Source organism: Capra hircus, chromosome 19 (genome assembly GCF_001704415.2).
Source record: "Capra hircus breed San Clemente chromosome 19, ASM170441v1, whole genome shotgun sequence".
Classification (NCBI taxonomy): Eukaryota; Metazoa; Chordata; class Mammalia; order Artiodactyla; family Bovidae; genus Capra; species Capra hircus.
The window spans coordinates 25544385-25832742 of NC_030826.1; positions in this window are offsets into that span (position 1 = coordinate 25544385).

The following is a 288358-nucleotide window of genomic DNA, read 5'->3' on the forward strand; positions in this document are numbered from 1 at the left end:
TGAATAGGCGGAGCACAGAGGATTTTTAGGGAGGTGAAAATACTCTCTGAATGACACTATAATGGCGGGTACGTGGCCTTATACATTTGTTGTGACTGTAGAAATTGAGACAATACTAAAATGTATGCAAAATTTAAAGGGCTAAGAACTTTCAAGACTATTAGATATCAAGATATTTTTAAATAAAGGGACAGGTATGGCACAAAAATAAGTAAATAGAGATCACACAAAATGGCCCACCTACATGTATGGATGAGTATGTATACACACACTATTGATTATGACAAAGGTAGAACTGCCCAACAGTGGAGGGAAGACAGTCATCTCATTAAACACTGAGAGCTCAACTATGGACATCTGTATGGGAAAATGAATGTTGACACCTACCCCACAACATACATAAAAATTAATTCCAGATGAAGCATAGGTTCAAATAGAAAAGCTAAACCAATAAAGCTACTAGGACACAATAAAGGAAATCATCTTCAAAACCTTGGAGTAGGCAAGGTTTCTCAAACAGGACATCAAAGCAATACCCTTAAGTGAAAAGTTTGACAGGTTTTGTTGTTCAGTCGCTCAGTCATGTCCAGTTCTTTGCGACCCTATGGACTGCAGCACTCCTGGCTTCCCCGTCCTTCACTATCTCCCAGAGTTTGCTCAGACTCATGTCCATTGAGTCGGTGATGCCATCCAACCATCTCACCCTCTGTCGTCCCCTTCTCCTCCTGTCTTCAATCTTTCCCAGCATCAGGGACTTTTCCAGTAAGTCAGCTCTTTGCATCAGGTGGCCAAAAATATTAAGTCAGCTTCAGCATCAGTTCTTCCAAAGAATATTCAAGGTTTATTTCCTTTAAGATTGACTGGTTTGAATCTTGCAGTGCAAGAGATTCTTAAGAGTCTTCTCCAGCACCGCAGTTCAAAGCAACAGTTCTTCGGTGCTCAGCCTTTTTTATGGTCCAACTCTCACATTCATACATGACTACTGGAAAAGCCATAGCTTTGACTATACGAACCTTGTAATGACAGGTTGGACTACATTAAACTTCATTCATCAAGAGACCCATTAAGAGAGTAAAAAGACAAGCCAATGTAGGAAAATATATTTTCAACACATATAACCAACAAAGGACTAATAGAGAAAGTATTTAGAACACCTACAAATAAATAAAAGAAAAAGATAATAGAAAACCAGGCTAATTATTTGAAGAAGTGCTTTACAAAAGAGGATATTTAAATAACAAATAAACTGAAATTGTGTTAAAAAATCTTTGGTTATCAGGGAAATGCATTTTAAAACCACTCTCAAGACGCAGTCTAAAATAAGACTTTAAGTACTGACAAAAATGTGGAATAACTACAGTCCTCTTATACTGCTTGTGGGAATATAATTTTGCACAACCATTTTAGAAAAGAGTGGCAACATCTATCAAAGGTGAAAAGATACATACCCTATAACCAGCAATCCGGTCTTAGACATCGGACCAACAGAATATACATCTATGTCTGTAATGTATAAGAGTGGAGACTTTCCTGGTGGTCCTGTGGGGGTTCCAATGAAAAGGGTTTGATCCCTGGTCAAGGAGCTAAGATCTCACATGCCTCATAACCAAAAGAAACACAAAACATAAAGCAGAAACAATATTATTACAAATTCAATAAAGACTTTAAAAATGGCCCACATACAAAAAAAAAAAAAAAAAAAAAAAGTCTTTTAAAAAAAGACCTGTAAAAGAGTATCCATAGCAATGTTACCTGTGATAGGCAAAAATTGGAAACACGTCCAATACCCATTAAGGCAGGATGAGCAGTAAATTCATAGCATGAGATATTAAACAACAACGAAAATAACCAAGCAACTGAGAGTCACAATAGCATGGATGAATCTCACAGTGTTGAACAAAAGCCCAGACACAGAAAAACGCATACCCTATAGTCCCATTTATGTTAAATCCTAAATTAGGCAAAATTAACCCAAGGTCTTGGAAGTTAGGATAATGACTTCCATGGGGGAAGATTGATAAGAGGGGGACACAAATGAGATTCTAGGATGCTGATAACATTTTATCTCTTGACCTGTGCTTAGTTGCTCAGTTGTGTGTGATTCTTTGTGACCCTATGGACTGTAGCCTGCCAGGCTCCTCTGTCCATGGGATTCTCCAGGCAAAAATACTGGAGTGGGTTGCCATGCCCTCCTGGAGGAGATCTTCCCAATTCAAGGATTGAACCCAGGTCTTCTGCACTGCAGGCGGATTCTTTACCATCTGAGCCACCAGAGAAGACCATCTCTCGATCTGGACAGAGCTTATATGGATGTGGCCACTATGAGAAATTTTAACTGTCGATCTCAAATCTGCATACTTTTCAGGACTTACGTTGTATTCCAATAAGATGGTATATATATGTTTTATAAGAGTATTTTTTAATAAATAAATATATTAAAATAATATGCTTAATTTTTGTCTGGAGGCAAGGTAAACAGGCAAGGAGTAGAAAGATGACGGTCTTAGATTCACCATGGGGTTGAGGCAAAACACACCTGTCAGTCAGGCCAGAAGTCCTCCTGGTGGACTTGGAAGGGAAAGATGGTGGGAAAAGACTATAGTTTCTCCTAAGTTTTCTTTTAAAATCAAGGTGAGGAAATTGTCAGCCAGGCTCTTACCCAATGGGTACTCACCACAGATCCTTCATAACTTATTCTTTGCTGAGAATAAACGTGTGCGTCCCAGTGAATTGATGATGATTTTCTTGCCTTGGGAGTTGAGGAGATTGTTTCTCCTTTTCTGCTTCATCACACTGTGGTCCAAACACAGCCTCTGTTGGAGAGGAGGAAAATCAATAGAGGACTTGAGTTTATTGAGTATGATCTTACGACTTTCTATCAAGAAATAATTTCTAGAAGTGGAATCCGGAAAGTGAAACAAATCACTGAGTGCGTATAGATTTGGGGATGCTTTCTTCCCCACCTCCACCTTTGTCCCATCTGCCTAGGAGTTTAAACGCTGGGTCTTTCTCCACATTATACCAAAACATATGCATGCATGCACATGTGTGCGTGCACACAGACACACACAGACACACACACACACACACACTCATACAGGGAGGCTTCCTGCCTCGAAGCCCATACTCTTCCCATTATTTCCTGTATTCACTTTGTTATTTTTTTTTTTCCCCCTTGGCTGCATTGCGCTGCCTGGGGGATTTTAGTTCCCAGACCGGAGATCCATCCTGTGTCCCTGGCAGTGGAAGCTCAAGGTCTAACCACTGGACCACCAGGAAATTCCCATCCAGCATCCTCTTTGTACATCCTTTTGCTAAGTGCCATGTTGTTGGCCTCAATTTAGAAGATAATCTCTCGGGCCCCTCCCCTTACTCAGCCCTAGATGCTGGTTCTCTGAGTTCTCCTGCCTCTTTGGAAGCAAACAGGTGGTCACAGGACCAAAAAAAGGGCATGATGAAAGTCTGTTGATCCTTTTAAGGATTCCGTAATTTGAACTTTGGGGCACAAGGAATCAGCGTGGGCCCCATTGGGGCCTCGTGGTTTTAGGTCCGTCCTCTATGCACTGTCAGGAGTTTCTCTATGCATGGAAGGTGATGCAGAACAGGTCAGTCTGAACTTTGAAAGGTCTGCTCCTCCCCTTCTCCACCAATACCTGCCTGGGCTGCCAAAGTCATCTTCCTGCTCCTGAAGCCACTCTTCTGCTTCATTCACTTGCTCCCTCATTCACTCCTCATCTATAACTCATGAATCACACACTATAGGGACAAGTCCTAGAGCTCGAAAAGAACCTCCTCCCCCCGACCCCACCAAACTGACTATTGACCATTGAGATTTGTAATTTCTTTGGCAATGTCAATGGCCAAAGAATGCACAGCCCCCTTGAGGAGTAACCCCAAATCTGAGTGTCATCTGGCTCAGGAAGGGGTGCCCGACCCCTGAGGTCACTGAAGTATCCAGCACCCATGATTGTCTAGCTCAAGCACCCACCTTTGCTAGATGTCTCTTACAATCCTCCACTCTACCCCAGGAGACAGAGGAGCCAGAATTTGGAATGTACCCTCCCTGAACCAGCCCTCGGGCTGAAGGAGCACCCCCTTGGGATCTGAGGTACCCATGGAAGCTCCAGGGATGAGCTTGGATGGCAGCCTCCAGCATTCGTGTGACTTTCATGACAGTTACGTTAATGCTGCTCTTGACCCCACTTCATCACATTACCTGACTTCCTTTCAGCACAAAGGTTGCTCAGCGAAGGGTATAATTTCCTGACTCTAATGCATGACAAGGTTTCACTTAAAGGATGAAATAAAATTACCTTGGGAGGCTGACACTGGGAAGTCACAGATACGACTTGGTCTGCAGGGACCTTCAGGTCTGGTCAGATCAGAGAGAGATCAGATGAGTCCCTAGCACAGCCTCCCTGTGACTTTCAGCGAGGGCCAGGGTGGAAGCTCCGTGAGGCCAGAGTCAGGATGCACTTTCTGATCACAGCATGTGATGATCCGTAATTGAACTGGCCCTTCCATGACTGCAATCTATGGCCTTGGAGACATCCACGCCATACTTTAACCACTGAGATTTCTGGCCACCATTTCCTCCAACAAGCATCCTTCCTGAAGTTGGAAGTTTCACCTGTCATTCATTTGGCTTCAGTGAAACTTCTCACAGCCCACTGAATCACATGGAATCATGTGGAGCTGGGGGCTGAGAGCAGGGCTGGAGCTTCCCCAAGGTTATCGAGGGAGTCACTGACCTAGAACAGAGTTCCTGAATGAAGGAGACAAGACAACGCCAGTGGTGAAAGGACGATCCCGCCTTCTACATGATCACCATCTGATTGCCATCCTGATGGGTGAAAGAAGCAGGACAGAGGTGAAAGGAGTGAGTGAGACCCTTGAGAGATGCTCCTTTCCTGGGAAGTGGTTCCAAGCTGGACACCAGCCTCTGGAAAGGCACAAGTCCAGAGTGGAACATTCATTTCCTCTACTTGCAAATCTCCCTTTGGAAACTAGCAATGATCTGTGAGACACTTCTGCCTCTGAGACTCAGGAAGAACTCAATAAGCATGCAGTTATAAAATCAGATCTGTAGAAAATTCAGGCTGGCAGAAAAAGCCTCCTCCAATCCAGCCAGTTCACTGGAGCTTCAGGCTTCAGCCCTCCGAGAACTAACTGGCTGTACTTGAACTACTCCGTCTATAACTCACACCCCGACAGGTCTCTTTGGAGGACTGAAGCTTGGACTATGGCAGTCTTCAAAGATGCAACACAAGTTATTTTTAATATGCACGGAGAGAATCCATTTGGGAGGAGGAGGTTTGGTGCTAAGCACAGCAGCTGGACTTGCAGGTTGCAATGAGACCTAATTTTAGAGTTGTTTTGACACTTTTCTAGGGTTTAGTCATTGGTGCCTGGGATCAGAGAAGCCCAGAAATAGGGAGTGCATGTCTGGGGGCTTCCCTGGTGGCCTAGCGGTTAAGAATCTGCCTTACAATGGAGGTGGATGCAGGTTTAATCCCTGATCTGGGAACCAGGAACCCACATGGTACCAGGAAACTGAGCTGGTGAGCTACAACTAAAGGGAGTCTGCATGCCACAAGGACGAGCCCCCATGTGGCCACTAAGACCCAACACAGCCAAAAATAAATAAAACAAAATAATGTGTGTCTGTCCAGTTACTTTGGAAGCACAAAAAACCTCCTGGATAGAAAGGGCCAAGAGTCACTTTAGAAAATTTTATTTCCTTTTTAAAAAATATTTTTTTATGTGGACCATTTTTAAGGTCTTCATTGAGTTTGTGACAGTATTGCTTCTGTTCTATGTTTTTCTGGGGGGGTTTTTGGCCATGAAGCATGTGGGACCCCAGCTCCCCAACCAAGGATCAAATGTGCACCCCCTGCATTGGAAGGTGAAGTTTTAACCACTGGACTTCCAGAGAAGTCCCAGAAAACAGTTTCTTTAATATCTAAACATACATTTACCTTTGTTATTGTTCAGTAGCTCAGTCACGTCTGACTCTGCGACCCCATGGACTGCAGCACTCCAGGCTCCCCTGTCCCCTCCCCTTATGGATCTTATATTTCACTTCTAGATATTTATCCGAGACAAATGAAAACCAATGTCCACAAAAATCCTTGCATAAGAATGTTCAAGCTTTTTTCAAGATAGTAAAACCTGGAAACAACTCCATTATCAAGAGAATGGATAAATTGTGGTGGAGTTGTGCAACGGAATACTACTCAGCAATAAGTTTTAAAAATCTGTTGAGATATGCCGTGACATGGAAAAGTCTCAAAAAATAATAACATGCTAAACGAAAGAAGCCAAATACGAAGAATACATACAGTATGATTCCATTTTTATGATATTCTGGGATAGACAAACACCTACGTGTGCGTGCTAAGTCACTTCAGTCATGTCCAACTCTTTGCGACCCCAGGTACTGTAGTCTGCCAGGCTCCTCTGTCCATGGGAGTCACCAGGCAAGAATACTGGAGTGGGTTGCCATGCCCTCCAGAGGATCTTCCCGACCCAGAAATCGAGCGCGTCTCTCACATCTCCTGCATTGGCAGGTGGGTTCTTCACCACTAGCGCACCTGGGAAGCCCCAGGCAAACTCTCCTATGATGATCAAAATCAGATCAGGGTGTTACCATGTGGTCTAGCAGTTAGGACTCGGTGCTTTTACTGCCAAGACCCGAGTTCAATCCCCGGTCAGGGAAATGAGATCCTATAAGCTGCACAGTGTGGCCAAAAAAACAACAAAAAAAATCAGACCAGACATTGCTCTCTAGTGGAGGGATTGACTGGGAGTGGACACAAGGGAAGTTTCCATAGTGATAAAAATGTCCTATCCTGGGTCCATCACATCTCTTCTCCTCCATGCCTCATGTTGAAGTCAAACAGATTGATTTCCTGTCTCCATGCATTCAGTCTTGTGTTTTGGGCTCATGCCATTCCCTCTTCCTGGAAATCCTGTCCTCAGCCATTGTGTGCAGGTACAGATACTTTCTATCCTCCAGGACCTAGTTAAAATCTCCCTTTCTCAGGATTTCTTTGGTGGTCCAGTGGTTAAGAATCTACTTCCCAATGCATTGGGCATGAGTTCAATCCTCGGTCAAGGAAGTAAGATCCCATATGCAGTTTTCATTCCAATCCCAAAGAAAGGCAATGTCAAAGAATGTTCAAACTACTGCACAATTTCACTCAGCTCACATGCTAGCAAAGTAATGCTGAAAATTCTCCAAGCTAGGCTTCAACAGTACTTGAACAGAGAACTTCCAGATGTACAAGCTGGATTTAGAAAAGGCAGAGGAACCAGAGATCAAATTGCCAATACCCTTTGGATCATAGAAAAAGCAAGACAATTCTAGAAAAACTTCTGCTTCATTGACTACACTAAATCCTTTGACTGCGTGGATCACAACAAACTGTGGAAAATTCTTAAAGACATGGGAATACCAGACCACCTGACCTGCCTCCTGAGAAATCTGTATGCAGGGCAAGAAGCCACAGTTAGAACTGGATATGTAACAACAGACTGGTTCCGAATTGGGAAAGGAGCATGTCAAGGCTGTATATTGTCACCCTGCTTATTTAACTTATATGCAGAGTTCATCATGCTAAATGGCAGGCTGGATGAATCACAGCCTGGAATCAAGATTGCTGGGAGAAACATCAATAACCTCAGATATGCAGATGACACCATCCTTATGGCAGAAAGCGAAGAGGAACTAAAAGTGAAAGAGAGTGAAAAAGCTGGCTTAAAACTCGACATTCAAAAAACGAAGATCATGGCATCTGGTCCCATCACTTCATGGGGAATAGACGAGGAAACAATGGAAACAGTGACACATTTTATTTTCTTGGGCTCCAAAATCACTGCAGATGGTGGTTGCAGCCTTGAAATTAAGACACTTGCTCCTTGGAAGAAAAGCTATGACCAAACTAGACAGCATATTGAAAAGCAGAGACATTACTTTACTGACAAAGGTCCGTCTAGTCAAAGTTATGGTTTTTCCAGTAGTCATGTATGGATGTGATATTTGGGCCATAAAGAAAGCTGAGCACCAAAGAACTGATGCTTTTGAACTGCGGAGTTGAAGAAGACTCTTGAGAGTCCCTTGGACAGCAAGGAAATCAAACCAGTCAATCCTAATGGAAATCAGTTCTGAATATTCACTGGAAAGATTGATGCTGAAGCTGAAGCTCCAACACTTTGGCCACCTGATGCAAAGAACTGACTCACTGGAAAAGACCCTGATGCTGGGAAAGACTGAGGGCAGGAGGAGAAGCAGATGATAGAGGATGAGATGGTTGGATGGCATCACGGACCACATGGCATCTTGGATGACAAAGAGTTAGATAGGAATGAGTGACTAGATTGAATTCATGCCAAGGGACAACTAAGTCCATGAGGTGCAACTCCTGAGCCCACATATCACAACTAAAGAACTTCTTGCACATCTCAACTACAGAAAGCCCATGCCCCACAATGAAGACCCTTTTTTTTTTTTTTAAAGATCCTCCTCCTCTAGGAAGTATTCCCTACTTCCCTCCTACTAGTGGCAATTACACTGTCCTTCCAGCATTGACCCTGTAGTTTGGAGGCTTTTTTCCCTATTTTTCTTCTGGTTTTGAACACTCTTTCTAGTTTTGTTAACAGCTGTTGTATCCATGCTTTAATTCCCTTGCTCTGTTAAGATCTTGCCAGCAGCCAGAGTTGTGTGGATTCCAGCCACCTCATCCCCTAATAAAGGATCCTCCGTAGATGTCCGATAAATACACAGGAAATGAGTGAAACTCGAGTCTTCCTCTTTGTCAGCCACTGCATGGTATTGTGCTCTGACCCCGTTTATTTTTCATCTGTGTAGGATGCAAGCCACACTGATCTTTGCAGGAGCATCCTCTGTGCCCCCAGAGAGGGCTGGGCTGCCAACTTCTCATGAAGTAATTAAATGACAAATTACCTGCAGGCTCTCAGCTGGAAAACCTATAGGAGCACGGCCTTTCCATATTCATAGGATTTAATCAAATCTGAACGCTTGGAAGAACTTCATAGCCTTTGTTCCAAAGGCCTGTATTTGCAGATGGGGAAACTGATGCTCAGAGCAGGACAGTAGCTCCTTCAAGGATCCACGAGGCTTTTGTGGAATCAGATGCTTATCATCCTTTCCTCAAGTTTCCATAGTGAGAGGAAGCTTCCATTCCACTGGCCAGGATGGGGCAGGATTGGAGGAATATTTCTCATCACTCCAGTATCCTGGCTTGGAAAACTTCATGAACTGAGGAGCCTGTCAGGCTACAGTTCATAAGGTTGCAAAGAACTGGACATGACTCAGCATGCATGCATGCACGCACACACACACACACACACACACACACACACACACACCACTCTTTCTCCAGAAAGAGGAAAGCCTTATCATATTGGAGAGATGAGATTAAAGACCACAGGCCAAGCATTGCCCAGTCTTTCTCATAGACTGTTTTTGCCTCCAGCTGCTTTCTCCATGTAGTAGGCTCCAGGGCAGGCCCTCTTCCCCCGCTCCCACCCCACTAAACAGTCAGTCACCCAGGGGAGGCTCAGATTCTCTAGGTATTCCTGCGCTCACTAGGTGAGTAAATGAAATTCAGGAGAAAAGAAAAACTCATGTGTCATATGTTGGGCTTGGACCAAGATGAGTTTATTATCCTCCTCTGTTGATTATACAGTTGATATTATATATTGATCCTTATATGGCTTCTTGGGTCTGTTTTCAGAGTTGTAGTTAATTGTCACCCTCAGTATCAATCTGGGGGCAAGTGGCAATGCCAAGGTATAGCCACCCACTCAATTCCCCTAGAAGTGAGGTAGGACCTGGGGAAGAGGAGGTGTCAGGACTGGTGGCCCAGTTTCTTATCTGGATGACCAGATGGGTGAGGAAGTTGATCTTTGGGGGTAAAAAACAGATGCTAAGGGGAGGAGAAGATTCAGGGAGATGAAAATGTGTTCAGTATTTGGCCACCGAGATCTCAGGGGCTCCAAATCTGAGTGACAGATAGAGAATGAGGAAATCAGCAAGACAGGGATAATGAAAATGTGGTCCATAGGCCAGCAGTCTCAGCATCACCTAGCAACCAGTTAGATACGCAAATTTCCCAGCCCCACCCCAGACCTACTGAATCGGAAACTCTGGCCTTGAGGCCCAAGCAGTGTTTTAATAAACTCTCCAGGTAATTTTGACCCCCGTTAGAGTTTAAGAATCTCTGGCATCAGAGATCATCTTCTTACATGTCTTTAATTAGATTTATTTCTAGGTATTTTCCTGGCATTTGGTAGGTTTTGATGCTATGATAAATGTTATTTTTGAATTTATTGTTCCGGTTGCTTGTTGCTGGTATATGGAGATACTGGAGCTTCTCTGGTGGCTCAGACAGTAAAGAATTGCTCCTGCAATGCAGGAGATCCAGGTTTGATCCCTGGTTTGGGAAGATTCCCCTGGAGAAGGGAATGGCAACTCACTCCAATATTCTTGCCTGGAGAATTCCATGGACAGAGGAGCCTGGTAAGCTACAGTCCATGGTTTCGCAAACAGGCGGACATAGCTGAGCAACTAACACACACACACACACACACACACACACACACACGTAGAAATACAGTTGATTTCAATTTGTCTTGAATCCAGCAACCTTGCAAAATTCACTTATGAATTCTAATCATTGATCTACAGATTCATCCCTTTGGATTTCCTATGTGACTGGTGAATGATATGAGAGAGTGACAGAGAAGAGGTCATAGATTTGGAAATCAGTGTAACATCTGTAAATCCAATAGAAGCCTTTTTTTTTTTTTTTTTTTTTTTTTGAGAAAAGGAGTCCAAACTTAGATTGCAGGGCACTGTTGTGCCCTCCAGGAGTATGCATGCTTGTGAACACACAGGCACAGAGAATGTTCCAGATATCATGTAGGTGAAGTATGGGCTGGATTTCAGAGGTTCTGGCTTCCAGAACCTCTCCCTCTGTCTCACTATGATTGCCAGACTTCCCCTTAGCGAAGTCAGAGGTTGGCACAGGTTGGCTAAATGAAATACATTTTCCAGGTAGGGAAAAGTAGATTTCTCAGGGATGGACAGGATTGTGTGCCAGCTAGATTGACCAACCATCTGGTTTGCCCTAGAACCAAAGGTTTTCCCTGGATGAGGGACTTTCATTGCTAAAGCAAGGACACTCCCAAGCAAATTGAGATGGTTGGTCACCCTAACTTCTAACTTGGCTTCCACGAAGCTGAGAAACCTGGTGGACCAAAGATACCCAAAGAGTCCATCATGAGAGTAATGCCTGACCCCAGACAGGTGAGGAGTAAAGATCTATTTTGAGAACCATGAGTGTTCTGGGCTTTCCCGGTGGCTCAGCAGTAAAGAATCCACCTACAATTCAGGAGCCACGAGAGACATGGGTTTTATTCCTGAGCCAGGAAGATCCCCTGGAGGATGGCATGGCAATCCAGTCTAGTATTCACATCTGGACAAATCCCATGGACAGAGCAGCCTGGGAGGCTATATAGTCCATAGGGTCGAAAAGAGTTGGACACCAGACTGAAGTGACTTAGCACGCACTCATGAATATTCCCCAGCTTTCACATTGAGGCCATATTCCTTGATCTCTCCACCCTATAAGGCTGAAACTCTACCAGCCAAGTTGCCTGCTTCTTGATTGGTCTATCCTGATATTGGGCAGACTGGGGGTGCTTTGTTACCAGAGTTCTCTTGGAATCTCTGAGCAGTCAGTACCTTGGGGTTTTTGACCATGATCTTCAGCATCCAGGTACCATACCCTAAGATGCCTGCTCCCTGTCATGTTCCCCCCTTGACACTTGAGACAAATACATTCTCATGTGTAATTTCCATTTCATAGCCCAAATTCCACCACTTTCCATGCAAGAAAGCACATCTTTCTTGCAAGCGAGTAATACTATGACAAGGATAGCCTAGAATTCTCTCCAATATTTTTTAAAGAAGAAATCATTTGCAAATGTCAGGCATTTATTATTGGTTACAAACTACCAGCAACATAACACATGTGGATGCTAGTGTATTGAGATACTTCCTTGAAGACTATCAGGTCTGAAACAAATCGTTTGGGGTGAAAGAACACCTGTGTGGGGACTGGTGGCAGCAGAGATGCTAGAAGACACCAAAGGTACTGGCCATGACAAGGAGTTCTGACTCACCAACCCAGATGGAGATTTCGTGTCTATAGTCTCCAGACTGTAGGGTCCATGGCCAACAGCACTAGAGAGTCATGGACATCACTCACCAGCTATCTGCCCCCTGTCATTTCTCCTCCCACTCTCCTGTCTCTTTGCAGGCAGCTAAGTCTCTGAGAGTCATATCTTCACATCCCTGTCCCAGATAGGGAAGATGTTGAAGATCCAGGTGTCCTTGGTATCTGGACCTGCAAGGTCCCTGCCATACCTCTTCACTCACGGGTAAATGGCTTTAGGAGCAGACTTGCATGAGGCTGAGAGAAGGGAAAGGAATCTGGGCATTGAATCATAAAACCCAAGCTTGGGTCCTAGCTTAATCCCTCTGAACCTTAGCCTCCTCATTCATCTCACATCTCTCAAAATTTGCATGCCGAAATCACTATTCTGCAACCAACCATGTAACAATCGATATAGGCAAGAATCCTTAAAGGATGCCAAAACCATTGGGTGAAATGATATTGGGGAATGGGATATTCATGCAGTGTCTGGGTATCATTCCACAGTTACTTGTTAATTACAAAAAGAAAATGTACTTCTGCAGTGGCAAAGGCTGTTATGTGCGTGCTCAGTCATGTCCAACTGTTTGCAACCCCATGGACTGTAGCCTGCCAGGTTCCTCTGTCCATGGAATTTTTCAGGCAAGTATACTGGAGTGGGTTGCTGTTTCCTCCTCCAGGGGATCTTCCTGACCCGGGGATAGAATCTGCATCTCTTGCATCTCATGCATTGGCAGGCAGATTCTTTACCACTGCGCCAGCTGGGAAGCCCAAGGATTGGAGTTGACAAATCATTAAATCCTAATAATACCCATGTCACACTAGCATCGTCTCTGTAATAGTTCTCCCCCCACCAAAACCAAACAGAGGCAAGTTCCTTCTTGCGTATTCCTACTGATGGGCTGCTCACTACTTTCCAAGATAGCCTCTTTCCCTTGTGGTCAGTACTATCTGAGAAGCAGAAATCTTCCTGAAGCTTCCACTATCCAGTGTCGGCATTGTCTTTGGCAGTTTCAGCATATAACTGAATCCTTTCTCCCCAGGAGAACTCATCAGAAATGGGTAGACAGAGACTGTGGCCCTGCTGCCCGCACACAGCTCTGCTCCTGGCAAGCCTTCAGCTTCTGCTGTCTCACCTGGGTTAGCTTTCTGGTCCCCTCCTCCCCCTGGTGGCCCTCACAATGTGTCATCATCCACATTGTCTATATTCCTGATTCACTACCCTCCATGCCTCTAATGGCCCCCTCCACTACCATGTTCTGTGATGTCCAGCTTGGACCATCTATTCTGCACCACTCCAAACAGTACCACTTGCAGAAGTCATCAATCCCACTGGGGATCGTGTATGTGCATCTGCTGAAGGACAGGTTTTCCTCTTCACGCAAGGCTGGAACTAGCATCAAATACCTCCTGTGGTCCAGGGTGTCCCATTTAATCTTCCCCATCAATCCCATGAGATCAGTAGGAACACTCCCAACTTACAAATGAGGTGACAGGCTCAGAGAGCTTCAATAGAGACTTGCCAACTAATAAATGATGATGACAGATTTGTGGTCTCAGATCTGTGGGATTTCTAAGTTCAGGCTTTATCTTCCATATCACATAGGTGCAGCATGGCTTACCCCCAAGGATGGGCTTGACAGAGCAAGACAGGTGATACCCATCAACACCTGAGGCGCAGGTGTCAGCCTCAGAACACGTACAGGGGACTCCTCATCTCCCCACACCTGCCCAGATGTGGACATGCGGTGTCACGGCTGATGGCTACTGTGTTTTGTTTCTGGGCTCAGCCTTCTGCGTGTTCCCAAGTGAGCGTCAGATTCAGAGCTGTATTGTAGCGCAGGGAGCACCAGTGACCTCTCAGCCCTTTATGCTATTCCTCTCTGCTGCTGCTGCTAAGTCACTTCAGTCGTGTCTGACTCTGTGCAACCCCAGAGACGGCAGCCCATCAGGCTCCGCAGTCCCTGGGATTCTCCAGGTAAGAACACTGGAGTGGGTTGCCATTTCCTTCTCCAATGCATGAAAGTGAAAGTGAAGTCGCTCAGTCGTGTCCGACCCTCAGTGACTCCATGGACTGCAGCCTTCCAGGCTCCTCCGTCCATGGGATTTTCCAGGCAAGAGGACTGGAGTGGGGTGCCATTGCCTTCTCTGATGATATTCCTCTTTATTAGTTCTTTATTGTGACAAAACCACTTACACCAGAACTCGGTAGCTTAAAACAACAGATATTTGTCCCTTCACAGTTTCTGTGAGTCAGGAATCTGGCGGCTGCTTAGCTATCTCTGACTCAGTATCTCACAGGCTGTAGCAACTGTATCAGCTGGTGCTGAAGTCGTCTGGAGCTCCCCTGAGGCTGGAGGATTCACTTCCAAATTACTCTTGTGACTGTAGGAAGGAAGCTTTGGTTCTTCTTCACGCGAACTCCCGTATCAAGACACTGACAACTCGGCAACTGGTTCCTCCCAGCACGAGTAACACAGGAGAGACAGGGGGCTCAGGATGGAAGCCATCGTTGTCTTTATGAATCCTTTTATAGTCTGAATTTAGAAGTGACAGACCATCATTACCTCCAACATAGTCTCTTGGCCATACAGTCTAATCCTTGTACTACATAGGAAGGGGCGTGAACACAATGGCAGGAACACCAAGAGGCAGGGACCGTGGGCGCCAACCTGGAGTTGGCTATCACATCCCCGAACAACATGTTTTTCCCTATATCATGTGTGACTTCTGCAATCTGCTCGGGCACATTTGAGAAGCCACAGGAGTTCCAAAGGTGTGCATGTGCACATGCCTGCTTACACACACACACACACACACACACATACACACACTCCTTAAAGAGACAATGATAGTGCCTTCCTCAGCCATTCTTGAATGATGCTTTTGAGAAACATTTGCTGGTTAGCTGCCTGGATGGAGGCACCTCAGGCTTCCCTGGTGGCTCAGATGGTAGAGAATCTGCCTGCAATGCAGGAGACCCAGGTCTGACCCCTAAGTTGGGAAGATCCCCTAAAGAATTGAATGGCTACCCACTCCAGAGGAGGCATCTCAGAGATGGGTGCTGGGGTCAAGAGGGATTCATGCTTCCATAGACAAGAGGACAAGGAATAAAGGCCAGGAGGAGATGTTGTTATGACTGTGTCTAACGGGGAGGGGAAGGAAGTAGAGTCAGGAGGGGAAGAGGGGTGTATATTAATAGTTAACAAGTGGATCATCTCCGAATGGAGATATCCATGCAGCTCCAGAACTGAAGCACTTGAAACAGCTTTCAGGGTCAGAGATGACAATAGCGATCCATGAATGTGGGAGTTTGAAGGCGATTGAGGTGGAGTTGGGGGGGGTGGGTAGGAACTGTAGTTGTGAGAGAATCAGTCAAGGAAATTAGTCATTTTAATTTTCTCTGTATTCATGGCTATTCCCGTATCCTCACTCTATCTTTGGAGATTTCTCCTACTCTTGTTTCTAATTTAACGTAGTCTCATTTTTTTCTCTATTTTTTTAAAAAATTTTCTTAATTAGGTTAGCTAGTGGTTTATTTCCTTTATTGCATTTTTCTCCATGAAGTTCCAGCTCTTATATTTATTAGTGCTACTGTTTTTAATTCATTAATTTCCATCTTTATCTTTGGCAGTTCCTTCTATTGCTTTTCTTAAGCTTGTTTTGTTCTTGCTCTTCCCAACTTTTGGAACTGAGCCCCTAATTTATTTTCCTTTCTTAAACGAAAACGTATTTAAAATCGTGACTTGTCTTCTGCCTTTAAATTCAACCTTATCTGATACTGAGACTTAGATTCCTGTTTTCCTTTGCTGCATTTGCCAGGTAGGGGGCTAAAGCCTCCTTTGTTTGTTCATCTCTTTGGGCTTTGGTTTTAGACGCGTTTGTCTACAGCATATAATTTGCCTTTGTTTTTACAAGACATCTGAGAGCTTTTTCTTTAACAGGAGAGTATATCTCATTTGCAATTACAAATAAGACATGCTTGTTGGTTCTCAGGCTGTATAACAAACATTTTAAAAATAAACAGAAAGAAACATTAAAAATAAAAAAGAATATGAAAAAGATGACAGGGCTGTTTTCTTATACTTTTTCTCAAAGGTTTTCCTACTGGTAAATTGGAAAGGTTTAGTTCTTGTGTGTGTGTTTCTCTTAATGATGCTGGTGTCTCACTTTGTGAGCCGTAATTTTGTCAGTCATCTCCGATGCACCACTTGGGTCCTCCTGGACTCACCTGTCTCTTGTTCTGCATGTCACCACGTCTGCCAGCTTCAAGCAGGCACAGCCTGATGGAGCCAAGGGACGTCAGGAGATCACACACGTGCCACACGCAAGTGCAGAGGTATTTACACCTCACCGTGAGAGTGAAAGTGTCAGTCGTTCAGTCCTGTCCCACTGTTTGCGACCCCATTGACTGGAAGCCAACAGGCTCCTCAGTGCATGAAATTCTCCAGACAAGAACACTGGAGAGGGTAGCCATTCCCTTCTCCAGGGGATCTTCCTGACCCAGGGATCTAACCCAGGTCTCCTGCATGGCAGGCAGACTGAGCCATCAGGGAAGCCCTGTTTATACCTCATGGAATAAGCCATTAACCAGTAGGAAATGAGAGCTTGTAGATAAACTCTTCCCACTTTCTCTCCCTGGACAGACCATCCTAAAACACAGTTCATGAGTTTACTCAAGCTGCCATAACAAATATCTCAGACTAGGGGACTTAAACAACAGGAATGTCTCTTTCCCCAGTTCCGGAGGCTCGAAGTCCAAGTTCAAGGTTCCTTCAGAGGCCTCTCTCCTTGGCTTGCATAGAACTGTGTCTTGCTGTGCCCTCACCTGGTCATTCCTCTGTCTGTGTCCTAAGGCTCTCTTCCCGTAAGAATGCCATTCATACTGGATCATGGAATATTGTGCTCAGTCATGTCCGACACTTTGGAACACCATGGACTATAGCCTGTTAGGCTCCATTGTCCATGGAATTATCCAGGTAAGAATACTAGAGTGGGTTGCCATTTCCTTCTCCAGGGCTTATTCCTGACCTAGAGATCCAACCCAAGTCTCCCTCATTGCAGGCAGATTCTTTACCACTGCACCTCCTTGGAAGCCCCTATAATGGATCAGGGACCACCCATATAACTTCATTTTAAATTAATTACCTCTACAGAATTGCAAGAGACATGTGTACCCCAATGTTCATCACAGCACTGGTTATAATAGCCAGGACACGGAAGCAACCAAGATGTCCATCAGCAGACGAATGGATAAGAAAGCTGTGGTACATATACACAATGGAATATTACTCAGCCATTAAAAAGAATACATTTGAATCAGTTCTAATGAGGTGGATGAAACTGGAGCCAATTATACAGAGTGAAGTAAACCAGAAAGAAAAACACCAATACAGTATATTCATGCATCTATATGGAATTTAGAAAGATGGTAATGATAACCCTGTATGCGAGACAGCAAAAGAGACACAGATGTATTAGAACAGTCTTTTGGACTCTGTGGGAGAGGGCGAGGGTGGGATGGTTTGGGAGAATGGCATTGAAACATGTATATTATCATATATGAAACAGATCACCAGTCCAGTTTTGATGCATGATACAGGGTGCTCAGGGCTGGTGCACTGGGATGACCCAGAGGGATGGGATGGGGAGGAAGGTGGGAGGGGGGGTTCAGGATGGGGAACACATGTACACCCATGGCAGATTCATGTCAATGTATGGCAAAACCAATACAATATTGTAAAGTAATTAGCTTACAAAAATAAATAAATAAATAAATAGAAGGAAGAAAAATAAATTAATTACCTGTAAAGGTCCTATCTCCAAATACAGTCATATTCTGAGGTACCAGGGGTCAGGAAGTCAACATATGAATTCAGAGGGGTTGGAAGACAGTACAGTGCATAACATACAGTTTTCTATGACTTCCCTGAGCCTTGTCCCAGGAGACAAAAGAATCATTTGCACCCAGTAGCAGCCAGCTGGATTTTAACGCTATGCACTTGGAACTTCCTTGGTGGTCCATTAGTGAAGAATCCACCTTTCAAAGCAGAGGACTCAGTTTTGATCCCTAGACAAGGAACTAAGATCCCACATGCCTAGGGGCAACTGAGCCCATGCTCCACAATTAGAGAGCCTTTGCACCATAGCAATAGATCCCATGAGCCACAACTAAGACCCAGACACAGCAAAAATAAATAATAAATAAATTTTTAAATGGGGTCTCATTTTATAAGATCTTACAGGCTTTCCTTCTTCCTGTGTCATCCCTTTCGTCCTTCATCTCTACTTCCTGTGACTGACGTCCCTGATACATTATATTCTCCAAGACTTTGCCAGAGGTTGTGCTTCCTGGGAGGCTGGACCAAGACAGTATTTAAACCTGAAGTTATCATCTTGACTCTGTATATGAGTGATGGGAACTTAAATATGGTTCATGTCCCCACTTTCTCCCATCTAATCTCATTTCCCAGTTTTGATGACCATATTGTTGTTGAATACTTTCCATAGTCATCTTTACACCTTTCAAAACATATTTATATACCCATCAGTTCCTTCTCTAAGCCACATCATTTAGCCCCAGCTTCTTTGAAAAACAAGGAAATCTGCTTCTTTCCCTCTCACTTTGCTCTCCAATATGTGTCAAAACTATTACATTATTACTGCATTAGCTTATAACACATTGCACATTGTTCACCTTAATTCTCTTTCTTATTATCAGCTCCACATTTTAATAGAAACACTGTAATCGAGCAGGAACTCATGGGGCCTTCCTAAGACAGACCCTCCCCCCTTATCCTGTGCTTTAGTTCCTCTCTGAAGTACCTAGCTAATAGTATTTGATGCACATTTCCTGAGTTGTTTTGCAGATGTGAAAATCCTCACCAAATGAGAAAACTACTTGATGACTATTCTCCTGGAGCCTAAGGATTGATAATGTTCACACCTGTGAACACCCTGCTACCTCACCGTCAGCCAGTCAGAGAACTGTGCATGAGCTGATTATTTACCCTGCTACCCGCATCCCTCACCTGGCTTTTAAAAGTGCTTTGTCAAAACCTTGAGCTAGCTGGGACTTTTCAGGGCAAGAAATACCTCTTCTCCTGGCATGGCCCTGCACTGAAACTTTCTCTGCTCCAAACTCCAATGTTTCAGTTTGTCTGGCCTCACTGCGCACTGGGCACACATACTTGAGCTAACAACATTGCTCAGTGTTTGTCCTTTTATCATGATTTGCTGGTAATAAAATGTCATCTATTTTACTCTCTTCCAAGCACCAAAGTGCCAAGTACCAAAAGGTACTCTCTTCCAAGAAGACCTTATGGTAATTATTACATGTTTAATGATAATCATGTCTCACTCTTTTCCGGAGTGACAGCTTAGCAGGGAATAAAATTCTTCATAGGTGACACTGGGGAAACTTTATCAGCATCAGTTGCTAAATATCAGTGGCTCTCTCTATAAGAGGGCTACACATCCTTGCCCCCTGCCAGGTGACAGGCAGTGCCTCACAGTAGGTGAGAAGTTTCCCCCACCACCACTCCTGCCCCATTTCCCTTATTTCTTTTCCTAAGGGCTTTGTAGTTTCATTGCCCATTGCCTTCAAGCCCTGAATATGCTGTGCAAAATCCAAGAGCAGTCTGATTTTCTTCTTTATTGGGTGTTTTGTATTTTTGGCTTGAATATCCATTGTAATTTTTTTATCTTTGAAGTCCAGAAACGTCACTATGATGCATCTTCATTTTAGGTATTAGGTTGGCCAAAACGCAAAATGTTTGTTTGGGTTTTTCCATAAAGTCTTCCAGAAAACCCTGAGTGAACTTTTTGGCCAACTCAGTCTTTTAATCTTTATTTGTTTTGGGGCAGAGTACATCCTTTCAATTTGCCTATTCAAGTTTTTATTTTAAGCAAGTTTTTTTCCATAGATATGGATGATATTTCCGTTACTGATGTCACTGAAGCAGGAAAAAAGAACAAATTGAAATGAAAAATAAATTTAGTGATGATAAAAGATATATATCCTCAAATCCTTTTATATATATCTGCAAAGGTCTCTATTCAGTTTTTTCTGCGCTCTTTGGTCTTCTATAGTTAATGCTTGTCTCTAATCCTTTTAAATACTTTTCTTTCATTTAATTGCATTTGATTTTCTCCAAAAAACTTTATGTTTTTGGCAATTTTCCCCCCTCTTATTGCTGATTCTAATTTGACTTGTGTCTTGTTATAATGAATATAACTATAATGATAGCAACAATTATGTAACACTCACTGCGTACCCACTCCAATATTCTTACCTGAAGAATTCTATGGACAGAGGAGAACAACTGAGTAACTTTCACTGTTTACCAGGAACTATTCTAAATGTTTCTACAAATGTTTATATGTTTATATATATTTATGTATTGTATTTATCCTGGCATCTACTTTATGACATGGTGCTATTATTATCCTTATCTGAGGTACAGAGGTTCCAGCTGAGCTATTTCAAATCCTAAAAGATGATGCTGTGAAAGTGTTGCACTCAATATGCCAGCAAATTTGGAAAACTCAGCAGTGGCCACAGGACTGAAAAGGTCAGTTTTCATTCCAATCCCAAAGAAAGGCAATGTTCAAACTACCACAGAATTGCACTCATCTCACACGCTAGCAAAGTAATGCTCAAAATTCGCCAAGCCAGGCTTCAACAGTACTTGAACTGTGAACTTCCAGATGTTCAAGCTGGATTTAGAAAAGGCAGAGAAGCCAGAGATCAAATTGCCAACATCCACTGAATCATTGAGAAAGCAAAAGAGTTCCAGAAAAGCATCTACTTCTGCTTTATTGACTACACCAAAGCCTTTGACTGTGTGGATCACAATAAACTGTGGAAAAGACATAGGAATACCAGACCACCTGACCTGCCTCCTGAGAAATCTGTATGCAGGTCAGGAAGCAACAGATAGAACTGGACATGGAACAACAGACTGGTTCCAAATAGGAAAAGGAGTACGTCAAGGTTGTATATATACCCTGCATATTTAACTTATATTCAGAGTACATTATGAGAAATGCTGGGCTGGATGAAGCACAAGCTGGAATCAAGATTGCTGGGAGAAATACCAATAACCTCAGATATGCAGATGACACCACCTTTATAGCAGAAAGTGAAGGGGAACTAAAGAGCCTCTTGATGAAAGTGAAAGAGGAGAGTGAAAAAGTTGGCTTAAAACTCAATTTTCGGGAAACTAAGATCATGGCATCTGGTCCCATCACTTCATGGCAAATAGATGGAGAAGCAATGGAAACAGTGTGACTTTATTTTTGGGGGCTCCAAAATCACTGCAGATGTGATTGCAGCCATGAAATTAAAAGACGCTTACTCCTTGGAAGGAAAGTTATGACCAACCTAGATAGCATATTAAAAAGCAGAGACATTACTTTGCCAACAAATGTCCATCTAGTCAAGGCTATGGTTTTTCCAGTGGTCATGTATGGTTGTGAGAGTTGGACTATAAAGAAAGCTGAGTGCAGAAGAATTGATGCTTTTGAACTGTGGTATTGAAGAAGACTCTTGAGAGTCCCTTAGACTGCAAGGAGATCCAACCAGTCCATCCTAAAGGAAATCAGTCCTAAATATTTATTGCAAGGACTGATGTTGAAACTGAAACTCCAATACTTTGGCCACCTGATATGAAGAGCTGACTCATTTGAAAAGACCCTGATGGTGGGAAAGATTGAAGGCAGGAGGAGAAGGGGACAACAGAGGATGAGATTTTTGGATGGCATCACCGACTCAATGGAGATGAGTTTGAGGAAACTCCGGGAGTTGGTGATGGACAGGGAGGCCTGGCGTGCTACAGTCCATGGGGTCGCAAAAAGTCGAACTGAACTGAACTGAGGTACAGATAGAGCAAGTCACTTGATAAAGGTCACACAGCTAGTGAGTAGCAAAGACAGGACATGACCCCAGGCACATGCCTATATATTCTCTTCTACTTATTCTCTTTTCCCATTCCTCCCTACTGATTTGGTTTTTTTCCCCTATCATTTATGTTCTCAGGTGTTCAACTCACTTTTATCCTCTACCTCTTGCTGTCTTCTTTTCCTTGATTTTTTCGGATGGAGAACACCTGACTCATCATTTTTACCTCCTTCAAAGCATTATCTTCCTGGAGTTCTTCATCCATCTCTTGATTATTATCATCCTTGCTTCTTTTATTCCCAAAGTTCCTTTGCACAGAGGCTGGGGTTTTGTTTGTTTGGTTGGTTGGTTGCTTATTTATCATTCCTCCTGCAATGAAGGAGGTATAGTTTTTGTTCAGCTGACTCTGTGTGAAAGGATTATTGGAGTCTGGAAGTAAGCTGAGGGCTGTCAGAAAGATTGACTTGAGTCTGCAGTCCACTTTCTCATTCATTCTCTCCCCAGGGTACGTCTGTGCTCTAGATTACCAGGAAATCCCCTTGGCTCATAGCAAAGTTGCACACTCGCCTCTCACCCCTCCTGGTATGTCACACATTGGTTTTGGTGTATTTTGATTATCCTTTATTCCTCTGCTGCTGCTAAGGGCTGCTTGTCATGCACAGCCTCCCTGAAATTTGAAACTTGCTAATTGCCAGGGTGATGTTTCTCCCTCCCTATGGGGCTCTGCCTTGGAGATCAGTCCACAGTATAAACCAGGTCTTAGGAAATTCTTGCAGCCTCCACCTTCCCGGGTGGCTCAGATGGTAAAGAATCTGTCTGCAATGCAGGAGACCGGGGTTCAATCCCTGGGTCAGGGATTGATCCCCTGGAGAAGGAAATGGCTACCCACTCCAGTATTCTTGCCTGGAGAATCCCTTGGACAGAGTAGCCTGGCAGGCTCCAGTCCATGGGGTTGCAAAGAGTTGGCAGACACAACAGAGCAACTAACACTTTCACTTTCACGTGCCCTTCCTGGCCGTGGGTCATGAGTTTTGATCCTTAGAGCTCTACTTTGCCTGACTTTCTTGGAGGTTTGTAGAAGCAAGTCACACACTATCCCCCTTCCCCAATTTTCACTGCATTTGCAGTCTAGTTCCATGCGGTGTAGTTGAGAATTATGGGTGTTTCTGAGTTTCTTCAAAGATAAAGCTAACTTGTCTCTTTCAAGAAAGAGAGGGACAGAGACATCCTGAATCAAAATCCTCACCCACTTAAAGTCTTGGACTGGGAGGAGATGAGGATCTCCCATCTGAAAGATTAGGATGGTGGCAAACTTGCAGTGTGAAGCCATCCATTCCTGAGCAGGATCTACCCTGAGCACAACCCAGGAGACATTCAGGAGCTGCTTTCTCTGGCCACAAAGGCTTTTCAGCGTAATATATGCTGGCACATTAAACAGGGACACTGGTGAGGGGATTAGAGGAATTTAGATTCTCCATCTCTCTGGGTGAGGAGGGAATGGCACTCTTGACCCCTTATGGAACAGCAGCCAGTGCTGGGGTCCTGGCACTTCATTACCTAGGCTAGAAAAAGAAGGGAATGATGGCCTAGCATCTTCTCTTTCTTCCTCTTTTCCTACTTCTCCTCCTCCTCCTTCTTCTCCTTGATTATCCTGACTCCCATCCTGCATGGCTGCCAAAGACATGACCACGACACAGAGTCAGGCAGAAATCCCTTGAGTGCCAAGCCAGTGACGGAGGGAACTGACATAAGCCTGTATTTTCAGGAAGACAGTGTCATAAGAGGAACAGCATACAGAGGGGGGAAACAAATGTAAGTTTAGGTCCCAGCTTTGGGTCAGATGTGGGGAGGGCTTTATAGTTTGGAAAGTAGGGGGAAGATCTGAATTTGGGAGATGGAGTTAACTAGGTTTACCTCCCAGTTGTACCACTTACTCAGAAGGACCCTAGGCTGCGATTTCCCTTCTTTTTAAAAAAAAGTTTTTGAAGTATAGTTGATTTGCAAAGTAGGGTTAATTTCTGCTATACAGCGAAGTGATTCAGTTATACTTATATATTATCTTTCATGTTTTTCCATTATTGTTCATCACAGAATATTGAATGTAGTTCCCTGCGCTATACAGCAGGATCTTGTTGTTTATCCACCCTACATATAAAAGCTTGCATGAATTCCCCTTCCTCTCAACCTCTTAGTCAATTAAATGGAAAAAATAATACAGTTATATTAGAAAGTTGTTGTGAAAGTTAATGCAATACTTACGGTTTTGGAAGATAATGGATTTAAATTAATATCAATCCCTCCATCAATAAATATTTAGAAATGCTAGAAAAATACAAAATAATTACTTAAAATACAGAATTCAGAGAAAGGAAAACCCCCAGAAATAAGAGTGATAAATGTGTGAGCTCAAAGACACAGTCCCAGTGCCACATGCTTAGCAGAAGACATAGACAAGAAGAGTCCATAGCTGCATTCTCCTTAATAACCCCAAACTGGAAACAGTCCAGATGTCCACCATAAGTAAAATGGATTAATCATGATATATTCAAATAATGGACCAATGTAGACAACTATAGAAGGAAAGTATGGTTATATACTACACCCCAGAGGAAGTTTACAAGCAATTTTAAATGAAAGGAACACATACAATCTGAATCTCTTTATATAAAGTTCAGGGAGAGATAAAGACAACAATTCTGTGGTGCTGGATACATACATCTATGTGAATACAAACATCTATTGCAAATATTACTGTAAACAAGGGGTCAGAGTTCACATCACCAGAGAAAACATGATGAGTAAATGCAACATGAAACTCTGGGTGGGATCCTGGAACAGAAAAAGAGCATCAAAGAGAAAACTGGCCAAATCCAAACAGAATATAGAGTTTAGTTAATAATCATGTACCGATGTTAATTTCTTAGTCTTAACAAATATATCATGATTATAAAAATGTGCATATGAGAAGAAACTGGGCAAAGAATCTATGAGAATTCTCTGTACCATCTTTGAATCTTTTCTGTAAATTTAAAATTATGCCAAAATAAACCTTATTAGATGTATCAGTCACTCTCCTAGCTATTATCTGACTGACTTTTAGAAATATATGTCCATCCAAAACCCTGCACATGAATGCTTACAGAAGCTTTACTGTAATTACCTAAAAGTGAAAGCAGCCAAGATGTTCTTCAGTACATAGGTGATCCAATAAACAAACTTTGGTACTTTCATACAATAGAATACCATCCATCAATAAAAATGAATGAGTTATCAAGCCACCAAAAGACATGGATGAATCTTAAGTGCATATCACTGAGTTGAACAAGCCAGTCTGAAAATACATACTGTATGATTTCAATTATTTCGGTTATATGACATTCTGGAAAAGGCAAAACCAAAGACAGTAAAAGAATCTTTGGCTGCTAGAGATGTGGTGGAGGGGGTGGTATTTGAATAAGTGAAATACAGGAGATTTTTACATGAAATTATTCTATATGATATTTTAATAATGAAAATGTGATACTGTGTGACTGACCCTATGTGTCAAAACCCATGGAACTTTGCAGCGCAGAGAATGAAACTTAATGTCTACAAATTTTAAAACACACACACACATTTAGGAGGTCAGAGAACTCCCAGATGAAATGCAGAATGTGACAAGAGAATCTAATGTTACAAATGCAATGTTACAAAAGAAAAAATCTCACCAAAGAGAAAAGATGGAAAAGATGATGACCAAACTAACTAACTTTGGAAATAAGTGGAGTCTGGAAGACTAAAGGCAAAAGCATACATAAGGACTCTACTTCATAAAGTCATTGCCCATGGAAGTGTGGGTTATCAATTCTGAAACTAATATACCTGTATATTGAAATTGAAAAACTAAGTAAACAGATTGTGAAAGGTGGGAGCCAGGTTTCTCTCTGTTAGAGTGGGAAGTGAGATAAGCAAGGAGAGGAAGAGAGAATAATCCACGTGGTGATGGATTCGAGCCAGAGGCATCAGCATGAACTCACGTTTAATATAGAGACAGAAGCTTATAAATAAAAATATTGATAGAAATGTGTATATACATGAATTAACATACATAAAAATATTTTATCTTCTGTCGGCTGAGAGGACCTAGAAGCAACTACATCTCAATCATAACAAACACTCTCACGCCCCAGATCTTGGTTTCTGCGAACATTTCTCATGTAATAGAAACCAGGACTCCTTGGAGAAATGGCTGCTGATTCTAGGACTGGGTCTTCCCTGGTGGCTCAGACGGTAAAGAAGCTGCCTGCAATGCAGAAGACCAGGTTCAATCCTTGGGTCAGGAAGATCCCCTGAAGCAGGGAATGGCAACTCACTCCAGTATTCTTGCCCAGAAAATTCCATGGACAGAGGAGTGTGGTGGGCTACAGTCCATGGGGTTGCAAAGAGTTAGATAAGACTTAGCAACCAACATACACAGGACTGGGCAGGAAATATATGAGTCTGAAGTATTTTATAGTGCCAGAGAGTAAGAAGGTACTTAACACACACACACACACACACACACACACAGGTGTGTGCACATACATACAAAGATGGGGATATGTCAGAAGGACACAGAAATCATCTGAAAGAGCTCCCAATGGCCAAAGCTGGTGCAATTTGAGCCACAGAATAAATAAAGTAGTACTGGGTGAAAGCTCAAGCATAAGATAAATATTCACAAGTTCCTACTGATATAAATAAATGATTGAATAATTACAGAAATGATGGAGAAGAGTCAACTCTCTCAAGCAGAAGAATTTCAAATATTTTATGTAGAGACTCAGCCCTTAAGTTTTAAGTCCAGACTCTGCATAGGGATCCCCCCTCAAAAAAGTACAAAATTGAAAGCAAGGGGGAAAGAAAGAGTAACTTGACAGCAGAGAAAGCCCACACACACTGCCTGAAGCCAGGTGATCAAGATGAACAGACACAAGAGATGCGTCATGTTGATAGTACATATCTTGGTTTTGATGTGCTGAGAATGGCACTTTGCCTCTGTGATCTTCTTCCCCACAAAGCATAATTCCAGTCTAACTAAGAGAAAAACATCAGGCAAATCGGAATTGAGGTCTATTCTCCAAAAGACCTGGTCAATATTCTTCAAAACTGTTAAGGTCATAAAAACAAGGAAAGTCTGAGAAATCACCTCAGCTTAGAGGAGCCTAAGAAAATACAATCACTAAATGTAAAAGGTGATCCCTTAGGAGGGATGCTGAAAGAGAAGAAGAACATTTGGTAAAAAAAAAAAAAAAAAATTACAACCTGAATAATATATGGACTTGCTGCTGCTGCTGCTGCTGCTGCTGCTGCTGCTGCTGCTAAGTCGCATCAGTTGTGTCCGACTCTGTGCTACCCCATAGACGGCAGCCCACCAGGCTCCTCTGTCCATGGGATTTTCCAGGCAGGAGTACTGGAGTGGGTCGCCAGTGCCTTCTCCACATGGACTTGAGTGGATGATACTATAGCAATATTAGTTTGAGCACAGTAACAAATGTATCATTATAATGTAAGAGAACATACTCTGATATGGGGCATATTGGAACTCTCTGTTCTACCCTCACAACTGTTCCATAAACCTAAAACTATCCTAAAATAATAAAAAGTTTACTTTAAAAAAAAAATACTCTTCAAAAAAGTAATTGCCATAGTAACAGTAGGGGAAAAGCTTACTAGGAAAAAAAAGATATTAATGCTTCTGGGTTTATTGATCTTATAGAATGACAGATTGTCAGAATAAAATCGTGTTTAGGAAAACAAAAACAATGACACATATGCAGAACAAATAGAATTAAAGCTTGGTGTTTAGTAATGCATCCTTGGGTGGTAAAACTGCAAGGAAAACCCAGCAAGTCATCACCATAAAAATCAAGGTGCTGATTCATTTTGGTGGGAAGGGACCTGCAGGTAATTTCTGAGACCGCAACGCTGTATTTCTTGAACAGGGTGGTGGGTATGTGGGTGATAAATTTGTATTATATTTGTGATAAATTATAGAGCTATAATTTTCTGTTTTGTGAATTTTTCTATGTGTGCTATAGATCACAACAAAGGTTAGGGTGAAAAAAAATGCATGAAATCGAGAGAATGGGTAAGAATGTTCTGTAATTGGTGAAACATATACATCCGCAGAAGAATTTTGAAACTGATGAAAATTCTTTAAAAAAAAAAAAAATTCACACCTAGACACATGACTTGAAAGACAAGAGAAAAACAAATAGGGCAAAACATTAACAATCTATTAAATCTAGCAATTGGGATCTAGGGGACTATATTATTTTGTATGATTTATGAATGCATGGACTATTTTATAATTAGCTTATTTTTTAAAAAATTAAAAAGCACTAATAAGAAAATATAGATAAATAAATAAAATGCCTATTAAGAGAGGTCAGAATAGTGGTTACTTCAGAAAAGAAGTTTTGGAATTAACTGTCATTGACAGGAAAGCAGTACAAAGATCCCATTGGGGTCTGGAAATTTTTATAATTTGATCTAGTCACTGGTTATATGGTGGACACATACCTAAAAATCTATGTAGGTATGCATTTAGAATTAGCCCACATTGCATACTTTAATGCATATGTTAAATATTCATTAAACAAGGATTTGCCTGGTAGTCCAGTGGCTCAGACTCCACACTCCCAAAGCAGGGGGCTCAAGTTCAATCCCTAGTTGGGGAACTAGATCCCACATTCAACAACTAAGAGTTTGCATACTGTAACTAAAGACTCCGCATTCCGCAATGAAGATCGAAGATCCTGAGTGCTGCAATTAAGACCCAGCACAACCAAATAAACAAATATATTTTTAAAATATATTAATTAAGCAGTTTAAAAGAAGCTTACAAGAAAATGCCTGTGGCAGCACCTGGCACCTGTGTGCATGCTAAGTTGCTTCAATCGTATCCAACTCTTTGCAACACTATGGACTACAGCCTGCCAGGTTCCTCTGTCCATGGGATTCTCCAGGCAAGAATACTGGAGTGGGTTGCCATTCCCTTCTCCAGGGAATCTTCCCAACCCAGGGATCGAACCTGCGTCTCATGTCTCCTGCATTGGCAGGCAGGTTCTTTACAACTAGCGCCACCCAGTGTCTGGGACCTGCTGCTACTGCTAAGTCACTTCAGTCGTGTCCGACTGTGCGACCCCAGAGACGGCAGCCCACCAGGCTCCCCTGTCCCTGGGATTCTCCAGGCAAGAACGCTGGAGTGGGTTGCCATTTCCTTCTCCAATGCATGAAAGTGAAAAGTGAAAGTGAAGTCGCCCAGTCGTGTCCGACCCTCAGCGACCCCATGGACTGCAGCCTTCCAGGCTCCTCGGTCCATGGGATTTTCCAGGCAAGAGTACTGGAATGGGGTGTCACTGCCTTCTCCGGAGAAGGCTGGGACTAGTAGGTATTACAAGAATATATGCGTGCTCTGATGCTGAAACAAGCACCAACACTTTGGCCACCTGATGCGAAGAGCTGGCTCATTAGAAAAGACCCTGATGCTGGGAAAGATTGAAAGCAGGATCATGAGGGGATGACAGAGGACAAGATGGTTGGATGACATCACTGACTTACTGGACATGAGTTCGAGTAAGCTCCAGGAGATGGTGAAGGACAGGGAAGCCTGGCGTGCTGCAGTCCGTGGAGTCGCCAAGAGTTGACCCAGTATACAGATTGGTATGTTAAGCCCAATATATATGGGTTTGATCATGGAAGACAAGTGACCACGGAAGACAGTGATCACACGCTGAGTACGTAGATAAACCAGGCCTCAGCCCCAGGTGTGCATCTTGGTGTGACGGTTGGGCCTGGGCATCCCCGCCTTCTCCTTGGTTACAAGCCTGAGGCTGAAGCTGGCTTTGGTGGAACCAGAGGCTTAGATTGTGGATGTTCACATATGGCTCCCCCATTCCTCTGGCCAGCCTGTTTACAAGACCCACTACAAACCCGTCTGCTGTTAAAGCAGTTGCCACTATGAGAACGCCTGCTGCCAGTTCAAGCTCCAGGTGCCTAACAGGTCACAGAACCACCTCCCCACCTCGGGCACCATCCACCCTGCAGGCCTTTGGGTGGCACAGGGCCTATCACTCAGTCTCATGATAATGCAAAAGTTCAAGTGCGTGTGGAATGGGAGAGAGCAGGGCCACTGTAGAATCAGTGCCTGCTGGTACATTCTACTGCCTACCTCTCCCTACCCCAGAGAACACCTTGCTCTCCGGGATGACTTCTGAATTGTTGCGTATAGTCACTAAGTCATGTCTGACTCTTTGCAACCCCACGAACTATAGCCCACCAGGCTGTCCATGGGATTCTCCAGGCAAGAATACTGGAGTGGGTTGCTATTCCCTTCTCCAGGTGATCTTCCCAACCCAGAGATCAAATCCATGTCTCCTGCATCTCCTACAATGCAGGTGGATTCTTCACCCACGAAGCCACCCAGGAAGCACATAACTTCTAAACGTGTGTGTGTTAGAAGCTCAACTGTGCCTAGCTGTTTGCGATGCCATGGATTGTAGCCCACCAGGCTCCTCTGTCGATAGAATTTTTCAGGCAAGAATCCTGGAGTGGGTTGCCATTTCCTCCTCCAGGGGATCTTCCTGACCCAGGGATCGAACCCATGTCTTCTACACTGGCAGGCAGATTCTTTACCACTGAGCCACCTGGGAAACCCCTAACTTCTGAATAGCACATCCCAATTCACAAGACCACCGCAGTGCCCATTGATTGACACAGTGGATTCTTGTTATCACACTGGGAGTGCCGGTATGAGACCAGGGAATTAGGACCCCCAAGGGTTTACCGGCAGAGGTGGGATTCCAGCCAGGTCTCCTGCCTTTCCATGCTGCCCACTGTATATATTGCTCTCTGCACACATGGGAGGAGCAATGAGAGAAAACAACAAACTCATACACGAAGTGAGTGCTCAAAATTTCAAGTGCTCTGAGAGAGTGAAGCCTCTGTCTTCATGCTTTAAAAACAAAAACAGAGGACTTCCAGGAAACCATGGCGCTACCCCTCCGAAGTGACTCCTGTCATCGCTGTCCCCCAACTCCAAAAAGCGGGGCCTCAAGATCTTTTCTGCTTTTGGAGGAAGCTCAGAGCAATAAAGGGAAGGGGCAGAGTCCGACATTTTAAAGCTGGAAGTTATAAACTTTTTATTAAGGCGGATTCCGCTTTTATCATTAGCATGTAATGAATTATTCTCAGCTATCAATGCCTTGGTAATTGTCTCTCCGAAGAATCTCATTAAACATTGCAGGAGACTTTTGATCATTATTAACAAAAGTGATAACTTGGAATAATCTTGCATTTCTCAGTTGAGGCTGCAAACCTGAAGCGTTAGGATAGATAATTAATGACAGGTGAAAATCTTCAGAGAGAGCCACCAGTGGTGTTTTGTCTTTGTTCTTCCCAGCGGGTCCTCCTAGGTTAGGGGGAAAGTTTGCTCACTAGCGTCAGACCGTCTCCCTGACCAGTAGCTTGAATTCCTTCTCCACCACTTCCTGGCCGTAGATCAACATTTCTTCTCTGAGCATCCATTTCCTTCTATGGGTTCCTTTAGCTGCTAGTGAGAGAGATTGAACTTCAAGGCTAAAGCACAGAAAATGTTCACAGGATGCCAGATTCTATTGTTATTAGTCAAGAAATATGTACTCAGATATTTTTCTTCAGAACTCAAAATCATCAAAATTTATTTGAAAGCTCCAACCGTAGCCAATGTGAAATCACAGCCTCCCATTTGAATCAGGATTCTTCTGTGTTGTTATAGGAATAACACACGTTATGCTCTCATTATAAGCCAAGTACTAAGCTAAGACCTTTAATATGAAGTATCTCATTTGATACTTCACATTATGACAGTTCTAGGAAGTAGAAACCATTTTCCCCACTTGACAGAAGAGATGAGGTCCAAAGTCACTCAGGTAATAAAGAGTGGAGCTGGGATTCAAACCCATGCCATCCACTTCAGGCACCGCTGTGCTCCACCACATCACATTTGTTTTAATCTTTTCGGATGCGAAGTGACCTTTTTGAAAGCAGAGAACTCATGATCTCAGAATCCTCTCCATTCTATCCCAAGTTTCTCTCATATGAGCCAAAGATGATTCCAAGACTTCCCAGTGGATTTTCTAATATGCAGGCAATGCCCAGTCCTCACCAGCCTGCTTCTAAATCTTAGTCATAAGGCAGATCATGCTTTCTGAAAATAGTTTGTCCAGTATCTCACATTTCACATGCCCTTGTTATGATCTGATTTTGATGCTCTTCCATTCTGTGGTGGGTTCCATGTTCCCTCCCCTTAAATGCGGAAGGGTTTGTTGCTACGTGACTTCCAAGGGTAGGCCATAATGGCTTCCACATGATTCCCCAGGAGACGTTTGCTCTTGGAACTCATCATCATGCTGTAAGGAAGCACAGGCATTCTGTGACAAGATCCTTGAGGAGAAACTTACATGGAAAGGAATTGAGACCCCCAGGCTTCAGATGTAGCTAAGATCCAGGCAACAGTCTGAGCCCACCTGCCACCTACATGAGAGAGTAGCCGTATTGAAGATTAATTTTCTGACCCTCCATTGAGCCAACCCAGCTGATGCCACATGGAGCACAGGCAAGCCTTCCTCACCAAACTCTGCCTAAATTATGGATTCACGAGCTAAACTGTGCTTTAGGCTACTATGTATTGAGTGGTTTGTTCTGCAGCCATGGACAAACTAGAAGAAGCTCTATTTTGCTTTCCAGACCCATATTTTCAACTGCTTTCTGTACATGAATGTCCCCAGGTCACTTCAGACTTAACGTATTTAGGGAGTTCTACTTCCATTTTGAACATAGAAGTGAACGTAGAAATCCCCCCAGATGTGTCACTTCCATCCTCATTATGCAAACAACCCAGATAAACTACAAAATCATGACTTCTGTGGAGCCATCGGAGAACTGAGCTCCTAAGGCAGCCAAGTGATCTGAATGCCAAAGCATAGCAAGCTCCTTCGAGGAGTGACCACATGGAATGTTTCACCTTCAGAATGCAGGTGGAAAGGAGGTAACTACCCCAAAGTAGGTAAGAAGAAACCAGCTAAAATTGTCATGAACTTTTAAAGGTTTGGTGTAGGCTTACAAAAGACCCTCACGCTAGGAAAGATTGAGGGCAGGAGGAGAAGGGGGTGACAGAGGATGAGATAGTTGGATGGCATCACCGACTCAATGGACATGAGTTTGCACAAACTCCAGGAGATGGTGACAGGGAAGCCTGGCGTGCTCACAACTTGGTGACTGAACAACAGCAATAGCACAAGGGAAGTTTGCATTTCCTTGCAAACTTTTCCCTAGGGGTCTGGGCAGTGTGCTCATGAGAAAGACTAGAAGCAGGGCAGGAAATGTGGGGAGGTTGGAATAGGAGGGATAGGCATATAGCTGATGCTCGACTGCAGCTGGGTCACAGACAAAACCCACCCCTTTCACTCCCCCAGACCCTTCTCTCTCAAAGCAAATGTTTTGAGATCCTGGGAAGAGTAAAAGAAGTCCTCCTGCTCCCAAGGCTTAAGCAAAGACAGTGTTCTTTGGGGGAAAGAGGTAGAAGCAAAAGTCTTCTTGTCTTTGGGGAAAGGGGAGGAAACACTCCCAGACCCAGGGTCTTGCTCTGATACAAAGCATAGGTCTGCTAGTGCTGGGGGAGCAAAGGGTCCTGTGTCAGCCTTAGACACAGAACAGTATTTGGCTGCCACAGAGGGAAGAGCAAGACTGTTAATAATGTCCCATCCCTGAGGTCCACGTGCAGAGTAGTGTTAGTTGCTCAGTCATGTCCAACTCTATGTGACCCTGTGGACTGTAGACCACTAGGCTCCCCTGTCCATGGGATTCCCAGGCAAAAATACTGAAGTGGGTAGCCATTCCCTCTCCAGGGACTCTTTCCCACCCAGGGATCGAATCCAGGTTTCCTGCATTGTGGGCCAATTATTGACCATCTTAGCCACCAAGGAAGCCCCCAAACAGTCTAACATCTATGTAATTACAGTCCAGGAAGAGGGGGGGAATGGGAGAAATTATCTGAAGGAATAATGGCTAAGGATTTTCCAAAAGTAATGAAATATAGCAAACCATATTACTTCCCTGGTGGCTCAGATGGTAAAGAATCCACCTGCAATGTGCGAGACCTACGTCCAATCCCTGGGTGGGGAAGATCCCCTGGAAGGGAGCATGACAACCCTCTCTGGTATTCTTGCCTGGAGAATCCCCATGGACAGAGGAGCCTGGCAGGCTACAGTCCATGGGGTTGCAAAGAGTCAGACATGACTGAATGGCTAAGCACAGCACAGCAAGGCATAGATGCAAGAAAACTGAAGAACAAGCAGAATAACCACACACACACGTGCGCACGTATTCGGATACACACTCAGGCACAGACACCTAGACATTTCATAATCAAATTGCTGAAATTCTAAACATTGGAAAGAAAAAGAACATCTTGAAGATAGAGAAAAAGGGAAACATTATGTACAGAAAAACAAATACAAGAATTCGGCAGAAGAGGGAAATGATGCAAGCAGAAGAAAATGGAGTGACATCTTTAAAGTACCACTGGAAAAAACTGTCAACCTAGAATTTCAGGTCAAGCCAGAATGTCTTCAAGAAATGAAGGTGAAATCAAAAATTTTCAGAAAAATGAAAGCTGAAAGAATATACGGGAGCAGACTTATACCACAAGAAGCTTTAAAGGGAGTCCTTCAAAAGGACTAAAATACCAGATGGAAATTTGGATTTATACAAAGAAATGAAGTACAACAAAAAGTGTAAAAATGTGGATAAATGTCTTTTATGATATTTTTAAACTGATTTTTACATTGCTTTAAAATATAATTGACTGTTGAAGCAAAAGCAGTCATAATGTATCTGGGGTTTATCGCATATGTAGAAGTAAGATATATGTCAACTATAGCATCAAGGCAAAAACGGGAGTGAGGAAATGGAAGTAAGTATAGAGACTGTGGCAAAGCTAAAGACATATATTATAAACCCCAAAGCCATCGTTAAAAAGCAAAAGGGAAATGAAACAAATAAACCGAGAGTGGAGATAAAAATGAATTATGAAAAATACCCGACTGATCCAAAAGAAAGCAGAAAAAAGGGAATAAGGAAAACAAACAAAAAAAGATGCAACAAATAGCAAACAACCAGCAAGATTCAGTCAGAGCCTTTTTCCTTCAGCTTTATTTCCTCCTGAGCCTGATGTAATATTTAAACGACAGTGCAGAGTTCTTAGTGAGCCTCAGCCTGTTTAATCAGCATCCAGCATTCTTTGGGTTGTTTCTGAAGATGCTGAGGCCACTGGTGGAGATGGCTCCTCCTCCTCCATCATTAGCTCACAGCCACAGAAAATTACATGCTCTACATTCTTTACAGAAGGTGATTGAATTTTATCAAGGGTGGATCAGAGTAAAGTCTGTTATATGAAGACAGGATTGTTCAGAGCTGCTCAGCAAATGAAATGCCGCCTGGGAAACAAAGACCCCCGTGTCCTCCTCCTCTCTCATGTCTGGCTCCTGCTCCTCATCCCAGAGCTCCAGCATGTTTGTTTTCAGGCTGAAATAGATTTTTAAATGTAAGGTGTTCTTAGGATAAAATCAGGTGTTTTGAAAAAGCAAAAGAAGAAAAGAGAAAAACAAGCAAAACCATATATTTAAATATGTATATTAAACACAACTAGATCAGTATTTGAATTAAATATAAATAGTCTAAGAAACTCAATTTAAAAAAAGAAATGTCAGTAGACTATAGGAGAGTAGATAGAGATTATGATTCCAAAATCTTTGTATTGTTTTGGAGAAGGGTAAAGATACTAATTAACTTCAAACTTTGGTGAAGTAAATGTACTAAAAATTTAAGACAATCACTGAAGTAGTAGATGGTGCCATTTCCCCCAATGTAAAGGATAAAACAGAATCTAGAAAGTAAAATGGGATAAAGCAAAAAAATAAATAAATAAAGGTCAGGTTTGATGAACAAAGGCCAGATCCAGTTCTGTGCTACCTACAAATACACACACACTAAATATAAAATCATAAATAGAATAAAAAGAAAAGAATGGAAACACATCATGTGAAAATGAATCAAAAGAAAGTTGGAGTGACTATATTAAGACAAGTAGACTTCAGAACAAGGAATATACCAAGAATAAAAAGAGACACTTCATATTCAAAGGGCTTCCCTGGTGGCTCAGTGGTAAAGAATCTGCCTACAATGCAGGAGACGCAGGGGCCTGGGGTTCAACCCCTAGTTCAGGAAGATGTCCTGGAGGCGGGCATGGCAATCTGCTCCACTGTTTTTACCCAGAAAATCCCATGGACAGAGCCTGATGGGCTACAGTCGATGGGGTCTCAAAGAGTCAGACATGGCTAAAGTGACTGAACTCCCACACATATTTTTCTTAAAAAATACTTCTTAATGTGTAGGCCCTTAACAACAGAACTTCAAAATAAATAAAGCAAAAATTGATAGAACTGTAAGGAGGAAGAGACAAATTCAGAATTACAGCTGGAAACCTCACCACTCTCTCAGTAATCAATAGAACTTGTAGACAGAAAATCAAAAGCGATATAAACAGCCTGAAATCAGAATTGGAGAACATGAACCTAAACCCTCTTCCAAAAAAGAGGAAGGAAGATTCTAACTCATTATATGAGACCAACATTATCCTAATACTTTAAGTCAGTTAAAGAAATTACAAGAAAAGGAAACTACAGACCAGTGTCCCACAGACCCGTGTTTTGGATGCAAAAGTCTTTAACAAAATATTACCAATTGAATCCAAAAATCTGTTCAAAAGGATAACATGACATGATCTAATGAGAATTACCCTGGAAATTCAAGATCAATTCAAAACCAGCAAGGGTTAAGATCTCACATAGGGCTGCACTGTTTTCCTACCACTTCCTGAATGCCATGTCAATGGAACCACTCCCCATGTTTATAACATTTAGAGGAGGTGGGACCATATATATGAAGTTAGCAGTAAATGGTGTCTTGTTGTTTTGTTGTTGTTTGGTCACTAAGTCGTGTCCGACACTTTTGTGACTCATGGACTGTAGCCCGCCACTCTCCTCTGTCCATCGGATTTCCTAGGCAAGAATACTGGAGTGGATTGCCATTTCCTTCTCCAGGGGATCTTTCTGACCCAGGGATCAAACCTGGGTCTCCCGCATAGCAGGAAGATTATTTACCATCTGAGCCATCAGGGAAGCCCCAGTTCAATTTGTAATAGGCCTCAGACACAGAGAGTTGTGAATCCAACAAGCTGAAAGAGCCTGTCCATAAGGCAGCTGAGTGAGAGTGATGTTCAGAAATCCAAACAAGTGTCAGCCCCACCAATCACAACCAACCCCATGGATCATGGGTTGTGGGTTCTGGTGAATGAGATGGGCAAGACCAAAGCAGCAAACTTCCAGACCTTTATGTGTATCCCAGAGTACAGGGTGAAATGTCAAGTTCAGACCTTTAGGAACAAACAAGGCGGGGCGGGGGGGGGGGGGGTCTAAGTATGACTGAGACCAGCGGCAGGGCCATTTCTGGCCCGAGTCCCTTCCTCAGGGCTGCTGAAAGCTCTGGCAATCTGGCTCCCTCTAATCTTGTATGTGACAGGTAAGGGGTCCCTGCTAAGAGGAGAGAAGAGCTGGAGGGGAGCTGCAGGGGGCAGGGATCCAGGACAAGGCAGACAGTTCCCCTCAAGAGATAAACTCTCAGGAGAAAGTCATCCCTTCTTGATGTCCCCTTTTGAACCTAAGTTCTGTCTATAAAACCAAGACAGGGTCCCTCCACACTAAACCACAAACCCTTCATCGTCCTGGCTTCTCTGCAATGACTCACTGCTCTGAGCACGCTTCTCCCCACATCAGGGATGGGAGACACGGAGAAGACCATGGTCCGGCGCCCTCTAAAGTCATTGACGACTACAACGGAAGTCACTGACGGTCGACAGTAAGTTAGGGACTGAAATTATTCAAGCTCTTAAAATGGGATAATAAGGTAACTTTCCTCCTCCTGCTATGAGCTCATTTAATTGTAAAGATCTTAATAAATTCAGCCTGATTAACTCCAACCTTGTGGGGGAAGGTTATTCAGTGTTGTGGAATTAATTTTAAACAGAAGCAAAAAAAAAATAGAGCAAGGAAAAGAAAATCTCCAGTGAGCAATGAGGAGGGAGGATATTTACGTGCAGGAAGGCAGCTCCGAGGAGGACCACTGCGGGGGCCCAGTCTGCTTTTGAAATCTCACAGCACAGGCTTTGATTAATAATTCACTTTCTCAAACTTGGCGGAGCCTCAGGCAAGCTCCCTGGGCCCAGGACCAGCTTGACTGTGCACCCCCAGTGCTGAAGATGAAGGGTGAATCCTGGGGCTCACCTGCCCTTAAGTGCTTTCTGTGTCCCTGTTCTCGCTCTGCCTGGGACCCAGGAGCCCATGGTTTATGGTTTCCCATCTCAACTCCTCTACTCACCAGCTGCCTAACTGTGGCTAAGCTGATCCCTTTGGGCATCAGTTGTGTAAGGAAGGTACAAGGTAAGATCAAAACGCACATGAAGTGATTCTCCCAGTCCCAGGAGTGTGTCAGCCACCAGAGCCACTGTCGCTGGGTGGCCTTGGGGTTGGTGTGGGCTTTCTGAGGCTCTCTTAGCCCTGCTCTCTCCGTGGACTCTGCTGAGCTGCATCCCTGACTCTTCCCATCTCTGGTCTCTCTGGTCAGCCCCTTGAGCTGCCCACCCCACCCTGACCTTGACCCACAGCTTGACTGATTTAGAAGAGGAGTCCATTGGTCAAGTTGGACTTCCTGTGGCCCACATGCTCTGCATGTAACAAAATTTATGCTGAAACCTCTGACCAGCCTTAGAATTTCTGTGGTAGGGAAGTGGGTGGGGGGTCTTAGAGAGGCCTACTGACCTGTGTTTGAGGGCCCAGGAAGCCTGATGAAATACCACACCTAAGGACTTCCCTGGTGGTCCAGTGGCTTAGACTCCTAACTCCTAAAGCAGGAGGCCCAGGCTCCAACCCTGGTCAGGGAATTAGATCCCACATTCCACAGCTAAGAGTTCCCATGCACAACTAAAGAACCTGCATGCAGCAACTAAGACCCAGCACAGCCAAAGAAATAAATATTAAAAAGAGAGAGAGATTAGATTTTGTGCTTTCTTTGCTATGGGAAGACACAACAAGAAGGTGCTCATTTGCAGGAAAGAGCACCGAATCTGCCAGCACTTTGATCTTGGACTTCCCAGCCTTCAGAAGTATAAGAAACAAATTTCTGTTGTCAGCCAGTCCATGAGAATTTGTCAGACATAGCCCCAGCCAACCAAGACTGCCCCCCCAAGTTCTCCACTCTCTGCTTATCCGGGTTAAAAGAGTTGCTTAATGGATGTGAGTGGCCCAGATGGGCATCTGTTGACTGGTGGGTGTCCTGCAGGTACACCTTGAAAAATTAAGCTGACTCTTAGATGGGGGCAGTGATAGAATTTGCCATCAGCTACCAAGTTTTACTGTACCCCAAGCCTGAAACTCCTGTGGGGCCTACCTTTGGCAAGAAGCACATACTTGGGTTTCCCCGGCAGCTCAGTGGTAAAGAATCTACCTGCAAGGTAGCAGCTACAGGAGATGCAGTTTCAATCCCTAGGTCAGGAAGATCCCCTGGAGGAGGACATGACAACCCACCCCAGGATTCTTGCCTGGAGAATCCCATGTACATAGGAACCTGGCCAGGTTCGGTCCATAGGGTGGTAAAGAGTTGGACATGACTGAAATGTCTTAGCACACACACACGCGTATACTTGGCCTTGGTGCTCCTACCTTACTTAGCCCATGGCTCAGAGGGAGTGTTGTGGAGGCCACCCAATGCACACCTGGTTTCAGATCCAGGCCCACTGGCTCCCTGAGAATAGCACTTAGCCGACTTCCATAAACAAGGACATTCATCTTAGTCAGCCTTAATGAACCGCATTTGTCAGACAGGAACCAGAGAGCAGCTGTGTTGGAGGGAGACGAATCACTTAATCCAAGGCTCCTGATGTGGGAGCCCCTGGCACAGTAGCGATCATGGCATTTAACTATGGAAGGGGCCTGGAGGAGCCCCGTCGGGGGAGGGCTGGCTGCCCTTGACTGTTCCTGTCGAGACAAAGCATGTGAGCTGGCAAGTCAGTGTGTGCGCTGGCTGGTGCTTCTCTCCCTGATGAGCATCTGTTTCTGGGGCTGAGTACCCTGCAGATGTCTGGGCAGGAAGAGAGACGTAGGGGGTGGGCAGCCTCTGTTGGCAGCAGAATACAGGCCCAGGAAAAAGGACTCTGTTCAGAGTCACTCCTTTGGGTTCCACCAATTTGTTTCCTTTGAGATATTTTTAGGAAAGATTCTTGTGTACCAGAGACAGGAACCCATCTCAAGTGAGTTTAGGCAAAAAACGTATGTATGGACTTCTGTGGGCTGTGAGGTTGAACATCTGTGCTGCAAGCGAGGTTGGCAGCAGCTGGGTTTCACGAACAAGTACCTCTGGGAACTAAAACACACTTCGAACACCTAGGTTTCTCTCCGTGCTTCTTCTGCCTGCTGGCTCTGTCCCCTCTCCCTATAGTCTTCCTCCATCAGTGGGACATTCGGAGATGATGGCTCTCAAGTTTTACCTCTCAGGGTTTCCACCACTGGGAAGGGGTTGATGTAAGCCTTTTCTGACCCTAAACTTAAAAATAAAAAATAAAAAACCCGGGAAAGAGCTCTGATTGGTCGTTGTAAGTCAATCAACACAGTCATCTAGCAGCAGTCCCAATTTTTTGGCCCCAGAGACTGGTTTCATGGAAGACAATTTTCCTGCAGAACTGGGGAGCAGGGGGTGGTTTCGGGATGATTCAAGTGTGTTACATTTATTGTGTACTTTATTTCTATTGTTATTCCATCAACTCCACCTCAGATCATCGGGCATTAGATCCTAAGGTTGGGGACCTCTAATCTATGGCATAAGTCCTGGAGTCACCTACAGCAGCTCCCAGGGGAATCCCATGGCTGGAATCAGAAAGGAACCGTTCTCAGGGTAAAGTCAGAGGCCTCAGCAGACCGGATAGCACATGTCTCCCTCATGATCTCACTTTGCCCCAATCCCATATCCAGGTCAGCTTCTCTCTGTACCAGGAGAAGGTCCAGAGACCACTACTTACCTTGAAGACACTCAGGGAATAGGAGTGGGGAGGATGGATGGGCTTTTCAGAGGCTGGTTTCTACCAATCCAATCTTCAGGGCTCTGTGTGACACCAGGAAAAATGCCGGGCAATTTTTCTTTGTTGGTTTTGAAGTCAAGTATCCCTGAGGCCAGGATCCTTGTGGATTTTGCATATTTACTAAGCTGCTCCTCCTCTGTACTAGCCCCAAGTTCTCAGATACACCTGGAATAAGGACTGTACTTGTGAATGACGACAGCACACTGCAGGTGGCAAAAACATGGCCCAATCACTCCCTGAAATTTTCAGTCTTGACCAAGACCTCAGTACAAAGTTTATATTTAAAGTGAAACAATACATTTCACATCATGATCCAGGACATATAAATACACACACGCACACACACACACACACATATAAAACTGAAACAAGTTTTGAAAACCTCTATTTGCCTCTGTTATACAGGGTGCAACTTGATGTTTTGTATTCTCTTCGTTCCTTTTCTATTCTATTTTTACAACGCCACTAAAATTTTTTCATGACCCACAGATGAGACTGAGCCTGCGTGGTTTTATTTCTCCTTTTTTTAATTGGAGGATAATTGCTTTACAACGTTGTATTGGTTTCTGCCGTACGTCAACATGAATCAGCTACAAGTATACATATACTCTCTCCCTCATGAGCCTCCCTCCCACCCCAGATCCCACCCCCCTAGGTCGCCCCCGAGCTGAGCTTCCTGTGTTATGCTACGGCTCCCCGTCAGCTATCTGTTTTGCACATTGTAATGTGTGTCGATGCTACTCTCTCAGTTTGTTCTGCTCTCTCCTGCCCCCATTGTGTTCACAAGTCCATTCTCTACATGTGTGTCTCTATTCCCACCCTGCAGATAAATAGATAGACCGAATCACCATGCTGGCAAGAAACAGGCATAACCTCACTGAGTCTTCACACAATACAGATCTCATTAGACAGCCATTTTTAGAGCAAAAATTTCACAGATAATGTATATTCTGGATGCCAGACCCTGATCTGGGCTATTTTTTTTTAATAGATCTTTATGGACAGTTTTTTAAAATTTTACCCAATCTTTAAAGGTTACTTTCAATTCCCACTTATTACAAAAGACGGCCTGCATTCCTCGTGTTGTACATTACATCACTGAGCCTAGTTTGTTCCTCCCACTCCCCACCCCTAGGCAAGGAGCCAGACCTGGGAGAGAAGCTGCCTTCAGTGACACCAAACTAACTCATGTGGAGATGAAGAACCTCCCAGCTGAGCCCTGACTTGATTCCTGACCGCACAATGGTGAGATGTCATAAATCAGTGGTTGTCTTGAGTCAGTAAGTGTTGGCTACGTTGCTACACACAATAGACAGTGAGTTTCAAGAGCTCCAAGCCACCAGCAGCATCCAGGTTCCTGGAATGCCTTTTCTCTTCTCCCTGCAACTGAAGGGAGGAAGGCTGCACTCCACCAAATGGACTCTGCTGAGAATGTGCCAGACCAGCACATCTCGTCTCTCCTCTTCTGCTGCCGGGGCCACTGTGACTTGGGGCGGAATCCCAACTTTATAAGCCAGGAGGATGCAATCAGTCATACCTTTGGGGGCTTCTGGACCCCCATCTCCAGCATGCTAATCTGCCCAGGGGGCCACTGGACACCCATAGATGCCCTTCATGGAATGGAGGGGGAATCAGAGAGAAGGAAGTTACCAAATGAGGTGAATGTGTCGGGTATGGAAATAGACATAAAGAGCAGAAAAAATTTCCTTGTGTTTCGACAGTAGTCTCAGGGCACCACCACTGACTGACAGTGGAGGGAGAAACACTGCCTTGAAATCAAAAAGTGTTTCTTCAGAGGAGGAGGCTTTATTGTTACACTCAGGCCCAACACCACACAGTGAAGGAAAAAAGAAACCCCCCACCTCCCCCACCCCAAGAGGCTGTCCCATAAGGGCTGGAGGCCAGGGCCAGAGAGGTGAAAGGTAGAGGGTAGTGGAGGGAGGGGTAGGAACTGTTTATTACTATTTACTCGAATTAATAAGATGTTGAGCAACAGCCTCTACATAAAAGCCACAGTTAAAATTAGCAGGTAGTTCATCCTGGTCTAACAATACGGAATAATTAATATCCACACTCATGCGCTTTTTTCTTTCATAAACAGTAATTAAAGAGAAATATTATATCGCTGCACCTGTTTTTCTCTTTCGGCTTACCACAGTGAGTAAACCCCATCTTTAATTGATGAGAGGAGATGCACATTGGAAAAACCATAGAAAGAGCATGAAAACCCCTCCAGCCTTCCCTGGAGACGTGTAAGAAATCTCAAATTATTAAACCATATGGAGTGCGTAAAGCAAGAGGGCCGTTCCCACTGTGGGGCCAAGACCTAATTTCCCTCTGACTTTCAGCTCCTCTGGCGAGTTCCAAGCCGTCGAGGGAATCAGGCTTGTCTGCCCCGAGGAAGGAGACATCTGTGAGCTGGTATTCCTGAGGGGAAGGAGAGAACTGATTTCTGTGGCCTGTTTCCACTGCTTTCCGACTGGGTCTGAATTCTCTGCCAAGTTCTGAGGCTCTGGGCCCCCCTGTGGACTTCAGCCACCTCCAGCCAGCTCACCCCTCCTGGAGTCAAGGGCTTCAACCAACCTGACAGGTGAGGTCAGGGCAGGAAAAGTTAATGTTTGAGGGCACTTTACAGTTTGCTCTTTGCAGCTCTTAACACTCAGTATGCAAAGTTATTCCGTTCTCCTGCTGAATCCCAGCAGGCCTCCGGCCGCAGCTGCTGCCTGGAAATTCTGTTCCTGCCTTGGAGCTCTGATTCCACCCAGCACCCTGGGCACCTTGGTGAGGATGCTCCACCCACCCCACAGTGTGGATTTTGCAGATGCTCATTTACTAAACCTGCCCAGTGTCTAGATCAGCCCTTGAACTCCTGGAAAAGGGCCCAGATGTCAAAATAATGTGAGCATCCTCCAACTTGTCACTCAGGCTGGAACAAAGCTGTAACTGGAGACAAAGAGACCTGAGAGAGGACTTGGAGTAGACACTTCATAGACACAGACACGAGCCCCCTTTATTAAGCTCCCAGTGATGCACCTTGGGCTCCATGGGTCCCCTGGTTCTGCAGCAACACGTCAGTGCAGTTACTCATCTACAATCATCCCTCCCATGGGTTTCCTTGGTGTCTCAATGGTAAAGGATCTGCCTGCCAATGCAGGAGATGAGGGTTCGATTCCTGGGTCGTGAAGATCCCCTGGAGGAGGACATGGCAACCCACTCCTGTATTCTTGCCTGGAGAATCCCATGGACAGAGGAGCCTGGTGGGCTATACAGTTCATGGGGCTGTAAAGAGCCAGACATGACTAAGCATAGACATACACAAAAGATGGTAGAAGGAGGCGCTGCAGTCAGCACAGCATTGCCCCTTGAGGCTGCCTCCCAAGCGGCGGAATCCTGCAAGTACAAGGACGGAAGGCTGCCTCACGTCTGCTGTTCTCCTGCTGATGCCCACTGATGGCACCGGCCATCCAGCCTGGCTGGGGCTACTGCTCCAAGCATCATGGGTCCCTTAGACTCATGATGGGTCTGGAACACATCTTGTCACATTTCAAGGAAGCAGGGTGAGCTCAGAGAGCGGGCTGGGGTGGAGGGTTCCCGGGTCATACCTCGGTATGACTCGGTAAGTATCTTAGGCAAACGAAGGTAAAGCCATGAACGAGGTCCCAGCGATTACTGTGGGCCACACCCCAAGGAAACCAGAGCTGTCAGCAAGGTCAGAGGACTAAGGTGGCCTTGTGGGTAGACCCAGAAGTGAGGCAGAATGAGAGGGAAGAGAGTGACTGTGAAGAAGCTTGGGGCTGCTGGACCCTGTTAAGCCTTTGTTCTGAGAGGGAGTCCCTCTTCCCCGTGGATATTCTGCACGTGGCCTGTCTGCTCCCCAGCCCACTGGGGGAGACCACCTGGTGACCCACCTCTTGGCACCTGCGGCAGAGCTGATCCTCAGGCATTGACCTGACTCTTGACTCTAACTGATTTTGACTGGTTCACCCACCTCTGACCACAGAAGTGATACACTTTGAATTTTTGTCATTATAAGCAGTCATGCAGGGCTAATGGGAGCAATTTGGCAAAATGCATTAATAACCTCAAAAATATTCAAAACTTCTAGCCTGATAATCATCCTTCTGGGAGTCTAGCCTAAGGGAATCATTAGAGATGTGGACAAGGATTTTGCTCAAAGAAGTTCATGACAGTGTAATTTCGAAGAGAAAGCAACAAACAACAAATTGCTTAAATGTTCCGTGAAAGGAATATGGTTGTGTGTAGAAAATTCCCTATATTGTGAAATATAATCCAGTCACTGAAAGTGATTACAAGGATGTTTTTGAGCGGTGAGATGCCCATGACATATAATTGCATTAAAGAAAAAAAAAAATCTGAGTTCTTGAGTTTGGATGTTTGCTACTTATTTGTTCATATATATTTTCTACATTTTCTAAAATTTCCACAATAATCACACAATACTTTTGGAATCAGAAGAAAAGAAAGAACTGCTGCTGCCTTCTTCGGGCCTTCAAAGACTTGGTTTCCTGAAACCCATGTCTCTCATTAACCCCACTGAGGTTCACAAAGCCGGCGCCACGTGTTCCCTGTCAGACCTTGCCTGGCACAGCCCAGCGGGAAAGTTGTGTGTTTGGCTCTAATTCCAAATCCCAATAAAAACATCACAGCTGTTTTTCTTCTGAATTCTCGTCACTGCAGAAGAGAAAGCTTACCCCACGTTTTTGATTCTCTGCTGCACTGCCAATGTCTCTTTTCATGCAAATACTAAATATACTTTAATGGATCCAGATTATTACTGATGTAACCCAAGATCTGGATAATATAGGCATCATCAGCTGAGTTCTCAAACTCTGAGTTCGGTACTCACAAGTCTCTACAAAGCATGAGGGGACACAAATCCAGTTCTGCCTTGAGAACTGTCTCAGTTCAGAATGGAAAAGCAAATTCAACTTGGCTTAAATGATAAAGGAAATTTATTGTTTCACAGAAACACAAAGTCCAGAGGTAAGCAGACTTTAGGCTCAGTTTGATCCAGGGGTCCATGGTGATATCAAGGCCCTAGTGCCATTTATTTCTGCTATTTACTTGGCTCAGTTTCATCCTCAGTCTGGTTTCCCTTGGGGCTGTAGCAATCCAGGGAGGTGAGCCTCTATCCACAGGGCCCTGCTCGGCAGGGAGGATGCCGCTGTCCCAACCTTTCAAGCTGGAATATTGAGATTAGATCTGACTGACCAGCTTCCACTCAGGTAGTCACACTTGAACTGTGACAGAGAGATGAAATGCACTGATTATCCTACACTATCGTGTGCCTGAATCAAGCTGGGAGTGAGGGTAGTCAGTTCCACCAGAATCATATGGACCCCCAAGCAGAATTCAGGACCTCTAGACAGTGGGAGATGAATGCCCAGAGTCCCCACAAGTGTCCACCATGGGAAAATTGTCTTTTGACATTTCTTTTAGGAGAATAGCTTAGGGTTGCTTTGCAAGTATCAATTACAGACATGGACATTCAACTCTAATAATTTAGTCAGCAAACCATTAATTTACAAATCTAGTTAAATAAAATATTGTAATTTGCCATTGTTTCTGGCACTTCAAGAAAAATAAATGGTTTAAAGAACATTGATTCAAAATACTTGAGTGGCCCAAGGAAACAAAGGTTAGAAACCTAATTGTAGCTTTTCTTTTGGGGTAGGAAATAAAAAGTGAGTTCAGTCAATAGACCCATGAAATCCATCTGTGAGAAGAGACCCTTTCCTTGGGATCTCACCTAACTTTACTGAAGTTCAGCCCTCTGCCCAGATGCCTGCCCTTCCCCTCCCTTCTCTGTTAACATTCCTTCTCAGATGTCCATGGTCCTCTGACATACCCTCCTCTAGCAAGGCTTCCCAACCTTCCCAACCAACCCGTGGTTCTCTCCTGTGTGCTCAACCTGCACTTGCTACATTATTCCGCGGTGCTGTGCTCCCATCTGTTACCCTGTAGACCATAATAACCAGGGGGTCCAGGGATTGGGATGAAGTGAGAGGAAGGACAGTGATCATGAAAACCTCCTGTTGGTGGTGGTGGTGGTGGTTTAGTTGTAAGCATCTAGAGATCCACTTTCACCTTTCACTTTCATTCATTGGAGAAGGAAATGGCAACCCACTCCAGTGTTCTTGCCTGGAGAATCCCAGGGACGGGGGAGCCTGGTGGGCTGCCATCTATGGGGTCGCACAGAGTCAGACACGACTGAAGCGACTTAGCAGCAGCAGCAGCCAGAGGTTTACTACTATACAGTCTTAAGGAAACACAGGACTTAAATGGAACTCAGCTGTGTCTGAGACTTTGTGACCCCCACAGACTATACAGTCCATGGAATTCTCCAGGCCAGAATACTGGAGTGGGTAGCCTTTCCCTTTTCCAAGGGATCTTCCCAGGGACCCCGGAAAAAGTTTTATTGAGCAAAATCGTGTCTCATTTCAGAAAATGTTTCCAAGCCAGAATCAACCTCTCCCCCCTCCTTCCTGCCTCTCTCTCCCTACGTCTCTCAGCTACAGGCTGCCCTCCCTCCCGCTCCACCCCAAGAAAGCTGCTCTGGCCACAGTCTGTTGGCACCTTCTGGCCCAAGGCACGGGAGGCCCCCTTCATCATTTGCATCAGGGATCAGCAAGCTATCACTTACTTACAGGCCATATCCAGCCTGCCACCTGCTTTTGTGTGACCCATGAAAATAGTTTTCACACTTTGAAATGGTTGGCCAAAACCATGACAAGAAGAATGCAATTTCATGACGTGTGAAAATGACATGAAATTAAAATGGGGACCTCTGTGGAGGGTCCACTGATGTTTTCCTGGAACACGCTCGCTCATGGACATAGTCCCCGTGTCTGCTTTCTGGCTGCAGCAGCAGAACTGAGCAGTTATAGCAGATGCCTTCTGACCTGCAAAGCCAGAAATATTTACTCTCTCGCCCTCTGCAGAAAATGTTTGCTAACCCCCACTTTAGGTGTTTAAACTGGGCTCTGCTCTGAGAAGTCAGACATATCAGTGACCTTTCTCTCTCTCTGACTCCACCAGCGACAACTCAGTGTGGTAGACTAGACAAAAGAGACCCGCTTTCTGCTCTCTCCTATGGACAACTTCCCATACTCGCCCTTGGGGAGGAGTTTCTGCCCAGCCCAGGACCAGGTTAAGAGACCCTCACCTTGACAAGGTCACCTATGAAGGGCTGAAGTTTCAAAAACTGGTTCGTCCCTGGGCCCAGAAGCCCCGCCCACACTCCCAAAGCTGTCCGTCATCTTCTCCCCTCTGGAAGCAGGAAACAGTCCTTGGGAGCCCAGACACCAAGGCTCTTCCCCTCTTGGGGAGAGTGGCACAGCCTTTACAGTTTCTGGACTTCAAACGTACTCTGACCACCAAAGGCAGCCACCAGCTTCAGAAAACTCATTTGAAATTGAAAAACGGGGATGAAATCACCTACCCGACTGTCTGAACGAATGCCGTTCTTCCTTTACAGACTAAGGCAGAGAATTGAAGTTGCTATTCAAACCGGAAAGTTCCTTTTGATGGTTCAAACAAGGAGAGGAAATGGCTTCAAGTGTGTTCTTCGAAGCTAATCAAGTCTGTGGTGTTCCTCAGCCCTGCTGTTTGGATTCATGGGAGGGAGGCCCTTGTTTGAAAGACATCCCAGAGAACATGTGTCTTAGCCTTGGCTTTGAAGCAGTTCTCAAACCTGGCAGAGTCCCTGTCAGGCCGTTGTTAGATGTACTCAGACTTGAGCTGGCTTTGTGGCCTCCAGGCTGGGGTCACAAGGGGATCTTGTGATGGTCAGGATGTGGGCAGCCCCAAATGTGACCCCCCTCCCCTACTTCAGCTGTGCAAACTCAGCAAAACCATTTCCCTCTCTGAGCCCCAGGCTCTTCCTCTGTGGAATGAGATTCTTCAGAGTGTTCTGCAAAAGACTTTGCAGATTAAGTAAATGACGTCAAGTTTACGAGCACACAGATTGTACATAATACGTCGTAAACCAATATTGAAACAGCAGTGAAGCAAGCATCTTGTTTCCCTTGGGAACTTGAGCCCTCTGGAAATAGGTAAACTTTGTGTTTTCTTACCACCTTTGCTTAAAAACTGACAAAGACCATCTGCTAAGCTTCCCCCAACACACACTAACAACTACCACCAGCAAACAATAACAAAACTGAGACAGGTGCAGCGTAGTTACAAGGTGTTGGGGCAAATGCTTTACATCCTTATCCACTGGATTCTCATAACAGCCCTGGAAGGCAGGTATCAGTACTGTGTTTTCTCACTTCTTAGGTGAAGACCTGAGGCAGCTAGTAAGCTGGGAAAACAGGATCAGAACCCGTAACATAAACCATTTTTCTATATTGTCTTCGGTAAAGAGACAAACGGACATGAACTTGGGCAAACTCTGGGAGATAGTGAGGGACAGGGAAGCCTGATGTGCTGCAGTCCATGGGGTTGCAAAGAGTCAAACGCGACTTGGCGACTGAACAACAGCAACGACAGAGACAAATAATGGGTAGATGTGTGGACAGCTAAGTGAATGACTAAATGAATACATTAATCCCTTACATCCAGGCTGCCCAGGCTAACAGCATTTGCAGAATTTTAGAGAAACAGTCTGCTAAGGGCAGACGATGCAGATGCGGTATTCAGGGGCGGTGTGTCTGCCTCCTGTGTCCATCCAATGCAGCAACTCAGGCCACTGTCCTATCCAAGCCCTTGAAAGCAAAGGTCAAGGTGCCAGAGAAAGGTCCAGAGGTAAGGGCTCAGAAATGTGACCAAAGGGACAAGCCTTTGTGATGACAAGCAACGAGGCCGAAAACACATGTGAATCTGCCGCCTCAGCAGTCCTGAGACCCAGCCCCTTCAGAGCCCTTCTCCAATCTCCTGGCAACACCACCTTCTCCCTTTTATTTCTCTGGCCCAAGGGGAGGTCAAAGATTCCTGCAGGTACTAATCTCTGAGCCACCTGTGTATACACACTTGTGCTCTTTCATTCTTCCCATATCCAGGTAACCCATCTCCTACATCGTTGTTGCTCAGTTGCTAAGTCGTAGCTGACTCTTTGCAACCCCAGGGACTGCAGTGCTCCAGGCTTCCCTGTCCTTCACTGTCTCCTGCGGTTTGCTGGAGATAGTTTCAAACTTAACTGGAGTTTGTTCAAACACATGTCCATTGAGTTGGTGATGCCATCCAACAATCTTATCCTCTGTCACCCCCTAATCGCCTACATTAAATCCCCTCCATTTGAAATACTTAGTGTGACTCCAGGTTTCCTAACTGCCTCACCCTTCCTCCTGACTTAGCATAAATGAGTCTCAGGTCCTTGTAACCAAAAGTTCCTTGACAATAATATAATGGGTTTGTGACTTGCCCAGAGGTCTGAATTCAGGTCATCTTATTCTTGTCCAAGATCCTTGTTCTCCTCTCTGCACCCTTGGGTCATACAGACCAAAAAGAAGTGTGTGGCATGAATGCATGAATGTGCCAGCAACCACAGGCACTGAGTATTCTCACTCACCCTCTCTCCTTGGACTAACAATAGGTTAACCCCTTGCTTCCTGAAAGAGTTTAAGCTACCCATCCTTCAGCAAAACACAGAGAGACTAGGCTCTTGTCCAAACTCCACTCACAGCTCTGTCTGCAATTTCCTCTGGACAAAGAGTCTGCACTACCCTTTTACTGGAGAAGATTAGTCTTCTCAGCCAGGTGACAGGCGCCAAATGGGAGGTGAAGCACTCTGCCCTCCCTCTACCATCTGTTAACATAACCCCAAGCCATTCTCAGGTTTGTGCTGAACCCGTTTAGCTTGTTCCGAGCAGGCTGCCAATGCTTTGATTGCTTTTCTCTCTGTGTGTGTGCTCTGAGGGTACCCCGGATTCCAGCCTACTTCTCCTGCCTCTTGGGAGGAAGCATCTGATGTGATAACATATCAGCTGGCTGAGCAGAGATCCAGGAAGGATGGTGGTAATTGTAGACAACCAGAATCAGCATCATTTTGCACATTCAGGACTGTTTCTTATTACTTTGTAGGCTTCTGTTCACATGTTCTCAGCCTGGGATGTCATGAATATATGGCCCGTAGGGGCTGAGTTGAATTTAATGAGATGGCCCTTTATTGCTGCAAAAATATGACCTGACAAATTCAACATCTGTCTCTGTGGAAACTGAGGAGGGGCCCAAATCTAACCACAAAATGGGGTCCAATGTCCCATGCAAATGCTTTCCTTTAGATCTGTTTAGGGGAGAATAGAAGGTGGGGGCCGTGACCCACCCCTGCCCAGGACATCTATACCATCTCATTTATGCCTCTCCTGAATAAGGTGAAACAGACATCACTGCTCAGGGCAATTACTTCTCTTCGAATCATTTTACACCACTGACATGACAAGAGCGAAGAGAGGCAGGAAATTCAATCCCTTCCAATGTCTGCACAGAAGATTAACCACCTCAAAGAAATTAGGAAAGTGTCTTCATAACAGTGACAGAAAGACATTGCTATTCAGTATGTTAATGAAAAATCCATTGATGTTTGGCATTTATCAAGTGTCAAAAATTAAATTTAGCTGTCCTGTGATTTTAATTAGCGGTAACCCAGTTAAGCCAGCAGGTAGCTGCTATGGTTCAGGCAGATGCCTTCATCTGCATATCTTTTACCAGATAACATGAGTGAAAGGAGTGGGAGGCACAGAAAAGCTTCAGGAGAAGGTGGTGTTTCAACCAGACTTTGAAGAAGTTTGACATCTCAAAGGGGATAAGCTCGCTTTAGGAAGAATGAAGAGCACGTGCAAAGGGGAAGAGAGTTAAAAGAACAAGACACATTCTCAGAATAGCAAATAGCCCAGTTTGCCTGGAGAGTGATGGGGAGATGAGAAGGCGAGGCAGACAGGAGATGGGCTGTGAAAGGTCTCAAAGCTAAAGCAGAAATCATTATGTAGAAATGAGGAGCAGTTAAAAGCTTTGGGGCAAAAACCTTATATATACATATGTTTGCAAAATGTATGTTTATATATACATGAATACAAAGAAAATATACCAAACAGATAACTGTAGCTACTGCTGGAGAGAAGAGTGGCCTTGGATGGAGCAGACAGACCTTCTATAAATTGTATGCTAGAATGTTTACCAATAAATGAATGCATTGTGTAATTAAAATAATTTCATACAATTTTAGACAAATGTCCTAGGGCCACAAATTGACCCAACTTTGCTCATCTATAAGAAAACACAGCTTACTTCTTTCTTCGTGTACTCAGTCACTCAGTCATGTCAGATTCTTTGCCACCCCATGGGCCGTAGCCTGCCAGGCTCCTCTGTCCATGGGATTTCCGAGGCAAGAATCCTGGGGCAGGTTGCCATTTCCTACTGCAGGTTTCTTCCTGACCCAGGGATCGAACCGCCATCTCCTGTGTCTCTTGCATTGGCAGGCAGACTCTTTACCACTGCGCCTTGACAGATCTAATCTTCTGGCCATCCTGCATCCCTCTGACTGACAGAGGGCAGGAGCTGGCGAAACAGACAAACATTAAACTTTCCAATCAATAGTGTCTTGGTATCTGACAGTTTGATGGTCTCTGCTAAACAATGAGCCCCTTTCCGATACCATCTTCATCTCTCTGATTTCTTCCTTCTGCATCTGCTCTTCTCTGAAAGAGAAGCTTTCCTGCCCTCATGGTAAGAGGAGAAGGGGGCTTTGAGCCTAATAGGATCCTTCAGGTCATCCTGGTCTGTCTCAGTGGCCAGCCACACCATCTGGTCTTTGGGGTGGTCATGCTACCACTGAAACAGGAGGGAAGGGGGCAGGGCACGACCTTTAATAGAATGACATAGCCCGAGGACACAACACAAACTGATTAGAACCATATAGTTCCAAGATGGTGGATGAGTCGACTCGCACTAGACCACGAGCCTCAGCATATGCTCAATCATAACACATCAACAAGCTAAATGACATACCCACAGGTGCCTTGACAGTTCCAAGGCCAACCATAAGGGTCAAGAAGTGGTTGTTGTTGTTGTTCAGTCACTAAGGCATGTCCAACTCTTTGTGACCCCATGGACTGCAGTGTGCCAGGCTTCCCTGTCCATCACCATTCCCTGGAGTTTGCTCAAACTCATGTCCATTGAGTCAGTGATGCCATCCAACCATCTCATCCTCTGTCACCCACTTCTCCTCCTGCCTCAATCTTTCCCACCATCAGGGTCTTTTCCAATGAGTCAGCTCTTCCCATCAGGTGGCCAAAGTATTGGAGCTTCAGCACCAGTCTTTCCAGTGAATATTCAGGGTTGATTTCCTTTAGGATTGACTAGTTCGATCTCCTTGCTGTCCAAGGGACTCTCAAGAGTCTCCTCCAGCACCACAGCTTGAAAGCATCAGTTCTTCAGTGCTCAGCTTTCTTTGTGGTTCAATTCCCACATCTGTACATGACTACTGGAAAAACCATAGCTTTGACTATATGGACCTTTGTTGACAAAGTGGTAAGTAAGTTAAAATGAGGTCTGAAGAGTGATTTCTAATGAGTAGAGTAGCAATCCCAAAAGCCTAGCTCAGCGTGCACTGTGAGCACCCCTCGTACCTGCACCCCCAGCCACACCGTCGCCTTCTGAATGACCAGCAGAGCATTTCCATCCTTTGTTTCACCTTAATCAGAAAAGCCTCTGAGAACTCTCTGCTTCTCAGTCTGAGCAGCTTAAGGGGCTGTCTCTCAGAGAAGGAGGGGGTGCTGGTCCCCCAGGCTCCTTTGGACAATCCTCACATCTCAACCCTCACTCCCAGTCCTTTTGTGACATAAAGAGGTGTCTTGGGGTTGATCAACCCCAGTCTTCAGTCTGCAGATGGCTGGGGGCTCTGACCCTCTGCACTTGGAAAGAGCAGTGGAGTTGCTTGTTTGGGACTGAACAATGGCTGAAGAGCAAGGGGCCACTTGGGACATCAGCCGCCTGTACTCAGAAAACATCAGGCCAAGCCACAAAGAGACCAGGTCAGGATCCACACCAAGGAAGGAGGTCACTTTACCTGCCAGCCTCGGAGTCTCTTTCCTGGCTCAGCTCCAAGTATCCAGAATCCCTGAGCAGCAGAGACAACAAAAGGAGATTTGTTTGTTCAGGGGCTGTAGTGAGGGAGTGATCTGGGAGAGCCAGAGAGCAGCTGGGCCTCTGCCTGTGGCTTAGAAGTTGACTTTTCCTGTTGTAGTAAAAAATAATTCATCTCTTCTTGAAGTGACAGGTGGCTGGACCAGTTTCTTTGACTTTCAGCAAACACAAGAAGCCCCATGCACAGAAGGAAGGAATTAGTCAAATGCAACATTTGGGACCCAGTTCTTTAGCAGCCAGACAAGAATTAGGAACAGAGGCTCAGGCTTTCTGAAGAATCTTTTTTTTTTTTATGGCTTCCAGAAAACACATCCCAACTTAAGTCTATTACTTTCACTTTTGAGTAACAGAAAACCCAGAATAGGACTTCCCTTGTGGTCCAGTGGTTAAGAATCTGCCTGCCAAGGCAGGGGACTCAGGTTCAATCCCTGATCCAGGAAGATCCTACATGCTGCTGAACAATTAAGCCTGTTCACCACAACTACTGAGCCCATAGGCCCTTAGAGACCATGCTGCACAATGAAAGAAGCCACTGCAATGAGAAACCTGTGCTCCACAACTAGAGAAAGGCCGTGAACAGCAACAAAGAACAAAGACCCAGTGCAGCCAAAAATAAATAAATAAAAAGAAAAAAAAAATTTTAACAAAAGAAAACCCAGAATAGACTCATTAGAACCAAAAAAAAAAAAAAAAAATCCCTGCCATAGAACAGAAGAATCTGAAGCAAGCATCAGGCATGAGCTGATCCAGGGTTCAAATGATATCACCAGCAAGCTCTTTCAGTGTCTAAGTTTGGCCCTCTCTGTGTGCTCTCCTTTCTTATTTAGTCTCTCCCCTCATGGCTAAAAATTGACGATCAGAAACTTCTGGGACCTGGGACCGTGCAATTCCAGGTTCAAATCAGTGGGCACGGGAAGGTGGAAGAGACCTTTGTCCTGGCAGTCACAGCTATGAAAATCAAGACAGTCTGTCTGTTTGTGCTGGCTCCATCTGGAGACAACCTTGAACCAATCATCGACGTCTAGAGAATGCAGTATACCAACTGGTTTGAGCCTGGGTTATATGTCCCAGCCTGATGCATAACTGAGACTGAGGGAATGACAATCCATAAACGCAGTTGGAGCTGTTGCCGGGAGACCAAGGAGGGAGATGTGGATGCAAGAGGAAACAGCCGTTGTCCTTTACAGTTACTAACTTTTAATGGGCTCCAGCTGTGTGCTGGGGCTTTCCATGCCATCTTCTCACTTATCCTCCTTATTTTACAAATGACAAAGCAGGCTGTTAGAGGTCCATCAAGAAGACTGTCTCAGAGGTCCTGAATGAAGACCCTTAATATGATCCATGATGCCCAACACTTCTTCCAGACACTGCAGTCATATGACAATAAATTTTTGCTTTTTGTTTAATGAGTTTAGTGTAGGTTTTTCTAACAGAGATGGCAATCACTATTAGCGGAGTTGCTCTGTTTTCAGAAGGTGAACTTTCACAGACTCCCTAAGAACGGAACACCTACAAAGATCAAAAAGTGAAAGTGTTAGTTGCTAAGTCATGACCAACTCTTTGTGATCCCATAGACTGTGTGGCCCACCAGGTTTCTCTGTCCAAGGAACTCTCCAGGCAAGAATACTGGAGTCGGTTGCCATTTCCTTCTTCAAGGGATCTTCCCAACCCAAGGATTGAACCTGAGTCTCCTGTATCACAGGCAAATTCTTTACCATCCGAGCCACCAGGGAAGCCCCAAATTTCACCACAAAGATCGAACAGTCCATCTATTCCTGGACCATCTTCACCCCACCAGTTCTGGACACATCAGAAAGTTCAAACTCATCTTATTTTCCAAGTGAATCACCATAAGCCCCATCCCTGACTCCTTCCCAATAATCCATGTTGCTTTCCTTTCTATGCTGAATCAGGAAGCTTCTTATCTTAACTAAACCAGATACAGTCCCCTCCAGGGAGCCATCAGGCAGAACATCTGCAAAGAACACAAAAAGCTGGATGCTGCCAAGCACCCATCTTCACAAGGAGCAGACTGAGGTCACTGCCAGAGCCAGGGAAATCAATATGGGAGCAAAGATAAGCTTCCAGATGAGTGGTGGGAACAAATGACAGTCAGCATGGCTGCTTCGAATGTCCAAAAATTAGATCATCAGAACCTAGTAAGTAAGTGTCAGTCCCTCACTCATGTCTGACTCTTTGAGACCCATGGACTGTAGCCCGCCAAGTTCCTCTGTCCGTGGAATTCTCTCCAGACAAGAATACTGGAGTGGGTTGCCATTCCCTTCTCCAGGGACTCTTTCCAAGACAGCGACCAAATCCCAGTCTCCGCATGGCTGACAGTTTCTTTACCATCTGGAAAGCCAAGTAGAGAAACTCAGCTCCCAAATTCAAGAGTTTGGACTATAGATAAACAGAGTGAGACCTGTCCCCTTTACTGGCAAAGCTTCTGATGGCTCCTCCCTGTAAGCCAGTACACAGGAAGAAGGAAGCTTTTTACCTATTTACATTGTGCTCAGATTAGTCCCATCTTCAAACTCTGTCTCTGCCACCTCCCCTCCGCCCACCTCCCAGGTATTCTTATAGGTATATTCTTTTATATATATATATATATGTGTGTATATATATATATGTACTTGTACATATATATACATATATACTTTAATTTGGCTGCTCCCGGTCTTAGTGGTGGCACACAGGATCTTTGTAGTTCCGGCACTCCAACTCTTAGTTGTGGCAAGTGGGGTCTAGTTCCCCCACCAGATATGGGACCCAGGCTCCCTGCACTGAGAGTGCAAAGTCTTAGCCACTGGAGGACCAGGCAAGTCCCCATATACTCGCTTTAGTTAATGGTTTTAGACAGGCTACAAATATCAGCGTTTTTTATTTCTCCCCCCTCATCTGATCAATCTCAAAGCCAGTGGCTCTCAGACTTAGCTGCACTTTAGCTTCACCTGTGATTTGTTTTGTTTTCTCAAATACAGATGCCTGGGCCCCATTCATCTCTGGCAGGAGAGTTTCAACTTTTTCCCACGGTGACCTGTTGGGAAAAAGTACATTTATATCATAGCCCAGCACACTTACATCTAAAAGTACGAAAAAAATCACACTCTTGCTGTGTGGGAGGTACTCTAATGTTTTCCTATACTACTCTTTTCCGTCATTGCTGTTTTTAAATGCCGATCATGATCTGCTCAGAGCTCATGTAGATTGGAAAAGCCTCGCTCAAGACGTTAGTTTGTGTCATCATGTCTGAATTTCCTCTTCTTCCAGTTTCAGGCTCATAACCCAGTTCTTTGCAATTCCTTGCTTTGGGGATTTTTTTAATGCAGACACTGCCTGAAGTCAAAGGCTTTCCCAGACTTTTGTAAAAACCTAAACCCTTTGATGAGATTACGCATGATGTCCCCCAGGGGGAAAGAAAGAAATGGCCACGGAAGGTGACAGAAGATTAGAAACTGATTTCCACCAGACCGGAAATGGGAACAACGATGTGGGTTTTGGGAGTAGCTGGAAATGTGTCCTGGGAAAGTGGCAAGACCTCCCCAGTGGCTGCATGGCCTCTCTGCAAGGCTGGGCTCTAAAACCTCTGGACTGTAGCAAAAATTCTCATGCCCCAGAATTGCAAGGAATCGGAAGGTTGCTCTATTTCAAGGGACCTCACTGAGAAAGGGGGATACCTGCAACCATTCCATAACTAGCTGGAAATTAAACACCCAGCTCTACGTCAGGTGCCACTTAGACTCCTAAAATTCCCATGGAGCCCAAGAAGTGGGGAGGATGAGATACCTGCCAATCAGTGAGGCTGGCTCTCCCACCATCTTGTTGAGATGCAGACACAGGCAGACTTAAGTCAATTTAAAATAGAACCAAGAGGGACTTCCCTGGCGGTCCAGTGACCTGATTCCTGGTTGGGAAACTAAAATCCCACATGCTACAACTAAGACCTGGCACAGCCAAATAAATAAATATTTTTAAAAATAAAATGGAACTAAGAGGTGTAGTATTTCTTTATACTTCTAGGTCCATGAAATACGACTCATATCTATCAGACCTTATCCTACACCCACTCTTCCCACTCCACATTCTTTCATCCCTGCCACCCTTATTTCACAACAGACTGCTGCTACTGCTGCTGCTGCTGCTAAGTCGCTTCAGTCGTGTCCGACTCTGCACGACCCCATGGACTGCAGCCTACCAGGCTCCTCCATCCATGGGATTTTCCAGGCAACAGTGCTGGAGTGGGGTGCCATTGCCTTCTCCACACAACAGGCTAGAGTCAGGCTTTTCTGATTTTCCAAACAGAAAGGCAAGGCCCACAGTGGATAAAGGACTTGGTGTGATCACTCAGCAAGCTAATAGGTGAATTAAGCTTCTAAATCAAGCTTCTACTTTAGCCCACGGGAGAAGTGGGGAGGGAGGTGGTTATCCTGGGGGTGAGAGAACCACCCCATAAAGGGAAATGCCTTGAGGATGAGAGACTGGTGCTGCTCACAGTGGCTTCCGGGCAGTCCCAGCAGTGCCCATATGGACACAACAGATCAGTGGGCAAATGGCCAGCATCCACCCACACAGTGTCCTGGAGAACAGAAGGGCGTGGGCTGTGCTGCCCTCTTAGATGGAAAGGTGTACCAAGAACCCCAGCATGGTGGGCAGGCTGAAGGACAGAGTTCACTCAAGGTCGGTTGAAAGCTGAATGGCAGCACGTAAACTATTTTCAAGGGCAAATTTGGAGTGTATGTCGATTCAAATCGGGGTGCGCCAAACTGAAGGTGGGACCCCCCACCAACAGGAGCGAGGGGAGGATTTTACAGGGAGGAGCAGAAGTGAAGCCAGTGTTTGGTGGGTGAGAGGTTCCGCAGTGGCTTTACTGGGGAAGCGAAGTAGGCTGTGTGTGACTGTTTGCTCTCAAGAGTCAGTGTCTCAGAATGAAGAGCACAGACCTTGGCTGAGGTTGTGGTTGGCCCGTGCCGCAACCAAGCCATCAGAGTCACCCCAGTCGAATGGCCTCTTGTTCAAATACTTTAACAGGTCTCAGTTCAGTACAGGTGAGTGTGGGGCAGGAACCCAGCAGAAGATGGTCCAGCAGTTGCTACAAAGGTCAGCCTCCCTGTGCGAGGCCCAAACTCACCCCCCGATTCCCAAACTCACCCCCCAATTCTCAGATTTCCTAAAGTGTTTAAAACTGACAGCGCCATCCATTTTAAAACCTGTGCCAATTAAGATTTTCTAGAAACCTAGGTCTTAACATATGTCCTTCAACTCTTTAAAAATGGTCCCTCCATAATCCTGCAAGTTCCCAGGTGGCTCAGATGGTGAAGAATCTGCCAGCAGTGCAGGAGAACTGGGTTCCATCCCTGGGTCAGGAAGATCCCCTGGAGAAGAGAATTGCTACCCACTCCAGTATTCTTGCCTGGAGAATTCCATGGACAGAGGAGCCTGGTGGGCTACACTCCATGGAATCACAAAGAGTTGGACATGACTGAGTGACTAACACTTTCACTAGAAAATTACAAAATGACATTTCTTATTTGTTTATTTCAAATGGTGGTGAAATACACATAACATAAACTTTACCACCTTAATCATTTCTAACCGTATAATTCCGTGGCATTAGGTTCATTCACATTTTTGTGCAACCATCACTACCAACCATCTTCAGAACTCTTTTCATTTTGCAAAACTGAAGCTCTGTGCCCATTAAACACTAACTCTCCCCACCCTCAGTTCTTAGCAAGCATCATTCTATGTTTTGGTCTCTATGGATTTGACTACTCTAGGTATCTTACATCTAAGTGGTACCATATATACAGAATTGGTCATTTTGTTACTGGCTTATTTCACTTGGCAGAATATGTCATCAAGTTTCATCCACATTGGAACGTATCAGAATCTTCTTCCTTTTCTCTGAGTAATGTTCCATTGTACGTATATAACAAGTTTTGTTTATCCATTCATCTATCAATGAACGCTTTGGTTGCTTCCACCTTTTTAGCTACTGTGAGTAATGCTGCTGTGAACATGGATATATGAATATCTCTTTAAGACTCTGTTTCCGATTTTGGTGTGGTATGTATGCAGAAGGGGCATTGCTAAATCATTTGGTAATTCTATTTTTAACGGTGTGAGAATCTATCATACTGTTTTCCATAGCTACTGAAACTGCATTTCTTGAGGAGTTTTCTGATATTTAAAATGATCAGGGAATGCAGCTGACCCTCCCCTATTATTCTGATGCAGAAGGGGTTTATTGTCTTTATTTCTAGAAGGTGAGTAGAAACCGCATAAAGCATTAATGCAGAATGTCTTATCCAACTTAATCACACTCAGCCCAAGCCGGCCACCTCAGAATGGGATGCTGGCTTCCAGCTGCATCCATGGCCTCAAAAGTGCCTTTCTCCTTGCCCTCAGTGGGCTGCCTGGACCTCTGGCCACAGTCACACCTCTCAACCCCTCGGGGCCTTTGGGCAGCAGTACTTTGGAGTATGGAGCCTGGAGGAAGTGGTTATTATCCTGGGTACCAAAATTAATGGCTCTTCTGGGACCACGTCGAGTGGGGAGGGGCAATTCCACCCTCCCCCCCAAATCATGATATGTTGACATAAAGAAGGACACTGGGCATGTCATATGAGACACTCACTACACACACATACTTATGAAAGAGGGTCTTAATGGGAGCACCCTTTCTACACTGTACACTGCACATTGGTTCAGAATATATTCCACATCTGGCAAGATACCAAGCTTATAAGCTCTTCTTTCCAGCTGAGACTTACTATAGCTGATTTTCCCATAGATCACTGGAAAGGCAGTTTTAAAAGGCAGCTGCTTGTTGAAATTGGGGTACAACAAAAAAACCAAGAAGACTCACGTGCATCAGTACATTGCCTACTTTAATGGCGTGCACACTCGGTTGTGTTCGACTCTTCGTGACTCCATGGACTGTAGCCTGCCAGATTCCTCTGTCCACATAATTTTCCAGGCAAGAATACTGGAGTGGGCTGTCATTTCCTACTCCAAGGGTTCTTCCCAACCCTAGAATCAAAGCTGTGTCCCTAGTGTCTCCTGCACCGACAGGTGGATTCTTTACTACTGGTCCCACCTGGGGAGATCTTTTCCTGTAACAGGACTTTCTGAATAGAAGCCGATGCTGTGTTAGATGTCATGTGCTATGGAGACCATTCAGCAAGTCCACGCTGGCCAAGACATGACAGATGGGGAGTGGCAAACTCAAACTGCAGATAAGTGTCCATTCTGGGGAGATCACACAATGGAAACAGCCAGTCGGTCATCAGGCTACCACTAAGTGGCTGGCTGTTCCCCTAAGAATACCATACAGTATGAAGCCCAGACCTTGGGGCTCCCAGATCTGTCCTGTGTGAGTCCATTTCCCTGACCCTCCATGTTATCACCTATAAAATGGGGATAATAATAGAATCCACTAAGGATTAAATGAGTGAATGCGTATAAAGCACCAAGGACTGTGTCTGGCACCAGTGGATTTTGGAGGCGTTCTGCACTCTATTACTATGACCAAAGCAGTTTCAGGAGAGTAGTGTGCTCTGTCATTCTCCCCAGTTTCTGCAGGACTTCCAAATAGAGGCTTGACAGCTTTTGTCTTGGGCTGTCTTTGCAAGCATGTCTGTATAACAAACAGCCTTGGAAGTTATTATGTCTGTCTCCAGGGCAGAGGGCAGATTGGATTGCTGTCCAAGACAATAATAAGAATGTTCCCCTCCGGGCAAACATTGAGCAGGTTATAAAACCCTGGAGTTGCCTAAACTCAGATTCTTCAGCAGTGACACAAACCCACCCCACGTGCAGTATGCACCTGGGTTGCTCTGCATCACTCCATGAAACTTGGGGGTTAAACCATTGCAAACATGAGGCTCAGGCTCCTGGCTGGGCTGTGAGTCATAAAGTTTTTGGTCTACAATCCAGGAAGACCCCTGTGAGCACACATGAAATGGTGACACACTAAATTGTAAGCTTTCCAACAATGCAAAATTTCAGAGTCCTTCACAAACAGAAGTTGAAAGTTGGTTGCTGCTGCTGCTGCTGCTGCTGGCAAATCAGATTCACCAGTGATGATTTCCAGGACTACCTCGACCCATATTGTCGAATTCATTCCCCGCCTCCCTCCAAGCCTTCATAGATCCCTTTTCCAAGACCTAGTTCTGTCCCATGTATGTGGGTGAAGTGTTTAGTTGCTCAGTTGTGTCCAACTCTTTGTGACCCTATGGACTGTAGGCCGCCAGGCTCCTCTGTCCATGGGATTTCCCAGGCAAGAATACTAGAGTGGGTTGCCATTTTCTTCTCCAGGGGATCTTCCCAACCCAGGGATCAAACCCAAGTCTCCTGCATTGCAGGCAGATTCTTTACCATCTGAGCCACCAGGGGAGCCCAGGTATGTGGAGAGACCTGGGGAATTCAGACCAAGTCTCAGGGCTCACCTAGTTCAAGAAGCCCCACCAGACTCAGGTGGTTCCTTCCCTATGCTACACTTTCCCCATCTCCACGGAGCCAAGTGGCAGGTTTTCCAGTGTCCTGGATATTAGGTCTATCAGAGAACGTTTATTTCAGGCCAGCATTCTTCAAACTGATGGGATCAAAATACACGGCCACGAGTGGCTAAGATATCAGGCAAAACTGGCTTTAGTGTAGCCATCGGCAAACCCAAAGGAGAACCCCAGGAGAAACGGATGCAGGTCTAGACCTGCACTCGGCAGCGCCAGCTTCACCACTCCACTGCGGCTGCCTCAAACATGCTGCTCAGTCTGGAGGATTTCAACAAGCCAGGCAGCACTGCGCTAAGCTCTGTGATAACAGCCCTGTGAGACACCAGGCCCAGATCAGAGATGAGAAAGTTTCAGAGAGAAGGCATTTGCCCAGGATCACAGCTAGTACATGGCAGAGCCAGGATTTGAACTGTCACCCCTCTGAGAGTGAGGAATTTCTTCCCATTGCACCCCCATCTGCCCCCGGATGAGACAGAACACCTTCCTCTCCTCACCAGGGCGCTGTTTCTCCACCGGGGTTCCCACGACAGCCTGTGGATTTCTCAAAGGTTCCCTCTCCCCTGGGACTGAGAGCATCCAGGCACAGGTGCCAATCCCCCAGCTGAGAAGGTTTGCTGGCTGGTTGTTAATTAGCAGGTACTTAACATCTAGAAGTCATTAATGCACCTGAAGTGTTTGACAGCAAATAAAGTACTGAACAGGCTTCCCTGGTGGCTCAGGGGTAAAGAACCCGCCTGTCAATGCAGGAGACATGGGTTCGATCTCTGGGTTTGAAAGGTCCCCTGGAGAAGGAAATGGCAACCTTCTCCATGAGAAATCCCATGGACAGAGGAGCCTGGCAGGCTATAGTCCATGGAGTTGCAAAAGAGTTGGACATGACTTAGCGACTAAGAAGCAACAAAGTACTGAACTCCTGGCAGGACCAGCCTCCTGTCGCCTGCCGTGGCACTGACTTCTCAGCAGGTCACTGCTTTCTTATCCTGGCCCTCTCCATCCTCTGAGACACACGGAAGAAAAAACAAGTCTGTCTTTGTCCTCTGGCTTTTATCTTCTTTGCCCAAGGCAATTCTACACTTTCAAGGTCTAAGCCACAGTGAATCTTACTCGCAAAATTGGCCCCAGCTTTTGGCTGAGCCGCTAACCTAGCCCCAGGTTGATACTGAAGGCTGCCTCTCCAATTTGCAGGTCTCAGGAGAGGAAGGTCTTTTCTACATCCTCACCACCACCCTCTTCCGTCAGCCAGGAGATGAGCTCTCAAGAGCCCACGCCTCTCCACCTGCATGTTGCCCCAGCCCAGGGTGGGGAACATGCTCTCCCTTCTGGTTCCTCCAGCCCTCCCACTCTCTCCTCTGAAGGCCAGAGCACTGTGCTCAGCAGCAAGGGAGCCGGTACCACTGGCTGCACTTGGTTCCCATCAGGCCCCAGGTAAAGGCAGGCCCAGCGCAAATCCTTCCAAGCACTCAAGGACAAGGCTAAAGGAATATTTTCTTCATCAACTCATTTAATATTTATGTATTTATTCATTTTAACCATTTTAAATTGAAGTGTAAAATATATATACATTCTTTTCCAGATTTTTTTCTATTATAGTTTATTATAAGATACTGAATATAAGTTCCCTTTGCTATACAGTGGATCCTTGTTGTTTATCTATTTTATATATAGTAGTGTGTGCGTGTTTATCCCAAACTCCTAATTTATTCCCCCACCCCCACTACCCCGTTTAGTAGCCATAAGTTTGTGTTCTATGTCTGTGAGCCTATTTCTGTTTTGTACATAAGTTCATTTGTATCATTTTTTAGATTCCACATGTAAGTGATGCCATGTGATATTATCTTTCTCTGTCTGACTTATTTCACTTACTATGATCATCAAACGGCATTATTCATTCTTTTCTATGGCAGAGTAATATTCCATGACATACACACACCACATCTTCTTCATCCATTCATCCATTGATGGACACAGGTTGCTTCCGTGTCTTGGCTGTTGTAAATAGTGCTGCTGTGAACCCTGGGGTGCATGTGTATTTTCAAATTAAAATTTCTCCAGATATTTACCCAGGAGTGGGACTGCAGGATCATATGGTAGCTCTGTTTTTAGCGTTTTAAGGAATCTCTGTACTGTGCTCCTTAGTGGCTGCACCAACTTACATTCCCACCAACAGTGTAGGAGGGTTCCCTTTTCTCCATACCCTCTCCAGCATTTAGTATTTGTAGACTTTTTAATGATGGCCATTCTGACTGGGGTGAGGTGATCTCTCACTGTAAAATTTGGGAGAATATCCTCCTCAGGTCTTTGCTGAGGGCTGTAGCATCACAGTGAAATGAAGCGCTGACTGCTCACCTCTCTTTCTAATGCATAATTTATATAACATGAAAGCAATCATTTTAAAGTGTACAATTCTGCAGCATTTAGTACTTTCACAGTGTTGTGCAACTGCCACCCCTAAATAGTTCCAAAATTCCCATAAGCAGTCATTTCCACTCTCTCTTCCTCCAGGGGTAAGTCTCCAATTTACTCTCTGTCTTTGTAGATTTACCTGTTCTTGATATAGAGTCTAAATCAGTTCATACAACGTGTAGCCTTTTGTGTCTGGCTTCTTTTATGGAACGTAATGCTGTTGAGGTTCATCCATGTTGTGGCATCAAATGAACATTTGCACACCCATATTCATAGCAGCAATATTCACAGTGGAAACAAACCATATGTCCCTCAGTGGATGAACAGATAAATAAAATGTCGTATTTCCATACACTGGAATATTACTCAGCCATAAAAAGGGATGGAGTTTCAGAGAGACTGGAAGTAGAAAGGCAAGTGGGGGAGTTACTGGTCAATGAGGACAGAATTTCAGTTGGAGAAGATGAAAAATTTCTAGAGAAGCTGATGGAGGTGTCATGGCGGTAAGGTCGCAAACAACGTGCATGCATCTAGCACCTTGAGAACGGTTGAGGCGAGTTTTGTTATTCGTCAGTCAGTTCAGTTCAGTTCAGTCGCTCAGTCGTGTCTGACTCTTTGTGACCCGATGAATCGCAGCACGCCAGGCCTCCCTGTCCATCACCAACTCCCAGAGTTCACCCACACTCATGTCCATCGAGTCGGTGACGCCATCCAGCCATCTCCTCCTCTGTCGTCCCCTTCTCCTCCTGCCCCCAGTCCCTCCCAGCATCAGGGTCTTTTCCAATGAGTCAACTCTTCCCATCAGGTGGCCACAGTACTGGAGTTTCAGCTTCAGCATCAGTCCTTCCAATGAACACCCAGGAATGCATACTTGACCATAATATAAGAAAAGGAATGGGGAACTGATGAAGGCTGCAATGTGAGTGAACCTTGAAAATATCATGCCTGCTCCCCACCATTGCCGCTTTTGTTCCGTTTTGTTGTTACACAGAGTAAGCCTTTAAAGCAACTTCCGAACAGCTTCTGGATTTGAACCCCACATTGGCTGTCCTGCTCACTCTCACTAGTACGTGTGCCAGCTATCACCATCATCCTCACCACCACCACTATCATCGTCACCACCATCATCATCATTATTCACATTTAACATTGAAGGAAGCACTGAGTAAAATTTCCAGAGTTTCCATTTTGCAGGATGAAAAAAGCAGGGGAGATGGAGGGTGGTAATGGTTGCATGACAATATGAATGAATTTAATGCTCCTGAACTTTACACTTAAAAATGGCTGAGATGGTAAATTTTATTTGGGGTATCTGCCACAACTTTTCAAAAGTGCGGGAGGAAGAGGATTTTTCATGAGTTAATTTCACGAGGTTCCACAGCTATCAAGTGGCAGGGAGGGGCGCTGAATCACTACCGATGGGAGGGTTGGGAAATAGTCTCGGATGCCCAGGGCCAGGCCAGAGTGATGGGGCAGCCCTGGGCCATGAGTCTAGGGACCAGGCTGTAGCCCAGGCTCTGCCAACTGACCTCAGGGTGACCCTGGGCCAGTCCTTTTCATTCATTGGTTCTCTGGGGGCTCTGAAAGTGAAGAAACTGTGATTCAGAATGCGTGCCTGTGGTCTGAGAACACCCTTACAGACACCAAGAGCAGCCTAGCAGAGGGAAGTCAATTCCTTCAGTCCTGGCCCAGCATCAGATCTGGGGACAGAGCTCCTAATTCAAGCGGATGTGCCAGGTGCCAAGAGGCATCCAAGGAGCTCCCCGCCTGCGGAGACAATAATGGCTTATGACTCTGAACTCACCGGAAGGTTAGCTAGGTCAAAGCGGGAGCTCGAGCGTTTGTTTAAATTTCTGTCCAAGAATCTCTCCACTTGCGGCTGGAAGATAATGAGTTCTGAGCCACGCCAGAGTCCGGCGCTCTGTGAGTTTGACACGATCTGCTCTTTGAAGAGAAATCCACGCATATTAATCACCAGAAAGGAAAAAAGCAGAGCAAACCACCATCGTTCACTCAGAGCGCTGCTACGTGCTCGGCACTGGAGATAAGACAGAGGCAAACAGAAGAGGTGAGTGCCGGGCTTCTAGGAATCTGCCTGCTGGTGGTGGATCCTGCCAATGAGTAAGCAGGGATCAAAAGTCAGAGAAGAAAATAACAGGAAGAGAATGCACGGCTGAAAACAGCCTCAGCAGGGAGAAGTTGAGTCCTAAGGACAGTGTTTCCCTGGATCACCGTGAGCCATGCCGGGACCTAGACCTACCACCCCCGCAACCCCTGGACTGTAAGAGCCAGGAGAATAGGGACGTGGTCTGGTTCATTCCTGTATCACCTACGCTGCCATGGTGCCTGGCATGGAGTGAGTGACTCCAGGACCATCCTTGACTGCATGAGGGTCCCCTTAGGGTACAGATTAGAGACCAGAGCCTGGTGAGGTGGGGCAACCAGCCAGAAGTCTCCCCAGTGAGCCCAGAGCTTGCCTTACATTTCAGTTTCATCCAACATCTATTCACTGGGCCCCTGCTACCTGCCCTCTCACCACCCAAAGCCTCACCTCCCTCTCCTGCTCACTTCTCTCCAGCCACTATTCCTTCAGTGCCCCAGGCATAGTCCTACCCCAGCTGTTCCCTCAACCTGGAGTGTCTCTCTCCTGCCCTGCTGACATAGCTGAATCCCTCTCATCATTCAGGGGTCAGTTCAAATGTTTCCTCTTCAGGAAACCTTGCCATCCACTCGATCAGTAGCCCTACTCCACCCTGAACATAGCTCTCGATGCCAGTCCTGTTCTCTCCAGATGCCAGTCCTCTTCCTCCCCATGGTTGTCCTGCTTTACTTGACTACCAGGTTATGTTCTGCAGACCCAGGAAACTGAGCTCCACTGGAGTGAAGGCTTGCCTGTGGGACGTCGCCTCTGAGGGGGACTGCATGATGTAACAGGCTGCAAAGAGAAGCCGGCCCCCACAGAACAAGAACCTGGTTTTGGAGCTTCTCTACAAACCTGGCACAGAACTTAGCACACCCGTGAGCACTCAGGAAAGACGAGATGGATGGAAGGTGAAGATGAAGGGGAAGGAGGGGCCGGGGGAAGAGAGAAAATGGAAGATGGGGAGAAAAGGAAAAAGGAGAGAGAAGGAAAGGGAAAGAGAAGGAGAAACTTGGCCACTCTTCCAAGACCTCAGGGACTATGGAGAAGACAAATTTGCACACAAATGGTCAGGGTGAAGTGCGCTTTGTGCTAAGGTACAGGACAAAGAAGACGGAATGCTTACGCCCAAGGCAAGTCAAGCAGTACTTCAGAGAAGCGGTGTCTCAAGAACCGGTTTTGAAGGATGGAGAGGAGTTCTCCAGAAATCGGGATGTCATTTCTAGAGGGAGACAGCAACATCTGGAAAAGTCAAGAGTTATGGAAACAACGTGGGATTGTTAGGCAAGCGCATCTGATGGGTGACTGGGGCAGAACAGGCAGTTGGGGAGGACAGCTGGAGAGGAGAGCTGCTGACAGCAGCAGGACCATTGCTGAAAGTCCCTGGGTGCCAGCCCTGGGAGCTGGAACTTGATGCTGCAGGTGACCTGGGAGCAAGAGTCTCATGTTGGCAAGAGGCGCAAGTGATGGTCCAGGCAAGAAATGATGTGACTATTAGCAATGGTGGACAGAAAAAGGGAAGAGTCCAGAGAGGTTTGGGGGACAAAGAATAGGGTGTGGTGATCAAATACGGGGGATGAGGGAGAAGGGAGGCTTAGGAAGTGCCTGTGTTTCTGGTTTAGGGACCAGTGGGGCCACCTCTGAGCTGGGAGCCTGGGAGCAGCAGCTGGGTCATCAGCACCAGGTCAGGACTTCCAGAGGCCCAGGGCCCAGAGCTGGGTGCAGAACAGCCTTTGATAAAGGGCCAACTGCCAACTATCCAAACTAGAGAGAGCAGAGGGATCCATGAGCCCTGCCGGCTCCCTCATATATTTAACAGGTCTCATAAATCACATAAAATTTTATAAATCCTACAAATTCTCTTTTTATGAAGCGTGAAAATCACCTGTAAGACACCACCTGTGGTTGCAAGCAATCCCCTGAGAGATCTGGGTTATTCTCAAACAGATGGATGTTCACCACCTTGGGGACTTGACGCCCCGCTCCCTGCCCGGGTACCAGCATGTGCCTTCCCAAAGGTGAGGAACCACATGGGTTAAAATTCCAGGGCTGCCACTTCCTGGCTGAGACTTTGGGCATGACACATAAATTCCCTGACCCTCAGTTTCATCTTCTTTGAAATGGAGATGACATTTCCATAGGAAATGACACCTGTTCATTGATTCTCAACTTCCTCTAGAGGAGCTAACTCAGAATTTGTGTCCCAGTGGGCTGCTCATGCCTCCCGGGATCTGTAGTCACCCTGCCCAGAACTGTCTCCCTCAGGGTTCTGAGAGGCCTGGGGCCATGGAGTGGGCTTAGTGAGAAAGAAGATTCCTGCTTTCTTTCCAATGTGTGTGCTCAGTCATTCAATCATGTCCGACTCTCTGTGACCCCATGGACTAGAGCCTGCCAGGCTCCTCTGTCCATGGAATTCTCCATGCATTTCCTTCTCCAAAGGATCTTCCTGACCCAGCGATCAAACTCAAGTCTCCTGTGGCACCTGCATTGCAGACAGATTCTTAACCACTGAGCCATCGGAGACGCCCTTATCAGGACCTAAACTCTTCCAACTTCCAGGTACCTTATGAGCCATCTTGGGATGTCTGCATCCCAAGAGATGCAGACAGAGACAGAAAAAAAGCAAATCTGGTCTAACATGACTGTCTTTCCCACCATCCCACCAGCACACTTGGGACTCCTGGCTACAGGTACTCCAGAAGTGTCTGAGTCCCCAGGGTCCAGTCCCAGACTCTGAGCCCTGCCTATAGGGTGTGATGCCCCTCCTCCCCCGTCCACACCCACCCTCGGTGTTCAATTCCCAGCACTCAACAGTTTCACTACAAGACCCTTTACCAACAAAGTAAACTCAAAGACTCTCATAGAACTGTAATCAATCATTTAGCATCCATCCTCTGAGAAAATACACACCTACGAAAAGTAAAAGCAGACGCACTGACCTTTTAAAAACAAAACACTACCTTACTCACGACAACAAAATATATATGTGTGTGTCTGGGAAAACATGGCGTGTTTATTTCTAGAGAAGCTTGGAGAAACCCCTGTGGGAATACACCTCTATCCAACACCACTTTCCTCCCTCCCACCCCCCCAAATGCCTCACCCGCTGAGCTCTTGACACCTCCAGACCCTCAGGACCTCAGGACTCCAACTTCCGTCCAAGTCCAGTCACACTGAAGTCTGAAGCAGAGAAAAAAGTGCACCCCTACGTACATTTATCAAACTGTTCCCCCTTCAAACTAAGTGGGAAAAGCTAGTAAGAGCTCTGCAATCCTGTAACACAACTGTAGATAAAGCCCGTGTGACCCAATACATTCGCGTGCCATTACCAATCTTCACGGGCTTCCCTGGTGGCTCAGATGGTGAAGAATCTGCCTGCAGTGCAGGAGACCCGAGTAAGATCCCTGGGTTAGGAAGATCCCCTGGAGAAGGGACTGGCTACCCACTCCAGCATTTTTGCCTAGAGAATTCCAAGGACAGAGGAGCTTGGCAGGCTACAGTCCGTGGGGTTGCAAAGAGTCAGATACAACTGAGCAACTTTCACACACACACACACACACACACACACACACACACACACACACACACACACCAATCTTCATAAGCCCAGGGTGAGGGAGTGTCAGCCAGGTGGACTGATCAGAATCACCTCTTCTGGTTGCAAAGTAATGTAGCATCACAAAACAACCCACTGTTTCTATTTAAAATTGTGATATTTTGGGACTTCTCTGGTGGTCCCAGAGAAGGCGATGGCACCCCACTCCAGTACTCTTGCCTGCAAAGTCCCATGGACGGAGGAGCCTGGTAGGCTGCAGTCCATGGGGTCGCGAAGAGTCGGACACGACTGAGTGACTTCCCTTTCACATTTCACTTTCATACACTTGGAGAAGGAAATGGCAACCCACTCCAGTGTTCTTGCCTGGAGAATCCCAGGGACGGGGGAGCCTGGTGGGCTGCCTTCTATGGGGTCGCACAGAGTCGGACACGACTTAAGTGAGAGGTTAAGACTCCGTGATCCCAATGCAGGGGGCCCGGGGTCCTTCCATAGTCAGGGAACTACTCCCATATGCAAGCATGTGCTTAGTCGCTCAGTTGTGTCCAGCTCTTTGCGACCCCATGGACTATAGCCTGCCAGGCTCCTCTGTCCGTGGGGATTCTCCAACTCCTGTTCACCAACTCCTGTTCTTGGCCGCGAACAACCCTGTCTTCAAGTGAACCTCCCTCTCTAGCATATACGTCCTTCTCATGCAGAATAGGAAGTTCTATCTTTATAATATTGCATCTTAAACACATCTGCATATTAATCACTTTGTTTAAAAAAATTTATTGGAAGGTAATTTCTTTATAATATTGTGCTTGTTTCTGCCATACAGCAACATGAATCAGCCATAGGTATACATATGTCCCCTCACTCCTGGACCTCCTTCCTATCTCCCACCCATCCCACCCGTCTAGGTTGTCACAGAGCGCTGGATTGAGCTCCCTGTGTCATAGAGCAACGCATCTGCCTACTAATCACTTTTAATGGCTACAGAGCATTCTCTCCAGAATGCATGTGTGTAATAGTGAAATGTATATGCATATATATTTAATATACATGTGGTTAAATAAATATTCAATAACGTCTATAGTGGTTAAACACAGTATGGCATAGATTACTCAACCATTATTTATTATTCTATTTGGCAGTATTACCTTGCTGTGTACGGGGCTCCTAGTTAGGAACGGGAGACAACAGCAAGAGACGCATACAACGTCCCTGCCAATCAGGGAGTGTATATTCCCACCATTGCTGTTTCCAATTCAGTCGTGGTCAGCTTTGTCCTCAGTTTTCTGGAATATTCTTCTCATCTGTCCTCAAATAGAATGTGTCAAAACATATGTCCCAGTTTGGGATTCTGAAATCAGGGCTTCGTGTTCATAAATATCCTTTTTCTTTCTGATAATTTCTTTTGGATAAATTCCCAGGAGTAGCGTCACTGCCCCAAGCATGTAAACTTTTTAAGGACTCTTGAGTAGTAATGTTAGTTGCTCAGTCGTGTCCGACTCTCCTACCCCACGGACAGTAGCCCACCAGGCTCCTCTGTCCATGGGCTTCTCCAGGCAAGAATACTACAGTGGGTTGCCATTCCTTTCTCCAGGGGATCTTCCCAACCCAGGGATTGCACTGGGGGCTCCTGCATTGCAGGCAGATTCTTTACTGTCTAAGCTACATAATCTGTCTTGATACAGATTATGAAATTGCTTCCCAAAGAGAAACATCCAGTTCATACACCGCCACCAGCATTGTGGTTCATGATTATACCTCAACTGGGTCAGTCCTGGGTGTGATAATTATATTTCTTAATGCATGCTAAATTAATAGGTGTAAAATTGAATCTCATTCTAATTTGCATTTCTTTGATAGTTAGGAAGGTTGAATGCTTTCCCTAACAAATATACACTCGGATTACTCCATTCATGTATTCCTTTATTAAAAGCATCACGCATTAACCCTTTACTGCACACCGCACACTTGACAAGTGCTGAGGACTCAGAGATACACCAGCACAGTTCCTACCTTTGAGGATTATGCATCCAGAGAAGGAAGCAAACAAGGAAACCCACAGTCCCAGTGCAGTAGGACGGATCATGTACTAGAGAGAGGCCCAGGGACTGCAGGGGGAAGAGGAAGGGCCAGGGAGATGACACAGAGGGGAGCCCCTGACCCAGACTGTTTCAGGAGTGCCTCCGCTGTTCTGGACGGGCCTTTGGCAGCCGGGTGAACAACCCGAAGGCCTTTCCTGCTTATGGCTAACCATCTTCTCGCCCTCTTCAACGTTCCAGTGTCCATTGTTCCATTTGCGTGCCTGCGTGTCTGGTGTCTATGTGCATTTGACCTGCGGAGGTCCTGCTCATGCCTCTGGGCGTGGATCTGGGTGCCTTTGTGCTTTCGTGGTTTCCAGGGCATGTAAGCATGGGTATACCAGGGTGCCGTGCTGTGGGGTCTGCAGTTCTGAGCCAGGCAAATGAGACAGATGCGCCTGGGTTCCTGGGGGTGTAGGGAAGCGGGATTTGAAAGGGCTTCGGCTAACAGAGGTACCCAGCTGCACTGACCTCTGTTGGCCCCTGGTCCTGCCCTGGCCAAGCTGGCCTCTGTCTGCCGTAGGATGGGGAGGGCCCCCCTGGCCTCTCTGTTTGCATCATCCCAGTCAAACACAGCATCTTGAGTTTTTAGTCTTCATCAACTAAATCCCTGCGGAGCTCAGAACCCTTTTCACAGCCCTCTCTGAGATGGGAAACCCCAGAAATGGGAAGGCTAAACAGAGCTCATCCCCTTGAGTCACTGGAGAGTCTATGAGGGGCCCTGGTCCGCTCCTGGCCACCAGAGGCCAGCATGAGAGGCAGTATTACCCTCTGTGTGTACTGCCACACCTGGGGCTCGGATGGCCCCTGGAGGATCAGCCATTGGCCCCAGAGGTGGAGAAGGGACAGAATTGACATTGCCTGCTTTGTCAGAGGGCTGGGAGTCCAGTAGCCATATGCTTAAGAGCCTCCATGAGTGCCTATTGATGGCCATGCTTTGTTCCTGGAAATAAATCACCAGGACAGGGCAAGCATTTCACTCCCTGCTCCTCACTCAGCACCCTCCCCCTGCTCTAAACACTGTTAGCATTTTCACAGAAGAGTTTATTGGGATGTAATTCACGTGCCATACAATACACCATATAATGTGTTCAGTTCAGTGGTTTTATTATATTCAGAGAGTCATGCAACCATCACTACAATCTAATTTTAGAACATTTTTATATGACCATTAGCAGTCATTCCCCAGCCCACCCTTCCCTCCAACCATAGCCCTAAGTAACTCTGATCTAATTTCTGTCCCCATAGATTTGCTGTTTCTGGCTATTTCATATAAGTGAACAATATGTGATCCTTGGCAACTGCCTTCTTCAACTTAGCATAATGTTTTCAAAGTTCATTCACAGTATAACATGAATGAGTACCTCAGTTCTATATATTGCCAGATAATATGCCGCTGTGTAGATATCACAGTTTATCCATAGATTCATCAGCTGATGAACACTTGGGTTGCTTCCACTTTGGGCCTGTTGCCAATACTGCTGCCCTGAACACGCCTGTACACATTTTGGTGTATGTTTCCATTTTGCATGGGTATGCACCTAGGAGTGGGATTGCTGGATTATATAGTAACTCTGTTTTACTTTTTGAGGAACTGCCAGACTGTTTTCCCAAGTAATTGCACCATTTTGCATCTCCACCAGCAGTGAACCAGGGTTTCTCTTTCTCCACGTCTTCACCGACACTTCTTATTTTCCATTTTTTCAGTCATAGCCATTGTCAGGGGAGTGAAGTAGTATCTCATTGTGGTTTTGGTCTGCATTTCCCTAATGCAATTTTGTGTGTAACATTTTTATATGAATTTTCATATCTTTAATTCTTGCTCCTATATATGTATGAAGCTTTGCTGTTTTTTAAAAAAATACATGTTGATATCCCCCACTTTTTGAAGGTTTGCTTTACACCACTTTTCTTTTAGGAAAGACCTATAAAATCTGAAGGGGATTTTCACTTTTATAAAAAAAAAAAACTAAAAGTGAAAAACCAAAACAGCATAGAGCATTTGTTCTTCAGCCAGCTATTAAAGAGGCCGCTCGCTCAGAGCAGTAAGAGCTACACCATCAACCTCCTTCCCTGGGAACTGCACTCAGCATCTCAGTATCAAGCCAGCAGAACTTTGAACTATGTCCGTGAGCAATCTATGCATTCCCTTGATGTATTTTGTACATTCGTTAGCAAGATATGTTCTAAGGTAACTGCCTCTTCAGTTTATGTCATTTTAGCTTACGGAAGGCTTCATAGGAACTCTCTACTTTGGGGAAATGGGGGAAATCTGTAAATACAGGAGTCCATTCATCCCTTATTATCTGCAACTTACTTTTTTCCTTAATATGCCTTGGAAATGTTGCCACATTAGTAACACACATCTGTATCACTCGGAAGTAGGGATTGTTATTCAGTGACTAAGTCGTGTCCAACTCTTTGCAACCCCATGGACTGCAGCATGCCAAGCTTCGCCGTCCTTCACTATCTCCTGGAGTTTGCTCAAACTAATGTCCATTGAGTTGGTGATGTGGGATAAACAATCCCCTGTGAATATGCATTTTAACTGCTTCAAATTTTCACTATCACAGGAAATCATCTCTGATATCTGTTTTTGTGTATGAGTCACTGCAGATTTCCCAGAAGTAGAATTACTCCTTCAAATAATTAGAACATTTTAAAATGTGATAGTGTTTAGTCATTCAGTCGTGTCCGACTCTTTTTGATCCCATGGACTATAGCGTGATAGTCTCCTCCGTTCATGGAATTTTTGAGGCAAGAATACTGGAGGGGGTTGCCATTTCCTCCTCCGGGGATCTTCCCAACCGAGGGATCAAACTTGTATCTCCTGTGTCTCCTGCATTGGTAGCAGATTCTTTACCAACTGCACTACCTGGGAAGCCCCCGCATATACAGAGTGCACGTGTGCTCAGTTGCTTCTGTCGCGTCCAACTCTGTGTGACCGACTACGGACTGTAGCCTGCTAAGCTCCTCTGTCCATAGGATTCTCCAGGTAAGAATACTAAAGTGAGTAGCCATTCCCTTCTGCAGGGGATCTTCCCAACTGGGATCAAACCTGCATCTCGTGCATTTCAGACAGATTCTTTACCATCTGAGCTACCAGGGAAGCCCTAAGACCCAGCAGGGTGATGCCCAGTGAGATTGCAACATTGTTTTTTTGTTATAAAAATAAGATAATAGTTTTTGAGAATGTAGACAGATTGTCCTAATGATTAGATCTATCGATTATCACTGCAGATGGTGATTGCAGTCATGAAATTAAAAGATGCTTACTCCTCGGAAGGAAGGTTGTGACCAACCTAGATAACATATTGAAAGGCAGAGATATTACATTTGCCAACAAAGGACCGTCTATTCAAGGCTGTGGTTTTTCCTGTGGTCATGTATGGATGTGAGAGTTGGACTGTGAAGAAAGCTGAACGCCGAAGAACTGATGCTTTTGAACTGTAGTGTTGAAGACTCTAGAGAGTCCCTTGGGCTGCAAGGAGATCCAACCAGTCCATCCTAAAGGAGATCAGTCCTGGGTGTTCATTGGAAGGACTGATGTTGAAGCTGAAACTCCAATACTTTGGCCACCTGATGGGAAGAGTTGACTCATTGGAAAAGACCCTGATTCTGGGAGGGATTGGGGACAGGAAAAGAAGGGGACGACAGAGGATGAGATGGCTGGATGGCATCACTAACTCAGTGGACATGAGTTTGAGTGAACTCCGGGAGTTGGTGATGGACAGGAAAGTTTGGCATGCTGTGATTCATGGGGTCGCAAAGAGTCGGACATGACTGAGCAACTGAACTGAACTGAACTGATACAAAGAGTAAGCCTTCCCTGGAGGCAGTGCATTTCTGTATTCCTTTTCTCAGGAAGTATGTAAGCAGAGAGTGGACTTGGTAGAGATGCTCTAGAAATTTCAAACAGGAGAGGGGCTTAATAAGACCATTTTTAAGATCTTTTCCCACCCCAAGAGCTCATGAGTCTATAAAGCGCCTGCACTAAATGAAGGATTTCCCAGCTCATATCTGCTGTCACTTCCACTCAACCCTGGCTTACCAGTGTATTCCAAATGTAATTGGGGTCCCAGATGGACCAGTCTGCACAAATGGGTTCAAGGAATCTGTAGCCAGACATAAAAATATACCTGAAAGCAACAGCAAATTATGCTTACCCTCTTGAGAAATCTCTAAAGGGAAAATGTGTACATGCATTCTGGGAGGTCAGAATATATGCTCAGTGCACAGCAAAGTAGTTTAACAATTCTTTCTCCTCCAGCTGCCATACTCAATATCCACATATCCGGCAGCTAGCCCTCAAATACTTTTTCTTTCCCTCATTCTAAATCTCAGTGTAAAATGTTTCCTTCCCTTCCAACCCGCTCCTTCTCAGCCTGAGTTCTTTTTCTCCTGGGAACAGTTCATCCCTTTCTGGTGCAAATCTGCTGCCTTTCCCTCTGCAGTCCCCAGCCTTTCTACCTGGCTCCATCTCTGCCTTAGAAAAGACGAGTGAGGAAGTAGCTGGAAAGGCAGAGCTCTACTTAGTAGGCAGGGTTGCCAGGAAACTGAATGGGCAAAGCAGAAATTGTCTTTAACCATAGAAGGAAGGGAGTGAGAAAAGGAACGTTCACACATGTTGTCCCTTAGTAGGTTCTAAGCACACACACCTGTTTGGGACAGTGCAGAAGAGCCCAACTGAATTCAATCAAACAATGTGTGATTTTGGAAACAACCAGCCATTATGTGATATTACTGTGTTGGATGGAAGGCAGCTCAATTATTTTCTTAGGTGGCCTTGTGTGAATGCGTGTGCTAACAGACAGAGAAGGTACTAGAAAGTCCTTGTGGCTGATTGATTTCTATTCTACAAATGGGTTTTTGTCTCTGGGAGATTCAGAGACAAAGAAAGACTTATTTCAACATTGCATAGCAAGTAGGTATACAACCAGAGACGTGGCTAGGACCAGGTCGCCCACTTAGGATCAGCTACACAATTTGCAGGGCCCAGTGCAAAATGAAGGGCTTCCCTGGTGGCTCAGATGGTAAAGAATCTGCCTGCAATGCAGGAGGTGCAGGTTTGATCCCTGGGTAGGGAAGATCCCCTGGAGAAGGGAATGGCTATTCACTCTAGTATTCTTGCCTGGAAAATTCCATGGTAGGCTACAGTCCATGGGGTCCCAAAGAGCCAGACATGACTGAGCGACTAACACTAATGTAAAATGTGATGTAAGTTGCCTTTGTTAAAAAGTAATTAGGAATTTCAAGACAGATTCAGCAGAGTATTTAGCATGGGCCCCTCTGTCACTGCCCGGGTCACAGGTCCATGAAGCTGGCCTCACCCATGACTCCCAGCCCTGAGCTCTCCCCTTCCATCAGCACAGCCCATTTTTGATAAAAACTAGTGGAGAAGAAAGGATGACGCATGAGTGTAGCCTGGTCTACAGGTTCACAAAATCAGTGGTTCTCAAATTTTGCTACACAATAGATCACCCAGGGAGTTTGTAAAAGTCCCAAATGCCAAGGCTGCCCCAGGAAAAATTAAATCAGAATGAAAAGGATATAAGCATCAGTTTTGGGTTTTTTTTTAACTTCCCAGATGATTCCAATACACAGCCAAGTTTGAGATCCACAGATCCCCAGAGGCACAAACCTGAAGGACAAGCATCCTGAGGGTGGGGATCTCAGAACACTGCCTGGCAGCCAGGCCCCCTTCCTGGCCTTGGAGCTGGGGCTCAGGTCCAGTGCAATCTAATTACTGTCTCTTCTCGTTAACGCCGGCAGAGCCCACACTCTGGAGATGACTGAATACATAAATAAGTAGATCTGAGCCCTTTTTAGCTTATGCAGGTTTCCCTGATAAATATGTATTCAGGGAAATTTCTAAGAAACGTAATATTATGTCTCTTCAGAATTGTTCGAGTCCTTTGGGAAAATAAATATTGAAGAGGCTCATCAGGTGCGTTCCACTTGCTTGGAGGTCAAAAAAGAGCTTCGAATTCAGCCCTATTTCCTTTCACCATTGAGGAGAAGGCATCAGAGGGAAAGGAATCTCTCCACCTGCCTGCCTGACACACACACACTAGCCGGGAAAGAACACCCTCTGCCCACCTTCCTAGGCTGTCGGCAGCTGTGCCTAGTCCCAGCTGCCCAGCTGGGTGACCTTGGGAAGACGCGTCTCCTCTCTGGATCTCGGTGTCCTCTTCTCCTGGAGACGACAAGCCTCCCAAGGCAGCCCACTCCCTTCCCTGGACAGCTCAGACTTCTACATGTTTCTGCCCGACTGCGCGGCCTCTGTCTGCCAGCTCTTTATCTTGCCACAGCCACCTGCAGGGCGCAGTGACATCTGTTTCCTCAACCCAGAGAGAGCTCTGAAGGGTTCCACAGGTGGGGCCCAGGCTTCTGACCCTCTCTTCTGTGGTTTGAGCCCTGGCTCCCGACTGAGCTGACTCCTTCCTCCCCTTCCTGGCTGCCTCCAAAGTTGACATCGTGTTAACTCTAAAAGCATCTTTTGAAGATCCTAAAGGAAAAGTTTACAAGTTTCCATTTGGAGAAACTGGCTGGAAAGTTTGAGTCACAGACTCTTTCAGGCGTGATTATTCAAACAAAACATCAAGTTTTCTTTCTGAGAGCATAATAAAACAGGGAGAGGGCTGTCACATGATCAGTTGCTCCAAACACCACTGCCTGCTCCCATCTCCCCTTTTAAGTGAATCACTCTTTGCCCAAAATCTAACGAGGAACAAGGAAGCGGAGACAGTAGGGTTGGTTTTGCGCTCTTTGGTGTGACACACCCAGTTAGCCAAGGGTCCACCACAGGACACAGCCCTGTTCCAGAGGTCACTTGGACCACTGGGGTGAATTTCACATAGCTGGAGCAGAAGTGTGTGATTGCAGGTGGATGGGTCAGAAAGACTGGTACCAGGTTGTTAAATGGGCAGTGAGACCCTGGATGTGAGAACCTCCCCCGAGAAGTGGCCTCCTGGGAGTGGAGAGGCCATTGTCTCATGCAGAATCCCTTGGTTTCAGCAAAGAAGAGCTGAAAGAGATGAAATCAGTACATTGAATTCTCTCCACTTTACAGATGGCGAAACCGAGCCTATGACAGCAGTGATGTCACACAGGAATGGGGTCATGCCGAAATCATGAAGGTCTGATTTGAACTGAGGCTCGGTGGTTATAGTTGGGACTTCACTGTGTCCTGGAGTGGACAGGAAGTGCTTCCTGGGACCCCGGTACCTGTTATCCATGGATGCATTCCAACCACTCCAATTCTTGATGGCTTAAAGCAATACCAAGAATAACACTGGTATTATTTCTTCTGATGCCGTGGGAAGATGAGCCCCGATGGCCAGTTCTGCTCCATGTGGTTTAGCCACCAGCGTGGCTGCACTCAGAGGCGAGCCCACGCGGGGCTGGAACATCCGAGGTGGCTTCTCCACCTTCTCCGTGTGGCCGCTCCTCATTCATCAGGCAACAGCAGAAGCTGCCAGGCCTGTAAAGGCAAGTACGTCATCTCCAACACATTCTGTTGGTGGAAAGCCCACGGTAAACCCAGCATCCATGGAGCAGACTACCCCAGACAGTGCCTCAGGGAGGCAGCGGGGACAGGGGCTGTCAGCTCAACAGTCAGTCCACTCCATACCTTCCTGGGAAAGGCCCACCCTGAGCCCTGCTGGAGCCTGAGTGCTGACCTGGCCACACACTGACCCCGCCCACAAGCCAAGCCTGTATCCTGGCCCCCGATGAGCCGTGTCCATGGCTGCCATTGAAATCCGTTTCTGCCCCTCAGGAGCAGGGCGAGGGTGAATAATGAGAACCCATGAAGAGATAGGTTTGAACTTTTAATCTCACAAAGGACTTTGGCAGAGGCGGCTGGAGAGGAAGCAGGCTACCTCAGGAAGGAGGGATGTCTTTGTCACTGGGAGCATGTAAGAACACCTGAAATGGCTACTTAGTAGAGGTCCGTGAGTGTGTGTGTGACAGGGGGAGGCCTGGGGGAGAACATGGGGACCTGTAGACCCTTGCACTGACCCTGACAGAAGAACCCCAGCACAATTCCTTCCCTAGCCTGGAGCCCCAGGCCAGAGAACAATAGTGGGGAAGTCTGGGACCTGGGATCTAGCAGCTGGGACCAGCAACGACCCCAGGACCAGTTCTCATCCAGCCTCTGTCCTTGAATCACTACGACCAGATGGCCCTCCAATTAGTAATCCATGGATAATAATCGATGAACAATAATCAATTCCTCATGCAGAGTAACACTTTATAAATTCAAATCACTGGTAGAACATCTTTCAACAGCTCACTGTCTTCCCCCTCAGCAAACCCCAAAACTCTCAGCTCTTCCCAGACTATTGTAGCCCTGACCCTACCATCTTCCGCTGGCCACTGCCCCTCACTCCCTGGGCTCCAACCACAGGGGAAATAATTAACATTCCCCAAATCCCAAGACCACCCTTATGTCACAAGCATCTACGTGCATGCCTGCCAAGTCACTTCAGTCGTGGCCAACTCTCTAGACCCCATGGACTGTAGCCTGCCAGATTCCTCTGTCCATGGGATTCTCTAGGCAAGAATATTGGAGTAGGCAGACATTCCTTTCTCCAGGGGATCTTCCCAACCCAGGGATCAAAGCCGGGTCTCCTGCATTTCAGGTGGATTCTTTACCATCGGAGCCACCAGGGAAGCCCACAAGCTCTACATGAGATTCTAATTTCTAGGATGACCTCTTTCTCTTTCTAGGTAGAGTAAGAGTATGACAAACCTAGACAGCGTATTAAAAAGCAGATACATCACTTTGCTGACAAAGGTCCATCCATATAGTCAAAGCTATGGTTTTTCCAATAGTGATGTAAGGATGTGAGAACTGGACCATAAAGAAGGCTGAGCACCAAAGAATTGATGCTTTCAAACTGTGGTGCTGGAGAAGACTTGAGAGTCCCTTGGACAGCAAAGAGATCAAACCAGTCAATCCTAAAGGAAACCAACTTTGAATATTCATTGGAAGGACTGATGCTGAAGCTCCAATACTTTGACCACCTGATGTGAAGTGCCAACTCACTGGAAAAAACCCTGATGTCGGGAAAGATTGAAGGCAGGAGGAGAAGGGGACGAAGAGGATGAGATGGTTGGATGGCATCAATGGACATGAGTTTGAGCAAACTCTGGGAAATGGTGAAGGACAGGGAAGCATGGCGTGCTGCAGTCCATGGAGTTGCAAAGAGTCAGACACGACTTAGCATCTGAACAAGGTGGAACAGGGTGGGCAGAAAACCTAGCAAGGAGCAGAAACCATAGTAGAGGGTAGTTTCCTAGAGCAGCAGTCATCAATCTTTCTGGCACCAGGGACTGGTTTCAAGGAAGAACATTTTCCCAAGGACGGGGCAAGGGAGGGTAGGGGGCATGGTTTTAAGATGATTCAAGTGCATTAGAAATTTTTGTGTACTTTGTTTCTATTATCATTATGTCAACTCCACCTCAGATCATCAGGCATTAGATCCCAGAGGTTGGGGTCCCCTGCCCTAGGAATGTCAAGGAAAGCAGCACACACATCTAGTAATTTATGTGCTTCCTATATATCAGATGTTGTTCTAAGAACTTTCCATGTAGTATTTTAGGCAATCCACGTAACAACCTTGTGGGGTAGCAGGTATTTTTATCCCCATTTTATGGGTAGGGAAATTGAGGCTCAAGCAGATGAAGTTACCACACTCAAACACAGGCTCACATGCATGTGTGACTGAGATGGACAACGCTTTATACCTCTCTGTCCTCATACCTACCATGCCCCTTTCCTTATCCTGAATCTCTGCAATAGTCATCTCTTTATTGAGAAAATATTTACTCTTTTTTGTTTATTCAAAAGTATTTATTGTGTCTATTATATTTTCTTGTGTGCAGAATCACTCAACTCATCCTTGACTTGCAGCATCAACTGCAGACCTTTTATGAAGCAATAATGGGAAGAAGTTTGTTGGATGGATGGAGAGACAGATGATCGCATGATAGATGGATGAATGGATGGGTAGATGGAGAGAAGGATGGATAGATAAATCATGGGTGCATGTCTGGGTTAACAGGTGAAAAAAACATGCAGAGGAAGATAGATGGAAAGAGGAAGGATGGAGGGTGGATAGATGAGGGGAAGATGGACAAGGAATGCCTGGATGGATGGTGGATGGGTGGTGGGGGGATGGGTAGGTAGCTAGATGGATGGGGGATGGATGGGTCAATGTCATCATGAAACTCTAGTTTGATTACATTAGTTGGGAAATGAAACTTTGATGCCCAGAAGCCCATAGCTGAGCCCTTCCCAACCCCAACCAGCCTTTCCCTGTTTCAAGAATTCATGGGGTTTTCCCTGTCCACTGCCCCATTCCCACAGCGGCCATTTGTTTTAAGTGTCCAGGGCAGCTCTGTGGCCATGCAATTAGTCCTCATTAGCAGCCACTGTAACCAGACTGTAATTTCCAGGCTGTTGGACGGTAATTGCACAGCAACAGCTCAGCGAGGCTCTGCACCTGTAATGACAAGCTGGGCCTCTTCCTCTCTCCACACCAACAAGCAGGTGAGCTCCTGATGCCGTATTAGCACGTGGCGATTTTCATTACTAAATGACTCCAGGGCTGTCCAAATGAGAAGAGCAATTAGGCCGATCAGGGGAAGACAAAGCCTCCCTTGATGAGCATAATGATGACACGGGCGGAATCGCTCTGGCCTGAGGCAGAGTGTGAAATCAAAGAGCCCCGGGCTCCACTGTGGTGCAAATCAGTCTGGATCAGCTTGTCCCCTTTGCCTATCCTGGGCATCCATCACTGCCACCCCCACCCCAGGGTCTCAGCACTCACAGAGAAGAAACAACCAGTATTTCCACATAATTAGAAGAAATTGCATATCCAATACCCCTTACTGAGATTAGTAGTTATAGGGTGGAAGCTTTCCAAGAAAAATGTTAGTCATTGAAGAGGAGTTAAATAACTGTGAATTAGTTGCTGAAAAGTCCAAGCTCCTTAGCACAGCAATTAAGGTCTTCCTTGATTTCATCGGTGCCTCCTGCTTCAGCTTTCGAATTCCTCTGGGTGTTTGCACATGTAGTTCCACCCACCAGGAGTATTCTGCCCTTCATCTGCCAAACCCTCTCAGGTGTCACCCACTGACACTCAGCCTAACCACTGAAGCCCCCCAGGGCCTCCCGGAGTCACACGTGTCTGTACTCTCCTCTAAACCATTTCTTCTTTTCTATTAACCGTACTGTTAACTTGGCATTCCGGAAGAGGACAAGTTAAAATTTTCCATAACCTCCTGCTCCTTCTGCCTCTGGAACTCAGCTTGCTCCTTGCAAAGTCTAGATCAGGTAGGTCATGTAGTCTCAGACAGCGAGGACTTACAATACTAGAAACTGGAGCTTATCTCACTCACTCTTGTCCTGCTCTTTGCAATTGCCCAGCCCCTGCAAACCTGTTTAATCATGCCTGTCTGTGGGAAGGTTAGGCATCCTCCTCCCCATCTTGACTGCTGTTCCTGCGCGTGCGAAACCCCTTAGTTTAAACGAGCCTATTAGCAGCTAGTGTTGCCCACTATAGTCTGTCTATAAAAACTCCATATCCCCTTTGTTCAGGGCTCAGAGCCTGGAGTATTAAGGCCTCTGAGCCCGCTGGCATAATAAACCTGAGTTCTCCAACTCTCCAAATGTGGTGCTTGGTTTCTCAAGTCCTGGTTTCTGCAACATTTCCACACATTCCCTCGCCCCACCCCAACCCCAACTATGAGCTACCTCCATCTCTCTAGCACCAGAAATCTGAGATCTTCTCAGGCAAAGGCCCACAAACTAGGGGCCACGTGTAATCCAGCAAGACTCTATGGGGCCTTCTTGGGACAAGCCCTCCCCCATTTCCTGCGCTCCAGCCCCTCTCTGAAGTATCAGAGCTAATAGCATTTGATGCACATTTCCTGAGTTGTTTTGCAGATGTGAAAAACCTCCCTGTTTCCAACAAAAGGAAGACCTTAGGGACTTGATGACCATGAACACATAGCCCCAGGCCTCCTGGAGGATGTTTACCCCTGTGACACCACCCTGTTGCCTCCCCTCAACCAGTCAGAGAACTGTGCACAAACTCATCACAGTTCCTACGACCCCCACCCCCTCAATTGGCTTTTAAAAGTGCTTTGTGGAAATTCTTGGGGGAGCTCGAGGCCTTTTAGGGCAAGAGGCACTTTCTCACCTTGCAGAACCTTGCAATAAACCTTTCTCTGCTCCAAACTCCATTGTTTCTCTTTGTTTGGCTTTACCATGCGCTGGGCACAGGAACTTGAGTTAACACAGGCAAAATCCAACCTGTCTCCCGTTTGTGTAAATCAGGTTTTATTGGGACATAGCCTCATCCTTTGTTTACATGCTGTGTACAGCAGCTTTCCCACCACAAAGGCAGAGCTGAGCAGCTGCATGGCCTGCAAAACCAAAAACTATTGGCGCTCTGGCCCTTACTGAAAATGTTTGCTCACCCCAGGCCCGGGTGTGACATACCCAGCCCCTCGCTGCACAGATGGGATGAAACCTCAAGCAGAGGTTAGAACTGGCTCCCCTAGGGTCACATAGCTGGACTGAGGCAGAGCTGGGGCCATGAGCCAGGTCTCTGGTGCCCCCTTGGCAATAAAGCACCCTCCGGGGGCCTGGAGTTGAATAGCACTCCTCCCCTCTGGAAGACTCCCCCTCTGGCCTGGGAATGAGAAACTTGGGAATCCAAAGACCAGCACAGAGGGCACCCCATGAACATATAGGAGGTGGCCAAGCGTTGAGTCTCATGGGCCCAGCAAAAGTGTTAGTCCTTCAGTCATGTCCAACACTCTGAGACCATGTGGACTGTAGCCCACCGGGCTCCTCTGTACATGGGACTCTCCAGGCAAGAATACTAGAGTGGGCTGCCATTTCCTTCTTCCTGACCCAGGGATTGAACCTGAGTCTCCTGCATCGGCAGGCAAATTCCTTACCACTGAGCCACCCCAATACAAAATAAAAAGCTTAAAAAAAGAAAAAAAAAAGAAGAATGTCTAGGGCTCACCGTAAGCATCCTTAGTTTGGAACCACTTTCCACCTCCTACATGATCCTTCACACTCCCCCCCTTTTCTGTTTCCCACTTCACAAGTGTAATAAGTGTATTAACACCCTCCCTTCTCTCTGTTTTTGTTGTCATATCATTAACTTTTTACATATGTTTTGAGCGATGCTTAAAATGTTATCATTTGGTTTTAAACAGTCAGTTGTCTTTTCTTAAAATTAATGAGAGTAAAACATTAGCTGTGCTCCTTCCCTCCTGGTGTTGATGCAAGTTTCCACCAGGTAACTTCCCATCCTTTCTTTTCTGCCTGGAGAACACCCTTTAGAAGATCTTCTGTACAGATCATCTGCCAACAAAACCTTTTCTCGGCTTTCATTTGTCTAAAAGTGACTCCGTGTCATCCTCATTTTAAAGGATGTTTCACTGGGTATAGAGAGTAAAACTGCCTGGGCTGACAGGTTGGGTTTTTTCTTTAATCATTTTAATGCTAGCATTCCTTTGTCTTTTGGCCCCCACTCTTTCTGAGAAGTCCATGGCAGTTCTAATTATTGTTACCTTCTATGGAATGTGTCTTTCTCCCCCCTCTGGCTCCTTTCAAGATTTTCTCTATATTTAGCTTTGAGTGGCCTATGACATAGGGAAGTGTGAATTTATTTTTCTTAGGGGTCTCTAAACTTTTTAATACTATAAGTCTATGTTTTTCTCTTCTTTTTAAAATCAATTTGGGAAATTTTCAGCTACTTATTTCTTCAAATATTTTGTTTTTGTTCAGTTGCTCAGTCATGTCCTGACTCTGTGACCCCATGAACTGTATTACGCCAGACTTCCCTATCCTTCACTATCTCCTGGAGTTTGCTCAAACTCATATCCACTGAGTCAGTGATGCCATCCAACCACCTCATCCTCTGTCACCCCCTTCTCCTCCTGACCTCAATCTTTTCCAGCATCAGGATCTTTTCCAATGAACGGGCTCTTCGCATCAGGTGGCCAAATTTATTGGAGTTTCAGCTTCAGCATCAGTCCTTCCAATAAATATTCAGGGTTGATTTCTATTAGGATTGACTGGTTTGATCTTTTTCCTATCCAAGGGACTCTCAAGAATCTTCTCCAGCACCAAAGTTCATAAGCATCAGTTCTTCACTGCTCAGCCTTCCTTATCTTATTCCTGACCAATTTTCATTACAGCCTCCTTTTAGAATTTCTGTTACATGTACGTTAGACCGTCTGATGCTGTCCCATGCCCTTCTGAGGCTCTGTTCATTTTTCTTCAATCATTTTCCTGTCTGCTGCCTCCAGTTGGATCATTTCCACTGGTGTCTTCAAATTCACATATTTGTACTCCTATCACCTCTAGACTGCTAGTAAGCCCATCCAGTGAATTTTCTATTTCAACTACTGTAATTTCTAGAATTTTCATTTCTTTTGAATTCCCTTTTCTCTGCTGAAATTCTCTATTTGTTGACTCATTAAGACTGCATTTTCCTTTTGTCTTTTGAACATATTTATATAGCTGCTTTAAAGATTCTGTCTGTTAAGTCTAATATCTGGGCATCTCAGGGTAAGTTTCTATTAGTTTTCTTTTTTTTCCTCCATCACTATATGTTCCATTTTCCTGTTTTGTCTTGCTTTTGGTGTGTGTGTGTGTGTGTGTATTCCTGGCCCACAGGCTATTCCAGTCTCAGTGCACTGAGGGTGTCAGAGTTCCAGCCTCTACACACTGGTATCTCTATTTGATTTCTAGCTTTTGGAATTTATTATAGTGTTTTTAATATGCCTGGTCTTATCAAAAATAAGACAAAATTCCCTTTGTACCTACATAGCATTTATAGTTAACTCTCTGCGTGTGTTTAGAACATGGAGCAGGAAGGTTCTAGTGTGTGCTGACTCCCACACCGTGACCACAAGTCAAAAGCATTTTAAAATACGTACAGGTATTAAAAGAAAATGCCATAGGCTTTTGGAGTTAGTGAGTTGTTCCCACTGCAAGTATTCAAGTAAAACTTCTAGGTCCATCTGTTGGGAGAAGTGTAGAGGGGACTTCCTACATGTTGATGGGTCTAGAGCAGATGAACCCTAAGGATTTGTTCAACCGTAAAACTTATTCAACACAAAAGTACCTAGCACAGAGCTGGCACCCAATCCGGGCTAAGTCCGTTCAATCAGGTCCAACTCTTTGCAATCCTATGGACTATAGCCCGCCAGGCTCCTCTGTCCATGGGATTCTCCAGGCAAGAATACTGGAGTGCATTGCCATTTCCTTCTCCAGGGGATCTTCCCAACCCAGAGACTGAACCCACATCTCTTAAGTCTCCTGCACGGGCAGGTGGGTCCTTTACCACTAGCGCCACCTGGGAAATAGTCATCCGAAAGATGCCTGCAAAGTAGGCAGTAATATACCCCATTATTATTATAGCCAAGTTCAGCTCATCACAGCCCAGTCTGTTGCAGCCTCTCCTCTGGGTAATATTTTCCTATAAGCAGCAAAGAGCTTTAGTCCCAGAGACCAGGCTTGAAAACCCCTCCCACTATTTCAGAATAGAAAAGAAAACGTTTCTCAGCTGAAAATCACATTTGCTGGTTATGAAAATGATTCAGAACTTTTTTTTTTTTTACATTTTTGTATTGATTCCCAGGCTTCCTATTTTATTGTACAATAACAGGCCCTGGGACAGAGAATATATTGCTGCCGACACATAAGAGAATCTCTTCCCAGGGAATTGCCTCCATCCCACGTGCTGTGCCCCACGTGGATCCCCAGTTTCAAACAATAGCTGGAAGTGTTCCACAGGGCACCCAGGTTGCCTTTCTCTGTGGCCAGAGCCCTGGAGCTCAGAAAACCCACTGGACCACAGCTGAGGTCTGGCTGTTCAGGTCTCACCCTAGTGGGGCTGACAGGGGATGAAGTCTGAGCACGCCCAGCCCGGGGAAGGACCAGGTGGGCCTCCAATATGATTGGAGCCAGTGGGTTTGTCATCAGCATCGCCACCTAATGGGACTCACGTGGCCCACTCCAGCAGACGTCAGGAAGGGGTCCTAACTATATTCTTTGTGAAACTTCACACTCCCGCCTACCCCGAGCACAACTAAGTGACTGAGTAATGGCTCCATAAACGGCCATCTGATTAGGCTGATCCCAAGGGGAGGGATACACAGACGGGCAGTGTGTGCGGGGCGCGAGCGCGGGGATCCCCATCCATCTCTGTCACCCAGGGTGCCCACGCTCGTTTGTCAGGTCCTGACAGGCGCTGGGTGGAAAGGGAATAACAGTGGGCCTCTTTGTTCTGCACGCACGCGGAGGACCCGGCTGCCTCCTCCCTCCTGCCAGCCCCGGGAAAGTCGTTCCGCAAAGCCAGGCTCGGGTCTTTAGGGGAAGAAAGAGGGCAGGGCTTCAGAAAGGGGAGGGGCCGGGAGACTTCGAAACCGAAGGAGGCTATGTTGAGGGAGGAGGCAGCGATGAGAAGTTCTTGAGACCCTTGCACAGTCGGACTCCAGCTGCAAAAAAAGAGTCTAATTGCCTTGGAGGCAGGGGAGCTAGGAGGGAGGGGAGCGCATGCAGACCACTCCCCCAGTTCACTCTTCAGAGGTGGGTACCGAAAACCCAGGGGTTGCCCGTAAATGTCACTCCTCCCCTCCCCCACTAACACCCTGAGAGCCTGTGATGATGCTAGAACCACCACGCAAGGATCGGCTGCTTCCACCACGGGATAGCGCAGCCCCTCCAAAGGTAAGAAACCCTGCCCCCACCTCGGCCCTCTCCCGCGCACAGCGAAGAAATCTGCTTTGACCATTTTTTCCCCCAGTGTGGAATACCCTTAAGGAAAGGACGCCCAGGCTGGTCCAGGCTGACTAGAGATGAGACTATGTCTCATCACCCCGCCCCAGCATCAGGGGTCCTGCCTCGGACCACTCAGGTGAAAAAGGAAAAAAAAACGTGTTCTAAATCCAGAGCAAAAGAGGGTAGAAACGATCTGAAATGAAGGAATGCACAGATCCCTGATGCAGACAAGAACTGGGCCTCAGTTTTCCTTGCCCATAAAATGGGTATAATTCTTACTCTCTCCTCCAGAGTGTCTGTTCTAAAGATCTGGAGAGCTCACCTAGGAAAGTGTGGGACACAGTGTGGGCCTTACAGAGGAGGAGAGGGGCCAGTCGGGTCTGGGAAGGACCCAGAAGCTGGGAAGGACTCTAGTTTTCTGTTGGAGATCAGCTTTGCTCTGGGAGGCAGACGCCTACGACACCCGGGTCTGGGGTTAGGGGTGGGGCACTTGCCGTCAAGTCGCTGTGTGTTTGGTTTGCTCAGAGGTGAACCAGGAAACCAAAGCAGACAGGAGGGTGGCTGATCACCAGCCGGCCTCTAGCGACACGCAGCAAATGGCAAATGTGCCCTGGAAGCAGAAGAGACCTATTCAGATCCGCCAGGCCTGATCACAGAGGGAGACTCAACCTTGGGCCCCTGTACACTGAGCTCAGACTCTGTTCCCATCCTGACCTTGGACTGACATCTGACCTTGGGCACAATTTTGCCCCTATCCTTGGCTGTGGACAGAATTGTGTTCTTCCCAGCCTTCTCCCTACTCTGGCCCCATGGGGCCTGGGTGAGACTGTAGACAATTCTGTGAAACCCATTTCTTGTCTTGGGGCAGAGGGAGCACAGATATAAACGTTTGCAAAAGCAGGATGTCTTTGCCCCACCTACCATGTGCCAGAAGTGGGGAGTGTTGGCAGTGATGACTCGCCCGCACCCCCACCCCAGTCCCTTCCATCTCCTTTCACAAGAATACAGATTCCATTGCCTTTACTTATGTGCCCAATTAAAATGAAAAACACATCAGCCCATCTGAGCGAGAACAGCAGACCCTGGCCGGCAGCCCTGAGATCAGAATCCACAGGCTTTGTGGATTCGGTCATTTTTGCCCCTTCCAGTGAGTACCTCCCCGTGTCCCCGGGATTCCCCAGCCACAGAGGACCCTTCAGGCCACCTCGTGGAGATGCCATTCTGGATCTGCTTCTCCTCCAGATTCAGTCAGTTACAATCTGTGACTCCCCTCCAGTGCCTTCTGCTTTCACTCCACCTCGCCCCCAAGCCATTCGGTACATCCCCTCTGACTTCCTGCCTTTCTCCCTACCGGAGAGAGTCAGACACCAGCTGTCTCTGAGTCCTGCTGGCCGAATTCAGCGTCCTCGTCACCATCACCAGGACCAGGCTGGCTGACCGCTAGGCCTTTGTGGACTGGACCCTCCAACCCAAACATCTGCCTGTGAGCTACTGGGTCTAGCTCAACTCCTCCCAGGCATGGGGGTGGGAGAGGAAGCATGTTTCTCCTTGATTCAATTGCAGTTGGATCAAGGGACAACCAAACTCGCAGCACGAGGAGCTACCAGAAGGGTAGGAACTCAGGGAGGAGAGGCCAGAACAAAGTAGGTCCCCAAGCCAAGACTGGCAGCCGAAAAGAAATAGGATTAGAGGGGGAACAAGCCAAGGCCGAGGCTTCCCAGGTGGCACCAGTGGTAAAGAACCCGCCTGCCAATGAAGATAGACATAAGAGATATAGGTTCAATTCCTGGGTTGGGAAGATCCCCTGGAGGAGGGCATGGCAACCCACTCCAGTATGCTTGCCTGGAGAATCTCATGGACAGAGGAGCCTGGTGGGCTACAGTCCATGGAGTCACAAAAAGACACAACTGAAGCGACTTAGCACAGCGCAAGCTGAGGACAGGAAGAGGGGTGTCCAGGACCTTGGCCATGGTCACAGGGATGTGGGATTCTGCGGTAGGCCTGGCATCTGCTAATAACAAGCATCCCAGTAATGCCTGCGTCCCAGCCAGATTTGCTTGGCCAGATTCGAGTCCCAGACATGTGTGATGGGTTCCCTTACCTCACTGCTCTCCGCCCGGGCGTCCCTTCCCAATAAAGTCTCTTGGTTTGGCAGCATGTGTGTCTCCGCAGACAATTCATTTTTGAGTGTTAGACAAGAACCCACTCTTGGGCCCTGAAAGGGGGAGACTTTCCTGTAACATTTGGGAGTAACTCGGCACTCCAAACTCAAGTCAGACAGAGATGTTCTTCTGCCCGAAGCCCACTAGGTCCCTATTTTGCTCAGAGTGAAGACCAAGGTCTTGGCAATGATCTGCAAGGCTCTGCATCACCTGGCCCTCAGTCACAGGCTCACCTCGCCTACTACCACTGATTCCTCACTAACTCTGGCCTCCTTTCTGTCTCCCAAGACATGGCAAGCTTCTCCACAGTAGGATCTGTGTACTGGGTTCTCCTTCGGCCTGACTCTCTCTCCAGGTAGCCACGTGGCTAATTCCTTCGCCTTCTTTAAGACTTTGTCCAAATGTTACGTCTTTGTCTCCTGACCACCATCACTTCAACTGCAAGCCAAGACACTCCCTTTCACCACCTCCAGGTGCTTCAGATCCCCTTTACTCAACTCAACTCATTCTTCCCGGAGCATCTGTCCTGCTAACAGACTGCATGATGGATTGACTCATTATGTTTATCAGTTGTCTATCTCCTCCAACAGAATGTATGCTCCTGGCAGCAGGAGGCTTTCTCACTCACATAACCAAGCACCTGGCACGTGGCAGGGACTTCATAAGTTGCTGTCGAATAGATGAACCAGCCTGAGCTCTGGGGTCACACAAGCCTAGGTTCAAGTCTCCTCTGTTACTTGGTACTCCATGACTTTGCTTCAGTCACTCTTTGCCTCTAAACCTCAGCCTCCACAGCTATAACATGAGGCTTGTGTTATCTACCCCACAGGCGGTGTAGTAAGGACCCAGTGGCCATGCACAGGATGAATAGCAGCTCTCTTGGTTATGATGGTTGCATGTTAATATTCACATATACACAGATGCGGCTACATCCACAGCCAGTTCTCCTCAGCTGGCCATCCTCCACTTGAGCCTGGAGATGCAGCTGTGGACCAGGCATCTTCGAGGCCTGTGGAATGCTGCCAGGAAGGCAAGAGGAAAGCTCAGCCATCACAAAGCTGCGATTCCAGTGCATGGGGCTGGATTCTGAGGCCAGCGCTCAGAAACACAGTTTCACATGAATGGACTCTCAACAGAGAGGAAATGATTTTAATCAGCTGAAGGAACACGAAGGTCATCCATCTTCCATTGTCCAAGGGGAAGAATTAATCTTGGGACTGGGGTGGCAAGGCGGTGAAGAGAGGAAAGCTGGGGCAGATTTAAATGATAAAGAGAAAATTCTCCATAAAAGAACTGAACAAGAGGGCTTCAGGCCCAGGACACACTGGTAGTCATAACTCAGTGTGTGCCCTTCTCGGCAGTGGGAACACATGATAATGATAAAAATCACTACAGTGCCCTTTACAGATTACAAAACTCTTCCGTATCCATTGTCTCATTTAATTCTCATAAAAACCATCTGAGGTCAGCAATATTCGCTCTGTGTATCACAGGGAAGCCACGAGTCACGGACATGCTGCTGAATGGCCTTCAACACAGCACGGAGTCTTCATTAGCTGTTTCAAATAAACTTGACGTTTCTGTACTTCTCTTTTAACCTTTTTATTGATGCATGGCATACGTACAGAAAAGCGCCTAGTGGTGTTCAGGACACGCTCCCCACCAAATGCAGCACCTTGACATATGGGATATTTTAAGCTGAGGGATTTTGAGAAAAATGACAGAAGCTGGAAGGTCACTCCGACCTTCTCCACCCCTCCTCCTTCTTCTCTGAAACAAATCGTAAAGCCTTCACGTGAGAGGTGCTCTCCCCATATCTGGAGGAAAAGAATGTCTTTGTCCTTACAAAGAGATGCCAAGAAGAATCCTAACAGACCAACCTTGCTACGTTGCCCATAGTTCACTAGCTAACCTCATATGCCTAACCCTTTTGTAGCCTCCCCAATTGCCCACTCTTCATCAAGCTCGGCCTGAAATACTCAGTTCTATTTTTTGAGTCTTCATTTCCTCCTGAAGGCTCTCATGTCAGGTAGAACTTACATTCAATAAATTTGCATGCTTTTCTTCTCTTAATCTGTCCCTGTCAGTTTAATTCTCAGATCAGCCCAGCACCCTAAGAGGCTCGAGGAAAACTTTTCCCTCCGCTTCACGCCCAAATATACCCTGAATTTTCGCTAAGGAAACACAGCCTCATCAGGAATAGAATATTGGCAGCAACCCTTCCTGCTTCTGCCCAGTCACACCCTCCTTTTCCCCAAAGGTAACCCAACATCTGTCATCATAGATTAGTTCTGCCTACGCTTTCACGTTCTATAAATGCAATCATTCAGAACCATTCTCTTTTTCAACATTATGTTTATTACATGTGGTTAGAGTTCATTCATTTCCACCGCTATATACTCCATTGTCTGAGCCTCACAAAAAAATGGTCCTTTCTACTATTGATGGACATTTGAGTGGTTCAGGTGGTTATATATCAAGGAGGGAAATTTCTCTGTCATGGTATGTAGACTCTGTTTAAATTTAGTTTTCCAGAGGGCTTACAAAGTAGCTTTGCAGAGTAGCTACATGAATGGCCACTCCCACCACAGTATAAGAGTTTTGGTCTGTGTCTTCACCAACAGTTTGTGCTGCCTCTTAAATTTCAGCCTTGCTGGTGGGTGCGCAGTGGCATTTCACTGGGATTTTAATCTGCAGTTCCCTAACTAGCAAGGCTGAACTGCTTTTCAAAAGCCTTTAGGCCTTTGGAACAGCTTCTTTCATCCCATGGCTGTTCAAGTATTCTGTCCATTTTGTTCGTTTTCATTTTTCTTATTGATTTGAACGAGTTATTTCTATATTCTGAAAATGAACCCTTGGTTGAGAGTCTTAAATCACAGATCGAAGGGTTGAGGTTTTCTATTACCCCAGAGATTTGTCCCATGAAATTCTACCTTTCCCATAAACCAAATTCTCTGGTGTCCTTGAGTCTATTTCTGGTTTCTCTATTGTTTCATCTACCTTCTTACTCCTCCAGTATCAAGCTGCTTTAATTGCCGAGTTTCAGATGTTTTTGTATTTAATCAAGCTGGCCCCGTGTCAGCAGTCTTTTTTCTCAGGATTTTCCCAGTTATTTTTGCAGGTTTTTTTTTTTTTCTCCAGATAAACTTTCATTTTATTTCACTGTATTTTTTTTTAATCCTACAAAATTTTATTTGGAATTTCATAGATCAGTTCAGTTTGAGATCATGCTCTTGCAATGTCGAATATACCCAACAACAAGAACTTGCTTCTGATCTGATGCTACTTTCTGTATGTCTCTCAATAGAAGCTAGTAGTCTTCTTTGCTGTTGTTGTTCAGTTGCTAAGTCGAGTCTGACTCTGGCGACCCCATGGACTATAGCCCACTAGGCTCCTCTGTCCATGGGGATTCTCCAGGCAAGAATACTGGAGTGGGTTGCCATGCCCTCCTCCAGGGGATCTTCCCAACCCAGGGATCAAACCCAGGTCTCCCGCACTGCAAGCAGATTCTTTACTGTCTGAGCAAGGATACTGATCAGCTCAGAGTAACTGTGTAGTCAAATGTTTTGCACTCTTTTAGATTTTTTACAGTACTTTTCAAGGGGATATTTTTAGTATAGAGCAAAATGGTGGGTCTTGAATATTTATGTTGGAATTCACCACTTTGCTGAATTCTCCTGTTGTTTCTAACAGTTTTTCAGTGGGCTGGCTTAGAATCTGCAGGTATAGAGTAGTATCATTTGTGAATAATGACATTTGGCTCCTGCTTTTCAGTACTCTTGTCTTTCGTCTAACCTCAATAACATGTGCTGTGGGAGCACCTTAGCCACACTGCGAGGTTGCCCACACAGCCAAGGGAGGAAGTGCGGACCTAAACCAGCAAAATTGAGAGCGTAAAGGCAGGATTTCTGAACCTCAGCCCTAGGAACAACTTTTTTTTTAAACTTTTTATTTTGTATTGGGGTTATAGTTGTTGAATGGAGGGACTCAGACACACATATACATGTATCCATTCTCACTAGGGGGCTTCCCAGGTGGCGCTAGTGATAAAGAATCCACTTGCCCGTGCAGGAGACATAAGAGACAAGAGTCCGATCCCTGGGTTGGGAAGATGCCCTGGAGGAGGGCACGGCAGCCCACTCCAGTATTCTTGCCTGGAGAACCCCATGGACAGAGGAGGCTGGCGGGCTACAGTCCATAGAGTTGGACACGACTGAAGTGACTTAGCATGCACGCATTCTTACTAGGGACATCTTCAGCTGGATAATTCCTTGTTGGGAGTGGGGGTGGAGGTAGGGGCTGGGGAGGGTCCCTGTATTTTGTTAGATGTTTGGGAGCATCTCTGACCTCCACCCACTTGATGCCAATAACACCTGCCCGCTGAAGGTGACAACCAAGGATGTCTTCAAACACTGCCAAATGTCCTCTGGAAGGAAAAATCACCGCGAGATGAGACCCACAGGCCTCAGGGAAAGTAGCTAGAGCCCCCTGACCTGAGAGCTGATTTTGAGCAAGTCAGCAAAGAGCATCTGTCTTCTCTGGGCTCTTCATCTCAGAGTCCCCAGAGCTGTCAGGCCTTTTCAGCCTCATCTTTATCCATCCCTCTTTGACCTCATATGCCCAGAAATCCAGGATTTTCCCCAGGCAGCTATTGCTGATGCTGTTTTCATTTATATACCCTGGGTTTAATGAGCATGCTGCTAGTCTCTCACCATTAGATTGATTTGAACTCAACTTTTTAAATCATAGTAAGAAACTATCAGTCTGAATCAGAGTATTTTTGGCTGCAAGTCATAGAAAACCCACTCAAGCTGCCTCAAACAATAAAGAGAACTTTTCAAAAAAAAAAATAGCACAAAGGTAGATTAAGCTTCAGGTGCAATTTGATCAGGACTCCACTGTCACGGCAACTCTCTGAGCTATGCTCTCCTCTATATTCTGGCTTTGCTGTCTGCTTGGTTTTCCTCTTGAAGGGGAAAAAAAAATGATTACCCGGTTCAAGACCTGACATTTGCAAACCATATAATCCAGAAGAAAAGACAACTTCTCTTCCTTCAACTTTGAAGAAATTAAAAGTCCTGAGGTTTACTCTGACTACACTGTCCTAAGACTCTTTATTCATATTTGAAGCAGTCATTGTGGTCAGGAAATGACTTGCTGTGTTACTGTCCATCCTTAACTATTCCTTGTGGCGGTGGAATTATACTTACCAATTTAGGGCTAAGGAATCTTCCTCAGGGCAGGGTGAGGGTCAGTAAAACTCAAACTCTCGGCTGCTCCAACAGGCAGTGAATGGATACTGGAGAGGTGTACCATCTACTCTCATATGTGGGTTTCCCTGATGGCTCGGCGGTAAGGAATCTGCCTGCAATGCAGGAGACGCAGGTTCGATCCCTGGGTTGGGAAGATCTCCAGGAGTGGGGCATGCAACCCACTCTAGTATTCTTGCCTGGAGAATCCCATGGACAGAGGAGGCTGGCGGGCTATAGTGCATAGAGTCACAGAGTCAGATACGACTGAACTGACTTCGCACACGCACGTGCACCCACTCCCATATATGAAGTTAGTTTATTGTTTGTTTTAAATTAGGAGCTAATGTTGGATTCAGTTAAAATTCCATTTTTGGTATCTAATTGAGTTGGTCTTCTTTTGTCTTTTCCCTTTGGTACATTAATGTATGATTTTATAACTTGGAAAGGCCTTTGAATTGTAGGAAGAACCTCACTTAAACATGGTATTTTGTTCTTTTAAGAGGCTGTGGAACTGATATTTTTTCATGGTTATGTTAAGTGAGATTGGTCTGAAGTTCTCCAGCTCTGTGCTAATTTTGTCAAATTTTGGTATCCATGTTATGATAGTTTTATAAAAAGAATTTGGGAGCCATCCTTATTTCTCTCGGTTCTGGAAGAGTTTAAATAGTATCAAGTTCATCTGTTACTTGAACGTTTGAAAGAACTTACCTTTGAGACCATCTGGATCTGCACTTTTGTGGAAAGGTTGCTTTTTAATAACGTTCTCAATTTCTTCCATTGCCTCTAGTCTATTTAGGTTACCATCTCTTATGAAATCAATCTTGACCATTTATAGTTCCTGGAAAATATATTTTTTCATCCATGTTTACAAATTTAGCCCCTCTGAATTTTTTGCAAAAAAGCATTTTTTTAAGAATTAAATAATGCGTTTGCAACAACATGGATGGACCTAATGCTTGCCATACCAAGTGAAGTAAGTCAGACAGAGAAAGAGAAATATCCTATGATATCCCTTATGTGCAGAATCTTAAAAGAAATGATACAGATGAACTCATTTACAAAACAGAAGCAGACTCACAGACTTAGAGGATAAACTTATGGTTACCAGTGGGGAAGAATGTGGGGGGAAGAGACAGTTAGGGAGTTTGGGACTGACATGTACACACGGCTATATTTAAAATGGATAAGCAACCGGGACCTACTTACTGTATACCACAGGGAACTTTGCTCAATGTTAGGTGGCAGCCTGGATGGGAAGGGAGTCTGGGGAGAGAATGGATTATGTACACGTATGGCTGAGTCCCTTTGCTGTCCACCTGAAACTATCACAACATTGATAATCAGCTGCTGCTGCTGCTGCTATACTCCAAATTAAAATAAAAAGTTTAAAAACCTTTTTTTTTTAATTTCTTTTAGATCAGCAGTATTTTCTCTTGTTTCCAATGTAGTGTATTTGAGTTATTTCCCAATGATTTATCAATTTTATTGTGTGTTCTCCTATACATGAGTTCTCAGTCGCTTCAGTCATGTTTAACTCTTTGCCTCCCTATGGACTGTAGCCTGACAGGCTCCTCTGACCCTGGGATTCTCCAGGCAAGAATACTGGAGTGGATTGCCATGCCCTCCTCCAGGGGATCTTCCTGATCCAGGGATTGAGCCCTTGTTTCCTGTATTGCAGGCCAATTCTTTACCTCTGAGCCACCAGGAAAGCCCCCTCTTCTATACACAATACTTCTTAAATTTATTTATCAGCTCTATTGATTTTGTTTTCTAATTCAGTAATACTTTTCTGAACCTTGAATTAATTTAGTTGATCTTTCCTGACTTTTTAAATTGCATGCTTAATCTGTTCGTTTTAATTCTTTAATTCATCGATTGTAATTCTTTCTGGTGTAACATGTTGCTAAATTGCAGAATTTGGCTGAGTGAACAATATATTCCCCCCAAATATACCAAAATTGAGATCAGAGATGCAACACGATGCAGAACATTTAAGCACAGTGCTCCAGAACTGGTTAGGGACCACAATATGGATACAGTAGGATTGAACAAAGAGGTTTGGAACCCATTTGCAGAGAGTGTTTATTTGGAGAAAGCCGTGTTTTAAGTCAGACCCGGCTCCAAGGAGCAGCATGGACGATGCAACCTCCTGAGTCCGAGTGGGTGGGCGGGTTACAGCAGAGTTTGGAAGTTCTCTGCAGGTGGGGACACAGAGAACTGAGGTCTGACCCACCCCTGAGAAAGCACAGATGACTGCACCTAGAAGGTCACAGCATGGCATCAGATGAGGCTGAGGGAGGCCAGCGGGACCAGATGAAGAGAACGTGTGCGAGAAACAAGAGCTGTAGGCAAGGACGTGGCAGAGGAACCTCTTAAGAAATGAGGAAAGTGCTCATAAGGCAATTTGCTTTAACCACATTCCAAGTGCAAAGCCTGTGAGCCATCTTAGGACAGTATTGGCAAGTACATGTTTTATATGCTCCATTTCTTCTCCTCCTTTCCTTCAGCGCCAAACCAAAAGGGGCTGGGGGTTGGAGTGGGGATGACGGTGTCAGAAACACTTTGAATTACTCAAGACTTTGCTTGTGCTCCAAAGTGATTATATGCAATTTTAACTACCTGAGAGTTATCAGAAAAGGATTGAGTATACTCATCCTTTAGGTGTTAGGGGAATAAGAGCAACCCAACCAAACAGATGAAAGGGATGCTCAAAAATAAAGATGTTTTTCTCCTTAAATGAGAATTATAGGAGTCTTGCTTGTTCAACATACTGGTTACACTTGTTTGGTTATATGAGTGTTTTAAGAGTAAGATATTCCTTCAAGAGGTATTTCTAAGCATCATTACCTAGTGTTTTCATTCTCATATATTCTTTTGTTCTAGATATTCTTCATTGTCAGCATTAATTTATTTTTGACACAGAAGTTATCTTTGAGAGAGTTTTTCTTTAATTTCCAGGCATTTGATTTGCTGGGTTTTGTTTTTCCCCCATCCTCTGGAAACTTCTAATATCTTCTCTCTGTCCCTCCATGATTTGAAATGTCACAATAGATTGTGTTAATGTGGGCCTATTGTGATTTATTATGCTGCTCCTTTAGACATTTGAGTCCCTATTTCTGAGGAATTTTCTTATATTATTTCTTTCATAAACTTCTCCTTTCTATTTTCTCTGTTCATTCGGGAGTTTATATTAGATCCTGGACCACTGGATTGATCTCCTAACACTGCTGTTCACTCGTATTTCCCTCGTTTTTTCTGTATGACCCCCTTTCTTAGACGTTTCTTCTAATTTAGCCTCCAATCCTTCTACTAATTTGAAATTTTTTAAAAAGTCAGCAGTTGAAAACATCATGCTAAGTGAAAAAAGTCAGACAAAAAAAAAAAAAAAAAGGTCGCATTTTGTGTGATTCCATTTACAGGAACTGTCCAAAATAGGCAAGTCCACAGAGACAGAAAGCAGGTGGGTGCTTGCCAGAGGCTGGGGAGGGGCTGAGGAACACCTGCCAGGCGTGATGGATACAGTCTCCTTTGGGAGAATATAGCTCCTTTGGGAATGAGGATAACGTTTAGAACTAGGCAGAGGGAATAGTTGCACAACGCTGTGAATGCACTGAATTCCACGGAATTATATATTTTAAGTGGTTTGCTTTGCATCATGTAAATTCCACCTCAATTTAAAAAAAAAAAAAAGCAAAATTTTAAAAAAAAAATAAAAAAGACAAGTGAATCAAGAAAGAAATCAGCAACTTTTAATCCCCAAGATCTCTATCTGGTTCTTTTCATTTTGTTTCCGTAACATTCATTTTGTTATTTATCTAATGAATGTAATAGTCTCTCTGAGGATATCCATTACGTTCTTTTATTATCTTTTGTAGTACCTCAGCTTTCTCTAAGATTATTTTTAGTTATGTATTGATTTTTACCTCTTCTTTTAGTTAAGAGTCTGTGGTTGTTTTAAAATGTGTTCCCAAACACTTTGGTTCTCCGTCCTTCAAGAGGTGAAGCCTAATTCTCCTCCGCATGAATGTGGCCTCAGTGACTTGTTTCTAATGATAGAAGAAAATGGAAATGATGGTGTACAATCCAAGACTAAGCTGCAAAAGCCTTGCTCTTGGTGCTTGTTCTTTCTCTCTCTCTCTGATCCATCAGTCTGAGGGAAGCGAGCTACTGTGTCATGAGGACACTCGAGCAGCCCTGAGGAGAGGCCCACGAGCTGAAGAACTAAAACCTCCTGCCAACAGCCAGCAGGGAATTGAGGCCTTTTTCTCACAGCCATGTGAATGAGCCATCTTGGGAGGAACCCGGTCTCCTTCCCACTTACTCAGATTCTCACTTACAGGTGCTGCTTTCTGATGCTCAGGTAGGCAGGTAGCCAAAATAATGGAAGTCCCCAAAGGACAGAAAAAGCAGGTGGCCTTTTCTCTAGGGTCTTTCAGCTTATTTAAAAGAAGACCCTGATCTGTTTCCCAAAGAAGGTGGCAGATACCTGGCTGCTGGGCTTTCTGTGGAGGGGAAAGGAGCGTGGGGTGTGACCGTGTTCAGTTACTGTGTTCAGACAGATGTTCAGTTACTGCCTCCTTTCAGCCTGTCCCCTCACTGCGTTTACTAGGGTTTCAGGATCCAAGCCGCTCCAGGCTCTAGAGGGAGAGTCTTCTCAATCTCTGGCTGCCTTAACTCTCCTCTGCACTTTCTCTACCCTGCGTAGCCAGTTACGTCTTTTCTGTCTTAAAGGAATTTGTTGAAGTCTCCTATCCATGGCTGAACTTTTACTTGCTTACTTGGACGTCACTAGTTATACTAATTTTTTTCTCTTGCTATCATTTTAGTAGGTCTCTGGGGGAAGATAATGTCTAGTCATTTTAACCACAACTCCCTTTCTTTAACTCAATTTTTGCACTGTTTTTATTTTTAATCCATCTCTTAAATACAACTTAACATTCAGCTTGTTTATTTTAATGAGTAGGCTTGTCTCATTTATTTTATTTAAATAATAGATATTTCTGAGTCTTATTTTATCCTCATTTTTGTTGCTTTAAATGCTCTCTTGATGCCCATTATTTCCTGCATAAGTTGTCTTACATCTTTCAAGTAAAGTTTTCTTTCTTGTGAGTTGCAAAGTATACAAAATAATGTCCTAACTCTCCAGCAGATGTTTTTATAATTTTATGAGTGACATTTAATCCCTCCATCTTGGAGGTCTTGCTCTAAAACAATGGTCAACATTTTCTAAAATAAAGAGTCAGAGAGCAAATATTTTAGGCTTTGCAGGCCAGATGGTCTCTGTCACAATTAGTCACTTCTGTGGTAGCATGAAAGGAGCCACCAGCAATAGGCAAATGCATGAGCATGTCTGCACTCCAATAGAACTTTATTTACAGAACCAGGTGGTAAAAAAAAGAGAGAAAGAACAGGTGACAAGCAGAAACCGGCCCGTGGGCCTTCATGTGCTTACTTCTGCTGTAAAAGATGAGGAATTTATCACACACTTCATCTTTTCTTTTCTCTTTATCTTTCAGTAGTTGAGACTCTAGTCTTATTTTCAGTTATTTTGATGACTCATTTTATAAAATAAAAAAATATTTGGTGGGAATGCAAACTAGTACAGCCACTATGGAGAACAGTGTGGAGATTCCTTAAAAAATTGCAAATAGAACTACCTTATGACCCAGCAATCCCACTGCTGGGCATACACACCGAGGAAACCAGAATTGAAAGAGCCACATGTATCCCAATGTTCATCGCAGCACTGTTTATAATAGCCAGGACATGGAAACAACCTAGATGTCCATCAGCAGATGAATGGATAAGAAAGCTGTGGTACATATACACAATGGAGTATTACTCAGCAGTTAAAAAGAATTTATCTGAATCAGTTCTGATGAGATGGATGAAACTGGAGCTGATTATACAGAGTGAAGTAAGCCAGAAAGAAAAACACCAATACAGCATACTAACACATATATATGGAATTTAGAAAGATGGCAATGACGACCCTGTATGCAAGACAGGAAAAAAGACACAGATGTGTATAATGGACTTTTGGACTCAGAGGGAGAGCGAGAGGGTGGGATGATTTGGGAGAATGGCATTCTAACATGTATACTATCATGTAAGAATTGAATCGCCAGTCTATGTCTGACGCAGGATACAGCATGCTTGGGGCTGGTGCATGGGGATGACCCAGAGAGATGTTATGGGGAGGGAGGTGGGAGGGAGGTTCATGTTTGGGAACGCATATAAGAATTAAAGATTTTAAAATTAAAAAAATAAAAAACTAAAAAAAAAATTACAAGAAAAAAAATATATAATGAACTGTGAAAGACAATGTCAAGAGAATGAGAAGACAAGCCACAGACTGGGAGAAAATATTTGCAAAAGACACATCTGAAAAAAGACTGTATCTAAAATATACAAAGAACTCTCAAAACTCAACAATAAGGTAACAAGCAGCCCAATTAAAATATGAGTCAAAGACCTTAATAGACACCTCACCAGAGAAGATACACAGATGGCAAATAAGCATATGAAAAGATGGCTCCACAAACTATGTCATCGGGGAAATATAAATTAAACAACTGTGAGATATCACTACATATCTTTTAGAATGGCCGAACTCTGTAACACTGACGACAGATTCTGGCCTCCAAAACTGTGAGAGAATACATTTCTGTTGTGTAAAGTCATCAAGTCTGTGGACATTTGTTAGAGCAGAAACTAGTACACAGGCCATTGGTGACCCTGCTAAGTGCAGGTATTATGGTAAGTATTGCTCCCATTTTACAGATGTGGAAATCAAGTCTCCATAAATTCCCAAAGATCACACAACAGGCCGGTGACAGGACCAGGGCTCAGCCCAGTCCTGCCAGGTTCTGAAGCTCAAACTCTTTCCCGTTATCTGACACTGCTTCCATCAGTAGACAGACACCCAGGGTCCAGCCTGAGGGAGCCGGCCATCCACTACTGCCCAGTGTTATCCAGTCCACTCAGAGCATTCTCTCCAGAGCTCAGTCCAGGTGCTGGATCTGACAGTGGACACCTGCTAACTCTCCTACAAAGCACTGGGGCAGTACCTAGTAATCCATAAATATTCAAACCTTCAGACCCAATGATGCATCTCACTGACATTTTTCTTGAAGAAGCCTCTACCAAAAATGTCCTTCACAGCGTTCATTATAGATGCATAAAAACAGAAACAATCTAAATGTCTGACAGTATGAGTTTGGTTAAATAAATTATAATCCATTCATATAATGGATAAGTAGATGGAAGAATCCACGTACTTTCAAAATGATGCTTATAAAGATTAGAAGGGAAAATAGCATACACACACACACACACATATATACACTACCATGTATAAAATAGACAGCTGATGAGAAGCGGCTATATAACGCGGGGAGCCCAGCCTGGCACTCTGAGATGACCTAGTGGGGTGCAGCAAGGGGAGAGGAGGGAGGCTCAAGAGGGAGGTGATATATGTATAATTATGGTTGATTCGCATTGTTGTAGGGCAGAAACCAACACAACATTGTAAAGCAATTTTCCTCCAATTAAAAAATAAATGTAAAGAAATAAAGACTAGGAGGAAGTAGGAAACAATTCTAATGTGCTGTGAAGTGGAGAAGGGATAAAAAATATTCAAATTTAGAAATTCGACAGAGAAAAAGCCAGAAAGGAATATACCAGAGTATGAATCATAATTAGTTTAAAAATGAGAACTTTGGTGACTTTTTTCTTATCCTCTAGTCAACAAATTTTCTATAGTGATATTACATTCCCTTTATGATCAATTCTTATATATGTAAGAGGAGACATTTTTCAGCTGTATAACTTATTTATAAGGACCAAACCAGCATGATAAAGACTCTCACAACTTCAACCCATAAATGATTCAGGATCTGGGAGTACTTAGTCTGGAGGTGGACAGACTAATGGGTCTTGATCACCATCCTTCAACACATGAAAGCTGTCACTTGTGAGAAAAACGAGCTTTGCTCCATGTGAAGACAGAGAGCTGGATGAAGGGTAATCAGAAACCATCTGTTCTGCATAAGATTCTCCAAGAGTGAAATTTCCCAATAGTAGAGGGGCTGCCTGGAAGGTGGGGAGCGCTCAAAACTGGAGGTATTCAAGCCTAAGACAGAGCTGGGGTTATCCGATATGAAGAAGTAGTTTGAAAGAAGGTGGGGAAAAAATCAAGATGTGGGAGAACTACAATAAGAAGGTGACTAACAGGGGTGAGAAGCATCAGTGATCCTGGACACCTTTCCTGGGCCACTCCTGACTCCTAGTGGGTTTCAGCAAAGAAAACCGCAGATGGAAAAAATCCCCCATAAATGCCTTAGAACACCAGCGCCGGAGGACCCTAGAGCCCATTTAGACTCCTAGTTTCCTGCTACCTGAGAGGAAATGGAGATTCAGAGAGGGCAAGTATGTTCTGGGGACACACAGCAGGTCTGTTTAGAGCTGTTTAGATCCCAGGCGCCGGGCAGCTGACTTCCAGACCACCCCCACCCGCCGCTGTACCACCTCCCAGACCCCACTCCCACCCCGCACTTCCTGGCATTTCTGGTTCCCTCCAGATAGGAGGACAAACTCAGCAAGGGCGGTGACCCCTCCTGCTGCTGCTGCTAAGAAAAACAGAAACATCAAGGGTCAGAATGAAAAGATGATGGCTCTTCTGGTCTACCTCTCTCCCCTTGTTCTTTGAGTCACACAGAGACACACACACACACACACACACACACACACACATGATCACTTTTCTGGGAAGAAATTAATGACCCCTGGGCTGTTCATTGTTCTTTTACTCTAGTGACAAAAAGCACTCGTGATTACTCTGGTTTCATATAAAACCAATATTTGATGGAAGTTGATATTTGTTTGGAAATAATAAAATGTCTATCAGAGCCCAGGCACCATACCGGCCCGAGGTGAGAGTGGAACACACCCCACTTCATATTTCATTCCAAGGAAAGGCCATCCTATAATGAAAACAATCGTGTCGATGTCTCCGGAGCCGAGACGAGGGAGCCGGAGCATTTCCCGAGGAAACCCAGGGAAGAGCCGATCAATAAAATCCATCAGACACGCTGCATTCTTGAAGCACTTTTTGTGTTCATTTATCCTGGACCAGGGAGTGATTATGTCAGGGTCTTTTTCCCAAGGACTCTGGAAAAATAAAACAACTTTCCATCCCGAGTCCCTTTTGTGAAAGTGTTTCTTCAACCATGTGTTCACTGTTTATTTTGGGGCCATCCAGGATGACTTTATCATTGGCAACAGGTGTCCTAATGATGCATAATTAATGACACACCATCCCCTGTTTCTGGCCATGGGGAGACAATTATCAGAGGCCACCCTGACCTTTCTGAGAGCCCAACCAGGAGCTGATTTCCTGTCTCTGTGTGCCCACTTATTAGCAGCTTTGGGGAAGACTCAGACATTCTTAGCAATAGAAAAGGTGAAAATGTCCACTGCAAAGTCCTCTGCTCCTTAAAAAAAACATTTAAGATAATTGTAGAATCACATGCCCTTGTAAGAAATAACACAGAGGGGCTTCACTGGTGTTCCAGTGGTTAAGAATCCACCTTCCAATGAAGAGGGCATAGGTTCCACCCCTGATTGGGGAGCTAAGATCCCACATGCAACTTGAGCCTCAACTAAGACTTACTGCAGCCAAAACTAAATCAACAAAAATTTTAAGGAAAAAGAATCTATCACATTCTAAAAGACACAACAAAGAGAAAGCCCTGCCCACTTTGCCCAGTTTGAAACTGTACTGTAACATCACCACCCGGAAACAGACATTGATACAACCCACTGATCTTGTTCCGATTCCCTCAGTTTTCCTTGTATTCATTGTGTGTGTATTCACCAACTCAATGTACATGAGTTTGAGCAAACTTGGGGAGACACTGAAGGACAAGGAAACCTAGCATGCTGCAGTCCATGGGGTCACAAGGAGTTGGACACAACTTAGTGACCGAACAACAAAAATTAAGTTCTGTACAATCTTATCTTCTTGTAGTGACGATGTTAGTATTGGTCACTGTATCACCTTGTATGCAACTCCACACTCAAGATACTGACCCTTCTGTATGTTTAAAATCACACTCATCACCTTCCACCCACCATCCCTAATCGCTGGCAACCACTAATTTGTTCTCCATCTCTGTAACTTAGTAGTTTCAAAAATGTTACAGAAATGAAAGCATTCAGTCTGTAACCTGTGGGGACTGGCTCTTTTCATTTGGCAAGCTGAATCAACAGTATATTCCTTTTCATGACTGAGTAGTAAATAGCCCGTGGTATGGATATACCTGTTTATTTAACCATTTAACCATTAAAAAACATCTGGGCTGACTCCAGTTTTCGACTTGCCAGTAAAGCAGCCTTGAAAGTTTGTGTACAGACTTTTGCATGAACATAAGTTTTCGCTTCCCTGGGTAAACATCTAGGATGTTGATATGGTTGCCTTGTTGTACCATAGTTGCTAGTTGGTAAGGAAGCTGCCAAACTATTGTTCATAGTGGCTGCACCATTTTATATTCTCACCAGCAATGCCTAAATGATCCAGTTTCTCAGCATCCTCACCAGCATTTGGTGTTGTCATTATTATTATTATTATTTTAACCCATTCTGATAGGTGTGTGGTGATAGGTCATTGTGGTTTAAATTGGCATTTCCCTAACAGTTGCTGGTATCGAACACCCAATTTTCCAGCTCTATATCTCCTTCAGTGAAATGTCTATTCATGTATTTAGCCTATTTTCTAGTTTGAGTGTTGTTTGTTTTTTTTCGTGGGTTTTGTTTTTCCTGTCATTCCCTTGCCTCATGGGCAGCTCTGCTGAAGGGTTCCTACCCTCCAAAGAGGGAAAAGCCAGAAATCTCGGAGAACAGCCACCCACCCTGTTCTCTCTCTCTCTCCCATCTGTGCATTACAGTGGGGAAAAAGAGCCTTAGGAGAAGGAGTTTTGATCCTAGCTCTGCCATGCCTTGTTGCGAAGTCTGGGAGCTCTTTCACCCGCCTCTCTGACTCTTTGCTTTCCCATCTGTAAAATCAGGAAGTTGGACCTGGTGACATCTGACAGCCTCATCCGCTTTCTTTCCCATCTCTGTCTCTGGGTTTGGCACACCACTAACAATTCTGCAGAGAGACATTGCTGTTTCGAGCATGTGCTGTTTGGAGCTTCCCAGCACGACCCTCCCTTCTCTTGGTTAACAGCTCAGGATTTTCAGGCAGGCATCTACTCTCCCCCACACATCCTGGGTGCTTCAGAGGAAGCTGACTCCATCCCCCAGCTCCTACTTCCTCCACCCCTGGGGCCATGTGCCAGGCCTCACTAAGCTGTGAGCTCTATCCTCTTGGAAATTTCTCACCTAAGTGGATCCAACCAGCTAAAGTCTGAAGATTTTGTTTGCTGGTTGGGAGGGCAAAAATACCCTTCTCCCCAGGGACCATGAACCAGGGATCAGACAGCCCTCCAAAACTGGCAGGCATCTTGGTGGTCACGAGAGGAGGAAAAAGCAACTATGAAAAAGGAACCATCACAGAGGAGGGGACCGAAAAGGGAACCTGGGGCTTGGCCACATCATCATCAAAACAACCCTGAAGTCTCCCCCTATCGTGAGCCAAGACATTAACCAGCTGGATTTTTCTGTTACTTGCATCCAAAAACTCGTAGTGTGCACAGATGGCCTCCCGAAACCCTGACAAGCTGGTGTAATTCAGAGATGTCTTCCTGTTTCCTGGCACAAGGAACTCCCCTTTGAAAGCACTGTTGCGTGTACTTACAACTGTGGGCAGAGCTGTCCTTTCTCCCTCGTAGTTTCATTCATTTTTTATTTTTGAAGCTTTATTGAGATATAGTGAAAGTATCAGTCACTCAGTCATGGCCAACTCTTTTCAACCCCATGGACTATATATAGCCTGCCAGGCTCCTCTGTCCTTGGATTTCTCCAGGCAAGAATACTGGAGTGGACGGCCATTCCCTTCTCCACGGTCTCCTACAATGCAGGCAGATTCTTTATCATCTGAGCCACCAGGGAAGTCCTATTGAGATATAATTGAAACTGATGCAAAAAAATTGCACATATCTTACATATACATTTTGATGAGTTTGAGTATATAAATACACCTGTGATACCAACAACATGAGCAAGGCATTAAACATCCATCTTCTCCAAAAATGTGCTTGTGTTCTTTGTGTGGTTTGTTGTTGCTGGTTTGTGTTCTGGTTTGGGGGCTTAGGGACTTTCTTTGGTGGTAAGCACACTTCATGTACAATCTATCTTCTTAACATACTTTAACATGCACAGTGCAGGGCCTACAGTCTCAGTATACTACCCGCCCCTCTAAAGACCACCTTTCCTGACAAGCAGACAAGGGAGATGTCTCTGGTCTGCACCAGCAAGGTGCCACCCAGCATCAAGGTCTTTCCCACCGAGTCAGCTCTTCATATCAGATGGCCAAATTATTGGAGCTTCAACTTCAGCATCAGTCCTTTCAATGAATATTCAGGGTTGATTTCCCTTAGGATTGACTGGTTTGATCTCCTTGCAGTCTAAGGGACTCTCAAGAGTCCTCTCTAGCACCACAACTTGAACACATCAGTTCTTCAGCGCTCAGCCTCCTTTACGGTCCAACTCTCACATCTGTACATGACTACTGGCAAAACCGCCAACTCTATCACCTTATCGATCAGAGTCCCACCCTTATGACCTCATTTAACCCAATTCACCTCCTCTGAGGTCCCATCTCCAAATCCAGTCACACTGAAGGATAAGGCTCCAACGTATGAATGTAGGAGGGAACACAAATGTTTGGTGCCTAACATCTAGTTCGGGCTTGATGGTGAGATTAGCCAAGTAAAGAAGGCTTCTGCCCCACCCCCGCTCCTTCCCCCGTGATCATTCTGGAAAACAAGACATGTCTCCTTACGGCAGAGAGACGGGCAATATTGAAATTGCTCCCCTAATCTTTATGCGATTGCCTTCTCCCTGATAGAAATATTGCCTCTTGCTGAGTATTTATTGTCTGCTTCTCTGCAAAGTATTGACTTTATGTAACAGTTTGATATACATCAAATCCTTTACGGATTTAATAAACTCCTCTGGTCAGCCTTCTGTTGTGAACACAATGAGATTTATGGTTGTCTTGGTGTAAAACCCTTTTTCCTTGAAATTTTCTACTTTCAGATATCAAAAGATAAGAAGGCAGACATTTATCATCTTGGAAATCGTACCCCATGACGGCCTGCTGGGTATTAGTCAGAAATGACTAGTAGTTAAAGGACTAAAATATGACAAATGCTTGACTGCTGAACAGCTGAGGCTGGGAGAAAAGTGGAATTAAAAAAAAAAATTCACCCTCCTCCCCTCAAAAAGGATTTTTCTTCTCAATTAATCATGTAAGCCTCTGGGGCAGAGTGCAGACTAATTTGAGTTGGATGCATAACCTTGGGAGGACTCAACTGAAAGGCTGAGAAGTTGAGTCAATTCGGGACACATTTAGCAAGTGCCTGTTTTGTGCCAGGTGAGGGCAGAGGAGCTGCAGACAGAGGGCTGATGCTAGACGGGGTGGAGGCAGGAGGGCACCTGTGTGGGGACTAACTCTCCCTCTAAGTACTCTTGTACCTTCTACATCCATCTCTGAGGCTCTTATCCCAGGTATAGAGTCCCTCACTTACATCTTTCTCTCTTCCTTAGATTGAATCAGACCTTTAGCACCTGGAGAACGCAAGCTCCGAGGATTGCTTGTCAAGGGAATAAACAAATGAATGAGTGATGAGTGAATGAATGAATGAGGGGATGACCGAATGAATGAATCTGGCCTAGACTGTTAGGAAGAGGCAAAGACAGGAGCAAGAGGATCATCTGGGAAGCAACTGAACTGAATGCGTGTTTATAATTCTCCTTGATCTTAAAAGAAAATTCCTGGAAAAAAATCACAACCTGAATGAGGAGTTTGAGAGGATCAAGAGGAGAGAAGAGCCTCTTCAGTGTTTTAGGTGTTGTTTTGAAGAACCTATAGGACACAGGAGAAGAAATAGGAGGGAGATTTATTGAGTCTCAAAGCCTCTCGTTAAAATTCAATGCCATGAGAAAAGTGGGTTTCCACATTTAATTGTCTTTCTCACAGTAACTGAGTGTCAGTCTTTTCTAAGAGCCTATTAATTCCGTAATTGAGTGCGGCGAGAACAGAGGGACCGATGGAGGCAGCCTGGGGTTTTTTCCTCTCCTCATTGACTACCTGTCATCCCATATGAATGCTAGAGTGGCTTCCTCCTTGAGCACTGAAAATACCCCCCAATTTAAAAGTTTTTATAGCCAGTTTTATAATTAAGAAAAAGATACTTTGCATCAGTTAGCAAAAATGAGGTCCATGACACTGCTTGTTATGATTTTCATTACAGCTCAAAATAACTGGGCTCATGAGAGGGCCCTGTGGATGCCAAGTCCTGGACAGAGAGAGGATCCAAGTGACTCTTCTGTGTGGATAGAGCTGCTGTCAAATAAAAATGTGATTTATTCATGTGGCCCCCAAACACGCTGAACAAAGCCGCCTGCATACATTAGATACATGACCGGGTTTGCCTTGCCCAGGCTCTCCTCCCACCATCAAAGGCATCCTGCAGTCTCTATCTTAGTCTTTGTTAAATCAAGACTGCGAGCAGGTCAGGCTTTTTTAGAGAAGGGGTGCTCTGCAGCCCAGGGCCCCCTAGCAGGCAGGGCTTCCACATAATATGGGAATCTGGCAGCCAGTGAGTCATCACGAATGTGCATGGCCATTTTCCCCTCTCAGAAGCCATTCGTGTGCCCTTACCACTTTCTCGCCATAATAACTATGAAGAAGCAAAGATCAGATGTGGGAAAAATAACCTGCCAGCAGAGAGCCAGATGAAGCCGGCCTCCCCCACTGTCTCACAGGGGTCTTGGGTCTGTCTCTGGCTGAAACTCTAAGCCACAGATTCATTCCTTTTTTCATTCATTCATAAAGTACATGTGTACCGTGACTGCTGTCCATAAGTCCCTCTGCTGGGTCCTAAGCAGACACTGAACCACCAGGGCCAGTGTCTGTTCTCCAGGGGAAGGGCGATCCATCAGGCGGCAGGGAAAGCCTATGCATTGAGCCCAGTCAACAAAGAGCATTTCACCTCCAGGAAACTGTTGGGGATTGCTTGAACTCAATACTTGGAGCATGGAAGAGCGGGTGACCTGGGAAGTCACAGAAGGCTACGGATCCATATCCCTTTTGTATCTCATTCTAAGGAATTGAATTGTTTGTGTGTGTGTGTGTGTGTGTGTGTGTGTGTGTGTTTCCTGAAAATAATGAGTTATGAGGTGATCACTGTCTGTCTCTTGTATAGTTTTGTAGCTGGAGTTTTTATTTTGTCTTTTTTTTTTTTTTTTGCTATTGTTTTTGTGGGAGATGTACACTGAACATTTATATAGTATAACCTTTTCAAACATTGATTTATTCCCCTTTAAAACCTTTCCTTAAAATTGTTGACTCTCTGATTCTGATAGCAATATATTTACCAAGAAAAATTTAGGAAGACTGAAAATGTACCCAAGGTGTTGTTTTTTTGTTTTTTTTTAGAAAAAAAAGACATATACTCCAAGAGTACTTTGAAGTATAATCAACCAAAATTAAAAACCTCTCCCTCCAGCCCATGCACCACCCTCCCCTCTGTCCTTGACCACATCACAGTGACCTTCTATCCAGCTATGATTTCAGTGGGACTAAGCCAGAACCCAGGTATGTATTTTTTAAAAAAAATTTTTATAGATATGGGCAAGTTACCCGAGAAATACTATATCAGTTTTACCAAAGATTGTAAGCCTGCCTATTTCCTTACATCCTTCCCAAGCATTATATATCTTTTAAATTTTTCTCTCAGGAGTATAAATCAAAAATGTTTTACTTGCAGATTTTTAAATTATTAGTGAGATAAATCGGCATTTTGTGTTTGTTGGCCGTTGCAGGGTTCTTCCTTCAGTCTTCTGTGGATTGATGGCCTCTTCATTTATTTTGTCCCATTGTATGTTTGTCTCGAACTTACTGATTTGTCTGAGTCCCTCCTATATTAGGCATGTTAATTTTGGGAAATTAACTTATTATAAAAATTTTAGTACCTTTATGCATTAAATAGACATTGTGATTTTTGCAGAAGAAATTATCATTTGCATGTATTTATTTATATGGGAAAACATTTACCCTGTACCAAGTTAAAAGTCATAGGGAAAAGAAAACATACACTGTATAATCGCAGAGATGGAAGCAATGCCACTAAGAAAAAAAATGCACAGGAGGGAAAAATCTGAAACACTGTATACTAAAATGTAAACAGTGGTCCTGAGGGGCAAAATTACAGGTGACTTCTGTTTTTTATGGTGTAGTAAGGTTTTAATCCATTTGTTGTTGTTCAGTTGCTAAGTCAGGTCTGACTCTTTTGCAACCCCAAGGATAGCCCACCAGGGCTCCTCTTGCATTTAAAACATATATAAACAAGCACACATGTGGGTTTGAATCTATTATATGTGTGGTAAATATTCTTGATCATTCTGGTGTTTGCCTTTGGATCTTATTTTGCTGTGTCAAAGGTTTAAATGTTGATGCAATTAACTGTATAAATCTCTTCCTTCATAGCTTTGAGGTTTTGTGTATTGCTTAGAAAGGCATTTCTACCGCCAAGATTATAAAATTATTCTCCTTAATTTTCTTTTAGTTCTATTATGATTTGAGTCTTGTTCCTAATTTAGATTTGTTTTAGTCCTTTAGGAGTTCACTTTTATATAAGGTGTGAGATAAGAAACTAAAATATATTTTGTTCCAAGCTGATAACAAATTGCCCAACACCAGTTTATTGAATAGATCATCCTTTTTACCCTTGATTAAAATACATCCTTTATTGTCTAATACATTCCCTTACAAACTTGAGTCTCTTACTAAATCCTCTGTTCTGTTCTATTGATTTGTTGGTCCATTTATGTGCTAATGTGTTTTAATTATTTTTGTGACTTCATTGCACAGTTCTAAGGAAAGTTATGGCACTTCCTTGCAGGAAAAAAAAAAAATTGGTGAAAAATAATGGAGGAGGAAACAAGAGAAAGACAAACAGAAAATACCCAAGAGTGGTCACCTGGAAGTGGAGGAAACAAAGAGCTGAGGTCAAGGAGGAACACATAGTGACCTCAACAGCCCTGGTCATGTTCTAGTACTTAAGCAGGGGGTCGGTTCACTGGTGTTTGTCTTATTATTTATTATTATGCTTCACAGTAAATATTATGTATGCTCTTTCTGTATATATTAGTTATTTCATTTTAATGAAGAGTAATCCCTTGGATAACAAGGAGGTCAAACCAGTCCGTCCTAAAGGAAATCAACCCTGAATATTCACTGGAAGGACTAATGCTGAAGCTGAAGCCCCAATACTTTGGCCACCTGAGGCAAGGAGCTGTCTCATTGGAAAAAACGCTTGATTCTGGGAAAGACTGAAGGCAGGAGAAGGGGGAAAAAGAGGATGAGATGGTTGGATGGCATCATCAACTCAGTGGACATGAGTTTGAGCAAACTCAGGGAGATAGTGAAGGATAAGGAAGCCTGGCCTGCTGCAGTCCGTGGTGTCGCAAACAGTCAGACACGACTGAGCAAATGAACAACAACAATTCCCCATTCACCAAAAATCACATATATACTGACCTTTCCTCCCTGCCTCTTTGGAGCAGTTTCTCAGAGTTATCTGAGGTGCTGTCTCCCAGAATTTCTGCTCCAAATTCCTAGTACTAAGGAAAAACACACAGGCACGCTCAAAAGTAAGAGAAATTCCTGTAGATCTTAAAGCAAGACTCCTAAAAGTAGCGCTGGAATGCAGCACGCCTAGCCTAGCAGCAGCAGGTGGGTCTAAAACCACACAGCCGGCCTCAGGTCGTGAGCCACATGGAGGCCTCCTGAAAGAAGCTGAGGATCAGAAACCTACTTCTGCCCAACCATGACTGTCCTGTACTCAATTATCAAGACAACAAGACCTAGAGACTGGGTGGAAGCTGCTGAGAAATCCAGCAGGTAAATTCAAAACCAATAGGCTTGAATCAGTCCTAATGAGATGGATGAAACTGGAGCCGATTATACAGAGTGAAGTAAGCCAGAAAGAAAAACACCAATACAGTATACTAACACATATATATGGAATTTAGAAAGACGGCAATGATGACCCTGAATGCAAGACAGCAAAAGAGACACAGATCTATAGAGCGGACTTTTGGACTCAGAGGGAGAGGGAGAGGGTGGGGTGATTTGGGAGAATGGCACTGAAACACGTATACTATCATGTAAGAAATGAATTGCCAGTCTATGTCTGATGCAGGATACAGCATGCTTGGGGCTGGTGCACAGGGATGACCCAGAGGGATGTTATGGGGAGGGAGGTGGGAGGGGGGTTCATGTTTGGGAACGCATGTACACCTGTGGTGGATTCATGTCAATGTATGGCAAAACCAATACAGTATTGTAAAGTAAAATAAAGTAAAAAAAAAAAAAAACAGTAGGCACAAATCAGTCAAGGAAAGTCACCACCACAAAGGACTAACCACAAACTCCGCAAATGAAATCACTTATCTTTGAAGGAAAAGGGATCAAGTTGACCCTTCCAAGAAGGACTCCGTAAGTAACAAGCATCATCATAGACTTACAGAGTCAGGAAAGGATCCACAGCTGTGACACAAGAAATAAACTGGTGAAATAAAAAGGAAGTGACTGCAAAGAGGAACCAATTCGAAGTGGAAAAAAAGAGTTCATGAAATTTTAAAACTCAATAGAGAAATTGACCAGGATGCTGGACAGGGCGGAAGAGCGAAAATTGAGAACGGGCAAAGATCAAACAGAACCGAGCCAGAGATAGGAGATTTAAAAATATGAAAGAAAAAGTTGAAAGACAGGAAATGTGACTCCAAAAGCTCTAAAATAGGTCTGATCGGAGCTCACAGAGAAGTCAGTACTTGAAGAGATAACAGCCAAGAATTTCACAGAACTTAAATAAGACATGATTCCCTGGATCTAAAAATTCTACCAAGTGTTAAGCAGGATAAATAAAAAAAAAAAAAAAAAGGAAGAAAAAAACCATACCTAGACTCATGATGGTTAAACTCAGAACATTTAGGATAAAGAGAAAATCCTTGAGGGTACTGAAGAGACAGACTATCAGAAAGGAGTAAGAGCCAGCCTTCCACTGGAGACCACATTGCGGGGTACCTGAGTGCCTGAGGCCAGTCTCAGCTCCATCCCTTCTACCTGTGTGGCCTTAAGCATATTATTCTGTCTTAGTTTCCACCTCTGTAAAAGTTGGCTGCCGCTAGTACCTTCCTCATAAGGTTGCTTGGAGGATTAAATAACTGAATCCACGTGACGCCCTTAAAACAAACCTTGGCATGTGGTATGAGACTGAGACGATGTTAGTATTCATTAGCTGCATTTATTATTCTCATCATTGTCAAATTTCTCCTAAGCAAAACAAAAAGTCCGAAGGCAACAGAACTTAGGGCCACGCATGTCTGCTGGTGAGGGAGGTCTTCTCAATGGGCTGAAAAGAGGACAGAATGAGATCTGTACTGCAGATCACTTACTATGGATCAAGGAATTTTTGCACATCATCTTATTTAATCTTTGCAACATCTTTTTTTTTTAAATTTTGGCTGCTTCAGGTCTTAATTGTGGCACCCCGAGGCATGTAGGATCCTAGTTCCCCAACCAGGGATCGAACCAGCATCCCCTGCGTTGGAAGGCAGTTTCCTAACCACCAGACCACCAGGAAAGTCCCTCTTTGCAACAACTTTGAGATGAGTCATAATATCGTCATCATTCAGAAGAGAAATTCGAGGTTTTGGGAAGCTCAGGGAATTTGCCTAAGGTCCCTGAGCTGGGAAATAGTGGAGCCCATCAGATATCTGGCCCCAAAGCCCACGCTCTTAATGGTCCCATATGAAGACTGGGGGATGCCGGAATCCTGGCCTTGAGTCTAGTCCTGGAGCTTTTGCCTCTAGAAGCACCTCCTCTGGCTCAAAAAAATGTATCACTACATTCAAACAGGAAGAAAATAAACTATCCTGATTTCTTACAACAGCTTCAATAACCAACATGACATTGTGAAGGACGTGCCAGTATTTGTAATCTCCCCTGACAAGTTGTTAAGTATTTATAGAAACATCCTCTCCTGGCCCTGCTTAAGGAAAGTACTGTATCTAATTTCCTCTGGAGACATGTGCTGGGGGAAATCACAAAGATAATCTGTCATCATAAATAGCAATAAATAGTCACCCTGAAAGAGCTGCTTGTTTAGCAGAGTTGCTTGAATATTAGATTTTCTTTTTATCGTACCTTTGTGATATGATAAGCCCTAAAGGGTCATGAATTAGGAACATACTGGGTTCCAGAATTTTAGGGGGGAGGGGGGGCAGGTGGAAGCTCATGGCTGGGGCAGTGCCCCTGAGCTCAAGACACAGATACAGGATCAGTATGGGAAAACCATAGACAATGGGAAGAAGAGGCAATTTCCAAGGGACAAAGCTCTCCAAAGACCCTAGGAACCAAAGATACGTAGAGATCGTCAGTGTTTGTCTTCTAGATGATATGCAATTTCATGGAAGCTGAGAAGCTCACAATCTGGGCTGGATGACGTTAGCCAGAACTGCTCTCCTCTCTGGGACTCAGTCTTCCCTATGTGCCAAATGGAATAAAAAGTTGAAGCCCTGGTGGCTCAGTGGTAAAGAATCCACCTGCCAATGCAGGAGACACCGGTTTGACCCCTGATCTGGGAAGATCCCACATGCCTCAGAGCAATTATGCCCGTGTACCACAGCTACTGAGCCCACGCCCTGGGAAGAGGAGGTTGATTTTGACCAGAAAGAGATGTTACCTGATTCGATTTTAACTGAATCCCTCTGGCAGCTGCTTTCACAACAGACTCACCTGACTCTGAATGAACACCCTGCACACGAGTCCACAAAGTATTTCATTTATTGTGGAAGATACGCCTTTCAAAGTCCAAGTTAAAGAAAAAAACAGCCACTGGCTTGTGTATGGGTTTGTTGTTCAGTTATTGTCATGTCCAACTCTTTTGTCACCCCATGGACTGTAGCTGGCTGGGCTCCTCTGTCCATAGGATTTCCCAGCAAGAATACGGGGTGGGGTGCCCTATCCTTCTCCAGGGGATCTTCCCAACCCGAGAACTGAACCTGTGTTTCCTGTGTCTCCTGCATCGGCAGGAGGATTCTTTACCGCTGCTCAACCTGGAAAGCCCCACCTGGTACATAGTATATATTTCATAAATGTCTGTAAAACTACATCCCAGAAATTCTCGTGTGCTATTAACTGACATGTCTTTGGCTCGTGAGTAGGAAAAAGAAGGGGAGAAAAAAATCCTTGCAGATTTAGTTAACGTATTATTTGTTCCATCTCGTCTATTCAGAAGCAAAGGGTATGGACTTCCCTGCTGGTCCAGTGGTTGAGAATTTGCCTTCCAGTGCAGGGGATGCAGGTTCGATCCCTGGTCGGGGAACTAAGACCTCACATGCTACAGAGCAAATAAGCCTCTCGCCACAACTAAGAAGTCCCCTGGTGCCTCAACCGGAGAAAGCCTGAGTACTGCAATGAAGATCCAGCACAGCCATGAATAAATTAATTAAATGTTTAATGGCCAGTTGAATATAAATTTTTTATTTAAAGAAAAAAAAGGTTAGGAATTGTATAGAAAAGAGAGCACACAGACCCCTGTCTTTAGAAAGGCCTGCTTATAAGTTGGCCCTTGGCTGGCATCTGGAAACCTGAATGGTAAACATGTCTTTATACTGAAATAAAGCTTTCCCTAAAAGAGAAGGGGGACTCCTTGTGCTTCGATCATTCGCACAAATTGTATGATTTATGATGAACACCTTCTCTCCTTCTAGGAGACTGGAGCTTCAGTACAAACTTCTCCGGCTTCCAACATTTCACACATGTTGTCACAACTTGCTGCTGGGAATTGAGTGCGCCTGTGTGATTCCACGGGGAGATGATTTGGGGAAACTGTTTCCTCCAGACTCTGCCTCATGTGCACTTTTCTTTGTTGGCTTCTCTTTGTGTACTTTTGCTGGACCAAACCACGGCTGTGAGTACAGCTACATACTGAATCCTATTGGGCTTCCCTGGTAGCTCAGATGGAACGATTCTGCCTGCGATTCAGGATCCCAGTCCCTAGGTTGGGAAGATCCCCTGGAGAAAGGAATGGCAACCTACTCCAGTATTCTTGCCTGAGAAATCCCATGGACAGAGGAGCCTGGTGGGCTACAGTCTGTAGGGTCACAAAGAATCAGATGCAACTGAGCAACTAACATTTTCACTTTCTTTCATGAGTTCTTCTAACAAATCAGACCCGAAGATGATCTTGAGAACTTCCAACAGAAGTGTTATCTTTAACGTTCATTATGAAAACACACTTAAAACAACCAAACCCCAATTCAACAAACATTTTTTTTTCTTAATCAATATACAATGTCACTTTTACAACCACTCATACAGAAATTTATGTAATCCACAAAAGTATCCAAAAGTTAATTTTTAAATTGGTAAATCTCAGAAGAGAAAATCACAGTGACAAATAGATTCTATTCCTTTCCATATTTACCTGTCTTAAGAGTCTGTTAAGTGGCCACACTGTTTGTCCTGGCGGTCAAATGCATTATTCTCAACCTGTGGACCACAGACTGTTGAGAAGTCTTAAATTCATAGAGGTGCTACATATTCTCTGTACATAGAAAAACTCTTCCATGTGTGATAAATAATGTATATCTCATAACTCATATCTTATATAGAGGTACAACTATTTTTGAATATATATGGGCGTTTGAGGTTAATAAAACATGAATCTATTTAAAAGTACAGTTGCATTTGGAGTGTGAATGTGCAATATACAAGTCTATAAAATGAAATAAAACAATTTTAAAAAATCTATTAAAGCCCAAGAAAACAATAGAAAATGATGTTAGTATTTCAGAGATGGTGAAGAAATTTAGAAGAATATAATAAATAAACAGAATGTGATATGAAAAAAAGTAAATCAGAGGAAAACGGCCAAAGAGAAAATTCGTTTTGAAGGGAGAAGTTGTCCCAATGGCACTCTAAACCCACAGGTATCAGAGAGAAGAACAGCCAGTGGACACTGGTTATTCAGAGAAAGATTATTTGGGGAGCAGCCCTCAGGGCATCTAGACTGATCAGCCCCTTCCCTCTTCTAGGATTGTGAAGCCATGGACTCCCTTGCTGGTCCAGTGGTAACGAACCTGCCTGCCAATGCAGGGGACATGGGTTTGATCCCTGCTCTGGGAAGATCCCACGTGCTCAAGGCAACTAAACTTGTGTACCACAACTTCTGAGCCTGGGCTCTAGAGCCCACGCTCTGCAATTACTGAAGCCCAGGATCCACAAGAGAAGCCACTGCCTGAGAAGCCTGAGCACTGCAGTTAGAGTAGCCCCCATGCGATGCAGCTAGAGAAAGCCCATGCACAGCAGCAAGACCCAGTGCATCCAAAAACAAATAAACTTTTAATGAAGACATGAGGCAGTAGTGTGACGCTCTGTGTCTCATATTCAGTGAGGCCCCTAGACAATACTGACCTTCAGGAAGGATAGGAGTCTATACACCCAAAAAAACACACTACCAGTCAATCTCTCCTCAATGAGTACTTGCCACTCCTCCTTCAAAGCACTACAGGCGGGCCAGGGAAAACACAGCAGCATGTATTTTTAGATATGGGACACATCAAAAGTTCACTAAGTATTTATAGAAAACCAACACTATGAAAGAAAGAAATCAAACTCAACAAACTCAGGCTTTCAAAGAGGAATAAAAGAATCTCTTTAATATCAAACCTATATGCAGATCAGGAAGCAACAGTTAGAACTGGACATGGAACAACAGTCTGGTTCCAAATAGGAAAAGGAGTACGTCAAGACTGTATATTGTCACCCTGCTTATTTAACTTCTATGCAGAGTACATCATGAGAAACACTGGGCTGAAAGAATCACAAGCTGGAATCAAGATTGCTGGGAGAAATATCAATAACCTCAGATATGCTGATGACACCACCCTTATGGCAGAAAGTGAAGAGGAACTAAAAAGCCTCTTGATGAAAGTGAAAGAGGAGAGTGAAAAAGTTGGCCTAAAGCTCATCATTCAGAAAACTAAGATCGTGGCATCTGGTCCCATCACTTCATGGGAAATAGATGGGGAAACAGTAGAAACAGTGTCAGGCTTTATTTTGGGGGGCTCCAAAATCACTGCAGATGGTGATTGCAGCCATGAAATTAAAAGACGCTTACTCCTTGGAAGAAAAGTTAAGACCAACCTAGATAACATTCAAAAGCAGAGACATTACTTTGCCAACAAAGGTCCATCTAGTCAAGGCTATGGTTTTCCAGCGGTCATGTATGGATGTGAGAGTTGGACTGTGAAGAAAGCTGAGTGCAGAAGAATTGATGCTTTTGAACTGTGGTGTTGGAAAGGACTCTTGAGAGTCCCTGGACTGCAAGGAGATCCAACCAGTCCATCCTAAAGGAGATCAGTCCTGGGTGCCCTTTGGAAGGAATGATGCTTAAGATGAAACTCCAGTACTTTGGCCACCTCATGTGAAGAGTTGACTCATTGGAAAAGACTCTGATGCTGGGAGGGATTGGGGGCAGGAGGAAAAGGGGACGACAGAGGATGAGATGGCTGGATGGCATCACCGACTCAGTGGACATGAGTTTGAGTGAACTCCGGGAGTTGGTGATGGACAGGGAGGCTTGGCGTGCTGCAATTCTTGGGGTCACAAAGAGTTGGACATGACTGAGCGACTGAAGTGAACTGAACTGAACTGAATATCAATCAAATAGCTTAACAATTAAAAATTTGAGCATCAGTCTCAAAAATAATAAACTAAATATTTTCTTTCTGGACACATCAGCAGGTAAAGAATCCACCTGCAGTGCAGGAAACACAGGAGACTCAGGTTCCCGATCCAGGGAAGATCCCCTGGAGGAGGAAATGGCAACCCACTCCAGTATTCTTGCCTGGAAAACTCCATGGACAGAGGAGCCTGGTGGGCTTCAATCCAAAGGGTTGTAAAGAGTTGGGCATGACTGAGTGACTAAGTACACATACATAGTAAATAAATAGCCATTACAGATGAGAGAAAAACCAAAACAGAAAAAAAAAATGACCGAATCAGTAAAATCAAAGCTGTCTTTTAAAATACCAAAGAAATACACAAATTTCCAGGGGCAATAAAGAAGTAAGAAAAGAAGCAATATAAATAACACTCAAAATGAGAAATTACACCTAATTACAGATATGGAGAAGACTTTTAAAATTATAAGAGAACATTAATCACTCTACTCAACAAATTTAAAAATCTAGATAAAACAAATACTTTCCTGGAAATTACCTAACCATATTCAAGTAGAGATGAAAATTCTGAATGAACTAATTGTGGACGAAATGGAAATAATGGCCAACAATTACCTCACAAATAGGTTCCACTCCATCAGGATTTAGGGACCCAATTTTAAACAGAAAATATTTAACTGTACAAAATATTCCTAAGTATACAGAAATCATTCTTGTTTACTCCATGAAACTTAGCATAACCATGATACCAAAACCAAGTAAGTGTAACACAGAAAATATTCTGCAAGCCACTCTAAGTTCTTAAATATGAAAAAATTTTTTAAATTCATTAGCATATCAAGTGCATCGCTCTATTAAAGAGTAATACATTATCACCAAGAAGAATTTTTACCAGACACGTAAGAACAATTCAATATTATGAAATCTGTAATTGTAAATCACCACATTTATAAAGTAAATGACTAGAAACAAGATTATCTTGATTAAGGCTAGAAAAGTATTTGATCAAATTCAGTGGGGTTTTTTTTGAGATGCAATTGACATATATGACATGTTTAAGGCATACAATATAATGATTGGCTACATGTATATATTACAAGTAGATCTCCACCATAAATCTAGCTGTCTATCACCACACATAGCTACAGAAATTTTTATTGTGGTGAGAACTTATAAGATCTACTCTCTTAGCAATTTTCAAATATACAATATAGTATTGTTAACTAGAGTCATCCCACTGTACATTACAATCCCAGGACTTATTTACAACTGGGAATTTGTACCTTTGGCTATTTTTATGCATTTAATTCTTTCAACACTCTTATAGCCCTCAGTACACTCAGAATGAAAGAAAACTTTCTTGATCTTACAAAGCCCATCTGCTGGTAACCTACAATTAACATCACAATTAATGATGGAAACATCTGAAATATTTCCTCAAAAAAAGAGATTAAAAATACAAAAATGATTGCTATTATCATAATTATACAGCATTGTGCTAGAAGTTCTAGTAAATGTAACAAGACAAGAAAACATAAAATGTAATCACTGGGAAAAAAGAAGGGGATTTGTCAGTGTTTCCAGATCTATAACTGTCTCTCTGGAAAATCTAAAGAAAATCAAATAAAAAGGCACTAGAACTAATGTGAGAGTTTAAGTTTGCTAACTATAAGATTTTAAAAAATTGTTTTTAACACTGTTGGTGGGAATGCAAACTAGTACAGCCACTATGGAGAACAATGTGGAAATTCCTTAAAAAACTGGAAATAGAACTGCCATACGACCCAGAAATCCCACTGCTGGACATACACACCAAGGAAACCAGAATTGAAAGAGACACGTGTACCCTAATATTCATCGCAGCACTGATTACAATAGCCAGGACATGGAAGCAACCGAGATGTCCTTCAGCAGACAAATGGATAAGAAAGCTGTGGTACCTATACACAATGGAATATTACTCAGCTATTAAAAAGAATGCATTTGAATCAGTTCTAATGAGGTGGATGAAACTGGAGCCTATTATACAGAGTGAAGTAAGTCAGAAAGAAAAATACCAACACAGTGTATTAACACATATATATGGAATTTAGAAAGATGGTAATGATGACCCTATATGCAAGACAGCAAAAGAGACACAGATGTAAAGAACAGACTTTTGGACTCTGTGGGAGAAGGCAAGGGTGGGACGATTGAAACATGTATATTGAAACATGTATATTATCATATGTAAAATAGATCACCAGTCCAGGTTCGATGCATGAGACAGGGTGCTCAGGGCTGGTGCACTGGGATGACCCTGAGGGATGGGATGCGGAGGGAGGTGGGAGGGAGGGTCAGGATGGGGAACACATGTACACCTATGGCTGATTCATGTGAATGTATGGCAAAAACCACCACAATATTGTAAAGTAATTCAGTTCAGTTCAGTCGCTCAGTCATGTCCAACTCTTTGCTACCCTATGAACCACAGCACGCCAGGCCTCCCTGTCCATCACCAGCTCCTGGAGTCCACCCAATCCCATGCCCATTGAGTCAGTGATGCCATCCAGCCATCTCATCCTCCATCATCCCCTTCTTCTCCTGCCCCCAATCCCTCCCAGCATCAGGGTCTTTTCAAATGAGTCAGCTCTTCACATCAGGTGACCAAAGTATTGGAGTTTCAGCTTCAGCATCAGTCCTTCCAATGAACACCCAGGACTGATCTCCTTTAGAATGGACTAGTTGGATCTCCTTGCAGTCCAAGGGACTCTCAAGAGTCTTCTCCAACACCACAGTTCAAAAGCATCAATTCTTCTGCACTCAGCTTTCTTTATAGTCCAACTCTCATATCCATACGTGACTACTGGAAAAACCATAGCATTAGCCTCCAATTAAAATAAATTTTAAAAAAACAAAAACAAGATCAAAATTTTTAAATCAATACCTTTAAAATACACAGAAATAAACCATTTTTAAAAATGTATTGGGCTAGAGCAGAAGTTGGCATATGCACCAAACCCACCCACAACCTGTTTTTGTAATGAAGCTTTGTTATAACTATATTTATGCATATATATCTTATATGTGTACATTTGTTGTTATTCAGTCACTAAGTCGCATCTGACTCTTCATAACTCCCATGGCCTGCATGCAGCACGCCGTTCAGTCCTCCACTATCTCCTGGCGTTTGCTCAAATTCATGCCCATTGAGTCGGTGATGCTATCTTACCATCTCATCCTCTGCTGCCCTGGTCTCCTTTTGCCATCAGTCTTTCCCAGCATCAGGGTCTTCTCGAATGAGTTGGCTCTTCTCGTCAGGTGGCCAGTATTGGCCTGGGTTGGAGCTTCATCATTCCAATAAATATTCAGGGTTGATTTCCTTTAGGATTGACTGGTTTGATATATATGTGGTGTATATGTACATTTATATGCATATATTTATATGTATACTGGTTTGATCTCCTTACATAAATAGATATATGTGTATATATATATATATATATATATATCTTGTGTCTATATGTCAATTTTGTCTATAATGAAAATAATAATGTAAGAAGTAGGAGCTATTTGAAGTGTTCTACTATAATAAATTAGTACATACATCTATAACTAGTGATGAAGTATTATTGCAATAAGGACAGCATTTTGAATCCCCGGAACAAAAAGAACTATTCAATAAATAATTTAAAGAAAACTAGATATCTGTTTGAAAAAAGTGTTAGATACATAATTCACACCATAAATTTCAGTCAGATTAAAAAGCTGAACATAAAAAAAAAACCTATAAAAAGGTTGGGATAAAAATGTGAAGCAATTCCTATAATCCTGGTGCTGGAAAGACTTTCCTAAAACAAGACATATAACCCTGAAGTCACATAATAAAAGATTAGCATATTTAATCTCATAAAATTTAAAACACTTTCTTGAAAAATGATACTTTACATACAAAGTTAAATTACAAGCAGCAAATGAGACATTATATGCAACACATTTAACACACAAAGAATTTATAGCTATAATACATCAAGATCTTATACAAGTCAATTTTTAAAAAAGACACACAACACAATAAAAATTGGACAAGGTATATGAATAGGAAATTCACTGAAGAAAAATACAAATGTCAATAACCATATGAGAAAGTAACACGGCTTCCACTAGGAACAAGGGAAATGGAAATTAAAACAATAATGAGAGATGATTTTGCATTCATTATATTGCCAGAAATTAAAAAGATTGATAGTAACAAATATTAGCCAGAATATGGAGAAACAAGTGCTTTCAGATACTCACTGGAAGCACTATGAACTGTGAGGTCATTTGGAAGTCATCGGGCATCATGACCAATGCTTAAATATGCATTCCCTTTACCCCAGCAATTTTACTTCCAGAAACCCAGCCTAGAGAAATACTGGCCTGTGTGCAAAATATATATATACAACAATAGTTGTAGCCTGGTTGGTAATAGCAAAACCGCAGGGGATTGGGGAATTCATAAATGTACATCAATAGGAGAGTGGCTAAATAGATTCTAGAACAAAAGATTTCTCTGCAAATATTAAAATCATGTAGTAGACTTTCATGTACTGATACAGAAAGATGTTCAAGACATATCGTCAAGTAAGACCAAGTTGAAAATAATTTGTACAGTAATCACTCCAGTGTTCTTGCCTGGGGAATCCCGGGGACGGGGCTGCCGTCTATGGGGTCGCACAGAGTCGGACACAACTGAAGTGACTTGGCAGCAGCGGCAATCATACACAGCCACTTGTGTTTACATACACACACACACACACACACACCTACATAAAGAAAAACAGGGAAATTAGAATAGACATTAAGGTACTGACAGTGGTTATCTTTAGGGAAGGGGGATGAGTAGTAAGCCAAGAATGGATGACTTCCATGTGTGGAAGAAATATTTTGCCCAAAACTGAGATTGAAGCAGACTGTGTGTTTAATACCTTCAAGGGCAAGTTGGAGACCTTTTCTGAGAGGCTGAAGGGATGGTGGGACCGTGAGTCTCTGACTGCTGACACCCCAGAGTGAATGGGCTCCTTGTCAGAGATGAAGCCCTGTTGTTTGGAATATCCAATTAATAGCCCCAGATCAATTCATTATCCTTTACTTCTCAGCTGTTTAACTTGATATTTGTGATTAGTAAATTATATCTGATGATGGTTTCAAATTATCCATGCCACCAATCTAACCCATCACTTACAGGGATATGATTTTCCAGGATCAAGTAAAGTCAAACAGCAAGTGATGCCCAGGTAGCCAGCTTGAGGCGAGGAAGAAGTCTGTGCCTGGCTCAGAAAGGTAAATCTCTCCCAGGATATTTGCACTGGTTTAAATGGCAACCCACTCCAGTACTCTTGCCTGGAAAATCCCATGGACCGAGGAGCCTGGTAGGCTACAGTCCATGGGGTGGCAAAGAGTCGGACACGACTGAGTGACTTCACTTCATTCCATTTACTATACACACTACAGTTTTCATTAACATGCAATAAACCTGACTTATGTCTGAAAATTTTAATTTACCATGGTTTGCTCTGTACTGCTTAAACCTTATGAAAGTAAGAGCATATTAACATAATACCTATGAAATATGTAATTAGATAAATAAATGTCCCCAAAGTATAGCCCCTTATTAGATAGCTTCTTGAAAGTGTAAAGTCAAAGCGTTAGTTGCTCAATTATGTCTTTGTGACCTCTTTGTGACCCCATGGACTGTAGCCTGTCAGGCTCCTCTGTCCATAGAATTCTCCAGGCAAGAATACTGGAGTGGGTAGCCATTCCCTTCTTAATCAACAGCTGTTAAACAACTCTCTCATCTGGAAGTTCAGAAAACATTTTGATGTCAAAATAAGCTTTTGCAATTCAGCAAGGTACATCGGGCTAGTTCACGTGTATGTTTTTCACTACTCTTCTAGTGGATGAAAGGGAGTGAAGCGGAAAGGACGTGGCGTGGAAGTAAACAAATTTTCAGTTATGGAGCATAAATTCCCAAAAGGGAAGGATCACCTCTGAAGCCTAACTCACCCTGAGATACACATCCCTCCCCAGTGCCCTGAGCACACAGGCGTGCACGTCGGGGCATCAGCCACCACCCTGACCCCATGGGCCTGCAATCACAGGTCTTCCTTGCAGGGGGGTGCCCAGCACCCTTTCCTCCCACCTGGGGCTGTGCTCTCCTGGCAAAACCCCAGCCTGATTGAACCCAATTATTGCACTTCTCTCTGCCAGCACCAGGGCTGCTAAATGCTGCCAGAGAAAATCACTTTAAATGAACTGATTAGTTACAATTTAGATTCACACTGCGGACAAAATTCAAACAAGAGCAGAGAGGTGGGAAGTGAATCCTGCAAAAAATGGTCCTCTGCATTTTCTTCCCTTTAACCTCCTCCCATACCCATTTCAACTGGGGGGCATCTCACACTTCAAGGAGAACCAAAAGGAAACCATCAACAGAAACTCTTTCCTCTTTCTCTCTCCAAACCTGCCCCCCTGGGTCCCCACACACAGATCCTCACTCCTGTCTCAGTGAAGAATGTCTCTGCTCTCTTCAGGGACCACTGTACCCTGGACTCCACCCTCCCTCACATTAGAGGGTAAAGCGTCTGCCTGCAGTGTGGGAGACCCAGGTTTGATTCCTGGGTTGGGAAGATCCCCTGGAGAAGGAAATGGCAATCCACTCCAGCACTCTTGCCTGGAAAATCCCATGGACGGAGGAGCCTGATAGGCTACAATCCATGGGGTCGCAAAGAGTCGGACACGACTGAGCGACTTCACTTTCACTTTTAATTAATTCAGGGCATTTCACTCCTCTGCTTAAAAGCTCCTGTGTCTCTCTTTGTACTTTAGAACATCCAAAGTCCTGGGTGTAGGTGGCTGGGCAGTGGGTTCTTACCTCCACCTCCAGGTCACCTGCAGCCGCTCTGCAAGGCTCTCTGCTTCTCAGCCTAAGGGCTCCTCTGCCCTGGCTGCACCAGACACCACCCAGGAGCTGGAGAAGTAAGCGCCCCTGGGGACCCAGCGAGAGAAGAAGGTTGTAGTTAGTTATCTATTTTATACATAGTAGTATATATTTGGGGTTTCCCAGGTAGTGCTAGTGGTAAAGAACCTGCCTCCCAGTGCAGGAGACATAAGAGACATGGGTCCAGTCCCTGAGTCGGGAAGATCCCCTGGAGGAAGGCATGGCAACCCACTCCAATATTCTTGCCTGGAGAATCCCATGGACAGAGGAACCTGGAGGGCTACAGTCCATGGGGTCACAAAGGGTGAAACATGATTGAGCGCACACACACTCTATGTATGTCAATCCCAGTCACCCAATGCATTCCACATCCCTTTTTCCCCTTTTGTGGCCATATGGTTATTTTCTACATCTGTGTCTTTATGTCTGTGTCTCTATTTCTGCTTTGCAAAATAGGTTCATCTGTACTATTTTTCTAGATTCCAAAGATATGCATTAATACATGGTATTTGTTTTTCTCTTTCTGACTTACTTGTAGTGCTCTTTTCCTGAAATGCTCAGTTCAACATAGTCCGGTGTTCTTGAATTGCCTCTATGTCCTGGATACTGGACTCTGGGTTTGCTCTGCTTGTCTTCTTCATGTAATCTGGTTTTACTGAACAAAACTCAATTCAACAAAATTAAACTCCCTTTCCTCTTTCAAAGACGATCAACCCTAGGTTATACACACAGTACCCAAACAGTGCCTGATACACAATATATGCTCATTAAATACTGAATTTAAAAAAACACTCCTTTAATAGTAAAACCCCATTTGATCGACTCATTGTTTTCGGCAGTTAAACTGATATGCCTAGGCATCATCTGTTTCTTATTTATTCTGATTTGGACTTGCTGAAATTCATGGATCTATATATCTTTATACCAAATTTGGAAAGTTTGGGCTATGATTTCTTTAAATAGCTTTGGTCCCATTTTCTCTCTTTTCCACTTCTAGGATGCCAATTATTGGTATGTTAGAGATTTTAATAGTGCCCCCGTCCATCCCTGAATCTCTGTTCTTTTTTTCCCAATATGTTTTCTCTCCCTTCTTCAGGTTGTGTCATTTCTATTGGTCTGTCTTCAAGGTCACTCATTCTTCCATCACCTCCACTCCACTGTGAATTTCACCCAGTGAATTTTTTAGTTTAGACATTTATTTCCAGAATTTACATTTGGTTCTTTTTTATTGTGTCTATATATCTGCTAAGATTTCCCTTTTTATTTACTATGAGCACATTTGCTATGATTATAATAGTTGCTTTAATGCTTTTATTTGGTAATTCCAATATCTAGGGCACTTCAAGTTTGGCCTCTGTTGACTGTCTTTTCCTTTGAGAATTTGTCCCATTATCCTGGCTTTTCATATGTCTAATAATTTTTCATTGCATCTGAATTTTTCAGGTTATGTTCTGACAACTCTGGATTCTTCATATTACTCTGCAAGTTATTAATGTCTGTTTAATAGGCATCTAACTTGGTTAGACTCATGTGCCTGACATGCAGTGGACAGAAGATCAAATTTCATTTCAGTTCCCTTGGCCGTGGCTATAAGCAACTCTGATCAGCCAGAGACTTGGGGCAGAATTTGTTTGGGGCTCCCCTCTCTCTGCTTTTATCCTTTCCAGAATTCCTCCCTCACTTTCCAGCAGTTGTTCTTCTGGCTCTGTCCTCCCATTCATCAGGCTCCAAAAATGATTTATAATCAAAATTTTCACTGCCTTATGCTGTATCATGGCTACAGTCTACCTTTGGTTAAAAGTCATGAAAATGGGAAATTCACCTCATGCTGGTCCCTTCTTCCAAGTTTCAAATACCCTACAAAATCTGCCTGCTTTTGTTCACTGCTCAGAGCCTTCAGGATTTTTATATTTTATCTATAGTTTATTATCTGAAGGAGGTTCAGTCCATTAGACACTTACATGATGTACACATCAACTTTAGAACAAGGTATGACGTATCAGTTTGTTTATACACAGACTTATTTGTCGTATAGACTCAAATGCCATAAAAACAAAATTTGGGGACTGGGAGAAGTGGGCAGAAAACAAAGCCAGATGTAGAGGAAAGGTAAACTGCGAAGCTTCCAGCTGCAAAAAGCTTCAGCAATTGAAAGAAATTCTGGAATTTCCTTGCAGTCAAGGAAACAAGGGAAATGATATGGATTTCACGTGTTTCTGAGGCTGATCATGGGAAACCTACAAATTCACTGAGGAACTTGCCTGCCTGATCTTGAACTTAGTGGAGTGACATAGCCTCTCTTGCAATGATACTCATGTATACAAAGTTACTCTTGGTGTTTAAAGATTAAATGATACAGGTAAAGCATCTCCCATAGAGAGCCATGATGATGATATAATGATAATGATGATGATAATGGTCCTGGTGATGGTAATGGCAGTCATGCTGGTGATGAGATAACTTCTACATCTATCTTGTGTTTGTAAAGAGGACTACTTTCACTTGCTGACAGATTTTTAACACAGTACATTAGTTAGTCCAGGGAATATTCACTGGAAGGACTGATGCTGAAGCTGAAGCTTCAATACATGGGCCACCGGATTCAAAGAAGATGAGACGGTTAGATGGCATCATCGACTCAAAATACACAGGTTTGAGCAAACTCTAGGAGAAGGACAAGGAAGCCTGGCATGCTGCAGTCCAAGGGACTGCAGAGTCAGACATTACTGAGCAACTGAACAACAACATCAGTTAGTCAGAATGTCAAATGTCACTCTCTAAAGCCGGCTCTAGGGTGAAAGAATCTCCCAAGAACCAGCAAACCCAGCATCCCAGGGGCAGAACACCATCTTCTTTCTGGTCCAGTTATTGGCCATCTGTACCCTTAGAACAAGCACTCTGGAAAGGCCTGGGGAGCCGGCACTGGGAAGGGCCTCTGGGATCTTCCATTCAATCTGCATGTAAGTGCCGGGTGCTTTGTTCTGAGGAATTAATCAGCGAAGCAATGATCTGGAGAAGGCGCTTGGGGAAGTGGGGGAAGCATGGTACATGTTAATCAGCCTTGCATATGAAACCAGGGCAGGTCCTGAAAAGCCCCACACAGCAGCCCCTAAGTGCCCAAGCCCTCTATCTGCCCCTATCCAGGAGCCTCCTATGGGGGCTGGGGGCCCTCATCTGAGCCTCCAGTGGTGGGGGAGGAGGACGCCTGCACAACTCCATCATTTTCTCCTGTTCATCCCCCTCCGTGCGAGAGCAGCTGAGCTGCAGTTCTGTCTGGGACTGTGCCTTGAGAAGAGTCCCAAGCACGGGTTAATCTGGGAAGTCAGGGCTTAATAGTGAATCAGTGACTGCTGTCAGGATTGAGGTTGAGGTCATGAGTTGAGGTCAGTTTGTGGCAAGGATAAGGGATGAGTATATGGCCAAGACTATGGCTCATTCTGTGATCAGAGAAGACTTATGCTCCTGGTCAGGGCTTAGCTGAGATCAGGGCCAGGGTACGGGGGACCCTGATTAGAAACGCAGGACCTCTGAAATCCTCTCAGCTAAGGAGGCTCTAGGAGGAAACTCTCAGAATCCCGACCTTATTAAAGTGTGCATTATAACAAGAACCATCCCCAATAGCTCCAGCTCATGTTCTCCTTTATTGCTGAATCAAGTTCTAAATGCATCCTGTCTTTGTAGAACAGAACCTGAGCTTTTTCTTCATCCAAGTTTCAGGAAAGTGTAGGAAAACTTCAGGCCTCGGCACCCAATTTCTGAATGTGGAACAAGACACCTGGGCACCTCTTCCCATGCATCTCTCATAGCTGCCAGCCTCTCCAGCCTCAGGAACCCTTCTCTCCTTAGCATTCCTCTCCAAGGGCCCCCTCCTAGGCCATCCTCACTTTCCTCATGTGCAAGCCTGGAAAGGGTCTCCTTGTCGGACCTGGCATTTTACATCTACCACACAACTCTCCCAGAAATGGCTCCCTAAAGAAGTACCGCTCAGGACTTCCCTGGGGCTCCAGTAGCTAAGATTCTCTGCTCCCAATACAGGGGTCCAGGTTTGATCCCTGTTTGCGGAACTAGATCCCACATGCTTCAACTAAAGATCTCGCATGCTGGATGCACCTCATTCATCCATGAACAGCTCCAACTGAGATCAGTTCTTTATGCTGAGCTGAAATCTATCCATCCTGGGAAGAGTTAATGAAACGAACACTAGGCCCTCCTTGTTGGAGCCTCCACCCACCCCCCAACTCTGCCCAGAAGCACTAATTCCATTATCAAATGGTCAACCCTGGGGAATGAACTTTTAAAGGCTTAAAGCAAGGTAGGTTAATTAAAATCTTTGATCGAAGCCCCATAAACAGCATAAAACTTCTTTCTCTTAATTATCCTGGATGATCTCACAAGCATTAAAGCCAAAGAGGAGACAATGAAGAGGCTGGGATGAGGTGAGGAGTTGGGAGGAGGGGATCCGCAAAGCAAGTCACCAGGATGGAGGTGCCATGTTGACACTCTCATCAGCTCTCCACGTCCAGACACCAGAGGCAAAGAAACCTACTCATAACAGTTACTCACCCAGCATTTCCTATGTCAGCTGCTCCCCCAGGTGCTGGTGAGGCAGGAGATAGATGGACCCCTGAGACTAACAGCTAGAGTTCGTTCTCTCCATGATGAAAATAGCAGGACAAACAAGGAAAGAGGCTAAGCCCTTCCCAGATAGACGATAAGAGACCATGTGGTTCTCAATTTCAACTCAGGAGGTCTCCCCAACTGCACATGTGCAGAAGATCTCCTTGGGGGTCAAACGGGGAGTGACGCCAAGTGATGCTAACTACCCATAGGCCTCTTTGGTAGAATCCATCTTGGTTAAGAGATGCATGTACGCACAGGGGAAGATCCTGAGATATACTAAATATGGACTCTGAACCGGACAAATCAAAATGAACAGCCAAGGAAAACCAGGAATAAATGCCCCCATATAAGTGATTTAAAGTACCACAAGGGCATGACTGTTCCTCTGAGCCTACCCACATGTCTAACCACACATGCTGTCCTTTTTCCTCCTAATAAACACTTTAGTTTTCTCACTACTTTCTGTTTTTGTGGTCATTCTTTCTCCACAAAGCCAAAGAGCCAGGGCCTTGTCACTGACCACTGGTTTAGTGGCTAGGGTTTGGTATTCTCACCACCACGAGCTGAACTCAATTTCTGGCCAGGAACCAAAGCCCTGCTTCAGGCTGCTGCAGGACGAGATCACCCGAGACCTCTGGGAGCACAGGAGGAAGACCCAGTGTCTGCCACTGAGGAGGAGCCAGAGTCTCCTGGGTCAGAGTGGATACTTGCAGTATGAGCGGAGCAGGCAGGATAGGAGCTGTGGAATCACAGAGCGGGAGCTCCCAACCCAGCCTAGAAAGGTCAGGAAATGCTTTCCAAGATGGCAACCTTGAGTCAGGACAAGAAGGTTGTGACAGTCAGGAGAAAGTCAAGGGCAAGTTCTGGGCTGAACAGAGATGCCTGGAGGTGAAAACAAGGACAGGAGACACGATTACAGCACGGATTCCAACTGGACCACTGGTTATTGCCCAGAAGTGGGGTTCTGTGTTCAAGGACCAGGGGCTCTTGTGAGCCCTTTTCTGAGCATGAGCAGTAGAGGGGGTTGCTCCAGCAGGAAATCAGGGGAGAGTAGGGGTCATCAGCTCCAGATAAGCAGGGCCCAAGGGCCAGGAACATCTCAAGGCAAGTCCATATCAGCATCCTACAGCCCAGGCTGGAGCTATGTGGCTACCTCTCTGGCAGATTAAGAGGAAATCAAAGTTTTCCTAAATCACCACCACCCTGACTCCAGTGTTTTACTGCTTCTGTAGAATGCTTCTGATGCTGTAGAAGACTGCAGTGTCAAAAGATAAATTGAGACATATTTAAATTTTTAAGAGTTTATCTGAGCAAAAATCAATTCAGACTTGGCAGTTTCAAACAGCGAGTGGTTGGGAGTGTTCCATCAACAGGAACTCGAGGCACAACTTTTTTGAAAAAATACAGAAGCAAATCAACGAAATAATTTGGCTACAGTTTAAGTGGTGGCCTGATTGGGGAAAGTCTCCTTGGCTGTGATGGGTTGTCCTTAGTTTCGATTTCCTAACCATGAGGCACATACGGGCTTCAGTTTGTTTATGTATGTACATTGTTAAGGTGTTAGGACCTCTCCAGACTGATGGACTCTTGTTTAATTAATGTACCAGCAGCCACTAAAGGAAGGTTCTGGTGAATGACACTCACTCTTCCTCCCTGTCTGTGTTCATGCTATTTCCTCCATCTCAGATAGAGTTGGAAGTCCTGCTCACCTTTCTAGGTCTGATTCAAACGCCCCCTCTTCCAGGCAGCCCTTCTGGCTGGTCCTCCATCCGAAATCTAGGGAATGCTCTTTCTCCAGGACTCAGCTCCCCAACTGTGCTGCAGTCTAGCCTTTACCATCACTTGAGTCCTGAGAAGCATGTCTATATCCCTACTAAGCTTCTGGTTACCCTGTGCCCTTCTATAAGCCATTCAATTCCCACTGAGCCTGTGTTTAGGAATAACCATCTGCCCAGAAACCCCCTGGGCATCTTGTTGGAATGCAGACTCAGATTCAGCAGGTCTGGGCTGAGGCTAATATTCTGTTTTTCTCAGATAATGTGATTGCTACTGGTTCAGGACCAACCTTCCTGTAGCAAGACAGGATATATTCAATTCCTGTTGAGGAATCCAGACTGTTCCAAAGGGCCAGCCCATATCAGAAACTCAGTAAGCTGGGGCTTTTTTTAAATACTATTATTATCTCCATCACCTGTGCCTGACATGCAGTAAATGTGGAAATAAAGGCATGGCAACCCACTCCAGTATTCTTGCCTGGAGAATCCCACGGACAGAGGAGCCTGGCGGGTCACACAGAGTCGGACAGGAGGGAAGTGTCTGAGCACAGCACAGCACAGTGCTCCCGGCTACCTGGCCAGTGCACTGAAGGCAGGGTATGTGTCCAGTTGAAATGTCTTATGCATAGAAAGCAAAAGTACACAGCTATTTTTAAAAAAAGAAGAAGAAAAAGAAAGTAGTTTCTACTCATGCTTTGGCGGTGTTCACTCTCTCCTGAGTTCTGATCGTATATGTATAAAGTCATGGCCAAGGTGGGATCTCCCACCACCCCCATCCCACGCTCCCCCACCCCCACTCATGCCTGCAACCTCTTCCTGGAGGCAGAGCACCAGCCTCCCCCAGCATCTTCCCTCCTCTGAGGCCAATTTCCGATGGAAAAGAACTCCCTGCCTTGGCGCATCTGTCAGCAGAGGGGAACAGTTGGCTTCATAACCTTGGGGGAGAAAAGGCAAATAAAGGAGTCTCAAGAGATTTATCAGAGACCCCAGGAAGCTGTACAACATATGTTGTAACATATTGGTCCTTGACGGGCTCCAGCAACAAGGAAACACTTTCCCTCTTGCACTGGCTGAGGCCAAGTTAATGAGAACCTGTACCACCTCGTGCCTGGGGGCAGAGTCGTGTTCCCCCAGCCCCTGAGGGGATCCATCTGCAAAGCCCCAGTCTCAGGCCTGTCAAACCAGCTGACAACGACTCTGCACCCAGCTGAGGGCCTCCTCTGCCTCCATCCCCTCCCCTCAGATGCAGGTGTGAGTCCAGATGTTGACAGCCATTCACGTCCTCAGTAGCAGAGCCCAGCTCTGTTCCCCAGGGGCCTGGGGCCCTTATCCCTTCAAGGACAAGTAGGTCAAATCCATTACCCCTGGGATGGGGAGGGCAGTCACAGCCTGGAACAGCAATCCTCTGTCCTGATACACTCAGGAGTCACCTGGGGGGCTTTAAACGTATACAATGCTGGGATGCTCTTTCAGGATATTCTGAGTTCTGGGGTGCTGCCAGTGTGTGCTGGGGGTCACCAGCAGCAAGTACAGAGGCTGCCACCCAGAGACTAAGGTGCCTGAGAGTAGTAAAGATACGGAGCACTCTTCCCACAAAGGGATGGGAGAGGAGACCAGAAGGCAAGATGCCTTCACCTAGAGGTGACTGAGCAGTGAGTTACTTTGAATCAAAAGTTGGTTTGTTTCTGCTAAGTGGAATCAGGGACACCCAGGAACAACTGAAACTTAGTTATTAAAAAATGAAGAAAGCTACATTTCTGCACATCTGAGTGTAACTGTAAATCTTAAACCCACTGCCAGGTCCATCCAGAAAAGAAGAAATATATACCACCAATGAATAGGAAGAGATACTGGGCCTCAGCAGGAATCCAAGAAACACAAATCAAAACACCATTTGGGCCCCTGGATGGGAGTGTCCTAATATGTTATACTCGTGTTGGCAAAGGCAAAGAGACCAGCCTCTACTATAGTGATGATGAAATGTATGTCAACTTTTGCAGGGACACCTGGGTAATGAGAATTAAAAGAATTACAATGAATACAGCTTTGGTGGAGCAAGTCTAAGAATTTAACCTAAGGAAATAATCAAGGATTATAGAAAACTTTGAGAATGGACTTGTTCATTAGAATTTTTATTAATATGATCCTGAAAAATTCATAAACAAAATCAAAATGTCTAATATTATAGAACTGGACCAAAGCATACTGCATTATGAACTATTTTTTGAAATATTATAAACCATTAAAATAATTTTAGAAATATATTTAGCAACTTGGAAAGGTGTTCATAATATACTGGTAACTGAGGAAACAAGTTAAAAAAAAACATGTCTATTGCTTTCTAATGATTGTATATAAGCATAATATATTTCTATATAATTTATTAGGTAGTTAGAATAGGAAAAAGGACTCACTCCAGTCCTCAGACCTTCCTCTGTTCTATTTTTGTGGGTCTTTCCCTTCTTTGCCTTTTAGCCACTGACATTATGGACTCCTTTTTCCTATTCTAACCACCTAACATTTCAGATATATGAAAAAATGAAAGGATCGCCCTCTACACTATTCACAGTGGTTTTTCTGAGGTAAAGGCATTATTATTCTGATTGTATTCTTCTTTTTTTCTTAATGATATGTTCTAGTTTTTCTCCAGTAAACATGTGTTACTTGTGATTTGAAAAAAGAAATTTCTCACGAAAGATGGTGGGTTAAACACACACATTTAGTAATGTTCTATTTCAAACCCCACTAAAATATCAATAAAATAATTTTCTTTTAAGGGATAAATCCATAAGGTTTTTTGTTTTTGTTTTGCATTTTTAAGTGGAAGGATAAAATTGCAAAACTGCAAGACTCAAGTTGAAAGGGGCCACCAGATGTCTAGCAATGTGAATAAAATCAGCCCATGCGAAAGCACATGCCCGCAGTACACAGGGGACAAAAAGACCCCAAGCTTCCAGGTTTCATACAAAGGATCAAGAAGCAAATGGCTTAAAAACTTAATAGCAACCTCGTAAAACTAAAGAACAAGAAAGTGATACCTCTAATATTCTGAAGGAAATGATTTCTAGCTTGTAAGTCTTTACCCAGCCAAGCTATCAATTATGTGTACAGATTAAATAAAAGTACTTTCAGACATGCATGCAAGATGTCAAAAAAAAAAAAATCTGCCTGCCAGGCATGCTTCTCAAGAAGACAGGGAGATGCATTTCAGCAAACAAGAGGAGTAAACTGAGAAAGAAAAATGTGGAATAGAGAAGATAGGCACTCCAGCAGGGGAGAGAGGCAGAGGGAATCTCCAGAGTGCTGAGACAGGAGGTCCCAGGTGACAACCAAGCAGCAGGTGGGGGGGACACAGAGCTCAGACCAGGACTGGACACAGAAATGGCAAGCACAGGATTCCCGGTATGTCTGAACACCTCGAGAAGAGATTTAGACAACTGGCAGAGAGTTTGGTGTTGGGCTGTTAATAAGCTCATAGACAATCAGTGAATTAAAAAAACCAAGACAGTTATGAACTGCATGGAAGCCAAAAAGGTTGGGCAAGAAAGGATAAGTAAGGTTAAGATATTTCATGATCATGCTGTCAGGGGACTTAACAATGTTCATGTTGTGATCAGGGCTTACCTGATAGCTCAGTTGGTAAAGAATCCGCCTGCAACGCCGGAGACCCTGGTTCGAACATGATGTGAACATGTTCATTTCACGGTGATCTCACCAAAACCATTTCAGTCTCCTGGGAGAAGAGGAAATGGGGTCGCGGGGGGCGCTGGAGGAAGGCGACAGAGGAACATCATTGTCATCTACAGGAGGAAACCAGTAGATAGTGCCTAAAACTGAAAATTCAAGAAGGAGCTACAAGCTCCATATTTGAAGATAAATACCAAAATAACAGACTGAAAAGTTGAAAGCGTGAAAGTGTTCACTGCTCAGTCATGTTCGACTCTTTGCGACCCCGTGAACTGTAGCCCACCAGGCTACTCTGTCCGTGGGATTCTCCAGACAACAATAATGCAGTGGGTTGCCATTTCCTCCTCCAGGGGATCTTCCTGACCCAAGGATCAAACCTGGGTCTCCTGTATCTCCTGCACTGGCAGGTGGGTTCTTTACCATCTGAGCCACCTGGGAAGCCCAAAAAGTTGAAAATTTTTGCTTTTGGTGATGGAACAAAGGGAAAGGGACTGTTTCTAGTAACAAATTTCACAGATCTATTGGGCTCTTTAAATTAGATATAACTTTGATCAAAGAAAAACAGAAGCAAATTGTACATTTTTTGTATTAGGTATTTGAATGGAAGGATTTGTGAAGTCTCTTTCAGCCATAACCATCTATAACTGGAGGTTATCTTCTTTAGGAATCACAATAAGCAGCTTTCTTGAACTTGAGGGCTTTGGGGGTCAGTTGTCAACTGTGAAATGACCCCCTTACATCAGCAAATAGGTGAGATTCTCATTTCCTCTGTGTCCTTGGTTTGGATTCATCTCAGCACGGCTGCCCTGAGACACGTGATCAGGTGGTAAAGCATAGGACGGATGAAGACTGGAAGGCAGATCAGCTTTCCACAGACTCACCCACAACTCCTACCCCAGATGGACCCCTGACCCTTGCCACTCAAGGGCAGCTCCTACCCTCCCTCCGAACTCTCTTAGTGACCCCTGCTCCTCCCCAGCATCTTAGTCTGCATCTTCACAGAGTGCTGATATGTTCCCTGTAATAGCCCAGAACCAGCTCAATCAGTCACCAGCCTCATCTCTACCACCTGTTCACCATCGGCAAGGCATCTGAACCACTCACATCCACAATGTGCACTGCGGGCCGTGGCCTTGGGCCTGACTCACTGCTGGGAAAACACAAGGTCACTTCCAGCCAGTGAGCAGGTGACACGAGGAGCCACCAGCCTGGCCACTAGGTGAGCACAGCAACCAGGCTTGTCTCCACCGTTGGGTTAGCATTCGTTATTCTTAAAATTATGCAGTGCTGTACAACATTAATTCAGGACAAGGAGCTGCAAATTCTAGGCCCTTCTTAAGGCTTACTCTCACGATGAATTAATGGTCCTTCAACAAACCGGGCTGTTGGAGGAGTTCCAGGAACCTGTTTGCCCTGGCCCTGGCCTTCTGCAGCCACCACAGGACCACTGACCGCAGCCTAACAGTGTAAAAAAGTAATAGCAAATATTCACCGAGTGCTTACTATGTGTCCAAGGGCTGTGCTGCGCGCTTTACATATATATCTGCTCTTGATCTTCGCAAAGAGCCTTTGAAGTAGACACAATTACTATCTTTGCTTTACAGGAGAGAAAATGAGCTTACCAAAGCAAACTCGCTTAAGATCACATGGGTAGGAAGTGATAGCACAAATCCTCTTTTGGGGGCTATGAGTGCCATGAATTCACCACTTTGTAACCAGGTACTTTTCTCTTGCTCAAACAGTGTCCTCCAAACTAGAAGAAAAGTATTGGCCTTAAACATAGAAATGGGCAAAAAAAAAAAAAAAAAAGAATGAAATTTTTTCCATTTGCAGCAACATTGATGGACTTGGAAGACATTGTGCTAAGCGAAATAACTCAAATATAGAAAGACAAATATTGTATGATTTCACTCGGATGTGGAAGCGCAAAAATACAACAAACTAATGAATATAACTCCCCAAAAAAGCAGACTCACAGATATAGAGAACAGGCCAGTGGTAATGGGGGCTCAGGCAGAGGGGGATCTTGGGATAGGAGATTAAGAAGTACATAGGAACTAAGTATAAAATAAGCTACAAAAATATATTGTACAATACAGGGAATATAGCCAATATTTTATAGTAACTATAAATGGAGCATAACCTTTAAAAATAGTGAATCACTATATTCTACACCTTATATAGATGTAACTTATATAGTAGTGTACATCAACCATACTTCAATACAAAAATAAAAATTAAAAATAAAAACCATAAGACAGGTTGATGCAACTTGATTATAATGAAGCTGTTTGTAGTCAGGAGCAAGTGTTCTGTTTGCCGTGTAACAGAAACATAATCGAAAAGGATTGCTAGACTACTTGCTCCTCAACAGCCACTGGCCACTTTGCTGTTTTCCAGAAGCATTAGAATGAGACCTGGGATTGGCTTTCTGGGATAGCTTTGGTGGCACCATCAACTTGCCAAGACCCTCAGCTGGGTTTTTCCCCCCTGGCTAGAGGGGTAGCCCCACTTGCTCAGAAACCCACAGGCTGTAGGTGTCCCCCCTCCCCTCCCCTTCTTAAATATCAGCAGGCCTGCCAAGGTGGGTGAGTCACTGAGAACCCAGGAACCATCAGCTGTTCTCACCCCACGGCAGAGCAGGAATTCCGTCATAGCTGGACCTTCTTTTTATGGGCTCCCATGGGGTCCACCAGGAGAATGGGGCACAGATCTTCCCTGTTCCCAGGTCCCACAGACCTCTTGGGTCATACTGCCTCCCCAGGGTTCTTCCAGGAGGGACAGTGGCACTCAGTCTTGGACTTATATGCAACTGTACTCTCAGCCTTTCCCTTCACCATTTTTTTTCTTCTTCCAGCATTTGGAATTTTTTCAGTTTCAGCAACCAGATGGCAACTACTTCTTTCAACCTCCTAGACTTAAACATTTTTGTCTAAATGTCCAAAAGAGCTTTCTGTTCTGTCTAATAGCGTTATTTTAGAACATAACATCCAGGAAGAAATTCACAGCTGCTTCCTTTCCACCATACTATGCCTCTTCTCTGAAGCAGGGAACACAGAATGATGGGACTGCTTAGAATTGGAGGGAAGGTTATACTGAAGGAGGATAAGTAAGGTCGAAAATGTTTTCCACTGACGTTCCTGCCATGCTAATCTCTTCCTTTGTTAATTAATTGATTTACTAACGCAGTTGCATGCCAGAGCAGTTCGAACTGGCTCGGGGAGCTAATTGTTCCATTTTCAGGAAATCCACAAGCTGATTATTAATCCATTCATAACTTGAAATCAGCTGTGGTGAAAGTATTTACATCACGAAAAGCGGCCAATGTTACAAATAGGGGTCACCCCTCTCTATGCACCTCCCTCTACCCAGAATTTGAGGTGGATTTTCCAAAGTTGAGTGTGTCAAGGTTGTTAATCAGTGCCAGTCCCACTTACGCCTACTTCTAATGGAACTTTTTCTACCCACGGTTTCTGCTGAATAAGCTGTCCTGTTTTATAGCTCACGTCCCCATGACCCTGACCCACTCTTCCCCACACAGAGCCATGGCTAACTGCCCTGGGCTGGGTACTTGATACAATGCCAATCTAGTCAACCAGCCAGAAAACTGTGTCCTGGAGGTGCTGGTTCAAAAACATGCGCTTATAGAGGGCTCAGTGGATGTGCCACTGGAGACGTGCAAATTTGCCTTGATTTTTTTGCTGGAACAGCTGTCACCATGGCTTAAGGGCGTGTAGTTTCAGGTAGTCCTTGTCTGCACCACTGGGTAGGTAAGGTGAAAGGTAAGGGTAAGGTGAAGTCGCTCAGTCGTGTCTGACTCTCTGCGACCCCGCGGACTGTAACCTACTAGGCTCCTCCGTCCATGGGATTCTCCAGGCAAGAATACTGGAGTGGATTGCCATTTCCTTCTCCAGGGGATCTTCCCGACCCAGGGATCGAACCCGGGTCTCCCGCATTGGAGGCAGATGCTTTAACCTCTGAGTTCGCCTAAATCCCTCACGGGTGCATCGCAACGGCCCCACCTCATGCCTGCTCCATAGACCCCTCGCCTCCTATCCTAGGACTTCCTCATTGCTGCTGAAACCAGAGACACCACCAGACCCAACTGGATTTACCATATAGACAACCCAGAAACATCAGGAATTAACACCCTTGGGGTGGGCAATTTTTAACCAAAGGGATGTGGGAGCCAACAGACCAATTCCTGTCCCTTCCTCCCCTTAGCATCTAGCCTAGATCAGTGCTTCTCAACCTTGGAACTACTGACACTTTGGGCTCGGTGAGTCTTCTTTTTGGGATCAGGGGTTGTGGGCATTGTAGATGTTTAGCATCACCTCTGGTCTCTACCCAAGCTTCCATGATGGCTCAGCAATAAAGAATCTGCCTGCAATGCAGGAAAACCAGATGTGAGTTCAATCCCTGGGTCAGGAAAGTCCCCTGGAGGAGGGCATGGCAACCCGCTCCACTGTTCTTACTTGGAGAATCCCATGGGCAGAGGAGCCTGGCAGGCTATAATCCATAGGATCTCGAGGGTCAGACACAGCTGGAGAGACTGAACCTGCACACACTGGTCTCTACCCTCTGGCTAGAATAGCACTCTCCTTAGTCATAACAATCAAAAATGTCTGCAGACATTGTCAGATGTTCCCTGGAGGGCAAAACCACCCCCGGAGAGAACCACTGTCTAGACAATTTGGAAATGCTCTCTGAGATGATCTGCAACACCAAAGAATCAGCATGTTGACTCTCATTCTCCTCCGCAGGAGGGGACACAGAGCATGGAGAATTTAAGCACTCTGTCCAAGGTCACTGGTTAGTAACTGGTGAAGCTTAAGTACTCCCAACTGCTACCGTGCCCTGCCCCCACCCGAACTAGGACTCAAAGGTCTCTTCCTAGTGGCCTTCCAGCATGTTACTCCTTTCTTAGGGGTTTCAGATATAGGCGCACCCTTTTCCCACACCTCACCATAAAGTCTTGTCAAAGTCACCACAGGACAGGGGGTGCCTTTGGGCCCCTGCAGTAGCTGGGTTTTTCCCCTTCCCAGCTCCAATCCCATCTGACAGCCACATCGCTCCTCAGGGGTGACGGAGGCTGTTCTCAGGTGCCAGGTACCAACACCAGCCACCCCAGCCAGCCCCTCCCCAGAGCCCCAGCCTCCGAAACCCATCTCTGCCTCTCTACCACTTCGCTCCAGTCTCCGACAAGGGCAGCTATTTTGGGTGAGAAATGGGGCAGGCAGAAAAAATTTCATTTAAGCAATTAAAGAATCACTGCATTTTTCATGATTAACTTCATGTTCGCAGATTGAATGCAAAAAGCTGTTAGCCAAGCATTTCCATTTCTGTACCTGACATGAGCAATGGGAATATTTGTTCTGCCCGGGAGGATTACACCTTCCATTAATCTCCGTTTTATTGAAAGTTTAAATAACAGACAGACACAATGTGATCAATTAGCAGTGTAATTCCAAGGAGATGTCATAGTAAAATTAAATCTCGAGCACATCCGCGGCAAAGATGCCTGCAAGTTCTCTCCAGCCTCCCTTCACCATTGCAGTGTGTATATTTTAATTGAAAGTTTATTCTGCTATGTGCCTCGTCTACTAAATTTTAATTTAACATTGTAATGAGAAGGGTGTTTCTGAGGAGCTCTTCACAGACAAGTTGAGGAGGTTTCACAAATTAAGAGTATGAGTGAATTTGCAGCACTTTCCAGGCAGCTGTGAGGGAAAGGAGCTGCACCACCCGCAACCCCACCCACCTCCAGTTCTTCAGAGAGGATCTCAGGGTCTGGAGAACTAGCCCAGGGAAAGTTTAGCATCTGAGGCAGCTGGACCAAAAGATGACCACACCATAAAGGAAGAGATTTCAGGCAAAACCAAGACTGTATCTCTTCTTTCTCTTGCCTGCCAGAACCCCTTAGCGCCCCCTATAGGCAAAACCCAAAAGGAACTAATTGGCCAAGTGAGAAGGTCCTCTCAGCTCCAGCTTTGCAAAGGAGTGTAGAGCAGGGCAGCTCTGGCGGGGAGAGGCAGTCACTTCGTAATCAGTGTCATACTTTGGGGAACCTGACTTTGCCTCTCTGACCTTTACATTCCTCTGTAAAATGGGGATAATACCAAATCTTCAAGGTCGTGGTGAGACTCCAGCGAGCTAAAATGGGGATAATACCAAATCTTCAAGGTCGTGGTGAGACTCCAGCGAGCTGGACTGGGAGGGGGGTTGAAGCATACAACACAAGGGGAAGAAGGACTGTTCTTTTCCACTGCGTCTCAGAAAAATCACACGGGAGCTTCTCCTTCTCGAAGGATGACCTCAACCGAAAAAGCAAATTGTCATGTGGCTGAGGTTGCAGAAAGGCCTTGACTGGACTGGGAAGTGTTCTGAGGCTCAGACTGGGGGAAGAGGACGAAGAGCGAGCTCACGTTGTTCTCAACAAAAGGACGAGAGCAGAGAGACCAGCCTATTCTGTTTCATTAAGGTCAGAAGTCAGGCATCACAAGGGTCACTTCACTGGAGCCTTGAACTTCAACTCTACTAGACTATATCTAACTTGCCATCACAGCCCAGGAGCCTTGCTGTGCCTGGCCCAGGCATGCGCTTGAGAAATGTTTGTGGCTTAGAAGTGAGGGGAAGGAGAGAACAGAAGGCATTAGGTGCACTAGTGACAACTGCTGGTGGAAGATGGCATTGCAGCCCAGCTCTATGAGGCCCCACACAGGATCAAAAGTGAGCCTGTCTTCAGAAGCTGCTCACGTGGAATCAAGGAGTTCCCAGGAGAAAAAGAAAATGCTAACATTCAGGATTTAAAGAGTTGAACGCCAAAGAGGAGGGAAGAGATGTTATCTCTCTGACTTAATTCTTCCGGCTCCCCTTCTTGCATACCCCATTCCAGCCATCCTGCCTTCCTGCCTTCCTTAAACACCACCAAGGAGGCACCCACTCAGGCCCTTTGCCTTGCTGTTCCTTTGCCCAACGTGTGCTCTCGGGTATTCCTATGGCTTGCTTCATGGTCCCTACTCAAACGTCACCTCCTCCTTCGAGACTTCTCTGACCACTGCATCTAAAATAGCAATAATTCCTCTCACTCTTGCTTCACTTTTCTCCATTGCACTGATTACCTGCCGTTATTTTAAATATCTATTCATTTCGCTTGGTCTGTGTCTCCAAAATACAAATTCCCTGAGTGTAGATGTCTTTACTGTTCTCTACTATATCCCCAGCAGCTTGGATAAGATGATACAAGTCACTCAAAAAATATGTAACAAGGACTTCCCTGGTGGCCCAGTGGTTAGGAAACTGCCTGCTAATGCAGGGGACATGAGTTTGATCCTCGGTTCAGGAAGATTCCACACGCCATGGGGCAACTAAGCCTGGGAACCACGACTACTGACCCCAAGACCTAGAGCCTATGCTCTGCAACTAGAAAAGCCACCACAATGGGAAACCCAGGCCCCTCAACTCGAGAAAGCCCATGCAAAACAACAAGAGCACAGCCAAAAATAAATACATAAATAAAGAATTTTAAATTGTGTAATGAAGTATTAGAGGAAAAAGTATGAGATTTAACTCAAAGACAGAACTTTGAAGGTACTTCCTGCAACTTCTAATGGATTCAATGTAAGTTGTGCTGTGAAGATACTTCTCACTCTTTGCCCTGCTTCTACGATCCTGTCCATCTGCCCCAGCTCGAGTTTGCGAGGCTACTGGCAAACTTGAGGATGCAGTCTTTCTATCCTCTCTTCCTCTCCTTGCAAATTCCTTTCTGCTCTCTTTTGACAAAGATTCCTCTCATTGCCTCGCATATATACTTACCTAAGTCCCTGGTCCAAGGCAGCTTTGTGGAGCCTAGAGGCATTTAGGTAATGCCAAGAGAGAAAACGCATGAGATCCACTCCAAAAATTCGAGATCTAGGAGCCCTGGGTAGACACAGGGCTCCAGTGTCCCCTCTGCATGGATCCAGAGCCATAGAAGTTTTCTCCAATAAGATGGGTTCTAAGTTAGCACTGCTCCCAGCCCCCTTCCAGAGGGACTACTCTCCTCAAGCTTACACACAGCCCAAATGAGCCTCCTTCTCAAAACATCCCAGGAAAGGCAGTCTAGGATCAGAAGACGCTGTTATTGTTCCCTTGTGGTAAGTGGGTTGGCAGCAAACCCAACACAATGGCCATAGACACAGACACTCAGCAAACCAGCACAGAACTGAACTGGGAGCTGTAGAAATCCCCAGGGCAGAGACCCCCATTCTGCCATGCACCCCGTTCCCAACTTGAACCCTAACTCCTCTCTCCTCCTCCACAACAGGGCACCCTCCTGCATTGCTGGAGTCCCCTAGGTGCTCATGTAGAGAGGCTGCCTGTGGAAGATGAGTCTCGCTGGCCATTCCACAAATTCACGGCTTTGCCTGACAGCTAACAAGCTCTGTGGCTGGGAAGTGCAGCAGAGCGAAGGCCCAATTACAGCAGAGGAGAGCCTTGTACAAAGGGCTTAAACGCGCTAACAAGGCATTTCGGAAGGCCGGGGAGCCCCTAATGACCTGCCTGCTGTCAGCGAGGGGGCCAAAGGCTGGGAGGGAACAGGCCCCTCTGTGCTGCTGCCTGATGATGTCACGAATCTCTCTTGTTCAGAATGAGTCTGGTTGTCAAAAAAAAAAAAAAGCAAGGGAGTGGGCATCAGTGTCAGGCAAGGAGACAGGCCCAGCTATCAGGGCATTTCTATAAAGCGCAGCCCTGGAAAGCATTCCTTCCCCTCCTCAAATACCTCCATGGTCCCCCATCACCTGCCAAATAAAATACCAACTCCCCCAAATGATAATCAGAAAAGTTTACTTCCCTATGGCTGAAATTTTTAGAGGACAGTGTGTGGGTCGTGGGCACCAGAACTGCCCAGCCTCTTGCTTAAAAGGCAGATGTGTACACCCCCTCCAAGTTTCCTTGATTAGAATCTTGGGGTGGAGTAGGGGCTGGATTCTGATGTTTAAGCAGCTTCCCTGGGTGATTCTCAACATAGTCACTCATTCATTTAATAACCAAGTATTCAGTGAGCTGTTACTCTGCCCCAGGCACCGTGCTGGGTGCTGGGGAGAAGAAGTGAGCAAAAAGCACTCACCCTCTGTTCCCCCAGGAGCTATCAAGGGGCAGACATGAAACGAATAATCATAAATGCAGATACCCACTCGTTACTGACTTTGGGTACAGCCAAGGGCACATTTGGTGCCTGCAATGGTGGCCTAAGCTGGGGATTGCAAGCCCAACTCTGCAGTCAATCCTGGGCTCCTCTCAGCTCTTCCTCTGCCTGTGTGACTAAGTTATGGTCCTTCCCCAAGTCTCAGTTTCTTCCCCTGTAAAATGGGCCTATAACCATGCTTCCCTTCCTGTGAAGATTGGTGTTTCCTAGGCATACAACCTATAATGGCCTTCTGGGGCAGGGAGGTGGCAGCAGGGGTCAGACAGGCATCTGTTCGGATGCAACATGGCCTTACCTAGTGCTCAGTCAAGGTCAGTGGAATTGACCTAAACGTTTACAACTTCTCCTAGTTATACTTTCTGCCTTACAATGATTGAGGAGAAGTTCACCTGGGTTTCAGAGTCATTTCTTTTCCTTTGGAGGGAACCACTTTAAACATAACAAGGATCCAGTTTACTCCCCAGATGCTTGGTGGGTTGAGATTCTGTCTCGTGACCTTGGCCAAGTCACTTGCACTCTGCTCAGGGGCTCCTCACCCAAAGAACAAGTAAACTGGACTCAGTGATGTCTAAGAGCCTCGGCATGGGCACCATCCTCTTGTTTTGCCAGATAGGATTTTTTTAACCTGCAGAAATTAGTATTTCATGGAAGAATAACATGTTAGCACTAAGAGAGTACGAAGGACATCGTTGCAAAAAAAAAAAAGATAATGTTCCAGAAAAAGAACATAGTGGCAACACTATACATAAATACATACATACACTATACATAAATTACATGAGCATTTAGCTCTCACTTTGACTAAGTGGTGAAAGCATCCCTCCCAGACCAGCTATAGTCCAGAGACCCACAACAGGGACTAATGACCTAGTCCAGTGATGATGGTGATAACAACGATGATGAAGAGACCCACCACAGACATTCACATGGCACCCTCTATGTGCCAGGCTTGCTTCTAAGCACTTTGTATATATTAACTCATTTAACTCTCACTACTACCCTGTCAAATAGATCTATCATTGGTCCCATTTTGCAGAAGAAATAACTTCCCTCCGGTCTCACTGCTAAAAAGTAATGAACTTCCTGAGGGAGTTGAAACATTTTTAATAGTCAGCTCATCATTTGGATGGCTCGATAGTTCTTTTCTGTCAGAATGTTCCATCTGGTGGTCCATGTTGCTTAACAAGCAGTCAAGGACCAGTGGGTTCCTCTAGGCACATCTGCTTTGTCACCAGGCAAGTGAAGCTAGGATGGGATGGGCTGACACTGCAGCATTCCTAGGCAGAGAAGTGAAAGAAAGGGAAACTGTTAGTCGCTCAGTCATGTCCAACTCATAGTGACCCCGTGGATTATAGCCCGTCAGGCTCCTCCATTCATGGGATTCTCCAGGCAAGAATACTGGAGTGGGTAGCCATTCCCTTCTCCAGGGGTTCTTCCCAACCAGGGGTCAAACCCCAGTCTCCTACATTGCCAGCAGGTTCTTTACCATCTGAAGAGATCTACCATAGACATTTACATAGCAATACCCCACCAGGGAAGCCCTGGTGAGAAGCCCAAGTGGAGAAGAGCAGTGTCCAAACATCACCTCAAAGTCATGATCAAACAGCCAGCCACCTGGCATCTTCACAGAAACCCTGCAACGTGGCTGCATTTCAGTCACAGCCAGAAGCCCAGGTTGGGTCCCTTGGATGCTGAGAGGGAAAAATGTTCCCTTGTTTCTCCTCTCTTCTCTGCCTGTTCAGCTGGCAGCCAGTGAGCTTCTGCTGCATGTCAGGGGCCCCAAAGATGCTCCCAAGCCAGGCCGACAGTGGCCCACAGCTTAGAGGAGGAACAGAATAAATCCACAGGTGACTAAGAGCCGTGTGGACCATGTCACAGCACACGGGAGGGCAGACGCTGTGGCAGCCCAGAGGAAGACACACTCACATCAGCATGAAGGCTTCAGCAAGGATTGGATCCCCCTAAGGCTTGAAGGATGAGCGGCTGATGCAGGCAAGGTAAGGCCATTAGCAGACTCCTGAGACTGCTGAGCCCTGGAACTTCCCATCCTCAGAAGCAGGGTGGGAAACCATCTGAGCCCTCCCCACTCCTCCAGGGGACAGCCAGCCTCTCATCCTGTCACACATGAAAGACACAACTTACCCAGCTGGGCCACACTGGGCCACCACTCAGAGGGCGCTTAATCGTGGGTAACAGTACAGAGGCACAGATGGCTGGCTGGCAGGACCTGCTTCTTTAGCCCGAAGCATTCTCATATTGTACTTAGATTCACAGAAGCATAAAACAGGCAATTTGGATTTGACCTCAGAGGTGACTCTTTGATGCTGGGAAGTATCAGTTGGACCCAGCAGAAATAACAATCTTTTAAATTTGCCTAACATCATATAGTTACACTTCATTTCATTTGCCTGGTACCTGCAGATGTAATCAGTGTTCACACTCACCCCTGCATTGCCCAAATGAATTCTCTGTGTCACATGGCATAAAGCACACATCCAGCCACCAGCCAGGCATTTTTGCCCTCAACTTAAGGTGCCCAAGTACCTAAAAACCTCTAGGTTTAAGGTTTGGGGGGAGCAAAGATGCTGGTCCTTCAGCAGAATAAACTGTCCTCAGCCACTAAAGGGAATCAGAAATAATAGGCCATCCTAATGAACAGCTCACACACAACATCCAGCTCAGTAGAGCAGAGTGGACCTGACAGGAAATGTCTCATCTCCAAACACAAAAGCAGTGTCCGGCAGAAAGCTAGCGGCATGGGGGACACGCTTCACTAAGAAAGAGAAAAATGCCTGTGACTGGAGGGAAAAGCCCAATTACCCCGAACTTGGCAATTGATCCTTCCTGCACAAACAAAACCCAGGCCAGGCCTGGGGACCCATGAGATATCTTGGGAGAGGGATTGTGGGGAGGGGTGCTAGGGAAAGGGCCTCAAGACTGCTGGCTACACATCCCTGTAGAACTTTGGAGAACATAGTGGATTGGCATCTGACTCACGTCTGAGAAATCTAAAGGGCAAAGGCTTGGCTGAATTGACCCGAGGCAGCCTCGCTGTGAGAGCTGAGGTAAGATGGATGGTTCAGGGGTGGGGGTTGGGGGGGGCCTTAAAAGACATTTCAAGAGAGCCACCTGGAGGGGCAAGTGAAAGTGAAAGTCACTCAGTCGTGTCCGACCCTTTGCAACTCCATGGACTATAAAATTCTCCAGGCCAGAATACTGGAGTAGGTAACCCTTCCCTTCTCCAGAGGATCTTCCCAATCCAGGGATTGAACCCAGGTCTCCCGCATTGCAGGCAGATCCTTTACCATCTGAGCCACCAGGGAAGCCCAAGAATATTGGAGTGGGTAGCCTATCCCTTCTCCAGCAGATCTTCCCAGCCCAGGAATCAAACTGGGGTCTCCTGCATTGCATGCGGATTCTTTACCAACTGAGTTATGAGGAGAAATGAGACCTCAAAAGATGGTCCGTGGGTTTCCCTGGTGCCTCAGTAGTGAAGAATCCCCCTGCCAATGCAGGAGACACAGATTCTATCCCTGACCCAGGAAGATCCCACATGCAGCACGGCAATTAAGCCCGTGTTCCACAACTATTGAGCCCATGCCTTAGAGCCGGTGCTCCACCACAAGAGAAGCCACCACAATGAGAAGCCTCAACAAAGAGTAGTCCCCCACATACCACAACTAGAGAAAGCATGCACAGCAACAAAGACCCAGCAAAGCAAAAAATATATTAAAAAAAAATTTTTTTAATAGTCTGTGAGGAAGAAGATCAGCAGGAACTCAAGGCCAAAGGAACACCATAACTGCCCACCCAACAAGTTGGTGAGAGAGATGCTAAAACTGGATGAGTAAGATAAACAAATGATAGGTTCCAATGATTCACTTTTTAATAGTAGAGTGGCACAATCACTCTCCGGCTTGTATTCATAGGAGCACAGTCCTCTGCCACAGCGCTCGACACGAGCTGGGCCAGTGACTTGCAATGGCCAAGGTGTGCCCCTGGAGCAGGGCTGCAAAGTGCCTGTTCAGTTAGGCCTTTCCTCTTGCTCTCCAGTGACCCATCAAGGGAAAAACTTTTCCCGAGCGGCCCTGAACCTAGGCCCCAAAATGAATATGGAGGAACCAGACCCATGAACCAGACCCACAGCGTGGAGCTGACCCACCAGCTCAGCACAGTCTCAATTAAAGACTCACAATCAACCTGCAGACCCACAACCATCAGAATAAATACTGATTTTTAAGCCCTTGAGTTTTGTTGCCATTTGTTAAGCAGCAGCATCCAGTGAAAGCTGATGTACCAGGGATACACAAGCTCTCAAAACATCAAGGAGGGAAATGGTCAGCTGTAAAGAGCAGCCAACATTAGAGGAAATAATTGCCAGATGCCCCACCAGTTGTGAAGACCATTTCTGCCCTCTGACCTCTTCTCTTGCCCCACCTCCCTCTGTTACCTCATTACCTAGCAGGATGAGGAGGGGAAGAGTGTGATGGTCAGGGTTATGGATCAGCTTGGCTAGGCAGCAACCCTCAGTCATTCAATCAGATACTAAACTAGGGGTTACTATAAAGGTATTTCAAGTGTGTGTGTGTGTGTGTGCGCGCGCGCATGCGTGCGTGCTCTCAGTCACGTCCAGTTCTTTGCAATCCCATGGACTGGAGCCTGCAGGCTCTGTCCATGGAATTCTCCAGGGAAGAACACTGGAGTGGGTTGCCACTCCCTTCTCCAAGGGATCTTCCGGACCCAGGAGAGGTACTTCATAGATGGTATTAAAGTCCATAATCCGTTGACTTTAAGGGATTCTGGCCTAGAAAATCTGAATAGGCCTGATTCCATCAGCGGAAAGCTTTAAGAGCAATCCTGAGACTTCCCCGCTGCTGCTGCTGCTAAGTCACTTCAGTCGTGTCCAACTCTGTGTGACCCCATAGATGGCAGCCCACCAGGCTGCCCCATCCCTGAGATTCTCCAGGCAAGAACACTGGAGAGGGTTGCCATTTCCTTCTCCATGAGACTTCCTTAAAGGAAAGGAAATTCCACCTCCAGAAATAAGAAAACTCATGCCGGAGAGTTCACCTTGCTCTTCCTGATGGTTTGCTCTACAGATTTCAGCTCTGCCCAACCAGCCCCATAATTATATGAGCCAATCCTGCCCAATAAACATCTTAATACAAGTTTCCCACTGGTTCTCTTTCTCTGGTTGAACTCTGAGTGATACAGATTTTGGTACCTGAAAGTGAGGGACCACTGTAACAAACATCCAAAAATGCTGAAATGGCCTTGGAACTGGACAGTGGGCATAGGGTGGGAGAAAATTGAAGAGCATGATAGAAAAAGCCAAGATTGTCTGGAACAGATTGTTAGTAGAAATATGGGTGTTAAAGACTCTGCCAGTGAGGGTCTAGCAGGAAGTGAGGAGCATGGTAAGAAAACCTATATCTTCTTAGAGAACACTTAAATCATCGTGAACAGACTGTTGGCAGAAATATGAACGTTAAGGATGCTTCTAGCGAGGGCTCGGAAGGAAATGAGGCACATGTTATTGGAAACCAATATTGGAAAGGGGATCTTTGCTGTCTAGTGGCAGACAGCCTGGCTGAATTGTGTCCTGCAGTGCATGGAAGGCAGACCTGGTCAAGTGATGAGCTTGGAATCTGAGCTGAGATTTCCCAGCAAAGTGTTGAAGGAGCAGCCTAGTTTCAAAAGTGCTTCTAGTGAAATGGAAGAGAAAAGAGAGAAATTGAGGAAAAGAATTGTTCGGAGAATGATTGGGGGAAATCTCAGCCTATTCACTTTGCAGATGATAAAATTAGGGGATTCGCTGTTGGGAAAGCATGCCCTGGAGACAAGGAGCTGTGACAGAGGCAGAGATTGGAAGGGTGTGGGAGCCACAAGCCAAGGATGGGTAGCATCTAGAAAGTGAAAAAAGGCAAGGTAATGGATTCTCCCCTAGAGCCTCCACCAGGAATGCCTTCCTGCTGACCCATTTCAGACTTCTGAACCATAAGATCACAAATTCAGAATTTTCAGATAAGACCTCTGTGTTGTTTCAAGTCACTAAATTTGTGGTCACTTGTGACACAGCAGTAGGAAACCAATACAGAGAGATGAAAAGAGCAAAATCTCTGGCAACTCCCTTTTCTGATTGCAAGCTTGAAATGCAGTCTGGAGCTCTGGGTATTATTCCAACCTGGACATTTGAATGACCGAGCTGAAACTGTCCTGAAGGCTAAATTGACCAGAGGATATTTTATGATCCAAGTTTAAGAAGAAAAATATGGGGCTCCTGGTGATCTCTTCAGGAGCAGGGGGCAGTCTGGCCCACAGAGGGGGTTTCCAGGGGAAAAACTGAAGGTGCTTCATGAAGGGGTCCAAGAGTCCTGCTCATTCTGGAAAATATGGTCGCTTGGATATTCAGTGAAGAAGAGAGGTGTGGGGATTTGATATCAGTGTGAGGAGGATGTGGGGGAAGTGGAAGGGCTCCTGGGACCCATAGTGGGAACTCAGGGATGCCATCTCCATGGCCATAGCAGGATCCCATGGGAGAGGAAGATGCTCCTTCGTTATATCAGCTCTCCTAGACTCTCCCCACAGGCCTGGTCACGTGGCTCTTCATTCTGTGAATTTTCTCCATCCTTTCCTGGATGGTGTTTTCAGCCTCTGTATTACCCTTCCTGAGCCCTCAGAGCTGCCTCCTCATGGAGAGAGTGAGCCACACAAATTCCCTCAAGCCCAGGAGCATCAGAGAAATAATCAGCCGGGGCCCCACCCACTTAGTTCAGGTCTATTTTGCTAAACTTGCGAAAGGGACACCTTGGGATGCCACAGAGGACAGACCCCACACAGTGAGGCAGAAGTCTGAGTGGTTTCAATAACCAGACAGTACTGACTCCATATCCAAACTTGGCCACTTTTCAGCAGTGTATCTAGAATGAGAGACTGAACTTCTCTGGATCTCGGTTTCCTCAGTGTAAAGATCATAGGGCCCAGCTCATGGGGCCTTAGTGAAGATTAAAGGGGAGAACATGGGGTGAGGTGTAAATGCTCAGTGAACAGTAGCTGCAATAAGAAGAAGAATTAATGTTCTGATTAGCAGGGCCTCTCCCTCCTGCATCTTCAGTGCCTCTGCCACCACTGCTCTGACCTGCCCCAGCCCTAGCCCCAGCCCACCCCTACCTCAGCCAAGGCCAGGACCCCCCTCCTGAAAGCCCCACGGCTGCAAACAGTTAATGTGATTATTGCATTTAGCCCAAATTTGCAATAGCTTCCTCTCTTTAATCACTTTGAAAGTGTTTCAAATTCCCTTCCTACGTGACTGAAATCAAAGTGGCACCTGTGAAGGCAGAAAGCCTGGCTGCCAGTGCGAGGTGGAGATGTAAAACAGTCAGGCTCTGATGGGGAGAAATTATGTCTTTCTTAATTCCTTTTACCCTATAATTACCAGGCACGACCACGTGGGTTAACAGCAAAAATAACTTGCACAGAAAGACGTCGTCTGTACAGTCCTGGTTCGACCTCATGGGAGACCCCCAGGGGATGCTCCAGGGGAGCCCCCACCCAGGCACCTTCCTCCCCAGCTCTCCAGGGCCACTGATCCCCAGCCAATGAGAGTCAATCGAGAGGTGTCCTTTTTGCCGCCTCCTCCACCCCTCTCGACAGTATCTGACTGTGATCCTCTTCTTCCTCCCCTTTCCTGGCCCAACACCCCTGTTGCTGTTCTCCTTGTCTTGCCTCCACCTGCAGTCTCCTTTGCAGTCTTCCTCCTCATCCTTTGACCAACCCCCAGGCAAACTGGCCTCCCTGAGTCCTCACAGCATCCCTCTTCACCACCTCTGCACCCTTTCCTCTTTCTTTGCTTGTCTCTCCTCCCTCCCCTTCACCCCCACCGTTCTAGAGAGCATACCTACCCTGAAGACCCTCAAACCAGCCTCCCCACCATGATCTCCAGACTCCAGGACCCCCAACACCCAGATACCGGCTCAGGGTCACCACACTGGGATGCCCTGCTGAGTCCAAACCAGCTCCCCCAGACTGCCCTCTCCCAGCCTAAAAATCCACTACCAAGATCAAAACTTGTGAAGCTCCTCCATCTTCTTTTTCTCCTGAGTCCAGATCCAATCCCATCCAATATCACCCATGCAAGAGATATTGCAGTATGGTTTAGAGGAAATTGCAGGAATTTTGGAGTCATATGAACCGAAGTTCTGACGGTAAACTTAGGCCAAGTCATTTCAGTGTCCTTATTTATAAAATAGCAATGATACTGTCTACCACCAAGAAGCTTTTCTTTTTTTTCTTGGTCATGCCACTTGGCTTATGGGATCTTAATTCCCTGGCCAGGTATTGAACCCAGACCCTTGATGGTGAAAGTGTGGAGTCCTAACCACTAGATAACCAGGAAATTCCTGAGTCACTTTTTTAGAACTAAATGACACAGTATCTGAATATGGTTCATACATTCTCCCCCTCCCCTTCCTGCTGCTTCTACCCTAGTACAGGCATCATTTTTCACCAAGTCAATGGCAACAATCTCAGAACTGGTCTCTGCCTTCAGACATTCCTCGTCCCACCCATCAGCCAACCCATTGCCAGGAACTTCTTCTTAAAATTCATTTCTGACCATGTCACCATGCTCAGAACCCTCAGCGGCTGCCTGTGGCGTAAAGGTTAAATTCCGAAGCATAAGCAACATGAGTTGGATGCAGGGAGCAGGACACTGAGTGTGAAGTCCTCCAAACTAATCCCAAATCCTCACTCCCCAACTAATAAACAGTTTAGACTTTGGCCTTTGGTTTCTACAGTTTGATGAGACTAAAATTTCCTAACTCACAAGATCGCTGTGGGGATTAAATGACAAAGCTCGGGAAAGCACCTGCCAGAGTTTCATAGTAGGTGTTTAGCAGATTCTGGTTCTCTTCCCTTCTCTCTGTTCACCTCTCCCAAACCCTTTGTGGGGGACAGGGGGGTAGGTGGTGATGGACATGGTGCTTCAACCTTCATTATCAAAGTTCTTTCTTTTTTAACCTTTAAATAAAACCTCTGGATGACAAACAGCAAAATTTGGCTATCACTGGAGGAAACCCACAGCTATAAGCCACACTGATGAAAGCAAATAAATCCTAAATATTGACCATCTGCCTCCCCATGAGAACCCAAGCCAGGCCATGGGGATAAGACCCCAGATTAAAGAAAATCTCAGAGTGGGGTATCTCAGAGGGGGGCCCTCCCTTGGGCAAGAATTCCTACAAGGGATAAAGTAGTAGTTGACTTAATTGCTTGATTCACTAAAAAAGATATTTAGATATCTATTTTTCCCTAAAAAAAATGTTTATATACTGTTCACATTTTCATGCCATAGATCCACAGTTGGGGAAGAAAATATCTCTGGTTCTTGCTTTTTCTTCTGAGAAAAGTCATTTTCATCTAAGCATTTTTTCAGGTTGCACCTCAGGGTTCACCATTAGAGCTGTGATCTCGGTTTCTGACCTGACTTGCCATCCTTAATTGCTCTGTAGAGAGTTGCCCTCTTGGCATCCACAAAACTTTTCCCTCTTCTTCTCTATCAACCGCTCATCAGCGCCATCCATCCTTCCACTTTCCCCTGCCACCCTTTTTAATAGGATTTCTACAGGTATTCTTTTTTTAACTGTGTTAAAAGACATACAACATAAACCCTCTAGCATTTCTCCTTAGAAGGAGCTATCTGCCAATTTAAAAAAAGAGAATGGGCCATCTGGCATTTTCCTGCTAGAACTCTGTCTCTTTGCCCAAAAAAGAGGGCCGACCTACCACACTGTCTTCTCAGAGCTCTGTCTGTGTTGAAGGGGGAGAAAAAGAAGGTGGGGGGGACACACCCTAGAGAGGGTCCACCCCTCAGCATTTATCCTTAGAAAGAGCTATCTCTCAGTCTGAAAAAGAGAAATAGACGTCCTGCATTTCTCCTCAGAGGGCTTTCTCTCCGGCCTGAAAAAGTCCAGCCATTCAGCATTTGTCTTCATTGACTGAATACTGTCTCTTAAAAAAAAAAAAAAATGTGCTTTCCCTCCGCAGTTTCCCCCATAGAGTGCTGGTCCTCTGTCTTAGCCCAGGGGCTTGACATCCAGCATTTCCCTCATACAGCTCTGTTCCTCTCTTTGAGAAAGTCAGCTGGCCATCCCAAATGTTTCCTCACAGGGTGCTGACTCTGACTGAAAAGGAGGTCCGAGGCTACGGCATTTCTCCTCCTAGATCTCTGTTTCTCTCTCTTAATGATCAACATTTCTCTGCATACAGTGCTGTTTCTCTGTCTGAGGAGGACTAGTGACCCAGCGTCTCTCCTCACAGAGCTCTGTCTTTCCGTCAAAAAAGGAGGGCCAAATTCCTGTGATTTCTCTTCATAGAGTGATGCTTCTGTGTTGGAGGAGGAGGTCCAAGTCTCTGGCATTTTTCCTCAGAGAGGGTTGGTTCCTTGTCTGAAAGAGGGAGCTGGCCATTCAGCATTTCTCTTCACAGAGAGATGTCTCTGTCTTAAGAGGAGGGTGACACTCAGGCGTATATCCTCACAGAATACTGTTTCTCTTTCTGAAATAAAAGGCCAGCATTTGGCATTTCTCCTCATTGTGCTTCATTCCTGTGTCAAAAAAAGGAGGATCAATCCCAGGGCATTTCTCCTCATAGAGCTCTGACACCATGTAGGCGAAGGAGACCTAGGCATCTGGCATAGTCTCCACAGGAGCACTCTGTCTATCTGTCTCTTTCTCTCTCCTTTTTTCTCTCTCCTTCTCCCTCTCCTTTCCTCTCTCTCTCTCAGTTGGAGTACTGACCATCAGACATTTCTCCTCATAGACTCCTGTGTCTCTCTCTGAGGTGGAGACCTGACCACTCAGAATTTCTCTTCAGAGGGCTGTCTGTCTGCCTGAAGTAGAGGGTCAGTCAACAGACAGACATTTCTCTTTAAAGAATGCTGACTCTCTGTCTGAGGTGGAAAACTGGCATTGGGTCATTTCTGCAAATAGAGGGCTGTCTTTCTGAGGTGAGGTCCACCTATCTGGAATCCTCCTCATAGAGTACTGTGTTTCTGTGGAGGGTGCTGGGCTGGCCATTGGGCATTTCTCCTCATGGAGAGCTGTCTTTTTCTTTGATAAAGGGTACCCAACCATCAAGTATTTTTCCTCTGTCAGCGCTATTTCTCTGTTGAAAGAGGAGACCATTCTATTTCACCTCATAGAAAAAGAAAAAAAGAGAGCTGGACACGCGTCTTTCTTCTCAGAGTGCTTTCTCTCTGAAAAGAAGGCTGACCATTAGGGACTTGCCCTCATAAGGTGCTGTCTCCCTTTCTGAAATAGAGCACTGACAATCTGATGTTTCTCCTCACAGTGTGGTCTATCTGAGGTGGAGAACCAGGCAACAGGCACTTCTTATCACAGAGCTCTGTCTCTCAGTTTGAAAAAGTGAGCTGGCCATCCTGAATTCCTCCTCATGGAGAGTTCACTGTCCCTGTCTGAAGAAGAGGGCTGGCTCTCCACCATGTCTCCTCCCAAAGCACTTTCTCTGACTGAAGGGACAGTCCAACTCTCCTGCCTTTCTCCTCCTGGAGCTCTGTTTCTCTGTTTGACATGAGGGGCTGGCTATTAGGCATTTCTCCTCCTCCCAGAGGGCTGTCTCTCTTTGGAAGAAGGAGGGCCAACCCTCTGGCATTTAGAGGGAGCAATCTGCCAGTTTAAAATAGAGATCTGGCCATCTGGCATTTCTCCTCATAGAGCTCTGCCTCTTTGCCCAGAAAAGAAGGGCCAAAGCACCACTCTGCCTTATTTCTCTTAACCCAGCTTTTTCTGTGTCTCCATGTTGGGGTGGGGCTGGGAGCGGGGTCCAAGGGGAGAGGGTTAGGGTTGGCTCAGCAGGTAAAGTATCTGCCTGCAATGCAGGAGACACAGGTTCCATCCATGGGTCCAGAAGACCCTCTGGAGGAGGAAATGGCAACCCACTCCAGTATTCTTTCCTGGAAAATCCCATGGACAGAGGGCTACAGTCCATGAGGTCGCAAAGAGTAAGACAGCACGGAAAGAGACTAAGCAACAAAGCAACAACTGCGTTTCTCCTCAGAGGGCGTTCTCCGTCTGAAAAAGGCTGACTATTCCACATCTGTCTTCACAGACTGAGCACTCTCTGTCTGCAGTTGGCCATGACTGAAGTGACTTAGTGCATACTTGGAAAGCCACGGAGGTCTGCTTTCCCTCCATGATTATTGCCCATAGACTGCTGGTCTTCTCTCTGAGGCCGAGGGCCTGACATCCAGCATTTCTCCTCACAAAGCTCTGTCCCTCTGAAAAAGTCAGCTGGCCATCCTCAATGTCCCCTCACAGGGTGCTGACTCTGACAGAAAAGGAGGTCCAAGACGGCAGCATTTCTCCACGAGAGCGCTGCTTCGCTCTCTGAGGTGAAGGGCCGGACAGTCGGCATTTCTTTGCATACAGTGCTGTCTCTCTGTCTGAGGAGGACAGCTGTTGACCCGGCCTCTCTTCTCATAGAAGTCTGTCGCTCTATCAAAAAAGGAGGGCCAGATTCCTGCTGTTGCACTTCATGGAGCGCTATCTCTGTTTTGGAGGAAGAGGACCAAACCTTCAGCATTTCTCCTATTAGCCAGCTGTCTCTCTCTCATTCTCTCTCTCTCTCTTTGCAAGTGTGTTTCTCTTTGTCCATCTGTCCCTTTGTCCATCTGTGACTATGGCTCTGATGTATATCTGTCCTTCTTTTTCCAAATCTTTTTTCTCTGTGTTTGTATCTCTGCCTCTCTCTTCCTCTATATCTCTCTCTTCCACCCTCTGTGTCTCTGTCTCTATCCCCCCTCTCTCTTTGTCTCCCTCAAATCTCTCTGTGTGTTTCTGTGTCTGTCTCTCTGTCTCCCTCACTCACTCTTCTCCTCAAGACCAAGTGTGACCCTGCCAACTTTCCCAGTTCATTGCAGGGAAAACATTGAACAATTATTCTTTGCTCGTGCAAGGAGCTCAACAGCTGGAACAAACATTGAGAGATTCAGAATTAATTGGGTGCTGATTATTTGTCAGCAGAAAAAAAAAAATCTTGAGATACACATGAAACAAAAGACAACCTAGCAACAGTGGAAACCTCAGCTCGTAGCAACAAGAACAGTCCTAATGAAGCATGACCATGTCAGCTCGGCACAGAGCTGGCTGCTGACCACTGCTGCAGGAGGAAGGCAAACAGATGTTAGAGCTGCCAGGAGCCAAGTGAGGCCATTCTGGGACACTTTGGGCTCCCAAGAGCCCCGAGAATCTCCTCAATGGAGACACCAGAAATCTCTGCTCCAGGTCCCACATATGGAGGCCCATTCACTTATTCTCCAGAAAACATTCTCATAAGCACCTACCTGGGCACTAAGGAAGTGAACTTGACCCAGAGAGGATCCTGTATGCAATGAACATCCAGTCTAGCCAGTAGGGGAGAGCAAACAGACAGAAAACTATAATATAATACAAACACCTGGCAACGTGAAGCCCAGAGTGTTCATGTGTGCTAAGTCGCTTCAGTCATGTCCGACTCTGCCACCCTATGGACTGTAGCCTGCCAGGCTCCTCTGTCCATGGGATTCTCCAGGCAAGAATACTGGAGTGGGTTGCCATTCCCTTCTCCAGGGGATCTTCCTGACCTAGGGATTGAACCCTGATTTCCTGCATTGCAGAGAGATTCTTTACCATCTGAGCCACCAAGGAAGTCCCAGATGGACATACTCTACTCTTGAGAGCCAAAAGGAGGAAACAACGCAAATGTCTATTAAGGGAAACATAGATAAACAAAATGTGGTGCATACATACAATGGAATGTTACTCAACCACAGAAAAGAATGGGGTGCTGACATGGATGAATCTCAAAAACCTCACTCTACGGGAAACAAGCTAGACACAGTTATACATCGAGTGAGCACATTTGTATGAAATGTCCAAAACAGACAAATCCATAGAAGCAGAAAGTAGACTCGTGGTTGCCAGAGGCTGTGGAGGAAGGGAGGGAGAGTGAAATCTAGTAGGTATGGGGTTCCCCTTTGCGGTGATAAAGGTATCTTGGAACTGGATATTGCTGATGGTTGCACAACACTATGAACGTACTAGATGTCACTGAATTGCACATGCTTAAATGGTTAGTGGTTACTCTTAAGTTATGTGATGTTTATGGAAATAAAATCAAACAAAAATAAAAGCAGAGAAACCCTAGCTGAGGTTTAGCCTACAGGTGGGAGTTAGGGCGGGACCAGATCGCCAAGGGCTTTCAATGCTGCTGCCTTTTGCCTTAGGGGTGATGAGGGGCTCTTAAGGACCTCAAGCCAGTCTCAGAACATTCAGCCAGAGGAGTGACATCATTTCAGGTACTTTTGGACATTTCCTGGGGTTGCAAACAGGAAGGGCCAGGAGGCATGCAGGAGAGGCAGCAAAACCCATTAGGACACTGATGCCAGATGGGAGTATTTTAAGGGAGAGCTAGAGAGGTGGGTGGGTAAGAAACACAACTGAAGGACAAGCACCAAATGTTCCACAGGAATGTGGGCTTGGACCTCGAAAGCCCTTCAGAAGCCTTGGAAAGGCACAGCCCACCCCCTGCCTGAGCTGCCTGCTTCAGGGAGGTCTTGGCAGACTGTCTACTGGGTCTCCCCAAAGCCCTGGCTCTGGGTTTCTGGGGGTGGGTGGGCTGGCGGGGGAGCGGGAGGATCAGGACCCTAAGACCTAGGCCCATTGCTCTGTAGCCAGGCTGCTCTGGGAGGAGCCGAGGGACTTGGAGCCTGGGTGTGTATCCTAGCATCATTACTCACTCACCCCAGGAGGAGTGTCCGTCTCGGAGATTTCCGTTCCCTCTGGGGCCAACTTCCAAGTTCTGTGCTTTAAAGATTTGTTTTAATTAGGCCCGCCTTAGTTAGAGGCATTGAACGTTATCTCCGTCTCAGCTGGCTCCTTTCCTTTGCTTCTTTTCTATTGACTTTCAGAAACTCTGCCAGCCGCATTTGGGCTTTGATTATTTTTTCATAAAGGAAAAAGCAGAGCTAGTTGTCAGAGGCAAGGAGCCTGCCCCTCTGGAGAGAAGAATGGAGAATGGAGGGTGGGCCCTGGGCTGACCCTTTCAGAGTTTTAAGACATTGCTCCACACCTCCCCCCACCCTCCCCCAGGCTGGCCCTCATCCATGCATTTCTCTGGCTTTGATCATGAGTGGCGCTCCTGGAGGTTCCTGGCACATGGCAGGCCAAATCTGAGGATATCAGGGACCAGAAACCAGCCAGACCTGCCAGCACACTCCAGGTTGCTGGATAGGGGCACCAGGCAAAAGTATAGACAGGTGGACAGGCAGGCTGGGACCAGAGGTGCCAGGACCAGGCATTGGAGTATGACAGTCAAGGGATCCAGAGCTCAAGCCAAGCCCATTGTTACCAAAATGAACCCCATCTAGGCATCCATCCACCAATGTATTTACCATTCATCCACCATCCATCATCACATTGTACACCCACACAGCCATCCAGCCATTCTTCCACCATGCCATTTCCCACTCATCCATCCAATTACTATTTACCAAGTGGCCACTCTGGAGAAGACAATGGCAACCCACTCCAATACTCTTGCTTGGAAAACCCCATGGATAGAGGAGCCTGGTGGGCTGCAGTCCATGGGGTAGCTAAGAGTCAGAAACGACTGAGTGACTTCCCTTTCACTTTTCACTTTCATGCATTGGAGAAGGAAATGGCAACCCACTCCAGTGTTCTTGCCTTGAGAACCCCAGGGATGGGGGAGCCTGGTGGGCTGCCATCTATGGGGTTGCACAGAGTCAGAGACGACTGAAGCGACTTAGCAGCAGCAGCAAGTGCCCACTCTGTCTCATAACTGTGCCTTAATTCAGCAGAAAACTGGCTGGAAGATCAAAATATGAATAGACTAGGTCCAGGGAACAAGGAGCCCCCAAACTCCCAGAGGAGCTAAAACACACATGAAATTTGGGATCAGATGAAACATGAGAGGCTTGGAGTCATAGAGGAAATGGAGTCAGATTTCAGATGGGGCCACACCATCACAGCAGAAGACCCTGATGGGAAGTAGTCCACAAGGTCAGAACTGGAACGACATCCCAGAACTGGGGATGAAAGATTTAAGATCCCTTCCGGCTGGGCCCAGGATGGATCCTGGATCTTCAGAGAAGCTGAGCCCACAGGTGGGGTGAGGAATGAGCCCCAGGTGAGAGATTGTGAGGCTTCAGAACAGAAAGAGGAGGGACGTCACCCCAGCCACTGGACTGAGAGGAGAGAAGGTGAAGTGAGATGTCATGGTGGAAGATAGGAGAATGGACGCAGGTAAAATGCCAGCTCTGCCCCATAGAGGGTCCCAGTGGAGCATCCAAGTCCAGAGAGAATGAAGCCTCTGCCATCCTAGGTCTTGCTGATGGAGCCCCATGAGCTCTGCTGCGCTGCGTACAACCATCCCAGCAGTGGACTGAGGCAGTCCTAGGCTCACTCAGGACCAAGGGGAAACGAGGCAGAGAAGAGCTCCTGGGCCACCCCTTGCGCCTCCTCTTTGTACAAAGATCAGACACGCCACCAACCTACTTCCCACCAGCCAGGAGGGCTGGCCGCTGCCAGCCGAAGGTCAAGGGAAACCGCCCTCCCCTTCCCAAAGAGAAGAAGATGTTGCAACTCTGGGAAGTCTCAGCAAAGCTGTAGGAAAAGGTCACAGTGGAATAAATTATAGAGATTAAAAGAATGCCCAGATCTACGGAGGCTGGGCCTACACAGCAACACCTTGGTTTTCCTCTTTCATCATCAGCCTCTAATTCTGGGACATGAAATTACAAGCTTATTGATAATGATCAATGATTTACCTGAGAAAGCCCAGCCCTAATTAAGAGCAGGAGAAGCTGACACTGCTTTTCAACTTCCCACCAAGGTCCAGCAAGGAAATTACCTGGTTCTGCAGAGCAAATAACGTCAACAGGCACTCAGGGGCCCAGGCTCCCAAACGCACACGCTCTCGCTGAATTAATATGCAGAGAGAGTTGCCTCGAGTGTTTGCAATTTGCTGGTAATTGGGGCATTGGTGGAGGCTAGGGGGAAGCAGCAAGCCAGTGTGTGAACACAAGAACTGCACTGTCTGCTTTTCCAGGGGACAGAAGCTTTAAGACCTAGTCTTGTTGGACCCAGGAAACATCCTGAAGCCTTCAGAGGAGCTGAAGAGGTTTTGAGAGTTTGGGATATTCCTAGGAACATCAGCTCATCTCATCCCTGGGACCCGGGACCATCCTGATCTTTGAACTCTGAGTTGCAGCTGTTCACAGACAGGAACAGAGAGCCGGGCCAAGCAGAATGTTTGGATTGGGGAAAGGAGCAGTTCAGAAAAGCAAAAATAAGAATTTACATCATCGAGGGTTTATAAAACTGCCAGGTAGGTTTGGAAAAATAAAAGTATTAATTGTTCAGTCATGTCCGACTCTTTGTGACCCCTTGGACTGTATGTAGCCCGCCAGGCTTCTCTGGCCATGGAATTCTATAGGCAAGAATACTGGAGTGGGTTGCATTTCCTTCTCCAGGGGACTCTTCCCAACCCAGGGGTTGAACCTGGGTCTCCTATATTACAGGCAAATTCTTTACCGTTTGAGCCACCAGGGAAGGCTTAGAGCCAGGTCTTATATCTGTACCTAGGTGGTATCTAGGATTCTTTCCAGCTTGATTTTCATTCAAAAATATTAATCTTAGCAATACCAGCTCAGCAACAATTCTGATCATGGGGGTCTCTTGTCAGGGAACTGGTGTTCTTTCCCTAATAAAAATGGTAAACAATAACAATTGCTATTTTACAGCAGTTTAAATACATTGAAAGCTTACTAGCTATTGTCTTAGCTCAGGCTTGCCATAATGAAATACCATAGGTTGGGAGACTTAAAGAGCAGGAATTTATGTCTCATAGCTCTGGAAATTGGGAAGTCCAAGATCAAGGTGTCAGCCAGTTTTTTTTTTTTTTTTTTTTGGTAAGAGCTCTCTTCCTGGTTTGCAGATGGTCACCTTCTCAGTATATGTACATGGAGAGACAGAGAGCAAACAAACTCTCCAGGGTCTTTTCTTATAGGAACATTAATCCCATCATGAAGCCCCCTCTTTTTTATGACTTCACCTAAACCTAACCATCTCCCAAATGCTCATCTCCAAATACCATCACATTGAGGGTTTGTATTGCAATCTAAGAATTTGGGGGAATACAATACAGTCCCTAGCACCTGCCGCACACACAGTAAGCACTTTGCATGCCATATTGCTTTAATCCTCACAAACCCATGAGAAAAGTGTTATTATCACCCCCATTTTACAGATAAGAAAGTTGAAGGCTTAGAAAGGGTAAGTAACTTTGCCAAAGCCACATAGAGATAACTACAGAGCACACAGGCTTAACCAGGAGGCAGGCAACAGGAGATGCCCAGTCTCAGCCCAAGTTAGAGTCAGCCTAAAACTAAGTCATATCTGGGCCAGTCTGAAGCTCTTGTGCATCTGTTGACGTAAAGGATGCAGGAACTTCCTGTGGAAGAGCTCACTCCAATAAGAGTCAGACCCACATGCAAAATTCAAATACCAAGAGCCCAGGTTTGGGGGAGGGATTCTGAGTATGGGTCATGTCACTCAGTGATGCTCAAGGACCTGAAGGTCCCTTTGTGACCTTAGGGGAGAGAGATGCTACTGAAGCATGAGAAAACACTGGAAGAGCTTCTCTATAGCCATTTCGGGGGACATCAAGAGCTCATCCTGGCAGCAACTCCCACAGGTGAAGGGAGGGCCACACCCTCAGTACCAACTTCAGCACCACACTTTGGCTGTCCTGACCCAGGTGGCACGGGCTCTTGCACGGCTGCTTCCCCTTGGGGTGGACAGAGTCACAACACATCACCACCAGGACCAACATGGAAGGGAAGGAAACCCAGCTCCACAGGGTCCCTGAAAGGACTCACTACAGAGCGCCCAGAGTCCACCCACTGGACACTCTTAGAATTCTCTAAGAGGAACTGAGCCCAGACTTGCTGCAGGCCACCCAAAGTGAGAACTGACTCTAACAGAGATCTTATTTTCACCTCTGCCAAATCAGACCCCCCAAACACATGAGCATCATTTACATCATTTTCTTGCTTTAAAATACACACCCTGTACTAGTCAGCTCAGGCTGCCATGACAAAATACCATGGGGACCAGGTGGCGTAAACAACAGGCATTTATTTCTCACAGCTTGGTGGAGGCTAAAAGCCCATGATCAAGGTGCCCAAAGACCCAGTTCCTGGGGGAAGCTGCTCTTCCTGCCTTATAGAGAGTCGTCGTCTTGCTATGTTGTCACATGGCGAGGAGAGAACTCTGGTGTCTCTTCCTCTTCTTGCAGGACACCAACCCTATTATATTAGCCCTTATGATCTCATTCAGCCTTCATCACGAGGCTTCCCAAGTGGCACTAGAGGTGCAGAACTGCCTGCCAACGCAGGAGACGTAAAGTGATGCAGGTTTGATCCCAGGGTTGGAAAGATCCCCTGGAGCAGAGCACGGCAACCGACTCCAGTATCCTTGTCTGGAGAATTCCATGGACAGAGGAGCCTGGTGGGCTACAGTCCATAGGGTCGCAGAGAATTGGACATGACTGAAGTGACTACACACACACACACACACACACACACACACACACACACGGCCTTCATTACATCCCTTCAGGTTCTCCCTTCAGATACAATCACGTTGGGAGTTAAGGCTTCAACATATTAATTCGAGAAGGACACATTTGGTTCATCACATGGACACACACAACCCACTCGCATTGAGCCTTAAGAGTAAGATCAGGCAGGTGTTACTGTTCCTACTTTGAACATGAGTTAACTGAGGCTCAGAGAGTTCAGTGACTTACCCAAGACCATAATTAATTACGACTTAATCTTTTTAAAACATTTCTCCCATTATCTCTAAATCATCGTGGAATAGACCTATCAGTGTCCTGCCCCATCCCCTCAGCACATGCCATTCTCGTGAGTGATGAGACTGTCCTGCTGCAGGCACCTGGGGGCTCGGTGCCCCTGGCGCTGCCCTCACCATGCTGCTACTGCTGCTGCTAAGTCACTTCAGTCGTGTCCGACTCTGTGCGACCCCAGAGATGGCAACCCACCAGGCTCCCCCATCCCTGGGATTCTCCAGGCAAGAACACTGGAGTGGGTTGCCATTTCCATGGCAGATGCCAGCTAGAGGATCAGTACCGCAGCTTCCTGGTCCCTCATGAAACATAACTTTAAAAGGGTGTCCTCCATGATCTCCAGAGCTGCCCAACAGGATCAAACCACCACTGCCCACGGTGCTACCCTGCTCAGTAACCCATTCCATTGACCCCCCCTCCTTCCCTTTCTGTCCTATCTCCCCCACCCCCCAAGCTGAAGTCCCCTCCCAGACAAATTACTTACCCTCAATTCCTTGTCTCATCATCTTCTTCTAGGGAAATGCAATCTAAGCCAGTGTTTTTGGACAAAATTTAGAAATTATAAAACCCCAAAAAGAGAGGATAAATGTATATGTGTGGCTGATTTACTTTGCTGTACAGCAGAAACTAACACAGCAATGTAAAGCAACTATACTCCAAGAGAAAGAGAAAAAGAAAAAGAGAAAACTATAGTCAATTCCACTCAACAAACATTTTGAGTACCTGTGTATGCTAGGTACTCCACTAGGCATCAGAAATTAATGCAAAGCCAGATAGACTATTTCTAAACCTCATAAAACTTATAGCCTAGAAGAAATCAATATCTTCTCTATCCTACACTATTATTTTCCCCAGATACCAATAATTCCAATCTTGTGATTCCATGTAATTATATATACATATCTAGTTACTAAATCTGTATTGTGCCATATAGTTTTGAATCCAGATTTTTTTCTAGTAATGGTACAAGTAATTTTTCATACCTCTAATTAGTCTATAAAACATGAGTGTTCATGGCTATGAAATATTTCCTTATCTTTACCTGCATTTATTTAACCATTCCCCAATTGTTTCTAATGTTCCATAATTACAAATAACACCGTGATAAAATTTAAGCAGATTCTAGATGTGCTGTGATATAACCATATTAGCATTTTAGAAAAATCTCACTGGCAGCTTTAGGGAGCCACATTCAAGGCAAATGGGAGCAGCAAGACCAGAGTAACTGGTTGAAATATTCCAGGCCAGAGATGATGAAGCCTAAATTCCACTGTTGGCACTGGAGGTGATGGAGATGGAGAATAGGGATTAGAAAAATCAGTCTCCTGAGTGGCTTCTCCATCTTCACTTACAACCTCTTGTCATCAGTTTAGAGCTTACATGTTCCTTAATTGTCACCTTGTTAGTCTTGGCTTCCATACTTAATCATCAGTCCCTTCAGGGAGAAGCCTGTCTTGTCCTCCAAAGTCCCCTAAGACCTAGTACAGGTCTAGACACATACTACTGAAGTTAAATGTCCTTCTTCCTTGGATAGAAATAATTCTGGAAATGTGATTATGCTTCTCAAACCAGCCTTTAGATATGGAAATGATAGAAAAAAAAAAATCCACCAATGAGGGTACTTACATATAAGTCATCCAGGGAACCTGTAAGGCAGGCAGAACTGGTCATTTGAGCTGGAAAGGACTTGATCATTGGACACAAGATAGGTCAATCATCTCTGCTCTGCCAATAAGCCATGATCAGGAGGATGTCGTGGGAGTCAGCAATACAAATTTGGAGAGAGATACTCTGGTTACCATGCAGACTGAGGGTGGTGAGAGTGAGCCAGGGCCAAAACAGCCTTCCTAGAGCCTCCCTCAGGGTGTCCTGGGAGGGAAAGGGAGGCAAGTGTGAGCTTAGGACAAGTGTATAAAATCCAGATGAGAGGGAGAAAAGATTTCCTCCTCTAGGGAGGCCTCAGGCTAAAGGGATTTGCCAGGAGAGTGGAGTAGCAATAAAGTGAAAGTTCAGTGGGGTCCAGAGCAGTCCCCAGAACAGCAATTATTGCCCGAGCAGCATTTGTACGGCCAGACCCTGTGTGGGGTGCTGGAGACACAGTGGTGAATAATACAGGTAGGGTCTCTGCCTTCATGCAGTTTACAATCTACCAGGGGCAGGCTAACGTGTATCAAGAAGACTGGCTCCCAGGCTGCTGCTGCTAAGTCGTGTCTGACTCTGTGCGACCCCATAGACGGCAGCCCACCAGGCTCCCTTGTCCTTGGGGTTCTCAAGGCAAGAACACTGGAGTGGGTTGCTGTTTCCTTCTCCAATGCATGAAAGTGAAAAGTGAAAGTGAAGTCGCTCAGTCGTGTCCGACTCTTAGCGACCCCATGGACTGCAGCCCACCAGGCTCCTCCATCCATGAGATTTTCCAGGCAAGAGTACTGGAGTGGGGTGCCACTGCCTTCTCCGGCTCCCAGGCACCTCCCCATAAATGATTTCATGTCATCCTCTCACAATGATTCTATGAAACAGGTACTATGATGCTTCCCATTTTACAAGTGTGCAAATCGAGGCTCAGAGAAGTTGTTAACCAGCCTGACATCACAGTTGGTGAGTGATAGGATCAGAACTTGAAGATATGGCTAACTCTAGAGTTGTCGCGTGCTTTCAGCTAGAGCAGTGGTTCTCAAAGGCAAGGTCTCTCCCCAAGGATATTTAGCAATGTTTTGGGTTGTCAAAACTGGGAGAGATGAGCTACAGGTGTCTACTGGGGAAAGACCAGGGGTGCTGTCAAACATTCTTCAATGTACAAGACAGGCCCTCAAAACAAAGCATTGTCAGACCCATGGTGTCAACAGTGCCAGTGTGGATGAGTCCTGGGTTGGCGTGCGGGTCATGTACACCGAGAGCAGGGACTCAATCCCCCCTCCCAAAACTCTCAGGATTTATCCGAATGCTCGGCCAGTCTGACCGATGAAGCCAGCTCCAGGCCCCACGTGTGAGTGGCTGTGGTGGTCAGAAGACACAAGGAGGGCACGATGGGGAAAATGCCCTGGGTCCCAGATAAATGACGCCTCCAGGAGGACAGGAGGTGAGGTGGGAGCTCCCAGAGCAGCTGTCCCTCCTCCCACCACTCCCCCCAGATGTTTGTCCTCAGCGGCATATTCATCAGCTCCTTGAAGGATACAAAAGCACAAACAGCGCTTGGAGCATTTACTCTCCCTGGACAACACTGAGCTAATATTTGTTTTAGCAAATGGCTGAGCTGTTCATCTTCTCTGGCAAAGGGGATTTGTTTTCCTCTTGGGAGATCACTGAGATTCTAAGTTAGAGAGGCCTACATCTGGAGGAACTAGCATCTCCTTTAAGGCCTGAGGAACAGCAAAGTGTGCTTTCTGGTGAAGGGGAAGGAACGGAACCAAGAGGAGGCAACCCTGGCTGTGGTCCTCCTGTGTGCCAGGTTTTATATGCACGGCCTCATTCACAAGAGCCCTGAGAAGAATGGGACTGATTTGGGAGGGCAGGGTCCCATTTCACAGAGAAGAAAATTTCAACACTGAGAGGTTAGGTAACTTGTCAAAGGCTACACAGCCCGTGAGGGACGTGGATGGAATCTGAAGCCCATGTGCAGTTGATCCAAAGCCCCTACATATTCAGGTCAATGCTGCACCAGGCACAGAGCCTTGTCAGCAGGGCAGGACCTCATTTACCTCTCTGATGGGACAAAGCAGAGTCATGCAGGGAGCAGAAATTGAGGTTCCAGTCAGCATAAATCTCTATAGACTCTAATCTTGCCAGGAATTTTTGTTCCAAATTCAGAAGGCCAATTCAAACTGGTCTAAACAATATTAGAATTTATCCACTCAGAACTTGGAAGCTCTTGAGGAAAGACAGACTTCAGAGCTGGTTGGATTCAATGGCTAAACAATAGCATTAGGGATCTGGTACTCTCTGTTTCTCCTCTCTGCCTTCTTTCAAGTCATCTTTCCTCATGGTGGCAAAGTGGCTGAAGAAGTTCCAGATATCTCTTCTGTATTCCACCACCTGGAGACAGGAGGGTTAGCTTTCAATGGATCTCTCAGGCCAGTAAGCAACCTTCTTTCCCATAACCACCCGGGAAAAATCTCCTTACCTCCTGGTGGTGGTGGTGAAGTCGCTAAGTCATGTCTGACTCTTGCGACCCCATGGACTGTAGCCCACCAGGCTCCTTTGTCCATGGGATTTCCCAGGCAAGAATACTGGAGTGGGTAGCCATTCCCTTCTCCAGGGCACCTTCCAACCCAGGGATCAAACCCAAGTATACTGTATTACATGTGGTCTCCTGCATTGCAGGCAGATTCTTTACCGACTGTTGGCCCATTTGGGGTCACATACCCATCCCTGAGCCAATCTATTTGGCCAGGGAAAGACCTTGCACTGACTAAGCCTGGGTTAACTGAACAAGACACTGTAGCAAGGTGGGTGACATTAGGAACTCGATTGAATAAAAGGAAATCAGAATAAACTCTTGGAACTAGATTTGGGTTAATGCTCTAAAAACAACGCGGTCACTGCAGGTCCATTTCACTCATGCATGAGGGATGGAGGAAATTTGGGAGAGGGAACCGCCAGGTCTAGGGCACCAAGTAGACCAGGTTCTGTTTGGAGTCAGACTGGGCATTGGGAGGTTAGAGAACATGGCTGTGATATGAAACCTGCTTGACAGGGTCAGTCAGTATAGCTGCAGGTAGTGAGAGGCAGAGTAAGGACAAAGAAATGCAGGTGCCTTCAGATACACAGCCAGCTCTAAGACAGTCACTGTCTCTATGGGATAGGGGCAGAACCCCTCTAAGATCAGGCTATGGAGTGGTCCAGCCGAGAGAGAGACTGAGGGTCTGGATGCAGTGGTGAGTCTTTATGAAAAGGCAGAGGACCTTTTAGGAATGAATGATTCCTACACCCAGATTATCTATTTCTATAAACCCATCAGCTCCGTGAGAGCAAGGACTGAGTTTTTCATCTCTGTCCCTAGAGCCCAGTATGCTTGCGTGCTCAGTGGCTTCAGTCATGTCTGACACTTTGTGACCCTATGGACCATGGCCTGCCAGGCTCCTCTGTCCATGGGATTCTCCAGGCAAGAATACCGGAGTGGATTGCGATACCCTCCTCCAGGGAGAACCCACTGGATAGCATGGCATATAGTAAGCACGCTACAGAAGTGTTAAATTAACTAGCATAACCAAGAAGGTAGACCTACGGAAAGGTCTGTGGAAGGAAATAGTAAGGCAGTCACGTCAGGCTCAAGAGAGAGAAAGCGCACACACTTGAAAAATGGCCTGTGCGTGTGTGTGTGTGTGTGTGTGTGTGTGTGTGTGTGTGTCCCTCTCCTTTCCCACCTCTCCCTATCTCTCCCACCCAGGTGTTCTTCCATCTCCCAAGACCATGACAAGTTTCAGGAGACTGGAACACAAATAAATCTGAGCTGAGAATCACCCTCAGATCAGATCAGGAGCATCTCATTGCCTTTCTCCAGGTAACCCACTCAAAAAAGTGGCAGCCGGGAGGTAATTCCCCAAACCAACAAACACCCACCTCAGAGCTGATGCCCCAGGGATGAAGAAAGCCTGTCTTCTGCCAGCTTCTGAGCAGCTCAGACCCAGGGCTCAAGTGTGAGGGCTCCTCGGTAGGTGCAGGTTCCATCCTGGGGTGAGTAGAAGCAGGGAGGATGGGGGAGAATGAAGCAAGCCAAAGTCCCGTCAGACGTCACGGAGATGGCCACTCCTCAGCATCTCCCAAATGACTAAGAAAGAAGCACTGAAGCCATGAGCTCCTACAGGCCTTCCAGTAAGAAAGCCCCTGAAAGAGAGGCAGGGACAAGACACAGAGACAGAGACGGGGCAAGAGGAATAGCGAGAACAAGGGTCGCGTGGACAGACAGAGAAGGCAGCAGCAGGGCAAGGGGCAGATAAAGCATAAGAGCCTCTGAGATGTGGGGTCAAAGACCATGAGAATAAAAGACAGTGATGGGAGGGGAGGGAAATATTCTGCAAGAAGGGTGAATTTGGGCCAGGTTATCCACACTTTTCTGTCCAGGCTTCGAGTTCTTGTTTCTCTGACTTCAAAGGAGGGGGGAATAAATACTGAAGAAAATGGTAGAGAGCCAAAGGGGAAGGTTGAGAAACTGAGGTGCTATAGGGAGAACTGAGGACATGAGAAGAGAGGGGATGTCAGCCCATAAACACGGCGCAGGGAAAAGTCAAAGGGAGGAGGGAGAAAGTCAGCATGTTTGTCTTGGGGTCCCTGGACCTCCCTGATCTGCAATAAACACGTCTCAGCAGTGCCAAAGGACAGGCTCCTTCTTCAAGGAGCCTGGGGCTCAGGTCCTCCCATTGCAGGAGTGGTGATCGGGTGTGGGGGTCCTCCCCCAGGTGAATTCAGGGATCTGACACCTCCAGGGGATGTCTGTGAATACAGGGACCTCACTTGCTCTCCCCAGGGAGGCGGTCCATGGTGGCTGGCTTCATTTCCTGACTTTCCTCTGCAACTGACTTTCTGATTCTGTCTAGCACTTATTATTTTTAAATGAAAGTGTATTAAAACTACTTTTATTTTGAGAATTATCTGAGAATTTCACAGCCCCTCTGGAGAACATCAGTGGTATCCTAAGGGAGCTGTGAACAGAACTGGGAACCCTTCTGAGGCAGACATGTGCCATCTGCCAGCTCCAGTGCTGCCTCCAGCAGTCAGCGGTGTAGGCCCCTGGGCGGGGGTGGGGGGTGAGAAGGGACCCTGAGTGACAACAAGCTTTCACCCAGAGGCGAGAATCAGTATGTGGCTGGCCTGATGGAAGGGCCAGGTGTAGGCTCAGCCTGTGACTGTAGCAGCTTTATATGTGGCCAAGGTCCTTTGTCAGGCAGAGTCCACTCTCTAAGGTCAAGTCATGAGGCCACAAAGATTCCTGCAAGAGTGCTGTCCTGGCTCAGCCTTCATCACTTGCCCACTATCCAACATAGCTAAAGGCCCATCAAAGCTGGTAGCCAAGCCTGCATCCCATCAGGCTCAAACCATCAGCCTCAAACCTTCCAGAGAGCTGCTCCTCCAAGCCCCTGCCTCTTCTTTTGCCACTGACCTCCCAGAAATTCTCTAGTTTTATAAAAATCAAATCTGCCCAATGACAGGCACTGTCACTCACAAAAGTTCCAAGAAGGAGCGCTCCTGTCTCTGGCAGCCCAGAGTGCCATGTCACGGCAGACATCCTTCTTGGGGGTCTGGCTAAAAACAATCAGGTTCAGGGACAGATCAGCTCAGCATGTGAGGCTGTTTCCTTTGATCCATCAGATCTGCTCCAAGACAGGACAGCAATAGTGCACACGGAACCACCTCTGAGTCTGTACTGGACAGTGACACCTAGCCCATCCTCCGACAACCCTGGTGACAAATATTAGCCTATTGTCTCTCTTTTACAGATCAAGGTATAGAGGCTCAAGAAGATGCATAAATGGTACATGTAACAAAATAAGTTGGACCACCATTCGCCCTGGAGGAGGAAGGGTTGTGAGTAGGGTCTGTCCATCAAGCATCAAATGGGGTATTTAACCAGATGGACTGTGAGGTTTCACTCAGCCCCAGCTTCTGTTAATCTAAGCTTGTAAGTATCCCATGTGTGTGTGCTTAGTCGCGTGAGACTCTTTGTGACCCCATGGACTGTAGCCCACCAGGCCATTTCTTCCTCCAGGGGAAGTTCGTGACCCAGGGGTTGAACCCGCATCTCCAGTGTTTCCTGCATTGGCAAGCGGATTCTTTACCACTGCACCACCAGGGAAGCCCTATGAAAGTATCACAGGCAAAGAGAAAGATGTACAGAGAGCGGGTCAGATGTTCTCACAAGGAGAAGCATCTTTGTGCAGAAACACACCTCCACAGGTGCTGGGTTTTGAAAACAAGACCCTCTGTGCATAGCCTGGAAGATCAGGACGTGGATAAAGACGCAGGTGACTGGCTGTGTGAACTACAGGGGAAATGGAGCCTGGGGGATGTAGCCAGGGAGATAAGAAAGGAAGGCAACAGAGCCTGGAGCCCAATGAGACGAGGATACCAGAGCAGTTCCTTATTATTCAGAAACAGCCCAGGGCTTCTGTGCCCAGAGATTCCTAATATCCATGTTAGTACTTTACTGTGTGAGTGTGAGAAAGAAACTTCCCCAATGTCCCAGCACTTTCCTGGGTTATACTTCACACATGCCTTGAGGCTGTGGCACTCTCCGGGAGTGAGGGAGTTGGGGAGTGTCCGGTGAGGTGATGGGATCCCCAGAGAGGCAATTCAGCTGAGAGAAGGGACAGAATATTCAGGATGATCAAGAACTCAGCAGAGGCTGGGGCTTAGCACCTGCACCCAAGAATCCTTGAGGTGTTCAGAGAGATGTCAGAATGCACCTCTGGTCTCAAGATGGTAGCCTAGACTGCAGCCCACCCCACCCCCAAATCCACAGAAATCATGTAGATGGTATAAAAACAGATATGCTGTGCGTATGGGGGTAGGGAGTCTATGGGAACTCTCAGTGCTTTCTGCCCAATTTTGTGACCCTAAAACTGCTCTAAAACATAAATTCCAATTGCGAAGTTTAAAAGAAGAATAAATACAACATAAAAATAAGCATGTGCATTCATAGCCTGTAATGCAGGAGCCTCAGGAGACAAAGATTCAATCCCTGGATCAGGAAGCTTCCTGAAGGACGGCATGGCAACCCACTCCAATATTCTTGCCTGGAGAATCCCCACGGACAGAGGAGCCTGGCAGGCTACGGTCCATAGGGTCGCAAAGAGTCAGACACGGCTGAAGCGACTCGGCACACTTGCCCGCACTATGCTGTGCATATCCACGCTTGAAAACTGGGGAGGGACTTGTTAGAGACCTGGAGACTGAAAAGACTTTATACAAGAAGGAAAGATGCAGAAGGGATCTTCATTTCCAAGTTGAAGAGGGAACTGCCAGCCAGCTTCTAGTATATAGGAAGGAACACGGAGAAGAAACTGTAACACAAGAGGGAGATGGTTGGCAGCAGCAAGGGCAGGACGGGGAACTTCCCTGCAGTCTAGTGGCTAAGGCTCCACGCTCCCATTGCAGGGGGCCTGGGTTCTATCCCTAGTCAGGCAACTAGATCCCACATGCTACAACTAAAATATGTGTGTGTGTGTGCGTGTGTGTGTGTGTGCGTGTGTGTGTGTATGTGTGTGTGTGTGTGTGTGTGTGTACATAAGACCCAGCACAGTCAAATACATTTTTAAAACTTTTTAATTAGTTTAAAAAGAGAGCGACAGGATGTGGACTGTCTCTAGTTGGTGCAGTGAATGTGGGGACTTGGGGGCAGAGGGTTGTGCTCAGGGAAGCTGGCTATACCTTGGATGATTGGGGACCACTCACCTTCAGAGCACCGGCCACTGAGGTACCCTGTCCAGGGGCATGACCCATCCCACCATCCTCAGAGCTCATGAGAAAGAGCCATCTTCCTTCTCAACCCCATGTGAGCTGCACAACAGTCTAAGAGGAAATCTCAACTCTGAAGACAGGTGCAGAGTCGAGAATCTCCATACATGAGAAGGGATCTGAACCAATTTTAATTCACTCTTGAACCGATTTTAATTCAGCCCAAGGACGAAAGAACCTTGGGCTAAGGATTCTCGGGAACTTCTAAGAAGCAGCTATGGCTTCTAGAACCACCCTTCACTGCCCTTGGCAGAAGCAGATCCTAGGCTGGAAGTCCTTAAGACTATTGAGACGGGTGTTCTGGGTGATGCAGGGAGGAATGGATGGGGAAGTGGGAGGAAGTAATGAAATTAGCTCTGGACACTGGAGAACCAGGCTTGGTTCTCCGGACACTTCATACCCACATGTCCCAGAATCTCTTCTCAGCTCTGGCAGAGCTCCCTGAATGAATCCTTCTCATTTTCAGAACATTCTTGACATAACGTTAACATCTTCAGGTGCCTTCAAATGTGAAATGAAATCCTGGAGGTGAGCAGACCACAGCGGGGGAGATAATGGATTACTTTCTAGATATCAGTTTCTATTAGCTGCAAGCTGAGGTCTATATTGCAAATGGGGTTTGTGCTTGAGGAGAGAGCAACAATGTGGTTAAAGTTCGGCCACTGACTGAGGATTGCAAACAGCCACCAGCCACTCTTGGAGCGAGGCATTAGCTTCACTGCCTGAGGTTGGTTTTACTGGCCAGCCAGCCCATTGGCACTATTCTGCCTCAGCAGCTTCCAACTCAAGAGCCGTGGCATATTGCAAAGGACTATTGAATCTGTATATATTCCAGGCATTGTCTGCAACCTCGATAAATTGTATGCTTATGTGTCAATGCACAATCATGTCTCTAGCAGATACAGATGGTTCCAAGTTCCTGAATTCAATGCAGCTTTTCTTAGCGTTAAGTATTTGTTCAATCAAGAATTACTACAAGGACTTCTCTGGCAGTCTAGTGGTTAAGACACCACACTTCCACTGCAGGGTTCAATCCTGATTGGGAAATTAAGATCCCATATGCCACACAATGCAGTGAAAAAATGGGAAAAAAAATTACTGCAAATATTGCTGTTAACATGTGAGTCCATAACACTTTTTAACAAAACAAAAGAGTCCCTGTATCCCAAAAGATGGCATCCAGGGCTCTCCCCAAGAGGTCCCCCTGTGCCCAAGAGCAATTTGTTTTGGAAGAAACAAGAGGAATTAGATAGTCTTTGGGATTAGATATGCTTGGCTATGAACAGACATGAGAGGTAGGCTGGGTATAATGGGCAGGGAGAATAGGCGAGGCATAACTCAGACATTGCACACGGGTGTATAGTGGTTGGGCCTGGTGGATGGGTGGGTAGGAACAGCTCTGGGTCAGAGTGAACATGGGTGGGTGTGAATGGGTGTGGGTGGGTGTGAATGGGTGTGGGTGAGTGTGAGTGTATACAAATGAATATGAATGCACTTGAGTGGGCAGAAACAATGATGCTTCCCCAATCGTCCAGACACCCCCCACAACTCCCAGCCACTTCTTGCAGTGAGGCAGGACCCACGTGACTACTCCATAGACTATGGGTGGAAGCGACTTGGGCCCTTTCTGGGCAAAAGCATGGAAGAGCCAACTTGTGACCCTCTAGGTGTCTCTTCAGGTGCTACAGTGACCACAGCATTCCAGATGACGGGACCTCATCACTTTGTGTCCCTGAGGGACCATGTATTTTCAGCCCTGCCCCCTGCTTACCAAAGCTGGATATGTTGCATCACTAAGAAATAAACTGTAGTTTTATTAAACGACTGAAATTTCAGAGTTAATTTTCCTGCAACATGACCTAACCTGTCCTGGCTAATGCAGTGGTTAGAGGAGGATGGATGCCTGAGTGGGGAGTACATGCCGTGATAAATGAGTACAGGGAAGATTTCATTCATTCAATCCATCTAGCCAACAGGTTTTTATGAGGAAGTTACTAGGGACTCATCGGGCTTTCCTGGTAGCTCGGTGGTAAAGAATCTGCCTGCCAACCCATCTGCCAGTGCAGGAGACATGGGTTCGATACCTGAGTCAGGAAGATCCCTTGAAGAAGGAAATGGCAGCCCACTCTAGTATTCTTGTCTGGAGAATTCTATGGACAGAGGAGCCGGCCAGGCTATAGTCCATAAGAGTCGCAAAAGAGTTGGACAGGACTGAGTGACTAAGCAACAACTAGGGGTTCATTAGTGAACAAAATGATCAAAATACTGGTCTTAGGAAGGAGTTTTCATTCTAGTAGGGGAAGAGACAAACAATAAACAAAGTTAAATAAATCGTATATTGGAAGAGGATCCGTGGAATGGGGGAAAAAAATAGGGTATCTGAACTGTAACTCTGAGTAACAACAGTCATATGGTTAGACTGCCCTTAACAGAAAATGGGCAGAAGGGGCCCCAGGAACCAAGTCTGGGCAAAGGTCATGACCTCTGTCCTGGCCTGGCCTAGAGATCCTTTTTCGCCGAATGAAACCCTGAGAGAAAGGATGAGGGAGGCTTCAAGGCCCTCAGTGAACGCTACAGCTCTGGCTTTTGAGAACAAGTCCATTTCATGGATAAATGAGGGGGCCATCCAGGCCACATAAAGTATTAACTGACTGGAAGGAGGGAAGTTTTCTGTCCAAATGTGTCTGATGTGAATTTGTCTTGTACCTGAGACAGCAAGGCGGGCAATGAAAGTGTGCTGACTTTGAGCTGTGCCTTATTTTATCTGTTTACTTTCTTCCTGTTCCTGAGCTTGGGTCTCAAGGCCTCCGGATTTCAATACCTGGAAGGTGGAGAAGAGTGTTAGTTGCTCAGTCATGTCAGACTCTTTGCGACTCCATAGCCCACCAGGCTCCTCTGTTCATGGGATTTTCCAGGCAAGAATACTGGAGTGGGGGTTGCCATTCTCTTCTCCAGGGGATCTTCCCAACCCAGGGATCGAAGTCCGGTCTCCCGAATTATGGGCAGATCCTTTACCGCCTGAGCCACCAAGGAAGTGGGATGGGGAAGTGGTGTGAATCTGTTGTTGCTTCCGTTTTCTGCAGCCTAAGAGCATAGACTGGCATTCACTGTTTCCAAACTTTCCTTTACTCTCTCCAGGATAAAGATCTCCCAATTTGGCACTTACTAGCAGCATCCCCTGGAGAAAGCAATGGCACCCCACTCCAGTACTCTTGCCTGGAAAATCCATGGATGGAGGAGCCTGGTAGGCTGCAGTCCATGGGGTCTCGAAGAGTAGGACGTGACTGAGTGACTTCACTTTCACTTTTCACTTTCATGCATTGGAGAAGGAAATGGCAACCCACTCCAGTGTTCTTGCCTGGAGAATCCCAGGGACGGGGAAGCCTGGTGGGCTGCTGTCTATGGGGTCACACACAGTCAGATATGACTGAAGCGACTTAGCAGCAGCAGCAGCATCCCCTTCCCTCCCCTCCCCCTGTCACCTCCTAGAACTATACGCAATAAATAAGAAGAGTGTTCCTGAACCTGGCTTAGTAGGAGAGCAGGAAGGTGTTTGCAGAAGGATTTTTGAAACCACGTGCTGCCAACAGCACCAGACAGACTGTCAGACCCCTGGGAGGAAGATGCAGCCCAGGCCATCACTTGAAATTAAGTAGAGTTCATTAAAACACAATATTTAGGTATAATAATTCTGGAGGTGCAGCTTCGAATAATTGAAGACGCATTTAATTTACTGTATTGCTCTGTTGTGAATACTAAGAGTGAGACAATAGCAATTTTTAAAGTTGTGTAAATAATGATTAATAAATTTTCAGCATGGAAGTTCCTTGTTACTAGGCTTAATTCTCCATAGACAGGACTTAGCTCATGCTCACAGATGTTTGGTGACTATATATATTTTAAGTTCCTCCATGCTCCCCATGGTTTCATATGTCTCCTATGCATCATTTTCCAGCCACCAACCACAGACTCTGATCCCTACCTTCCTTTCAAGATAGATTCTGTAAGCTCATAGAATCCATATTTATTTCCAGTTAACTTTTTTTTTAATCTAAATTTATTTTAATTGGAGGTTAATTACTTTGCAATATTGTATTGGTTTTGCCATACATCAACATGAATCCACCTTAGGTATACACATGTTCCCCATCCTGAACCCCCCTCCCTCCTCCCTCCCTGTACCATCCCTCTGGGTCGTCTCAGTGCACCAGCCCCAAGCATCCAGTATCCTGCATCGAACCTGGACTGGCTATTTGTTTCATATCTGATATTATACATGTTTCAATGCCATTCTCCCAAATCATCCCACCCTCGCCCTCTCCCACAGAGTCCAAAAGACTGTTCTGTACATCTGTGTCTCTTTTGCTGTCTTGCAATCAGGGTTACAGTTACCATCTTTCTAAATTCCATATATCTGCGTTAGTATACTGTATTGGTGTTTTTCTTTCTGGCTTGCTTCACTCTGTGTAATAGGCTCCAGTCTCATCCACCTCATTAGAACTGATTCAAATGTTTTTTTTTTTTTCATGGCTGAGTAATACTGCATTGTGTATATGTACCACAGCTTTATCCATTCATCTGCTGATGGACATCTAGGTTGATTCCATGTCCTGGCTATTATAAACAGTGCTGCAATGAACATTGGGGTACATGTGTCTCTTTCAATTCTGGTTTCCTCAGTGTGTATGCCCAGCAGTGGGATTGCTGGGTCATAAGGCAGTTCGATTTCCAGTTTTTTTAAGGAATCTCCACACTGTTCTCCATAGTGGCTGTACTAGTTTGCATTCCCACTCAACTTTTTAAGTATCAACTGCATATAAAAATACTGATAATTTTGTCAATAGTATCAAACTATACAGATCCTTCTTTTCCTTTTCATTCTATTTTTACTCCCATGTGTTTCTGATCCACAACGTGGAGTGGGGACCACTCAACCAGGAGCTCAAGTGCAGCTCTGAGAAGGGGCAGGAATATGCAGCATCCTTGTCTTGTTCCTGACTTATTAGGGATCTCAGAAACATTTATTGTCTTACTTTGTAGGACTCTTGTAAATATCCTTTTTCTAATAAAGTAAATTTTCTACTATATCTAGTTTGAAGAGATTATTTTAAACAGAGAATGAAGTCATTTTTTACTTTTTTTTTTTTTTTTTGGATTGGAGCGTGGGGCTTCCCTGATAGCTCAGTTGGTAAAGAATCTGCCTGCAATGCAGGAGACCTGGGTTTGATCCTTGGGTTGGGAAGATCCCCTGGAGAAGGGAAAGGCTACTCACTCCAGTATTCTACCCTGGAGAATTCCATGGACTGTAGTCCATGGGGTCTCAAAGAGTCGGACACGACTGAGTGACTTTCAATTCAATTCAATTCAGTAACTGATTAACAATGTTGGGATAGTTTCAGGTGGACAGCAAAGAGACTCAGCCATACACATACATGCTTCCATTCTCCCCCAAACTCCCCTCCCTTCTAGGCTGCCACCTAACATTGAGCAGAGTTTCCTGTGCTACACAGTAAGCAGGTCTTTGTTGGTTATCCATTTTAAATATAGCAGTGTGTACTTATAGATCCCAAACTCAGGAATGGAGTCTTATTTTGTATTTGTGCTTCATCTAGCTTCTTGGAATAAAAGATTAATTTGACTTTAAGCTCTTTCATTTTTATAAAAGTCATATTCATGGTTACACATTTTCCTCAGAACACTATTTTTTTCTATAACTCACAAATTTTGTTACACAATATTATTTTTCTCAATATATAATGAAATTTTAATTTCCATTCTGATTTCTTCTTTAACCTGAGTAATTCAAAATGCACATGTGGTTTTCTAAAGCTTTTATATATATATATGATTGCTTGATTATCTTTTTAATTCTACTGCATTTTGCATGTGGAAATGGTCTGTTTAAATCAGCCTGTATGAAAAATGGCCTGCTTCTGCCTTTCATAATTTATTGAAATTTACTTTGTGGCCCTACTTAGGTTGATTTTTAATCTAAAATATAATCACAAGTAATATAATTGAAAAGAAAACTATTGTGTTAGGCACAAAACTAACAAAATCAAAACTTTCACTTTCTACTCGTTTCTTGTATTCTTAATTCTTTTAATCTATTTGCTATGTCAATTTATCAGTGAAGTATGCGACTTTGTCCATTTTTTCCTAGCATTCACATTTTAGTTTTATATATGATTGCGGCTTTGTACATTTCTCCCTGTGTTTCTATCTGGTTCTGCTTTAATATTTCAAATCTATGTTGTTGTCATGTAATAGTTCATACTTGTGATCATACTTTGATGGATTATTCCTTTTATCTATAAATAGTGCTTTAATTTGTCCCTACATAATGCTTTTTACCTTAAATTCCATTCTTCCTGATATTAATATCACTATTCCAGATTTATTTGCTAATATTTTTGTCTATTTTCAACATTCCTTCATCACTCTGTTAAGAACTTCTCATGCAATTATATATCTGTATTTTATTTCTTTTACTCATTCTGTGAGTCTCTGTCTCTTAATAAGACAATTTAACACATTGTTGTGTTTACTTAGACTTACATCAATTTTGTGTTTTCCACACTTTCTTCTTCTTATTATTTTTCCTTTTCTTACTTTGGCTGAATTGAAAAAATCTGCTCCGTTTCACTTTTCTTCCAGGTTTGGAATTTACATATTTTACTTATTCTCTCACTGGTATTCTCAGCTTTTCCTCACAAGTATTTAACTTATATTTTTTAGATGATAACAATAATAAAAGGAATGAGATGAGACTTGGGGAGGTGATTGATATGTTTATGGCCTGAATACTAGTGATGATTTCATGGGTGTACTCCTCGTCCACAGACTCATTGAGTTGTGTGCATTAAATGTGTACAAATATGACAGCTTTTACACATCAACCAAACCTCAATAGAGTGGGGTTTTTTTAAACTCACATTTTTCTAACACTAGTCATTAGCATCATGTAAAAGAAGAAAATGCAGGGAAAACTGTCCTTGATGTTGGTCTTGGCAATGATTTCATGCATAAGATACCAAAAGCACAGGCAACAAGAACTAAAATAAACAAGCTAAAAGCTAAAATAAACAAACTCCAGTACTTCTGCACAGAAAAGGAAACAATCAATAAATTGAAAAGACAACCTACAGAATGGGAGAAGTATTTGTAAATCATATACTCAATGGGCTTCCGTGGTGGCTCAGACAGTAAAGAATCCACCTGCATTGTGGGAGACCTGGGTTCCATCCCTGGGTCGGGGAGATCCCCTGGAGGAAGGCATGGGAACCTACTCCAGTATTCTTGCCTGGAGAATCCCCATGGAGAGAGGAGCCTGGTGGGCTGCAGTCCATGGGATCGCAAAGAGTTGCATATGATGGGGCGACTAAGCACAGCACAGCACATATATCTGATAAGAGGTTAATATCCAAAATAAATATAGAACTCATACAACTCAATGGCAAAAAGGAAAAAAATCCAATTTTATAAGGAGCAGAGTGCTGCAGTAGATAGTTTTCCAAAGAAGACATGCAAATGGCCAATAAGTATATGAAAATGTGCTCAGCATCACTAATCATCAGGGAAATGCAAATCAACACCATGAGCTATCACGTCACACCTGTTAGAATGGCTATTAACAAAAAGAAAAGAGACAGAAAATGTTGATGAGGATGTAGAGAAACGGGAACCTTTGCACACAGTTGGTAGAAACATAAATTGGTGCAGCCACCATGGGAAACAGTATGTCGGTTCCTCGAAAATTTTTAAATAGAACTACCATCTGATCTAGTAAACCTATTCCTGAGCAAATATCCTAAGGAAATGAAAACAGTATCTTGATACAATATCTACACACCCACGTCCAATGCAACATTATTCATAAATAGCTAAGATATGAAAAGAATCTAATGTTCTTTGACAGATGAATGGATAAAGAAAAGTGATCTCCTTGGACTGCAAGGAGATCAAATTTGTCAATCCTTAAAGAAATCAGCCCTGGATATTCATTGGAAGGACTGATGCTGAAGCTGAAACTCTAATAGTTTGGCCACCTGATGCAAAGAAGTGACTCCTTGGAAAAGACTCTGAAGCCAGGAAAGATTGAAGGCAGCAGAAGAAGGGGACGACAGAGGATGAGATAGTTGTATGGCATCACTAACTCGATGAACATGAGTTTGAGTAAGTTCCGGGAGTTGGTGATGGACAGGGAAGCCTGGTATGCTATAGTCCATGGGATCACAAAGAGTCAGACACAACTGAGCAACTGAACTGAACTGAACTGATACACGTGCACACACACACACACATATGTATACACACACACACAATGGAATATAACTCAGCCATTAAAGAGAAAGAAAATCTTGCTTTCTGCAACAACGTAGATGGAACTTTAGGGCATTCTAAGTGAAATAAGCCAGACAGGGAAAGACAAACACTGTATGGTTTTACTTACATGTAGAATTTTTCAAAAAGCCAATTTTATGGAAAGTGAGAGTGGAATAGTGGTTGCAGGGACTGGAGGAGGGGGAAAATGAGATGTTGATCAAAGGGCACAAACTTTCAGTTTTTAGAGTAAGTTCAGGGATGGGGGAGCCTGGTGGGCTGCCGTCCATGGGGTCACACAGAGTCGGACACGACTGAAGTGACTTAGCAGCAGCAGAGTAGCTCATGTACAGCGTGGTGACTGTAGTTAATAATATGGTATTCTATACTTAAAAGTTGCTGAGAGTAAACTTTCAGCATTTTCAGGATATTCCTGGCCATCCAATGGTTAGGAATCTGCCTTCCAATGCAGGGGACACAGGTTCAATCCCTAGTCGGGGAACTAAAATCCCACATGCCACATGTAACTAAGACCTGGCAAAGCCAAGTAAATTTTTTGTTTTTAAATCTTAGGCATTCTCAACACAAACACTAAAGGAGTTAACTATGTCAGAAGCTAGGTTGTGGGGTGGGGCTACCCTGTATTCATTGTCTACCATATTGAACTGGTTACCTGGTTGATTTTTCAAGTTTCTTTATTTTCAGATTGCCAGCACATGTCAACAGAGGCTGTTATTTTGGGTGAGGATCATAAGCGGAGAACAGATAGTACTGCAGCATTCATACATTTGTCTCTGTTAAGCAAACAGGGATGTTTTGGTGGCCAAATATTTTGACAAAAGCTTTGCAATTTCCTTCTTGTAATCTCCCTAAGGAATGCTGCTGCTGCTGCTAAGTCACTTCAGTCGTGTCCAACTCTGTGCGACCCCATAGAGGGCTGCCCACCAGGCTCCCCCATCTCTGGGATTTTCCAGGCAAAAGTACTGGAGTGGGGTGCCATTGCTTTCTCCCCCTAAGGAATAGTTTCTCTTAATACCAGAGAGTCTATGAATAGTGGTTTGCCTAAATATATGAATATTTCACATGTGCTAAGTTGCTTTAGTCATGTCCGACTCTGTGCGACCTTATGGACCCAGAGGAGCCTGCCAGCTCCACTATCCATGGGATTCTCCGGGCAAGAATACTGGAGTGGGGCGCCATTTCCTTCTACAGGGGATCTTCCTGACGCAGGGATCAAACTCATGTCTCTTAAGTCTCCTGCATCGGCAGAAATGTTCTTCACCTCTGCTGCTGCTGCTGCTGCTAAGTCGCTTCAGCCGTGTCCGACTCTGTGCGACCCCATAGACGGCAGCCCACCAGGCTCCCCCGTCCGTGGGATTCTCCAGGTAAGAACACTGGAGTGGGCTGCCATTCCCTTCTCCAACGCATGAAAGTGAAAAGTGAAAATGAAGTCGCTCAGTCGTGTCCGACTCTTCGCGACCCCATGGACTGCAGCCCACCAGGCTCCTCCATCCATGGGATTTTCCAGGCAAGGGTACTGGAGCGGGGGGCCACTGCCTTCTCTGTCTTTACCTCTAGTGCCACCCAATACTATGAATCATATTTTCCTAACTCTTTGCATGCCCAATAACTTTTTACTGGATACACGATTTTGTCAATTTTGCCTGGTTGGGTGCTGGGTATTTGTATATTCCTGTAAATATTCTTGAGCTGTGTTCTAGGAGGAAGCTGTGTTCTAAGTTGCTGGCAAACAAACATTTAATCCTTTCAGGTTTTGCTTCTCAGATTTGTCAGGCAGGACGAGAGCAGAGCTCACTCTTCCCTCTGCTGGGGCTGGAGCCTTCCTTGGGCTCTACTCAACCCCTTGTGAATCTCAAGGTTTCTAACCTGGCTGGTGGGAAGAGGCAGTCTTCTCAGCCCTGTGTGAGCACCAGGCGTTGCTCCTTCCAACCCTTTGGATGGTGCTTTCCCTGGTTCCAGGTAGTCTCCTCACACACAGGCTCTGGTCAGTTCTCAACTGAGGACTTGAGTGGGACCCTCCAGAGTTCTCTGTTTGTGCAGCTCTCTCCTCTGCACATCTCCAGGTCTCTCAGTACCAGCTTCCCAGCTCAGGAAATCTGTTGGGATCTTGGTTACCCTCCCTGTGCTGAAGCCTGGAAACCCAATCAATATGTGTGTGCTGTTGTGTGCTTAGTTGCTCAGTCGTTCTGACTCTTTGCAACGCCATGGACTGTAGCCCACCAGGCTCCTCTGTCCATGGGATTCTCCAGGCAAGAATACTGGAATGGGTTGCCATTTCCTTCTCCAGGGGATCTTCCCAATCCAGGGATCCAATCCGGGTCTCCCATATTGCAGGCAGATTCTTCACTATCTGAACTACCTGGAATTAAAAGTGAGGAAAGATGGGAGGGTCTTGGGCATCCCACATGGCATTAGTGGTAAAAGAATCTGCCTGCCAATGCAGGAGATGTAAGAGATGCCGATTCGATCCCTGGGTCAGAAAGATGCCCTGGAGGAGGGCATGGCAACCCACTCCAGTATTCTTGCCTGGAAAATCCCATGGACAGAGGAGCCTGGCAGACTACAGCCCATGGGGTCACAAAGAGTTGAACACAACTGAAGCAACTTAGCACACACAGGGAGAGTTCCAGACACCAGGACGCAAGATAGATAGTCAGAGTCCTGATATTAGGGAAAAAAAAAAAAAAAGGCTTAATAAGGAGCTTAAACTTCATTCTGGAGGAAATGAGAAACCATCAAAACAAACAAAAAGATGTGAGCAACAGTAGGCATCATCAAAGCTACCTATTAATAATAGCATTAGCATTACCTTCTAATAATGTTAGCTAATGTCATTGGGTGTTTATTATGAGTCAGAGCCTTTTCTATATCCTTCCCACTTACCATTCTGTAAATTCACACAACAATCTTTCCGAGTAGTTCCTGTTATTTTTATTTCACTTACAAGGAAAATGAGACACAGAGTTTAAGAAGTGTGCCGTAAGTGGTAGCACATGACCAGTTCAGAACCCATGTCCCCCCTCACACCATCACTCTGGCTGCAGTATACGGACTGCTTGGATCATGAACAGAAATAGGACCATTAGGGAGAAGGGACGATGCCTGAACCAAGGCAGTGGAATGGGACTTCAGGAAAGGAGATCTCTGAAGGAACAGTAAGACACAGTCCAATCAACAACTGACAATATAAGCTGCTTTTTGTAGGGTGAGTGAGAAAGGGAATTGGCAATGAAGATTCTCAAGATGGTGCCATTCACTGATACAGGGAGCATGAAGGGTGAAAAGAGAAGGGGATCTCATTTGGGCATTCTAAGTTTGCATTCCTGTGGCCGGGTTTACATTCTTAGGTCATATAGCAGGTGGAGTCCAGGAGATAAACAGATCTGGAGCTCAGAAGAAGAATCCAGGTGGGACAGAATATCATCTGTGTCTAGGCATTAGTAGCTGGCATGGGATAGGTCACCTCGCAGGAAGTGGTAGGCAAGATGACTGGCTTGGTCTGAGATGCCTACGAGGGACAGGGCTGTAGACTCATGATTAGAGTTTGAGCCAGGAACATCATCTCTTCTTCTTTATTCCTAACCAAAGAAATGAACCATAAGAACAACTTCCATGGTGCACCTGGTGACAGCCCATCACACTCCAAGGCTGACTGTATACCACGTCACATAACAGGCAGCACAGTGAGATGAAGAGAGTCAGATTTCAGGGGTTTCCAAGGTGGCTCAGCAGTTAAGACTCTGCCTTCCGGTGGGGGGAAGGGATAGTTAGAGATGGACAGGTACACACTGCTCTATGTAACATGGACAGCCAACAAGGACCGACTGTAGGGCACAGGGAACTCTGCTCAATGTTCTGTGACAGGCTGGATGGGAAGGGTATGTGGGGGAGAAAGGATACACGTGTGTGTATGGCTGAGTCCCTTCACTGTTCATCTGAAACTGTCACAACATTGTTAGTCAGCTATTCCCCAATACAAAAATAAAAAGCTTAAAACAAAAAAAAAAGAAAGAATCTGCCTTACAATGCAGGGGACACAGTTTCAATTCCTGTTCAGGGAACTAAGATCCCTCATGCCACAGGATAACTAAGCCCACACCCCACAACTACTGAGCTCACAGGCCACAGTGAAAGAGCCCGGGTGCTGCAACAAAGATACAGTGCAGCCAGAAAAAGCAGCCAGATTTCAGAGTCAGACAGACCCAACCTTGAATCATGGCTCCAACATCTATTAATTGTGTGACCTTAGAGGGTTCATTTTATATCGCTAAGGCTCCATTTCCTTTTTAAAAAATGCACACAACAATGCTTAACTCATAGAGTGGTCCTTCCCTAATAGCTCAGTTGGTAAAGAATCCACCTGCAAAGCCAGAGACCCCGGTTCGATTCCTGGGTCAGGAAGATCCTCTAGAGAAGGGATAGGCTACCCAGTCCAGATTCTTGGGCCTCCTTTGTGGCTCAGCTGGTAAAAAGTCCACCTACAGGGTGGGAGACCTGGGTTCAGTCCCTTGGTTGGGAAGATCCCCTGGAGAAGGGAAAGGCTATCCACTCCTGTATAGTCCATGAGGTCACAAAGAGTCAGACATGACTGACTGACTTTCCCTTTCAACACTTCAACTCAGAGAGGAGAAGTGAGGACTAAATGAACAAACGTATGGAAAGCACCAAGTAGAAATTGAGCAGACACTCAGAAAATTATAGATTAGCCATCTCTCCTCCAATCTCAGCAGCTTCCTTCTTCAAAGCACATTTGATGTCCTTTCAGTCTAAGACTATCTGCCAGCTAGATCCTTCCCAGCTCCTTCATTTGTGCTGAAAGGAAACACAAAAGCTACCCACATGGCAAAGAAATCATCCTTAGAGAAGTAGTAATGTTTAGTGGGAAACGTTTTACTCAGACAGTTCCAAGTTCCAGTATCGACTCTGATGTTTGCTAGCTACATGGTCCCAAGAAAATCATCTAACCAGTCTGAGCCTTAGTTTCCCCACCTGTAAATGGTGGTAATAACCTTACCTCACAGGACTGTTTGAAGGAGTGAGATCCCAGATGCAAAATACTCACCACAGGGTCTTACAGACAGCATGTGTTCAATAACTGTTAGCTATTACCATATGAATCAGCAATTCCACTCCAGCCATATACCCAAAAATAAACCAAACACAAATTTAAAAATGTACGTGCACTCAAATGTTCATTGCAGTACTATTCACAGTTGCCAAGATATGGAAGCAACCCAAGTGTCCATCAACAGATGAATGGATAAAGATGTGGTGTGTAAACACATACACAGTGGAATACTACTCAGACATTAAAAAGAATGAAATTTGCAGTAACGTGGATAGACTTGGAATATATTAAGCTAAGTGAAATGAGTCAGACAGAGAAAGATAAATACTGTATGATGTCACTTACATGTGGAATCTAAAAAAATATGACCGACCAGTGAATGGAACCAAAAAGAAGCAGACTCACAGATATAGAGAAAAAACTAGTGGTTACCAGTGGGGAGAGGGAGCGGGGAGGGGAAATACAGGGATAGAGAATTAAGAAGTGCAAACTATTAGGTATAAAATAGCTACAAGTGTATATTGTACAACACAGGGACTATAACAAATATTTTATAACTATATATGGAGTGAAAATGTTAGTCACTCAGTCGTGTCTGACTTCTTGCGATCCCATGGACTGTAACTCGCCAGGCTCCTCTGTCCAAAGAATTCTCCAGGTAAGAATACTAGAGTGGGTAGCCATTCCCTTCTCTAGGGGATCTTCCTGACCCAGAGATCGAATCCAGGTCTCCCGCATTGCGGGCAGATTCTTCCATCTGAGCCACCAGGGAGGCCTCATAAATGGAGTATAACCTTTAAAAATTGTGAATCACTACAGTGTAACTTATATAATGTTGCACACCAACTATACTGCAATTCTTAGAAAGGAGAAAAAAATATTAGTTCCCATCAACAGCTTTCTTTCTAGTCTTTGTCCCCAGAAACAAAGTCAGAAGTTGCCCATCCCCCATCTGGAAATCCAAAGCACTATCTCTTTTGAAAGGAATGCTCACATTGTGTTTCCTGTGACCTTTATTTCTGAGAAAATCCTGCCTTCCTTCCAGACAGAGAGCTGCCTGGGGGGACAGAGACAGTGTCTGACCCACCTCTGTCTTCCCCCAGACTGCCTGGTTCACGTGAGGCACATAGTAAGTGTGCACAGCATGAAAGGATGAGTGAGCAACTAAACGAATGACACTGCGGTGACATCAGAGACTGTGAGTGAGAGAAAATCAATTAGCAGATGGAATTATTACATTGTGTACCCAATCTTGCAAAACAATGAGGCACAGCTTGTAGGAGTTTCAAACACTTTTTCAGAAATTTAATTGCCAGTTAATTTTCCTGCAAAACACAATAACCTCTATAAGCTAAAGGAAACAAGACACAGTTCTGAAAAACCTCATTAGGCTCTGCCTGAAACCGCCGTGGCTTTTTCTGAGGTAGAAACTTGAAAATGCAAGCTGCCGTAATTGTCCCCATCTTTGGCTGTGAGCAGGAGGCCTGTTCCTTGATTCTTCCTCTCCTCTTTTCCCACCGAGAGGGCCAGGATCCCACCCGCGACTATAGACGTGGGGGTGGCCTGAGCTGAGCCGTCCTCGATCCTCTCACCCTGTTCTTTTGTGATCAGAGCTCAGCCTGTGACCAGGATGAGAACTCAGCCTGTGCCCATGATCAGGGCAGGCTGGGGCCAAGATCCAAGCTCAGCCTCCATCCATAGTCACAGCCCCGGTCACACAACCACACAGCTGAAATTAGAGGTGAACCCGTGGGACAGGCCTGACACTAATACCTGAGTTGTTTGCCACAGGACTCAATACATAATTGCTGAATTGACTTAAATAAATGCTAGATGATTCCTCAGAGTTATAAGAAGAGGTGACATACGGGGAGGAGACGGTGGGGAGGAGATGGGAAGGAGGATGTCATTGGCTCTCTTGAAAAGAAGGACCCAGAACTCAGATGTACCAAAAGAGTTAAATCTTGCCCTGACCCATTTAAGCAAGTTCTCGCCCAAGGAGCTGGATTTGTTACCTCGGGCGGCACAGTCACCAAAGTAGAGATCACAGAGCCCCGGGCAGCCCACCCGGAGACGTATGCCCCCAGGCCAGATTCTGTCAGCTCTAGGAGCTCTCACCTGCTTGACTATCCCGGCTAAGTGGGTCAGCATTTCCCCGGCCACTCTGCTGATTAATAGTGTGTAGAGTGGCCATCTCTCTGGCAGTGGCTGGGACACCCTGACTCGAGCCTGGGAGAGACCGCTGCGCCAGCAATGAGCTCATTCTGTGACCACCCGGGAGGCTCTGAGAGTGTTAAATTTCTCCATCACTCCTCTTTTTGGGTACTTGTGAATTCTCTGCATTGGTTTGCCCCCTGCTTGGTCTCCCCTCTCTGCCTCCTGGAGTGTCCCATCTGAAGGATGCCTTTGAAATGACGGATGAGACGTAATGAAGCTAGATATAAAATTAATCAAATATGACACAAGAATTGATGTGGAATGAAATCCCGCTGGCATGTTATTCACCTCCTCGGGATGGAGTTTCTTTGTTTACTGTTTGCAGCATCTGTGAAGGACTTGGGCAAGGAGCAGTCCCAGAGATTACTTTTCAGAATGAGGACTGGAGAGGTAGAAATGAGTGACTAAGGAGGAGGGGTCCAATATTTAAGTGCACTGGGACTGCTGTCGGTCGATTCTCCTTGTTCTGATCTAGTTGTAAAACATGTCCAAAGACAGCTTCCAAAAAACTTTATGGCCATTATTACAGCAGAAGTCATTCATTTCTTTGTTCATTCATTCCTCATTCATTCAATACTATTTACTGGGCATTGACTCTCTGCCTGGCCCTGTGCGAGCCAACCAAAATAATAGGAGTTGTTGCATTAATATCAGTAGTGGTTGTTAGCTCACATTGAAGATTTATCATGCCCTAGACCTTGGTCTGAGCGCTTTGTAAGCACTGTCTTATTTTATTTCACATATCCTAGGAAATAGCTACTATTAGTGTCCTCACTTTACAAATGAGGAAACTGAGCCTGGAAGCAACTAAGTAACTTGCTCAGAGTTTAGCGAGTAGTCAGGGGTTAAGTCCATGGCACAAGCAAAGCCATTCAGATCTTCCTCCCTATCACTTAAATTCTAAACAGAGTGAGTAAAAGACTCAGACATGAGCTGGGATCCATTTATCCCAGGCAGAGCCTAGGCAAGACATTCCCATTCTTCTGCCTCTGGGGATGCAATGGTCCTTTTCTTATGCCAAGAATACCCATGACTTCGAGCCAGGAAATCTTCTGTAACTTAAGTTATCCAGAATTGGCTCCTGTGGTTTAAAGTCAAAGAACCCTAACCAGTCAGGGCAGTAAACTCCCCATCAGAGGTGTGGAGACCATGTAGACATGTGTTAGGCTACAAAGAAGGGATTCACATATAAAATGGTACGTCTGCTGTATTTCCCAAAGTTGGCTCAAATGATGTCTGCTGCCCCACATCCTCTTCCAGAATCTTGCCTCTTCTCCACTGAGTGATGGGATCAATATTCCCTCCTCTTGGTCATTTGGGACTGCCTCAGCTGATGGAGCATGATAGACGTAACATTATGTGACCTCCAAGGTTAGGACATAGGGTACCATGCAGGCTACCAAGCCTAGGAACTGAAGAAGCAAGCCCACATTCTCAGCAGACAACCCATTTGCTAAGAAATTTTAGGCCTTGACAGAAAGAAGCCCCTTCTATGGATGTATCCCATTTGGAAACAAGAAGAACAAGAGGGGAATCATAAATTCCTCTGAAGGGTGCATCCTATTTGCTATTCAGGAAAAGAGCATTTGTAACTAAGGAACATCAAACAAACCTTTATGGGCCAGGGAGAGACAGAGCAGGTGAAATAAACAGGGTATACAAAAAAATGATAGCATCGGGAAGTTATCTAGAGAGAAACAAAATGTCCTGAGCCAGCTGAGAATTTCATTAAAGTGAGTCTTTGTTAAAAGTAACGCTCTGTTCTTGTCACCGCTGCAATCAGGCCATCTCTTTCCCGAAAACAGAATGGTATTCACGCTGGGGACAAGGTCAGTGGAAACTCTCTCTGTCTCTGTCATGCCTGCGTGCGTGACCTCATCTCCGGCCCTCTGTGGTTGTGTCTTTGTGTTGTGACTAAGAGTACAGACTCCTGAGTCAGGATGGCTGGCCTCAAATCCTGTGTGGCTTTGAGAAAGTTACTCAACCTCTCTAGGCCTCAGTTGTCTCATCTGAAAAAAAAAAATCATAATAGCATCCATCTAGTGGATTTAATGAAATATTAGCACAAAGGCTTCCCTGGTGGCCTCATGGTTGAGAATCAGCCTGCCAGTGCAGGGGACGCTGATTAGATCCCTGGTCCAGGAAGATCCCACGTGCTACGGGGCAGCTAAGCCCACGTGCCGCAGCTACTGAAGCCCATGCCCTGGAGCCTGTGCTCCCCTCCAGGAGAATCCGCTGCAGTGAGAGGCCCGCGCACTGCAGCACAGAGTAGCCCTGTTCGCTGCAGCTAGAGAAATCCACGTGTACTAATGAAGACCCATTACAGCCCCCCAAAAAAACTCTATAAATAAATAAATAATTCTTCAAAAGAAACATTAGCACAGTCCTTGACACCAGGGTATTTCCATTTATTATCTTTACCACTATTACTGCATGATTTTCCAGGTCTGTAGGGTGCTTGGTTGTTAGGGCTTCACATTGCTGTATCTGTCTGACTGCTTTTACGTCTTTCCGCACCTCACTGACACCCAACACTTCCTGTTCCATCTGTGTCTGAAATGTGACCCTTCCCTCTTTCCTGGATGCAGAGAGTTGGGAGCTACTGAAGTGTCATAGAAGGGATAGGAAAACTATGAGCCAGCTGGTTTATGGTCCGGTGTTTAACTTCAGCTTCTGTAATTAACAACTTCAAAATCTGGATGGCTTCATGAAAAGATGCTCAAAATCACTAATTATTAGAGAAATGCAGATCAAAACTACAATGAGGTATCACCTCACACCAGTCAGAACGGACATCATCAAAAAGTCTACAGATAGCAAATGCAGGAGAGGGTGTGGAGGAAAGGGAACACTTCTACACTGCTGATGGGAATGTAAATTGGTGAAACCACAATGGAGAACAATATGGAGGTTTCATGAAAAACTAAGCACCAAGCTATCATATGATACATAAACCCATTCCTCAGCATGTATCCACAGAAATCTCTTATCCAAAAACATACATACACCCCAGTGTTCATAGCAACACTGTTTACAATAGCCAAGATCTGGAAACAACCCAAATGTCTGACAGATGAATGCATAACGAAGGCACGGCCCATATATATGTATGTATATATGCGTATATATAATGAAATAGTAGTCATAAAGAAGAATGAAATAGTGCCCTTTGCAATAATACGAATGGACCTAGAAATAATCATACTAAGTGAAATAAGTCAAACAGAAAAAGAGAAATATATGATATCACTTATATGAGGAATCTAAAAAATGATACAAATGAACTTATTTATGAAACAGAAACAGACTCACAAGCATAGAAAACAAAGTGATGGTTACCAAAGGGGAAGAAGTGGGGAGAGAGAAATCAGGAGTTTGAGATTAACAGATACACAGTATTACATATAAAATAGATAAACAACAAAGTCCTACCGTATAGCACAGGGAACTATATAGAAAATCTTCTAATAACTGACATGGACAAGAGTCTGAAAAGGAATATATATATATACACACACACATATATTATGTATTATATATATCCACGTAAGAATGCTTTGTATATTATAATATATATATATATATGAATCACTTTGCTGTACACCAGAAACTAACACAACACTAAAACTATACTTGAATGAAATTTTTTAAAAATCTCAGTGGCCTAACAAAATGCAGTTTGGTTTCTTGTTTGTGTCACTGCCAAAGCAAGCTAGGAAGTTGCCCTTGGGGCTCTCCTCCTAGCGGGGACTCAGGGATCCAGGCTCTTTGCATCTTAAAAAATCACCTCTTTGGGTATACACTGTAGGGTTATGTGGGATACATTTAAACCAGGCCTGGAAATAGCTTACATCAGTTCTGCTCACATTCCATTGGTTATAACTCATTGTGTGATAAACAATAATGGTGGTTTTGCCACAAAGAGTAAATTCTGATTTCACAGAAATATGTGACTGTCAAAAAAAAAAAAGTATAGAGCCAATCAGGATGCAGACTCAGTGTATTTCCCATGTTGTTATTCCTGGATGTGGAGTGAAACTAAAGACCTCTTCTCCATCCATTCCCTTCTCGCCATCCTACTCAAATCCAGGTCACCATCATCCCTTCCCAGGTCTTCTGCAATATCTGCCCTATGGTTCCTGCTTCTCTTTTCCAGCCTGCACAATGCAGCCACGTTGACTGTTCTAAGATAAATATTGGAACACATCACTCTCATATAGAACCCTGAAATAGCTCCCCATTGCTCTTAGAAAGAGTCACACCCCTGAGCATACAAGGCCCTCCTTGCCTCTCTCCCCAGCCTCACCTCTCTCCACTCTCCTCCTTGAATTCTGGGTTCCAATTTGACCTTCCAACAGCTCCCCAAATGCAACACACTTTCTTATCTCTGAGCATCATGGCCCATTGCCTCTGCCCAAAAAACACCAATGCGTCCACCTCTGGCTCTTCAAGCTGCATAATTTCTACCTACTATCCAAGTCCCTCCTGGAAATGTACTTTTCACCCCTACACGGGGTTAGGACTCTTCCACCTCACTCCCAAAGCATCTACCTTCGACCTCATCATTCTTACTTAATGTTATCTGGAATTCCCAACCAAACTCCAAGCTCTAAGAGGGCAGGGATCATACTTATGGCCCATTCACCGCTGTTTCCACAGCAGCAACCACAGTGCCCCAAACACGGTAAATGTGTGTTAGTCACTCAGGTGTTTCTGACTCTTTCCAACCCCATGAACTGTAGCAGGTCAGGCTCCTCTGTCCATGGAACTCTCTAGGCAAGAATACTGGAGTGGGTAACAATTTGCTTCTCCAGAGGATCTGCCCAACCCAAGAGTTCTTCCCAACCCAGGGGTTGAACCCAGGTCTCCTGCATTGCAGGCAGATTCTTTACTATCTGAGCCACCAGGGAAGCCGCACTTCACACGTAAGTAAGTACTCAGTAAGTAGTTGTTGAGTTAATCCATGACTGTACTAGAGCAGTCAGTCATATTCTACTGCCCCCACTTTACCTCCCTGAGTTCCTCTCTCTGATGGAGACTCCTCAAAGTCTCCTGTGCATTTTCTGGTGCCTAAAGCTTCCCTGGTGGCTCAGAGGTTAAAGCGTCTGCCTGCAATGCAGGAGACTTGGGTTCAATCCCTGGGTTGGGAAAGATCCCCTTGACAATGAAATGGCAACCCACTCCAGTATTCTTGCTTGGAGAATCCCATGGACGGAGGAGCCTGGAGGGCTATAGTCCACGGGGTCGCAGAGTCAGACACGACTGAGCTACTTCACTTTCACTAAACCAGGACTTCACATGTAAAAGAGAGAGAGAAATGAAGAAAGGACTCATATTGACAAAAAAAAAAAAAAATGACTAACTTATTTATCATCTTCATTGGTTGGCTTTGACAGCATATGAAACCAGGCAGTGTACAAGCCAGAAATTAAGCAGAGGTGATTTGGGGGCCAGATTCAGTGTGAGTTAAGTAGTAGGATCCATTTCAGGCCTTGAAATTGTCCAAGGCAACCCTGTGGAGCTGTCATCTCATTAAACAGGCCCTGGGGAGAATCAGATATTTTCTTCTGAGATTCAGCCCTCTGCGGTAGTTAATTAGTCATAGCTTTGGGTAACTGGCTTTTCTCCTCAGGACAATATTATCCAAGACCTGAACCAGTGTAAGCTGCCCAGGAACCGACAGCAGATCCAAGACCCCAGAAGTCCCCCCCCGGGCCCAAACCCCAGGGAGAATCCAAGTGGGAAAGAAGCCAAAAGAGAGAGTTTCTTCAGATCACAGAGGGAAGAGAGGTTGTGATTTCACAGTCCGTTTTCCCAAGCACAAAGGGAAAGTCAAACAAAGCAAACCATTTGGCAACAGATGGTGAACAAGATCAGTTGGGAAAATCTCTTTGGGGGCTGAAAGGGAAAACTGCAGAGATGCTTCTGTCGAGGGTGTCACGGTTCCCACCTGCCTGGGACATCTTTATTTTCTAACCTAAAAAGCTGCATCCAAGGGAAGATCAGATCCAAAGATCTGTCTCTTGCTGTGCGTCTGAGCCAGCAGGAGCATTTCCCAGAAAGCATGGGCATCAAAGCTAAGTAGAGTCTCAGACCAGTCACCATTCAAGACTAAATGGGGGAAGCAGGGGGATGGGGATGGGGGATGGGATGCAGATTCTCGTCTCTATAGGGACCACTACAGAGCTGGGCGGTGAGTTATGACATGGGCCAAAGATGGTCAGCTTTCTGCAGGAGGCCAGGATGGGGGGAAATTGTAATGGAGACACAAATCCACATCACAAATGCCGCCAGGGTACAGCTTCTCTGCCTACAGAAGGATTTCCCAAACCTTAGTCACACATATCTCCCCAAGACATATTGACATCAGATACCTCCTGGGCTTCCCTCATAGCTCAGACAGTAGAGAGTCTGCCTGCAATGCAGGAGATCCAGGTTCACTTCCCTGGGTTGGGAAAATCCCCTGGAGAAGGGAAGGAGAACCCACTCCAGTATTCTTGCCTGAAGAATCCCATAGACAGGCTACAGCCCATGGGGTCACAAAGAGTCGGACACGCCTGAGCAACTAACACACATACACATACATACACACCTTCTGGTATAATGCAATTTGAGGTTGGTATTAATATTAATAGATGCAAACTATTACATTTAGAATGGATAAGCAACAAGGTCCTACTGTATAGCAAAGGGAACTATGTCCAGTCTCCTTAGATAAACCATAATGGAAAAGAATATCTTTAAAAGTATACATGGGTAAGACTGAGTCACTCTGCTGTACAGCAGAGACTGACACAACATTGTAAATCAAATGTATTGTTGTTGTTTAGTCACTAAGTTGTGTCCAATGCTCTGTGACCCCGCAGACTGTAGCACACCAGGCTCCTCTGTCCACAGGATTCTCCAGGCAAGAATATTAGAGTGGGTTGCTATTTCCTTCTCCAGGGGATCTTCCCAACCCAGGGATTGAAACCAAGCCTCTTGCATTGGCAGGCGGATTCTTTACCGGGGAAAGAATTCTTTACAAGGAAGAATTCTTTACGAGATTCTTTACAAGGAAGCCCATAAGTCAACTACACTTCAATTAAAAGCAAAACTTTACAAACTCTGTCTGTAGACATACTAATATCTTTACTTAATATTTTTGAAAGATAAAACACTATCAAAAACAAACAGATAACTCCTGGTATAATGCAATGAGCAGTAGAATATATCACTTCCATGGTGTTCATGAGAAAACTTTAGATGAACCGAGACTGAGAGTTAACAAAATAACTGGCCAGTTCTTGAAAAAGCATGAAGGTTACAAAAGGTACAGAAAACCTGAGGAACTATCCCAGATTGAACAAAATTAGATGGATAGGACTACAAAATAAAAAAAGTGATATAGGATTCTGATTTAGATCCTGGACCCAGAAGAAGGATCTTAGTGGGAAGACTGGAAAAATTTGAATAAGATTAGTCAATAGCATCCAATCAATGTTAACTTCCTGGTTTTCAATCATTGTACTATGGTTGTGTGAGATGTTAGCAATAAATGTAGTTGGGTGAAGGGTATACATGAAGGCTCCATACTATCCCTACCACTCTTCTGTAAGTCAAAAATCATTTCCAACAGAAAGAAAAAGAATCTGACCACAAACTGTTATTTTTTACTGAATTTTTTTCTCTTATTACTATCATCTCATGGTTGCTGGGAGACTTAAGTGAGACACTCTTTGTAAAGTGCTCAGTTTAGGGCTTGGTACAAAAAAAAAAAAGAGTGATCAGTAATGTTTGCTTTGGTCATTTTTTAAAATTAGAAGCTGGTGCAATTGACAAAGAAGCCAGAGCTGTCACAGCACAAGCATCAGTGGTACCTGGGTGGTTCCTGTGTTGGAGGCTGGGGGAGGAAGGGGGACTGGTGACCATCCTCATGGAAAAGTTCCTGTGTCCCAGGTAGCTTCAAGATACTGTTTTAGAAACATGGGCTTTGTTTTACTGTTCTTAAACTGTGTAAGTTACATAAACTCTTGTATATATGATATATTTTATAACATCAAAAGTAGCTCTTTTGCTAATGAAATAAATTTTTCTTTTCAAGGGAAACATGCCATCATCACCCAAAGTGATTAAAAAAAAAAAAGACAGTCATTAGTCACAACATGCTTGGGGCTGGTGCATGGGGATGACCCAGAGAGATGTTATGGGGAGGGAGGTGGGAGGGGGGTTCATGTTTGGGAACGCATGTAAGAATTAAAGATTTTAAAATTTAAAAAATAAAAAAATAAAAAAAAATAAAAGTAACTGGTAGGGCTTCCCTCATGGCTCAGTGGTAAAGAACCCACTTGTCAAAACAGGAGACACGGGTCTGATCCCTGATCCAGGAGGATCCCACATGCCATGGAGCCACTAAGCCCGTGTGCCACAGCTGTTGAGCCTGTGCTCTAGAGCCCAGGAGCCGCAACTACTGAGTCCATGTGCCGCAAGTACTGAAGCCTGCACCCCCTAGAGCCTGTGCTGCACAGCAAGATAAGCCAATATAATGAGAAGACTGCACACAGCAACTAGAGAGTGGCCCCAACTTACCGCAACTAGAAAAGGCCCTCGCACAGCAACAAAGACCCAGCGCAGCCCAATTAAATAAATAGACCTTTTTTTTAAGTAAGTGGTAAAAATGAATACAGTGATAGCCAGGTATGACTGCCGTTGAAAGCTTGGAACTCAAGACCTCTTCCTTTTTTGATAAAAGAGAAATTAGCAACTACTGAAATCACTGCAGATGGTGACTGCAGCCATGAAATTAAAAGACGCTTACTCCTTGGAAGAAAAGTTATGACCAACCTAGATAGCATATTCAAAAGCAGAGACATTACTTTGCCGACTAAGGTCCGTCTAGTCAAGGCTATGGTTTTTCCTGTGGTCATGTATGGATGTGAGAGTTGGACTGTGAGGAAGGCTGAGCGCCGAAGAATTGATGCTTTTGAACTGTGGTGTTGGAGAAGACTCTTGAGAGTCCCTTGGACTGCAAGGAGATCCAACCAGTCCATTCTGAAGGAGATCAGCCCTGGGATTTCTTTGGAAGGAATGATGCTAAAGCTGAAGCTCCAGTACTTTAGCCACCTCATTTGAAGAGTTGACTCATTGGAAAAGACTCTGATGCTGGGAGGGATTGAGGGCAGGAGGAGAAGGGGACGACAGAGGATGAGATGGCTGGATGGCATCACAGACTCAACGGATGTGAGTCTGAGTGAACTCCAGGAGATGGTGATGGACAGGGAGGCCTGGCGTGCTGCGATTCATGGGGTCGCAAAGAGTCAGACACGACTGAGCGACTGAAGTGAACTGAACTGAACTGAACTGAACTGACTAATATTAAAATACATCAGCATCCAAGTGGGACTTTCTCCTTAATGTAATCAGAGGAGTGAAAGAGACTTGAAAAGGGAAAAATTTTCTTTCTATGTGATTCAATGTTAGTGAGTGTCTGGTCTGTGCACCTTGTAAAAACCATTCCCTGGTGCCACCTGAAATCATATACCACTTTGGGAAAACACTGCTTTTTTAGAAACCTGTGGTGAGCCTTGAAGACCATGGGGCTGTAGATGGAAAGTCAGAAGGCTTATTGCTGGGGTAAAGAGATATCTTCCCAATATTATCCCCGGCATGGGGAAATAGCAGATACTGGCTGTCGGAGCAGAAATTGATTCAACTTCTTTGAACATACCCTTTGATCTAGTAATTTCTCCTTCTAAGTGTGTGTCCTACAAATAATTGTGAGTCATTACAGTATTTGTAGTAACAGGAAAAGCCAGAAACAACCTAAATGTCCATCAATAAGTAACATGCTCCACCATGGACAATGGAATATTATATAGCCCTTGCAAAGAACGGAACACATGAAAATGTCTCAATATAGAACAATTTCTAAGACATATTTCTTCCAACATTTATTATTTGAAGAAAGCAAGGTCCTTAATAACATGCGAATATATAAACATTGCTTCCTTTTTTTTTTTTTAAGTGTACATAAACACTGCAGAATATGCTTGAGAGTCCCTTGAACTGCAAGATCAAACCAGTCAATCCTAAAGGAAATCAACGCTGAATATTCATTAGAAAGACTGATGCTAAAGCTGAAGCTCCAATATTCTGGCCACCTGATTGGAAGAGCCAACTCATTGGAAAAGACCCTGCTGCTGGGAAAGATTGAAGACAAAAGGAAAAGAGGGTGGCAGAGAATGAGAAGGACATGATTCAGTGGACATGAGTTTGAGCAAACTCTGGGAGACAGTGAAGGACAGGGAAGCCTGGCATGCTGCAGTCTATGGGGTCCCAAAGAGTCAGACATGACTTAGCAACTGAATAATAACAGACATTGTATCAATCAGCTATTGCCACATAACAAACAACCCCTCAAATCATTGACATACAACAATAAGCATTCATTATCAGGCTCATAGATGTGTAGTCAGTTGCACTTCTTCAGACTGGGGGACTACAGAAAGCCTGGAACAGCTGTGATCCACGTGTTTCTCCTTCTTCTAGGATCATCCAGCCATCTACTGGGAGCATGTTTCTCTCATGGTCAGAGTAGAGCACAAGGAGAGCTCCAGCAAGTAACCATATTTTGAATCTTTACTCATGTCACACCTACTAATATTCCACTAGCCTGAGCAAGTCATGGCCAAGTCCAACATCAACAGAACAAGGATGTATGCTCGTGGGAGAAGGAGGAGAGGGACTATTTAGGAACAAATATTCCTTAAAATCCTAAACATCCTCCATTCATGAGATACATGTTTATAGACTGGACATGCAGAGAATCTCTAAGGAAGAGCACTCAAGAAATTAAGACTGGGTTGTTTCTAAAGAGCAGAAGTGCGAAACTAAGAATCAGGATGAGGGTGAATGTTATTTCTCATCGTCCTTTCACAGCGTTTAAATTTTGTACAATTTCTGTGTATTGTTTCCACAAAAGAATCAAACATACCTTTACATCTGTCTGGTCCACATGGCATTCTCACATCAATTTGAAGCTCACACTAGAGTGAGGCAGACAAAAAGGGGATCATGACGCTACCTCCCCCATCCAAACCCATTGTGCGTGAGAAGAAAGCTGAGAGCCAGCTAAGAGATGCCACTTACCCAGGGCCAGACAGCTAAAAAAGAGCTGAGCGAGAAACTGAAGCCAGATCTGTATTACATCTCAGACCAAGGCATCCTACAATACCTTGCTGCTTGTCATGGTCCAGGGCCCACCAGTGCCATCCAGTGAAGGGTCTGCCTTACGGACCCACTGAATATGCAACAGCCCCTTTGGAGAGCATCTTGCTCAACCTAGCCATTTTACAGATGGGCAAAGAGAGGCCCAGAATCACAAAACAGGTCCCTCCACCTCCCTGTGTCTCAGATGGGATCTTAATGCCCATCTAGCAAGTCGTTTGAGGAATCAAAGGAAACTATGTCGATAAGCGGGTTTTGCAGCCTAGAAAGGGCGATACATGATTTCAGGGAATTACATGCCCAGCGTTCATTACTTGTAGGAGAGCCAGGACACCAGCCCAGGAGTGTGCAATTAACCCATGCTAGAGTAGATGAGTTCTCAGAAAGGGAAAGCGACTGCTTTCAAGCAAAGCCAAAGGACCTTGAGCCACTCAGGCGGGAAGCAGGTTGCTCTGCTTAGTTTTGTGCAGCAGATATTACATCTGAGAGCCTTTACGCAGCAAATTGTGTGTCTGAGCTGGACAGAGCTCCTTCACAGCCCAGCACAAAAATCGCTCCCTTACCAAAGCCCAGGCCCCCTCCCACCCTGATAGGTTCTCCCCCAAGTGAGTCTCCCTCCCAAAAGTGTCCCCAGAGGACAGCGTCCCCTCTCACCCCATCACCCTCCACTCCCCCTTATCATCACTCAGACTGCAACAAAGAAACGGGTGGGAGGGAACCAACAGAGGCGCCAGATGCTAGTGAGAGAGCAGAAGTGAGGGGGGCCCTGCAGAGTCCCACAAAAGCCATTTTCAACTTTATATCAAATGGAAATTTCTGTGAGCTGCGCTGAAAGCTCCTACAATGACTAATGTCACCACGCGAGCTCTAGGAACAAATGGATGCTAATTATTTTGTGGAAGGCGAGACAAGTGGAGAATTTAAACAGGCGGTCCGACTAAGCAGATGGTAGGAAATCTGAAGGCTTAGAAAGGCAGGGCCTGGCCCCCCTTGCTCAGCTCAGAGCCAGGCGGCTCACAGGCCCAGGATCTGCAAAGACAGCTCTCTGCACGTGTCCAGCCGGCCTCCCAGGCTCCCACTGACTTTGCAACTGAATAAAGCCAGATAAAGCCTGGCTTTTAGAGCCTCCTTCGGGCAACACCAAGTCTATGTGGCTGGAATGGAGGAGGCAACCCCCAGCAGCCCTGCAAGGACCTCTATCATTGACATTCCAGGGCTTTGAGAATAAGATGCTTAATGCTTCTTCCATGCCCACCCACTGGAAGGGGATGTCAACAGTCATGCATTTGCTTTTCCAAGACAAGCTGGAAAAAGCTTGAAACCAGAGAAGCATGGGCTCAGCTTCCCACCTCCCTCACCCCATTGCTGCGTTAGCTCCCTCCCCAGGAGCCATCCTCCCAGCCTGGGAGATGGTGGTCAGGATGCTTTACATCAGCCCAAGGACAGTTGAATGTTTCCAGCTTACTCCTCACAGCTCCATTGCTAGAATGCAGGTCCTCTCCTAAGGACCTGCAGAACTTGGTGCCAGCACCATCCCTGAGCTGGGATCACATACCCCCTACCCCTATCCCCCATGCCTGGCTGACACTGTGTTTAGTGCCCTGAAGTATAAACTGACTTTGAATTCCCTGGCCTGATCCACTCCCGAGTTCCCCCAGAAGACAGGGCCTGACCCAGAGGCTTAAATGAGAAGGAAATAAAAAAAAGGTGGGGGGGCGGGGATAAATGAGAAGGAAATCCAAAAAAAGAGGCGGATATATGTGGCATGGCAACCCACTCCAGTGTTCTTGCCTAGAGAATTCCATTGACAGAGAAGCCTGGTAGGCTACAGTCCACAGGGTCTCACAGAGTCGGACATGACTGAAGCGACTTAGCATGCTGCAGGCACACACAGATATCCCATATCTATTACATATGGATACATCCATATCCATACAGCTGATTCACTGTGTTGTATAGCAGAAACCAATACAACATTATAAAGCAACTATCCTCTAATAAAAACTAATTTTAAAAATGCTTTACTCAAATTCTTCAGGGATTTTGGGGTAGGGGCAGACATGCCCCTCCCCCTGCATGGCCCTGCAATAAACCTATCTCTGCTCCAAACTCTCAAGTTCCAGTTTGTTTGGCCTCACGGTGTGTATAAACTTGGCACTGCTAACAAGACCAGCATTAAAAGAATTAAGGAAAGTGTTAAAAATCATCCCAAATCCCCCCCTACCAGAGAGAAGCTGCTGCAGACACTGGACCTGCCTCCTTCTCGCCCATCTTTCTAAGATTATGTAGAAATTTTTAAAAGAGACTGAAAGAGGGAATTCCCTGGCAGTCCAGTGGGTGAGACTCCGTGCTTCCACTGCAGGGGACATGGATTTCATTTCTGGTTAGGCAACTAAGATCCTGCAAGCCACGCTGCATGACCCAAAAAAAAAAAAAGACTGAAAAGATAGATGATAGACAAATATATATATACATATATATATATATTGAACTTGCCTGGTGGTCCAGTGGTTAAGGATCCTCCTTCTAAAGCAGAGAACATAGGTTTGGTCCCTAATCCGGAAAGATGCCACATGCCTAGAGGCAACTAAGCTTGTGCACCTCAACTACTGAAGCCCATGCACCCTAGAGCCTATGCCTTGCAACAAGAGAAGCCACTGCGAGAAGCCTGCTCACCACAGTGAAGAGTCGCCCCCACTCGACATAACTAGAGAAAGCCCCTGCACAGCAATGGGCTTCCCTGAGAGCTCAGTTGGGAAAGAATCTGCCTGCAATTCGGGAGACTCCAGTTCAATCCCTGGGTCGGGAAAATCTGCTGGAGAAGTTCTACCCACTCTTAGTATTCTTTGGCTTCCCTGGTGGCTCAGCTGGTAAAGAATCTGCCTGCAATGTGGAAGACCTGGGTTCAATCCCTGGGTTGGGAACATCCCCTGGAGAAGGGAAAGGCTACCCACTCCAGTATTCTGGCCTGGAGAATTCCATGGACTGTATTCCATGGGGTCACAAAGAATCGAACACAACTGAGCAACTTTCACTACTACTATGCGCAGCAATAAAGATCCAGTGCAGCCAAAAATAAATAAGTAAAAAAATTTTTAATTGAGTATATCTCTACGTATTGCCCGTTGTGTGCGTATGTTGTGTGGTCTTATCCTATCAATAAGCGATGCTGCAGCTGGACGGGCCCTTGTAGTGCTTATTATGATTGCAAGATGCTCCTCAGCAATAACCGTCAGGAAGCTTTGAAAAAACATAAAGGTTTATTACTTGTAAGACCTGGAAATCACACAGCCTGCCGGGGGTCACAGAACAAGATTGCAGCAGGAGAGAGAGAGTGCACATGTCACGAGTTTGGGGTTCTGCCTTTACTGGGGTCCAGGTAGGGGCCTAGGGTTTCTGCAGCTTTATTGATGAACTTAAAACAGAAGAATGGGAATTTGAAGTGAGAAGAGAAAAATAGGGAGCATCCCAAACGGTCAGTTATTGAAATCAACCACAACCTCTAAAACAGAGGCACTTCCATGAGGGAAGGTGGCCTGCTGCGGCTGGCAAGGTGTTTAGTCTCCATAGCCAGCTTTGAAGTAGTGCCATACATGCCAAATCTCTTCAGTCATGTCTGACTCTTTGTGACCCTATGAACTGTAACCTGCCAGGCTCCTCTGTCCATGGGATTCTCCAGGCAAGAATACTGGGAGTGGGTTGCCATGCCTTCCTCCAGGGGATCTTCCAGACCCAGGGATAAAGCCCGCATCTCTTATGTCTCCTGCATTGACAGGTTCTTTACCACTAGTGCCACCTGGGAAGCTTTGAAGTAGATACCTCTTTAAATAGATGCCTTCGAAATCAAAGCTTAAGTCAGACATTGTATTACAAAACAGAAAAAAAGGATCAGTCAGATCAGTCAGGGCTTAGACTACAATGCTCTACTTTCTTCATTAGACACTGTATCATAAGCATTTCTTATATCATTAGAATTCTTTACCTCATTTTTAAATGATTCGTAATAATTTGCCAAATGGATATACCATAGTTTACCATTGTATTTTAATAGCCAAGTATTAAGATTGAAACTAATTTAGTGCTGCTATAAACATCTTCCTCTCCATCTATAATCATTTTCTTAGGATGTATTTCCAGAAATGGAATTCCTAAGACAAAGAGTATAAATATTTTAAGGCTTTCACAGACACTTGCCAAATGGCCTCTAAAAAATTATTCTTTCATCACCTATGTTTGAGAATTCTTGTCTTACCACAGCCTATATCCTATACCATTAAAAAAAATTATATGTATCTTATATATGCACACATGAACTTTCAAGGCTCAGAGTTGCAATTAACATAAATTTTACAGCTCCGATTTTAAATGCAGTTGAAATTAAAAGGATGTTCTTGGCCTAGCCCTGACCGCTAGGACAGACAGACCTCACATCTGAGGCTCTGGTCCACCCCCGACGGCAGTCTCTGCCAGTAATGAATTGGAGTGCCCGTAGCCTCCCCTCTCTCTTTACTCCCCACAGTACTGGCCCATGGCAGACTGGGAGGTGGATAAATGGCTCTGTTGGCTGCCCTTGTTCCCAGAACCCACTTCCTAGCAATGCAAGGGGGCCATTTATCATTCTGCCACAGAGCTTAGCCCTGCCAGATATCTCATTCCACTTCCCCTACCAAGGACACGGCTCGGGAGGGCCGACTCAAATCTTGGGCTCCATGTATCAATGAACAGACCACCACGCTTGGGGCCAGAGGACCCAGTGTCTCACTCACTGTGTGCACCTGAGCCAGTTCTGGGTCTCTAGGGGCCTGCGGGTCTTCATCTCTAAAGGAGGGAGTTGGACCCTACCATCTACAACATCCACCACTCCCCTTTCTCTGAGTCCCAAAAAAGGAAATGGCCAGCTCGGTCCTGCTGACCGGCCACCACTGTGCCGTAAATAAACAGCTGAATCACATTCCTGGTCAGGTAGAAGCAGGCAGTGCAGTGTGGGATGGCGCAGAGGCTGGAGACACAGGGAACAATCAGAGAAGCTCCAGGACAAACTCTCTGTGTCCTGCTAAAATCAAGCCAGCTCTGGGAGAAGTCGGCGTGTGGAACAGTGCAACAAAAGGAGAATGTACTGGAGGGCAGAGAAGGCTTCCACCACTTGGTGACCCCGACAGCGTTCCCTGCCGCCTTCACAAAGGCTTGTCTCCATCAGCTGGAGATGAGAACAAAGCCCAGCCTGCCGTCTTTTCCATGGAAACCTGTGTTTCCAGATGCTCCTTTCCTGCTGAAAATTTCCTGAGGAAAAGAAGTAGGAGAAAGGTTCAGAGGATGGGAGTGGGGGGTCTGCAGATTTAAGAAATAGGAACAGCTGGTCTCAGAGACTCCTGGAAGCAGAAAAGCTGCTTTTGTTCCGTTTCCCTCTGTGCTCCCAGGTTTAAATGAAAGTGGCTGATTGATTGATCAGCAGTGTCTCTTTAAAAGGACAGCAAACAAGGCACTTTTGAGCCCCTGCCTGGGTGTGTCTCTACTGGCCTGACATCGAATGAAAAATGCAATTCTATTTATTTCATTGCTTTTTGAATCTGACTAGGGATTTGGTTTTGTTCTAGTAAATTGCTACTTGCAAGAGCCTCTGGTGCCAATGCAGTTCCTGGAAATGAGGGATAAGATTGCACGCAGAGGACTCAAAAATAACTGGGAACCCCGATGAGGGATTTGTGTGTTGGTGAGAAAGAAAATTGTCCTAATCTGGAATGCAGCTCCAGGCCCGGGGCTGAGAAGTGCGATCCAAGACTCGGAAGTCCACCTGGGGGCAGGAGTTGGGCAACGGAGCCAACTGGGGTTCTAGTACACTTGCCAGGGAAGGACCGCTGTGTTGGGATGCTCCAGAGAATCCCACATTCTGCTGTTAAAGAGCTAAGGGCCCTGATGTTCAAGCCACCATGCTTCCCATCACCCTGGTGACACTTCTCTAATTGGCCCTCCAGGAGATTTTGCAAAATGTTGCATATCTTGCTAAAATCAGGAGACACTGATGCACACCACGGAAAGGGCCCTGACGCAGAGATGGAGACGCTAAGTTGCAGTCTACACCTTGTCCCTGGGCTGTGCGAGCCTGGGCCGATCCCATCTCCTCTCTTAGTGTTCTCATCTGTAAATTGAAGGTGTTAGACTCCCAGACTTACTTCCCAAGACTCTTATGAGAGGGGCAGGGGAGAAATCAAAGTAAAGGGAGGTGCCACCCAACTGGAAAGTGTTGTCCAACTGTGAGATCATTTTCCATATTTTCATACTAGAATGGGCTGCTGATTCTCCCAGGGAAATTCTTCACTGTGATTTCTTTCCCATGAAACCACCCTGGCTTCCAGGCTTGACTCTTTTCCTTTTTTTTTCTTACAATTCAGCTATTTAGTTACAGGTCATCATCCAATTCAATAACCTGCCATCTTTAATCTACATCCCTCTTAGATTCCCACTTAGGACTGTGGGATTTCAGGGCAGGAAGAGGCCCTACAGGTGAGGCCATGGGGGCTCCTGATGGGTCCCTAGAAGCACCCCTCACAGAGAATCATTCCTGCCAGCCCCTAGTGACAGCTACCCTGTGTCTCACAGCCCTGCCTTTAGGAGTTAAGGGGATCCCAGGTACCAACTTCAACCAAGCTCAGAGAAGTCAGGCAACCCCACTGGGAGTGCCAGACCAAGACTACCCACTAGATCCTCTGGACACACTGTGGTGGGTGTGTGGGTGAGGGTGAGGGTGTGGGCATGGGCATGGACCATAAGGGAGCCATCAAGAGCCCCAGTTGGACCAATTTCAGGGAGGTACGGGAGAGAGAGACCTTATGTGTAAGGTGAGTGGCCAAGTCCAGCAGTGTCTGGATGTCTGGCAAGGACCTCACACAGGTGTTTTCCATAAGCTGCAGAGGACCTTCCAAGGAAGACAACCTGACATTCAGGAAGGGATACAGCATTCATGAGCTGGAGTATTGCCAGGTAGCCAGGTTCTGAAGCCCCTCTTCATCACCCCACATGTGTCACAGGCATCTTAGAGATGTACCCTCAGCCCAGGCTCTTTGTTCAGACCACCTCACTTCCTCTTTTCCCAGCCAAGCTTACTCAAAGCCTCAGGGGGAAGACTCTCTCCTCTGGATCCCCAGACCCAGGTTTCTCCCCAGGGCAGCCTTCCAGGGACTATGGGGCTTGGGGTGGGCCTGCTCCAGCTGCTGGTGCTTGAACTGCCCTCCAGCCAGCAGAAGACTCACCTATGACTTGATCAGTTCAGTTCAGTCGCTCAGTCGTGCCTGACTCTTTGTGACCCCATGGACTGCAGCACACCAGGCTTCCCTGTCCATCACCAACTCCCGGAGCTTGCTCAAACTCGCGTCCACCGAGTTGGTGATGCCATCCGGCCATGCCGTCCTCTATTGTCCTCTTCTCTTCCTGCCTTCAATCTTTCCCAACATCAGGGGCTTTTCCAATGAGTCAGTTCTTCACATCAGGTGGCCAAAGTATCGGAGCTTCAAAGTATTGACTTGATCAAGGTGTTTTAAAGGGTGGAGACTCCTCTGTTATGGGAATGGCCCATAGCACACCAGCCCAGCAGACAGATGTCCTGGGAATAAGCAGACTGGTAGTTTGAACAGCTCTGTCCTCTCATTCCAAACAGTATCCCGGAAGCCTCCCTGAACTATGGTAAGTGGGGGAATTCTCCTGCAGAGAATGTGGGTGGCATTTATGAGCCCTGCTGCCGGATCGGGCTGCCTGGATTCACATCCCAGCACCACCAACTCCTGGTTGCAGAAACCTGGGAAAGCAGGAGCTTCCCTGGTGGCTCAGCGGTGGAGTCTGCCTGCCCGCGCAGGAGGCTGTTTCGATCCCTGGTCCAGGCACATTCACTTGCTGGGCCCGTGCCCCGCAACTATTGAGCCTGTGCTCTGGAGCCTGAGAGCCGCAACGACTGAAGCCCGTGTGCCCTGGAGCCCGTTCTCCACAACCAGAGACGCCACGGCCATGAAAAGACCCAACGCCATAGCCAGAGGGTAGCCCTCGCTTGTCCCAGCTGGAAAAAGCCCGTGAGCAGCAACAAAGAACCCGCTTAACCATAAATAAACAAAAGAAATTTTTAATATTGGGAAAGCTAGTTTCTCTGGGCCTCCATTTCTCTTTCCATAAATGGGAATCATAACAGGACTGGGGTTATTGTGAAGATTAAACTGAGTCAATAACTGTAATGGGCTTAGAATAGTGCCTGGCCCAGGGAGGGCCTCTGTGAGCCCTGCAGTAATACAACTGTCAGAGGGACACCTTGGGGTACAATTCGGTGCACCTGTCTTTTACTAGGCCAGCCTTGACTCCATCCAGACTACGTGTCCTAAGCTATGTGGGTGCTGCCGGCGGCGCTGTACTCAGCCCAGCTGTGCTTCCTGCTCCCAGAAAGCGCCCAGACCAAGACAAGCAAAACTGCCTGCTCTCCTATTCATCTGGAGAATCGGCCTGAGCATGCATCACTGTTTGTTTTGCAGTCAAGCAGAGTCAGAGAAGAGAATACACATATATTTATTCTGAAATAGGAACCGACTTCATTGAAGAGTCCACCAGAGCCAGTAAAAAAGAACGATGTGCTTGGTATTTGGAAGAAGAGAAGAAAGGAAGCCGGAGATTAAGTGTGGCGAGAGGCGTTTTAATGCTCCTGGTAACTGATTTATAAATTCCGTGGAAGGCTCTGCACATTTGATTCTTTGCCGTGCATACGGCCTCTCCATTTTTCCATTTTATAGTCTTGGCGGGAAATGGCCTTTTTCAGAACCGACACTTAAAACACTTAGCTGGGCCCCAGGGCAGCCTGGGAGGAGATGGATGAGAAGAGTCTGGGGTCGGCCCCTCAGGGAGAGTCATGTTGGGGGTCCCACCCTCTCTCCCCTTCACCTCCTCAGCTATGACACACACACACACACATCTGGGAGTCTTAAAATTTCTCCCCCAGAACAACAGTCCTTGGCTTCTGGGGGATGCCTGGATAATCAAACTATGGTCTCCCCTTTGCGGGATACAGTCTTTCAAGCTTTGTTTCAATTCCTGTGTAAATCAGGATAAACCCAAGCAAATGACAAATTTTGGAGAGCTTTTAAATGTATTTCTTTCTCTTGATGTTTTGGTCTTATTGATGGCAAGTGAGTAACTTTACATAATCCTTTCCTGTAAGCTGTGCTTCTCTAAGAATCTTTTTCACTGAGTAAAGTGTAGGCATTAAGCTTTGAGGTCGAGCAGACCAGGTTATGATGCTTACGAACAGGTGTGAACTTCTCTGAGACTCAGCTTTCTCATCTATAAAATGGGCATAAAATTAACACCTGCCTCAGAAAGTGATAACCTCTGAGAAGAAGGCAAGGTCAGCTCCCCACGGCTGTAGCTACTCATAGCTAAACTGACTGAGGCCAGGCAAGGCCCCTCACCCCCCACTCTTGGTCAAGACCCAGACCTCAGATATGCACCTCGGCATTGTTCAGGGTCAGGACAGCAAGCTCCCCTGGGGCCACTTGTCACTGCTGGAAACTGAGTCCATGGCTGTCTCTAGTCTGATCATGAAGAGGCCTGCTTCTCCCACCTGACTGCTGGCTGGACACAGAGATATCTGTGTCCAAAAGACCCAAGCTCGTAATAAAAACAAAAACAGATGAAATAAAAATAAGAAGAACCAGTCTGAGCATTTCAGCTTAACTCACTCCTACATTTTTCTCCTCTCTCTCATCTTTTCCCATTCTTGTGCCCACTCTAAAAGGGTCAGTGTTGTGATAATCGAATAAAATAATGGCTGTTCAGGGGCTTTGTCATCTGTAAAGGACTTTACAAATATTCTGACGTACAGAGGAGACCCTGGGGAGCTAGGCATGCAAGCTAGGGAGCCCTGGCTCCCTCCCAGCCAGCATGGCAAAGCCCTCATCCACACCCTACATGGTAGTCTGCGGCCCATCATGTTTGAAAAGAAGACTCAGGCTGGGGTGGTTGGAGCCATTTGGCTGGTCAGCTGGGGTCACCTCGTCCTTTCAGACTTGAAGAAAATTGGCCCCAACACAAAATCCCTGAGTTCTCAGGGATCAGGCTTTAGCCTTAAGTATAATAGCATCTTTTCACACTGCAACAGGATACCCCATGACTGTCTACAAAACTCTCTGGATTTGAAGAGGGGGGATTAAATCAAGGGATGTGAGCAGCCCAAGAAATAACGTGGGAAGACAATATTAGAACATCTGTACTTTTATATAAAAATAAGAAATTAAACTATGTTGAAATATTATACTAATGTTCAAGTAGTTGACCCTTGAACAACATGAGTTTGAACTGCCTGGGTCCACTTATATGTAGATTTGTTTTTCATGAGTAAGTACTATTGAACCAAAAATGCAGAACCATAGATTCAGAGGGCTGACTATAACGTTATACTTAAATTTTTTACTTTGAGCAGGGTTGGTGCCCCTCAAGGATTAACTGTGACATTCATACTAATATTTAATCTGCAGACTTAATCTGCAGACTGGTAGTAGTACAATTTATAAAGAAATAGGCCTATAATGAAAGTAGATGCTAAAATGTTCTTTCCTAAGAGGGGTAAACATCAAAATGCTTGGTGACCATAGGAACAGGTGACAGCATAGTTAAGTGGCCATCGGGCTGACAAACAGATAATCCCAGAGTAAACTGACCGACCTGAAACCCAGTCTCTAGTGATCTGCCACAGGGCTGTAAATGTTGCCCTGAATTTTTTGGGAGAGCTGATACTTTGAAGAATATAGAAGTTAAATAGTGCAATATCATATATTTTCCTGTTACATGATAACATTATATTATCATCTACATATTCCGAGATGTTTGAGTTCTTTATTTTCTGCTGCATACAACTAAAATACTCATCTTGAAAAGGGATAAAAGGAAATATTCCAAAATAATAACAGTGCTGGTGTTGAAATGGTGACTACGCGGGTGGCTCTTCCTCTTCTCTCCATTTTCCGTATTCTCAGCACGTGGGTTTAGTTCACAAAGAGCAAATGCAGTTGCTCTTCAGTTTCTCAGTTTTCCCCACCCCTCAGCACATTACGTTTTCCTGTAGCCTGATGAGAGTCATGTAGGGAGTTGAGGCCATAGGTCTCTCCGGCAGAAGTGGGCAGCAGGCCACGGGTTCCAGGAGTGCCGATAGATTTCACTTCATGTCCTGAAGAAAATACTAGCAATGACTTTTCACATTTGCTTCTAATTCTGCAAAGCACTCTGTCCCAAATTAATGCTCATTCCAGCCTGGGCTCCCTGGCTGGGGCGTGGTGTGGTGATTAGGATGGCGGCTGCTGGAGCCATATCTCTGGGTTCAAACCCTAGGACCTAAGCAAATCACTTAACTCTGTGCCTCAGTTTTGCCTTCTGTAAATAGGGTACAATGATGATAGGCTTATCTCTCAGGGCACAGAAAGGATTAATGAAGAATCCAGGTAAAGCCCTTAGAACACTGCCTGACACTTAGTACAGGTACAGAAACATTGTTTGCAGTGATGATTTCCCCTGTATCCCATTTCTATTCCCTCCCTTGTTGCTCAAATGTTACCTCCTCCAAATAGCCTTCCATGACTCTCCAACACACCCCCACTCCACTGCACCCTGATGTGCTTTACCCCCTACTCCACTGGATTTTCCTTCATAGCACTTAAATCTGTGTCCCCCACCCCCAAGGAGTCCTTTACTTTCCTTTCGCTCTGGAGTAATCCTCAGCAGTTAGAACAGCACTAGCCCATAGTGGTCACTCAATATTGGCTTGAATGAATGAATGAATACATTTCATCTTTATGTCCTCATGTGAAACCCCATTTTATATGGAAGGAAATAGGCTCAGAGACATTAAGTCCAGAGCACAAACAGCTAAAAAGCAATCCAGCACAGCCTTGAAGCCGGGTCCCCTGACGCCAGACCCCGGTCAATGGGTACTCAGTAACCCTTTAACGAAGGAGCCACTAAGTACAGGAGTGAAGGGGCTTGACTTTTTCTTTCTCGATTTGGAAGTCTCTCTCCTCCCCAAGACAAAGACGTCACATTGCTCATGGATATAAATCGACAGTTCCAAAGGCTTAATCCTTCCACACTTACTGCAAACCCATACACACACAGAAATAAATAAGTTTCTCTTTTAGGGGGAAAAAGAAGGATTTTCATGGCATCATAAAAACAACGCTTTACTTTTCATCTCACAGAGCCTGTCTGGGCTTAGTTATGCTTGGGAGCCTGAGAAAGACTCCAAGCTAACGCTTACATGAAAAATTGTCGTCTCCGCAGCTGCCCGAGGCTCATGGAAGAGGCAGAAATTTCCTTCTGTGTCCGTCTGTGTGTGTCCAGCAGTCATCAATCACCCTCGGAATGGGGCCTGTGTGGGTAGGATGGGTCCACTGCCCTCAGTCAATGGCAAAGAGATTTGGTGAAACAAAGAACATGCAGGCATGGGGGGCTGTAAATGATGCAGGGGGACAGAACACCAGTACATTTTCACAATTTTTTAAACCTATTCTTAGGACCCAAAGAGCCCCCAGTGCCCTAATGCTTGACTGGTTTCAAGTATATATCTATTCTTTCTCAGGTCCACCTGCCGCTGTTGCTATTTAATTGCTGAGCCATGTCCAACTCTTTGCAACCCCATGGACTGTAGCTCACTAGACTCCTTTGTCCATGGGATTTCCCAGGCAAGAATATTGGAGCACGTAGCCATTTCCTTCTCCAGAGGATCTTCCCGACCCAGGGATCAAATTCAGGCTGCTTGGCAGGCAGATTCTTAACCATTGAGCTCCCTGGGAAGCCCCCTCAGGTCCATCAACACGCGCCAAACTCAGATGGGGATTCTAATTGTATGCGTTCATTCACGTATTCATTCCGTGCTGTTCAATAATCTTGTCTCCCTCTCTGTCTTCTGGGTTCATGTAGGATGAACACCCTGGCCTTGCACTTGGTTGGGGCTACGTGGCTAATTCTGGCCAATGAGTCTGAGCAAAACAGTGACTGTCACTTTGGAAAGTGAAAGTCACTCAGTCATGTCCAATTCTTTGAGACCCCATGGGCTATACAGTCCATGGAATTCTCCAGGCCAGAATACTGGAGTGGGTAGCCATTCCCTTCTCCAGGGGATCTTCCCAACCCAGGGGTCAAACCCAGGTTTCCCACATTACAGGCAGATTCTTTACGAGCCAAGCCACCAGGGAAGCCCTTGTCACTTTGGAGTTAGAGCATTTAATTGCCAGTGTGAGACCCTATAGAATTCCAGCAATGTTGGAAAGAGGGGCCACAGTCAGCCTGGATTCAGGATGAAGAGGCAGAAGCAGCATGGCTAGGCACCCACAGTGAACATATAAGATGAGCAAGAAGAGAACTTTGGTTGCCGTTAAGATCTGGGTTTTATTGTTATTACTGCAGCTCAACCTGCCCTATCCAGACTGATGCACTGCAATCAACAGCGCCTAAGCCAGAGGTCTCCTGCTTCAGTCCTGGGTCCTACAACTTGCTGGTTAAGCAACTTAGGGCAAGTCTCTGGGCTTGAGTCTCCCCATCTGTAAGATGGGTATAACAGCAAAGCCTGTCTCTCTGAACATCTTCAGAAAAAGGAAAGAAGTTCAGGCACACCCCTGTGTTAACCCCTGAGAGAAGTCATTAACCTCCAAGCCCCAGTCTTGTGTCTGTGACATGGAGGCCATAATACTCCTACTCCGCAGGGTTGGTATGGGGATTAAGCAAGATACGGTGAGTACTGGGCATAAGAATGCAATTTGTATCAGTTTGCTCCAGCTACTATAATAAAGTCCACGGCCTGAGTGGATGAAACAACAGAAATACCACAACCAAGAGCTTGAGTACTGCAACTAAAGATCCCGCATGCTGCAACAAAGATCGAAGAGCCCATGTACCGCAACCAATACTCAGCACAGCCAAAAACACACCTACAGTGGGAAGGTGGCCATCTGCAAGCCAGGAAGAGGATATCACCAGCATCCAACCAGGCTAGCACACTGAGCTCAGATTTCCAGCTTCCAGACAGAGAGAAACCAATGTCTGTTGTTTAAGCCGCCCAGTCTGTGGTTCTTTGTTACGGCTGCCCAAGCTCAGGCATTGTGTACATTCCATGGAGCTCTACACTAATGGTTTTGTGCAACTTTCTGGAAGTTATGCTGCCATTACAAGTTTTCAGGGAGTGGATGGTAGGGGAGTAATTCCTTCTAGGGGGAGAGAAGTCTTTCTCAACCAACCAAGGCAAAATCAGTGGCTCTCCCCTCTTCTGCCTTCTGACAGCCCTGCCCCAGCTTCCACTCAGCCTCACCCCACTCTCAGTGGCCCAGCCCGGATCTGGGATTGGCTGCCCTCAGCCCCCACTATGGAGTAACCTCCACTGCCCCAGGTTTGCAAATGCTCCCGTTCCCAGCTCAGCCCTCTCACCTGTTCTCTATAGTACTCACCTGCTTGACCTGCACAGGTTCTGAACAGAAGCGCCTTCTCAGCCCCAAGCAAGGAGGCAGATGGTGTGTCTCAGCCATTCCTGACCTCCTTTTTAATTTGCCAGCCTGACACCTGCTCCTTGACCTCACTCCTTGCGGAAAAAAAATGTGCATTTTCTGCTGACCCAGATTCTGTGCCTTTGATCGAGAATAAGAAGTTAGACTTTACCCCTCCAGAGATTGAAACTCTGCAAAAGGCTCACTTCGATCCTGGGAGAAAAAGAAAACAGGTCAGCTCAGGGTCTAGAGCCTGTCTTTGTGGGAAGAGCATTGACTGGGGAGTCAGGAGGGAGGGGGTTTGCCCCAGGAAGCTCAGTCAGTGAGCTCTGGGAGGGCCCTTCAGCTCATCTTGTCCAGAAGTTTCAAGGTATTTTTCTCTTTCAATTTTTTAAACTTTATGAAGATATAACTTCCATACCATAAAAATTTGCTTTTCTGAAGCTGCCATTCTCTATTTACAAAGTTATGCAGCCATCACCAAAACCTAATTTTAGACCGTAGCCATCCCTGCAAACATACATAATGTGTGAATTATCAGAAACTCTCATGTTCCCCACCCCCCCTACACCCTCAATTCAGTTCAGTTCAGTTGCTCAGTCATGTCTGACTCTTTGTTACCCCATGAACCACAGCACGCCAGGCCTCCCTGTCCATCACCAACTCCCGGAGTTTACCCAAACTCATGTCCATTGAGTCTGTGATGGCATCCAACCATCTCATCCTCTGTCGTCCCCTTCTCCTCCTGCCCTCAATCTTTCCCAGCACTGGGGTCTTTTCAAATGAGTCAGCTCTTCACATCAGGTGGCCAAAGTATTGGAGTTTCAGCTTCAACATCAGTCTTTCCAATGAACACTCAGGACTGATCTCCTTTAGGATGGACTGGTTGGCTCTCCTTGCAGTCCAAGGGACTCTCAAGAGTATTCTCCAACACCACAGTTCAAAAGCATCAATTCTTCAGCTCTCAGCTTTCTTTATAGTCCAACTCTCACATCCATACATGACTACTGGAAGACTTAGTCCATAGCCTCGACTAGACGGACCTTTGTTGACAAAGTAATGTCTCTGCTTTTTAATATGCTTTCTATGTTGGTCATAACTTTCCTTCCAAGGAGTAAGCATCTTTTAATTTCATGGCTGCAATCGCCATCTGCAGTGATTTTGGAGCCCAAAAAAGTAAAGTCAGCCACTGTTTCCCCATCTAGACAGCCATAATGTACTTATAACTCTATAGATGTGCCTGTTCTGAACATTTCATGTACATGGCATCATACAATATGTATGGTTTTCTATGTGGTTTCTTTCACTTAGCAAAATATGTTTGAGATTCATGCATGTTGTAGCATGTATCATTGCTTTATTTCTTTTAAACATCATGGTGTACTGTCATATGGATATACCACATTTTGCTTAGCCTTTGATGGACATTGAGGTTGTTTCCATATGTTTGGATGTTATAAATGATACTGCTGTGAACATGTGCAAACAAGTCTTTTGGTGAATGTCTGTTTTCATTTCTCTTGAGTAGCTATGAATGAGTAATCATGGCAGCATTTGGATTTGAAGGATGGAATGGTCAAGATGGCTTGAGAAGGGACACAGCACAAAGTATGGAGGCCTTGCTTTGTGAGACAGCATGGTGGGGGCGGGGTATAGTTTGAACACTGAAGTCAGACCCAAGTCCTTCCTCTGCCGCTTACTGGTTCTTTGATTCTGGCCAAGCTGCCAACTTCACCAGCCTCAGTTTCCTCGTCCACAGATATTGATAGTGATGCTTACCTCACTGGCTAATGGCAAGGTCAAGAGACAGCTTTCTATCGCACCCACATCCCCAAAGTTCCATGAGCATCAGCTGGTGTTTCTTGAACAGCAGTGGCATGGCACATGGCCCACTGGGACAGGGCGTGGCATGTATGCCCCTCCTCGAGCTAAAGCCTTGCTGGGAAGACATCACAGTTTTCTCTGCTACCTCTCATGGTATTGAACCAGAGCTTCTGTGTCTTCCCTCCCATTTTAGCCAATTTGACAGCAGAGTCCATATGGATATAATGTGCCCAGCTGGTATCAGGCCCCTAGGTGCCATAGGAGGCTTGAGAGTCTCAAAGACCTGTTCTTCTTAGAATAAGGTGACCTCAAGGGGGAAATTCTATATACCCCATTATAATAATCTCCAAGAATAGATCAGGTCTGTCTGTGGTTGAACGTGGTGGTTAGAAGCAGTGACCTTGAGCCAATGGCAGAACTCTCCAAGGCTTCATTTTCTCACCTGTAGGAGTGACAGAGGGCTACTGTGAGGATTAAATACATTGACTTATATAAAAGCACTTAGCACAGAGGTTGGCCCATAGGAAGAGCTTAATAAATACTAAGTAAAGATTACATTTTCCCATCTGGACTGAAGCCTTCATGAAAGCAAGGTCTGTAGCAGCTTTGTGGACCCTGGTGTCCTAGGACCCAGGAGAGCCTGGCACATAGAGGCACTCAAATAAATACTTGGAAATGAAGGTGTTCTCACAGCCCTTGGCCTTTGCCCAGTTATAGAATGGATCACCCTGAACTGAAATTGAGCTTGAGCTCTCAGCCCCAAGAAAGCCAAGACTGTCGGCGATGCTCCAAACACATCTGAGGGACACAGCTCAAGGCTGGAGTCAACCCCAACCATAGGGGCTGACGGAATGAACAGGCTTGGGGATCAGTTATGGGGATTCTGGCAAGTGACCTTAAGCAAGTTACTTATTCTCCTTGCACCATGGTCCCTCATCAGGTTATTTTGTGGATTAAACGAGCCAGGAGACATGAAGCCCTTAACCCAATTCCTGACTCAAAGTGAACACTTAGCTGACGGTTAGTTGTTATTATTAGGATCATTAAGAATTACCAAGAACAGGAGTTCATGGTAAACTACATTTGATGTGTAACGGAGAAGGCAATGGGAACCCATTCCAGTACTCTTGCCTGAAAAATCCCATGGAGGACGGAGGAGCCTGGTTGGCTGCAGTTCATGAGGTCTCGAAGAGTCGGACACGACTGAGCAACTTCACTTTCACTTTTCACTTTCATGCATTGGAGAAGGAAATGGCAACCCACTCCAGTGTTCTTGCCTGGAGAATCCCAGGGACTGGGGAGCCTGGTGGACTGCCGTCTATGGGGTCTCACAGAGTCTGAGCACGATTGAAGCTACTTAGCAGCAGCAGCAGCAATACCATAATGAAAAACAATATATATGTGCGGTGTATCTGAATCACTTTGCTACACAGCAGGAATTAACACAATATTGTAAATCAGCTATACTTCAATAAAATTTTTTTAAAAAATAAAAGAACGGTGCTCAGAACAGGTTGGCATCCCATTAAGCTATGAAGAACATCAACCTCTGTCTCTATGCTTTTGCGAGCAGGAGACAGCCTCCCTGCCCTTTATGCAAAAAGACAAAAGCACGTTCGATCTAGACTGGAGCAAAGAGCTCTATCTGAGATGACAGGGAAGGTGAAAGTGACTTCATTTTCATTCATCTTCCCTGGGTTCTTTCGTCTGACACTAGCAACAGAGCTTTAAGCATTTGATATTGGCTTGTCCTGATTCATTACCCTGGCCTCTTCCCGCGCACCCACCTCTGCCAACTGAGTGGCAAATCTTCGATCCAGATGGACCGGATCAGAACTTAAGGGCTCAGAGGCGACCAGAATGCTCCTGGGTTACCTCTCAGCCACTGCTGTCGCTGGCTGAGCTGTTTCTCTCCCTGATTTGCTTTTTTTTCCCCAACCCCCAAGAAACACTATTAGCCCTTCACCATCCTAGGGAAATGTCCACCAGCTAATGGCTTTTAAAACACCAAATTGCATCAAGTACAAGGGCCACTACAAGTCCCATCTTCGGCAAGAAATTTTCCCGTTTGGTTTGGACGTCCAGTGGAGCATTAGACAGCAGTTTAATCATTATTACCGGTGCTGCACTGCGACTCTCTGGAGAAGCACTAAACTGGAATGAAAAGGAACTGACATAATTAGTCTGACACAGTTCAATAGGGAACTATTACACCAAAGGTAATGAGCTCCAATGATATGTTAATGTTATCGTAAGAAATTATGCTGGTGCAACAAAGTGGTTTGGAGTTGGGGGGTGGGAAACAAGCTTGGAATTTTCCCAGGCAATAGGCTGATGGACAAAGGATGGAGAAGACTCATAAAGCCCTCTTTTCTTTGTCCCCGTCTTGCCTGTGGTCACTGGGGGCTGAGGATGCGTTATCAGCACTGCAGGACGTTGCAGGGGCCACGTAGGCAGTGCTGCTGCTGTCGATATGCACAAGTGGCTGCATATTTGTTCAACTAGGAAAATAAAAAGCTCGAGAAAATTACTCTGAGCACTAAAAATCGATGGTGGGATAATGTAATAACAGTCCCTTACTGTTGTTCAATGCAGCACGGTTTACAGTGTATTTTCATGGCCCTTACGAGAAGCCGAGGGTACAATCAAAAGCTAAGGACTCTGCCACTTACTAAATCACTGCCTTTGTCAAGAGACAACATCTGTGGGCCTCAGTTTCCTCACCTCCAAAGTGGGAATACGGTAGCCTACCTTCAAAGATGAAATCCTGTTCTTGAAGCTCCATGACACAGCTGGCACACCAAAAAATGCAGTTAACTCTGTGCCAGTGAATTGTCTGGTGTATTTCGGCAAGGTTTACAAAGTCCAACTCTGAGGGGTATGAAATATTCATGAGAAATTATAAACATTCAGCCTCAAAGAGGAAATGTGGGTTGTGTTGTCCCAAACCAGCAAATGTCAACATTTCTAAAACCTAAAAAAATGAATTAGCCCCCATCTTTCATGTTGACTGGAGTCCTGGCTAAAGTCTGTGTGACACCTGCTAGAATGGCTTTTATCAAAAAGACAAAAAAAATTAAGAGTTGGCCAGGATGGGAAGAATGTGTCCTGTTGGTAGGAATATAAATTAGTACAGTCTTTATGGAAACCAGTATGAGGGTTCCTCTAAAAGCTAAAACTAGAACTTCCATATGATCCAACAATTCCACTTTTGGGTATGTATCCAAAGGAAGCCAAACCACTATCTCAGAAAGATAGCTGAATTCCCGTGTTCACTGCATAATAGCCAAGACTCAGAAACAGTCTAAGTGTCCATTGACAAATGAATAAAGAAAAGGGGGTGTACATATATAACAGAATATTTGTCCGGCCTTAAAAAATAAGGAAATCTTGTCATTTGTGACAACATGGCTAAATCTACCACGCTAAGTGAAAAAGCCAGACACAGCAAGACAAACGCTGCCTGATCTCACTTATATATGGAATGTAAAAAGGTTTAACTCTTGGAAGCAGAGAGTAGAATGGTGGTTTCAAGAGCTAAGGGACCAGGAAAATAGGGAAGATGTAGGTTAAAGGGTACAAAGTTTCAGGTATGCAGGATGGGTAAGTTATGGAGATCTAATGTATAGTAGTTCACAACACTGTACCATATCCTTGACATTGCTAGGAGAGTAAATCTTGATGGTTTTTATCCTCCCCGCAAAACAGTAACTATGTGAGGTGATGGATACGTTAATTTGCTTGTGGCAAACATCTCACAATATATGAGTATATCAAAACATCACGTTGTAGGAACTTCCTGCTGGTCCAGGGGTTAGGGCTGCATACTTCCAACACAGTGGGTGCAGTGTCCATCCCTGGGAGGGGAACTAAGATCTCACATGGCTTACAGCACAGCCACAACATGAAAAAATGTTTAAAATCATGCTGGACACCATAAACAGACAATTTTCATTTGTCGTGTATTCCAAAACAAAAGTAATTCCAAATAATCAAAGTTGATGTAACGGCTGAAGTTTGGACTTTGCCTCATGTAATCCAATTTTTTTTTTAATCTGAGTTCTCTAAACACAAGGATGAAAATAAAAGAAACCTAAAACATGATTTCCTTTCAAAGTTAAAATAATAATAATAACTAGTGTGTATATGTACATAGCCTACTGTTTACCTGTGGATTTCCCATCCATTGCCTCCTCTTACCAAAACAATCCCAGTGGTAGTAGAGACATCTTCCTCAGTCCCATTTTACAGATGAGAAGACCAGGACTTCATAGGTAAAGTACTCCACAAGGTCACACAGCAGAAGAAGGTGGGGCAGAATGTGAACTTGAACTTTGATACCAAGCTCCAGATCAAGAAAGCTCTCAACTCCGGTACCTCTCCTCCAACTTCAGCACCTTGGTGCAAGCATGCTTGGGTAACTACCACATAGCAAAGCTCCTTCTCCCCATCCTAGAAGAGGTATCCCTTGTCATCTAAGGGGGTGGGAGAATTGGCCACCTGGGCATGCCTGGTCCATGATCTGGGGGATTCCACTCCACCCAACCACCCAACTCCTACTGATACTTTCCATCCCTCGTCTCATACCAAACCCACACCAAACACAGGTGGGCACAGCTGCAGTGAAAGACATAGCGTGAGCACACACCAGGTGGACAACAGCAGCAGGTGTTGACAGATTCAAGCTATGTCCTTCTGAGCAGCAGCAGGAATATCTTAGAAGCACTGGTTGTCGGGTCCCATACCAGACCTACTGAGTCAGAACCTCGGGGCATGGGGCCAGGCCTCCACAGCTTTATAAGCCCCCTCAGTGATTCGGATGCCTGCTGATGTGTGAGGACAGCTGGTCTATGCACTTCTCCTTGTGTGTCACAGGGAGGGGAAGTGGGGCACATAGTAGGGCCACCCTTGCCCATATCTCCCCCTACACTGCATTCCCCTGGCCCCTGGATGCAGGAACTGGCACCTCAGACCCAAAGAGAGAAGCTTACTTTCTTCCCTCTTTCCAGGCTCAGCATGAGGATAAGTCTGGACCACGGCTCAGTGTCAGGGAGAGAGACTGACACAGGAGTCCAGACACCTGGTCTTAAGTCTCTACTTTGCCCCTAACTTCATGGGGGTCCCTACAGTTGTCTTCTCCTCTCTGGGCCTCAGTCTCCACACCTGTAAGACGAGGCTGCTGAACTGTACACACAAAGATCCCTTCCAGCTCTGACCCTCGGGAGACACTAAGGAGCTTGGACGACAGGGAGAAGGGACAGCAGATGCCCCGGGTGTGTGGCCTCTGTCCATCCCTCCTTCCCTTCACTCGGGCTCGGGGTGGGGAGGGGGACTCTCTCCACCCCACTGCTCCAGAGTAACCAGGACCCACTTGTCCCCTGCAGATTCTCAGCCTGATTCAGGTTGAGCTCCTGATAGAATTTCAGATGCTTAGTCATACTTTTTTGAGTAAATATCTCGGTAAAAAGACATGACATTTCCGGGGCCAGTCTTCAGCATTAATAAAAGATTCCAAGAACAGGGTGACCTTTTCACAAAGGATTTGTAAATGCCAAAAACTACATAAAACCTCTCTTTCTAAAGCAGGCAGGATTGTCACAGCTCAGCATTTATTTCCTCACATGTGAGGCTGGCTCTCTTTTTCTCCCAGTTCCATGTGCTGGCTGGTGAGAAGCTGTAGGGAGGGGAGATGAAGATGAAGGAGAAGTCAGGGAAGAAGAGCACGGGGCAGGGCAGGGCCCACACTGGACCACAGTGTCAGGTTTTATGGGATCTCTTGGCCAGTTAGGAGACCCGATGGGACACAGCATTTAAACTACCACCTTTTTTCTTTTTCTTGGCTGCACTTCACAACATGTATGACCTTTGTTCCCCGACCAGGGATCGAACCCACACCCCCTGCATTGGAAGGTGGAGTCTTAACCACTGGACCACCAGGGAAGCCCTAATCTGCCATCTTTCACCCGCCACTAGAGAACTGTCCTATGTCACATCTATTCAGACCATAGAAAGAGTGGCTCCTGCCAGCAACCAGCCAGTACCGTGAGAAATCAAAACTGTGTCTGAGTGACTGGCCAGTCCCACAGCAGTCCTAGGCTGGCTCCATCTGATGTAGATAAAAGCCAAATCCCCCTGCATTGCTGGTCTTCCTTCGTCCATATCTCACAGACCCACAGAAAGCAAGCAGGCACCACCACCTATGGAGCTTTGGGGTCAGACTCACCAGTTCCAGGCTAGACTATTTCCAAGACTCAGTTTCCTCATCTCTGAAAGGGGCTTCCCTCTTAAAGATTGAGTGATGACTCCATAGTGTCACGAGGCACAAAAAGATGGGACTACTAGAAGGAGCCATTCCCGTCATGGTGCCTCACCTGTTCTCCCATCTTTCTCATTTGCACAAGTTTCTGCAGCTATGGGGTGGCTCAGTGGTAAAAATCCCACTTTCCAATACAGGAGACATAAAAGACTTGAGTTCGATCCCTGGGTCAGGAAGAGCCCCTTAAGGAGGGCATGGCTACACTTTCCAGTATTCTTTCCTGGGAAATCTCACAGATAGAGGAGCCTGGCGGGCTACAGTCCATGGGGTCGCAAAGAGTCGGGCAATACTGAAGTGACTTAGTATGCATGTACCGCAGCTGTGGGGCAGTCAGGAGACTCCAAGCACTTTCAGAAGAGGATTTCGCTCCTCAAGCCAGAGAACTGTATCAAATCCTTCCCACTCCACGAGTGGGACAGCTGCCAGGGACCAAGGGGGAGGGGAGACACCCCGGAGAGGACACCTCTGCTTGGAGTTGTCCTCCAGAGCATCAGTGATGACCTGGCCCTAGACAATTGCTCCCCTTGGGGGACTGCCTCCTTGGGGATGGGTGCTTGATGTGCAACCGTTGGCTGCCCCTTTGCTGGGTTCATGCTGTAATGATGCTTGACAGATCCTAATTTTCTTTTAAAAAGACGTGCATTATAGCAGAGGAAATAATAGTACACATCAGTGACATGAGGCAATTGTCCAGTTAGCGAGGATAGAATGGGTTTCACTGCCCTGCTCAAGCGCCTGACTCATGACGGACTTTAGAAAGTCTGGAATCTCGGTGGTCTTTTCGATTCAAAGATCCCACTTTCAGGGCTTCTGTGGACAAACAAGGTCAGTGCTGAGCAGCCAGCAAGCCCCCATGGAGAAGCTGGGCCCCTGCCCCTCACAAGCTTCAAAGGAATGAGAGAGGAATCCTTACAACAGCCCTGAGGATTAGGTACTATGAAACAAAAGCCCAGAGAGGGTAAGAAATTTGCCCCAAGTCACATTTTTAACCATGGGGGTGGTGCTACTGATCCATGAGACTGGAGGAGGGAGCAGAGACCAAGTCATGCCCAGCATCCCAGCTTTCTCCAGAAATTAGGGCGATCCACTGAAGAATTCTGAACAGAGTTACCATGGCCAGGTTCTCTTTACACCTGTAATTCTCTGGTTGCTGCTAGAGAACAGGCTGAAAGAGCAAAACCTACGGGCAGAGAGCCCAGGCAGGGGCCAGGTAATCATCCAGGTGAGAGAAGGTGATAGTTTGGACTGGAGGAGTGGTACTAGAATGAGAGAAACAAACAAGCTCAAGAGATATCAGGAAAAGTAGAAAAGACAGACCTCGGTGATGGGAGAGGGTACGTCTGGGGCTGGAGAGGGGTCCCGGCCAGTATCAGAGCCCATATAGCCAGAGCAAAGGGGTGACTTTTGTCCAGTAGCTCAGTCATGTCTGACTTTTTGTGACCCCATGGACTACAGCACACCGGGCTTCCCTGTCCTTCACTATCTCCCAGAGTTTGCACTATCTCCCAGAGTTTGCTCAGACTCATGTCCATTTAACCAGTGATGCCATCCATCAGGGTCTTTTCCAGTAAGTCAGCTCTTCGCATCAGGTGGCCAAAGAAATGCAGCTTCAGCTTTAGCACCAGTCCTTCCAATGAATATTCAGGGATGTCTTCCTTTAAGGGTGGATTTTAGCCCCAAATCAAGATGCATAGATCCAGAGAGCAGACCTAAAATCATGTCCATTTGAGTGAGCCTGAGCAGAGTAAGTCAGGAAGTAATTCAAACCAGGTCACTCTGGGGGCCCAGAATGTGCTGACCCCTGGAAAAGTAAGGAAACCAAGGAAGTGAGTCTCACAGTGACAGGGGGTGGGGCCTCTGGACCAAGGTGAGGGCAGGTGGCAGACTCTCAGCCCACCACCTGGGGTCCTGCACCCTTTGGTGTAGGGGTTAGGTCCAGGGCAGGGGCGACAGCACTGAAGGGCAGCTGACATTTCAGCCCTCGCTGGCAGGGTCACAGTGCAGAGCCTGCTGGAAGGTTTAACACCCAGACACAGAAGTCTCAGGTCCGCAGCCTCTCCTGCAGGCGGCCCAAGGGCCTCCGACTGACTGTAACTTCTGTGCAGCCGTCAGCCGCGTGGCTGCCAAGAAAGCAATTGCCTCCTCTGACTACATTAATAGGAGTTTAGTGTCCGGATCGATGTGGCTAAGAGTCCCGCTGCAGTCGGCACTTGTCAGACTGTATCTGGAGCCCAGGCGCTGCGAGGAGCTGACTCAGACACTTCCCTCATCCTGGGTCTGAAAAGCCTACGCTGCCCATTTGGGGCGACAGTGGCCCCATCTCCACGGCTCTAGGCCCCACCTCCCCTGGGAATGTCCCACCTCCAGCCAGAACTGGCCCAGAGACTAGTTACAAGAGTACAGGCCCAGTGTTGCCAGGTCATCTCAGATGTTCAGAGAACTCAGAACTTGAGCTTTGCAAGTGATGTATGTGCTGCTCTATATAAAATGGAAAGCCAACAAGGACCTACTGTAGAGCAAAGGGAGCTCTGCTCAGCGTTATGCGGCAGCTGGGATGGGTGGGGGGTATGGGGGAGAATGGATACATGTATTTGCATGGCTGAGTCCCTTCATTGTTCACTTGAAGCTATCACCACATTGTTAATCAGCTATTCTCCAATATAAAATTAAAAGTTTTTTTTAATCAGGTTTAAGCTTTTAAAAAGATTTACATGTGAAATCTAATGATTTTTAAATGTTGGTCCAAATGTTCTTATAAACTCAGTACAAGTCAAAGGTGACTATGGTCTGGATCAACCCTGCAGCCCCAGTCTGTGACTGTTATCTAACCAAGACTTCTGTGATGGTTGTCACATGGTACCTTGACTAGCCACAGGCACCCAGATTAAGTGTTATTTCTGAGTGTGCTCACAGCCTCCTTCCTCTGTCTTCAAAGCACATCACTCAGCCACTTGCTCCCTCTTTGCATCTTCTTTCTGAGTCTCACCCTCCTGCCTCCCTCTTACAGTGACTCATGTGATTACATCAGGCCCATCCAGATAATCCAGGGTAATCTTATTTCAAGATTCTCAACTTAATCACGTTTAAAAAGTCTGTCTTACTGTGTGCACAGGTTCTGGGGTTGGGATGTAGGCATTTGTAGGAGGAGCCATTATTCTCTGCACCATACTCCTCTTCTTTTGGTCTGAACACTCGCCCATCCCAACATGCTCATTACTTGTCCACCATGATATGTGGGTCTGGCCTCCAGATCCTCTCCAGCTGTGGTTCCAGCTGGAAAGGATAGACAGGCAGAAAGACATGCAGCAGAGAGTCAGAAGGGAAAGCCAACACAGCACCAACATATTAAATGTGTGGATGTGCCTATGCGTATGTGTGTTTATGTGTATAACAGCAGGAGACACAGGAGCCCCAGGCCCCACAGATAGATTCTCTGCCCCTTCTCCTGCTTCCAGTCCTACAGGATTGTTGCTCAAGCCCCTTACTCTGAGTTCACTCTCTAAAGTGTCAGGTCAGCATCTTTCCCCACCCCCAAGTTACTTACCAAATTGGATTAGCTGTGGAGAGAGCCCATTAAACAAATGCACCTTCCAGCCTTGATTTACTGGAAGAAAACAGGAGATGTTTTCCTTTCTGGGAAGGTATCATTCTTCACGTACTAATGTGCAGAGACTCTCCACCTGCGTCTTTCCATGTAACCCATCCAGTTGAGCCAGGGGATTCTGCTGCTCAGAACCTCAAAATCAGAGCCTCAGTGCTGAGAAGGGTGGCCAGGAGTGAAGGCAGCCCAGAGAGGACCAAGGATTCAAACAGGCAGCACCATCTGTCCAGAGAAATATGGGCACCGAAAGCCTGGATCCTTTATCCAGGGAGCCAAGAATCAGAGGACGCTTGGAAGATGAGACTGTCAGGAGCAGGAGAGTTGACATCAACAGCTGACGGGCCCTTAGGTGTTGCTCCATCCCATCCCCCACGCCACCAGGGGGCCCCTTTTGGGCCAAAGAACTGCCACAGGGCTGCAGCAGCCAAGTAAGTGAACTGAGCTCAGTGAATAAGGCAGCACATGTCTGGTTCAGAGAACAAATTCCGATTTCAGACAAAACGAACCTCAAGGACTTCCCTGGTGGCTCAGTGGTGAGGAATCCACCTTCCAAAGCAGGAGCCGCAGGAGACTCAGGAGCAAATAAGCCCGTGCACCACAACTATTGAGACTGTGCTCTAGAGGCTGTGAATTGCAGCTACTGAGCCCACGAGCCACATACTCAGCATCAAGAGAAGCCCATGCACCGCCAAGTAGAGTAGCCCCCACTCACCGCAACTAGAGAAAGGCCCGCATAGCCACAAAGACCCAGCACAGCCAAAAATAAGTTAATAAATAATTAAAAAAGAAAAAGAACCTTAACTCTTGGCTCCATGAACACTCATTAAGCAAGTCATTTAGCCTCTCTGTTCCTCGGTTTACTCATCCTTAAGATGAAACCCACCTCTCAGAGCTGTTAGGAAATTAATGTGACGCTGCACACAAAGCAATTAGCACCATGCTTGGCCTCTAATGATTACCATTATTAATATTTGCAACATTTAGCACATGAGGGCAGAACCAGACAAGCAACCTGGAAGATTTGCCATGAATCCTTCAGGGTGACACCAGAACGGCCTCAACCCTTCCTGCCAGTGTCTGGGGGCTCAGAGGACCTGGGCTGGAATGAACCAAAAATAAGAGCAAAGCCTATCTAGTTCTGGCCTCCCAAACAAACAAAATCTCAAGCCTTTCCCATAACAGGCTAAGCACATAACCAAAAACAACAACAACAAAAAACTTTATGCCTGATTTTCGCAGCTCTGATATCTAAAACTTTATCATGAGCTTTGAGGTGCAAATGGCTGCTTCCACCATGAATGTGCGCTTTGTTGCTCAATTGTGTCTGCCTCTTTGTGACCCCATGGACTATAGCCCAGCAGGCACTTCTGTCCATGGGGATTCTCTGGGCAAGAATATTGGAGCAGGTTGCCGTGCCCTCCTTCAGTCCACTATGAAAGGATTCACTCTAACTCAGCAACCTTGGTAGCTTTGCCCTGGGTTTTTTATTTAAATTCCTGTTGTGTTTTTTTCCTTATGAATTCTGACTCTGTTGAACTTCTTTACAAGGCAGCTTTTTCTTCCCTAAATGTTTTGTCTCTGAGTCTTCTTTCATATTAAGACTGCACAGAATGACTAAGAGGGGTGGAAAGACAAATTCAAGGTTAAGCTTCCATAAAGAACATCTAAAACTTGGTCACAGAACTGGCCTGAAGTGGATCCCCGTGGGTGATGCTGCCACACACTGAACGTCAGCATCTCAAGGAGAAGGCGCTAAAGGGAGATGTCCAGGACAGGAAATGCACCACGAAGGGACCAGATCACCCCTGGGAATAAGGGCAGTTTGGTGAATCCACCAGAACCCATCACAGCCTTTGGAACCCCATGGATGTAGGTTGGGATCTTATCTCCACCAGTCATGATACTTAGATTTTCTGAGCCTCAGTTTCCTCCTCTGTAAAATGGGAATAATTAGAACTCAATTCATCCATCTGTTGTGAAGTTTAAAGGGCCAGGAGCTAAACAGGTCCTCAGTGTATGTGACTTTGTTTCCTGCTCCTGAGCCCACAGGCACCAACATGGGACTGGAGTCCAAGGATGAGAGCAGCCAGCAAGGACAAGGATGGTTTCAGTCTGCAGAGGGAAACCATCTGGTTTCAACCCAGAGGACACCCAGCCTCCTTAGGGCCTAAGGAGCTGGGAATGGCCCCAGATGTTGGAAAGGGGAACAAGGACATCTAGGGTGGGAGGTGGAAAAAGGGGAAGGTCTAAATTTCTGGGTGGAGGCTGAGGTGTGTTTGCATAACTTGGCCTGAGCTTCAGGGTCTGATAAGCTGATCAATGCTGAGCTCACAGCAGGAGTCTGGAACTACAGGACATCTCCAGCCTCAAGTCAGGCTTGATCTTGGCACCAGGCCTCTAACCAAGCTTGCTGCAGAATCTGAGGGCCGGTATGAAGTACGAGGAGGGCTTTGCAGGGAGGGGAAGGGGGTAAGCGCTGAGTCCCACATCCCTGTTCCCATTTCTGCCCACAGTAGATGGGGATCTGACTTTGCAAACTTGGCCACCTTCATTACCACCTAGTCCTGCTCATTAAGTAGCTATTGCCTGTGGCCCTACCTGACTAAAAGCACATGCGCTTGGCCGCGGCCAAAGAAGTCAAGCTGCCTTTTAGTTCCAGCCCCAGTGTACATCACCACCCCCTCCTTTGGTGACTACGCTCTGCTGGCTCCTCTGTGTCACAACGACCAGTCTCTCCTGCTGATAAGCAGATGGCAGGTCTGATGGCTGAGATGTCACCAAACACACAACCCTAATTCCTGGCTGGCCCCATGGCCCCTTAAAGGAAGAAGCACCAATACAGCCATTGAATGCCTGCAAACCCTGAGGCTGTGCTCTCCAACTCCAAGAACCTGGCCTTGAAATAGCAGCCTTGTCTCTGGGCCTGGGACTCTGGGAACTTCAGAGTTTCATCGCTCTGTATAGACACTTGGATAGCCCTGTGGGCTTACAAAATGCTTTCCCTTTTCTGATCCCTTTATATCCTTGTAACTACCCAGATAAGCAGGCAGAGCAATAATGGTCCTCTGCATTGCACAAACAGAGCAGCTGAAGCTCAGAGAGGCTTGGTGACTTGCACAAGGTCACACAGCCAGGAAGTGCCAGAAGTGAGATAGAAATCACATGCTCTCTTCTCTCTGCCTCAGCTGCACCTTTTGAGAAGTGAGCTCACTGTCAGCTGGATGGGCAAGTTGAAGTTGTGGAAGGGCCTTCGAGGGAGGCTGCATTTGTTCATTTGTGCATTCGAGCATTCGTGCTCAGTGGTATCCGACTCTTTGTGACCTGATGGACTGTGGTCTACCTCTGTTCATGGGATCCTCCAGGCAAGAATACAGGAGTGAGTTGCCATTTCCTACTCCAGGGGATGTTCCCGACCCAGGATTTGAACCTGCATCCCCTCTGTTTCCTGCATTGGTTGGCAGATTCTTTACAACTGAGCCACCTGGGAAGCCCAGGTTGCATCTGGGGACAGCCCAGAGTCCTGGGTCAAGTCATTTGCAGATTTGTCACGAGTTCTTGTGAGAAGAGATTCCCACTTGGTTCCTTAGGTAACATCAGCCTCAGATGTGCAACATTAGCCTTTTCCTTCCCCATCACAAGGAGGGAAATACCCAAATCGGACAAAGGCCACTTTCATTTCTCCCTTGCCTTAAGCAGCAGAAGGAGTGGCATGCTCAATGCCAAGACTTCAAGTGGAGTCCTGGTTCTGCCACTCAAGTCTTGTGGTTTTGGGTAAAGCAACTCAGCTCCCTGATGCCTAGGAGTCATCTGTAAAATGGGAATGATGTCACCAGCCCCATCTCAGCATACCTCCAGCTCCCTGTTCAGACCTGGGGGTTTAGATTCCCACCTTTCTCTTGGTGTCTCCTGGAAAAAAGAAGGCCCTCTGGGGATCCCCTCCTCAGCCTTCCTGGTCCCAGTCCCAGCTCAAACCCAGTTCACCAGGAACCCAAATAAAGAGCTCGTTTCACTAGGGAAACAGCACAAGCAACTGTCTGACCAAATTGACTTGTCAGTCACCCTGCCCAGACAGGGCCCAGGAGAACCACCTGATCTGCATGCAGGAAAGAATGATTTGTAAGCTTGGAGGCCAGGAGGGAAAACACCCAGTAAAGCTGAGCACGGAGAGAAAGGCTTTGTCCAGGTTTCCATAGCAATCCCGGGAGAAGCAGGAAGAGTGTTTGCGGGCAGAATTCAGAGCTGGCAGACGGCAACCACCTCAGTCCCCCGTGGGCTGTCAGTCCCCAGCACTTGGGGAGCCAGCTCCCTCTCCAAAGCCACCAGTCCTCAGACCCTGGATCCAAGCAGACAGACATGCCACTCAAAATCCCTCACACCCTCTCTCCAGGGTCTGTGATGCTTTGGGAGAAGAACCACCCTAAAATCTTGTTCAGACACTACTTTTTATATATAGTTTGTTGTTGTTTAGTTGCTAAGCCAAGTCCAACCCTTTTTGCAACCCAGGGGACTGCAGCCCATCAGGCTCCTCTGTCCATGGGATTTCCCAGGCAAGAATACTGGAGTTTGCAGCCATTGCCTTCTCCAGGGGATCTTCCCGATCCAGGGACAGAACCCAGGTCTCCTGCATTAGCAGGCAGATTCTTTACCACTGAGCCACCAGGGAAGCCCATATCTATACATATATTACTATATAATTTGCAGTGTATTTGTGTGTGTTTTATGCTTAGTCACTCTTTCCTGTCCAACTCTTTGCAACCCCATGGACTGCAGCCCACCAGGCTCCTCTGTCCATGGGGATTCTCCAGGCAAGAACACTGGAGCGGGTTGCCATGTTCTTCTCCAGGGAGTCTTCCCAACCCAGGGATCAAACCCAGGTCTCCCACATTGCAGGTGGATTCTTTACCAGGAAGTCCAAGATTTGTAATGTATTTATCTATATATATATAACTATATAATTTATAATGTATTTGTATATATATTACTATATAGTTTCCTCATCAAGTCACTATTCTTTTCTAAGCCTCTTGTGAAAATAAGAATAAAAAGAGTTCTTCTGGAGAGCATTGTTGTGAAAGCTAAACAATATGATGTAATATTTAATAAAGGTGAACATAATTATTTTTCCTCAAATTTGCACAGATTTCAAAGTTTGCCAAGAGCTTCACCTCCATTATCTCAGGGAAATCTTGCACTGAACAGTCATCACCTCATTTGGCTGTGAGGGAACTGGGGCTTAGAGATGAGAGATTTCCCCAAGGTCCTGTCCTGTCATGAGTGGGACTTAAACTAATGACTTGGGACTCAGTCAATGATTTTTTCAAGCTATCATTTAAAAGTTGGAGGAAATTGTATTTCTAAAAGAAGAAACATAAAAGATCTTATTAAAGAGAGTGGAAGAGAGAGAAAGAAAACCGGTGTTTTTGACGGAAGAATATCCATATGATCAAGGACAGACACAACCCAATAAAATACTCCTTACACAGGTTTCACTGGGCCGAACCCAGAGTGAGCAGAAGCATGTGGGGATAGGCAGACAATTAAACCATAAAAGTAATAGCTTCTTTGGAGACTTCCCTGGTGGTCCAGGGACTAAGACTCTGGGCTCCCGATGCAAAGAGCCCAGGTTCAATCCCTGGTTAGAGAACTAGATCCCGCATGCCACCACTAAGAGTTCATGAGCAGCAGCTAAAGAACCCACATGCTGTAATGAAGATCATGGCAACTAAGACCTGGCATAGCCAGGTAAATAAATTAATATTTACTAAAATGTAATAGCTGCTTTTTATCAAGCTTTTTTCTGTGTTGGACATTGCTCAGAGAGTTTGTATTGGGAAAATGTCATGTAATCTCCAAAACAATCTTATAAGAAGGGTGCTTCTATCAGTTAGGATGTTTTAGGTTGCAAGTAATAATATTTTGTTTGAAAAAAAGAAGCTAAAAAGTGGTTCTGAGACTAAAAGAGTCTGCCGGTCAGGATGGCACTCAAAGTTCATGCTGTGAGCCCTTCCTCTGATCCCAACACACATGGTACTCATAGATAAAATATAAATAGTGAGAACTGAAAAGTCATAGCCACTTTCAAAAGCAAGATAGATATCCCTCTGGACTAGATACAGTAGACAAGAACAAAGAGAAAAGGCTGGAAAAGTTGCGGATCTGATGGGGTTGGGGCCAAGAGGTAGACAGAGATGGCTGGGAACTCTATCTTGTTGGGTACAAGGGATTAAAAATGCAGGAGGTATGGATTCTGATCCAAGCTCACTGGTCTGGCATGGGGTTTTCCTACCATAGAACAGAATTAGAAAACAAACTGCAATGTATTCTAGTTTATGTTAGGGTTTGCCTGAAGTCTGTGATTAGAAAGATGGGAGTAGGAAGGAGCAACCTTCCAGCCAGGACCCAGTCAAGCCATCCAGGCTCATGAATCTGCAACCCCTTCTATCTCCACAAAGAGTAGGAGCCTCAACCACCCAAATGAGAGAAGACCCTTGGATGGAGGCCTCAGTGAAGGGGTTGGAGATGACTACAAAAGAGGGAACATGGCATTGAGGCGGGTGGAGGGGAGCCCCATTCAAGATATTTCTCAAAAGCTAAGTTCCAAAAGACGTGGAGAAGTCTAGCACTAAGAAGGCCAGCAAAGCCAATATGCAGGAGGCTAATTCACCCCAGAGCAAAGCAGAATAACAGAGCCATGAGAAAATGATTATTCTGATTATTTGCGACCTGTGACGGATAAAAGAAGAAATAACATGAATCATAACATTAAGAAATTGTGAAACAAAACAAGCAGAAATGAAGCAACATCAGAAGTATTTAAAAGAAGAACCTGTTAGAAATGCTGTACACAAAATAGGCATTTAACTTTTTTTCAATAGAAGTGATCAATGTTAGGGGATAAAGTTAAAGAGAGAATGAATACATTGAATGATGGTGCTATTATAATAACTCAGACCACAACTCAGAGAATTAAGGAAATAAAATATTAAAGAACTATTAAAAACTGGCTCAAACATGTGTCTAATGAGAGTTCCAAAATAAAAGAATAGGAGGCATTGTAAGGAAGCAATTTTCAAAGAGATAAGGGGTAAGGATTTTCCAGAATTGAAGAAAAATGTGGGTCCTCAAAGGGAACATGTATACTGAAGGCTAAATAGAATAAAGTTTTTTAGGCTACATCTAATTATATACCTAGTGAAACTAAAGAACATTGAAGGTAGAGAAAAAGTCATTCTAAAAAAATTATCAGATGCAAAAATAGAACAAAGACTTCAGATTTCTCATCACCACACTAGAGGACAGAAGGCGATGCAGCTAAATTTCCAAAGGTCTGAGTGAAAACAAGAGGCAGTCTAGAATTATACCCCAAGCTAAACTATCATTCAAGATTGAAAGTGAGGGACTTCCCTGGTGGTCCAGTGGTTAAGACTCAGCATTTTCAATGCAGTGGACTTGGGTTCGATCCCTAGTCAGAGAACCAACATTCCACATGTTCATGGCCAAGGGAAAAGAAAAAGAATAGTGAATGAATAAATAAGTCAATACTGTAAAAAAAAAATGGTTAAAGATTGAAAGTTAAATCAAGACATTTTCAAACATAAAAGACTAAATGTTTACCACACAAGGAAACTAACTCAAAGAAGTGACAAAAATAGTACTTTAGCAAGAAGAAAAGAGAAATCAAAGGGGAAAAGTGTCATGCAAGAAACAAAGATGAAATTGAAATTGGTACAATATGCTTAGACATTTAATTAATTGCTAAATAATGCTATTCAATTATAATATAATTACTATATATTAACATCTATGGGCTTCCCTGGTGGCTCGGATAGTAAAGAATCCTCTTGCAGGTCAGAAGGCCCAAGTTCAATCCCTGGGTCAGGAAGATCCCCTGGATCATCAACAGATTTAGGGGTTCTGTGGGTAAAGCATGTTAAGGTCTTATCTGAAGAAAAATAGAAATAATGAATAACTTTGACTATATCAGAAAAATTAATAGCAAGAGAAACACTGGAAATATAAAGGTCATTGCTAAAAGAATAATAATACAATTTACAGTTTCCAGGCTAGCAGGAGTAGGGAGAAATGGAAAAAGAAAACTTTATCAAGCTAAGTGAAGTCGCTCAGTCATGTCCTACTCTTTGCAACCCCGTGGACTGTAACCCACCAGGCTCCTCCGTCCATGGGATTCTCCAGGCAAGAATACTAGAGTGGGTTGACATTTCCTTCTCCAGGGGATCTTCCTGACCCAAGGATTGAACTCAGGTCTCCCACATTGCAGGCAGACGCTTTAACCTCTGAGCAGTCTAATGATAGCTGAAAAGTAGAAAAATAGGAACTTCCCTGATGGTCCAGTGGCTGAGACTCTGTGCTCTCAATGCAGAGAACCTGGGTTTGTTCCCTGGGCAGGGCACTAGATCCTACACGCCACAACTAAAGATCCCACATGCCACAGTTAAGACCTGGCATGGCCAAATAAATAAACAAACAAATAAGTAAACAAATAAATGAGTCACCTGGCACAGTCAAATGAATAAATAGAAAAGTAGAAACATATAAGTTAAAAAAAAAATGAAATAAGATGATATACATAGTATGCTAGTAATCACCATAAAATAAAGTTAGTAGATTCAATTCATCTGTTAAAGAAATGACTATCAGATTAAGAATTTTTTAATCCAATTACACATTGTTTACAAGTGACAGGGAAAATCTAAAATAAAGCAACAACAACAACAAAAAATACCAAGGAAAAAGTAAAAGAAAACTAATATATCAAAACTAAAATGAGACAAAATTTGAGGCAAAATAGAAAAATGAAGACAGACAATACATAATGCATAATGATTTTAAAAAGAACACATTCCACCAAAGAAATAGAATAATCATGAACTTCTACCATCTAAGTATCTTGTCTCAAAATACATAAAGTAAAACCTGGAAGAGTTACTAGACAGTATTGATGACAAATATCCAATCACAGAAGAGTTGAGTGTACATCCCCAGAAAAAAATAGGTCACACAGTAAGGATATTGATTATTTGAACCACATAATTAAAATATTGATCTAATAGATAAATCTGGAAACCTGCTCCCAGTAAGCATGGAATATTCATTATTTTCAAGCACACCAAGAACATTATAAAAATTGACTATGCACTAGGTCACAAAGACAGTATTGACAAATTGGAAAGAACCCATGTCACACAGACTGTTCTCAATCAGTGCAACTATATTTGAATTCAACAGTGAAAGCAGTTTAAAATGCATTTAGAAAAGAAAAAACACACTCCTGAACAAAATGAATTAAAAAGAAATTGACAATAGAAATTTATGAACTATTTAAAAGCAAATGACGGTGGCTATACTTCATGTTAAATTTGTGGGACATGATTAAAATCATATCTAGAGGAAAAATTTAGCTTTCAGTGTATTTATTTAAAACCAAGAAAGATTAAAAGTAAATTAATTTCCTAGCAGTCCAGTGGTTAGGATTCTGCACTTTCACTGCAGGGGCCCAGGTTCCATCTCTGGTCAGGGACCTAAGCTCCCACAAGCCACATGGAGTAGCCAAAAAAAAATGTTTTTATTCAAATTTTAAAATTAAAATTTTGCAAAGTAAATAAGTTCCTTGTCTAACTCGGGAAGCTAGGAAGTAAAACAAAGGAGGTAGTAAAGATGACAGGAAAAATTAGTGAAATAAAGTATTGTTGGTGTCGTTTAGTCACTAAATCGTGTCCAATTCTTTGTGACCCAATGGACTGTAACCTGCCAGACTTCTCTGCCCATGGGATTCTCCAGGCAAGAATACTGAAGTGGATTGTTGTTTCCTTTCCAGGGGATCTTCCCAACTCAGGGATCAAACCCACATCTCCTGCTTGGCAGGCGGATTCTTTATCACTGAGCCACCTGGGAAGACCCAGAGAAAGTATTAGGGATGATTAAATCAAAACTTAAAACTAAAACATTAACAAAATAGATTTCAAACAAGGGGAAAAAAGATACAATAAATATTTGAAATCATAAAAAAAAACCTATGACCAACTTCATGACAATGATGACATGGACAATTTTCTATAAAAAAAAAACAGAAATTAAGAAAATTGACAAGAAAAACTTTAAAAATTGAATAAACCAAAAAGTCTCTAAAATATTATACATATATTATTATTTATATATATATAAAATAGATTAGTCAAAAACTTCTCCATCTTCCCAAAGACACCAAGCCCAGTTACAGAAGCAAGTTTTGGAAAACCTTCAAGAGATAGGTAATTCCTACTTTACACAAAACATTTCAGAGAACTGGGAGATGGGGGACTATCTTCTCAGTTCATAAGGCTCATGTGATCTTACTACCAAAGACAGACCCAAAAAAAAATCACAGTTCAAACTTAGTTATTAATACAAATTTTTAGAAATCCTAAATAAAGCAGAGACAAATCCATTTCAGCAGAATATAAAATATGACTTCCTGCTATCCCAGAAAGACAAAGAAACTCAATATTAGGAAATCTGTTGGTACTATTCAACATATTAGCAGATGAAGAAGAAAATATTGTACAATCATACCAAAAGGATCACAAAAGCATTCAATAGCATTCAGCGTCCATTTGTGATGTTAAAAACTCTTAGCAAAATTCAAATAGAATATAATTTCCACAACTTAATAAAAACATAGCAAAAGCTGCCAGCAAACATTATAATTCATGATGAAATTTTACACTCCTTCCCAACGAAATCGGGAAAAAGATCAGAGTGATTCATGGTTCAGATGGTAAAAAATCTGCTTGCAGTATGGGAGACCCAGGTTCGATCCCCGGGTTGGGAAGATCCCTTGGAGAAGGGAATGGCAATCCACTCCAATATTCTTATCTGGAGAATCCCATGGGCAGAGGAGCCTGGTGGGCTGCAGTCCATGGGGTCACAAAGAGTCAGACACAACTGAGACTTTCATTGGCAGCACTATTCAAAATTGTACTGGAAGTCTAGCTAATTCTAGAGAGACAGGGGTAGAAAGGACTAGAAAGGAAGCTATAAACAAATTTATCATTATTTGCAAATGATATGCTTATCTGCATAGCAAAATACTACATAGATGCTCGCGGAGTGAGCAAAGGAATGAGTGAACACAAGTCGGTTCCACTGGATCAGAGAGAAGCAGAGGATTCTAGATCCCTGGAAACTCAGAGCCGTGGGAAGCCAGCTCCCCTTTTCATCAGATCACACAGTGAGTGTGCGTGCATGTGTGCTAAGTCACTTCAGTTGTGTTCAACTCTTTGCAACACTATGGACTGTAGCCCACCAGACTCCTCTGTCCATGGTATTCTCCAGGCAAGAATCCTGAAGTGGGTTGCCATCCTTCCTCCAGGAGATCTTCCCAACCGAGGGTCCGAACCCAGCTCTCCTGCTTTGCAGGCAGGTTTTTTACTGCTGAGCCACCAGGGAAGCCCAGATCACACAACTCTGCCCCTCAAAAGTCAGGGAAAAGACTTTGAATCACAGATATTTTGCATTCATTTTGGTTTCCAAATATTGTATGGAAATATCATTATCTTGGTTTCTTGAGCTGTTTTTTTTTGTTGTTTTTGTTTTTGTTTTTGTTTTTGGTTGATGTCCTCTTAAATTCTGGGAGTGTCTCACTCTCCTCACCCGGTCCCCGCAGAGGCTGACGGGTCCTTGTACATTGACGCTTCCCTCCCCGCCCCCAACCAGTGGATATCAAGCCTCAGGGCTGAGAGGCGCCGGATCTATTAAGGGATCCCCTGCTTGAGCACCTCCCACACATGTGTCATTGCTGTCGTTCAGTCAGTCAGACGTGACAAGACAAGGCTGACAGTCTTCCTGTCTGAGTCTGAGGAGGTGGGAGGCGGAGCTGTGCCCATGAGCCAATTTCACACCAAACGCAAGGGGGGCTGGTTTCACTAGCTGGGGCAGGTGCTTTTGACTGCTCAGCTGAGCAGCCTTCTCAGAAGAATCAGCGCTCTCTGGAGGACACAGCCCACAGGGCTACCATTCCACCATCTTCTGAAAAACAGCTACACTCACACAGACCCCCAGAGTCCCCAACTCTCTTCCATCCTCTCCAATCTTAGTCCTGGAAACTGACATTCACACAGTCCTCACTGATGCTAAGGAGGCAGGCAGTAGATCTTAGGCGAAGAGCAACCTCCATTCAAATTCCACCTTTGCCACTGACCAGCTATGTGACCTTGGGACCCTGATGCTGAATTGTTTCTGAGCTTCTATTTCCTCCTCTGGGTAAAAGAGATTCAAACACCTGCATCCAGGGTTCACGAAAGGATTACGTGGAGATAACATCCATAGAGTGCTTGGCACAGCGCCGTCCACATGCGGTTCTCTGTGAACAGTGGCTGTTGCCGTCAACAAACATGTCATCAACAGTGTTGAATAAAGATACAAGCCATATGATGTGGGAGGGAAGCAAAAGGGGCCATCGTGTTGCTATAACAGGAGGGTTTTGTGGAGGAGGCAGTGCCGGACGTGGGTTAAGGGAAATGAAAGGACCTAGCAGGCAGGGGAGCCGAAAGAACATTCTGGCTGAAGGAACATGTGAGCCTCTAGGACCTAAGAGGCAGAGTGGAGTCGGGGGGAGCACAGGAAGGTGGAGAGACACTGTGGGTGGTTAGACAAGAGGCTGAGGGTCAAGTGAGGGGCTTACGATGCCATGCCAAGGAATGGCATGAACAGTGAGCAGCCAAAGCTGTTCTGGAGGAGTATAGTGCCATGAGATGACTTGGTGGCCATTTAGAGGACTGTCTGGATGGGAGCCTCTCTTACTTGCCAGCCACACCTCTCTTCCTCCTTAGATGGTGGGCTCCTGCAAGGCAGGGACTGGTCAGATCCTCCTTATGGTTCCCCACTGGCCAGCATGTGCCTCAATTCCGTGCCCAGTGAATGAATGGCAGCTTGCTTTTAGAAGGCCTGAAGTACTGTTCCCTGATCCCTCACTCACTGCAAGAATGATGTCAGAATAGTGTGTTAGGCACTCAGTCATGTCTGACTCTTTACAACCCCATGGACGGTAGCCCGCCAGACTCCTCTGTCCTTGGAATTCTCCAGGCAAGAATACTGGAGTGGGGTGCCATGCCCTTCTCCAGGAGATCTTCCCCACTCAGGGGTCGAACCCAGGTCTCCCACATTGCAGGCAGATTCTTGACTGTCTGAGCTACCAGGGAAATCCCCTGCAGGGCTGGATCCAAATCAAATGCAAGAAGGAGGTAAGTTTACTCACTAAGAGGGAGGAGGCCTACTCTGGTTCACTGGATTTCAGAACACTAATTGGCCTGACATTTCTTGAGGCAGGATTTTCAGCAGATGGAGAAGCTTCTCTTTCCTGTTGGCCAACGTGTTTCTGCTCTCTAAGGCCTCTCTCCTACACAACAGTGTGATGGTTAATGTAATGGAGCAACATGGCTGGACCAGGGGTGCCTAGATATCTGGTCAAACATTCTTCTGCATGTCTCTGTGGGGGCGTCTTGGGATGAGACGAACATTTAATTCAGCAGACTCAGCCCAACATGTTGTCCTCCCCATGATGGGTGAGGCTCATCCAGTCGGTGGGGCCTGAATAGAGCAGAAGGCTGACCCTCCCCTGAAAAAGAGAGAATTCCTCCTGGCTGACTGACTGCAGATGGGATTTTTCCTGCCTTCAGACTCAAACTCAAACACTGGCTCTTTCCAGATCTCGAACTCTCAGATCCAGACTGAAACTAACCTATGAGGCTGTCTGGAGTCCCCAGCTTGCTGACTCACTTTGCAGACTGTGGGACTTGTCAACCTCCATCTTTAATCACATGAGCCAATCCCTTATGATAATATTGGGAGTGTGTGCAAGTGTGTGTGTATACCATATACATGTACCACTGAGTGTGTGTGTGTGTGTGTGTGTGTGTAAAATATACATACTGAATATGGGCTTCCCTGGTGGCTCACATGGAGAAGAATCTAGCTGCAATGCAGGAGACTTACGTTCGATCCCTGGGTGGGGAAGATCCCCTGGAGGAGGGCACGGAAACCCACTCCAGTATTCCTGCCTGGAGAATCCCATGGACAGAGGAGCCTAGCGGGCTACAGTCAATGGAGTCACAAAGAGTTGGACACACAACTTGGCATGCATGCATATGCATGTGAGTGTGTACATTGTATGTGTGTGTGTAAATATGCTACTGGTTCAGTGTCACTGGAGAACCCTAATTATTGCAGACAGTCAGGCCGACGGCCACTGCCCAAGACTAGAAGGGCACAGGATGACAGCCTGGGAAACTTAAGCCTTTGGACTTAGAGAACATCTCTTTCTCCTACTCTCCAGACCTACTCTCCCTGGTGTTGGTTTTTCCTTGCATTGTATCAGTAAGATTAACCCTTGTGGATGTGAAGCTGTTCAGACCTCAGAAGATTAGAAGAGAGAAAACCACCCACAGGGTGCAACCAGTTTACTTGAAGTCGGACATGACTGAGCGACTTCACTTTCACTTTTCACTTTCATGTATTGGAGAAGGAAATGGCAACCCACTCCAGTGTTCTTGCCTGGAGAATCCCAGGGACAGGGGAGCCTGGTGGGCTGCCGTCTATGGGGCTGCACAGAGTCGGACACGACTGAAGCGACTTAGCAGCAGCAGCAGCATCAAGGTTTGGGTATCAAAATCTCGACTACTTGGGGATTTCCCTCATGGTCCAGTGGTTAAGAATCTGCCTTGCCATCCAGGGGACAAGGATTCGATCCCTGGTCAGGGAACTAAAATCCCACATGCCCCAGAGCAACTAAGCCCAAGAGCTGCAACTACGGAAGCCTATGCACCACAACTAAGACCCAACTCAGCCAAAAGAATAAATGAAAGTGAAGTGTTTAGTTGCTCGGTCATGTCCGACTCTTCGCAACCCCACGGACTGCAGCCCACCAGGCTCTTCTGTCCACAGAATTCTCCTGTCAAGAATACTGGAGTGGGTTGTCATTTCCTTCTCCAGGGATCTTCCTGACCCAGGGATCAAACCCGAGTCTCCTAAATAAATATTTAAAAAGGGAGACAGTTAGTTTGTCTCTATGGCAGCGGTATTTCTTAAATAACGCTGCCACATCCCTCACTCCCATGTTACTCATGCAAGATGACTTCCATAGTCATCCTTCTGACGGGCAGGATCTACGCTTCCCACCCCCTGAAACTAATCGGGTTTAGGGACAGCTCCAACCACCAACCAGAGTTCAGTGCAAGTAATGCTGTGTGAGCCTGGGTCATAAGAAGGATAATGCTTCCACCGCATTGGTGCTGTTTTGAGAAAGTTCACTCTGGAGAGGTCAGCCATCATGCGGTCAGAAAGCTCAAACCAGCCCACAGGGAGAGACCATGTGGAGAGAAACTGAGGCCCCAGCCAACAGTCAGCAGCCACCACCTGACATGTAAGTGAATGAGTCTTTGGAAGACCTTGGGAATCTTAGTCTTTACACAGGATGAAGTCCCTGGGTCCTCAGATCGTCATATTACCATCTCGTGGCATTCCATCATGGGGAAGAGGAGAGGTGACAGGAGGAAAGAAAGAAGGAAGGGAGGGAAGGAGGGACGGAGCAGGCAGGATTGCAGCCCAAAGCAGCTGTGGATAAAAGAGACTGCTCTTTGCCTTCCTAAAGGGTACTCACCCCATTCTCGTGTGACAAATGAGTCTCTGCCTGCCCTAATGACAAGGTCAGCCTGGTCAGACAGCAGCACTGGGGTTGTCAGGAAGGTCTCTGTGTTCTAATGACCAGCCAAGCGGGCCTAAGAGTGCTGGCAGCCTGGTCCAGAGTGTTCAGCTGGAGCTCTGTGCATAGAGCAAGCATCACTCGCTGAGCCCAGAGTGCATTAGGGAAAGAAGAGGATTGTTGGAGCCCCAGGACATGATCAGGACAAGAGGATTACAATGGGTTGGAAGCCGAACCACCTAAAGACATGTGTCACGGGCAAGTGGCAGGCACAGGAACACTGGGTCCTAGAGGAGTGGGTTTGACGGGCTGCAGGCAATGCCTCTGCCCTCCACCCCTCCAGCTGCCCTGCTTTGAGTGGCTCATGTGCCCATGCCCGTGATGAAGCACCTACCATGGGTAGGCAGCAAGGGCCGGTTTTACCCACATCACCCTAGGTGTGACACAGGGTGGGGGATCTCAGGGGTGGGGTTCTAGTTCACTCTCAATGAAGAAGAAAGTGACACAATCATGTTAGTTGGCTGAACCAACTCTTCCTGTCCCCTTTTCAGCCCTTTCCAGGGCCCCTCCCCCAGGAAGTATCTTACCCACCTGTGACTTGGCACCTGTCAGGGGACCAGCTGGCCAAGGTCATGCTTCAGTGAAGCCTCCCAGCTCAGTCCCTGACTTAGACACTGGAGCCAACATTGGCCCATCTGACTACACTCACAGCCAAGCAAATGAAAGCCTGGCCCTTGCAGCCCTGAATCGGACACCTTCCTGTTGTCAAAGCAGATGGAGTCCATGGAAGCCTTAGCAGGTGCTGACAGGCAGCCCAGAAGCCAGCCCATGGAGAGGATCCAGGTTGCCTGATCACAAGACCACACGGTAGAAGTACCTCCATGAGCCCCGCCTCTCCTCTGATGACTGGGACTCAGCTGGCCCAGGGGTGGTGGGGGGACCACTCGCTCATCCCAGAGGTCTCCCCTGAAGGAAGTTCTTCATGGTTTCTCCTTCCCAGGCCCTCAGTGCTTTGTCATACCTGTCACGGTCATTAACAGAGAGTGCCCCCTGAAAGACTTATTTAGACATCTCTTAATATGAGTCCTCCCATTTATTCCTTTGGGCTTCCCTGGTGACTCAACTGGTAAAGAATCTTCCTGCAATGTGGGAGACCTGGTTTCAATCCTCGCATTGGGATGATCCCCTGAAGAAGGGAATGGCTACCCACTCCAGTATTCTGGTGCAGAGAATTAATTTACTCTTTTAGAATCCTGGCTCCCAGGACATCCCAGCCCCGCCCTCTGAACTGAAGATGCAAGCAGAGCGTTGGCACAGCAGCCGTATTCTCCACACCCCTGATCCTGGTGCTGGATGTGGCAGGTACCTACCAGCACACTGCTGACAGCCAGAGCTGGACCCCTTCCGGCCCTGGGACAGCTGTGTCACCCAAGGAAGTCTTCAACCCAGCCTCACATCATGTCTTGGAGTCAGGAAATGTGTGGCGCCAAGTCAGCTTGGCTCAGCTGGAACCACGGTTCTCAGATTTCCCTTTTCTGTGTGCTTCCAAGTGCAGGGCAATGCAGTGCTAAGTCACTTCAGTCCTGTCCAACTCTTTGCAACCCTATGGACTGTAGTCCACAAGGTCCCTCTGTCCATGGGATTCTGCAGGCAAGAATACTGGAGGGGGCGGCTGTGCCCTCCTCCAGGGGATCTTCTAACCTGTGTCTTCTGAGGCTCCTGCATTGTAGGCAGATTCTTTACCACTGAGCCGCCAGGGGAAGCTGGCTTCCAAGTTGAGGGTGACATGAGATGCATGAGATTTGGGAGGCAGAAAGACTCCAGGCAGTCTTGCCATTCACACACAACCGTCTCTCATTGGCTGACGTGGGGGAGCACCTGGCTTACCTCTTCCAGCTCCTCCTGGCTCTCTTCCTTCCATTTTTCTTTGTCTTGGGCCAGGCATGTGTTCAGCTTGGCAACAAAGGATGCCAGCTTCTCCCCCACATCACCTGTGTCATCGAGACTGGAGGCCACAAGAAACAGACACAATCAACAGTGTGCTGCTACGTGTCGGACAACCTTCTCTCCAGGTGCAGTTCCAGAGTGAATCTTGGGGGACATTGTCCACAATGACAGTAACAAGCAAGACAAAAGTGAAACAGCGAAGATAGTTGAAGAATTTCACCTGCTCTTCTGTGTTGTAACCTACACCTTTGCTAGGCTGAAAAGTAGTTTTGAATACCAAAGGAGTATTTCCTTTACCCGCAGTGTAACTGCTACAAATATTAGACGTTTTTAAGTTTAATTTGTTTTATTCATGTTCTGTCCATCAACTTCTTAGGTCTAGGCAACTTATAAAATAATTTACCAAGGCCTGACTTGAGTATTTGCCAATTTCAATCATATAAATATCCCCACAGGGCTAATTGCAAGCTGCCAACACAACACCGCTGAACATGAAGTTGGGAAGAGGGGTCCAGTAGCATACCTCTATATAGTATTTCCACCATACAGATAAAGTTGATGTAAATTATTCCAAGAGCATAGGTAATAGGTCATAGCAGAATAATTAGGAAGCAATGAGCTTTATTTTTAATGCAATTTATTTAATTGTAAGTTCATCTAATTTAATTTTTATAATCACTGTGTTTAACAACTGCATCACAGAATTCCTAAAAATTTAATAACCAGCTCTCACAAGACAGTCTTACAAGCTCTGGCACGTCACTGGTTCCAGTTGTCTTCATGGTTTGCAACTTGTCTTTGCTTTCCCCAAGTTCACCTCCAATTCTCCTTTCCACCAGTCGGCTTTGCTGGCTGCAAGTGACTTCAGATCCAATGCAGACACAGAAGCAACAACCTTACATGGAGGTCTTAATTGGTTCCCACAATTGCATAATGGCAACTTCCTGTATCTCTATTTCTAGAAAACTCGACATTTTTTAGCTTCTATGATTGAGTCCTGACTGACATAGAAATAAGGGGAATTCGTGAAGCCACAGAAGATACTGGCCATCCCTGAAGTAAGCTCCAGGGATCTGTGACCATTTCTCAATATTTCGAGGGTGCACCCATCTTCGAAGCTGCTATGTCAGACATCCCCACACATCCCCAAGAAAGCACACACTCTCCCTACAGGCGTGGGAAGGAAAGATGCAGAATCATGATTTGGACCGTTATTCCCAGCCTGGCAGAGCAGCCAGGGCAATAGTGACAGGGTGATCTAAGGCAAGCCCTGAGAAGCTGTCTCAGCAGCAAAACTGACTAGGCCTCAGGTGGTTGGGCCTCAGTGAACCTCTGGGGTTTCCCAAGATGCCGAGATGTATGGGGAACACAGCCAAGAGGCCTCATAGCAACTAATCAAGGTGGAAGGGTTGTCCTTGGTTAGCACTTATTCACTCATTCATTCATTCATTCACACCCTTTTGGTGCCAAGCAAGCCTTGGACTGGACTCTGGGGGCACAGTGATAAAAAATAGATGCTTAAAAGAGACACAGATGTATTGAACAGTCTTTTGGACTCTGTGGGAGAGGGCGAGGGCAGGATGATATGGGAGAATCCTGTAAAATATCGTACGTGAAATGAATCGCCAGTCCAGGTTTGATGCATGATACAGGGTGCTCAGGGCTGGTGCACTGGGATGACCCAGAGGGATGGGATGGGGAGGGAGGTGGAAGGGGGGTTCAGGATGGGAAACACATGTACACTCATGGTGGATTCAAGTCAATGTATGGCAAAACCAATACAATATTGTAAAGTAAAATAAATTAATTAATTAATTTTTTAAAAATAAAACAAAAAAGTAGATGCTTTTGTTTTTTAATTTTATTTTATTTTTAATTGGAGGATAATTACTTTAAAAGTATAGTGACGGTTTCTGCCATATGGCCAAACCTGAATCTGCCATAGGTATATATATATATGTCCCCTTCCTCTTAAACCTCCGTCCCACCACCCTCTCTACCCCCACCGCCTCCTCCCCCACCCCATAGGTTGTCATATAACTCTGGCTTTGAGTTCCCTGCATCAAACAGCAAATTCCCACGGCAATCTATTCAATACATGCTTTTCTCAAATACATTGTGGTACCCTGGAATGGACTCTGGAACAGAAAAACTGCATTAGTAGCAAAACTGGTAAAATCCATATAAAGTCTCTAGCTCAATTAATGGGGCTTCCCAGGTGGCTCAGTAGTATTGAATTAGTCTGCCAGTGCAGGACACGTGTATTTGATCTCTGGGTCAGGAAGATCTCCTGGAGGAGGGCACGGCAACCCATCCCGATATTCTTGCCTGGGAAATTCCATGGACAGAGGAGCCTGGTGGAATCCAGTCCACAGGGTCCCAAAGAGTCAGATATGACCGAGTGACTGGGCACAGGCGCAAGTTCAGTTAACAGCACTGTATCAACGTCAGTGTCTTCCTTTTGACAGAAGTACTGAGTTACATAACATGCTAGCATCAGAGGAAGTGGGTGAAGAGAGTACAGGGACTGCCTGTGCTATCTTTACAATTTTCGTGTAAATCCAGAATTACTCCAAAATAGGTTTTATTTTAAAACGTGGGGAAAAAAAGTAGACACCCCCCGCCTTTACCCACCCACCAAGGCCAGAAACAATCAGATGAAAAACAGGCCAGAGCAAGACAAGGCTTCACTTCTAGGAAGGGGGCCGGTGACTGAGTTATTCACTAGAGCTTGGAGAAGAGACCAAGCCCAAAACTTGAACAAAGACTCAGGCACTGGGCTCAGGAACTAATCAGAGCAGGAAAATGGAGACTTGAAGGGTCAGGGCCTCTTCTTGGCTTCTTGTAAGTGCAACGGGATACCTGATCAGGCAGAACTGAAACATTTCTAGGGGGGTGAAATTTAAATGTTGCAGTTACTTCTCCACGTAGGTGAATTGTTCTGGGAAAACTCCCCTGGCTGCTGTATAAAATATAAAACCCATTGCCTTTCAAGGGAGGGCTGCAACTGGACAGATTTCTGGCTAACACATTGACTGTTCCTGCCAACAGTCCTTGGCAAGTGGAAGGTGTCTTGGAGATTGGCTCCTGGGGTAGCTTCTCAGCAAATATGCCAACGTTGCCCTCTTCCACTGTGAGATTCAAACCTTTCAGAATCTTTGTTGATCCTGACTAAGATCAACCAGCAAGAAATGACACTGCAAGGCTGAGAGCCCCCCTCAGGGGATGGGGCAGCCTAGAGGGGTGATCCAAGCTAGTACGAGAGAGTGTTGGTCTTGTCACTGTGTTTGGCTGAGGCTAACAGAACCCTCACTGCCAGCTCACCATGTGACAAGAACACAAGGGTGAACCAGAGAACTGTTGGCTCAGGAGTCCCACTGTGGAGTGCCTTGAATCCAGAGCAGCACAAAAGAGAGAGGGTCTTTCCTGAGAATGACTTGATCAGTGGAGGGATCTGAACCAGCAAGCAGAACAGTACGAGCAAGGACAGGAGACATGGCCTTGTGCCAGACCAGTTTCCAACAACTATTGTGTGTTGCAACAGCAACAACGGCAGCTGATACCAGCCTGTCTGTTGGTAGATTGGTTGTGGTTCCTAGTTCTATCAGCACAAGCATCCAGAAGCCAGACTGACCATTTTGGACGGAGTGTATTCTGAGTTTTCTTTTATAATCCCAAAACCCTGAGAGATTTGCTAAGATTTTTTTAAATATGGCAAGCAATGGGCAAAAACCCATTTTTAGTTAAAAGTATGAAATGTGACCAAATTCACACCCACACTTAGGAAGCTGAGCATCTCAGTTGTAGAAACTCATCTCAACTCACTTCAGAATCCTTCCTTGATCAATCTCCACTGCTTCGTCTATCCCAGAAGGGTTGGCTTAGAGTTTTGAACCCAAGACTATGAAAGCATACTTGATATCTTCAAAATAAAAATAAGCACCATCAGTTGATGTCTGTGGCTTGGAGGTGGAAGAGGAGGCTGCAGATCAAAGAAGGCAGAAGAAGGGCTCCAGCTGTTGCAGAATCCTCAGGCTGAGTCTTTGTTGCCATGGAAAGATGCCTCCTGGACTTCCAGAAGCATCTTTTTCAGGCACAACTCTGCTCTCTCTGGATAAACAAGGCGGCAGACACCTGGTCTCCTTAGCCACTGCTGCCCAAAAGTGTCGGCCAAAGATTCGCAGATTCTGAAGGTAATTGGTCTGAAAGAGTTTAGAGCAGATGGTGGGCTCCCTGAGGCAAGGAACTCCAAACCCTCTTCCTCCAAGTGCCCTCTGGTTTGTCCAAGGTCAGCCTCTCGGACATCCCAGGATGGATCTGCCAACTCAAGCCCTGCCATCTGCCTGGGTCTCAGTTAATCCATCAGGACCACAGGGCTACCGGGACATCATCCACGGCTTATCCTCCAAGATAGGGTCAGGGGAAGGACACAAGGAAAGAGACAAGAACTTTGGAGTCAAACAGACCTGAATCCCTTTCCTAACTCTCTTCTCTCTCTTTCACACTAGCTCAGTGTGACTTCAGGCAGGACACATAACTCCTCAGTGGACCCCAGTGTCCTCATCCTTTAGATGGGACAATACTAGTAACCACCTCATTAGCATCTTAACGATTGCATATGAAAGTGCATGAGCTTAGTAGAGTCTGGCCTTAGAAGGCACTCAAAAACTGTGAGCTATTAGAATGTGCTCAACACTTCATTTTCAAATTCTCTCACCCCATTTTCTGCTTGATCCTCACAGCGATCCTATGAGGAAGATGAAGTATATATTTATTTTATTTTATTTATTTTTGGCTGTGCTGGGTTAACATTACTGCATGGGCTTTCTCTAGTTGCGGTGAGCTCTCTAGTAGTGGTGCATGAGCTTCTGATTGCAGTGGCTTCTCTTGTTGCTCTAGAGCACTCGGGTTTCAGTAGTTGCAACACACGGGCTCAGTAGATGCGGATCCCAGGCTCTAGAGCACAGGCTCAGTAGTTGTGGTCATGGGCTTAGTTGCTCTGCAGCATGTGGGATCTTCCTGGACCAGGGACAGAACCCGTGTCTCCAGCACTAGCAGGTGGATTCTTTACCACTGAGCCACCAGGGAAGCCCTCCTGAAGTATACATTTTTGTTCCCAGTTTCAGATGGGGAAACTCACCAATCCTGTGCCTGAGATCACAAAGAGTTAGTGACAGGACCAGGACTGAAATCTACCCATGGCTGCTTTAAGTTATGTCATCACGTTTTCACTTCTTCCTCCCCCCAAGCCCTGAGCCTTCCCTCCACCCATCACCTTCTAAAAAGGATCAAGAGAGATGAAATCCCAAGGCTCTCATCATCGAATTCACTTTAGGTGACATTAAAGAAAGAGCTTTGAGGGATAAAGTGGCACAGCTTTTTGCCACCGTTTTCCTTGAGAAGGGTTTCCATGGAGAAAGCTCCCATGTTTCTGGAAGGCCAGCCCCCAGGTCCCTCACTGGGGAGCGGCCATGCACCACTAGAGCAAGAGAAATAAATCTGCTTCCAGTCTGCTTTGCTGCAGTCCAGAGACCAGGAAGCACCTGCTGCTCCAGCCCCCCTGTGGAGGCTGTATGAGCATGTACTAGGCAGGATTAAGTGTGTTTGTGGGAAGGAGGCAGAAAGGCAGCTGCTCTCATGATCAAATGGGGGTCTTGTGTGTGCTCTAGGGAAGCCAGTGCCACTAAGGGAAGTTCTGCTCCCTGCACCAGAAGCTGGAGAGTGCCTGCTGAGTGACTGCTCAAGGAAAAGCGACTGTTATCCATCTCTGTTCCCCAAAGAGGAATGGAGGCCTGGACCTACTGTTCTCATCAGTACCATGGACAGCTGCCTACTCATGGGCCTATAGAAGGGTTAGATAGCACCACCGATCCAAGGGATGTGAATCTGAGCAAACTCCTGGAGATAGTGAAGGACAAGGGAACCTGGCATGCTGTAGTCCATGAGTCACAAAGAACAGAACACAACTTAGCAACTGAATAGCAGCGATAGAGGGCAGCTGGGCTCTCAGTCTGGCAGAAGGAAGGAAAGAGACAGAGAGAAGGGGTTATAGAAGGAAAAAAACCAGAACAGAGTGAAAGACAAAGAAACAGAGAGAGGGTTAAAGAAGAAACAAAAGATAGTGAGGGGCAGAGAAGACAAACAAGCAGAGATAGAGTACAAGTCATAAGGATAGACTAAGAGATATTCACAGAGAAAGAGAGACAGAGGCAGAGACTGAGAGAGACAGAGATTAAGACTGGGAGAAAAAGAGACAGAGAAGAAGATAGAGATGGAGGTGCAGATGTGAGTGGGGTGGGCGTGTGTGTGGGGATGGGAGTGGAGGGTTAGAGACGGGGATAGAGGTGTGAGAGGGAGGTCACATTGAGTAAGCACTTGGATGGAATTTTACATCTTAGGTTTAAGTTCCAGTTCTTAATAAAACATCACAAATAAGAACTAGCATATATTGAGCACTTAAGCTATGTGCCAGGTTGAGCACTTAACCTATGTGCCAGGTTAAGCACGTAAATTAAGGTCAGCACTTCCAGGCATGACAGGCTTTGATCTTCACAACAACACTACAAAGTGAGCACTGAAATTGTCCTAACTTTTCAGATGAGGACACAAACCACTCCAACTAGGATTCCACATTCAAGGACAGCCTCATGTCAACACTGTAATAGAACCAGGGTCTTTCCTCATGAAAGCCACACATAGTTTTTGACTCTGTGTATGTTTCTGCTCAATCATGTCCTGCTCTTTGTGACCCTATGGGCTGTAGCCCACCAGGATCCTCTGTCCATGAAATTTTCCATGCAAGAATACTGGAGTGGGTTGCCATTTCCTCCTCCAGGAGATTTTCTCAGTCTGGGGATCTAACCTGAGTCTCTTGCCTCTCCTTCATTGGCAGGTGGATTTTGTACCATTGTGCCACCTGGAAATCCTGGCTTTTTACTACTGCCATTGAAAATGCTTTCTACATCCTTAAATATATCTATGAAGCAGCCGGCTTACAGACAACTCAGACTCATCTTTTCCTACTGCATTAAACTAAACAAATCTTGAAATACCAAGATTGTTCTGGCCTCAGGGCCTTTTTACTTGCTATTCTTCCTACCTAGAACTCTGCTCCCCGTATGAAGGAGTCTTCATTAATAAGACTTCTTCACTGCATTCAAATTATTTGAGTATCACTACTCAAAGTTCCAGCATCACTGCTGCACTCTTTGAGTATCTGCACACAATCATTCTGTACCCACTCGCCAGGACAATCTTATTGGTTTATTGTTTTCTGTCTTTCCCGTTAGAATATAACCACATCAGGTTATGGGGAGGGAGGTGGGAGGGGGGTTCATGTTTGGGAACACATGTAAGAATTAAAGATTTTAAAATTTAAAAAAAAAAATAAATAAAATAAAATAAAATTTAAAAAGAAAATGAATTTATGGTTACCAAAGGGGAAGGGGAGGGATAAACTAGGAGACTGGGATTAATATTGTATGTCAAGTAGATAAACAACAACGACCTTCTGTATAGGATAGGAACAATATTCAATATTTTGTAATAAGGGGAAAGAATCTGCAAAAGTATATATGTATATATATTTGTGTGTGTATCACTCTGCTGTACACCTGAAACTAATGCAACAATGTAAATCAACTACAGTTCAATTAAAAACGAGACTGTGTTACTCTGTTTAAAATTCAAAAAAAAAAAAAAGAATATAACTGCATCAGGAGAGAGACTCTATTCGTACTTGAGTTTCTAGCTCCTAGAGGAAGGCACCCAATTAATATCGTTGAGGGTGTTTTTTTTGTTTTTTCTCGCTATGACAACTGGCTTGTGGGATCTCAGTTTTCCACCCAGGGATTGAACCTGAGCCTCTGCAGTGAAAGCACCGAATACTAACCGCTAGGCCACCAGGGAACTCCCAGTATTGTTTTAACGAAAATTATAAATGAACTGTTCTTCCTGGAACCAGAGACTATGGATCAGATGATGCCTAGGAGTTAAGAGCTTTAAGCGAGAAACTAAGCAAACAGTTCTCCTGATTTCATCTGAGACCCATGCTGGAGGCCACATGGGAGCTAAAAGGGATCTTCTATAGATCTGATAATATTTTTTTTTGGATATGAACCCCAGAAGGATCATGAGAAGTAACATGATGGAGACATCACAACATCTCCATCAAGCGGCCATTTGTAGTGGATGATGTGGTTAATTCACTACATTCTCGTAGCGGACAGCACAGTATACTCCCCAGATTCCCCCAACAGGCCAAGGCAAATACTCATCTCCTCAGCTTCTGGGAATGTTGGTGGTATGGTTTTTCCAGTGGTCATGTATGGACGTGAGAGTTGGACTGTGAAGAAAGCTGAGTGCCCAAGAATTGATGCTTTTGAACTGTGGTGTTGGAGAAGACTCTTGAAAGTCCCTTGGACTGCAAGGAGATCCAACCAGTCCATTCTGAAGGAGATCAGCCCTGGGATTTCTTTGGAAGGAATGATGCTAAAGCTGAAGCTCCAATACTTTGGCCACCTCATGCGAAGAGTTGACTCATTGGAAAAGACTTTGATGCTGGGAGGGATTGGGGGCAGGAGGAGAAGGGGACGACAGAGGATGAGATGGCTGGATGGCATCACTGACTCGATGGACATGAATCTGAGTGAGCTCCGGGAGTTGGTGACGGACAGGAAGGCCTGGCGTGCTGCGATTCATGGGGTCACAAAGAGTCAGACGCGACTGAGTGACTGAACTGAACTGAACTGATGACTCTCAGATGAATTATTCTCCTGGAATTTCCCTCAGCAGAAGAGAGCAGTTTTATACAAGGTCACCCCATCCTCGCCAGGGGATTGTTGTTGCTGTTGTTGCTGTTGTCATTTAGTCAACAAGTCATGTCTGACTCTCTGCGACCCCACAGACTGTAGCCTGCCAGTCTCCTCTGTCCATGGGATTTCCCAGACAAAACTACTGGAATGGGTTGCCATTTCCTTCTCCAGGGGATCTTCCCAATCCAGGGATCAAACCCGCATCTCCTGCATGGGGAGGCAGATTCTTTACCACTGAGCCACCAGGGAAACCCCACCTCCCCTGCATCCAATGACTGGTCAGTGTCAAGTTCCCAAGGGCCAGTGCCTTTGCCTCTATCCAAGACAGTGCTAAGGACCATCCTTGCTCCAAGGCTCCCTATGGGATCAGCCAAAAGGCTCATTAGAGCTCATCACAGCTCAACTCCTTTCTCTTCTCAGTTACCATTCCTTTGCCCCTCCCCCCAAAGATATAGATGACAAAGATACTCCCTTATAAATTTTCAACATTCGTAAATACATCTCAGAGTCGTGTCCCAGGGAATCCGACCCAAGGCACCATAACTGCTCACACATCCCAAGCGATCTCTGGGCAACAGCAAGGAGACTAATTCGTTCTCAGATTAATTATAATACAGTCCCCTTTGGTGTCTTCCCATCCCTAGGTACTAGTTCCTTCTCCCAGGGCCACTCAAAACAAGTCAAATCACTCTCCTCCCAACCCAGCCTCTCAGATATTTGAAACTGGACATCATTACCACTTACCTAGATGGAAGCAATCCTTTCATAATGTGCACATAAATCAAGTTATCACAATGTACATTTTAAATATCTTATGATTTTATTCTTCAGCTGCATCTCAGTAAAACTGATAAAAAGAAAGAAATCGGCCATCATTTTCTGAAACCCTCCAGCTATCCTCTCCAGGCTCATCGACCCCTCTTCCTTCAACCATTCTGACACTGAGCACACACGTCTTCCTGCCTGCTCTTACAAATTCCCCATACCCTCATGGAAGCGCGTCAACTATAAAAAAGAGAAACTCTGCCCCATGTCTATGGAGCACCCTTTCCCACCCACCACAGCCACACAGCAGAGCCATCTTGATGCTAGAGGCTGAATCACCCTTGAACTTAGATACGTATGGAGTTTTCCACCAGACACTTTTCTCTTTTGTTGTAAACTAAAAATTTTGGCCGAAAAGAATCTGGCGTTTATGTCACCCCACAGGAGTAGTAGCCAAGAATCTCACCAGTAGCAAAGACAATCTTCTTTTCTATCTCTGACTTTGGTTGAGTTGCAAATCTAATGGATATTGCACTGTTGGGGGGATAAGAACACATTGTAAAGCGGGCTATTGTCTTTAAGGTGGGGGGGGGGAATCTCATATTAACGGGCAAAACACATGTTACTATGGCTACAGTTTTTAAAAGATTCTGAGCAAGCCAAATGTCTTCTATTATTCATAAAGAAAAGATAATGTTTTGTCATCAACTCATGATGTGCCCTGCGTCAAGACGCAGTGACTTTTATCTGGATGTGTGGAAGGGAACGGCAGCTCGATGTATTTTGTCAGCATCATTAGCTGCTCTGGAGAGAATATTGAAACACTGGTGATTATGAAGCATCTATAATGCTGCAGACAAGTTCTTTTGACGTGCTAATTTTCTCCATGTTGTGCCATCTAACCCAGGGATCCGGGCTGTACATCAGCACCGTGGTAATGCAGTGATCAGTTTTAAGTGTCCCGCTTCCACTAAGACAACAGGCTTAGAGAGGCCCCCCTTTCTGAGTAGATTTGCACTGAAACCTGAAGGGCTGTTGACTATCTCAGGCTCCAAGATGCCAGAGAGGAGTGGAGAGAGGGTATGGAGGGGAAGGGAGGGGAGCTTTCAGAGTGCAGAAAGTTGCTTCAGAGGAGTGTAGCCTACAGAAGGAAATGAGAGGGGTGATATGATCAGAAAGGAGGCAGGGGCATTTCCCTGGTGGCCCAGTGGTTAAGAATCTTATTTCCAATGCAGGGCAATTGGGTTCAATCCCTGGTCAGGGAACTAAGATTCCACATGCTGCAACTCAGCCCAGGAACCACAAATAGAGAGGCCATGTACCTCAACACAATATCCCACATAATGCAAGGAGGATCCCATGTACTGCAACTAAGACCTGACATGGCCAAATAAATACATAAATAAGTAAATCTTTTAAATAATATAACCTGCTACATTTGTCTTTTTGAAAAGCTCAATACAACAGACTAGATTTACCTGGCTCATTTTTCTCACACCAAGAAAGTTGGATCTCTAAATCTATGATTAGAGAAGAGGTCTGCGCTAGAAGTATAAAATTTGGAAGTCCTCAGTAAGTCAATGATGTTTTAGGACATAAGAAAGGATGAGATCACCAAGGGCACAAGAATAGCTAGGAAAGGGAAGAGATACCAAGATTGAGCCCTGGGTACTCCCACATATCAAAGTCTGGAAGATGGAGAGGAGCCAGTTAAAGAAATTTAAAAAGGGCAGTTGGTGAGATGAGGTGAAACCTAAGAAAGCATGCATCCTGAAACCCAGTGGGGAAAGGGCTTCAAGTGAAAGTGTCAGTCATTCAGTCGTGTCTAACTCTGCAATCCTATGGACTGTAGCCTGCCAGGCTCCTCTGTCCCTGGGATATCCCAGGCAAGAACACTGGACTGGGTTGCCATTTCCTTCTCCAGGGAATCTTCCTGACCCAAGGATCAAATCTGGGCCTTCCACATTGCAGGCAGACTCTTTACTGTCGAGACACCAGGGAAGCCCTAAAGGGCTTCAAGGAAGGAAGGAAATCAACCAGTGGTTCTTGCAGCCAATAGGGAGACATAGAGTATTTGCATCCAGCCAAGAGACATTAGGCCTGAGCTGTGTTTTGGAAGGAAACCCAGATGTGATGTGTAGACCAATTTGGAGATAAGGAAAAGATGGACACAATTCAAACCAGTCAATTCTAAAGGAAATCAATCCTGAATATTGATTGGAAGGACTAACGTTGAAGCTAAAGCTGCAATACTTTAGCCACCTGATGCTAAGAGCCGACTCAGTGGAAAAGACCCTGATACTGGGAAAGATTGAAGGCAGAAGGAGAAGGGAGTGGCAAAAGATGAGATGGTTCGATAGCATCACCAACTCAATGGATATGAATGTGAGCCAACCCCAGGAGGTAGTGGGGAACAGAGGAGCATGGCGCGCTGCAGTCCATGAGGTTGCAAAGAAACAGACACGACGTACTGACTGAACAACGAAGAAGGATGCTGGAAGAACAAAGTTCAGTTTAATAACAAAAACAGTTTTTTAAAAGGACCGTTACAACTTCTTTACTGTCTCTCACCAGTTCAGTTCAGTCGCTCAGTTGTATCTGACTCTTTGTAACCCCATGGACTGCAGCACACCAGTCCTCCCTGTCCATCACCAACTCCTGGAGCTTGCTCAAGCTCATATCCATCGAGTCAGTGATGCCATCCAGCCATCTCATCCTCTGTCATCCCCTTCTCCTCCTGCCTTCAATCCTTCCCAGCATCAGGGTCTTTTCCAATGAGTCAGTTCTTCTCATCAGGTGGCCAAAGTATTGGAGCTTCAGCTTCAGCCTCAGTCCTTCCAGTGAAGGTTCAGGACTGATTTCCTTTTGGATTGACTGGTTGGATCTCCTTGCAGTCCAAGGGACACTCAAGAGTCTTCTCCAACACCAGAATTCAAAAGCATCAATCCTCTGGCGCTCAACTTTCTTACTGCCTCTATTTGGCCCCAATTTATTCTTTATAAGGATTCTCGGCACTGCTCCCTACATTTGTCAAAAGTCTTTTAAAAAATAATGAATGTTTGGGACTGCCCTGGCAGCCCAGTGTTCAATATTTCTCCTTGCAATGCAGGGGATGCTGGTCACTGATAGGGAGTTAAGATTCCACATTCCTGGCGACCAAAAAACCAGAACATAAAACAGAAATAATATTGTAACAAATGCAATAAAGACTTTAAAAAATAATAACAAATTATTTTTACTTGTTATAAAATAAAGCCTGTGGGCAGACTTCTGTGCCGGGTCCCCTGAAGGAAGGGTTTAATGTTCCCAAGCTTGTTAAGGATGTTTTCTTGGCTTCTTCAGCCCTGTTTTTACACGGCACCCCCTGCAAGGACCCTGCTCTGTCTTTGCTGCCTTCTTTCACTTCTTGTAACTGGTTTGGTTCTCACCATGTTTGCTCTGTGACCTGTAAGGAAAACAGTCTCCTGGACAAACAAGCCAGGGATTTCACTGCTGTATGTCCCCTGGAAGTGCAGTTTTAAGGCATCATTAAAGTACCAGCCCGCAGGACATCTGTGTTGAGGCATATCACACAGTCCGCTGGTTGTGTTGGCTGATGTCTGAGCCTTCATCTGGGAGAGTGCACTGCGATGCACTGAAGGTTGTATCCCGTCAAGATTCATTTGTTGGACTCCCCTGAGTGGTTCAGCGGTAAAGAACCTGCCTGCCCATGCAGGAGACAGGGGCTCGATCCCTGATCCGGGAAGATTCCACATGCCACAGAGCAACTAAGCCCATGTGCCGCAACTACTGAGCCCACATGACCTAGAGCCGATGCTCTGCAGCAAGAGCAGCGATGAAAGGCCCTCTCACGGCCAGCCCCTGGCCTCCACAACGAGATCAACAAAGACCCAGCACAGCCATAAATAAATAAGCAAACAAAATTAAAAAAAAAAAAAAAGATTCATTTGTTGATACCCTACCCCCCTCCAATGTTATGGTGTTAGGAAGTGGGCCCTTCGGGAAATGATTGGGTGAAAGCTTTGCGACTGGAACTCATGCCCCTATGAAAGGGGACTATCTCATTTTATTCTTACAATAGCCCTAAGATTAGGGAGCTTCCACTGTTATATTATCTTTTTGGAGGTTAAGATACTGAAATGCAGAGAAGCTAAATAACTTGCCCCAAATCACATGGCTGTGTGTAGTGGTTCCAGAACCTAGAACAGAGGCAGCCCAATTTCCAGGACTTGTCCCTAACCAGACTTTAAAAAATAATACCAAAAAAATTGTTTTCAGTTTTTTCTTCCTTTGAAAAATATATTTTGTATTTTGTACTGAGACTTCTCAGTGGTTCACTCAAGTGTACCATGATCCAGGGCTGCAAGAGGCACTTTGTAAGTAAAGCACCAGAAGTTATTCAGTCCTGATCAGATTCCTAGTGACACGCTGTTCTCTGCTTCGTGATCAGATACCCACCCCAGGGATCTGGCTTCTTATCCCTGACTTTGCCACAAAAAAAAATAATAATAATAATAATAATACCAAATCATTTTTATTTGTTATAAAATAAAGCCTGTGGGCAGACTTCTGTGCCGGGTCCCCTGAAGGAAGGGTCAAATGTTCCCAAGCTTGTTAGGTGTGTTTTCTTGGCTTCTCCAGCCCTACTTTTGCATGGCACCTGCTGCAAGGACCCTGCTCCCTCTTTGCTGCCTTCTTTTACTGGGCTCAACCAGACCAAGAGGACATCCTCACACTAGTGCCATGTGGCACCATAATGGAGCCTGATGCAAAATCCACTCTCTTCCACAAAACTAGATTTTGAAAATGTTACTGATGCATTTGCTCTGTTAAAGCCAGAAGAGTGGAACTATAATAAATTCTGGATTGAGTAAAAATAAAATGTTTAAACTTAAAACAATGTTGTCAGTGTTAATACACCTACTTCTCTATTTTTCAATATTTAAATGAACCCTTTACAAGAACACATAGAAACACACACATCAGAATGCACATTTTCCCGTTGCCTTGGCTCCGGGATGGCTCGGCACCACACTGTCAGAGCTTGTCTCCGTGGAAAATTCTGAGATTTTGTTCACCAGGATTTTTTTTTTTTTTGCCTTAATTTTGATTTTTTTTAAATGTTCTTTCTTTTGGTTTCTGAGTTTGGAGGCACGCCTTAAGTTTTTCACCCATGGCAAGTGCCTCACTCACCTCTCCCTGGCACCAGCCCCAGGGGGCCTGGGCAAAGAGCTAGGCGAGTCCTTGGCATGGCTGGAGTTGTGGGTGGATGTGGGCAAGTCAGAAGAAACGGCTTTGGAAAAATCCTGAAAATCTTTCAATGCTGTAGCTAGGAGTTTAGATTTATCCTGCAGGTGACAGGGAGCCATTGAAGTGTTTTAATGAAGAAAGGAACAGGGACAGATTTGTGTCTTAGAAAGATCACCCTGGGGACTTCCCTAGTGGCCCAGTGGTTAAGAAGCCTCCTACCAATGCAGGGGACATGGGTTCAATGCCCGGTCTGGGAACTAAAAGCCTACATGCCAAGGGGCAACTAAGCCTGCATGCATGCTGCAACTGAGTCCTCGAACTCTAGCGCCCATGCTCTGTAACAAAAGAAGCCACAACAATGAGAAGCCCATGCACCACAACTAGAGACTAGCCCCACTCGCTGCAAGTAGAGAAAGGCTGTGTGCAGCAATGAAGAGCTCAGCCCAGCCCAAAATTAAAAATTAATTAATTAATTAAAAAAGAAAGAGAAAGATCACCCTGGCTACTGACCTGGAGGCAAGGAGAGCTTCAAGAAGGTTGATGCACTGATCACGTAAGAAGGGCCAGGGGCTGTGTACTCGAGGGCTGGAGTCTGGGGTGGGTGCCACGACAAGGGTTCCCAGCACTAAGCAGCAGGAGGCTGAGATGGAGCCAACCAGGGTACCCACCCAGAGTCTGGGAGGCTGCACCATGGCTGGCATCAATGGAAGCTGGGTGTCAACCAGGGCAGGGGGCATGAAGGCAGACAAGTTCACCTGCACTGAAAAAAATCAAATGCCTCAGACTTCATTGGTGGTCCAGTGGCTAAGAATCCACCTTCCCGTGCAGGGGACGTGGGTTCGATCACTGGGTCCAAGAACTAAGATCCTATATGCCTCAGGGCAACTAAGTCCGTGTGTCTCAACTACTGAGCCCTCGCACTGCAACTAGAGAGTCCAAGAGCCACAAAGAAAGATCCCACATGCTGCAATTAAGGCCTAACACAGCCGAATTACTAAGCAAATATTTAAAATAAATAAATGCCCACACTGAGAAGCTGTGAAACCATCTCCCTTCTGCCCTGTCACCCAGAGTGGAGTTCAGGGGCCTGACAGAGTAGGACTCTATGGTCCTTGCCACCATGACCTCAGCCTGCCTTTTGTCTGTGGAAAAACTTTACCCCAAAATCAGCTTAATCAGAGAAGTGAGAAAATGCAGAAGCAAAGGAAAACAGTTCAACAAGACTAAATAATAATAGTTGAGTGATTAAGCATAGTCAAGGACCTTCAGTTCCTCTCCAAGGGCTATAGATAATATTCTGAGCCATGTCCTGTGAACTGTCTTATAGATACACCAGGTGGAGTAGTTATCTACATGATGACCAGGCTGTAGCCATGACTTAAGCTGCCACAATTCCAAGAGCTGGCCTCAAAGAAATGGGAAAAAATAGACCCTAGAACTGAAGGTTAACTGTACTTAAAAACAATCAAGATGACACTGATCAGACCACTGTATGACACATTTCGAGATGACTATCGGCGTTGACTATGCTGTTTCTGCATGCAGCCCTTTCCCTCAGCCTATAAAAACTCTTGCCCACTGACTGCCAGTCAGGGGAAGTCAGCCTTTGGACAAGAGTTTGCCCTCCTGCAAGGTGGCCAGACTCCAAAATATAGCAAACCTTCCTTTCCACCAACTTTGCCCCTTTGTTGGCTTTAGAGCGATGAGCAGCCAGAGCCCCACATTCAGTAACAATTCTAGCACCTGAAATCAAACATGTAGTCTTCTCAGTTGTATGGGAACCCCAGGAGGGGCAGGTGAGGAACCAGAGGGCATCAGAGACAAGTAAACAGCAGACCCTTCACTTTTAATTTCCCATCACTGGCATCCAGTGGCACACATTTCGTCCCAAGGACCTGAAGTGACCTGAGGCTCCCCCTGCCCAAGTCCCGTGAAAGTCCACAAAACCACTCTGAAACCCTAATGAATAAATAATGTCACCAAAGGCAGCACCCAAGGCATCAACTCAGTTGCTCCAAATGCTTTTCTTTGTTTTCCTCGTGTCATAATTTTATACTTATCATCCTCCTCACCTATCCCCAAAGACAGAGACTCAGCTAAGATTTACCTTCAAATTCTGATCCAGCCCAGGTCATAGGATGCTGGCAGTGACCCAGCCAGAAAAATCCCTGAAGATAGTCTTAAAGAGGAGAGATATGTCACAGAAAGCCTTGAGAACAAATATGAAAGTGAAAGTCGCCTGGTCATGTCTGACTCTCTGTGACCCCACAGACTATAGCCTGTCAGGCTCTCTATCCATGGGACCCCACAGGCAAGAGTACTGGAGTGGGTAACTGTTCCCTTCTCTAAGAGATCTTCCCAACCCAGGGATCAAACCCAGGTCTCCCATATTGCAGGTGGATCCTTTACCATCTGAGCCACCAGGGAAGCTCTGAGAGCAAATGTACATAGTATCTTACTCATTAGAGGCAAAAACTGAAACCAACACCAATGTCCACCAACAAGTGAACAGATAGAGGAAACTGGGTCATTTGTAGAAATGTGGATGGATCTAGAGTCTGTCATACAGAGTGAAGTCAGGTCGAGAAAAACAAATACCATGTTTTAACACTTGTACGTGGAATCTAGAAAAACGGTGCAGATGAACCTATTTGCAGAGCAGAAGTAGAGACGCAGACATACAGAGGGGGCGGGACAAACTGGGAGAGTGGCATTGACATACGTACACCACGATGTGTGAAACCGACAGCTAGTGGCAAGCTTCTGCATAGCTCAGGGAGCTCAGCTCTGTGCTCTGTGATGGCCTAGAGGGGTGGGATGTGGGTGGGAGTCCAAGAGGAAGCGGATGGGCATATGGATACATATAGCTGATTCACCTCATTGTACAGCAGAACCTGACACCACATTGTAAAGCAATTATATTCAATTTTTTTAAAAAAGGAACTGTGATCTGTGTATATAGTAGAACATGGCTCAGCAACAATATGGTGAAAACTTCTAATACGTGAACAACAAGAAGGAATCTCAAAAATATTGTGCTGCAAAAGACTCCCTATTTGTAGGATCCCATTTATGAGCTCAAGGTCAGGCAATACTGATCTATAGTGATAGATTTCAGAGCAGTGGTAACCTGGGAGAGAGGAAAGGGGATGAGACAGGGTATTGACTGCAAAGGGGCATGAGAGAAATTTCTGGAGTAATGGAAACATTCCAAATATTGATTTAAGTGGTGGTCACAGTAGTATATACATATTAAAAATTCATTAAGCTGGATAGTTAAGATTTGTGCATTTTACCATGCATAAATTATACCTCAATTTAAAAATACATAAGAATGAATAACTTGAAAAATAAATGATTGATGTGTGTTTGCGTGAAGTATAAATCCATGTAACAATGTTAAAATGCAAGTTTCAGCTGAAACTTAATGCTATTGATCAACACTGCCCAAAGGAGTTTTCTTCAGGGATAGGAATGATCTGTACCTGCACTGTCCAATAGGGTAGTTACTTACCACATGTGGCTATTGGGTCCTGGAAATGTGGCAAGTGCAGCTGAGGAGCTGAATTTTTTCTGGTATCATGGCATGTGGGATCTTAGTTATATATATATAGTTAACTAACGTGGCACAGACACCAATATTCAGAAAAAACTCTGAACCTTAACCCATCCAGGTCAACAGGTGTTGAGAGACAGCCCTGCCCGTGCTCACGAACAGCCTGGATGAAGAGCAGTGGGCTCTGCTGGGCTACACAACCTGGCTGCTTGGCACCTTGTCAGTTGCTTTTACACTGCAGATCTGTACTGGAGGTTGTTGTTCAGTCGCTAAGTTGTGTCGGACTCTTTGCAACCCTGTGGACTGCAGCACACCAGACTCCCCTGTCCTCCACTATCTCCCAGAGTTTGCTCAAATTCATGTCCATTGAGTCAGTGATGCTATCTAAGCATCTCTTCCTCTGCTGCTCCCTTCTCCTTTTTGCCTTCAATCTTTCCCAGTCTCAGGGTCTTTTCCAATGAGTTGGCTCTTTGTATCAGCTGGCCAAACTGTTGTAATTACAGCTTCAGTATCAGTCCTTCCAATGAATATTCAAGGTTGATTTCCTTTAGGATTGACTGGTTTGATCTCCTTGCTGTTCAAGAGACTCTCAAGAATCTTCTCCAGAACCACAGTTCGCAAGCATCCGTTTTTCAGTGCTCAGCCTTCTTTATGGTCCAGCTCTCACATCTGTGTTGGAGGAGTCTCTGGACAGTTCCCTTGAGTCCTCGGCACCCCTGCACCTGCCACTCTGTAACAATGCTTCTTCCCTTTCGTTATCTGACTATCCCCCTTTTAGTGAGATGCCTACAAGCCTTAAATGAAGAGCTGACTGATGCAGTGACATCGTGATGCACCAGTCTAAATTTAGACCCCATGCTCTGCTGGAGATGAAAGAGCATGTTTGGGTTTTAGTAATAGAATTTTAAAAGATGGGTCGATTATATGTGCATGGTCACCCAGCCCCTGAATACCCGGCTATTCTGGGTAAGAGCTACAACTGGACAGCCTCATACATCAGCAGTTGCATTCAGAAGCTAGTAACAGAAACTGGAAAGAAACATTTATTTCCCTCTCACAAAAAAAGAAGCCCTGAGATAGGCAGTATTGAAAGTTGTCCACAGTAGTTAAGACTCAAGATCTTCCATCTTTCTGGGGCACGGTCCTCAGACCATGGCCTCGATTCTCAAGGCCACTCATGATCCAGGGTGTCTGCTGGAGCTTTAGCCGCACATCTGAGCTCCAGGCAGAAATCAGGCAAGAGGAGAGGAAAAAAGAGGAAGCCTCCATCTTACCCTCTGTCAAAGCACTTTCTCAGAAGTTCTGCCCTCCCACTTCCGTTCCCAACCGACTGGCCACCGCTAGCTGCAAGAAAGCTCGGTCCTTTAGTTAACCCCATTGCACATGGAATGGAATTGGGGTTCTGCTGTCAAGGACAAAGAGGAGGATGGACATTGGAGAAGCAATAAGCAATTCTTGGGACGTCCCTGGAGGTCTACTGGTTAGGACTCCATGTTTCCATGGCAAGGTTCCTGAGCAAGGAAACTTGCTGCCCTGCTGCTTCAAATCTTTATCCCATCTTCTCCCTTTTCCCCTTCCTTTCCGCTCAGCCCTGAATTTCCTTACTGCTTCCTAAGGAGGATGGGAGAAAGACCCCCTCTAGGCTAATATGTCACCCCAGACTGATGGTTCTGCAAGCAGGGATGGCCTGGTGTCCCTCAACCACAGCCCGCCCGCCCGCCCACTGGATTCTGTCCACACATCACTGGCACTCAACACAATGTTTTGGACACATTAATGGGTGAACAAACAAACAGTTGAAAGGAGCCATCAGAACAGCTGAACTTGCTCTCTGAGAGATGCTGTCTATGCAAGGAAGCACCAATCTACAAAATGGACTTGTTTCAGGTCCACCCAGGACTCTTTCCCAAAGAGGAAAGCAACCTGTAAAATATGTTTGTGCAGTAAAACGAATGAGCTGGGTGTCAATTACGTAGAAACAAGCCTCTAATGTGAACAATCAGAAGTGAGGAAAAATCAATGCACTTCTTCTCATTGTGTAGAAATGGAAAACAAGCTTCATTTGACTCCAGCCCCAGGGAGAAACTAGCAAATGAATGGTTCCTGTCAAGGGCGCCTGTGCTGCCTCTCTGCCCAGGGCCTGGCTCAGGAAGGTGACCGCTGGCTGGGTTAGAGGGGTTCCGATTTTAGGCCTGAAACCCCCAAGTGAACACAGGGTGCACACATGTGCACACACATGCACACCACATGGAGGTATACATGTGTGTCCTCATATGCCTCGTACACAGACACGCATGAACACTGTGCCTGCACGTGCTGCATACATGTGCACAAACATAAGCGCGTCTGTCCACATGCATGCACATACAAAGATGCCACATGTGTGTGTCCACACAGGTATATACGTACATTCACGTGCATACATGAGTGCCTCAACACAGATGCCTGCACCCCTTCACTCGGATAGATCCTGACCTTTGGGTCCTCTGACACATCAGTCTTGAATTAAAGTACAGTGTTGTGTTGGGTCGGGTCCACTAATACAGGGAGAGATAGAAAGTTTGCAGCCCTCCCAGGAATCTTCTAGTTTCTGCACTCTATTTGGCCACCCAAGGGGCTTCCTTCACTCAAGAACATTTAGATTTTTGGGTTATAATTTTATTTATTTATGGCTATGCTGGGTCTTCTTTTCTGCGTGGGCTTTTCTCTAGTTGCAGAGCATGGGATCTAGGGTGTACCAGCTTCAGCAGTTTCGGCCCCCAGGCTCTGGAGCACAGGTTCAATAGTTGTAGCGCACGGGCTCTGTCGCATGTGGGCTCCTCCCAGACCAGGGATCGAATTCCTGTCTCCTGCATTGGCAGGCAGATTCTTCACCACTGAGTCACCAGGGAAGTCTTAGGACATTTAGACTTTTAGTCCAGAAAAACATCTATTTCTGCTTTACTGACTATGCCAAAGCCTTTGACTGTGTGGATCACAATAAACTGTGGAAAATTCTGAAAGAGATGGGAATACAAGACCACCTGACCTGTCTCTTGAGAAACCTATATGCAGGTCAGGAAGCAACAGTTAGAACTGGACATGGAACAACAGACTGGTTCCAAATAGGAAAAGGAGTACATCAAGGCTGTATACTGTCACCCTGCTTATTTAACTTCTATGCAGAGTACATCATGAGAAACGCTGGGCTGGAAGAAGCACAAGCTGGAATCAAGATTGCCAAGAGAAATATCAATAACCTCAGATATACAGAGGACAACACCCTTATGGCAGAAAGTGAAGAGGAACTAAAGAGCCTCTTGATGAAAGTGAAAGAAGAGAGTGAAAAAGTTGGCTTAAAGCTCAACATTCAGAAAACGAAGATCATGGCATCCGGTCCCATCACTTCATGGGAAATAGATGGGAAAACAGTGGAAACAGTGTCAGACTTTTTTTGCGGGGGGGGGAGGGGGGGCTCCAAAATCACTTCAGATGGTGACTGCCGCCATGAAATTAAAAGACGCTTACTCCTTGGAAGAAAAGTTATGACCAACCTAGATAGCATATTCAAAAGCAGAGACATTACTACGGTCTGTAACAAAGGTCCATCTAGTCAAGGCTATGGTTTTTCCAGTGGTCATGTATGGATGTAAGAGCTGGACTGTGAAGAAAGCCGAGTGCTGAAGAATTGATGCTTTTGAACTATGGTGTTGGAGAAGACTCTTGAGAGTCCCTTGGATTGCAAGAAGATCCAACTAATCCATTCTAAAGATCAGTCCTGGGTGTTCTTTGGAAGGAATGATGCTAAAGCTGAAACTCCAGTACTTTGGCCACCTCATAAAGAGTTGACTCATTGGAAAAGACTCTGATGCTGGGAGGGATTGGGGGCAGGAGGAGAAGGGGACGACAGAGGATGAGATGGCTGGATGGCATCACTGACTCGATGGACATGAGTCTGAGTGAACTCCAGGAGTTGGTGATGGACAGGGAGGCCTGGCATGCTGCGATTCATGGGGTCAAAAAGAGTCAGACACGACTGAACAACTGAACTGAACTGAACTTAAGACATACAGGCTTAGAAAACCACATACACATATTCACAGAAATCACACATTCAGGGTATTCACTTACATCAGTTTCCTATTACTGATATGGACATGAATTTGAGACAACTCCAGGAGATCATGGAGGACAGAGTAGCCTGGTATGCTACAGTCCATGTGGTCGCAAAGAATCAGACCCAACTTAGTGACTGAACAACAGCAACATTACTGCTGTAACAAATTAGCATAAACTTCATGGCTTGAAGCAACCCAAATTTATGATCTTCCAGTTCTGGGGGGTCAGAAGTTCAAAATGGGTCTCCTGGGCGAAAGTAGGGGTGCCGGCAAGTCTGCATTTTTCCTGGAAGCTCCAAGGGTGTTTCTGTCACCTCGCTGCCTAAATGAACTTTTAAGGTGCCCCAGTTACCTCCAAGACACTATGATTTCTTGTACATCCTATGGACATAGGTGATGAGAGCTACCTTTGGGGTTCTCAGTCCATTCGATGAGAAACTAGGACTCGATTTTCAAGAAGGGTTCCTATATTCTTAGAACCTGCTTTTACCAGGAAGAAGCTAAAAGAGGAAGAGTCAAAAGTCTCAGAGTGTTTTTGCACGGCTTGTGTGATTCATTTAGAGCAACGGTGATAAATGAGGGAAAGTGGTAGAAGCTGAAGAAAGGCAGCAAATTCCTGCTTCGGGTTGAGGGAGTGGGGAGCAAGGCAGCATTGTTTGCACTGGATTGCTGGGGGACATGCTCCTAGCTGGTGAGTCATTTGTAATTAACTCAACCTGGGATGAAAAATGTTGTGTATATGAAAATGTTATACTATCCGTGTAATAAATAGTTAGCAGATGCTGCCGGGACAAAGATTGTTATTAATGACTTTGGGGAGAAGAGGGGTTGTGGGAAATGTTTTATATACAGGGAAGTCATGGTTGCTTCCGGCTCAACTCCTGGCTGGCCGGCTGGCCCAGCATTGGAGGTTTAGAATACGGCACAGGAACCTGATCTGGTTTATTCAAGCTCGTGGGAACGCTCCTCCCAGGATGGGGCAGTCTGGAGCTCACCTGTGCTCCTCCCACAGAGGATCTGCCTCCAGACTTCCTTTTCCTGGACTAAGTCCCCAGTCCTTGAAGACCTGAGACCTCTCTCCTGTTCTGAGCACTTGAAAGGCATCTTATCTGGGCGTAAGTGGGGCTCAGCCAGGAGGAGCCACAGTATGATGGTTAACGCAACAGTGGAGGAGAGCCTGGTGGGTAAGCCCACAGCTTATTTATATTTGGCTGCATCAGGTCTTAGCTGCAGCATGTGGGATCTTTCACTGTGGTGCACACGCTGTTTGTCATTGCCTGGTGGCATGTGTGATCTCAGGTCTCCTACCAGGGACTGAACCCCCTCCCCTTACACTGGCAGGCGATTCTTAACCATTGGACCACCAGGGAAGCCCCCAGGACCCTGTTTGCCTGTGGCTTCAGCGTGTGTTAGTGGCATGGTATGGTTTTAAGCAAATAGATGACTTCTCTGGTCCTCAGTTTCCTGATACACCAATGGGTATCATCTCCAAGTACTTTTGAAGATTAATTGAAATACATAAAATACATAATGCATACATAATACATATAACACTTAGACCAATTCTTGGCTGGTAGTAATAAGCCCCCACATGTTTACAACAGTGAAGCTTCAAACTCACCATGACTATCTCCATGTTCAGACACTCCATCTCCCACTACCCTTACCTCTGGCACACCTGCTCTCTCCATAGTGTAGCCAAGAATTTGCGAACACGAACTTGGGGCCCCACAGCACCGCCTCCAAGCTCTGCTCCTCCTCTCACTTTGTGATTATGAAGCACGTTACCTAATCCTCTGGCTGCCATGGCTCCACGTATAGAATGAAGTAATAGCAGTACCTATCACATTAGTACTGTTGTGGGGGTTGAGATGAAGGCTCATAAGCCTCCACACAGCACCTAGCACACAGGGACTCTCTCTCCCTCAGTGCTAGGTGTTATTACCCTGCCAGATGCTGCCAGGCAGGGGAGCTGAGCAGAAAGTGGCCACGGTCCCCAGAAACTCACCATCCAGGACTCTGTGCTGGCAGTGAGCTTCTACATCCAGGCTCTCTCTGCCCAGCACAGAGGTGATGATGCTACAGACCTCTGCGGTCTAGCACCACTTACTCCACTGCCCTGCTCTCTCACTGCCATCCTGCCTCCGCCAAAAGCTGGTCCCTTGTCCTTTGACCCATATCCTGTTTCAGACCACTGAGCCTTGCTGGAAATTAAATAAGCATCATGTGCCAGCCTTTCCCAGGCATTTATTCTGCAAATATTTACTGAATACAGATGATATGGAATGCACAGGTTGACCAGAAATTAATCTTTCTAAGCTCTCAGTCTAACAAGAGATCCATACCATAAGCAAATAACATCAACACAGCATAAGAAGCCCTATGTCTAAAACCAATGGAGAAGTACCCACTAGGAAAAGTGCCCAGAATTGGTGACTTCTGAGTTCACTCTTGAGGAATGAATAAGAATTTTAAGACTAAGGATATTCTAAGCAGAAAGTAAATGCACAGTCACTAGTCACTCAAAATGCAATAAATATTTATTGAACATCTACTAAGTTTCATGTGCCATGACAAGCATGGAGGAGATTCAACAAACGAAATTCTGCATGTTTATGTCCCTTCCCAGACAAGCCTCTAATCTTCCCCTTAACAGTATGAAAAACCATGGCACATATAGAGAGCTGTTTGACACCTTAGCCATCTGTGGATATTCCTTCTTTTCTCCCTCACCCTAGCCATTGATTCACAGACCTTTATATTAGCCACACTTCAAATGCATCCATGATGTTAAGGGTCATCTTGTTAATTTCAGGCAATTCTGCCAATCTATCAAGATCTCTTCAAATGCCGAATAATCATTGGCTGTGTTCACTGTCACTTCCCAGGTTTGCATTCCCTGCCATCAGCAAAGCATTTGCCCCCGGCACTTTTATCCACGCCCCTCCAAGAAGTATTAGGCACATCGTGCTGGAAATCATAAACCTCATTGGCCAGACGCACTGGGCTGACCAAGCACAGCTGTTCCCCCATTGACATCAAACCATTCTCTCACTTAAGAGCCCCAAGCTCTGACTATGTGCTTGACATTGTTTCATGGCTAGATATGAAGACATAACCAACTCTGCCTTTCAAGAGTTCAACATCCAGCCAGACTTACAAAGAAGCAGCTACTAACCCTGACAGGGGATAGAGGGAAATATTTCTGACAGAAGGAGACATTTGGGATGGCTCTTAGCAGACACTAGGAATTTGCAGGGTGGATAGGCAGAAAAGAACAGCCATACTGAACAGTACGTGCGAATAATGATTCATTCAACATTTGCAGCAATGTGGACCTAGAGATTGTCATATGTGTGAAGTCAGAGAAGGGGAAATATCCAAAGACATCCCCTATATGTGGAATCTAAAAAGAAATGATGTAAATGAACTTATTTACAAAGCAGAAAGAGACTCACAGGCTTAGAAAATGAACATACGGTTGCCAGAGGGAAGGATAGTTAGGAAGTTTGTGATGGTCATGTACACACTGCTATATTCAAAATGGATAACCAACAGGGACCTATTGTATAGCACATGGAACTCTGCTCAATGCTATGTGCCAGCCTGGAGGAGAATGGATACATGTATACATTTGGCTGAGTCATAGTTCACCTGAAACTACCGCAAATTTGTTAATCAGCTATACCTCAATACGAAATAAAAAGTTTAAGGTTTGAAAAAAATTATGATACATTCAGAAGTGTGTGAGTAGTGGGGTGTGGCTACAGCTTGGGGCATTTGGGGGTTGAAAAGGTGGGTAGGGACCAGATGGTAAGGGGCCCCTGTATGGTTCTTTAACCCATGTCATCATTTGTCAGGGCCCCAAAAACATCTCGAGAAGCAACCCAGTTTTGTCATGGGGCTGAGTGTGCCTGAGGCTCCAAGTAGCATCCCTTCTTGATAAATAATTCAAAGCCCTGTCTTCATGGGTCTACACACATCTTCTCATTCAAGGAGCAGTGATTTATGGACATGGCTTTCAAACACAAAAGGCTCTGATTCCATTTTGTTTAAAAAAAAAAAAAAAAAAGCAGAAGCACTCAGGATTTACTACACTGACAGGCATGTACAGAAAATGAGAGCCAGAAGGCACTGTGGGCTATTTGATAGACATATACAGAGATGCTAATGTAGTCTACCTGGAGAGGAACTATCTTACCAGCTGCCTCCCAGTTACTCCATCCTTTCTGTCAGCCCCAGTGCTTGCCTAAAGTAACCCTGCTTCTCTGCCTCACCGATGGAAAAATCATCTAAATTTTACAGGAAGCACGACAAAAACCAAACCATTCAGAGCTCTGCAGCCTAGCCCAGTGCCATTTGACCTTCTTGGAGGCCTTGTTGGTTTCTTCAAGTCCAAAATATTTGCTTCTGTAAACCTCTACAAGCCGGCAGGGTGGTCGAACAAACAGAGCAGATCTTGACTTCAGGGAGACCTGAGTTCAGCTTCCGAGTTCTGCCACTCAACCAGCTGCCTGATCTTAGGCAAGTTATTACTCGATCCCTCAGCGCCTCAGTTTCTCATCTCTAAAATGGGGGACTATTATCCAGAGTGAAGTAAGCCAGAAAGAAAAACACCAATACGGTATACTAACGCATATATATGGAATTTAGAAAGATGGTAATGATAACCCTGTATGTGAGACAGCAAAAGAGACACAGGTGTATAGAACAGTCTTTTGGACTCTGTGGGAGAGGGCGAGGGTGGGATGACTTGGGAGAATGGCACTGAAACCTGTAAAATATCATATGTGAAATGAATTGCCAGTCCAGGTTCGATGCATGATACAGGGTGCTTGGGGCTGGTGCACTGGGATGACCCAGAGGGATGGTATGGGGAGGGAGGTGGGAGGAGGGTTCAGGATGGGGAACACGTGTACTCCTGTGGTGGATTCATGTTGATGTATGGCAAAACCAATACAATATTGTAAAGTAAAAAACTAAAATAAAATGGGAGATACAGACTTCCCTGGTAGTCCAGTGGCTAAGACTCCATGCTCCTGAGACAGGAGATAGTGGGCCTCTGGGCCAGACACCTGGTGCTTGTCAAGTGGAGTAAAAGTCAAGTTTTGTTCTCACCCAGACACTCCAAGGACAAAGCTAGTGGTAAAACCTGAGCTCTGCTAAAGCAAAGAGAGAAGGTGACCACTCCTGAGGTCAAGGGAGACTTCCTTGTCTGCACATGCGCAGGAAGGCTTCTTGGCGATGAAAAATGGAGGGGACTCCACCCCATAATAAGTGTGGATATGCACCCATAGGCCTCTGCGGGGGGGTTTCACCTTAGCAAAAAGCTGTGCATGCATCTTGGGGCGCATCCTTGGACCAGGTGTGAACAAAGAAACAAGATAAGTGGCCAAAGGTAAACAAAGACCCGGAAGGACTGTCCTGTGTAAGTGATTGACGTCACCTCCCGACTGCGCTCCTCCTGGCTCGGGACGCCCGCGCTCCTCGCGCTCCTCTCGCTCCTCTCGGGTGCGTGTCTTGCCTAGTTTCTGACCTCCTGTGCTCCTCCTCGTTAGAGAGGATGTCCATACCCTTCCTCTCTGAGTGTGTATCCCTGCTCTGCTTCTGAGCTGGCTAAACGCACTGTTTTCCTGGGAGCCCTCCCATCCATTGTGCTGTGTCTCTAACAATAAACTTTGTACCTGTCTTAACAGTTTTTGCCTCCTTGAAACATTCTTGCTTTCTAACAAGGGCAAGAGGAAGGGCTACTTTGCTTCTATTCTCTAGCCCCTGATGGTCTTGAGGGCAAGGACTCCTACTTCTCATTCGGGTTACCCAGGTTTAATTCCTGGGCAGGAAACAAAGATCTCTCTTCAGGACCTCAGTGCTCTCCCTCCCAATGCAGGGAGTTGGGCGGGGGAGGGGGGGCCCTCTCTTTATTATGGAGAAAATTAGTTGGATATTTCTTTAATCCAGCAGTTATGAGTAAATTTAGTGTTGGTTAGGTTCAAACAGGCTTTCTAATCACTCTGTCAGTGAAAATATATTAATAATTGGCAATGTATTTTGGCAAAAATTTGTAAATTATATATATATACATATACATAAATATATATATATTTCCTAAAAAATCCTATGACTTCACCTCTTGAATGTGTATCTTACAAAAGCTCAAACTTGTAAACTTGTTTGTAAAAACAAAAGAAAAAGTGGAAATGATTTAAGCGTCTGTCCATATCTGAATGAATAGATTACTTCCATACAAATAAAATTCTACACAACCATTTTTGAAAGTGCCATATGTACAGACTTGGCACAAAGTCCACAACATATTGTAAAGTGAAAAGGGAAGTTTCAGCACAATATGTGTAGTGTTAATACTCATTTTTTATTTTAAAAGTCATATATAATAAAAATAGCTAATGATTTATCAAACGCTTATTCTTCGCCAGGCACCTATCTAAATATTTAATCCTTAAACAAACTTATGAGTACCATTACACAATTTTTCAGAAGAAATTGAGTCATCAGGAAGTTAAGCAACTTCAGTAAGTGAAGTTAACTCCACCAGTGGAAGTTAGTAAGGGATGGAGTCCAGAGTCGACCACGACTCTACGTGTCATAAATATAAAAAGAGCCTTAAACCAGGGGGGAGGGGAGGAGGGGCCTTTCTCCACCCGTTTTATCCACTTTTGTGTTGTTTGGATTTGTTACAATGACCATGTAATTGAAAAATAAAAATTTTATAAAAGCGCCTAACCATGTGGAACTCTTGCCTGGGATGGGAGCCAAGAGGGGATGGATGGAGGGAACCACAGACACTTTTCTCAAGCTGGGCTGAACTCCAACCTGATTTTACAGGACTTCCCTGGCAGTTCAGGGGTTAAGACTCCCCACTCCCACTGCAGGGGGCACAGGTTCCGTTCCAGGTCAAGGAGCTAGGATTCCACATAGGGAGTTCTCTGGAGGTCCAGGGGTTAAGAACCTGCCTGCAAATGCAGGGGACATGGTTTCCTTCCCTGGTCTGGGAAGATTCCACATGCTGCAAGCAACTAAGGGCATGAGCCACAACTACTGAGCCCACACACTGCAGCTACTGAAGCCCACATGCTCTAGAGCCTGTGCTCCGCAACAGGAGAAGCCGCCGCAGTAAGAAGCCTGGGCACTGCGACTAGAGAGTAACCCCCGCATCTCCAACTAGAGAAAGCCTGCACAAAGCAATGCAGACCCAGCGCAGCCAAAAATAAACAAACAGAAGAAGCCAAGCTAACAAGAGTGAGTTTCCCATTTAAATAAAGATTCCGCATGCAATGCAGCCAAAAGAAAATTTTTTTAACTGACTTTACATGAACTCTTCTTATATACCTTCCTCATCAGCAAGGACAGATACAGGATTGGAGGGACCAGCTTCAACATAAGACAACCTGAGTTCAAGTCAATTGAGCGGACTTGGCCAAGCATCTTTACCTCTCTGAGCCTCCTCTTCTCACCTGCAAACTCCTAACTGCTACTTCTTTACAGGTTTGCTGTGAGGGCGAAAGAGAGCATGAAAGGTGCGTGCAGTGGTGGCTGCATCCCAGGCTCCTGGAAACCTTACATCGCTTTGGGCTGACATCATCTGGGAAGGTTTTCTTGTACCATGTCGTCCACATCCAACTCTGGGTCCAAACTCAACTCAGAAAGAAAGAATTTCACAACAGTACAATGAATTTAAAAACCCAATGGCTGCCCAGTGAAAGTCGCTCAGTCGTGTCTGACTCTTTGCAACCCTCTGAACTGTAGCCAGCCAGACTCTTCTGTCCATGGAATTCTTCAGACAAGAATACTGGAGTGGATAGCCGTTCCCTTCTCCAGGGAATCTTTCCAACCCAGGGATCGAACCCAGGTCTCCACCTTGCAGGCGGACTCTTTACTGTCTGAGCCACCAGGGAAGCCCAATGACTGCCCAAGTCTCCCCCTAATTTCAAACCCAACCCATTCCAAAGAACAAATGAAATAGGAAGAGAGATTTCTATTCCCACCCTATCCCTTGATCTGGTCTCAGCCCTTGGTTTTCCAAGTCTGATCTCACGTTGGGAAGAAGTAACATCTCAAGGTTCCCTCCCAGTAGGTCTGGGAACCACCAGGACAATCTGAGGCAAAGCTGAGTCATGGAAAGAAACAAAAACCACAACACTCAGGTGCTGCCTTTAGAAACCCAGACTAGAGATTGCACTAGTGAATGGGGGACAGAAGGGCTGGGAGGTGGTCTGGCCCCTTTGAGGTCTCTGCTTCAACTTGACTTTGATATGACTTTACTATTAGCCCTCTAAATATGATTCATTATTACCTGCTTGAGTTGGATAATCCAGCTAATTGTTCCGGTTTCCAGCACCCCTCCTCCACCCCTTAGCTGCATACTGACTTCACAGCCTCCATTCTGAAGGTCCCTCTGAAGTCTGCGAGATTCCCTGCAATCTCCCAAGCAGCTTCGTTTATCGCCATTGTGCATTCCTACAGATTCTTAGTTTAATGACACCCTTTCTGAAGCAGCAGCGATGGTGCCAAATGGCACTTGCATTTCCAGGAAAGCAGCCAAACTCATTACGTTAATAAAGGAATTTAGCTGTATAGAGATGCCTCCTTCACATCCATTCCCGAAAAACCCGCACTCTCACCACTCATCAGCCGCTATTAAACCTCCGTCTCCACCTGCAAAGCACTCGCCCCACGGAGTCACAGCAGGTCAGACCCATGTCAGCAGAGGAGGACAGAGCGCTCTGTGCATGGTCTTGGATGCACGTCTCAGAGGCCTGGCCAGCCCTCACATTTCTTCCACTTCTGCCCTCAAAGCCGTTTTCCTCTCCCCAAGCCAGTATGAGCCCCATTAGAGTCTCATGGATGCTGCTCAGAGGTGGGACCAGACCAAACCTTCCATTAGACTGGATTCTCATCACAACCAGCACCTGTTTGGTCTCCCTGCTTCAGTCGGACCCTTTGCAGCCAGGGTCATCCCTCTAAACCACAATCGGGGTCTATCACCCTTCTGCCATATTCTTATATCAGTTTATTGCTCACAGGAGAACAGTCCTCCAAACTCCTGGAGTAGCATCAGGCTTCTCTCTTTTATAATATTTATTTATTTGTTTGGCTGTACCTGGTCTTAGTTGCAGCACACAAAATCTTTGATTTTCGTTGAGGGATGCAGGATCTTTAGTTGTGGCATGTGGGATCTAGTTCCCTGACCAGGGATGGAACTCAGGCCGCCTGCATTGGAAGTGTGGAATCTTAGCCACTGGACCACCACGGAAGTCCTGCATCAGACTTTTCAAGACATACTCCACCATCACTTAGCTCTTCACTTCACGGGCTCCCCATCACCACTCACCCACCCACCTCCCTGCTCCACACTCCTGCTCCCCAAACTGGCCCTGCTCTCTCGCTCACTCCAGGCCTTTGAGTACCATTCTCCAGTTGCCTTCAACACCTTTCCCCACTCTCACTGCTTCCTTGCTTCCTGAATCACTGGAACTCATCCTTAAAGACTCCACCCAGAAGTCCCTTCATCCTAGAAGCTTTCCCTGACTTCCCACGTTAGCCTGGGTAGATGCCTGGGGAGTTCTTCAAACTTCTGTAGCAACAGGCGTGCCAAGCATGAGAGTAATGCAATTATGACCATCTTTTTTATTATCTGTCTCCACAACTAGAGAGTGAGTGAGGAACTATGTCTCTTTCACCTCTTCTTTCCCACATACCGGGCCTATGGTGGTCCCAAAAGATTCTGGGCTGTAGCATGGTCATCAGCGTTGAGTTCCAGTCTTTCCCGGAAAATTCTCTCCACAGTGACCCTGGCAGAAAGTTCTTTATCTTTTCTGGCCTCCATATCACTCGTCTCCACGTTCTCTGTGCTCTTTCTCTCTTCTGATCTCCTTACCCCATGAAGATCACGCTGACTTGTCAAACTGAAGCTTTCAGTATTTACACTTCTCCCCGCCTGCCAATGCAGGAGACTGTCCCTGGGTTGGGAAGAGCCCCTGGAGGAAGGCATGGCAACCCACTTCAATATTCTTGCCTGGAGAATCCCATGGACAGAGGAGCCTGGCGGGCTACAGTCCATGGGGTTGCTAATTGTAGGGCACGACTGAAGTAACTTAGCGCACACTCCAAGAGAAGCTTGCATCTGGTCCCATCCACTTCTTTCAAGTGCCCCATCCTCTCCTCTCCAGCTCCACTATTCTTCTCTCAATCACATCTTTAACTCCCCTAAGGGTTGAAAGACTCTCTTCCCCTCCTTCTGTCTTGCAAAGGAGGGTGGGAACCGCCTACAACATCAGCCTTGGGTCCATTCAGCTCAGGTCCTGGCTCCAGTGGGGTTCCCTACAACACATTACCACTGTTCCGCAGCAAGGATACCACACGGCAAGTTCATTCCCCTGATAATTCTACATAGATCAATTATTGAGTTCAGCCAGTCCTCTCAGGAAGGGTTTTCTGTTTTTGGTTTTTGTCTTGGGCGGGGGGTTTGACTGTGTGGAGTGTTCATTGCTGTGCGTGGGCTTTCTCTAGTTGCTACAAGTGGGGGCTACTCTCTAGCTGCAAAGCATGGGCTTCTCATTGTGGTGGCTTCTCTTGTTGCAGAGCACAGTCTCTATAGTTGCAGTGCAAGGGCTTAGCTGTTCTGTGGCACATGGGATCTTCCCAGACCAGGGATCGAACCCCTATCCCGTGCATTGGCAGATGGGCTCTTAACCACTGCACCATCAGCGAAGTCCCAGGAAGAGTTTTAGATATCAACATCGGCTCTTGGCATAATGAATTCCAGAAGTTTACTACCCTCTGAATGTATTTCAAAAAGTTTTCTTCCAAGTGTCAAGACACAGAAGGATATTAGCTTCCCAAAAGTAGGGGCTACTTTGGGGTTGTGATCTTTTTTTTTTTTTTTCACTCTACAATATTGTATTGGTTTTGCCATACATCAACAGGAACCTGCCACGGGGTTGTGATCTTGTACCACCACCCCTACCGCATTCTTCCAGGGTCCAAGATCCTCCCTCATAGGAACCGAAAAGCATGGAAAAATTGGTTCAACCAAAGATCAGTTCTCCAAAATCACCCAAAGGGATTCATCAGGCATAGGACAGCCAGGCACTATTTTGGCTCTTATATGGGCACTAAAGTCTGCCTTGCAGGAACACTGCAGTCAAGACAAGGGACCCTTGTGAGTAGAAGCAAGGACAGAGGCTGGTTCAGGAACCCCAGAACTGAAGCTTCACCTGGTCTAAGCAAGACTTCAATGGACAGGGTGCAGTCAAGAAAACTGAAACCACTCTAGTATTTCAAATACAGAGAATTTTATACAGAGGATAGGCCACAGTGGGGATGAAAAGGCTAAAAAGCCAGACAGGAATGAGGAAACAACTCCCAAAATTAATAAGAACAGGAAGCCAGGATCCTTCCAGAGCTGTAGGACCCAGGGGGATGATGGTGTCACCAAAATCCAGAAGCCAAGCCATCTGTCCTGAGCCAGGACCACAGCAGAGTCTGCCCAGCAGGAGGTGAGGCCATGGAGGAAGGAATGTCCATACCGGATGCGAACAGCCACGCAAATGGAGCCGTGGCCAGAAATGCCCTTCTCGGACACAGCTGAGAGAAAGGGAAATGCTCTGACTTCTCGCTTCCCCCCAGGCTGCAACCTTCTGCCAAAAATAGAAAGCAGTGCCAAGAGGCCTGAGAAACAGCTGCAGGAGAAAAGCAGGTGTGGATCTGAAAGCAAGAGACAGTGACCAGCCCAGGGACCAAGGGGCAGACCCAGCCCAGTAGTTCACGAACCCCTCCCTTCTGTTCTCCTTAGAGTTTCACTTCTTTCGCTTATGTCCTTTCTCAGCTTCTGTCCTTTTAGACTGAAAAATCTGTCCCCACAGGGCAGTCTCTTCGTCTATCCTATGGGCTCAGTTAATTCTCCAAATATTTATTATGCACCAAATATGTGCCAGGCACTCTTCAGGGCAGTGGAAGGAACGGAATACAAAAAGAAAAAAGATACAATTCTTGTTTTCAAGGAGCTCATGGTCTGACGGAGGGGATACAGAGGAGAGCACAGCTCTCTATAACAGAGAATGATTTATGTGAGACCTAAGAAGAAACTGTGCTTTCCTGGTAGCTCAACTCGTAAAGAATCCACCCGCAATGTGGGAGACCTAGGTTTGATCCCTAGGTTGGGAAGATCCCCTGGAGAAGGGAATGGCTACCCACTCCAGTATTCCAGGGCTTCCTTGGTGACTCAGATGGTAAAGAATTCACCTGCAATGTGGGAGAACTGTGTTCAGTCCTTGGGTTGGGAAGATCCCCTGGAGAAGGGAACAGCTACCCACTCCAGTATTCTTGCCTGGAGAATACCATGGACAGAGGAGCATGACAGGCTACAGTCTATGGCGTCACAAAGACTGAGCAACTTTCACTTTTAAGAAGAAACTGTGCTTAGGAAAATAGAAGGTTTCCAGGAAGAGGTGTCATCTGACCTGGACCTTAGATGAGAAGGTCACCAAGTAGAAGAAAGGCGTCTTGGGTAGACAGCAGAGTCTGATCAAAGGTACCAAGTGGATGACAGAACATGGTGGCTTGAAGGACACCAAGAAGGTGAGGTTGGAATGGAGAGCTCATGTGGAGAAGACATGGGTAAGACCAGAATTGCAGACCAAGATCAGAAGACCTGGAACACCACCCGGGAATGGGGCGCCATCAGAGGGGTTTATCCAGGGGTATGGCATGATCAAGTTTGTGTCCTATAAGAATCTCTCTGGGTGCCTACATGGAGGATGAGTTGGGAGTAGGGAGATCAGAGGCACAGACAAGAGTTTGAGAGGTGACTATCACAGGAATACAGGTCAAAAGACCTTGATCTGCTGGCTCCAGGCCACACCTCCTTGAGAAAGTGGACCCCCCTCATCTGCTGCAGACCCACTGGGCAGCAGGGCCCTGTGCTGTGAGCTGACCAAACATGATCAGAGTAGGAGTCCAGGAGCTCCTTGGGAAGTGGGTGAGATGTCCCATGAATGGCATCTGCTTCCTCCTCCAAGTTTTTATCACCCAGCATCTCTCTCTAGGACCTGAACTTGAATACCTACCAAATTGCTTGTCAACCAGCACACTCCACAGACCCACAGAAAGGTCTCCCTGTCTTGGTTCTAGAGCCTCCCAAACTACTCTTGGTGCTTTCTCTCTCGTGGCTCAAAGAAGTCCTGTACAGTCTTATTTCTGTCAAACTATCACCACCTGTTGGCCAAGAAAAATTTTGTCAAGGAAAGAGAGCCTTGAGAAATGGAGTTTAATGACCAGTTGACATAGCAGATTTGTAGTTTTCTAAGAAGGCTTAGCAGGGCTGTCACAAGGGGCCTCATTAATTCTCCATGCTTAGCCCCAGATGGCTGAGGATTTGACCTGTTCTTAAAGGCTCCTAGAAGGAAATTCCATGCTTCCCTCCCATAACATGTTCCTGCACTTAGCACCTCCCACTGGGCAGAAGTCCTACCCCAGAGCTCATCCCAGGTCCTCCTCCCCCAGCTAAAGCCCCTTTGCTTTGATCGACATCAGTGAAGCTGCGTCAGCTGCATTTCCAGTCAAAACTCCAGGGACAGGGAGGAAGTGACAGTCCACTTAATGTAATGAACACAGGTGTGTTCTGAGAGATTGAGGCTGCCCCAGTGGAGAGGACCAGAATTAGCTCAAGATGCACAGCCAGGGGACCTCCTTGGTGGTCCAGTGGTTAAGAACTTGCCTTCCAGTGCAGGGGATGCAGGTTCAATCCCTGGTCGGGGAACTAAAATCCTACATGTCTCAGGATAACTAAACCTACGTGCAAGAAAGATCCAACACAGCCAAAATTTAAATAAATACATAGAAGTAATTTTTTAAAAAATTAAGATATACAGCCAAGCTGTATCCCAACTGGCTTTTAGAAGCAGCCTTGGGACTGCTGAGCAGATAAGCTTGTTGGAGATGGATATACTCACCCATCACCTCTCAGCACACGGGAGGCAGCAAAGGGCATGGAGATGAAGACACGGGTTTTGGAGTCTCTCGGGCCTGGTCTCATCTGCAAAAAAAGAACAATGATGCTCAATGATCCAGTTTTCATCTTAGAAAACTGCTGGGAAGATGAAGGGAGCTAGCTCCTCGAAGTGCCAGGCATGAAATGAATGCCATTCAATAGGTCCTGTCTCCCCACTCCCAGGACAGTTGTTAAAAAAACATCTATTCAACCACTTTATGTGCTCACAGCGCATCTTGTTCTGGAAGGACTCATTGTACAAATTTATATTCATATAAACTAAAATAGAATTGTATGAAGTCGCTACATCTATCAAGTGAAGTTACAATGAGAGCAGGGAGGGGATAAAATGAAATGAAAAGTGAAGGTGGTACAGGAAACACGGGTTTTCAGTTATATTTTGGTTATGGATTTGAGGGATGGGTCAAATGTTTGACTCAAAAACTTCCCAGAGGACAAACCAAAGAGGCCCTATAGCTAGTTGCTAGACGGAGTGCTTGAAAGAGAAAGCTAAGTGAGTTCCCAAGAAAAGCACATTTCTGAACCAAAATTTTTTTAACATATATTCCCTTTGATTCAGAAATGGCTTTTCTAGCAATCTATCCCTTAGAGGTTCTCACGTGTACACAAAAACATACGTGTGTATAAAGCAAAATGCAAATGAAAACCAGCTAAAATTCCCATCAGATTGGACTGATTAAATCAATTGTTCCAAACTATGGACTACTATACAACTATAAAGCAGAAAAAGAATGATGGATTCATGTATGCTAACATGGATGGAACTGTCTTGCTCAAAGTCTTCTGTTTCACTCTCTGTCTTGGCTGTGCCGAGGAGAATTGGGGAGGGCCTGTCCCACCTTTCAGGAGTGGCCAGGGGAAGAGCAGTGCCCCTAGAACTTACAGGTCAGAGAAGACTCCTGGGTCCAGCATCTCAGACTGTGAAAGCAACAGAAGGTAGTAAGACAGGAGGGCAGGAGGAAACTGAGGACCAATTTCACAACCCCTGTGGGTCATCAGCTGGAACACTTTCAGACATAGCTGGGAGGAGGAAGATTTTAAGGAGGCCAATTTTCAAAAGTTATCTGGCTTTGGGGTCAAGTCTTAGTAATTTGAATATAAAAAAGAAAGGTCACTTAACCCTAGTGGAGTGAGACGTATGATTTCCTTCACACATTACATTTTAATAGTACCTAGTATTATTTGAATGAAGTGGGTTTTTTAACATGCTCTTAAAAGGCCCTGAAGCATCAGGAAGGGAGCAAAGACCCAACGCACTGCAAACAGATAACTTTGAAAATTCAAACCTCAGAAGGAGTGCGTCTATGGGTTCTCTGCTAACCAAACAGGATGCTGTTGCAACGCACAGAAAGTATTTGAGTGCCATCTAATGGCCAGAGAGAGCAGCTGCTTAGGAAAATAAAAAGAGTTACGCATTCCGTGTTATTGTTTAGTCACTAAGTCACATCCGACTCTGTTGTAACCCCATGGACTATAGCTCTCCAGGCTTCTCTGTCCATGGGATTTCCCAGGCAAGAATACTAGGTTGCCATTTTCTTCTCCAAGGGATCTTCCCAACCCAGGGATCGAATCTGCTTTTTCTGCATTGGCAGGTGGATTCTTTACCCCTGAGCCACCAGAGAAGTCCACTATTTATCTGACTACCAATGCCAAAGATGGAGAAGCTCTATACAGTCAACAAAAACAAGACCGGGAGCTGACTGTGGCTCAGATCATGAGCTCCTTATTGCCAAATTCAGACTCAAATTGAAGAAAGTAGGGGAAACCACTAGACCATTCAAGTATGACCTAAATCAAATCCCTTATGATTATACAGTGGAAGTGAGAAATAGATTTAAGGGTCTAGATCTGATAGATAGAGTGCCTCATGAACTATGGAATGAGGTTCATGACATTGTACAGGAGACAGGGATCAAGACCATCCCCCTGGAAAAGAAATGCAAAAAAGCAAAATGGCTGTCTGGGGAGGCCTTACAAATAGCTGTGAAAAGAAGAGAAGCGAAAAGCAAAGGAGAAAAGGAAAGATATAAGTATCTGAATGCAGAGTTCCAAAGAATAGCAAGAAGAGATAAGAAAGCCTTCTTCAGCGATCAATGCAAAGAAATAGAGGAAAACAACAGAATGGGAAAGACTGGAGATCTCTTCAAGAAAATTAGAGATACCAAGGGAACATTTCATGCAAAGACGGGCTCGATAAAGGACAGAAATGGTCTGGACCTAACAGAAGCAGAAGATATTAAGAAGAGGTGGTAAGAATACACGGGAGAACTGTACAAAAAAGGTCTTCACGACCAAGATAATCGTGATGATGTGATCACTAATCTATAGCCAGACATCTTGGAATGTGAAGCCAAGTGGGCCTTAGAAAGCATCACTATGAACAAAGCTAGAGGAGGTGATGGAATTCCAGTTGAGCTGTTTCAAATCCTGAAAGATGATGCTGTGAAAGTGCTGCACTCAATATGCCAGCAAATTTGGAAAACTCAGCAGTGGCCACAGGACTGGAAAAAGTCAGTTTTCCTTCCAATTCCAAAGAAAGGCAATGCAAAAGAATGCTCAAACTACCGCACAATTGCACTCATCTCACATGCTAGTAAAGTAATGCTCAAAATTCTCCAAGCCAGGCTTCAGCAATACGTGAACCGTGAACTCCCTGATGTTCAAGCTGGTTTTAGAAAAGGCAGAGGAACCAGAGATCAAATTGCCAACATCCGCTGGATCATAGAAAAAGCAAGAGAGCTCCAGAAAAACATCTATTTCTGCTTTATTGACTATGCCAAAGCCTTTGACTGTGTGGATCACAATAAACTGTGGAAAATTCTGAAAGAGATGGGAATACCAGACCACCTAACCTGCCTCTTGAGAAATCTGTATGCAGGTCAGGAAGCAACAGTTAGAACTGGACATGGAACAACAGACTGGTTCCAAATAGGAAAAGGAGTACGTCAAGGCTGTATATTGTCACCCTGCTTATTTAACTTATATGCAGAGTACATCATGAGAAATGCTGGGCTGGAAGAAATACAAGCTGGAATCAAGATTGCCAAGAGAAATATCAATAACCTCAGATATGCAGATGACACCACCCTTATGGCACAAAGTGAAGAGGAGCTAAAAAGCCTCTTGATGAAAGTGAAAGTGTAGAGTGAAAAAGTTGGCTTAAAGCTCAACATTCAGAAA